The sequence below is a fragment of the Dermochelys coriacea genome, chromosome 3, assembly GCF_009764565.3.
Source record: "Dermochelys coriacea isolate rDerCor1 chromosome 3, rDerCor1.pri.v4, whole genome shotgun sequence".
NCBI classification, from domain to species: domain Eukaryota; kingdom Metazoa; phylum Chordata; order Testudines; family Dermochelyidae; genus Dermochelys; species Dermochelys coriacea.
In genome coordinates this window covers 76,856,256-77,144,613 of record NC_050070.1, presented here as the reverse complement: position 1 = coordinate 77,144,613, position 288,358 = coordinate 76,856,256, and positions in this window count along the sequence as shown.

Sequence of the window (288,358 nt, the reverse complement as noted above, 5' to 3'; positions counted from 1 at the left end):
GAGAAAAAAGAGTCCAAGATGAGTTGATGGGAGAGATTGTAGATAAAACAAATCAGCAGATAGAGTTGCAGAAGGAGCAGATTGAGTATCAGAAGGCAAAAGATGCAAGAAGGGTGGAAAGAGAGATGCTGCCTAGCGCGAGCAGAGATTGGCGGAAAGATTCATAGAGCATGACTGCAGATTGAGGAAGGACAACATTGTACAGTAGAAAGAGCTATTTGAGCAATTACTTGTGCTACGGGCTACCAGACTGCAGGATCCAAAGCCAACTTCAGCTCCTGCCCCATGCCCTGAGTCCCTTCCACATTCTTGTGTCCTGCAGACTATGCAGTCTTTGGACAATTCAGGGATTGTTTGGACTGTGTCAGAGGCAATGAATAGTAGCACATAGAATGGAGAAATGTACCCGAACATTCATCCACTCTAGTTCAGTCACGGCCCACACATGTAAAATGTATCAGAAACTCCAAGGAGAACAGAGGGACAGAGGACACTGAGAAATAGTTGTCCATGTCATTTGGTAACATGCACCTTTCATTGTTTTGGCACTGAGTTTGGTTATTGTGTTGTACATTTTGATTGCAGCTAGTCAACCTTTCTGATTTTCAGACTAGTATGTTTCAGAGTAGCAGCCGTGTTAGTCTGTATTCGCAAAAAGAAAAGGAGTACTTGTGGCACCTTAGAGACTAACAAATTTATTTGAGCATAAGCTTTTGTGAGCTACAGCTCACTTCATCGGATGCATTTGGTGGAAAATACAGTGGGGAGATTTATATACACACACAGAGAACATGAAACAATGGGTTTTATCATACACACTGTAAGGAAAGTGATCACTTAAGATGAGCCATCACCAGCAGCGGGGGGAGGGGAGGGAGAAGGAGGAAAACCTTTCATGGTGACAAGCAAGGTAGGCTATTTCCAGCAGTTAACAAGAACATCTGAGGAACAGTGGGAGGTGGGGTGGGGGAGAGAAATAACATGGGGAAATAGTTTTACTTTGTGTAATGACTCATCCATTCCCAGTCTCTATTCAAGCCTAAGTTAATTGTATCCAGTTTGCAAATTAATTCCAATTCAGCAGTCTCTCTTTGGAGTCTGTTTTTGAAGTTTTTTTGTTGAAGGATAGCCACCCTCAGGTCTGTAATCGAGTGACCGGAGAGATTGAAGTGTTCTCCGACTGGTTTTTGAATGTTATAATTCTTGACGTCTGATTTGTATCCATTTATTCTTTTACGTAGAGACTGTCCAGTTTGACCAATGTACATGGCAGAGGGGCATTGCTGGCACATGATGGCATATATCACATTGGTAGATGCGCAGGTGAACAAGCCTCTGATAGTGTGGCTGATGTGATTAGGCCCTATGATGGTGTCCCCTGAATAGATATGTGGACAGAGTTGGCAATGGCCTTTGTTGCAAGGATAGGTTCCTGGGTTAGTGGTTCTGTTGTGTGGTGTGTGGTTGCTGGTGAGTATTTGCTTCAGGTTGGGGGGCTGTCTGTAAGCCAGGACTGGCCTGTCTCCCAAGATCTGTGAGAGTGATGGGTCGTCCTTCAGGATAGGTTGTAGATCCTTGATGATGCGTTGGAGAGGTCTTAGTTGGGGGCTGAAGGTGATGGCTAGTGGCGTTCTGTTATTTTCTTTGTTGGGCCTTTCCTGTAGTAGGTGACTTCTGGGTACTCTTCTGGCTCTGTCAATCTGTTTCTTCACTTCAGCAGGTGGGTATTGTAGTTGTAAGAATGCATGATAGAGATCTTGTAGGTGTTTGTCTCTGTCTGAGGGGTTGGAGCAAATTCAGTTATATCGTAGAGCTTGGCTGTAGACAATGGATCGTGTGGTATGATCTGGATGAAAGCTAGAGGCATGTAGGTAGGAATAGCGGTCAGTAGGTTTCCGATATAGGGTGGTGTTTATGTAACCATCGCATATTAACACTGTAGTGTCCAGCAAGTGGATCTCTTGTGTGGACTGGTCCAGGCTGAGGTTGATGGTGAGATGGAAATTGTTGAAATCATGGTGGAATTCCTCAAGAGCTTCTTTTCCATGGGTCCAGATGATGAAGATGTCATCAATGTAGTGCAAGTAGAGTAGGGGCATTAGGGGATGAGAGCTGAGGAAGCGTTGTTCTAAGTCAGCCATAAAAATATTATGGCAACATGAGGGAGACGCCCATCATCTCAGGCATTGGCACCCTGACAGCAGGATTGTCTGGCTATGTAGACTCCCTCCTCAGGCCCTATGTTACCAGCACTCCCAGCTATCTTTGAGACACCACTGACTTCCTGAGGAAACTACAATCCATTGGTGATCTTTCTAAAAACACCATCCTAGCCACTATGGATGTAGAAGCCCTCTACACCAACATTCCACACAAAGATGGACTACAAGCCATCCGGAACAGTATCCCCGATAATGTCACGGCTAACCTGGTGGCTGAACTTTGTGACTTTGTCCTCACCCATAACAATTTCACATTTGGGGACAATTTATACCTTCAAATCGGCGGCACTGCGATGGGTACCCGCATGGCCCCACAGTATGCCAACATTTTTATGGCTGACTTAGAACAACGTCTTTCTTTTTTCAGACTGGTATGTAAATACTAATGTAAAATAAAGCATTGAATTTGCTAACAAAACTCCAATAGCAAGTTTTATTAATAATAAATGTTAAAGTAATGTTAAATGTTAATAAAAGTTAAAGGTGGCACAAACTTTAATGCCATCCCATGCCGATTCTCAATAAAAATGTAATAATTGTCATCACAGTGATTCATAAAGTGTGAGTTGAAGTACATGGCCAGTATTTAGAAAATTCATAATACATAGCACCAACATATTTTAAAAAATCCCACAGCCACCTCCCACGCATAAACAGCACAACTTCAAATACCATTTTATTCCCCCTCATGCACAGGACCATGCAAACCCCCTATGTGGGAGCACAAAGCATCTCTGATTTCCATTGTGTGTGTGGGTCTGGCATCAGTCATGACAGGCACACTGTTTGGTTGCACTGTTGAGTATGGTCCCCTATTTATGACAATTCCATTTGCTGGGAATGTTCCAGCTACTCTATGAAGGTAAAGTCCCAATCTCCAGAATATTCTGGCATCATGCATCCTGCTAGTGCATCCAGTGTCCATGAATCTGCCCCTGTGGATGACCAGGGTCTGCATAATGATGGAGTAGAGCCCTTTGAGGTATATGTACTCATGTGCTTCTGGTGGTGAGCAAAAAACAGGCACATGAATCCCATCAATGTCCCCAGCACAGTTTGGAAAGCCCATTTTCGCAAAACCAGCAAATTCTTTCAGGAACATTTGTAATGCCCACCAGCTTTGGGTATAGGGTGGCCCAGTGTCTGGTTTTCGATCAGAATGCCCAGTCAAAAAGGGACCCCGGCGGCTCCAGTCAGCACTGCTGATTGGGCTGTTAAAAGTCCGTTCAGCGGTGCAGCGGGGGCTCAGGACTAAAGCAGTCTCCCTACCTGCCCTGGCTCTGTGCTGCCCCCGGAAGCAGCTGCCAGGTCCTTGTGGCTTCTAGGCCCTGGGGTGGCCATGGACTGGGAGGCTCCACACCCTGCCCCCATCCCTAGAGCCAGCTCTGCAGCTCCCATTGGCTGGGAACCATGACCAATGGGAACTGTGGGGAGCGGCGCCTGCAGGTGCGAAGGCTGCACACACTGAGCAGAGCTGGCTGGCAGCCCATGTGCCTAGAGGCTGCAGGGACCTGGTGGCCACTTCCTCAGAGCCTCAGTAAGCACCACTGGGACCCTACATCCCCTCCTGTTACCTAGCCCAAAGTTCCCTCCTGCACCCCAAACCCATCATCCCACCCCAGAGCCCACAGTCCCAGCCAGAGCCCTCACCCCCCAAAAAAACCTCCTGCCCCAGCTAGGAGCCCCCTCCTGTGCCCCAAACCCCTCAACCCCAGTCCCATCCCCCAGCTGGAGCCCTCACCTCCCTGCATCTCAACTCCCTGGCCCAACCCGGAGCCCCCTCCTGCACCCCAAACCCCTCATCCCCGGCCCCACCCTCAGCCTGAGTCCTCACCCTCCCTCACTGCAACCTCCTGCCCCAGCCCACAGTTCTCTCCCATACACAAAGCCCTCATCCCCAGCACCTGTACCCCCCATCCCACTGCACACACACCTCCTGCACTCCAACCCCCCCCTCCGCCCCAGCCTGGTGAAAGTGAGTGAGAGTGGGGGGGGCATGGAGTGAATGGGGGTGGGGCCTCAGTGAAGTGGGGGATGTGGTGAAGGGGTGGGGGCAGGGGGCGGAGCAAGAGTGTTCAGTTTCTTTGTGATTAGAAAGTTGGCAACCCTATTTGGGTACATCATAGTCCTGAGTGCCTCATCAACCTCTGCACAACAACCCCCACAGTTGATTTGCCAACTCCAAACTGGTTAGTTACAGACCTGTAGCAGTTTAAGGAAGCCAGCTGCCAGATAGCTATATTGACTTGCTTCTGGTCCAGCATGGCCTCCCTCATGAGTATTTCATGGCATTAGAGGCATGTGGGTTAGGGCAAGCTGACCACAAACCTCTAGGAATGTCTGCTTCTTTATGCGAAAGTTCTGGACCTACTGCTGGTCAATACAGTTCCTCATGATTACATGATCCCACCAGTCTGTATTTGTGGCCCTGCTCCAGAAGTGCAGATCTAGTAGGGAGAACATGCAGCTAAGATAACAATCATGAGCAATTGGATCGTAGTTGGCATGGCAGCATTCCACTCTGAAAGTTTCCTGTGGCAGGTCAAAACCAACCACTGAAATGTTCACCAGTGTCTTGCAGATGCTCTGACTGATTCCAGAACTAGGACTGACAGCATGAGATGGAGAAGTTTTTCCACTCGGTAGGGATTCGTATTGATGGCTGTAGCTGCTGGGAGTGTGTGGACACAAAATGGCTTGGCTGGATGTGTTGGTGAGTTAAAAACCATTCAAAACACTTCCGTTTGACTCCTGAGGGATAGACAGACAAGGTCTCACACAACCCACCAGGAACCAAGCCCTAAATCAGCTACAGGCGACAAGGGCGCTAGGAATTCTGAGTTATGATGGTATATGCCTACAGAAGCTGAAGTTCTGACTTAGGACTGCATAGTGCAGTATGGACACGCCCACATGATTGTTAAACCTTGGTTTCCAGTGCAGCTCATGCCTGGGCTTGGAAACACAGATTCTGCAGGGGCAGGGGGTCACACAGATACAGACTTACTATGCTGTATAGACAAAAACCCAGTGGCTTCAATGAAAACAGAGTTAGGTCAACATTGAGTGCTTCTGAAAAAAAATCCCACTATAAGTATTTTAGAAATATTACAACACTCAGGTGCAACTCTGCAGCATCCAGCCTGCTTGTTGGTGCATCTGTGGTACGAGCCACCTTTTACTTTCTTAATCATTTTTAGATGGTCTGAAAGGTGGTATAGAACTTCTGTAAGTTACACGACAGCTACCATTAGACAGTGTTGCAATGCTATGGTAACCAGGACTTGTACTTCAGGGAATGAGTATATCATAGCACTATTATCCAATGTTTTCATGTAATTCCCAGAAGCATCATGTCACCTGTTTCTAGGAATTTGGCAGAAATAAAAGGTGGCTCTTATTAGCAGATATACCTGCTGATTGGTTGGATCCCAAATAAGGGAATGCTATAGTCAGCTCAGTGCTTGAAGGATGTCAACACTTGCTGCTCACTATTTCTAGGGCCTTATTTTTTAGAAAAGTCTTCCCATTTTGTACTCACCATTTTGCTGATGCAAATAATAAGTACTAAAGAGGAAGTGAAAAAAATTTGGATGCAACAGGAACAATTTTCAGATCCAAACAGGTAGACATCACTTGCATCCACATTTATTTGTGATCATAGTGAAACTGTAAGTGCAAAAGGGAAGGCTAGGTTAAGGCTCCTTTTAAAATCAGGTATATAAGTTCAAATGGCCCCTCAAAATTTAGGGCTAGAGGCTCAGGTCACTGGATGCACTTGCAAGTCGGGGAGGCATAGATAGCATTCTGCCACTTCTCCCTCTCTCTGATCCTGGCAGCAGCAAAGGACCAGTTTGGCCCTGGCACAAATTAGAGCAACTGTGAGGCTGCTCTAATTTTACTAGCTATAATGGCTTATAATGGCCCCTTAGCTGTCCTTTAGCTGTAGGGTGACCATATAGTAAGTGTAAAAAATTGGGATGGTGGAGGGTGGGAGAGGGTAATAGGTGCCTATATAAAAGGAAAAGGAAAAGCCCCCAAAATTGGGACTGTCCCTATAAAATTGGGACATCTGATCACCTATTCAGCTGGTTCTGGGTCAGTGAAATACCATGTGTTCCAGGCATGCCTTTTCTTGCCCTAGTATGTCCCCTCTGACTGCAGGGAGGCCAAGAATGGGAGGCTTAAAGTAGTGCAAAGGGGACGAAATGGGGGTCAGGATCCAGCCCTTATTTTTTTAAAAATAAAAATGTGACTTTTTAATTTAACTATTGTCTGTTTGTAAGGACAGAACAATTTACATTGCATTCATGCATCTTTAAACCTATTAGCCTCACTACCCAAAAAAGGGTGGGCAGGAGCAGGGAGAATATGAATCCATGTTCCCTTCACCTTCAACATTGGCCAGCGGAACAGACTGATTGAAGCAGGGAGTGCACCCTGCACCCTCTTGATGTGTGTAGCAAAGGGTGCGTGCTGCCTGTGGGGCAGTGCTTTGAAGCCACAATCAATCCCTAACTAGATTTAATTAATTAATATAAATATAACAAGTATTGCACCCATACCAAAGGGAAAAAAATCCTAATCTCATTTCCAGATACCAGATATGTTGTCATTTATTTTACAAAAATAATCTAGCACCTTGACACTATGGTGATGAGTCTAGCTGGGATAACTGCAATTGTTTTTAGTAGCAGATGTTTAACACAAATTTTTAAAGTGTTCTTTCTCCATGGAGCTTTTACTTCAATGTCATCAGATGTGGGTGAAAAAGAGTATTAATGCATACAACTACCTGAGTTAAGGGCATAATCATGTATTTAGCTGCCTGATTTCTGTCATTTTTACCCACAAAATCAGAGGGTTTTTTTCAGTGTACCCCTTTCTGTCTAATCTGCCAATACAATTGAAAAGTATTAGAGTAATTATTGTATCCTCCCCGTATGAAAATGTCCTTAGCTCAAGAGAAAATGCCCGCAGTTTAGTCAAGTTGGTTATCAGACAAACTGCTCATAGAAAACAGCTGATTCTTATATTTCTAGCTGAACTGAAGCTTTGGCTTCCTGTGATCAATCTTCCTGGTCGGAGCAGTAAATATGCTAAACTGCAGGTGCCAGCAAGTTTTGAGACCACCTGAGCGCGAATATGGCATGATGGTTCTGCTTTGTTTTGTGTGTCATCAAAATAGCCAACCTTGGCCTTGGCCTTTTTATAACTATGCTTTAGAACTTAATATGTGTGGTATTTACTGATAGAATTAGATCTCATATGGGAGAGATGCAAAACAGCCAATGGTTTCGAAGTATAGTAAATAATCTGATCTTTGTTCAGTTCAGACTCTCTACATGGAGTAATTCCATCTGGCAACCTGACTTGAGCTTATTGAAAGGAAACCTTAAAATGGTTCTTAGCAAAATCCATCCAGGCATCAGGAAACCATTCTGTTTCTGGTGAGGATTCTCTGGTAATTTTCTTTAATTTAGTTATTAAACCAACCTGCAAACAAAACACTACTTAAAACTTTTTTATAGGGTTCACTTAGGAATGTAAAAAGAAAGCTCTAACTCATGTCAAGGGCTGTAGACCCCAAAAAGTGTGCAGGTGGTTTAAGCTACCTTTGCTGCAAAGCTGAACTTTCTGTGCTGTAATTTCTGAAAGGTGTAGCAGAAAGTCTAGCCCAGTGTGTTTTAGAGACATGAATGTGTTTGGTGGGTGTGGCTTCTTAATCTCGCTCTTTCCCCTTCTCTTGAGCACCCACACAGAGCTGTGCACAGTATGGCCCCTAATGTGCTCATTAAGGGAATGCTGCCAAAGGAGTGCTATAGCTTCACTAATCTTTAGTTAATTGGACCAGTTAAAGAGTTTACACAATTTTGCATGGTTTGAAAGTCCTCTTTAGTGTAGCCCTCTGCCTTTAAAGGTCAGGGTGAAATTCTGGCCTTACTGAAGTCAATGGCAAAACTCACCTGGGCTTCAGTGGGGCCAGGCTTTCATGCATAAAGAGTAAAGTTTTGGAAAGTAGTCTCCTGAGACAGTGTACTCCAAAATAGAACAGAACAAACCAAAGTCTGAATAAATGGCGAGAGATCTACTCAGGCTCCAAACAAACAGAATTAAAAAAAATGTGTGGAAGAAGAAATAAACACATATCCAACCCTTCTTCTCCCCCCGCCCATGTCATTTAGCTAAATGGTTTCAAATATGAATAAAAAGCCCATGATAAAACTTTGGATAGACAGTAGCTATCCAAATTCTGACAGGGCTATTTTTGAAATGAGGCTCTGAGGAAAAAGTTGCTGATTAAAATCAATACAGCAAGACCTGGAATTTGAAAAGACCATTTCTAAGACCTGAGAGGGTCACTGAACAGAAGTGTCAGTTGATGGTATTCAGACCATGCAATTGCCTTCACCAAGGTGCTTCACTGTTTGTTTAAGTGACTTGTTGTATTTGATGGCTGAGCATACATTTAACAATTCTACCTGAGATTATGCAGAGGGGGATGGGTAGACTTAAAAAGCCTTCAGTTGTTTAAGGGTATATAATGCTGTGAACTGCAGAGCCCCTCAGCACTTCACAGGCTTTAGCCCTTAATGAATAAAGTTTAATTAATATACTGCACAAAATGAACTGAAGAGATTATTTTTCTGGAGAACACTATAAAGGGCTTGGATCCTGCTACATATTCCAGCTGCTTTTCTTAAAACATATTCCTTCACTTGGGAGTGTCTGTTTTAAGAAGTTGTAATTTATCACAAGAAACTCTTTTGAACAGACCTCAGTTAATGTTTCCAATTTACCTCCAGGCACAAGGAATGTTTTCTTTTTGTATAATGTAGCATTGCGTTTGGTAACAGCTTCCTGGGGAGTGGTAAAATACAGTTACTCTCACATAATTTGAAATTTCTTTAAATAGCAGTTGATGGTTAATTTAATTATCATGATTAAGACTGAGCAGTGTATAGAAAAAAATAAATAACATGCGCTTTAATTTTTAAAGAATGCCATCAGTGTTTCTGTACTGACATCCAACAACTGGATGTTTTAAAACTATTTCAGAAGTCAAGGGCAGGCAGGTGGGAAGGAGATAATTGGTTTCCTGTTTAGTCCAAAATGAATTCATGGCACTTTGAGACCCTTAACATCAACTATTTTCACAACGATTACATTTTTGGCACTATTCATGATATTCATTTTAAATTTACCTACTTTATGAAGGGTTTCAGAGTAGCAGCCGTATCAGTCTGTATTCGCAAAAAGAAAAGGAGTACTTGTGGCACCTTAGAGACTAACAAATTTATCTGAGCATAAGCTTTCATGGGCTACAGCTCACTTTATCGGATGCATTCAGTGGAAAACCGAATTTTTCCGGGAACAGAACAGGAATGGAGTCTTAGAACTTAGTAAGTAATCTAGCTACATATGTGTTAGATTCTATTTTGTTTAAATAGCTGAGAAAATAAGTTGTGCTGAATGGAATGTAGATTCCTGTTTTTGTGTCTTTTTGTAACTTAAGGTTTTGCCTAGAGGGATTCTCTACGTTTTAAATCTGATTATCCTGTAAGGTATTTACCATCCTGATTTTACAGAGGTGATTCTTTTTTTTTTCTTCAATTAAAATTCTTCTTTTAAGAACCTGATTGCTTTTTTCATTGTTCTTAAGATTCAAAGGTTTGGGTCTGTGTTCACCTATGCAAATTGTTGAGGATTTTTATCAAGCCTTCCCCAGGAAAGGGGGTGGAGGGTTTGGGGAGGATTTTGGGGGGCAAGACGTTTCCAAGCGGGCTCTTTTCCAGTTATATATCTGTTAGTCACTTGGTGATGGCAGCAATAAAGTCCAAGGGAAAAAGGAAAATAGTTTGTACCTTGGGGAAGTTTTAACCTACACTGGTAAAAATAAGCTTAGGGGGTTTTCATGCAGGTCCCCACATCTGTACCCTAGAGTTCAGAGTGGGGAAGGAACCGTGACATGTCAAAATTTCCACTGAATGCATCCGATGAAGTGAGCTGTAGCTCACGAAAGCTTATGCTCAAATAAATTTGTTAGTCTCTAAGGTGCCACAAGTACTCCTTTTCTTTTCACTTTATGAAGGTATCAGGAACTCATTAAAATTCAGTAATAGTTTATTAGTCTGACAAGGAAGTGTAAAAAGAGAAAGAACCCTTGGTACAATTTGACCAGTCTAGGGCTTCACAGTGCGTTGTGGGGTTTCCTGTGTCCATTTTTAATTATTGTTGGTTGACATAACACCATTGATATAAATGAAGCTATGCCAATTGATACCACCTGAAGATCTGGTTCTAAATATCTGAAGCTATCTTGGTGATACCTGTTTTATCGAAGCCTAAAGCAGGATGGCAGATCATTTTATGTGACTGAGCCTTGTTGAGGCTGTTAGTCTTCCATGCTGGGGGGTTTCAGAGTAGCAGCCGTGTTAGTCTGTATTCACAAAAAGAAAAGGAGTACTTGTGGCACCTTAGAGACTAACAAATTTATTAGAGCATAAGCTTTCGTGAGCTACAGCTCACTTCATGGATTCTCAGCTAATTGGTCAAACTGACTTAGTGAACCATTTGAGGTACCGGAATCTGTAAAATATCAGGAGCAAGGCTGAGAATCTGACACAATGTACATTTTACATCACTATTTACATCAGTATTGAATGTGAAACCTATTTCAGAGGAGTTACACTGGATGTATGCCAGTGAAATTTAGATCAGAATCTAGCCCAACTCCATTGGGTCTCAGACTGCTAAGTATGGGTAGCCACTGATCCTAAGCTTCCCTTTATTGGATTTGTGATTTTGTTTGAGGCTAGGTTTAAGACACATTTGTTTGTGGATTATTGCATTTCAGTTCAATTGATTTTTTAAATATTTATTATTACATGACTTAGGATGTGTTGCTTGATAGGAGCTAAATAGGAGAAGATTTTATGTGTGTTTTGTTGCAATGGCCTTATTTTACTGTAATCGTTTAGTTGATTTTCACTATTTGTAATGAAGCTATATATTTAAGGATTTATTTAGGGGTGTAATCAAGAATGCCATAATACTGTCTCCAGAAGCAGACCAATTTAAAATCCAATTGTAATTAGCAAGAAGATATTCATTGTATATACCAGACATTATTACAATGGCAATATAAATTCCATGAGGTGAAACAGAACCAGGAAAACAGGCTGCAAATTCATCATGGTATAATGCATTTGCAATATGGATTGCACTTATCTTTTTATTTGTTACAGACAATGTAAATTATGTGCAACAGAATGGAGATTCAAATAATTTAGCATCTGCATGACACTATAAATGATGGTGTATTGCATACACTAGAGGAAACAGGAATTTACTGATATCTGACTCAAGTGAAATGATATAAAAGGCAGTCTCCAAAATTGGTGATGAACTGACCCCAACAGATTCAGTTTGGTTGAGATAAATTTTAGGGGTGGGATTTTCAAAAGTGCTCAGTGTTGCGCTACCTCTGCTCCCACTGAAGTCAATGGGAGTTTTATTGTTGAATTCAATGGGAGCAGAATTAAACTAATGTTGAGTACATCTGAAAATCCCACCCTCCATTTTGGGGGAGATTGCATGAATATGTCTGAGTTCTTTAAGATCTTCAACCTCCATCCTTTGCTGTCTTTCATCTTTTCCCTATGCTTCTTTTCTGCCCCAACATTATCCCCTCTCTGTCCTTCCACCCCAGTTCAAGTCTTCCCTTATTCCTTCTTCCTCAACCTAATCCCAAACACTTTCTCACATTCAACTCTTTCTCATATCTGACAACTTCTGTAACTTTCCTAATGTGTTTTTTTTTCTTCTGCTTGCCTGGTCCCTAGATCCTGATTGTTTCTTCTCAGTTTCCAAGAGGTTTACTTTCCTTGCTGATATTCCTGTCATGAATTATCAGGTTCTCAGCAGATCTGGCAGTTTTTTGCTTATCTGAGTTTGCTCCTATATTCTAACCTTGCAATCTTTAGGGCTTCCTCAAATCAAGAGAACCCTAGGATGAATTGCTCGGCTCTGACACGAAGAAGCCACAAACTGCACAAATTTGCATACAAGTTGGCGTTGGTCCAGTAGATACTTCTAGAACATAGAGTGCTTAATAGGGAGAGAAAAGTATATTCATAGATTCATAGATACTAAGGTCAGAAGGGACCACTCTGATCATCTAGTCCGACCTCTTGCACAGCGCAGGCCACAGAATGTCACCCACCACTCCTATGAAAAACCTCACTCATGTCTGAGCTAATGAAGTCCTCAAATCATGGTTCAAAACTTCAAGGAGCAGAGAAGCCTCCCTCCAGTCAACCATGCCCCATGCTACAGAGGAAGGCGAAAAACCTCCAGGGCCTCTCCAATCTGCCCTGGAGGAAAATTCCTTCCCGACCCCAAATATGGCAATCAGCTAAACCCTGAGCATATGGGCAAGATTCACCAGCCAGATACCCAGGAAAGAATTTTCTATAGTAACTCAGATCCCATCCATCTAATATCCCATCTCAGGGGATTTGGCCTATTTACCCTGAATATTTAAAGATCAGTTACTTACCAAAATCCCATTATCCCATCATACCATCTCCTCCATAAACTTATCGAGTAGAATCTTAAAACCAGCTAGATCTTTTGCCCCCACTGCTTCCCTTGGAAGGTTATTCCAAAACTTCACTCCTCTGATGGTTAAAAACCTTCGTCTGATTTCAAGTCTAAACTTCCTGGTGGCCAGTTTATACCCATTTGTTCTTGTGTCCACATTGGTGCTGAGCTTAAATAATTCCTCTCCCTCTCCTATATTTATCCCTCTGATATATTTATAGAGAGCAATCATATCATATTGATTAAGCTAGGAGTCATTTGGATGTTGGAAAGGAATATATAGAGGTAAGGGGAAGCAAATAATTGTATTTATAGGTCAGGTTGGAGATTGACTGACACTACTTTGAGACAAGAGGAGGGAGGGACAAAAAAGGAAGCTGGGAAGGAAGATAGGCATTTAAATTTTTTCAGATTTTAAAAAGAAATGTTCAAGGGCAGGACCAAGACAGGATTTTTTGTTTGTTTGATTTTGGTTGAATCATTATACTCCAAGCTACAGATTCATTTATGATATTATAATAAACCTGCACAGTTCCACAATCCTTACTCATAAAACGTCCATTAACTCCAGCAGGAGTTTTGCCTGAGTAAGAAGTACTGGATCAAGCCCTTAATGAAGAGAAAAGAAAATGTGCCGCACGGAACAAAATGGCCTTTCTCTCCACATAAAGGTACTATACAGCCAAGTCTGATGTGCTAAGAAAATATTAAATAATTCCTGTTTCAGTCATAATGCATCTCACAGGTTCTGTCAGAGATGTTTAAGCATTTCATTTAGGTTTCAGTAAGACAGGGTTACTCCCAAATGATCTAGAAAGAGGGATGCCCTTCAAATTCTTTATATTTTTGTAATCTTTCTCATGTGATAGGTGATGACATTATTGTCAAATATTTTTTTAAATGATGGCCTTATGGTTACCATAGAGCAAAGTGAGCAATCAAGGCAGAAATGGCAAATTCTGCTAAACTTGTCTGTGTGCCCAGTGCATGGTTAAAGCCCAGTTTTGCTGTCTTTGGTGCTCAGTTCATCATCATCATCATCATCAAGGCAAAGGGACACGGCCAGCTTGCAGATTGAGCGCCACCTGGATTGATCTCTAGGTAGGTTCTTAAGACGGTCTGGTTGGGTAGTCAGTCTATGTCTATCATTGGTGATCTTCTCACATGACTGAAGCTTTTGGTGACCATATGATCACTGCCCATGTAGCAGCATCCCTTAGTAAACAAGCTTTGTCATTCATTGGTCTTCCATCCTAATAACATGTCAGCATCAAGAAAGCTGCCCAAAGTAAACCAGTGCTGATGGAGCTAGTTGCTGAGTTTGACCATGAATATCCTCATTGCTGATCTTGTCCTGCCCATTAGCAGGACAAGCTGACGAGCAGCTGATGATAACAAGAATCACAGTTCATATAACTGTGGTTCTATAACACTATAGCTTTTCAAAAAGAAAAGGAGTACCGGTGGCACCTTAGAGACTAACAAATTTTTTAAAGCATAAGCTTTCGTGAGCTACAGCTCACTTCATCGGATGCATTTGGTGGAAAAAACAGAGGAGAGATTTATATACACACACACAGAGAACATGAAACAATGGGTTTATCATACATACTGTAAGGAGAGTGATCACTTAAGATAAGCCATCACCAGCAGCAGGGGGGGGAAAGGAGGAAAACCTTTCATGGTGACAAGCAAGGTAGGCTAATTCCAGCAGTTAACAAGAATATCAGAGGAACAGTGGGGGGTGGGGTGGGAGGGAGAAATACCAGGGGGAAATAGTTTTACTTTGTGTAATGACTCATCCATTCCCAGTCTCTATTCAAGCCTAAGTTAATTGTATCCAGTTTGCAAATTAATTCCAATTCAGCAGTCTCTCGTTGGAGTCTGTTTTTGAAGCTTTTTTGTTGAAGTATAGCCACTCTAAGATCTGTGATCGAGTGACCAGAGAGATTGAAGTGTTCTCCAACTGGTTTTTGGTATAGCCACTCTAAGACCTACTACAGGACAGGCCCAACAAAGAAAACAACAGAACGCCACTAGCCATCACCTTCAGCCCCCAACTAAAACCTCTCCAACGCATCATCAAGGATCTACAACCTATCCTGAAGGACGAGCCATCACTCTCACAGATCTTGGGAGACAGACCAGTCCTTGCTTACAGACAGCCCCCCAATCTGAAGCAAATACTCACCAGCAACCACACACCACATAACAGAACCACTAACCCAGGAACCTATCCTTGCAACAAAGCCCGTTGCCAACTCTGTCCACATATCTATTCAGGGGATACCATCATAGGGCCTAATCACATCAGCCACACTATCAGAGGCTCGTTCACCTGCGCATCTACCAATGTGATATATGCCATCATGTGCCAGCAATGCCCCTCTGCCATGTACATTGGCCAAACTGGACAGTCTCTACGTAAAAGAATGAATGGACATAAATCAGATGTCAAGAATTATAACATTCAAAAACCAGTTGGAGAACACTTCAATCTCTCTGGTCACTCGATCACAGATCTTAGAGTGGCTATACTTCAACAAAAAAGCTTCAAAAACAGACTCCAACGAGAGACTGCTGAATTGGAATTAATTTGCAAACTGGATACAATTAACTTAGGCTTGAATAGAGACTGGGAATGGATGAGTCATTACACAAAGTAAAACTATTTCCCCCTGGTATTTCTCCCTCCCACCCCACCCCCCACTGTTCCTCTGATATTCTTGTTAACTGCTGGAATTAGCCTACCTTGCTTGTCACCATGAAAGGTTTTCCTCCTTTCCCCCCCGCTGCTGCTGGTGATGGCTTATCTTAAGTGATCACTCTCCTTACAGTATGTATGATAAACCCATTGTTTCATGTTCTCTGTGTGTGTGTATATAAATCTCTCCTCTGTTTTTTCCACCAAATGCATCCGATGAAGTGAGCTGTAGCTCACGAAAGCTTATGCTTTAATAAATTTGTTAGTCTCTAAGGTGCCACCGGTACTCCTTTTCTTTTTGCGAATACAGACTAACACGGCTGCTACTCTGAAACCTATAGCTTTTCAGAAAGCTTGATGTCCCAGCATCTCCAAGGAAGCCACTGAAGGGCCCAGAACATGGAGCAACTGCTGCTCTGTGAACATCACATCTTTAGAACATCCTCCAGTGCAGTCTGTGACATTTACCAAGTCTTTGACAGTTGTCACCTTTTCAAAATCCCATGTAGACAGGTTATTTCTGAACTGTTTGTTATCTAGAGTTGGAGGCTGCTTGATGGTAATGGCCAAGAACTTAGTTTTAACCAGATTGATAATGAAACCAATATGCGCTCCTTCTTGCCCAACCAGATCAACCAGCCCTTCTTGCCCAACCATCAACTGGAGCGATTCACCAAACTGAGCCAACAAAGCAATGTCATTGGCATATTTGAGATCTCAAAGCAAAATGGTGTTCGATTGAATGCTATTGATGGCTGCCTCCTCAAGTTTATCCATCAACCATCAATGCCAATATTGATGTTTGTACACCAATACGAGGAGCCTAGGTAACAAAATGGAGGAACTAGAGCTACTGGTGCAGGAAGTGAAACTAGATATTATAGGGATAACAGAAACATGGTGGAATAGTAGTCATGACTGGACTACAGGTATTGAAGGGTATGTGCTGTTTAGGAAAGACAGAAACAAAGGTAAAGGTGGTGGAGTAGCATTGTATATCAATGATGAGGTAGAATGTAAAGAAATAAGATGCGATGCAATGGATAAGACAGAGTCCATCTGGGCAAAAATTACATTGGGGAAGATAACTAGTAGAGCCTCTCCTACAATAGTGCTTGGGGTGTGCTATAGACTGCCGGGATCTAATTTGGATATGGATAGAGCCCTTTTTAATGTTTTTAATAAAGTAAATACTAATGAAAACTGTGTGGTCATGGGAGACTTTAACTCCCCAGATATAGACTGGAGGACCAGTGCTAGTAATAATAATAGGGCTCAGATTTTGCTAGATGCGATAGCTGATGGATTCCTTCATCAAGTAGTTGCTGAACCGACTAAAGGGTATGCCATTTTAGATTAGGTTTTGGTGAGTAGTGAGGACCTCATAGAAGAAATGGTTGTAGGAGATAATCTTGGTTTAAGTGATCATGAGCTAATTCAGTTCAAACTGAATGGAAGGATTAACAAAAATAAATCTGCAACTAGGGTTTTTGATTTCAAAAGGGCTGACTTTCAAAAATTAAGGAAATTAGTTAGGGAGGTGGATTGGACTGAAGAACTTATGGATCTAAAGGTAGAGGAGGCCTGGGATTACTTTAAATCAAAGCTGCAGAAGCTATCGGAAGCCTGTATCCCAAGAAAGGGGAAAAAGTTTATAGGCAGGAGTTGTAGACCAAGCTGGATAAGCAAGCATCTTAGAGAGGTGATTAAGAAGAAGCAGAAAGCATACAGGGAGTGGAAGATGGGAGGGATCAGCAAGGAAAGCTACCTTATTGAGGTCAGAACATGTAGGGATAAAGTGAGACAGGCTAAAAGTCGAGTAGAGTTTGACCTTGCAAAGGGAATTAAAACCAATAGTAAAAGGTTCTATAGCCATATAAATAAGAAGAAAACTAAGAAAGAAGCAGTGGGGTTGCTAAACACTGAGGATGGAGTGGAGGTTAAAGATAATCTAGGCATGGCCCAATATCTAAACAAATACTTTGCCTCAGTCTTTAATAAGGCTAAAGAGGATCTTTAGGAATAATGGTAGCATGAGAAGTGGGAATGAGGATATGGAGGTAGATATTACCATATCTGAGGTAGAAGTGAAACTCAAACAGCTTAATGGGACTAAATCGGGGGGCCCAGATAATCTTCATCCAAGAATATTAAAGGAATTGGCACCTGAAATTGCAAGCCCATTAGCAAGAATTTTTAATGAAACTGTAAACTCAGGAGTTGTACCGAATGATTGGAGAATTGCTAATATAGTTCCTATTTTTAAGAAAGGAAAAAAAAGTGATCCAGGTAACTAAAGGCCAGTTAGTTTGACATCTGTAGTATGCAAGGTCCTGGAAAAAATTTTGAAGGAGAAATTAGTTAAGGACATTGAAGTCAATGGTAAATGGGACAAAATACAACATGGTTTTACAAAAGGTAGATCATGCCAAACCAATCTGATCTCCTTCTTTGAGAAAGTAACAGATTTTTTAGACAAAGGAAATGCAATGGATCTAATTTTCCTAGATTTTAGTAAGGCGTTTGATACCGTGCCACATGGGGAATTATTAGTTAAATTGGAGAAGATGGGGATCAATATGAACATCAAAAGGTGGATAAGGAATTGGTTAAAGGGGAGACTACAACGGGTCCTACTGAAAAGTGAACTGTCAGGCTGGAGGGAGGTTACCAGTGGAGTTCCTCAGGGATCAGTTTTGGGACCAATCTTATTTAATCTTTTTATTACTGATCTTGGCACAAAAAGTGGAAGTGTGCTAATAAAGTTTGCAGATGAAACAAAGCTGGGAGATATTGCCTATTCAGAGAAGGATCGGGATATTATACAGGAGGATCTGGATGACCTTGTAAACTGGAGTAATAGTAATAGGATGAAATTTAATAGTGAGAAGTGTAAAATTATGCATTTAGGGATTAATAACAAGAATTTTAGTTATAAGCTGGGGACACATCAATTAGAAGTAACGGAAGAGGAGAAGGACCTTGGAGTATTGGTTGATCATAGGATGACTATGAACTGCCAATGTGATATGGCTGTGAAAAAAGCTAATGCGGTTTTGGGATGCATCAGGAGAGGTATTTCCAGTAGGGATAAGGAGGTTTTAGTACCGTTATACAAGGCACTGGTGAGACCTCACCTGGAATACTGTGTGCAGTTCCGGTCTCCCATGTTTAAAAAGGATGAATTCACACTGGAGCAGGTACAGAGAAGGGCTACTAGGATGATCTGAGGAATGGAAAACTTGTCTTATGAAAGGAGACTTAAGGAGCTTGGCTTGTTTAGCCTAACTAAAAGAAGGTTGAGGGGAGATATGATTGCTCTCTATAAATATATCAGAGGGATAAATGCAGGAGAGGGAGAGGAATTATTTCAGCTCAGCACCAATGTGGACACAAGAACAAATGGGTATAAACTGGCCACCAAGAAGTTTAGACTTGAAATTAGACAAAGGTTTCTAACCATCAGAGGAATGAAGTTTTGGAATAGCCTTCCAAGGGAAGCAATGGGGGCAAAAGATCTATCTGGCTTTAAGATTCTACTCAATAAGTTTATGGAGGAGATGGTATGATGGGATAATGTGATTTTGGTAATTAATCCATCTTTAAATATTCAGGGTAAATAGGCCTAATCCCCTGAGATGGGATATTAGATGGATGGGATCTGAGTTACCCAGGAAAGAACTTTCTGTAGTATGTGGCTGGTGAATCTTGCTCATATGCTCAGGGTTTAACTCATCGCCATATTTGGGGTCGGGAAGGAATTTTCCTCCAGGGCAGATTGAAAGAGGCCCTGGAGGTTTTTCGCCTTCCTCTGTAGCAAGGGGCATGGGTCACTTGAGGGAGGATTCTCTGCTCCTTGAAGTCTTTAATCCATGATTTGAGGACTTCAATAGCTCAGACATAGGTGAGATTTTTCGTAGGAGTGGGTGGGTGAGATTCTGTGGCCTGTGTTGTGCAGGAGGTCGGACTAGATGATCAGAATGGTCCCTTCTGACCTTAGTATCTATGAGTCTATGAATCTATGAACAATGATGGTGGCAGCATGCAATCTTGTTGAACTCCTGTGGAAATAGGAAATCCTGCAATGTATCTGCCATTGACTCATACACAACTTTCTGTTTCATTACAGAACTCTTCTATCAGTGACATCTTTCCAGGGTTGCCAAGTTGCCTCATCAGATCACATCAGCTTGTTAGATGCAAAGGCCTGAAGGAAGTCTATAAAAGTGTTGCACACAGCTTTTTACATTTTCAGTCACTTTCTCAAAAAGCTGTCCCAAGGTAAAGATCTGGTCAGTAGTAGAACAACCAGGACTACATTGCATATCCCAGCACTTTTGCTATGAAGTGCATCATTGATTGAAGACATTAACACACAAGCAAACATTTTCTCTAGGACCAGCAACAGTGTGATACTTCTATAGTTGCTACATTCAGCTTTTACAGTCTATATGTATGTATATGGGGAAAATATTTAATAGTGGGTTCTCAAATTTAACAGAGAAAAGTATAATATGATTGAATGGATGGAAGTTGAAGTTAAACAAATAAGGCATACATTTTTAGCAATTAAAGTAAAAAAAAACAAAGGGACGCTTTACTAAGGTTAGTGGTATATTCTCCATCATTGACAATTTTAAAATCAAGATTGGATGTTTTTCTAAAAGGTTTGCTCTAGTAATTATTTTGGCTGGTGTTGTACAGGAGATCAGACAAGATGATCACAATGGTCCCTTCTGGCCTTAGAATCTATGAATCTGCTAATCTTTTTTGAACAGAGGCAAAATAACACCCTTTCCCAGTCACTGGGGAGGGTATTAGTGTACCAGATGGTCTGGATGAACCTATGTAGGCATCGTACAAAAATACTCTTACCTGTCTTCAGCAACTCAGGAATGATGTTATATATCCCACGTGCTGCCCGAGACTTCAGTTTATGTACTATGATCTGGATGGCTTTGTGGCTGAGGGAAAGTGGCCCCACTGGAACTTCCCACCCGATTTCAATAAGAAGAGGGGACCATCAATACAACTGATCTTGCAGATTCTGTCTAATCCTGCTACCCCAATTCTAAACTGGACAAACTGGTGCTACATTCTACTACAAAGTTGAACAAAGGCTGTAGAAATAGTGCCTGGCTACAATATGTTCTAAACTGGCTGTCTGAGTCAACCACCAGAATGCCTTATTTTTCTTACACAATAACTTGATGACATTTCCAAGTCGAACCAATTGTGTCTTTGCTTTTGCTCTCCACAAATGTGTCTTTGAAGACTCAGATTATAGCCTCGCTTTTTTTCTTAGCTCCAACTGCTGTTAGCATCTCCTCATTGATCCATGGTTAATATTTGGAGGGCTAAGGACCATAGCACTGAGCTGACAGCAATCAGCAGAGATGATTTAAAACAATGCCATTCCTTATCAGATGACAGAGGAAATGAGATTTCATTTGATCTCAGTTACACTAATGTAAATCTGGACTAGCTCCACTGATTTCAGAATCCATACTCCTATGTACACTTATGAACTGATTCACTTCTGAGACTGGTTTTATTCCAATGTAACTCCATTGACTTTAATTCAATTACTCCTGATTTCAGCTTGTAAGAAAGAAGTAGCTCAGATCCAATGTGTATAATGCTTGCACAAAGACTGTAAAACCAGCCTTTGACAACAACAACCACTGTGCACACTAATTTTGAGATGTTGTGCAGTCATTGTAAATCAAACCACACCTGGTTTTAATTAATCAAATTATCCTTCCTAATTTTTTAAACCGTCACGGGTAGATCTGAGGCAAGTATTGTGGACAAGTTAGACTGATGGCTTTTCTTAGAAATGTACAAAGCATTCTGTCTTTAGTTCTGAAAGTGGAAACATGACTTCTTCCTGCCTTGCCTGGCTATGCAGCGCTTTCTGGCTCAAAGGTGAAACAAAACAAAAAAAAACTCCAAAAAGGTCAGTTCACATATTCTCCAAAAGATGTGTAGTGCTCCTTTATAATAATAGAAAGGAATAATTCTCTCAGTTCTTATACCAATCTCTAAAAGGGAAACACAGATGTATATTAATAATATCTTCCAAACATTTTCTCTTACAATTGGTTATTTAATTACTTATATTACACAAGAGAGTGCGCGAGAAAGACAGACAGTGAACCAGGGATTGCATTAATAATGTAGCAGACAGAGAATCTATAAATAAGATTGTCATAAGGAGGGAGGAGCGGAAGCTGGCCCTTTAAAGGAGGTTGGGGATCAGCTGCACCTGTGTCAGGCTTAGCCCAGGTGAAAGCAGTAAGTCTACATGATGGGAGCATGTGATTGAGAACCAGGTCTCCTGGGAGATATAAAGGGCAGCTTGAGAGCTATGAGAGAGAGTTCAGGTAGAGATTTGAGTCAGGGCTATGTGAGTTGCTTTATATAAAGGGATGTGATTGCTGGAGGAAAGCTTGAGTAGGGACAGGACTAGGGGTTTTGAACCAGCTAGAAAGGCTGGGCTGAAGTTTTTGATGGGGGTTTTGAACTTGACATGAATTAACCAGATTTCAGAAAAGGGGAGAGATATTGAGAAAATGCCAGCAATATGAAGTTCCTTTCCTTGAGGAAGAACAGCAACAAGGTCTGAAGCCAGACTGGATAAGACCTGCTACAAAGCTATTATAAGAAGGGGGGCGAGAGAGTTTTTAACTTATGGGCCAGACTCTGATCCTCTTACTCATTTTGGATAGCACTTTACTCTATAAGTAATCCCACTACTCTTGCAGTAAGGTACTATTCAGTAAGAATAGAGGTTTCAGCAACAGGCCTTATGTGTTAAATCCTTAGTGAGCATGGACATCCTTATCTAAATCAAAATAAACTATTTCCTAGGTCAGTCTTTTTGGCCAGCTTGTTGAGGGCCTTGATCAATGAAACTTACCTGCTACAGGCATTTAAACACATAAGTATGTCCTTACCTTTAAGTATACACTTAAGCCCCAATGAAGTCAATGTTAAGCACATGTCTAAGTACTTTGTGGACTCAGAACCTTAATTAAAGCAGATACATTTGAACTAGGACTAGGAAAATCCATTTGGGTAAAATAAGAACAAAACCTAACTTTTTCCAAAACTTGAAGTGAGTCTTTTTTGAGGTTCAGAATAGTTATTTCTTTTTCCTCTTTGTTTGTATAGGTGCCTTTCTTCTTCTTCCTACTTCTATAGGCCAGAAGAAATATCAAAATACCACAAGAAGGGCTGTTTTTTCAATATTAACCACACAGAATCAGGAAATACCAGCAACTGGAAAACATTCTCCGACTTCTAAATAATTTTTGCATTAATTTCATAGCATACCTTTGATGGTTACCTGGACCAAACTAAACCCCCAAGAGTTGCTTAACATTTAGATGAGGTACTGAAGAATCATTATGAAGTGCATACATCTCCATAATACGCATTTCTTCATTCTGGTTTATCAAGAAATAATAAACACTATAAAATAGTACAAGTAATATCTGAAAAACACATGCAAATAGAATCATAGGGCTCCAGTTACTTATGCTTGTTTTTCTTTTGTTTCTTTGGATGGTTACACAAGACATGAATAAGGCAAACTGAGAACCAAGAATGGTTGACCCTAAAAAGTAAGGCCCTGATTCTGCTCTTGATTACTGTGGGTGAATTATGGCACTACACCAATGTAACAACAGTGTGAGTAACAGCAGAAGCAGACCCTATGAGGTAGATCCTCTTATTGGTAAATTGTCAGAGCTCCATTGACTTTCATGTTTAAGTTCTGTTCCCAAATTTCTATTGTAACATGAGACTGATCTTATGATAAACTGCAATATTTTATGAGTGCTACAAGAAATCTCATGGTGAAGTGTAACAATGCGTGAGCCAACACTCGGGGCACTTAAACACCAATTAATTCCCCACAGAGTGAACCTGATGGGGCCTAAAGAGTGGATTAGAATGGACTGGGGGGATATTCATGAACCAATTGGCCCATTGACAGAGGAGGTATAAGAAAGCACAGGAAGGAAGTGTAGGAGAGAGAGAGGCTAGCAGAGCTAGAAACAGGAAGGATCTCTGGGTAGAGAGATCCCTTCCCTCTCTTCTTCTTGGTAGAGGACTTAGGAGAAACTGTAAATAATATGGTATATGAATCAGTAAGGTGGTGGGAAAAGCAAATGTAAATAAACTGCATTGGGGTGTTTAACATGTGAAGGTCCCCGAGTCTCTGTTGGCAGAGCAGAAGACAGGAGCTGGACATTGCCCTGTCACATCAAATATACTTATATGCTAATGTTTTTATACTAATATATATATCTACAGAAATCTAGAAAATTAGCTGAATCCCATACTTTAACATGGGTGGGTCATGTGAAACAAATTTGCATCATGGGGATAATATACTTTAATGTATTTGCCATTTAAATTTTAATCTTGTTTTGCTATGTTATATTTTAGTGGGGAAACACTCTTTGGCCCAGTGTAGTAACAATTTAATAAGTGGGTTTTCTGTATGTTTTCCACAGTTCAGTGGAGCTCTGTAGAACAACAACCCACTAGTGGACCACAACTCATTTTGGCAAGCCATTTTGTGTGCATTATTGACCTTTTCTTGCTGTCCATAACTCCTTGACAATGCTGACACAAATACGCACCAAATGACCTTTCAGAAATGTTGGAAGTAATCTGTTTCAGCTGAAGATGGAAGACAACGACCATATTCAAAAATAAATCTCTTCATCTGTACCATAGACTTTTGGCAACAACAGCATTCATACTCCCCACTCTGATTCTCCCCACCCAGAAGTCCAATGTCACTAAAAAGTGGGGATTTCATTGGTTGTCAACTGAAAAAGAATCAAAAGCTGATTAGCTAGTTTCACCTCTCCCAACAAGGTTCAAGTAACCACCGCAGAAAGTATTGTGTCTTCTGATTGCCTCTTGAGAAAGACAAGGGACCCATTGGCACACAAGCATTGTTTCCAAGGGGAGGAATCTGAGGACTAGTCTACAATTAAAACTTAGACTGATCTAGCGCACACCCCTGAAAGACATAGTTACGCTGACCTAAGCTCCAGTGCAGATAGTGCTAGGTTGAGGGACAGATGCTTCTGTCGACCTAGCTACTGCTTCTTGGAGAGGTGGATTTACTACACTGATGAAAAGCCCCTTCTGTCACTGTAGTAAATGTCTGTGCTAGTGCAGTGCAGCTGCAGTGTTGCACCTGTTCTGTTATAGTGTTTCTAGTGTAAATGTGCCCTGAAACACATGTTCTTTGTTTGGGGACTCTCCAGGGCAATATGGGACTGATGAGAGGACACTAGCAAGTTAGGTCTTTCACAGTAACTAGTTGGGAGACTAGGTAAGGTCATCAGGCTGTTATCTATTCTAGGGAAGCCCTTCTAGGTTAGGGAAAGCAGAGTGACTGATCAAAGAACAGATATTAAGAAGTGGAAGATGGTGATAAACTGTAAGCATAGGAAGCAGCATAAATCCAAAAGGCAACTAGATTAAAAACAATATCCAAATAAAACAAAAGGACTTGTGTAGCTCAGGCTTGCTCAGGATGCTTTTTAAATGGATCATTGGGCCTCAGAATGGTGGGAACTCAGTCCCTTTACTAGGAGCTACTTTATCTCTGAATAGTTTCCCACCACTGGGCTTAAGAGTTCACTCTCTAATAGGAGCCTTTCCCATCGTGTTTTCTGTCGACAAGCAGTAGTAGTGTATTTGACATCTGAGTGCTTTAGGGTGCATCTGTTTCTCTTCCAGTAGTTAGAATTTTTCTCTTACTCCTGTAGATATGGTATATTTTCACAGGGATCATCGGTATGAGAAGCAGAGCATGGGTGAGTTTTGGATGCAAGTATTAAACATTGCCATGTGTGAATGGGACTAGGGAGACAGCAAAATAGAAATTAAAATAATTCAGTTTGGATAAGGATCTAAATGTTTTCCATAGATTTTTAAGACCAGAAGGGATTACTATAATAATCTAACCTGATCTCCTCCATAAACAGGCCATAGAACTTCACTTACTAATTTCTCCACTGGGCTCAGTAACTTGTGGTTGAAGTAAAGTATATTTTCTGATAAATATCCAGTCTTGATTTAAAGACTCCAAGGGATAGTGAATCTACTACATTCCTTGGGTAAGATGTCCCAATGGCTAATTACCCTAACTGTATTTGTGGGTTTATTCAAATTTTTCTAAATTTTAGATGATTTTCAGGTTCACCCAGCCCTAGTTACAGACTCAGTCAGATCTAGTCTCACTGCCCTTATACTAAATCCAAGCAAATGGACTAAATTTTTCTGTTGTCCAGAAAGGCACATACAGCTTTAGGTCTTCTTCAAAGGACTTCATCTGAAGACATCAGGTAGTTTCTGTGCAGATCTGAGAAACAAATGCAAAAGTAACTATAAAGAAACATTTTTCCTCTTTGTAGATAAACTAATGAAAATTACTAGTTCCCTTCCTGCAGCAGATCTATTAAAAGTGTGTTAGATAAGAAAAAGGAATAGCTCTTTTTTCAATATATAACTTTTCATGGTGTATATACTGGTCCTAACATAAACAATGCAAGCAATCTAATACAAGCTGGCTGCAATTTAAAGTGGGGTTTCATGTTTATTGTGCCTCAGTGATTTTATATCAAATTCACTATGTTTAAAACTCATCCAACATCTGAAAACCAAGTTGTGTTGTTTCTGTATCTCATATCATCACCAGTAATAAAAATTCTACAAATGGAACTTAGTTAACAACTATTTTGAAAGCTTTCAGAGTAGCAGCCGTGTTAGTCTGTATTCGCAAAAAGAAAAGGAGTACTTGTGGCACTTTAGAGACTAACAAATTTATTAGAGCATAAGCTTAAGGTGCCACAAGTACTCCTTTTCTTTTTGCGAACTATTTTGAAGACATTCAAACAAGAATAGAATCCAGCTCCCTTTCTTTTGGCTTTATTGGCATTGTAGAGCTAACTTGAGTGTTTTATCAAAAGTAAGCAAATTGGTTTCAGAACAAATACATACAGGGCACTTATCTGTTAAGTATAATGATATTTTTGCATAGTCACTTTTCTGACCGTGTAAGCAATTTTAAATGGAAAAATCTAGAAATCAGTAACAGACAAGTTTATTAAAGTATGGTTCCCTAACAAACGCATTAAGTCTTAGTAATGAAAATAACTCCTTCCATTGACTGCTAAAGAGATGAGGACAACTTATGTAATAACATCTATTAGTAGGGTACCCCTCCCAGTAGCATCATGGGATGACAGTATGCACCCCAAAATTTAGAGGTTCACAAATATTGGAGGAACTCATAGGATACGTTATGCACTTGATTCAGACTGAACAATTGATTTATGCAGAACCCATCCCTATGATGATGGGCACCGAATACATCTGTAAATGAATAAATAGATGGCTTGTCTGTTTTATTATGGCCTGTTTGCTTGAATGAAGTACTACAAGCACTGAATGTATTCCGAATGGTCAGTTGCTTCAAGACTGTTCCTTTATTCAGTGATGTTAAAGGGGAAACTGTCTGGCTGGATCAGGCTGAATATTAGAAAAATTATTTAGCTCATTTATTTGATGAATAATAACATTTTCCAAAAATGTGCTCCCAGATTAATAATATTTGGCCAGACCTACTCGTCATGCTAATGGATTGCACAAAACCCCAGCATGGTGTGGGATAATCCCATCACTGAGTCCTCAATGTACACAGCACTCAAATATTTGCCTCACTCTTTGCCAACCAATCTGACTGTTGCAGATGAATATTTAACGCTATTTCCTCAGTGAATGATGAGAAAAGCCCTTAAAATGAAAGTGCTTAACATGCTGTTTAATCATTTGCACTGCACCAGTTCAACTTTTTTCCTTAATGTCTTCCAGAACACAGCATAATTATTAAGCAGGATATTAATGTCTATTGGTTAGTATTACATTGCATCTGTTGTGGGAATAGTACCATAAACAAAAGGATGTCATATTTGTTTTGCAAAAGAAGGATATTCAATGACTACTGTTGAAGTTTCTATTTCGCTCTTTAGCTGAGACATCAAATCAAAAATGCTGTCCATTTCTTGTGGTTCTCCAAGAGAAGTTAGGAATTCCATGGCATGCTTTTCCAACTTCCCTCTGTGAGTTACACCTCCAAACATTCAAGTTTCTGTTTGAAAGTTCTGGATTCTGAATGTTGAATACTTATTTTTCTAGGATTGTATTGCTTGAGACATTATTAATGAAAAAGTGAGTGCTTTCTAGTTTATGAATGAAGCTAACTCAAATTCTTTTTGTACTGTAGTGTTTGTATTGCTTAGGAACAGACATTAGCAGTCTTATCTCCACATTAATACACCTTTTGTGTTGTAATTACTTCAGAAAGAAGAGTGAGACAATTTGAGTACAAAAAGTGTAATATTAAACATTATTGTACAATATGTATTGTACAAATTATTATATTTGATTCAATCATTTTGCCCATAGATCATTGATGATTTATCAGCAAAACATAAGAAGATCCCAGAAAAAAATACCTCTTTCTTACAATGATAGTACTAACCTAGATTTTCCAATGCGACACACCATATCAAAACAGGAAGTGTTAAATGGGATTGATGAATTTACTGGACCTGATTCTTATTTATATTAAGGCCACTTCATACTGCTTCGGCAGCATAATAAATTCTTAAAGTGTAAATGAGAATCAGACCCATGAGGTCAAAGGATATATGCAAAATAAAATTGATAACATCATAATATTATTCTTTTTAATGACAGATGGCAAACATACCAAAAAAACTGCCTGAGGGAAATCATGTTTTTCAATGGTAACTAGAGAATAACACCAGATTAAATTTGATATTTGGAGCCAATCCCCCAGAGCAGAGGGGGAAATGGTAATAGGTAGTTGCAAAAAAATGGTAACTCATCTAATTCTAGGAAGAAGATAACAACCATCAGATAATATAAAAGCTGAGTAAGCTTATGGTTTGGGTCTTGGTTTGGTGTTCTTATATGTCATTGGCATGTCTGCTTCTTGTTGATACATATTGTCAAGGGGGGAAGCATGAAGGACCATACATTGTTCCCTCTAATTTTTGGCACAGAAGAGAAGAAATGAGAATGCACCCCACTAAAATGGCCTTTCAGAGGGAGGGGAGCTGTGCTGAAATGTGATCATGCCCCAAAGAGGAGATTTTAAAGGTGGGGCTGAACTGCAAGAGGGTGAAGCTGGGAGAAAGCTGCTGTATGCAAGCATCTCCCTCAGTAAACCATTAAGAACTGCATTGCTAATTAGCATGCAAAGTAGTAATGGCTGCAGTAACTTCTGCAGGCCTCTGCACTTTCATGTTTCTGCTTTAGTAGCTTCAGAACTGAAGTGGCTCTGCTGCCTGTCCTTATGGTATCTGTACAGCTAGGTCTCTCAGTGTCTGAGTATTCAATCTGCACAGGTGTATGGCCCACAACTGCTAATGCAGGGCTGTGTTTCCATAGGCTCCATGTAGTTCTCATGTTCCTGTGGCAATGCTTGGTCACGTAGTTTGTCCCTTACATTGCTAGAATGATTTGTTGCAAACACTGTTAGTGGAAACTTGCAGATTTTACTGCTTAGCTATGAACAAAATCTGGCCAGTAACAAATTCTGGAATCACTTACAACTTTGTAAAAATCAGAGTAGACCTTGGACAAGTGAATAAACTGATGTTCACTGGATAAAGACCAGGTGACTATATTACATCTGATTATATCGCCTCATTTGTAACAAAGGACTCATGTCACCACTTTTACCCATTGGAAATATATTTCAACAGGATGCAAAGCTGAATTCTAATGCAAATTAACTGGTTCCATTTGCATGGTTAGAAGGTTGAAAATGGAAAATGAAAAATACTATTTCAATATCTGTGACACATTTCATGATCTGCTAAGATGGTAGCAACTCTGCCCCTTTATTGCCACTCTTCAACATATACACTTAACATTCAGTTAATTGAAATTAACATTCTAGGGGTTTCTTTCCAGATGGAGTAATTTCCTCCAGAACATTGTACCTCACAAGTGCTGCCCTGCCCCATATCAATCCAATGCTGTTATTCAGGACCTAGACAAATCTTTTAAAAAATGTATTAGGTGCAGGACTCCTTTCCACTAATTTAACATGCTGGGATTCTCAGCAAAGGTAAATTGATGTATCTCCATGACATCAGTGGGCCTACTCCAATTTATACCAGCTGAGATTCTGACCCAGAATGTAAAATTGATGACGAGGGGTCCTGTATCTTACAGCTATAAAAGCAATTGAAGCTCACAGCAGCTTAGACAATCTAGAAAGGCATACTCTGCCCTCAGTCCATATCCCGATGCCTCTGTTGACATTGTATGGTTTCCTTGCATAGATCAAAGTGTATAGCTAGGGTCCTTCCAAATTCACGGTCCATTTTGGTCAATTTCATGGTTATAAGATTTAAAAAATCGTAAATTTCATTATTTCAGTTATTTAAATCTGAATTTCAATGGTGTTCTAATTGTAGGCATCCTGATCCCAAGAGGAATTGTATGTGTGTGTGGGGGAGAATCGCAAAATTATTTTGGGGGGGGGGTTGCAGTACTGCTACCCTTACTTCTGCACTGCTGGGTGTCTGGAGATTGGTGGCTGCTGCCTGGTAGCCCGGCTCTGAAGGCAGAGCCGCTGCCAGCAACTGCACAGAAGTAAGGATGACATGGTATGGTATTGCCACCCTGACTTCTGCGCTGCTGCCTGCAGAGCTGGGCCCTCAGTCAGCAGCTGCCACTCTCTGGCTGCCCAGCTCTGAAGGCAGCAGTGCAGAAGGAAGGATGACATGGTATGGTGTTACCACCCTGACTTCTGCGCTGCTGCTAGCGGGGCGTTGCCTACAGAGCTGGGCACCCAGCCAACAGCCACCGCTCTCCAGCTGCCCAGCTCTGAAGGCAGCAACGCAGAAGTAAGGGTGGCAATACTGCAACCCCCCTAAATAACTTCACAACCCCCCTGCAACCCTTTTGGGTCAGGACCCCCAATTTGAGAAACGCTGGTCTCCCCTGTGAAATCTGTATAGTATAGGGTAAAAGCACCCAAAAGACCAGATTTCACAGGGGGAGACCAGATTTCATGGTCTGTGACGTGTTTTTCATGGCCATGAATTTGGTAGGGCCCTATGTATAGCATGCCTATTAAGACTGAAGGTTCAGAAATCTGGATTTTTATGCAAATGACTGAATGTTCTAATTTGCATATTTGATGAACATGCATCACCTTATGTATGTAAATGACAGCAAATATCCTAATTACTAGAATGTAAAACTGATAAGGCTGCTGAAAGTGTTACGAACACAGGGATTTGTATGCTACTAGTGGCATTTTCCTAGGTAGCTGTCCAGTTAATTCTGGTGGCTCCTATTCCCTGGTGTAGGGCTGTGGCTGTGTGTTTAGCCTCTGGCACTGCCTGCTGCATGCTTTGGGATGGGACGGGTATCTTGCTGCTTTTTGCCATCAGCTGGCAGATGATCTGGCTGAGCTGCCAGCCTAGAGCTGGGTGCTCCTGCCTGTTACCCTCGTGCTGGGGGTTGGTCTGGATGCTGTCTGGTATTGCTCTAGCCATAGGTCCAAGTTTATGGGCGAGTGGGTTGGAGGACTTTGCTCCATGGACTTTCTGTCTGTCCGATTAGAATGCTCCTAGCTGGGTCTCTCTGCATGGACTCTAACCATAGAGATCCCAATGAGAGCACCCCAGCCATAGAGAGACAGCCAAGAGTGTCTTCTCAGCACTTCAGATTAGGAGATTTCAGCTCTTTGATTTCTGCAGCAGCAGGAGCTCAGACATAGCTAAAGGCAGGCTCCTCCCAGCCACAACAGGTAGCAGAAAGGCTCTGGGAGAGGCAGGGCTCTCGGGATGTGTCTAGACTATAAAGCCTGATCCCGTACTGTAGGCATTGCCATGGCAGTGATGCAGGGTAGAAATGCCTACATCTAAGGTTTCTGGATACTTTGCATTATAAGACTATGTTTTTATTTTCCAGACCGGGCATCTGCCTCAGACTGAATGTTTTTTAAAGTCCAGCAAAAATAGTTCAGCCATTTTAGAGAATGAGATTAAGGAAAAATATATTGTTTTGCCCATGTTAGAAATAATTCTTACAGCTGTTTTCTTGATGCCTTAGTGCCCCTATGTTTTGGAGAAAAGACTTGGAAGTTGGCAGGGGTGTTGCCCTGATGTCAAGGATTTGCTTTTTGCTGTCCTGGTGAAAATACTTGCAAGTTTGACTAAGCAAAAAAGCCTCTGAAAAATCCCCTTTCACACATACTTAGTAGGTGGTAGAGGCTGACAGTAAAATCTCCAGCTATTCTCTCTGCACTGGGCATGCTCTAACTCAGGCTGCTGGGACTGAGCAGGGTCTTTCTGTACAATTGCTTCACTCCTCCACCACTGTTGTAGTGCTGGGCACTGAAACTGAGAGCAGGGAGATTGTCCCTCCTGTTCTCTCAATTGTCCCCTTGCTGGGACCCAAGCAGTGTGGAGGAGAAGGGATAGCAGTGGAATGCAGAAGGTGAGGAGCAAAGAGGGATAAAGAAGACTGAGGGTTGAACACTGGGGGTGACACAGCAGAGGTAAAATAGGAGAATGGGGAACAGGGACAAAAAGAGTTAAGTGGAAGGGGCATGCTAGGGGGCCAGAGACAGAAAAAGAGACCACTAGGATACATTCCCCTCCAGAACCTGGAACAGAATCCAAAATTCGTGAGTCCCAGTATTCCTCTCCTGAATAGCAAATACTTGTGAAACCTACTGACCAAGCGTGTGTGTCATCTCCCTCTAGTGCTGGTCAATAGAGAGGATGACAATCTACTGGTGCTATTAGTTACTTCATTAGCTCAAGTGACAGAGGTCTGTGTGTCACATCTAAATGTTTCAGCCCTACTGATGACCTAGCTGGATGTCAATATTGTTCCATAGAATGGAATTTCTGTTTTGTTTTTTTAGTTTGCTTTTTAAAAAAACAGAAGAAATTACGTACAAAAAATACATGAAAGGAACAATAGGTTGCAAAGTTAACTATTCAAAAATTAGGAAATGCCATAAGGTTGCCTATGCAGCATTAATTCAGCCACCTTGTGCATACACATAATGATATAGTCTTTAATTACATGATCACATGCTACTTTTTCCAGTGGACCCTCACCTCATTCAGTTCAGTGGATGGACGGTACACAGGGAATGAATCAAGATTGTGTGGTGAATGATGCCGTTGTCTGTTATATCCCCTGCCTTATGTGTTGCAGAAATTTGGAAGGTGGGTAGTGAAGGAGGCAGAGGACTGCTGGAAGAGAAAAGATGGTCTGGTGGTTATGATAATTGAATGTCAAATTGGAGAACTGGATTCTATCCCTGTCTCTGCTACAGAATTCCTGTAGTCAGGTAAATTAAACCAATGTTTCTCCAGGTGGTCACCAATTGTGTGTTCCTCATTTTCTGCTGAACTTGAGACACTGAAAGCTTGCCTTGCCAAAGTGCAGAGCACTCAAAACTGCAACTGAAGTCAATTGGAGCTGTGCTTTCAACATATAAAATCCTATAAAAATACCAAGTACTCTGAAAAATCAGGACATAGGCATCTCAAATTCGGCACCCAAAACTGGTGAATACTTTGGACAATTTTAGCCATGTTCTTTCTATATCTCGGTTTCCCATCTGTAAAATGGCAATAATACCGCCCCCTTCCACACTTCCCAGGGATGTTGTAAAGATAAATTACATGTTTGGAAAGCACTCATAACTAATGTGATGAGCACCATACAAAAGCACAGAAGTTAATGAATAAATAAATGAGCAGAATTTTGCTTGTGTGCAGTTGTTATGGCATAGGGGCTTCACATTGAATGATGGGGATAAAAATAAATATTGAATGGCTACACATTCAGTGAACATTGTCCAGCCTGTATACTCAATGGGAGGGATCTTATGGAAATAATAGTATGAAATCATATATTTAAAGATGGTATTAAAATATAGATATATAAGGGGGCTGAATTAAGGTTGCACAGGCAACCATAATTCTGGCATTTCCTAACATTTCAGTGCTTGACTTTGCAACTTTAATGTATGTTCTTTATATGTGTGTATCTATATATCTATATAAATACAGAGAGAGAGAGAGAGAGAGAGAGACTAGCTGCACTTTTTCTTAAATAATGGATACAAGGGCCCATCACACTGAACTTGTAATATTGGTAGAAAGAAATATGCTACACTTGATCTGACTGAAGTATATATTATGTGCAGAATTTCCCCTTTATTCCAAATAAAACAGTACCAGAGTAGATTCTCCAAAATCCTTTAATTGACCCTCACTTCAAAAACCTGGCAGTACCTAAAAAGAATGTGGTACATGAAAATTCTATTTCATTTTTAACCCCTGATTCAGAAACTCTGATTTTTCTCCCCGTGGAGCCTTATTGAGTTAATCAGAGCTGGCAACAAGTCAATATCTCACAGCTGAAACACTTTATTTTTCATTATTAATGATTTTATATCCCTTCCAGACTTTAAAACTTTTTCCATCTTGCAGACAGTTTTTGTTTTTTTCTGGTTGGTGGATCACCACTAAGTCTTTATTGAACATAGATCACTGTTCTTTAACTCCTAGTAAACAAAAATTTGAAGAAGAAACATCCTTTTTCCACAAAATAAATACTTGTGACTTTCCTAATTCCCACCAACAAAAACCTATGTGAAGCTCTCAGGAAATGTTGGTTCAAAAGCACTTGATACATATTTCTGAAGATGAGTGGCTGTCCTTTGGGAAAACATTTTCTGCATCTCATGTTGCTTTGGATTGTATGGTGTACATTAGTGTTTAATAATACTTTTTGCATATAAAACATAACTCCTTTCAGCTGGAAATCTCAAAGTAAAGTCTAAATATTATGACACACACAACATCTCGGAGAAGTAGGTAAAGTATTACAGTACAACCCTGATCTAGTGACCGTGAGTTAACGAAAAGTATGCATACTATAAGGAATAACTGATGTATCTGAGATACCACTGTGTGCTATTTGCGCGTTAATGTTGACTTTTAATGGTTGTCTGTGTATGACATACTGTCACGGCTAACCTGGTGGCTGAACTTGGTGACTTTGTCCTCACCCATAACTATTTCACATTTGGTGACAATGTATACCTTCAAATCAGCGGCATTGCGATGGGTACCCACATGGCCCCACAGTATGCCAACATTTTTATGGCTGACTTAGAACAACGCTTCCTCAGCTCTCGTCCCCTAATGCCCCTACTCTACTTGCGCTACATTGATGACATCTTCATCATCTGAACCCATGGAAAAGAAGCTCTTGAGGAATTCCACCATGATTTCAACAATTTCCATCCCACCATCAACCTCAGCCTGGACCAGTCCACACAAGAGATCCACTTCCTGGACACTACGGTGCTAATAAGCGATGGTCACATAAACACCATCCTATATCGGAAACCTACTGACCGCTATTCCTACCTACATGCCTCTAGCTTTCATCCAGATCATACCACTCGATCCATTGTCTACAGCCAAGTTCTACGATATAACCGCATTTGCTCCAACCCCTCAGACAGAGACAAACACCTATAAGATCTCTATCATGCATTCCTACAACTACAATACCCACCTGCTGAAGTGAAGAAACAGATTGACAGAGCCAGAAGAGTACCCAGAAGTCACCTACTACAGGACAGGCCCAACAAAGAAAATAACAGAACGTCACTAGCCATCACCTTCAGCCCCCAACTAAAACCTCTCCAACGCATCATCAAGGATCTACAACCTATCCTGAAGGACGACCCATCACTCTCACAGATCTTGGGAGACAGGCCAGTCCTTGCTTACAGACAGCCCCCCAATCTGAAGCAAATACTCACCAGCAACCACACACCACACAACAGAACCACTAACCCAGGAACCTATCCTTGCAACAAAGCCCGTTGCCAACTCTGTCCACATATCTATTCAGGGGATACTATCATAGGGCCAAATCACATCAGCCACACTATCAGAGGCTCGTTCACCTGCGCATCTACCAATGTGATATATGTCATCATGTGCCAGCAATGCCCCTCTGCCATGTACATTGGCCAAACTGGACAGTCTCTACATAAAAGAATGAATGGACACAAATCAGACGTCAAGAATTATAACATTCAAAAACCAGTTGGAGAACACTTCAATCTCTCTGGTCACTCGATCACAGACCTAAGAGTGGCTGTACTTCAACAAAAAAGCTTCAAAAACAGACTCCAATGAGAGACTGCTGAATTGGAATTAATTTGCAAACGGGATACAATTAACTTAGGCTTGAATAGAGACTGGGAATGGATGAGTCATTACACAAAGTAAAACTATTTCCCCATGGTATTTCTCCCTCCCACCCCACCCCCCACTGTTCCTCTGATATTCTTGTTAACTGCTGGAATTAGCCTACCTTGCTTGTCACCATGAAAAGTTTTCCTCCTTTCCCCCCCCTGCTGCTGGTGATGGCTTATCTTAAGTGATCACTCTCCTTACAGTCTGTATGATAAACCCATTGTTTCATGTTCTCTGTGTGTGTGTATATAAATCTCTCCTCTGTTTTTTCCACCAAATGCATCCGATGAAGTGAGCTGTAGCTCACGAAAGCTTATGCTCTAATAAATTTGTTAGTCTCTAAGGTGCCACAAGTACTCCTTTTCTTTTTGCGAATACAGACTAACACGGCTGCTACTCTGAAACCTGTGTATGACACAGTGGGTGATGGTACAAACTCAAAGTGGTGAAGAAATCTTGCTGAGTTCATCCGTCAAAGACATTGCTAGAGGAATACATTTTAATGCATACCTGGCATGGGACTGATCCTATTGTCGTTGTCTGCAAGCATGATTGACTTTCACAGGCGTTATGCACACATAAGGCTGGGATCCTAAATATGTACATATTTAAGTTCTGCATTTCCTTTATGTAAGCAGGGTGTGAATTAATGCTTCCCTGACAGCTAGCTGGGATGGGGAGAGACTTTGGGTGTGTTTATGTAAATACAGTTTGTTCCTGCTCTGCTTACATATTCAGCAGATACAGTGGTGTCAAAGTGATCAACTTTGGCTGGTGTTGGGGAAAATAACCTTACTACTGAATGCAGGGATAATGAAATATGGTTACCAATGTTGTAATTATTGTAAGAATACAGGAAAGCAGAGTTGTGCTTAACCTGTCCCAAATGAGGGGGGCCACCCTCAGTAGAAAGAACCTCATTAAGCCAGGGGCTCGAATGTAAGAGCCCTGTGAAAATAAGAGGTGTGGGGACAGATATTCTAGCCAGGAGGCTGCACAGCTCAGTAAAGGTCTTTTCTAGACTGGTTTAACCGGTTCCTCCCCACTATTAAAAGAATAGAGCTAAATAGGCTTCATTATGAGCTTCTTTGTTATTTTAATTGCTCTCTTAGCACTGAAACTAGTTGTGGTAGGACTGTGTTTCTGCCTTGCCTGCCCAGAGCTTGAAATCACGAAGAGACCGATGTGCAGAGGTCACACCAGAGAGGCAGGTGGTAGCAGAAGGTGACTGACAGCTGGTGAATGAGTAGCTGGTGAGGTTGAGAGGCACAATGAGCGGCCAGCAGGGTGGCTGGTGGAGAGCATGGTGAGGCAGCCAGCGAGTGAGTGCCCGAGCAGCGGAGTGAGTAAGGTGCCTTTTTACCCCACATGAGTGGGTGGGGGGAGGTGAACTCTGCAGATGCACTTCTGAACTCTGGGTCTGCATTGACCAGGGACAGGAACTGTGAGTGGGCTGCAGAGAAGGGTCGGGCACGTGAAAGGGACTTTTGGGTTGATGAATTTAAGAACCTGAGGGGAAAAGGACACTGCCCAACCTCCTTGGGGGTGGGCCTTTTACTCCTGGTTTATATTTATGAACCCTGTTTGTGGTATTTTCCCAAATTAATGCCAAGTTACTTCCCTCCTTTTATTAAAAGTTTCTTTTCTACACTCAGACTTTGTGCTTGCGACTGGGGAAGTATTGCCTCTGAGAGGTACCTGGGGTGGCGTGTAAATTTACCAGGTTACTGGGTCAGGGCTTGAGCCGGTTCTGTGTTGTATCGATGGAAAGGAACCCCTAGATATTCAACCCAGCCCTGGTGGCTGCTGGCTCCACCTGGCAGAAGGGTTACATTTACAAGTTTCTAATGTTTCCTTTCCAAGAATCAGTGATATCCAAATACATAGATTTACATATAACATGAGTGTTACCATTTTCTCAGGAATAAATATTGTATAACTAAAGTGTCCTGCAGAATGGCTATTTTAAGACATATTATGGAAGTAATCTTTAAAAAACCCCTCAAATATTAAAATGGTAAGTTCCTTGGGGCACGGAGTGTCTTTAATTATAGGTATTATTAAAATAATATTACATCAATGTCTTGGGATAAATTAAGTTGCCAGTAATCCATTTTTCTTGTTTTATAGCTGTTTTATTTTTCTTGCTCTTCCTTCATTTATAAAACAAATTACATAAACTCCCACTGCAGGCAGTAGAAGTAAATTCTGGAATATATGACTGTCCATGAGGAACAGTTTAAACAGATACAGTGGACATGGTATAGATTTTTTGGAAGAGAAACTGTCCTGGCCATAATGCAAACCTAGCTTATGTACACATAAAAGACTATTTAAAAACATGTATTATATCAGTCACAGTATTAAAAGAGGGTTCAAAGGGACTCATAATAAAATCATATGGGGCTGTAGACCCACTCAGCAGCATTCTGCAGAATTTTACTAACAGCTACTCATTATACTGTAGGAGTCAGGTAAAGGCAAAATGGTGTAGTGCCAGACCGTGTGACAGAAAGGTGCTAATCTTCAGAAAATGTGTGGAGGGAAGTTTCTGTGCATCTCTCATGGTCAGGTGCCATGCTACTTTTGCTAAGGAATAGCATTTTCTGCCTGTCTGAATGGAAGGACAAGTTGGGAAGGGAGCATGGTGAGAACTGTATATGCCAAGGAGTATGTAGTTGCAGCAGCTGCTGCTATGAATAACACATGGCAAAATACTACAGGAACCATTCATGGAAGGGAGGAAAACTACATAGGCCAAATTAGGGTAAGCACCTTTTGATGGCAGTGAGAGTTTTGCTTAGCTCTGAGTCTGGGCTGCACGATTTGATACCATATAACTGGAGAGGAGAAGGTCGCCTATCAATTCACGCCATCTGGAGTGCTGCTTTTGTTGAGGAACAGCATAGAGAGCATTCTGGTTCACTTTGTGTGTGTGTGTGTGTGTGTGTGTGTGTGTGTGTGTGTGTGTGTGTGTGTGTGTGAGAGAGAGAGAGAGAGCGAGCAAGCGAGAGAAAGCAGGGGGCTAGGAGAAGAGGGGACTCGGTGACTACTATGTGACCTTAAACTGAGATGCTGCTGCACTACAGCTGTAAGTCTCAGTAGCCCTAACACAGGATAACATATGGCTTGCCCTCTTACCTGCCTCCTCTCTCAGCATTAGAAGGGCCAGTTCCAATGCAGCTAGTCACAGTACTCTTATTCCTGTGCCCCATCACCCTATCAGTGTATAGCATGGCTTCCTGTCTTTGCATTCAGCATCAACATCCTCGCCTTCCCTCCCCAGGACTTGATAATTCAGCATACTCCTCTTTTCCCTATCAACCTATGTTTTCCCCATTATCTACAGTCAGCTGAACTCTCACTACCTCTTTGGAGGTTCTCCACTGCATGCTGGTCCTCTGTAAGCCCTCCATAAGGAGATGCGAGTGTAGTCTTTGTGACACAGTAGCTCCTTGGCCAAGGAGCTCATGTTCTTTGCAAACATCTCTCACCTCAGACTGAACAAGCTCACCAAACCCATGTCTTACAGGATATTTATCCATAAAGAGTAACATGTATGGTATTTACAGAAAGACGCATAATCATTATGAGATGTATGTAGAAGTAATATTTATGGAATAGCATATTTATAGTGCAAGTATGCTTTATGGACTTGGAGTAAAAATTAGGTACCGAGGTAGTGCGTCACAATGATGGCCCATTTGGGTGGGAGGGGGCATTTGTTACCCTGCTTTGTTTAGCCAGTGAGATACTGCGAGGCTCGATTATCTAGCCTTGTTCCCTCCCAAGACTATCAATGGAAAACCATCTGAGGCAATTACAAACAATAGAAACCACTTGGAGCTGAAAAAGGAACATTACAACAGACAAAGGTTCACACTGTCTGTGGACAGAAACAAAAGCTTGAGGAGGAAGAAGCACTTCGTATCCATTCACTGAGGGAAACCCCTTTAGCAGCAGGGGGCTTCTTTCAGGAATGTTTGGATCCTGGTTCTTGTGACCAGCCAGCTCTGAAACCGACTAGACTTTGGAGGCAAAGTCCATTTATTATATAGGAAAGATCACTATTGGTAAGTATAGACCCAGGTTTGCATTTTATGATTTTGTTCTGAGCTGTAACCAGTTGTTCCCATCACTTTCTCTCACTTCTAGTTAAACCTTTATTCTTTTTTAAATATATCTACTTTTGTTTTATTATAAGTGCTGTGTGGTTTACAGGAGTGGTGGTTTAAGGATAGTTGAGGTATTTGGGTGCAGAGGAGCTGGAATACTTGTGAGTAGTCAGTTTAATGGACTGGATATCAGAAGGGGATGATTCAAAGGGGCTCAGGGATTGTGGTGCACCTACTGTTAACCTGCAAGGCTAAATTAGGGCTGGCATAGCCCAGAGGAAAGTGCTTGAAAGCCTGGTGGTGTTAGGGAGTTGACACCCAATTGCCACAGGAAAGATTCCCTCTCTCTGGAGGCACGGGTAATAGGTGACTCTCAGTCCTAGATGCCCCACGAACTGTTGCAATGATCTCGGGCTATGCTCATGACTCCTATTCAAACGTAAGTTACATGTGTGGGGCGGACCACAGCTTTGTGGTGCAAAGGAACACATACTGAAAAATCAGGTATGGACAGATATAACTTATGCATTGGGGCAAATTCTGCCCTCAATTACACCTTGCAAACCCACTAAAGTCAGGTATACCATGGCTGGGTGCAGCATGTGGTCCACTATTTGTATTATAAAGCCTTCATTCATAGTTCTAAGGTGGCACTTGATAATTAAAGAAAAGCTTTTTTGAAGATACCTCCCACTACCATTTCTGTTCTTTGCTGTCAGCTTTCCTGTCATTCTTCTCCAATGAATACTTTTTCTTTTAGTTTCCTGATACAGGTGGTTACCATTTGTAGTTCTATCAATTTCTCTGCCTGCTTTAAGGCAGCTATTATTTATGCCAATCCCTGCTTATCCTCCTTTTTATTCATTTAGACAAGAACAGCTACAAAACATTTTAAACAGCTTGAGGTAAGGGTTAAGCATAAAGATCACATGTTATCAAGCACAGCTTCAGGATAAATGGGTTAAGTCTGTTCCAACCCAATGTTTAGAAATTGTGTTTTTAATGTGCATTTAATTTGTGCCACTCTTTCAGATGTAAGAAATGTGAAAACACGAGCCAAGTTATAAAGCTATGGCCCATAAAGGGAATCATCTGCAGTAGCTTAAAAGGTACACTGTGCTTTTTTTCCTCTTAGTCCTCTTTTGCAGGATCACATAGAATTTTTAAAAACCTTTTAAAAACAGTGTTTATAACTGTGTATTTTACTGATAGGGTATGTGTCTTTGGTATATGTCTCACCATAGAAGTGTGATTGCAGGGAGTCCTGTATTTATCCTTCAAATAATTATTTTAGAAGTTTTCACATTAAATTAATGGCTGGTTCACAGCCCTTGTTACAAACAATAAATTATCACTACATGTCTTTCTATTGAAATATATTACTTAGCCATTCACGATTTGCCATGGGATGCTCTCCAGATGTGTTGCGTATGAAGTTCTCTGAATTTTTCACTTGAGTGCTATCAAGTTAATCTGTTGTTTAGCACACCCAAAGAATTGCTGAATATCTACTAAACATCATATGGGTCTGCAGTGATCTGTTGTGAAGCTTTTTATTTTTTTGGTGCTCTTTCTTCTCTCCATTTCAATGATGAGCTTTAACAATACCCCACTGTTGCATTGCTGTACTTTTCCTCCTTCAAAGTATAATTTTATGCTAATCCTTGAGCTGCTGAGGAGGGCATTAGCTTTCAATTGGTTTGCTAGCACAACAACTAAGAAAAAGCTTAGTTACTTACAACCTGGATATCGTATAGACATTACCTATTGCTTGCATGGTTTAAACACTTCTTTGAATTTGGTAAACATTACAGAATAAGGATGTATGGTTCTTCTGTCCACTGTATATCTCACGATCCAATTTGAGAGAACTGAGCTTTCATCTCTATGTTGGAATATGGCCCAGATTCTGGATTTCAAAGCAGCTAAAAGGAAGACAATCATTAAGAAAATGTTCCCTCAAATCCCAGTTCAAATAATCTCAAAGTCTATGCAAAACACAAATGTTGACCCTGCAGAACATCCCAACCTCCAGAATAACCTCCAGAGCTCTGAAAACACTCCCAACATATTTCTAAAACTTTTTTTTTATTGTTGGCAAAATATCCTTTTGGTTGCCATTAGTTTTGCTTAAATCCTTTGGAAATATTCAGCGCTCCATGGTGTATTCAACAGTTCAGAAAAATGGCTCATCATCTCAGCTTAGATCAGTCTGCATGATTGCTTGTGTACTTAGTTCCCACTTATTTTTTTCAGGTTCACTATCAGACTAGACAGCTCTGTCAACTCGAAAAGACATTCTTTTTTCAAACTATTGATCTCTGGTGCTCTTCCAAATCCTTTAGTATTGGCTCTTAGGATTACTATAATGCTATAATCATTTTGTTAAGGATTCAGATTCGTGGTGAACTAAAAGATGGTAACATCAAAAGGATTGAAATGCCCTTGAAGCAATCAATTTTTGTTCATCAAATACAAATGCTGAGAGGCTGCTTTCAGCTAATAATTTATAACTGAATTAATGACACATGGCTTCCGTCAGTAATGGTCTCTCTCTCTCTCCGTCTCTCTGGGATCTTTTTTTTTTCCTTCTGTGATCTGATTTCATATTCTGGGAAAGGAAATCGGAGTGCTAAAGAATTCAATCAGGAATGAGGACTCTCTGAAGTTAAAAGCTTAGTTTCCTTGCTTCAAACTCACAGTGCTGCTGAAATCTTTCTTTCTGTTTTAGCAAACTTGAATTCTTAAACTAATCCCACCCCTTTACTTTTAGTAATATTCCCATTCTTTCTTGGTTATATGCAAAGCTAGTAGAGTTGTGGGAAATATATTTCAAAAATATAAACACACTTCAAATGTGTCCCTGTTGAGTTTGCAGATCTTCCATCAAAAAGCTGTGATTCATGCCAAATTTTTCATGTTACCTAAAATGTCAAAAGATGGATGCAACGTTTTCCCCTTCCTTTCTGAAAACTGCACCACCACCATTTCTGGAAGTCAGCAAAATTTTCAGAGAAGCTTTGCGCAGTGTGTTTCAAACTTGGATGGTTGGGTTTCATCTCACGGTCAAAGTCATATTTCTTCCAGTTCCCTGATTACCTGAGCCCACTCCATGTGTTCAGAAGGGCCATCAAAAACCGTTTATAGTCTTGTTATTTCAGGCCTGTGTGGAAAGGGGAATATGCCCTCAAAAGATGACAGAGTGCCACATATTCTGGACAGGGATAGGATCAAGAAGATAACACCAGGTAGGGGAGAACTGAGGGATGTTGGGGGGGCAAAATCTTTCACTATGCCTTTTATGGAGGGGGGAATGTTTGGAGATGGAGGGCCATGAGCTTGAATAGGCATCAACATTTTTGGATGCTTTAGATAAACCAAACTCTGAATCTTTTAATGTTTCCTCATCCCTGGATTTATTACTGTATTTTTCCAACATTGAGGCTGTTCTGCTGTAAACCCTGGAATGTAGCTTTGCTATGATGAGGTGCTGGTTTTAGAGTGTTTTTATGTATGTAGTCTTGGTAAGTTAAAGATGTGGGTTTTTTAAAATTCCCTATATTACTAAAAGCAGACTAAATATTATTTGTCGGATGGGAAAGAAGAATATTTTTGTGCAGCGGTGGAAGTGTGAAATTCCCTATCTTCTTATGGCCTTGAATCTAAAACAAAACCAATTTATCCTCCCACTTTATTTTTCCATGAAACAGAACAATTGTAGAATTATGCAAGTAATTTTCATTCAGTTTTTCTTCTTTTTCCACTTGGGAATTGTCCACAGGAAGCTTATAATTTTCTTGAATGTACTATCTGGTGCATAATTGGTATGAATAATCCTTGGGCGGTAGATCATTTACAAAATGTTCAGTTTTCAGAGTAGCAGCCGTGTTAGTCTGTATTCGCAAAAAGAAAAGGAGTACTTGAGGCACCTTAGAGACTAACAAATTTATTAGAGCATAAGCTTTCGTGAGCTACAGCTCACTTCATCGGATGCATTCCGATGCATGCATCCGATGAAGTGAGCTGTAGCTCACGAAAGCTTATGCTCTAATAAATTTGTTAGTCTCTAAGGTGCCACAAGTACTCCTTTTCTTTTTGAAAATGTTCAGTGTGAGTATCTGCCATTCAGCATTTAGAATTTGAGATGGGCTGATTGGTTTTGGTTGGACACCTAGGACAAGAGGCATATTTCAGTTCCCTGAGCATAATTCTTATAAATTAATGTGACAATCCTCATTCATCCTCCCAGATAAATTATCCCCAAATATGGACACTCTGTCCCCACTTCTTCCATCCTCAGTTGAATCCTCAGCCACCTCTTCCACTGTGTTCCACTTCCCTACTCCTATCTTTTTTCCCCACTTCTCCATCACTCATGTTTGTGTATATATACAGAAACTCATCTTTCTTTCTTTCTTTCTTTCTTTCTTTCTTTCTTTCTTTCTTTCTTTCTTTCTTTCTTTCTTTCTTTCTTTCTTTCCAAACAGGATCAAGTTTTTTTTTTAATTTAATAATGAAAAGTACAGAAATCCATTTGCATTATAAAACTCAACCATCCAAGTTTGAAACACACTGCATAAAGCTTCTCTGAAATGTGTTGAATTTGTTGAATCTCAGACAGAAATCAACTGATGAAATCCTGCAGGTGCTGAATGCCCTCAATTCCCACTGAAGTCAATTACTACTCAACATCTTGCAAGATCAGGTCCTATATGAATAATGAATGTTAGATGAATTTTTATAATACCAAATTATAAATAGATTTTCCAAACTTAAACTATATACATCAAACCAATTTCATACACTGTTTATATTACTTGGAAAAAAACCTATGTATACAGTATTTTTTCAAAACCCTTTAATAAAACTAGACTTATTCCAAATAAAAGTTACAAAATAACTAATTATAATAAAAATGAACAATAAAAAAGCTTTTAAACTAATTGAAAACATCATAACATTAAGCTTTATGACAACCATGGGTTTTTTAAAAGCAGCCAAACATGCAGTCTTTGGCAAGAAACCTTTTGTTTTAAAATTCCCTCCCACTGAACATTTAATGCAGTCCAAATGTCTTTGCTGTTGTCTTTGCCCCATCTCAACAGTATTTTTTCTCCTTGGTCGGATGAAGGGGCTGCTGGTGGCCCAGTGGCTCATACATGACTCTCTATAATTTTTTCAGCCAAACAGTCAGTGACTTTCATCTTCATTTTCTCTCTCCAACTTTCAGGCAGACAGACTGTGCTAGCTGAGCTTGTCCCCCAACACCATGCCCTTTTCTTAGCCCTGGTGCCCCCAGACCTAGGACTTCTCCTGCTGAGCTGGGCATGCGCCTGGGGAAGCTCAGAAAATGGCAAGGCAGAGCAGCCGGAGCGTAGCTTTCTGAAGGGCGGGCGCATAGCTCTGTCCTGGATTTTAGGTGCCCAAGTGACACTCTGGGCTGCTGTGGTAGCACTGCACCCCTCCTCAGATTTGGGTGGGCCTGGATGCTAAGTGAGTGGGCCATGGCCCACCCAGCCCCACCTGTGGACGCCCCTGGTCCTCATCTAAAGAATTGTGAAAGAGACCCTGGAGAAATCCCTAGAGGGCCAGAAGATGTACAACAATCCTTGGATCCAGGGCAACAGAGAACAATGGATCTTTCTTCAGTGTGTGGTGTTTAAGGATAAGGCCCAATGTCTCTGGGCTGTTTTCATTCGTGGTGAGGGGAGGAATCAGATTGTGTACGGTGCACCTGACTGTAGTATCTCTGTGCCTCACAAACATTAATAAATGCATTCTTACAGCAGTGCTTTAACAGAAAGGCACAGCTGGGTACTGAGATACTGAGTCCCTGATCCTGCAAACACTTGGAAATGCGCTTAATTTTATGCACCGGAGTAGTACTGACTTCAGTGGTGCTATTTGCATGCATAAAGTTAAGCTTGTGTTTGTAGGACTGGGGACTAAATGACTTGCCCAGGATTTCACAGGAAGTTTGCATCAGATCCAGGAATAGAACCTAGATCCCATCAATCCTACAATATCTTAAACTGTTCCAAAGGTGGAATCATACATCAAACCTTAGGGGAATAAGATGTGTGAATGCATAGGACTTGGAGGCGTGTTATGAGGGGCATCAAGAGGATAATAAAAAGTTGAATAACATACCCCACCCCCAAATGCTGAGTGATTGCTCCTCTGACATCTTTCTCATTATGACAGTGTTACTAACTAGAGCATTTCAGTGATGACTGAGTCACTTTTAATGTAGTTTACATCAACAAATAACTTACAGAGTAAAGAGAATACTAACATGGCTATTTATGATTGTTTCTGCATATCAGAGTTTTTGACCCTGTCTTGGCTAGCAAAAAGGTTGTTTTTCATTTGTGCTGGGTCAATCAGATTAGCATAACATGATTGAAAGGCATCATCAATAGCTGGCTATGTTTTAGTCTAAATTCCCCCCCCCCAAGCAACAACATTTTTGTTGTCCTGTTGCTGCCCCATCAACCCTGCTGCAAGACGAATCATTCTCACATGTAGCTCCACCCTAGGTTTTGTATGTGATTGCACTTTTGGAAGACCTCAAATTACCACACATGTTTAAAATCTGAATTTTTTCAGAAGGTCCGTATTTGCATACATACATGCATGCCTACTTTTTGTATGGCCATTTGCATGCCCATAAACAAGAATTTATGTTTGTAGTGATTGAGCACAAATTAGTCACAAAATGCACAGGCATTTTTGCGCATGTAGTTGCAGTCCTCACTTTTTGAAAAATCAGAAGCCTGACATTATTAACATTTGCAAAGAAAAATTAATATTGATGGAGTTCATGTTGAAAAGCAAAAATCTCCTGAGGTTGACTGAAAAGCACATTGCTCTTGAAGAAATTGGAGAAGAGTCTTTCAGGTCTACCAAACTGCCATCCATGTTCATACTTATGTATGGCTTGCAAAGAACTAGCTTGAACTATTGCTAGGAAGCATGAGATCATGTGATACAGAATCATAGTTGCTAGCCAATGGCAAAAGGCTTGCAATGAATAAATCTTATTACAAAATGGAGTTTTCCCATCCCTATCCTAACCATTATAAGGTCAAGTTGTATTGTGATCTGAAGAATGGCTTATCCCTGGATCTTCTTCATCCGGTAATGGTATTGTAAGATGTGATCACTTATTTGGAATTATTTTGGTTATAAATATTGTGACAAAGTTCCTCCTCTACCTTGTGGGTCTTGCGCTTATTGCTCGCCTTGGAGGTTCATGGCAGCCCTCAGTTTGGCTGTTTTTGTGAACCCACAATCCAGGTCAACTCCTCTTGTGTCTGAACAGGAATTGGGAGGTTTGGAGGGAACCTGGGCCCGCCCTCTACTCCGGGTTCCAGCCCAGGGGCCTGTGGAATACAGCTGTCTAGAGTACCTCCTGGAACAGCTGTGCGACAGCTACAACTCCCTGGGCTACTTCCCCATGACCTGCTCCCAACACCTTCTTTATCCTCACCATAGGACCTTCCTCTTGGTGTCTGATAATGCTTGATAATTGATAATGATCAATCTACTCTTGATCCCTGCCTTGCCCTAGATGCCAACCTCGTCCTTATCCTGTCCACCTCCTCTGATGCCATTGCTGCCCCTAGGGCTGTCTCCTCCTCGTTCCCAGAGGATAACCCCCAGGGAGTGGCCTCTCTATTTCTCTGTACTGACCCACCAGGGGCTGCTATTTTCCCTTCACTGCCCCCAATTGAGCTGGGGTTTGAGGCGGGCTGCATGGCGCTGGCCCATCGGGCACCACGTTGCGGGTCCGCCCCTTGTCTGCCCATCTCAGTGGGCCACGGGACTGTGTCAGAGGCCCCTCCGGAGGATAGCCGGGGGCCAGTAACCCTGGCCCCCCATACACTGCAAGAAGAGCTGCGGGAATTCCTTGAAGACGTCCGCGGCTCCCGTAATAAGGTGCAGCTCGCTCTCTAGCGATGGGGGAATTTTCATCAAATCCTCCGGGCCACGAGGGCCCTCATGGGGGAGGGTAAAAGGACCGGGAAGCAGGGCACCGCAGCCTACCAGTGGGTCCACCTGTTCCGTGATTCCTTACTCACCTGCGGGGTAGGTCACGGTTTGTTTCGTGGCCTGAAGGGGGCCGTGAGCAACCCTGCCTGCGAGGATCCCCCCCAGCCCTCCTCATGGCACCTATCATCATCACAACATTGAACACCCGGGCCTGTAGGATGGGTCTCCACAGGTCCTAGGTGTACTCCTTCCTTTGGGAGGGGGTACTCTGTGGTTTTCCTACAGGAGACCCATACGAATCCAGCTGCCGAAGACAGCTGGCAGCTGGAATGGGGGGACAGGGTCTATTTTAGCCATCTCACAGTTCGTACAGCTGGAGTGGTGAACCTATTCTCCCCTGACCTACGGCCCGAGATTCTGAGGGTCGCCAAGGCTGTGCCAGGCTGCCTGCTGTACCTCCAGATCCGTATGGAGGGGATCGTGGTCAACCTCGTTAATGTCTATGACCTGACATCGGGCCCGGAGCAGCTGCATTTCTATCAGCAGGCGTCCGCCTTCTTCGGCACATTGGATCTTCACGAGTGCCTGGTCCTGGGTGGGGACTTTAACACCACCCTCCAGAAGTGGGACCGAGCAGTGCCCGGCCACCGCGGATGTCCTCCAGGAGATAGTCGAACATCACTCCCTGGTGGACGTCTGGCGCAACCACCACCCGGACGACATCTCGACATTCACCTTTGTCCGGGTGGAGGCCCATCAGTTGTGCCACTCCCAATTGGATCGCATCTATTTATCACGCTTCCACCTTTCACAGGCCTACTCCTCCAGCATCTGGCTGGCCCCGTTCTCTGATCATCATCTAGCCACCATGATGGCCTCTCTCTGCATGGAGAGGCTGGGTCCAGCCTATTGGCATTTCAACAACAGCTTATTGGAGGATGTGGGCTTCGTGGCATTATTCCGGGAGTGCTGACTGGTCTGGCGAGGGCAGCGGCCTCAACATGGTGGTGGTGGGACCTGGGGAAGGCATGCGCCCGGCTCTTCTACTGTGAGTAAACCCGGGGCGCCAGCGGCTGGAGGGATGCGGCGATAGAGCAGTTGGTACAGGAGGTCTTAGAGCTGGAGAGGCGTCTGGCCGCCAGCCCTGAGGATCCACCCCTCTTCAGAATGTGCCAGGAGAAGCGGGAGGAGCTCCGGGCCCTCGAAGACCATCGGGCCCAGGGTGCCTTTGTTTGATCCCGCATCCGTCTCCTTCGGGAGATGGATCGCGGCTCCCGCTTCTTCTACGCCCTGGAGAAAAGGAGGGGGGCCAAGAAGCACATCACCTGCCTTCTGGCAGAGGATGGCACCCCCTTCATGGATCCGGTGGAGATATGCAGGAGGACCAGGACCTTCTAAGCAGACCTTTTCTCCCCGGATCCGATGGATCCTAATGCTTGCAGAGTGCTCTGTGACAAATTCCCAACTGTCAGCGCAGGCGGCTGAGACCAGCTAAAGCTGCCTCTCACTCGGGCCGAGTTCTCAGAAGCCCTTCGCCGCATGCCCACCAATAAATCTCTGGGCATGGACGGGATGACCGTGGAGTTCTACTGCGTGTTCTGGAACATCCTCGGCCCAGACCTAGTCACCGTTTAGGCTGAGTCTTTTCAGGGTGGGGTCCTCCCTCTTTCGTGCAGGTGAGCCGTGCTCGCCTTATTGCTGAAGAAGGGGGACCTCCACGATTTATGAAATTGGTGTCCTGTCTCGCTCCTCAGCACGGACTACAAAGTCGTAGCGAAAGCCATCTTGCTTCGGCTAGGGTCCATGCTGGCGGACGTGATTCATCCAGACCAGACCTACACTGTCCTGGGCCGCAGCATCCTTGACAACCTGTATCTGGTCTGGGACTTCTTGGAACTCGGGTGTAGGGATGCTCTGTCGTTCGCCCTCCTGTCCTTGGATCAGGAGAAGGTGTTTGACACAGTGGACCACAGGTATCTCCTGAGCACTCTGCGAGCATTTTGCTTCAGACCTGTTTGTGGTTTTTCTCCAGGTGCTGTAAGCCTCCGCAAAGTGTCTGGTCAGGCTCAACTGGACCCTGACCCAACTGGTTAGCTTCGGGCGAGGAGTACGGCAAGGGTGCCCCCTCTCGGGCCAGCTGTATGCTCTGGTGATTGAGCCCTTCCTCTGTCTCCTCTGTAGGAGGTTGATGGGGTTGGCGCAGCGGGAGCCGGAGCTGCGGCTGGTCCTGTCAGCGTACGCCGCTGACGTGCTCCTCCTGGTCCAGGACCCGGGTGACTTGGCCCTGGGGGAGGCTTGCCAGGCCATATATTTGGCAGCCTCTTCTGCCTGGGTCAAATGTGTCAAGATCTCTGGCCTGATGGTCGGGGACGGGTGGCAGATGAGCTCCCTCCCACCCATGCTTCAGGCCATCCGGTGGAGTGCGGGTCTGCTGCTCTATCTCGGCGTTTACCTTTCTGTCATGCATCCATCTCCACCAGAGAGCTGGAACGATTTAGAGGGCAGGGTGACACAGCGGCTCCGGAAATGGACAGGACTACTCTGGTGCCTCTCCCTTCGAGGGAGAGCGCTGGTGCTTAATCAACTAGTCCTGTCCATGCTCTGGTACCGGCTCAACACCCTGGTCCCAGCCCCGGGTTTCCTGGCCAAACTCCGGACAATGATTCTGGAGATCTTCTGATCAGAACTGCATTGGGTCTCTGCAGGGGTTCTCCATCTACCCCTGGAGGATGGAGGGCAGTGTTTGAAGTGTCTACACACTCAGGTCCATGTCTTCCGCCTCCACGCCCTGCAGAGGCTCCTTTATGGTGCAGGTAGTCCGGCGTGGAGCATACTGATGAACGCCTTCCTGCGCCGCTTCTGAGGGCTCCGATATGACCGGCAGCTCCTTTATCTCCATCTGAGAGGTCTTCTGCGAGACCTCTCCAGGCTGCTGGTCTTCTACCAGGACCTCCTATGGACTTGGAAACTGTTCTCAGTGACCAGGTCTGTGGTGGCCACTGTGGGGGCAGATCTCCTCGCGGAGCCCCTGCTACACAACCCCCAGCTCCGTGTGCAGGCAGCGGAGTCCCCCTCGGTGTGCCAGAGATTGGTCCTGGCAGAAGTCACAAGAGTTGGAGACCTCCTAGACTACAACCGGGGAGACTGGCTGGATCCCCTGACACTCGCTCAGTGCATCGGGCTCTCCAGGCCTCATACTCCCCAGTGCGTACTTCAGGAGGTGAGGGGCACTTTGCCGCCTGCTGCTCAGGTTTACCTCAACCAGGTCCTGCACGAGGGCACGCCCCTCCACCCAAACCTCCACCCCAGACCCTCCGGACCTTTTCATCAGGCCCCTGCCCCGTGGACCCAACTGACCCCCCCGCACCTTCACTGTGAGCCGGCTGCACGATCTGCAGCCGGTCTGCTTCCAGACCGCACCAAGGAAGCATCTATACATGCTCGTGCTCCACACCCTTCACGTCCTCACCCTCGTGTCCCGCCCCGACACAAAGTGGCAGGACCTTCTGCCACCTCTAGAAGGTGAGGAGCCCTGGTGGGCCAGCCTATACTCTACCCTGGTCCTGAGGCTTGCCGGGGATATCAGTTGGCGGCTCCTCCATGGGACAGTGAGCATGGGCATGTATTTGGCATGGTTCACCCCTATCCCGGACACCTGCCCCTTTTGTGATGTGAAGGAAACCCTGGCACACATTTACTTAGAGTGTGCCAGGCTGCAGCCCCTATTCCGGCTCCTCTTAGATATTTTGTTAAGGTTTTGGTTGCACTTTTCCTCTCATATTCTTATTCATGCACTCCCTATCCATGGCCCCACAAAGTCGCAGGACCTCCTGATCAGCCTCCTCCTGGCCCTGGCTAAAATGGTCATCTATAAAACCAGGGTGAGGAGGTTGGCCGATGGAGTCTCCTGTGAGACCGCCTATTTCCAATCCTCCATCCATTAACGTATCCGGGCAGAGTTCCTCTGGGCGGCGTCCACTGAGTCCCTTGATGCCTTTGAAGAGCAGTGGGCGCTGTCCGGGGTTCTCTGCTCGGTATCCCTGTCTGGTTCCCTTCATTTGACTCTTTGACCACACTCCTGTCCCTGTTATTTCATTAGTTGTTCCCTATACTCATTTGGTTTCCAGGTCCTCTGGATCCCCCTCTTAGGCTGGGGAGGGGGGGGATCTTTTAGCAATGGGCTTTGCCCATCCACTTCCCGGATCCCAATAGGATCACTCTCCTGTAGCCATCTGGCCTGACCATATCACAGCATTCTTAAAAAATACACTCAGAAGGATAGGCTATGAGTCAAATCCTGAAGTGTTTATTCAGGCAAAATTTCTTTGACATGAATGAGGATTTAAAGTGAATAAAGTTTGAAGGATTTATTTATTAGTAATATTATTTATTCCTAATTTTGCAGTAGTGTTAGAAGGCCAACTAGCTCAGGGGCCCCCAATGTGCTAGGCACTGTACAAATATATAGTGAATGTGATCCCTGGCTCAAAGATCTTACAATCATTTGAATTATTATTAACAAAACTGTGCTAGTCATATTCAGCCACAAGTGAGCATATTTCAGTGAGATTTGCCCAATATGTATGAGCGCAATATTATCAAAATATTTAAAAACATAGCAGATGAGGTAATTAATAGAAAAATATAATGGTCCTTTATGGGTATGCACTGTTTCTGATTTGGGTAGAAGCCAAGGTATAGTATTAATCCCAACTCAAGGGGAGACTCCTGGTGACACTCCTAAACACCTAAAACAGAAAGATTCAACAAAAGCATCAGTATTTTTATTTTTTCCATTTACACTGAAATGAGGTCCAGGAGGTGATGTCATTTTCTGTCATGTGAGATATGATCACTTGGGTTAACCTGAGCAATTCATGTGTGCCTTGCATTTCCTCACCAGTTAATAGAAATGGACATGTTCTATTCCAGCCTGCTGTCTAGAGAATGCCTCTGAAAGTCAGCTGAGCTCAGGACTTAAATCCACTGCTGGTAGCATTTTAATGACAACCAACAACATGGGGCTGATTTTCAAACTTGCTTGCATTTGCTCCAGGTTATTTTTTTAAGGATTTCTTCACAAAGAACTCATTCATTTGTAGCTTTCTATTGATTTTTCCACAACTGATGTGAAGTAGAATAATCTTTTAGGCTCTTTCTTTAGCTGCATTTCCCAGTGTTTTCTTCCATTAATCTTTGTAAACTCAGATCTTTCTGCGACTAAGGTAGTGTGTTTGCTATCCCTCTTTGCCATCTGATATTTATCTAGCTGTGATTGTGATACTGTTGGTGTTTCTGAAACAATCTTAGCTTCCCCAGCTACCTTTTTGCAGGTGGATTTTCCTTTCTTAAAGAAGTTTTGATGTCTTCATTTAGAATAGTTGTAATATTTTCAGTGTTTGGCTACTGATGGCTCTTAAAACTAGCATGCTGGAGTGCTACTGATATCGTGTATGTCACCTTTGTGCCATTAAGTTATTCTATTGTGTTCATAGTTCTCAGTCCTCTTACAGAATTAAAATAAAGCTGGAAAAAAAGATGCTCTCTTAAAAAGTAAGAGCTTTTGCTGTCCAGTTGACTATTTCAAACAAACATTTAAAGCTACAAAATGCAAAAAGAATCTGCAATTACAACACTATGGAGTCTGATCTTGCTGTCAGTGAAGTCAGAAGGAGTTTTGCCATTGACCGTATTTTGAACAGTCTATTTCCTAAATCTTAGCCAAAGTTCAAACCATCAGACTATAGCACTTTAAATGTGGTTTAATTTCTCAGTATGAAAAAGGCACTAGATGAGGCTCAGGCATTTACAAGCCTCTAATTTTTCATTAGAGGTAGGAAAACTTAAGGAACACCCACCCTGCAAGTGTGCTGGTTTTTCTAATGTATATATTGAAACTTGTCTTAGGCAATCACCCAACGGTCCATTAAAAATGGGTTGCTTAGAAGAGCTGGCTTTCAACTGAAGGTTGAACAAAATTGTAACCTTCGGGATACTTTAAGGAGGTTTCAGAGTAGCAGCCGTGTTAGTCTGTAAATGCAAAAAGAAAAGGAGGACTTGTGGCACCTTAGAGACTAACGCATTTATTTGAGTATAAGCTTTCATGAGCTACAGCTCACTTCATTGGATGCATTCAGTGGAAAATACAGTGGGGAGATTTATATACATAGAGAACATGAAACAATGGGTGTTACCATAAACACTGTAAGGAGAGTGATCACTTAAGGTGAGCTATTACCAGCAGGAGAGGTGGGGGGGGAGAGGTGGAAGAAACCTTTTGTAGTGATAATCAAGGTGGGCCATTTCCAACAGTTGACAAGAATGTCTGAGGAACAGTGGGGGCGGGGAGGGGGAATAAACATGAGAAAATAGTTTTACTTTGTGTAATGACCCATCTACTCCCAGTCTTTATTCAAGCCTAAATTAAGGAGGTTGTTTAAAAGTGGGAGTAGCCTATTGGATGTGGTCCTTAGTGCAGGTTTTACATAGCACATAGAAATCTATTCTCTAGACACAGATCACTGGCACTTTCTCCTATTCTTTTTTGACTACAGAAAGTATGTTCTGGCACAAAAGTTCACCTGCAAGCTTAATTAAAATAAAAGGGGGAAAAACAAACCTTTGAAAAGTGGTATTTTGAGAATGACTGACCTTGAATAATTGAAAATATCAAAGGTTCAGATAATCTGTCTGACAGATTTGTGGATATTTTATAGCTTGACCTATTTCCCTGTGCTATCTATTTTCAGTCTTTGGAGAGCCTTTTGAAAACAAAAATAACATTTATAGTATGATTTTGATGCTTCAGGCTTTCTTTCTGTCTTACAGATGCCAAACACAATCAGACTCAGAACAAATTTCACTCTAGATAGTACCTGTTAGTCAGTCATGCCAAAGGTCCCCCCTTCCAAGCATGCAAAAGTTCGTATATTCTGTTGGCCTAAGAGCAGTCTGACTTCAAACACATTTCCTACTATCAAAATGCTTATTTCTATACAACATGCCGATTAACACCCAGCTGGCTCCTCGAACTGGAGAGAGAAATAATGTTGCTGTGTGAGTGGAGAAGAACATAAAGCTGCTCGTATTGTAAATTTTTGAAGCACATACACACCTTTTATTTTGTACTGGGGGAATGCTAACGTGGTGTTCTGGGTTTGAGAGCCAACTTGTGTGGATGCAGTTTTATAGAAGTAGACGTATGGCTGACAGATTCTGTATAATCATATTAGTAAAACTACTGTTGTCACTTACTTTAAGGTCTGTACCTTTATCCTTTCTGTTGGGTTTAAGCCCAAAGGATCCTATTTGTGGGCCGACTGTTCCTATATAAACTTGAATCTCAAGGCTGGGGATGAGAGGTTGGGCTTCGGGAGGGGGATCAAAGCTAGGGCAAAGGGTTGGGTGTGGGGTGAGGGCTGTGGGGTGGGGCCTGGGATGAAGGGGTTCACAATGCAGGAGGGGGTCAGGGCTGGGGTAGAGGGTTAGGGTGCAGGGGGATGAGGGCTCTGGCTGGGGCTGAAGGGATGGGGTGTAGGAGGGGCTAAGGGATAGGGCAGAGGTTGGGGTGCAGGGGGGTGAGGGCTCTGGCTAGGGGTGTGGGCTCTGGGTGGGGTGGGGCTGAAGATGAGGAGTTTGGGGTGCAGGCAGGCTGCCCCGGGGTGGGGCCAGAGAGGAGGACTCCCCCCAGCCCTCTTCCCGCTAGCAGCAGTAAGCTCCCAGGAAACGGTCCCCCTCTCCCCCCCGGCAGCACACTCACCTTGCACCACTGTCACTGCACGTGCTCCTCGGGCCCCTCTCAGGTCCAGGAAGCGCCCTTGCCTCCCCTGCGGTGGGTACCGGGGGAGGGGGCTGCCATCACATGTGCACCTCCTCCCCTACTACTGCCCTTCACTGTAGCCTCATTGGGGGTGGGGGGTGGGGCTGCCCTTGCTCAGCGTGGGGCAGGAGTGGTGACTGTGGGCAGGAGGGGGCCCTGTGCTGGTGGAGGGTCCTGCTTGAAAAGGGAAGGGTCTGAGGCGGAAGGGCAAGGGCAGGGTCAAACTGCCCTGGCACTAGTAGATAAGGGGACTGGGACCATGCGACCAGTTGATTCCGGGAGCCAGCAGAGTGGTGGCAGCCCGGAGTATCAGGGGAGAGGCAGGGACACCAGGACCCAGGGAGGCATGAGGGGGCAGCAAGTGGGAGCCGGGGGAGACTCGGGGGAGGTGCGGGGGTAGCAGGCAGGACCGGGAGAGAGACCTGGCCGCAAACATTGATGGTGCTGGGACCCCGGGCCCTGAATATTGCTGAAGCCCGGACCCATACAACTTGTGGCCCCTGCCCACTGATTTTCATATGGCAATATCAGACTCTTAATAAATATAGTATAAAATGTAGCATTTGAAGTCAATTCTGCTCTGATTTACATCTTCTGTGAGTCCAATTAGAATAAGTCAGTCCAGAATTTGGTCCTTTGTATTAAGTGGCAGAGATGTCATCTAATTATGCAAGCATAGGATTTGGAGACAGGAACTTGAGTTCTTGGGGGCAGATGTACCAGCTGAGAATATGCCCTTTTATTCCTCTCTGACACTACCTTATTTGTTGGCCTTGGATAAGTCACTTTTTCTCTCTGTCTTTTCCTCCCTCTGTAAAAATAGGGATAATAATGCCTACCTACACCACCAAGGTGTTGTAAGCTAAGTTTAACATTAGTGCATAATTAACATTGTAAGGTATTTTGAAGATGCTAAATGTTATTATGACTTACTCTACACCCTCTGTACCCAGGAACAGGAACATGCTATTTGCCTTTATTGAAATATAACCTCAAATGGGCAATCAGTCTTAGCTGCCTGTATGAAGCAGTGTCATTTTGAATCTTTAAGGGTATGAGTACTATACATCAGAGATACCAGTCTGGCAAGCATATGCAACATATTATTTCTGAGTCAGTAAAATACTGATGAGTTAAGTGCTAAACGTCTAGGTGTGTGCAATGAAGCATAAATAACTCACCATTTAACCAAAAATCTCTACACGCGCCTGCTTACCTTTGTGAGAAGTATGACACATAGCAATTGGCAGAATTTTGTCGGGGGAAATGTTCTGCAAAATAAGTAATTTTTAAAAGGTCAGTTTTGCAAGCTGAACAAAAGATAATCTAGCAAATGGCAACTGGCCATCTGGCAAAGCTTTAAAAAAAAGTCCAACAGAGAGATTCCCACTCTTGGGAAGCAGTGCACACATTCCTATGTTACTATCTTTAATGTGCAAATCAGAAATGTGCTGTTCATCACAGAAGCAAAATTCCCAAGATACTATTTAAATATCATGTGCAATTAAGAATCTCTGAGGAGCAGCTTAGGTGATAATGAAACAAACTGATTTGAAAAGATAGTCATGACAAGCACTGAGGGAGTCCTTGCTGTGATACTCTGGATTATTTATAGACTATGAGGCCAAATTTAAGGGGGAGTGGAATGCCCTTGTAAGTAACACATGTGTAGGTGAGAACAAATGGGTGTAGCTACAGCAAAGCGGCAAAGTGGTAAGGCTTCATTAGGGAAAGCAGCAGAAGGCTGTGAGATGGTATAACATAAGTAGCTCTGTCTCTCATGACATTGTATCGTACACTGTTTTGTTAATTGCTTTTCCTTCTGCAGCCCCCTACTTGATTCTGCAGTAGAGCACTGATGCTTTATTTGTGATGTCACATCAATTTCTGCAACAACAGGCTCCTGTCACTGACTGAAGAGAGCAGGCATGGTCCTGCAAGTCTCCAGGCAAGACACTCTTTTTAAAGTCATTGGCAGAGCTGTGATCTGAATGCTCACTGGTCCAAAGTGTATAACTTTATTGCAGGATCCAGCAAAAAGAATAGATGGGTTGTCAAAGCCCTTATTCAATTGTAAAAAAAGAAAGAAAAAAAAGAATAACCAGAAAGGGAATAAGGATGATGTTTAACCAATGGCTTCTTGAATAATAGTTGTCTTTTTTTCAAATTTGCACCAGTATCAGAGCCCCACTAGTCTGGAGAAGAGAAGACTGAGGGGGACATGACAACAGTCTTCAAGTACATAAAAGATTGTTACAAGGAAGACAGAGAAAATTTGTTCTCTTTAAACTCTGAGAATTGGACAAGAAGCAATGGGCCTAAATTGCAGCAAGGGCAGTTTAGATTGGACATTAGGAAAAACTTCATAACTGTCAGGGTGTTTAAGCACTGGAATAAATTGCTTAGGAAGGTTGTGGAATCTCCATCATTGGAGGTTTTTAAGAACTGGTTAGACAATCACATGTCAAGGATGGTCTAGATCAGTGGTTCTCAAACTAGGGCCACCACTTCAGGGAAAGCCTCTGGCGGGCCGGGCCAGTTTGTTTACCTGCCGCCTCTGCAGGTTCTGCTGATCGCGGCTCCCACGGGCCGCGGTTCGCTGTGCCAGGCCAAAAGGGGCTGCGGAAAGCGGCACAGGCCGAGGGATGTGCTGGCCACCCTTCCTGCAGCCCCCATTGGCCTGGAACGGCGAACCATGGCCAGTGGGAGCTGCGATTGGCTGAACCTGCGGACGCGGCAGGTAAACAAACCGGCCCATGCTGCCAGCTGCTTTCCCTGAACAAGCAGCGACCCTAGTTTGAGAACCACTGATCTAGATAATTCTTAGTCCTGCCTTGATTTCAGGGGACTGGACTAGATGACCTCTCAAAGTCCCTTCCAGTCCTACAATTCTTTGATTCTGAAAAGGTTTTTTTGACAGTAATGAGGGCCAGGTTCAAATGTCTAGGGGTTCCTTCTGAACAAATAACATCAGCTTGAGCCCCTACGCAGAAACCTGAGAAAGACTAAATATCTTTTCTGGGTGGTCCTGATAAGCAATACTTCCCCTCTCAAAAGCGATTCTGTTGTACAAAATTAAGCCAAACAAAAAAACTTTATTGGGGAGAAAAGGGAACACAGAATAAACTTGGGAAAGCCAAGTTTAATTAATTAATGAAGTATGGCAATAAGGCACCCAGCCCCTTGGCAATGGTCTTAAACTTAGTCCTCCACTGGCAGTCTGAGTGTCCATTCAGATAAAGTGTTTCTGCAATAATCACTTCCCACCTCCGCAGCTCCCTCATTCACTGTTTGTCTGGGGTAGGCGGAGTCCAGAGTTGGGCAGGTCTGTCTTAAGCTCCTAAGGGAAGTGCTGCCGGGTCTGCTCTAGGAGCTGTGCCATCTAACCCAGCTGTAGTAACAGCTCATTACAGTTTTATTGATTGCTTGTTAGAGGGACCCTTACTGGAGTTCCTCAGTGATGTTTCTGCCTACGTGCTGCCACACTCTATGAAGTCCTCCAAGAGGGATCTGTGGTGTACAGGACCCTAAGCAGAGTCTTTACCACCTGGGATGCACTCCCAGCAGAAGCCCAGCTCCTTTCCTCCTAGCTCCACAACCCATCAGTAGAAACTTTGGGCAGGATAATCCTTCACCCCAGGTACATGTGGTATAGTTCTCTTGCCCTTTAGTTATCCAACAAAGAGAACAACATTCTATTACTCCCAAACAAAAATGCAAATGAGCATTGGGCCATTCAGTCATCTCCCCTTGCTCATCAACAGATGCTGGCAGAGAGCTCCCGCCCCTGTGGAGCCTTTGTCCATGTGGAGTTCTGAAGCAATTCTGGGTGCTCTTCTTCCTGTTCACGAACAGTATCAAAATCAAGCTCCTTCCTTTCTAGGGCTTCAGGTCACAGGGCTTACATAGAAAAACTCAAATAGATATTGGACTAACGTTACCCATCACAGAATTTTCAAATACCCCTGAAACTCATCAGTTATTTAATTGTTTCTTGCAATCTTGTACATCAGCTGAGGACAGGAAGTAAAGCATACCATATTCCACTTCAATTGTAAAAATTTTATGTAGGCAGAATATAATTACCAGACTTCCTGACCTAGGGCAGGTTGCTTGGGGAGTTGCTGGCATAACTGACTATGAACATGAACTTAAAATGGGAAGTGTTCAAGGAAATCTTACCGGGTGCCAAAAAGTCATGATTGCACACAAATAGAAAAAGCTACTCTGGCCAAGACACCATCTTGGTTAAAAGGCAATGATAAAACAAGCAAACAAACAAAGGATGGAATAAATGGGAAATAAATGGTAATAAGTTACAAGTTAAAAATGTAGGACACTGATAAGGGAAGATAAAGCAATCAGTGAACTATCAATGGCCAATAGGGTTAAAGAGAACAAGAAGGATGTTAAAAATATACTAGGAACAACAAAACAAATAACCTAGGTCAGATATGGGTTCATTGCTTAATACAGATGGTAAAATTGGAAATATTGATGTAGAAAAGACAGAGATGTTCAATAGACATTTCTATTCTGCATTGGGAACTGTATTATATCCCATATAATTATGTGGTTGACAAAGAAACTTCACCATCTGTAATGAAGGAGGATATGAGGCAGAATCTGCTAAAATTAATTATTTTCATATCAACAGGTACAGATATCTTACATCCAAAAGTAAAAAAGGGACTAGCAGGGGAAGTCTTTGAACCACTTACATTAATTTTTAACAAATGTTGGAAATCTGGGAAAATTCCAAACGATTAGAGGGCTGCCAATGTTGTTCCAATATTTTAAAAGCATAAAAAGGATAACCCAGAGACCTTTTAGCAGGTAAGCCTGATGCTGATTCTGGGTAAAATAATGGAATGGTTAATTCATGACTCTATCAACCATAGAATTAGAAGCTAAAATTATAATTAATGACATTCAGCATCCTCTCATGAAAGGTAAAACTTGTCAAACAAATCTGGGGGGAGGAGGTGTTGGACTGGATTACAGATCTAGTTGATAAAGACAACTGTGTTGGTATAGCATACTTGGGTTTCTCCAAGGCAGTTGGCTTGTACCACATGACATTTTGATTTAAAAACTTGCATTCTGTGGGATTAACAGGGTATACATTAGATGGCTTGCTGATAGATATCAAAATGTAGTTATTAATATGGACATATCAATGAAGGGGCTTTTTCTATCAGTGTCCATCAAAAACTGGTTCTTGGTCTATTTAATATTTTTATCGACCCTCTAGTTGATGATAAAATATTTTGATTGATAAAGTTGGCTGAAGACACAAAGGTTGATGGGGTAGTAAATAATTAGGAGGATAATTAACTGTTATAGAGTGATCTGAATCACCTGGTTAAATGGTCACAGTCCAACAAAATGCATTTTAACACAGTCAAATACAAAGTAATACCTCTGGGAACCAAGAATTCAAGTTATACCCACAGGATGGGAGATGCTATCTTGGAAAGCAATAACTCAGAGAAAGATAGGGGTCATTGTAGATAATTGTGTCAACATGTGCTCTCAGTGCAGTGTTGTGGCAAAAAGGGCTAGTGCCATCTTTGAATGTCTAAGAAGGGCATATCATGTAGAAGTAGGGGACTGATCTTGCCTTTGTACACAGCATTGGTTAACACTACTACTAGAACGCTATGTCCATTTCTGTTGTCCACACTTCAAGAAGGATGCGGGAATACCAGAATGAGTTCAGAAGAGGGGCACAAAATGATGCAGAGGCTGGAAAATGTGAGAATTAAGGAGCTCACCTTATTCAGTTTATTGAACCAAAGATTGTGAGGTGACTTGATTGTGTGTATAGGAATTTACACATGTAAAAGAGATCCAAAAGTGAGGGGCTTTTCAGTTGTGCTGACTCAAGGATAACAAGATCCAATGGCTGAAAGTTGAAGTTAGATAAATTCAGCCTTGAAATAAGATGGAGTTTCCTAGCAGTGAGGGTAATTAAATATTGGAACAATTTTTACCAAGGCTGGTGGTGGATCCACTATTGCTTGGAGTCTTTAAAATGAGATTAGATATCTAAAGAGATGCTTCAGTCCAGCTTCTGGGAGAAGTTCTATGGCCTGTGTGCATGGGCAGTTGGGCTGGATGTTTGTAATGGTTTCTTCTGGTCTTGGTATCTATGAATTTATGAATCTCCCTGCTCATTCCCTTCTTTTGTAGACCATAGGGAACACAAGATTGCCTGCATTGCCCCCAACATGTTCATAACACTTACAGCTCTGAATTAAGACAATGATTATAATGTAATCTCATGCTTCAAGGCCTTAGTTGGTCACCTGGAGAGGTCAGGAAGGAAATCTCCCCCCCCCCATCACCCCAGTACACAATTGGTCAGACGTATTTTTGTTCGTATTTTGTTTGTTTGTATTGTTGTTGTTTTGTTTTATTATTGTTTTGCTTTCATATGAACCATGAGAGATTGCCCACAACTGGAGATGAGATAAGGTGGACCATTGCTCTCAGGAGGTATAGAGAATCCCCTTTCTAGATGCCTATTGATGGACCATGCTCAGGGTCAAACTGATAGTCAGATCTGGGGTCAGGAAGGAATTTCTCCCCAGGTCAGATTGGCAGGGACCTTGAAGTTTTTGCCCTCCTCTGTAGCATGGGGTGTGGATTGCTGCTATAATCACCTGGGCATATCTCAGCTAATCAATTCCCTGCCATTACAGGGATCTCAGGCATTGGTGGTACCCCAGTCCCTCCTCTTCTCTCCTGTTTAGTCTCCTGAGGACTGAAATACTTTATTCTAACTGAAGTCATTGGGCTCAATATAAGGACATCTGGGTTAAAAGTAATGGCCAATGCTATACAGGAGGTCAGATGAGATGATCTAATGGTCCCTTCTAGTCTTCAATTCTATGCAATTATAGGTTTCAGAGTAGCAGCCGTGTTAGTCTGTATTCGCAAAAAGAAAAGGAGTACCGGTGGCACCTATAGACTAACAAATTTATTAGAGCATAAGCTTTCATGAGCTACAGCTCACTTCATCGGATGCATTTGGTGGAAAAAACAGAGGAGAGATTTATATACACACACACACAGAGAACATGAAACAATGGGTTTATCATACACACTGTAAGGAGAGTGATCACTTAAGATAAGCCATCACCAGCAGCAGGGGGGGGAAAGGAGGAAAACCTTTCATGGTGACAAGCAAGGTAGGCTAATTCCAGCAGTTAACAAGAATATCAGAGGAACAGTGGGGGGTGGGACTTAATCTATCCTGTGCCTCAGTTTTCCATCTGTAAAAACTGGGGATAACACAAAAAAGATGTTGTAAGAGATAAGATACATTAACAATTGTGAGCAGGTACTCATATAAAGTACCTGATTAGATTCAAATTACCACCCCTACTTTTGTGATATCATAGAATTTTTAATAACTGTTAAGTGGTCAGGACTTTGGTTTTGCATCTCATCTATATGGTGCCAAATCTCTACTACTTTAGTGTATATTTTTATTACTTGGGAAATTATTCCCCCCGCTACCTCTCCTCCCAAATAAGACCTACTCAAATAACATTTATAATTGCGAACTCAAAATAAAAGCATAAGCCCATCTGGAAATGATCAAAATACTATGTAATAATAATGATGCCATGCACTATATACAATCAACGTAGCACACCTATATATATATTGTAGGAGGTTTCTTTGTATATATAGGAAAAAGTAGTGTGCTTGTCTATATATCTATCTATATAAATATATATATAGAGAGAGAGGAGAGAAGAACACTATTCTTTTCCATAAAACTTTTCATTTAAATTCTGCAGCCATTGTTCTGGAGTAAATTTTCTTGTCACAGCGATATGGGCTTTTTATTTGATTCAATCTTATTGCATCATTAAAATATTGGCATTTTTTATGTTTTGCAAACGTTTGTGGACATACCATTAACCAACATGAAACAATGCTATAACAAATGCCTGTTTTATGACTGCTGTCAGACTATATATTGTCTAATGCTTTAACATTATCAGCAATCTAAACCTAAATTATCACAACCAAAAGTCTATGAAACACAATACACATATATAATCTCTGGGAGCCCATGTATTGAAACATTAGAATTAAATGCTTGGGCTATCAATTCAGTCAAAAATGCAATTTTGCAAAGGAATTTTTCACTCAGGCAGCAAAAGAAAAAGGAAAGAAGCCGTATGCTGTTACTGAAAGGAACACCCAACCCAAAGAAGATATAGTTCCCCTGGACATTTATGTACTGTGAGGAGAAAAAAATGCTGACAGAGGAAGGAAAGAATAATTTAGGAAAGGTGCAGTGTGTGGTTTCTTATTACTTTTAATTGCAAATATATTCTTGTTTAATTAAATTGTTCCATTACCAGTTTGCAAGACTGATTTGTGTTGTTCCCTGACAGGTTTTACTTGGCTTGACAGTTCCACTATGTCTGCATAGGAGCAGAAGAATTGGAGACTTTAAACTAGGAAGACAAATTACTAACAACATATGGTTCATTGCAAACTGTGTGCAAATACTCTCCATGTTGCTGAAGAATGTTACTGACCAATGTGTGTTAGGAACTCTAGATTTAGACTGTGATAAAGTGCAAGGTGTTTTGTTATGTAATTAGGCATAGTTGGCAGAGGTCTGTAGTAAACACATACCAAGAATGAATTTACTTTTTGCCTGACATCCACATTTGACCCATTGTTAAATTTCTACATCTCCTTTGTAAACCCTAGAAATGAATTATTTTTTTTTCTGGTTGTCTTCCTGTTTCAGTGGTGATGACAGGATCAATTTCATTGACTTAAAATGACAATATTAATCATAAGCAGCTGTCAGGAGCTATAATGGTTATGTATATAGGGAAAGAGACTCGGTAGAATACTCTGCCTATTATACTTCTCCCTTTTATTGTAGTCCTTGACAGCAGCAGTTTAAGGAGTAAAAAGAGTGCTCCAAAATCTGGGCACCAGAGACAGACAATGTGGAGAGGAGGGGGAAAAAGCAAACATGTTTGAAAGAAAGTGTTCAGACTTTCAAATGCATTCCTAATCAAACAACAAAAGAATTTTGATTTAGTGAGACTCTAAAGTATGCCATTTACTTTCCATTAAAAGGGTGTTTGGGGGGTTGGTTTTGTTTTTTTTTTTAGTTTTTCTTTCTGAACTAGAAAGGTAAAATGCACACAAAGTCTGCTACCTAAAATGATTTTGAACACAAAGGTTCAGTATTTAGTTTGCTTTTTTGATTAGATGTGTCAATTCCAAGAACCCCAACTAACCTATGTTCTTGTTTGTCCTGGTTTTATCTCCTCCTCCTCCTCCTTGCAGAGGTTAGATCTCAGCCATTAGAATCTCTTTTTTTATTTTTGTTGTCACTGCTTCCCCAATTTCCCTCCAAAAAAACTATTCCACTTTGGGAGATCCATGTCTTTGTCATTTGTTATCATGTTTTACTGAAAGCAATTTGTAATAGGGTTGTTTTCAGAAGTTTCATAAAATAAAGCAAAACAAAACTAACATGAAAGAAAATATTTTTCTTTTTCTGCAAAGAAAAAAACAGAAGTTTTTTTTATTTACATTGTATTTTTGTGGCTCTTTTGTTTAATATATTAAGTATCTTGTCTCATTTTTCTTTCTGTCTATATTTGTATTTTGTAATACAATACAAATAATTTCATCTTAAAAAAAACTTTACTCTAGACTAGCTTGTGCAAGACCTAATTGTTCTCACTTTGTAGGTGTTCACAATCCATTATATTATGCTTTGGTATTATATGCAACCTATCGTTGAGCTTTTTGGATCTCTGCAATAATGTACAAAACTGTTTGTTTAATGCTTCCTTGTGTTTCCGTAATTGATATTTAATACAGTTTTACTCAGAAATAAAATGATCTTATCATAAAATCAGATCCTTAACTGTGGCAAATCAGCATAGCTTTATTGAATGGAGATACACTGATTTGATCTGACCCTAAAGGGATGGTTCATAATAATCTGATTTTGGCTAATCCTTTTTTTCAACAGTTCAGTGTAACACAGATGATGCACATTTCCCTAGGAGAACTGGAAGGATGGTGTTTCTTAGTATATCCCATAGGTCCAATTCTGCAGACTTTATTTATGCAAGTGTTACTGTTGAGTTCAGTGGTACTATTCTTTGACTAATGTCTGATCATTTGACCAAGGGTTTTTAGGATGAAGCCCCATTTCAGTATTCTTTATTTTATCTGGATAAATATCTTACACTCCTGAGCAGATTACCTACACTGTCAAAGCTAGAAGCTAGGTGGAAAGGGCAAAGGGAAAAATATGGGTAATGTATAAATAGTATATCATGCTGCTAGAATTCTTAAGGGCAGCATCATTTAAAAATCAGATATTAATACAACATTCTTGTGACAAAGAATACAATAGAAATATTAACTGATTCAACTTTTTCATTATAAATGTTTTTAATTAAAATGGGGAAGAAATAGAGATACTCTGCATGCTATACAATAAAAATAAGAGTTCAGTTTGAAATAATGCAAAAGTACCAAGTACAGTTGGTTAAAAAAAGCCTGTCACTAAATAATTAAATAAAAATTTAGCAGAAGGGTAGAATTTCCTTAGAATCATTAATCTTTCCTCTTTGTTATGTTTTCCAGGTTTTTCAGTTTACATAATGCAAAAATTTCGTTCTTTTATGACTGTGTAATGCCTGTTAAGTTTAATCAAAGTTGCATATCTGAGGGGAGAATGTTGCCCTTTCTTTATTGTATCATTCCATAATATTCAGATTATATGCCAGTTTATGCAATTTTTGAGTTCCCTCTTTTCAAATGCAGATGCTTTCAGTAAGAACTACTCTTGAGGATTGCTTAACCCTTTGTCAAGTTTCCTCTCCTGCACTACGAATGTCTTTGGATCTGCCAGGTATAGTACATAAACTATTTAGAACTGTATTTGTCTTTCTAATTTCTTCCAAATACTTCTGAGCAAAGCCATGTTAAATGTATAGGATTCTCCTTTCACCTGTTCTAATTTCAAATGGATCCACAGCTAGATTCTCCATTCTGTTACACCTCAATTATACCGATATTAGAGACAGAGAAGAATCAGGGTTCTCTTAATGCATTTTTAATTCTACTTGGTGTCCAGCAAGTTCCAAAGATGACCTTCTGTTTTAATGGAATGTTGTTGTATTTTTCAAACTCACTGAATTATTTTTTGTGAACAGTTTATTTGATCATTTTTCTGTTTGCAAATTGTCCCCAAACACTTCAAAAATGTTACAAATAATTTTAAAAAAATATTTTGTGGATGAATAGTTTATTTGAACAAATGGATGGTTTGAAAGTTTTTCTTTTTCTGCAAAAGTTTTTCTTTGTCTGCTATGGATGGTTTGAAAGTTCTCCTTTCTGAATATACATTAAGTTATTTGGTATTTGGACTTAATCATTTGACTTGTGTGATTGGTCACAGAAATCACATGACATTGTTTCTGTTCCCTATTTTGATGACCCAACATACTAAACTCCATCTACTTCCCTCTTAATCAAATTCTGTGTTGTCATGAATTGAATTTTGTTTCTTTATTAAGCAATTTTCATCTTCCAGCCTGAAATTCTCATTTCCAGAACATTCCTACAAACAAAATTTTCCTTGCCTGGAGGTTGATGGAAAAATGAATATAAAAAAGGTGTGAATGTGTTGAATCAAAATGTTTGAGAGAGCTTTTCCTCACTAGTCACTCAGCACTACGTTTTTCAGTATTGCCAGAAATTATTCCTGTTCCCACTTTCCCCTCCAATTGTCATTGCTCCGCACCAAAGAAATTAATAGGGAAATGCTGCTTTTACAATAATGGGTAAGGAAGGTTCAGTAGGCAGCTAAACTGAAATGAGTCTGGCATTGGGGAAGGGTAGAGGTGTTGGTGTGTGGGTAGCCTACACAGTGGCTTTGCTACAAAGACATTATTTTGTGCAGGCTTCTCATATCCTGGGACACAGGGGTTTCGAGAGATACTGTGTTATGCCCACTATATGCTCATCTACAATAGAATGGTTTCACTGTTGCTCTGTGGCCTAATTTAGTTATCTAATATTCATTTTATATCATTTTCAGGCTGAGTTCTTGAAAGATTTGCATTTGATATTTTTATATTACTGTATTGAACAGAATGGTGAGGGCATGTATGCCTCACTGTGGTTCTCTGCTCACTATGGAGCCACCATCCCGCATGGTTTTTTTTTGTTTTTTTAAAATCACGTATGGAAAATCTCAAAGTGATAACTAAGAGTGATGGGAGTAGGAAAGTCACCAATATTGTGAAATAACTACAAAGTGTCTATTAGTCATCCCCAGCACAAAGAGATCTGTGACTTTTGCTCTAATGGTCAAATTAAAGCTAAGTGACTCCAGTATAGTCTAACAAAATGGTAACAAAGGGGATATTTTGGATTTCAGTATAGATGATCTAATAGGTAATTGTGTTACCTAAAAAAACCCAACACCCTTGGCTAGTTAATCACTGAATGAGACTGAATTTTGTACAGGGGGTTGAGAAACCGGGGGTTCTTTAATTGGAATAAGTAGTGAGGGTCTCCCAGTGACTTGAATATAAGCTTTTGGAGATAGACATGGCTTTGTTTGCTTATCTTTAAAGGATTTTTCAGGATCTACTATATGGAGAAAAAGAATTAAAAATAATTCTCTTTAACTGTCCATAGTAACTTTTCACGCCTCAGTGAGTATTTCTTAAACCATTCAGGGTCAATTTTTTTCTCTGAGTTTTTTTTTTCCAGATAATAACGGCATTAATATAAATGGTGGCATCCATCTCTTTGAACTGGTGGTGTATATTGCTGTGTCTTTAGTTTCATTTCCGTTCATTAGATTTATTTATATATCTCCCCACTTTGCTTTAGTGGATTTCTGTTATGGTATATTTTGTTACAGCTTTTGTTTTTATAATGTAGGCAATTCTGGTTACTTTTAAAAGTTGTATTTTGTGCCACGCAAATGGGAAAATCTGGACAGAAAGAGCTGGCTATTCATTTTTAACTTAAACTCATCATGGACAGCAGTGCAATTTCTTTCAAGGATACAATATTGCTATATATGTGTGGCTCTCCAAGGATTTCACATTTTCTTTGGTTTGGCATTTTGTATATTATTCTCCAGAGTCAGTATGCAGTGTGATATCTCTGCTATGGATATCAATTGTTCCTCTATCCTAAGTGTCCACTAAAATTCAGTCTGGGAAATAGCAGAAGTAGCAAATATCATTTAGCTGTTCCTTAGAGTTGTCATTTGTCCAGTATGGAATCAGGAAAAAGGCAATGACCAATGTGGTGTATTTTCTTTTTAATTTTTAAAAAATAGCCATGATTGTATTTCCTTATATCTTGAAGAAAGTAATTCCTTTTAAACAGATGAAGCTCTGGTTAATTCCTAATCTGTTTGCTTTGCAAGACTCTTGGCTCTTAGGGGAAAGAAATCCAAACCGTCTCTTTGTGATGCTTCTGTAGAACTATTTAACTTAAAGAAAGAAAAATGTTTTAAAGTTATTTTCATGATGCTGATTACTATTATACAATACAAAAAAAGCAGCTTTATACATACTTTAAGAGAGTGTTTGAGAGAATGTTATTTTAGCTTTTTTCCCCCACTTCCAAATTCACTCACATACTCTCACCACAAAAAAGTAAATTGAGAATGAGGTTGGCTGGGGAACCCTCCTAAAAAAAATCTTGATACTCAAATGGAAAAACAAAAATCCTCAACTGTTCTCTTAAAATGATAGGCCGCTCTATCACAATAATGCTTTATGAAAGTAGATTGTATTTTAGATTAATTTAGGATTAATTAATGTTTGTATAATTTTTGGAAATACAAAGTACAATGAATGCTGAATATTTTTTCAAGCAGAATTCTACTGCAAAGAGAACGGTTGCAGTCTTACTGCATGTCGAGTTGCGACGCAGAAGGGTGAAATAATTTTTGTGATAAAGAAGGATGTTAATCAGATTTCAATCAGCTTTTTTTGCAACTGTCTATTTAGAAAGTATAAGTACTTTTACAAATCATCATCATACAAGTACCAGAAATGCAATATTAACAATTACAAACTAAAACATCACTTTCTGTTTGAGACACATTTTGCAATGATATAGTTAAGTTCTGTTAGGCATTGTTAGAGAGGATGAATACACTAGATGGTGCAACTGGTCAGAGTATTATGCTGCAGTCTCAGTCTTTAATAAATATTTCAAAGCAACTTTGTTATTTTACAAAGACTCCAATTTAACTGGTTGTCTTCTTCTCATTTTCTTCCACCACAATCATAGTTTTTTCCAGTATTGGGCACATGATATAGCCTGGGCTATAGCCCTGATGAGATCTTCCATGGTGCACCTTTCCTCCAGGAGCCCGCAGACCAATGTATGTTCCATGGTTTGTGTTCCACCACAGTCACATGTATCTGGGTTGTTGGAATAGCCTCACTTCCACATGTTGACTTTTGACTTGCCATCTGTTGTTTGGAGGCAATTTAAACATCTCCAGGTTGACCAATCCTTCTATGTGCCTACAGGAAGGCGTTCAGCAAACTCGATTTGTATTTTGATGTCCTTGTCAAGTATTTTGAGCTGTGTGCATCATATTTCCAATCATGTAGCCACTGGTGATTTTTAAGCAGTTCAGTTGCAGCTAGGAAACTTGTTTGTGATTTCAGAGAGCTAACTGCTGTGGTGTGACTATGTAGCAGATGTCTGAAATCTCCGACCTATTGCAATTGTCCCATTTTGCTTGTGAATGCTCTCCTAATATCTGGTGGAGTGATTCTGGTAAGCACATAAAGACTGTTCATGTTTATTTGTTTTAGACATCCTGTGATGTAGCAGCAGCTCTCATTCAGCACAGAATCCATCTTCTTCGTGTGAGCTGATCTTTCCTCCACCAGACATGCGTATTCAGCTGTTGAATAGCAAAGTGCAAGTGTGGTGGCTTTTAGAGTTGCTGGATTGATTCCCCATTTTGAATTTGCAAGGTTCCTGATATGTTGTTCTGGGCACTAACTTTGCCTTTTGTCTTGTGTGCTCTGAAGGAGAGAGTGTGGTCTAGGAGGACTTCAAGGTAGACAGGATTCCAGTGTGGGCAAATGATAACCCATTCTAGATGATGTTGAGTTGCGTATTGGCCTCACAATTCTGAAGATGGAAGAGACCCACTTGAATTTTGTCTGGGCTGGCATGCAGTTGGTTCTTGGTGTAGTAGACTGAGAGCCCAGACAATGCCAATGTTAACATAGCTTTGATCTGGGTCAGATTGTTGGCTTGGGCACTGTTGCATAAGCTGTCAGCATAAATAAAATGTCTTGTGCTGAGATGGACTGGTTGATCATTTGTGTAGCTATTGAAGAGTATTGACAAGAGTATGCTCCTTTGTGATAGGCCATTTTTCTGTTGCTGCCATTGGCTGTGCTTCCCATATAGCTTGACATACAATCTCTATTAAAGAATTGACTTCATCAGTCATTGAGGTGGCAATCTTTCATCATGTGGTATATTTTAATGAGACGCCTTTGGTGATTCACTGTGTCATATGCTGCTGATTGATAGGTTGACAAACACTGCACCTGTTATCACACCCTTTTCAAGCCATCTTCAATATATTGAGTGATGTTCAGCACTTGACCAGTGCAAGACTTATCTGGGCAGAATCCAGTTTACCCAAGGACTAGGTGTTTTTTCAATAAGTGGTGATAGGCTGATTAAGATGACATGCTCTACAGCTTGTAGAGGTGACATAGTTGTGATATAGGCCTGAAGTTCTTTGGCTTCATTGAATCCTTCTCTGGCTTCAGGAGTGCCACAACAAGTGCTCATTGCCAGGTCTTGGATACTTTGTATGTGCTTTAGTATGTGTTAAACAACTTGAGTGACTAACTCTTTGTTGCTAGTTCAAAGTGCTTGATTTGTTTGGTGCAATTGTCTTCTAGATCAGTGACTTTGCCATTGCTCAGGGTATTTAATTCTGGAGGTTAATTTGGTCATTTTGTATTGTGCCCCAAAATTATAAGTCTCCTGGTCTTCTTGTCACTTAAGCCATGTCTGGGATTGTTTGTTCAGTGGGCTGCCATTTTCTAGAAGTTGGTGTGTGACCTGGTCTACAGTAACATTGTAATGTTGCTCTGCCTTCCTTGGGTCATTGTTAAGTTTCCAGACGGTTATCCATGCTTTGCTTGGTGCTGAGGGTCATGTCCATGCTCTCAGTGAGATTCTGCCATGACTTCTGTTTCTCCTCCTTTAGTGCAGAGACCAGTTTCTTGCTGGCTGAAATCAGCATTGTAATCAGGGAGGGACGAGCGAAGCAGCTACCCAGAGCACAAAGCCATGGGGGCAAAAAATGGGGTTGCAATGGGGGGAAGGACATGGATCACATTCCCCCCCCCAGATTTCCACCTTCCATTTTGCGCTGAGATTTTCAAACTGGGCACTGTCATCTCCTGCTAGGAGCCAGTGGATTGGAAGCTGGTGGGAGCTGGGGTGCTGGTTGGCAGCTGCTCAGCAGCCCTCCCTGCCCTCCTTCCCGAGCCAGGCCGCCTCTACACAGCTGGGTGCTCCCCAGGCAGGCAGGAGGTGCAGCTCTGAGTTGCGCCCCAATGCACTCTTGCCTCTCTCCAGAAGGAGTCCAGCACCAGCTGGTGACACCACTCAGAGTAGGCCCTTGCCCAAGGAGTCTGGCTGCCATGAGATGCTCCCCGAGGTGCCTACTCACCACTGCCCTTGTGTGCCTGGCTCTGGAGTCTGGCTGCTTGCGCACCCCACAGTGTGAAAACCCCTGTGCTAAATGGAAGGCTGAAATCTGAGGGGATACATGATCCCTCGTGCCCCCCCATGTATCGCCTGCAGGGGGCACAAATGTGCTTGCTCACCCCGAGCGCTCAAATGCCTAGTTACAATGCTGGCTGCAATGCTGTCCTCAGTGAATGGGTCTGTGCCAAACCTCTGCTTGTATGTTGTGTACAGATCCTTTTACTCGGAGGTTAGTCCTGGCACATGATTTGTTCTGCAGCCTGATGGAATATGCTTCTTTGAGGTGGGGCGCACAGCATTGACAAACTGGTCATAATTTATGGTATTGATTCAATCTTTCTTACAATGGCATCCAGGTCGTTGGTGAAGTCCTTCCATTCTGCTTTCTTAAAATTAAAGCAGTACCAAAATGGTACTGAGTTTGACCTTATGGCTGCATTGATCTGAATGGCGATGGGCTGTTGCTGCTAATGTGAAATTGGATTCAAACTAAGGTTCTTACATTAGCTAGGTTATTGCAGACAAAAAGCCAGATTAAGGTTGTAGCCCTATTTCCATCTGCTGCTGTTGAAAGCACTGGGGAGCTTGGGGTCATGAATAAAGTTTACGTGGTGTGCATCTGCCCATGATTCAACTTGTTCCTCATTTTAATCAATTACGCTATAGCCCCATTTAATACAGTGTTTGTTAAAGTCACCATTGGTCAGTCACATTTTGTCATGTTCGAGTTATGTGGGCTAGCAAACATGAATTGTTTGCAGGAGGTTTGTAGACTGACAGAATGGCAATGCCACAATGTCTACAATCAGGACTTCATTATAATTATTATTACTCATAGATGTTGTGTTGATGGCAAGATCAGGTTTGATGAAAATGGCACTACTGTATTGCTCATGTGGTCTTCTAATGGCCAAGTTCATCCTGAGTATCTGAAGGCAGATGTTGTTAATCCTTCTGTATGTCTCCTGGAGGTATTGTTGTAATCAGCACACATTTTGGCTAGAAGGTCCTATTTTGCATCCGTGAGCCCTTTGACATTTGCTGATCTTATTGTCTGTGCTGGCCCCAATCAAGATTCTTTTGAATGACACTGACAACTGCATCGACCTTTAGGACCAGGCACTTGGTTATTCTGATAACTGAGTTGGTTTGCAGACACAGATGTATTCTTTGGCTCTATTATAATAGTAGGAGTTTAGAAGGATTTGCAGATTCAGAGAATTTGCCAGGTTGCAACGTAAACGCTTCTGAAATGCTGCCCTGTTGATGCATTGGGACAGTTCTATTATTTGTACAGGTTGTACCATCTTTGTGTTTTGCTGTTCTGTGTATTTCTGGATGTGGTACAGTACATATGAGTGCAGCATGCTCATCTCTGAACAGATATTTTCTACAAAGATGATAAAAATAATCTTTAAATTAAATGTGAATGTGAAATCTAGTTGCAGGTACAATGATTAAATGAATACGGTTGCTGGCAAGTATTAATCAAACCATACTTTCATGTCTAAATTGAGGTTCAGTCTCATCCACACTGGTATAATATGTGTGAACAAATACTTACTCTGCTCTACTGCTTTAGCCATGTCATGGCTCACTGGGACAGAAGGCTGAAAACAAAAGAAAATATGAAAATCTCAAGGGTCCTGGGGGGCAGTCAGGAAGGAGGGGGGGGTTGGATGGGGCGGTGGGGGGCAGGGGTTCCGGGGGCGGTCAATAGGGCTGCATATGCATTTTTGGGGTGTGCAATGCCATATTTCATTGACGGATTGGAGTCATCAGTTGTAAATTTTCACTTCTCACATTCTGAGATTCTTTTGCCACTTTAGTTTCACAGTTAATATAATAATTTGGATGTTCTCTTTTCCATTTCAGCAGTTATAAAAGTTTTTTTCTTTAAGTTTTACTTTACCTACAGATTTGCAAGAACTGTATGTATAATGTGAAATTTGTGAGGCAGAAGCGGCATAACTCTGATATTTAGAGGTTATACTCAGGCCAAAATGTTCACGTTTGGGTCCTACAGTGGGGTACCTAAATCCTTGTTTAGAAAGAGAGTGAGCACCTTTGGTGCTGCTGAGTGGCTACTAGTACATAGGTCTGATACTGGGTGATCAAGGAGAGCTAACAACAGGTATTGGAGAAATTTCGGTGACTAGCCGCATTTGTCTTGGATAAATTCTTAATGAAGGCCCCAATCTTGTTCCCATTGAATTCAATGGAAGTTTTGCCATGTGATCTGATGGGAGTGAAGGACTAGGCTTAAAATTAAAAGGCAAGTTAATGACCATTGTCCATTCTGGAACGGTATATTATGTGCTGGAATTCCATAGCAGCACTAACCCTATTTTTTTCACAAAGGATTCATTTTCACAAAATCAGTATCCCGAGTTATTCGGAAACACACAGACAAGTTTTTTTTAAAACCAGTTTGCCACAAAACTCAAATAATTTGTTATGTTGGGAGTTGGGAGAAACCTCATTGAAGCTGGCCATCATAACAGACACTTTCCATTCAAGCTAACTGAGGGAACATTTCTTTGTTTAGAGATCACTGAAACATTAGGAGCCACCATCCAAAACACAGACCACATGGGAGGCCACTCAGGATTCTGAACTATGTGGGTGGAAGGGTTTTACTGGGGGCTGAATGTGAGTGCTGGGATGGGGGATTGATTTGATTGCAGCTATGTCTCTGTCTGTGTGTGTGTGTGCAAGAAGGGGAGAAATATAACAAAAGGACACAGAGAGGGAACAAAGCAACCTTGATAGCATGACCCTGAGAGAAAGTTAAGAGAGAGAGCTTTTGGGTAAAGGGCTGGCTGGGAGAAGCTTGGATCTGTGACCAAAGAAACTATCTCCTGATTCCTAGTGTGTTCAGGGAAACAGGACTTAATACATGTTCTGTACATACGCAGGATTGCATCAGAGAAATACCTGACTCCATCATCAGTTTCTCCTCCTAATGGAAAACAACCTGCTAGATCCCAAATATTAGCCAATCACTTCAGTCAAACGCGGGTAGCAATATAATTGGAACAAAAGACGGACCTGAGGCCCAACATCCAGATTCTGAAGCTCTCCCACCTCTCTCATAGTTTTAGAGTGCTCAGATATGGGGTTTTGGTTCAAATTAATCTCCAGTATTAAACTTCTTTATTATTGCAGTGGAATGGCATGAGCTTTAGCTGAACAAGTCATTTCATGGTAATCCATGGAAGTCATCTAAACATATGTGAATATATAAAGAGTTTAATTAAAGTGATATGAAAAAACACAGCCCTTCCTTCCTTCTGCTTGGGCTGATGTATATAAAGATAGCTCAAGCCCATGATGCAATGATTTTATTCTGAACACCCGCTTAATAGCTTCAGCTGTTCCAACCAGCTTGGTGGAATTGTAATTTTTTCAGGCAGCATGGTGGCCTGATTTTACCCTTAATGTGACTCAACAGGCAAAATGGCAATGAAGTCATGATCTTGGAAAAATACATGTTCATCAAAGTCTACTTCTGGTAAACAAATTGCTGAAGCTCTCTTAATCATGTCAGATTTATGTTCCAGTCTTAATCATAGATACTAATGTCAGAAGGGACCATTCTGATCATCTAGTCCGACCTCCTGCACAGCGCAGGCCACAGAATCTCACCCACCCACTCCTATGAAAAACCTCACCCATGTCTGAGCTATTGAAGTCCTTAAATCATGGTTCAAAGACTTCAAGGAGCAGAGAAGCCTCCCTCAAGTCAACCATGCCCCATGCTACAGAGGAAGGCGAAAAACCTCCAGGGCCTCTCCAATCTGCCCTGGAGGAAAATTCCTTCCCGACCCCAAATATGGCAATCAGCTAAACCCTGAGCATATGGGCAAGATTCACCAGCCAGATACCCAGGAAAGAATTTTCTATAGTAACTCAGATCCCATCCATCTAATATCCCATCTCAGGGGATTTGGCCTATTTACCCTGAATATTTAAAGATCAATTACTTACCAAAATCCCATTATCCCATCATACCATCTCCTCCATAAACTTATCGAGTAGAATCTTAAAGCCAGATAGATCTTTTGCCCCCACTGCTTCCCTTGGAAGGCTATTCCAAAACTTCACTCCTCTGATGGTTAAAAACCTTCGTCTGATTTCAAGTCTAAACTTCCTGGTGGCCAGTTTATACCCATTTGTTCTTGTGTCCACATTGGTGCTGAGCTGAAATAATTCCTCTCCCTCTCCTGTATTTATCCCTCTGATATATTTATAGAGAGCAATCATATCTCCCCCTCAACCTTCTTTTAGTTAGGCTAAACAAGCCAAGCTCCTTAAGTCTCCTTTCATAAGAAAAGTTTTCCATTCCTCGGATCATCCTAGTAGCCCTTCTCTGTACCTGCTCCAGTTTGAATTCATCCTTTTTAAACATGGGAGACAAGAACTGCACACACTATTCTAGGTGAGGTCTCACCATTGCCTTGTATAACGGTACTAAAACCTCCTTATCCCTACTGGAAATGCCTCTCCTGATGCATCCCAAAACCGCATTAGCTTTTTTCACAGCCATATCACATTGGCAGCTCATAGTCATCCTATGATCAACCAATACTCCAAGGTCCTTCTCCTCTTCTGTTACTTCTAATTGATGCGTCCCCAACTATAGCTAAAATTCTTGTTATTAATCCCTAAATGCATAACCTTACACTTCTCACTATTAAATTTCATCCTATTACTATTACTCCAGTTTACAAGGTAATCCAGATCCTCCTGTATAATATCCCGATCCTTCTCCGAATTGGCAATACCTCCCAGCTTTGTATCATCTGCAAACTTTATTAGCACACTCCCACTTTTTGTGCCAAGGTCAGTAATAAAAAGATTAAATAAGATTGGTCCCAAAACCGATCCCTGAGGAACTCCACTGGTAACCTCCCTCCAACCTGACAGTTCGCCTTTCAGTAGGACCCATTGCAGTCTCCCCTTTAACCAATTCCTTATCCACCTTTTGATGTTCATATTGATCCCCATCTTCTCCAATTTAACTAATAATTCCCCATGTGGCACGGTATCAAATGCCTTACTGAAATCTAGGTAAATTAGGTCCACTGCATTTCCTTTATCTAAAAAAATCTGTTACTTTTCAAAAAAGGAGATTAGGTTGGTTTGGCACGATCTACCTTTTGTAAAACCATGTTGTATTTTGTCCCATTTACCATTGACTTCAATGTCCTTAACTAATTTCTCCTTCAAAATTTTTTCCAGGACCTTGCATACTACAGATGTCAAACTAACTGGCCTGTAGTTACCCGGATCACTTTTTTTTCCTTTCTTAAAAATAGGAACTATATTAGCAATTCTCCAATCATTCGGTACTATTCCTGAGTTTACAGATTCATTAAAATTCTTGCTAATGGGCTTGCAATTTCAGGTGCCAATTCCTTTAATATTCTTGGATGAAGATATCTGGGCCCCCCGATTTAGTCCATTAAGCTGTTTCAGTTTCGCTTCTACCTCTGATATGGTAATATCTACCTCTATATCCTCCTTCCATTTGTCATGCTACCATTATCCCCAAGATCCTCTTTAGCCTTATTAAAGACTGAGGCAAAGTATTTAGATATTGGGCCATGCCTAGATTATCTTTAACCTCCACTCCATCCTCAGTGTTAAGCGGCCCCACTTCTTCCTTCTTAGTTTTCTTCTTATTTATATGGCTATAGAACCTTTTACTATTGGTTTTTAATTCCCTTTGCAAGGTCCAACTCTACTCGACTTTTAGCCTGTCTCACTTGATCCCTACATGTTCTGACCTCAATTAGGTAGCTTTCCTTGCTGATCCCTCCCATCTTCCACTCCCTGTATGCTTTCTGCTTCTTCTTAATCACCTCTTTAAGATGCTTGCTCATCCAGCTTGGTCTACAACTCCTTCCCATGAATTTTTTCCCCTTTCTTGGGATACAGGCTTCCGTTAGCTTCTGCAGTTTTGATTTAAAGTAATCCCAGGCCTCCTCTACCTTTAGATCCATAAGTTCTTCAGTCCAATCCACTTCCCTAACTAATTTCCTTAATTTTTGAAAGTCAGCCCTTTTGAAATCAAAAACCCTAGTTGCAGATTTATTTTTGTTAATCCTTCCATTTAGTTTGAACTGAATTAGCTCATGATCACTTGAGCCAAGATTGTCCCCTACAACCATTTCTTCTATGAGGTCCTCGCTACTCACCAAAATTAAATCTAAAATGGCATCCCCTCTAGTCGGTTCAGCAACTACTTGATGAAGGAATCCATCAGCTATCGCATCTAGGAAAATCTGAGCCCTATTATTACTAGCACTGGTCCTCCAGTCTATATCTGGGAAGTTAAAGTCTCCCATGATCACGCAGTTTCCATTAGTATTTACTTTATTAAAGACATTAAAAAGGGCTCTATCCATATCCAAATTAGATCCCGGAGGTCTATAGCACACCCCAAGCACTATCGTAGTAGAGGCTTTACTAGTTTTCTTCCCCAATGTAATTTTTGCCCAGACGGACTCTGTCTTATCCATTGCATCGCTTCTTATTTCTTTACATTCTACCTCATCATTGATATACAATGCTACTCCACCCCCTTTACCTTTGTTTCTGTCTTTCCTAAAGAGCACATACCCTTCAATACCTGTAGTCCAGTCATGACTACTATTCCACCATGTTTCTGTTATCCCTATAATATCTGGTTTCACTTCCTGCACCAGTAGCTCTAGTTCCTCCATTTTGTTACCTAGACTCCTCGCATTGGTGTACAAACATCTTAATTTTTGCTGTTTGGCCTCGCTCACATTTTGTACCCTATTAGGCACAGTCATTCTACATCCAGTATAACCTATTAGACTAGTATCCACAACGCCCTCACTCCTTATATACATTCTCCTACCCACGGCTGTATCCATTCTTACTTCATCTTCTTCCCTCTCAATGCTAAAATCTGGCGTGGAGATTTTCTGGACATCTCCCATGCATCTCCCCCCAATTCCTAGTTTAAAGCTCTCTTTATCAGTTGTGCCAGCCTCGATCCTAGAAGTCTATTTCCTTCCCTACTGAGATGAAGTCCATCCCGAGAGAACTGACCTCTGTCCGTGAATGCCTCCCAGTGGTCATACATCCCAAAGCCCTCCTTATAGCACCACTGCCTAAGCCATCTGTTGACAGTCATAATCTTGTCAGACCTTTGTTGCCCTTCTCTAGGAACAGGAAGGATCCCGCTAAACATCACCTGAGCCTCAATTTCCTTAAGCGTCTTCCCCAGCCTAGCATAGTCTCCCTTAATACTTTCCAGCGAGAATCTAGCCGTATCATTTGTTCCCACATGAAGGATAATTAGGGGATTCTTTCCCGCTCCCTTTAGGATCCTTTTCAACCTCAGGTCTACATCCTGTATCTTAGCACCCGGAAGACAGCACACCCTTCTATTCTCAGGATCAGCTCTAGTTACAGGCCTGTCTATTCTTCTCAATAAAGAGTCCCCGATCACATAGACCTGCCTTTTCCTGGTGACAGTGCTATTCTCCAGTGTCTCCCCTGTTCTCTCTGGCTGCAAGTTCTTTCCATTCCTATTTTCCCTTACAATCTTCTTCAACCCATCCTGTATCCTCCTGGGGCTCATATTTGGTGTAGTCTCCCTTGACTCTTCCCCTTATTCTATAGGGCTAGCCTCTCTTCTCTTCTTCCTTACCCTTCCACCTTCAACAAGTACCTGCAGAGCCGCTTCTTCATTTTCCAACTCTGCAAACCTGTTCCTAAGCTCTATTTCTCCTTCACTAGCCCGTCTTTTTCTCTGCCTGGTTCTTTGAGTCACATGTTTCCACTGACCACTTTCCTCATCCAGTCTCTCCTCAAAATTCCCCAGCCCTGCTTCCATCTGTGAGTCTGAGCTTTTCCCTTCAGATACCTCATATCTTTGCTCCATCATCTGCTCAAACCCCTTCCTAAACTCAACCAGACTTTCCACCTGCATCTCCAAACCTCAGATCTTTTCCTCCATCAGCTCTATCAGACGGCATTTCATGCAGAAAAAACTCTTACCGGTTCCCACCTCCAGGATCATGTACATACCACAGCTTCCACATCCAGTCATCCTCAATGTGTCTTTCACTGGAGGAGTCACTCCCACAGCTGCCTCTGTATCTGTCATCTCCTTCCCACCTAAATCCTGTTAATCTGGGAAACACAAGCCACACCAAAAAGACCACACCCCCCCCCAGCAAAAACAAACCCCAAACAAGCACCACAATCCAAACCCCCTTTTCAAACTCCCCTGTTTAGAGCTCTCTTTGCTAGCTCCTGTGCCACTGCAGCTGTCTGTGCCGCTGCCTGACTGGCTGGCTACCTTTATAGGGCCCCTAGTCAGAAGCCCCACCCCCTAGGCAGGGCTCAGCTGCTCTCTCAGCACAAAGCCCCACCCCCTAATCAGGCTCAGCTGCTCTCCCAGCACAAAACCCCTACACACACACAAATACAAATACTAAAAATACAAAACCAAGTACAACTACCTTCTCCTCCAACAGAACTCCCACTCAAACTCCCCTGTTTAGAGCTCTGTTTGCTAGCTCCTGTGCCGCTGCAGCTGTCTGATCCCAGTCCAATTTAGTCCAATCCCTTCCCCCAGTCCAATTTAGTCGTGTCACATGCTGTATCTGCCTTCAGTTAGCACAGTGACATCTGTGTGAAGAGAGACAGACCAATCCCGAACTGCTACATTATTGGAATGATTTTCCTCTATGGCTCATTGTCAGTGAGCCAAATAGTTACATGTCAGTAAAAGAGCATTAGACTATTTTTTTTCCATTAATATGCTTTTTTCTCAATTGTGTTCATATTTTATGACCAAAGTTTCAAAAGCAGCTTCTCAAACTGGAGACTCAGTCTCTCGCACTCAAATGTATATGTGTGATTTTCCATGACTAGGGCATTTATATGCAAAACTGGGTAGGCTTTTTTTTTGAGGCTTTTTTTTACATCCTTATTAGATGACCGCATCATTTTCCACATGTAAATACAGTTCACACAAATCAGAGTGTTTGTATGCTCACAAGCACTTGTGGAAAATGGCATGTTCATTTAACAGTCTGTGCTTCTTTTTAGAATTTGGTTCTATGATGTTAAAATTGATTCCAGATCTGCAAGTTTTCATTTTATGAAAATATTTTCGCCAAAAAACAGAGAATAAATCTGGGGCTTTTCCCATGCACTTTCATATTTTCCATTTTAAATGAAAACCAAAACAAAACAAAAAAGCCTTAAGTAAAAATTTTGGGTTAAAGCCCAAATGGATAACCACCAACCATCACTAACTTTATTTTTTCCAGAAGCTGCGGAGGCTTCTCTGGTTTTCACTATTTGCCAGGCCCAGATCTTCCATCCTATGGAGCCCCACACCTTTCTCACACGCACACACACCCCTGTTTACAAGTGGCAGTCTTATATGACTTTTTAACTTTGCCCCATTAGGGCTAGAGTAGGAGCTATTGGGACTGCACACTAAAGAGTAATTTCGCCAGACAGTGCTCTTGTGAACTGTGGCAATAAACCTCTGCTGGGTACAGTGTCCCAAGCATTAATAATGTAATGGCTGTAGAACTGCAAACAGCAAAGTTCGTTTCACCTCGCTCAGAAAATAGAATCTATGAACAGCCCACTACATCAGCCCATACAAACCCCTTAGAATCCCTGTTTGGGGAGGAGGCCTGTCTGCTACCACCAGGTCCCATTTTCCCCTCACTGGTAGCACAAAAGAGGCTCTTGGTACACAGGCCAGGAGTAACTGCTTTTGTATCTGTGTAGAGAAAAAATGGGAGTGAGGTTGTTCAAAGCTATGATGGAGAGGAGCTCATGCAAATAAACTCTTCTGGGCCTTCATGTGCCATAACTGTGGAGGAACTCAGTTGCCATTTCAAGCTCTCCTCTAAGCTGTTATTCACCTTGCTGAGGATAGCTCTGGTGTGCTAATCTTCTCCTGGAATGTAGAGGAGATGGCCTGTATAGGTCTCAGGATTTAGCCCTATGTGCGCACCTTCAGACTTAAGGAAAGTCTCTATTACATATGCTCAGGATGGAGTTTTAAATGCTCATAAATTGGCTAAATCAAAAGCATTAATTTTCCAAACCAAGCACAGGTACTTGTCCTCAATGAGGACATTGTCCAAGACAAGCTTAAGGTTTCAGACTTCAGCCATTTGGGTTGTGGTCCTGCCTGAAAAATATTTTTTAAACAGGAAAAATGTGTTTTCTTATCCTGACTGAATCCAAAACAGCTGAAAGGATTTTGTTCTCTTTCCAAAAATATTCACCTTCATGCAAAGATCAAGTATGGAATTTTTTCAGCATGAATGTTTGTGAAAGTAATAAGCATGTGAAAACAGGACATTATAATGGAAGCCATTTTATAACCTTATCTATCAAGGGCCTGGTGTAGCGACGATAGATAGATTGTTAGTTCAATTCTTAAAGACGTAGGCATAGCGTGAACTCAGAAAGAGCATTTAATGCCCAGAAATCACATTACAATTGGTTACATTACATTACTAGTTTCTTATACCACTGTACAGAAATGTGTCTTCCTGCTTTTACCTTTATTATGATTTCCCACATTTAGAGGTCTTTAAGGAATTAGATGTTTAACCAAAACTTTACACTGAAGAGAGGGACATTACAGAGAAGCTAAATTATTTCTGTGCATCAATCTTTTACCCAGTGGATGTTTGGAATGTCATATGCCCTTTTTTTTGGTAATAAAGATGAGGAGCTGTCACAGACTGATATAGCAATAGATGTGGGACTAGATCCTCAATGGGAGTTAGGTGCCTAAATACTTCTGATGATCTGGACTGTGGTGGCAGAACAGACTGATACTTTAAGAAGAAACAAGTTACCAGCACCAGATGGTATCCTTCCAAGAGATATGAAAGAACTTAAAAATGAAATGGCTAGTCTGCTAGGGAAAACAGATGCAATCATTTGCTCTATTGAATGGACTGAGGTGACCTGAGAATACCAGGAAGCTTTACATGAGCAGCAGGAAGATTGGTTGATATCATAATTTAAAATAGTATTTTAAAACACTTAGGAAAACAAGATATGATGGAGTAAACCAACATAGTTTCTTCAATGGAATTTTAATCTATTAGAATTCTATAAGTATATCAAAAATAATAGATAAAGGAGAATTGGTTGACAGTTTATTTCATTTCCGAAATGCCTTTGATAAAATCCCTTACAAGCAGTGTTCCCTCTAATTTTTCCCATGTCCAGAATGAATTTTATTATGTGCACCGATATGGAGGTGATGTGTGACAGGGGTGTGAGGGCTCTGTCTGGGGTTTGGGCTCTGGGATGGGGCAGAGGGTTGGGTGCAGGGGTGAGGGCTCCGGCTGGGGTACAGGCTCTGGGATGAGGCCGAGGATGAGGGATTTGGGGTACAGGAGGGTGCTCCGGGGCTATAGAGGCTACGGAGGTGCCTCTCCCCGCTATGGCAGCTCTGGGGCTGCAGGATAGGTGCCCCTTCCCCGGCCCCAGCAGGTCCGGGCTGGGGCTGGGTTTGGGCCAGGGAAGGGGTGCCCAAGGAAGGGGCTGGGCCACTCAGGCTGCGCCTGGGTCCGGGACACTCCGGCTGCACCTGGGTCTGCACCACCCCAGCTGTGGAAGGTTGAGGTCCGGGCTAAGTTGGGGCTAAGGGAGGGGTGCCCCTCCCCTGGATAGACCCTGGCTGTGGCAGGTCCCCAGGCGGGTTCCCTGAACGCCTGCATGACACTGAATAGGCCGTTGTGCAGCTGCGTCGCTTACAGGAAATTTAGCTTACGAGGCTATTGGGGAAGTAAACAGTCTCTGAGTGAGAGGCAAACTGCTCATATATATTAGAAACTGTCTGAAAGCCAGATCCTTCTCTCACTGGCGTCAAAGACAAAACTCGCAGGAGTATATCTTCATCTGGTGTAAACTGACTTTAATGGAGCTAGGACAGAGGTGGGCAAACTACAGCCTGTGGGCCACATCCGGCCCATGGGACCCTCCTGCCCGGGCTCCTGAGCTCCTGGCCCAGGAGGCTAGCCCCCAGCTCCTCCAGTGCTGTTCCCCCTCCCCGCAGCCTCAGCTCACTGCGCCGCTGGCGCAATGCTCTGGACAGCAGGGCTGCGAGCTCTTGCCAGGCAGTGTAGCTGCAGAGCCATGGTCTGACCCGGTGCTCTGTGCTGCACGGTGGTGTGGCTGGCTCCAGCTGGATGGCGCAGCTGCCTGTCCTGGTACTCTGGGTGGCGCGGCTGTCGCGCCACCAGCCACTGGTGCTCCAGGCAGTGGGGTAAGGGGGCAGGGAGCAGGAGGTGGAGGGTTGGATAGAGGGCAGGGGAGTTCGGGGAGCTGGTCAGGGGGCAGAAGTGTGGATAGGGGTCGGGGCAGTCAGAGGGCGGGAAACAGGGGGGTTGAATGGGGACAGGGTTCCTGGGGGCAGTCAGGAAGGAGGGGGGGGTTGGATGGGGCGGTGGGGGGTCCGGGGCAAGAAGTGTAGGGGAGGGGGATGGATAGGGTGCAAGGGTCAGGCCACACTGGCCCTCCATACAATTTCGGAAACCTGATGTGGCCCTCAAGCCAAAAAGTTTGCTTGCCCTGAGCTAGGGCAATTTACAGCAGCTGAGACTCTGCCCCTCCATTGCCTTCAGTTGTGTAGAATCAGGATCTAAGAGACAAAGAGTAGGGATAAATGGTCAACTTTCAATATGGTAAAATGTTAACCGTGGAATATCCCAAGCTTCCTTACTTGACTGGTGTTTAATTTATTTATTAATGACCTAGAAAAGGATGGGAGTAGTCAGGATGCAAATTTACAGATGACAAAAAATAATTAGGCTAATCAAGATTAGATAAGACTGAGATACATCAAGGGAAGCTAACAACGCTTTGCAAAAGTATAGCATGATGGCAGGTGAAATTCAGTGTTGACAAATAATTTGAAAGGAATAGTTTGCACTACTCATGCAGTTTACTAAGTTCTAAATTTCCGATAGCCACTCGGGAAAAAAGGGCTGGGTGTCAGAGTTGGCACCTCAATAAAAATCTCTTCTCAGTTTGCTGTGGCAGTCAACAAATGTACACAAAATGCTGGAATAAATAAGGAATGGGATAGATCATAATACTGGAAATATTACAGTGCCATTATATCAATCAATACTGTGCCCTCATCTGGAATATTGTGTTCTGTTCTGGGTGTCCTAACCTGTATCTAAAATAATCAGAGAAGGGTGAGGAAAATGATTAAAAAAATGGAAAGTGTGAAGATATTGGACTGCTTAGAGGGGTGATGATGACAATGATATACATAATAATGAATGGTAAAGAGAAGGTAAATTGTGTGCTCCTAATTACAAGGACCAGGAGACATTTAATACAATTTAAAGGCAGCAAATTTAAGTGACAAAAGGAAATTTCTTTGTACAACATGTAATTAACTTGTAGAACTCACTGTCAGGATTACCTGTGATAGCAGGCAGCAGGACTCAATGACCCAAGAGGCCCCTTCCAGTCCTATTTTCCCCTGTCACAAAACACCATTGAGTCTGAGAGCTTAGTACATTCAAAAAGTATTTGATTCTAATGATCTGAATTAAATATAATTCATAGGTACATTTAAAAAAATTAAACAAAAGAGACTGGGAGGGGATATAAAGTCTCATGTTTCTGAGCGAAAATCAACCAATACCTGAAAAAATTAGGAAGAAAATTTCCAAATTGGTAGGTTGTTCCATAATTGTCTGCTTCACAGTTTCTTGCATCTTCCTCTGAAGCATCTAGTATTGGCCATTGTTGGAGACAGAATACTGGACTAGATGGACCACTGGTCTAATCCAATGGCAGTTCCTATGTTCCTAAAATAATGATCTTGCCCAAATAGGCCACTGAAAAATTTCTACACCCTTCCAAGACCATGTTCACAAGCCTCTGGATTGTAGCTGTTGCCTCATGCAGAATAAAAGGCATTACAGTGAACTGAAATAAATGTGCAGGCATAAAGAAGGGTTTGTATTCCCTGGAATTAGGTGCCAACTATTCCTGCTAATACCCTTTCCAGAGCTCAAGGGATATGTGAAAAGCTCAGCTTGGTTGTTGTGGTGGTGGTATGCAAAATGAAAGAATGGCAGCCATCTATCCCAACCTTCCCCTGTCTTATCCATGGATTTCTATAATGTCATTTTAAGTACCTGGCAAATCTCTCAACCAGCCTGTCTTTTTGATGATGGCAAAGTGATAACTTAATACTTTGAATGGCCACTTCTTTATATAGGAGGCACCTCTGTGCAATGGGGAAGTACAATCCTGTTTTATAAATGGTAAACTTGGAAGTAATTTGGCCAACACTAAACAGGAAGTCAGCAGTTGAGCTCAGGTCTCCTGAGTCCCAGTCCACTGCCCTAGCTGCTAGATCATCTAGCTTTAGTTTGGTTCTTACACAATTTCCCTAATTCACCAAAGACATTCTTCTCTAGCTACGGATATATTGGGGGGGCTACCCTGTTTTACCTGTGACCTCATTGCTACAATACTGGAGACTGAAGTCAAGACAGACATTCTTGTAGTTGGGGATATTTGTAATGGGATATATGATTCTATATAGGATATATTTGCTTGTCCCAACAGGATTATTAACTATTCTCCTTCTTTTCCAAGAGGATTATTAAGTAATCTGTCTGATTTTGGCTTTTGATAAAAATAAAATAAAATAATAAAGGTCTCCTTCTCTATCCCCAGTGGCTTTATTATTATTTTCAGTTGTGCTGAGTATACCAAATAAGAACATTCAAACTCTTCTTTGACTGAATGAGTCTACATTCCCTTTCGAATTTAGTACAGTTTCAACAGGACATTTTTCTGTTTCCAATCTAAATTCACTGTTTAGTGTTTTTTTGGCAGAATAGCCAGGAAATGAACCAGAGCAAAAATATATCATTTAAAAAAATCAAACTTCCTGTTATAGATACTTTCTCTTTGTAGCCAACTTGATGTCAGGAAAATATGAAAAACAATTTATACTCAAGTGCTTAATCAATGTTACAATCAAATGCCTGAAAACAGAGTAACACAGTAGCTCACATGTCAAGTTACTGTAATTATTGCTGTAATATAAGAGTTTGTCTCGTATTAAAAGAAGGATGTTTGGTTTTTGGCCCCTGAAAAATCTTCTGAGAAGAAGCTGCTTTTCATAAATTTAAGTAAAATAGGCATAGCAGAAAGATACTTATCTGATATATAAGAATTCATTGGATCCTGATTTATCTTCTGTTATTCCAGTTTTACGATGGTGTAAATATATTAATTTTAGTGATTGGAGTAACATAGTGGTAATTCAGATCCAGAGTATTTTAGTCAAAGAAATAAAACAAGTTAACTCTGACATTTCTATTCGCTCCTGTTTAAAAATGAAAAGAAATTGATAAATTCAATTCAGAATACTGGAGGCTGAAATCTTGAAGAACCAGTATGCTTTAATTAATGCCTCTGGGCTTTCTTTCAGTTCTTTAGCTTTATATCATGTCTGTAATTTGGATCTGTGGCCAGACAGTCTGCACTTTGAATAGTTGAAAAGTGCTAGCAAGGTTCAGGGGGAAAGCTCTGCAAATTGTGAGCTCACCTCTGAGCGCTAGCCTGGATTATAGGATCACAAGTCATTAAAATGGAATGGTCTGTTTGCTGTTACATGAATGGAAACTATGTTTACTGTGCAGAACATTTGGTGGTTGGATTTAGAATCATAGAATCATAGAATCATAGAATATCAGGGTTGGAAGGGACCCCAGAAGGTCATCTAGTCCAACCCCCTGCTCAAAGCAGGACCAAGTCCCAGTTAAATCATCCCAGCCAGGGCTTTGTCAAGCCTGACCTTAAAAACCTCTAAGGAAGGAGATTCTACCACCTCCCTAGGTAACGCATTCCAGTGTTTCACCACCCTCTTAGTGAAAAAGTTTTTCCTAATATCCAATCTAAACCTCCCCCATTGCAACTTGAGACCATTACTCCTCGTTCTGTCATCTGCTACCATTGAGAACAGTCTAGAGCCATCCTCTTTGAAACCCCCTTTCAGGTAGTTGAAAGCAGCTATCAAATCCCCCCTCATTCTTCTCTTCTGCAGACTAATTGGATTGGATTGGATTCTTCCATCCTAAGTGCAGGACCCTGCATTTATCCTTATTGAACCTCATTAGATTTCTTTTGGCCCAATCTTCCAATTTGTCTAGGTCCTTCTGTATCCTATCCCTCCCCTCCAGCGTATCTACCACTCCTCCCAGTTTAGTATCATCCGCAAATTGCTGAGAGTGCAATCCACACCATCCTCCAGATCATTTATGAAGATATTGAACAAAACGGGCCCCAGGACCGACCCCTGGGGCACTCCACTTGACACCGGCTGCCAACTAGACATGGAGCCATTGATCACTACCCGTTGAGCCCGACAATCTAGCCAGCTTTCTACCCACCTTATAGTGCATTCATCCAGCCCATACTTCCTTAACTTGCTGACAAGAATGCTGTGGGAGACCGTGTCAAAAGCTTTGCTAAAGTCAAGAAACAATACATCCACTGCTTTCCCTTCATCCACAGAACCAGTAATCTCATCATAAAGGCAATTAGATTAGTCAGGCATGACCTTCCCTTGGTGAATCCATGCTGACTGTTCCTGATCACTTTCCTCTCCTCTAAGTGCTTCAGGATTGATTCTTTGAGGACCTGCTCCATGATTTTTTCCAGGGACTGAGGTGAGGCTGACCGGCCTGTAGTTCCCAGGATCCTCCTTCTTCCCTTTTTTAAAGATGGGCACTACATTAGCCTTTTTCCAGTCATCCGGGACTTCCCCCGTTCGCCACGAGTTTTCAAAGATAATGGCCAAGGGCTCTGCAATCACAGCCGCCAATTCCTTCAGCACTCTCGGATGCAATTCGTCCGGCCCCATGGACTTGTGCACGTCCAGCTTTTCTAAATAGTCCCTAACCACCTCTATCTCTACAGAGGGCTGGCCATCTCTTCCCCATTTTGTGTTGCCCAGCACAGCAGTCTGGGAGCTGACCTTGTTAGTGAAAACAGAGGCAAAAAAAGCATTGAGTACATTAGCTTTTTCCACATCCTCTGTCACTAGCTTGCCTCCCTCATTCAGTAAGGGGCCCACACTTTCCTTGGCTTTCTTCTTGTTGCCAACATACCTGAAGAAACCCTTCTTGTTACTCTTGACATCTCTTGCTAGCTGCAGCTCCAGGTGCGATTTGGCCCTCCTGATATCTTTCCTACATGCCCGAGCAATATTTTTATACTCTTCCCTGGTCATATGTCCAACCTTCCACTTCTTGTAAGCTTCTTTTTATGTTTAAGATCCGCTAGGATTTCACCATTAAGCCAAGCTGGTCGCCTGCCATATTTACTATTCTTTCGACTCATCGGGATGGTTTGTCCCTGTAACCTCAACAGGGATTCCTTGAATACAGCCAGCTCTCCTGGACTCCCTTCCCTTTCATGTTAGTCCCCCAGGGGATCCTGGCCATCTGTTCCCTGAGGGAGTCAAAGTCTGCTTTCCTGAAGTCCAGGGTCCGTATCCTGCTGCTTACCTTTCTTCCCTGCGTCAGGATCCTGAACTCAACCAACTCATGGTCACTGCCTCCCAGATTCCCATCCACTTTTGCTTCCCCCACTAATTCTACCCGGTTTGTGAGCAGCAGGTCAAGAAAAGCGCTCCCCCTAGTTGGCTCCCCTAGCACTTGCACCAGGAAATTGTCCCCTACGCTTTCCAAAAACTTCCTGGATTGTCTATGCACCGCTGTATTGCTCTCCCAGCAGATATCAGGAAAATTAAAGTCACCCATGAGAATCAGGGCATGCGATCTAGTAGCTTCCGTGAGTTGCCGGAAGAAAGCCTCATCCACCTCATCCCCCTGGTCCGGTGGTCTATAGCAGACTCCCACCATGACATCACTCTTGTTGCACACACTTCTAAACTTAATCCAGAGACACTCAGGTTTTTCCACAGTTTCGTACCGGAGCTCTGAGCAGTCATACTGCTCCCTTACATACAGTGCTACTCCCCCACCTTTTCTGCCCTGCCTGTCCTTCCTGAACAGTTTATAACCATCCATGACTGTACTCCAGTCATGTGAGTTATCCCACCAAGTCTCTGTTATTCCAATCACGTCATAATTCCTTGACATCACCAGGACCTCCAGTTCTCCCTGCTTGTTTCCAAGGCTTTGTGCATTTGTATATAAGCACTTGAGATAACCTGTTGATCGCCCCTCATTCCCAGTATGAGGCAGGAGCCCTCCCCTCACAGACCTTCCTGCCTGTGCTTCCTCCCGGTATCCCGCTTTCCCACTTACCTCAGGGCTTTGGTCTCCTTCCCCCGGTGAACCTAGTTTAAAGCCCTCCTCACTAGGTTAGCCAGCCTGCTGGCAAAGATGTTCTTCCCTCTCTTCGTAAGATGGAGCCCGTCTCTGCCCAGCACTCCTCCTTCATGGAACACCATCCCATGGTCAAAGAATCCAAAGCCTTCTCTCCGACACCACCTGCGTAGCCATTCGTTGACCTCCACGATTCGACGGTCCCTACCCAGGCCTTTTCCTTCCACGGGGAGGATGGACGAGAACACCACTTGCGCCTCCAACTCCTTTATCCTTCTTCCCAGAGCCACGTAGTCCGCAGTGATCCGCTCAAGGTCATTCTTGGCAGTATCATTGGTGCCCACGTGGAGAAGCAGGAAGGGGTAGCGATCCGAGGGCTTGATGAGTCTCGGCAGTCTCTCCGTCACATCACGAATCTTAGCCCCTGGCAAGCAGCAGACTTCTCGGTTTTCCCGGTCAGGGCGGCAGATAGATGACTCAGTCCCCCGGAGGAGAGAGTCCCCGACCACCACCACCCGCCTTCTCCTCTTGGGAGTGGTGGTCGTGGAACCCCCAACCTCAGGACATCGCATCTCATGCCTCCCAACCAGCGGAGTCTCCTTCCGCTTTCTCCCCCCAGACATATCATCTGGTCCACTCTCCGCATGGTACCTGTGGAGAGAACATGAAAGCGGTTAGTTACCTGTGTCTGTGTTACTGGAACCCGGACATTCCGCTTACCTCTTCTGGAGGTCACATGTTGCCAAGCTTCTTCACTGGCCTCTTGGCTCCTCTGTGCAACCTGCTCTATATCTTTAGAGCTTTGTGCCCCTAGAAGGCTATCCTGAGTTTGGTCCAGAAAATCCTCAGTCTCTCGTATACAACGCAGGGTCGTTACCTGTTGCTCCAGACCTTCAATCTTCTCTTCCAATATGGAGACCAGCTTGCACTTTGTACAGACAAAGTCGCTTCTGTCCTGTGGAAGAAAGACAAACATGGCACATCCAGTGCAGGTCACAACAGCTGAATCCCCCCCTTCCATATCACCTACCTACTACGGAGCTTCCTCAGAGACGTTGGCAAGATGTAAGCCTCACTGGGCTCACTCCAGGCGAACTCCCAGGCAAACTCCTGCTGTGAGCTGCTCTGCTGTCCCCGCTGCTCCGCTGCCGCTCAGCTGGTTCGCGAGGCTCTGGCTATTTTTAAACAGCCAGGCTTCCCTGACGCAAACACACAGACACCCTAATGCCCGCCCCCTGCAGGCTAGCAGCCAATCAGACACTCACTCAGGCTCTGGGAGTCACAGAGTGACATTCTGAACTGGTTTGGAAGTATTTGAGTATCTTTGGGTGTACGTCATTAGGTACCCACCTATCCATAGGTGAGTTGGGTAATTTACTAATCATTGGCCTGCAATTGCAGACTGAAGACAGGTCAAAAAGGTTGGATTAGAGAGATGTAAATACCTTCTCTTTGCATTTAATGTGTGTGTGTGTGTGTGAGTGTGTACATTTTGTCGCACTTTACCTAAATTTTAGCAATAGTGGTTTTTCCTTTTGTATCTGTCTTCAAATGCTGTATCCATCAGTAGTATCTGAGAGCAGATGAATTGAGGGGTGGGACAGATTTTGAAAAGCACTGGCCAAATTCTGCTCCTCTTGAAGTAAATGACAAAACTCCTTTTGATTTCAATTTCAGCAGAGATAGGCCAGTGTTCAAACTTTTGAAACTTTTATCCTAAGAGTTTAGTAGTTACATATTCCATTTTGCTAAGTATGGCAGTTGGCAGTAGGAAGCAAGGTCTCTTAATCTGTGAATTAAGCCATACTAGTAACAAATGTTTTGGTATATAGTTGACTATTTAGCCAGTATTATCTCAATGCAGAATGAAACCAAATGTTGAAACCTCAATTTTTTATATTTTTTATGCAAAATGGAATTCTTGTTTTCAGTCAGCCCTATGGAATACAAAACATTTCATTTGGAACATACTGAAGAGATGTTTTGACAATTTTGTTCCATTTTTTTCACAGCTTTTTTAAATTAGGAGATTTGTTAAAACCAACCCTTTCCTGAGAACAGTTTAAATGAATCTGCATTTTCCAACAAAAAACATTTTTTTTGATAATTCCTTATCAGCTCTCCTCAAAAGCAATAATGTGTGGACTAGAGTGTCCAGCAGTGAAAAAGGATCCTGAGTTAATAGGTAGCTCTGAAAAATGACAAAATGGTAAAAATCAGTAGGATATTGTATCTGGGTAGAAGCTATATAGGAAGGATAGATTAGGTCTGGTAGGTGTTAGAATAGCACTGTCCCTAAAAGATTACATAGACTCTAATTTGGTAGGTTTCAGAGTAGCAGCCGTGTTAGTCTGTATTCGCAAAAAGAAAATGAGTACTTGTGGCACCTTAGAGACTAACAAATTTATTAGAGCATAAGCTTTCGTGAGCTACAGCTCACTTCATCGGATGCATTTGGTGGAAAAAACAGAGGGGAGATTTATATACACACACAGAGAACATGAAACAATGGGTTTATCATACACACTGTAAGGAGAGTGATCACTTAAGATAAGCCATCACCAGCAGCAGGGGGGGGAAAGGAGGAAAACCTTTCATGGTGACAAGCAAGGTAGGCTAATTCTGTGGTGACCTAGAATCCTATTTTCGACGTCTCAGACTCAAGGAATATTTCCAACACACCTCTGACCAACATATTAACCCACAGAGACCTTCCTGCCAACACTACAAAAAGAAGGATTCTGGGTGGACTCCTCCTGAAGGTCGAAGCAGCAGCCTGGATTTTTACATAGAGTGCTTCCGCCGACGTGCACGAGCTGAAATTGTGGAAAAGCAGCATCGCTTACCCCATAACCTCAGCCATGCAGAACACAGTGCCATCCACAGCCTCAGAAACAACTCTGACATCATAATCAAAAAGACTGACAAAGGAGGTGCTGTCGTCATCATGAATAGGTCGGAGTATGAACAAGAGGCTACTAGGCAGCTTTCCAACACCACTTTCTACAAGCCATTACCCTCTGACACCACTGAGAGTTACCAAAAGAAACTACAGCATTTGCTCAAGAAACTCCCTGAAAAAGCACAAGAACAAATCTGCACAGACACACCCCTAGAACCCCGACCTGGGGTATTCTATCTGCTACCCAAGATCCATAAACCTGGAAATCCTGGACGCCCCATCATCTCAGGCATTGGCACCCTGACAACAGGATTGTCTGGCTATGTAGACTCCCTCCTCAGGCCCTTCGTTACCAGCACTCCCAGCTATCTTCGAGACACCACTGACTTCCTGAGGAAACCACAGTCCATTGGTGATCTTCCTAAAAACACCATCCTAGCCACTATGGATGTAGAAGCCCTCTACACCAACATTCCACACAAAGATGGACTACAAGCCGTCAGGAACAGTATCCCCGATACTGTCACGGCTAACCTGGTGGCTGAACTTTGTGACTTTGTCCTCACCCATAACTATTTCACATTTGGGGACAATGTATACCTTCAAATCAGCGGCACTGTGATGGGTACCCGCATGGCCCCACAGTATGCCAACATTTTTATGGCTGACTTAGAACAACGCTTCCTCAGCTCTCGTCCCCTAATGCCCCTACTCTACTTGCGCTACATTGATGACATCTTCATCATCTGGACCCATGGAAAAGAAGCTCTTGAGGAATTCCACCATGATTTCAACAATTTCCATCCCACCATCAACCTCAGCCTGGACCAGTCCACACAAGAGATCCACTTCCTGAACACTACGGTGCTAATAAGCGATGGTCACATAAACACCACCCTATATCGGAAACCTACTGACCGCTATTCCTACCTACGTGCCTCTAGCTTTCATCCAGATCATACCACTCGATCCATTGTCTACAGCCAAGCGCTACGATATAACCGCATTTGCTCCAACCCCTCAGACAGAGACAAACACCTACAAGATCTCTATCATGCATTCCTACAACTACAATACCCACCTGCTGAAGTGAAGAAACAGATTGACAGAGCCAGAAGAGTACCCAGAAGTCACCTACTACAGGACAGGCCCAACAAAGAAAACAACAGAATGCCACTAGCCATCACCTTCAGCCCCCAACTAAAACCTCTCCAACGCATCATCAAGGATCTACAACCTATCCTGAAGGATGACCCATCACTCTCACTGATCTTGGGAGACAGGCCAGTCCTTGCTTACAGACAGCCCCCCAATCTGAAGCAAATACTCACCAGCAACCACACACCACACAACAGAACCACTAACCCAGGAACCTATTCTTGCAACAAAGCCCGTTGCCAACTCTGTCCACATATCTATTCAGGGGATACCATCATAGGGCCTAATCACATCAGCCACACTATCAGAGGCTCATTCACCTGCGCATCTACCAATGTGATATATGCCATCATGTGCCAGCAATGCCCCTCTGCCATGTACATTGGCCAAACTGGATAATGAATGGACACAAATCAGACGTCAAGAATTATAACATTCAAAAACCAGTTGGAGAACACTTCAATCTCTCTGGTCACTCGATTGCAGACCTAAGAGTGGCTATCCTTCAACAAAAAAGCTTCAAAAACAGACTCCAACGAGAGACTGCTGAATTGGAATTAATTTGCAAACTGGATACAATTAACTTAGGCTTGAATAGAGACTGGGAATGGATGAGTCATTACACAAAGTAAAACTATTTCCCCATGAAGAAAAGGAGTACTTGTGGCACCTTAGAGACCAACAAATTTATTAGAGCATAAGCTTTCATGCTCACGAAAGCTTATGCTCTAATAAATTTGTTAGTCTCTAACGTGCCACAAGTACTCCTTTTCTTTTTGCGAATACAGACTAACACGGCTGCTACTCTGAAACCTGTCATTATTTCCCCATGTTATTTCTCCCCCCGCCCCCCGCCCCCCACTGTTCCTCTGATATTCTTGTTAACTGCTGGAATTAGCCTACCTTGCTTGTCACCATGAAAGGTTTTCCTCCTTTCCCCCCCCCTGCTGCTGGTGATGGCTTATCTTAAGTGATCACTCTCCTTACAGTGTGTATGATAAACCCATTGTTTCATGTTCTCTGTGTGTGTATATAAATCTCCCCTCTGTTTTTTCCACCAAATGCATCCGATGAAGTGAGCTATAGCTCACGAAAGCTTATGCTCTAATAAATTTGTTAGTCTCTAAGGTGCCACAAGTACTCCTTTTCTTTTTTCTAATTTGGTAAAATCTCTGAGTGAAGAGGACAGGACAGTAGAATTTGCATGGATACAAATGTGCTCTCAGGATGATACTATTGGCTTCCAGACCAGGAAAAGGATAGTAAAGCAAAGTACAGTAAAGCATTTTTTTTGACACCTTAAACAATATCTTCTTTGAATAACTAGCTTTGAAGCACACTAGATTTTAGAGCTTTAGTTAGAAAGGGGTCATAATCTGGTGACAGTTGCCCAGTGGTGAATTTATTCCACCATAATGTTTCAGAGTGGTAGTAGCTGTGTTAGTCTGTATCAGAAAAAAAAAATGAAGAGTACTTGTGGCACCTTAGAGACTAACAAATTTATCTGGGCATAAGCTTTCGTGAGCTAAAACTTCAATGGATGCATGCAGTGGAAAATACATATATATATATACACAGAGAAGAAGTGAGCTGTAGCTCACGAAGGCTTTTGCTCAAATAAATTTGTTAGTTTCTAAGGTGCCACAAGTGCTCCTTTTCTTTTTGCGAATACAGACTAACACGGCTGCTACTCTGAAACATAAAAAAATGATATAGCAACCATTTGTCTCTCAGGTGCCACAAGTACTCCTCATTTTTCCCCCCACTATAATGTTTTTCCCTTCCAATATAATGTTGTATCCTGGTTCTAATACCACTCACATTACTATAAAAGAAAAGGAGTACTTGTGGCACCTTAGAGACTAACAAATTTATTAGAGCATAAGCTTTTGTGAGCTACAGCTCACTTCATCGGATGCATTTGGTGGAAAAAACAGAGGAGAGATTTATATACACACACACAGAGAACATGAAACAATGGGTTTATCATACACACTGTAAGGAGAGTGATCACTTAAGATAAGCCATCACCAACAGCAGGGGGGGGAAGGAGGAAAACCTTTCATGGTGACAAGCAGGTAGGCTAATTCCAGCAGTTAACAAGAATATCAGAGGAACAGTGGGGGGTGGGGTGGGAGGGAGAAATACCATGGGGAAATAGTTTTACTTTGTGTAATGACTCATCCATTCCCAAAAAGAAAAGGAGTACTTGTGGCATCCATTCCCAGTCTCTATTCAAGCCTAAGTTAATTGTATCCAGTTTGCAAATTAATTCCAATTCAGCAGTCTCTCGTTGGAGTCTGTTTTTGAAGCTTTTTTGTTGAAGTATAGCCACTCTTAGGTCTGTGATCGAGTGACCAGAGAGATCGAAGTGTTCTCCAACTGGTTTTTGAATGTTATAATTCTTGACGTCTGATTTGTGTCCATTCATTCTTTTACGTAGAGACTGTCCAGTTTGGCCAATGTACATGGCAGAGGGGCATTGCTGGCACATGATGGCATATATCACATTGGTAGATACGCAGGTGAACGAGCCTCTGATAGTGTGGCTGATGTGATTAGGCCCTATGATGGTATCCCCTGAATAGATATGTGGACAGAGTTGGCAACGGGCTTTGTTGCAAGGATAGGTTCCTGGGTTAGTGGTTCTGTTGTGTGGTGTGTGGTTGCTGGTGAGTATTTGCTTCAGATTGGGGGGCTGTCTGTAAGCAAGGACTGGTCTGTCTCCCAAGATCTGAGAGAGCGATGGCTCGTCCTTCAGGATAGGCTGTAGATCCTTGATGATGCGTTGGAGAGGTTTTAGTTGGGGGCTGAAGGTGATGGCTAGTGGCATTCTGTTGTTTTCTTTGTTGGGCCTGTCCTGTAGTAGGTGACTTCTGGGTACTCTTCTGGCTCTGACAATCTGTTTCTTCACTTCAGCAGGTGGGTATTGTAGTTGTAGGAATGCATGATCGAGATCTTGTAGGTGTTTGTCTCTGTCTGAGGGGTTGGAGCAAATGCGGTTATATCGTAGCGCTTGGCTGTAGACAATGGATCGAGTGGTATGATCTGGATGAAAGCTAGAGGCATGTAGGTAGGAATAGCGGTCAGTAGGTTTCCGATATAGGGTGGTGTTTATGTGACCATCTCTTATTAGCACCGTAGTGTCCAGGAAGTGGATCTCTTGTGTGGACTGGTCCAGGCTGAGGTTGATGGTGGGATGGAAATTGTTGAAATCATGGTGAAATTCCTCAAGAGCTTCTTTTCCATGGGTCCAGATGATGAAGATGTCATCAATGTAGCGCAAGTAGAGTAGGGGCATTAGGGGACGAGAGCTGAGGAAGCGTTGTTCTAAGTCAGCCATAAAAATGTTGGCATGCTGTGGGGCCATGCGGGTACCCATCGCAGTGCCGCTGATTTGAAGGTATACATTGTCACCAAATGTGAAATAGTTATGGGTCAGGACAAAGTCACAAAGTTCTGCCACCAGGTTAGCCGTGACAGTATCGGGGATACTGTTCCTTACGGCTTGTAGTCCATCTTTGTGTGGAATGTTGGTGTAGAGGGCTTCTACATCCATAGTGGCTAGGATGGTGTTTTTAGGAAGATCACCAATGGACTGTAGTTTCCTCAGGAAATCGGTGGTGTCTCGAAGATAGCTGGGAGTGCTGGTAACGAAGGGCCTGAGGAGGGAGTCTACATAGCCAGACAATCCTGCTGTCAGGGTGCCAATGCCTGAGATGATGGGGCGTCCAGGATTTCCAGGTTTATGGATCTTGGGTAGCAGATAGAATACCCCAGGTCGGGGCTCCAGGGGTGTGTCTGTGCGGATTTGTTCTTGTGCTTTTTCAGGGAGTTTCTTGAGCAAATGCTGTAGTTTCTTTTGGTAACTCTCAGTGGTGTCAGAGGGTAATGGCTTGTAGAAAGTGGTGTTGGAGAGCTGCCTAGTAGCCTCTTGTTCATACTCCGACCTATTCATGATGACGACAGCACCTCCTTTGTCAGCCTTTTTGATTATGATGTCAGAGTTGTTTCTGAGGCTGTGGATGGCACTGTGTTCTGCATGGCTGAGGTTATGGGGTAAGCGATGCTGCTTTTCCACAATTTCAGCTCGTGCACGTCGGCGGAAGCAGTCTATGTAGAAATCCAGGCTGCTGTTTCGACCTTCAGGAGGAGTCCACCCAGAATCCTTCTTTTTGTAGTGTTGGCAGGAAGGTCTCTGGGTTAATATGTTGGTCAGAGGTGTGTTGGAAATATTCCTTGAGTCTGAGACATCGAAAATAGGATTCTAGGTCACCACAGAACTGTATCATGTTCGTGGGGGTGGAGGGGCAAAAGGAGAGGCCCCGAGATAGGACAGATTCTTCCGCTGGGCTAAGAGTATAGTTGGATAGATTAACAATATTGCTGGGTGGGTTACGGGAACCATTGTTGTGGCCCCTTGTGGCATATAGTAGTTTAGATAGCTTAGTGTCCTTTTTCTTTTGTAGAGAATCAAAGTGTGTTTTGTAAATGCATATAGTAGTTTAGATAGCTTACAGTCTCTACGTAAAAGAATGAATGGACACAAATCAGACGTCAAGAATTATAACATTCAAAAACCAGTTGGAGAACACTTCAATCTCTCTGGTCACTCGATCACAGACCTAAGAGTGGCTATACTTCAACAAAAAAGCTTCAAAACAGACTCCAAGGAGAGACTGCTGAATTGGAATTAATTTAGGCTTGAATAGAGACTGGGAATGGATGAGTCATTACACAAAGTAAAACTATTTCCCCATGGTATTTCTCCCTCCCACCCCACCCCCCACTGTTCCTCTGATATTCTTGTTAACTGCTGGAATTAGCCTACCTGCTTGTCACCATGAAAGGTTTTCCTCCTTCCCCCCCCTGCTGTTGGTGATGGCTTATCTTAAGTGATCACTCTCCTTACAGTAAAAAGAAAAGGAGTACTTGTGGTACCTTAGAGACTAACAAATTTATTAGAGCATAAGCTTTCGTGAGCTACAGCTCACTTCATCGGATGCATTTGTTTTTCCACCAAATGCATCCGATGAAGTGAGCTGTAGCTCACGAAAGCTTATGCTCTAATAAATTTGTTAGTCTCTAAGGTGCCACAAGTACTCCTTTTCTTTTTGCGAATACAGACTAACACGGCTGCTACTCTGAAACCTCTCCTTACAGTGTGTATGATAAACCCATTGTTTCATGTTCTGTGTGTGTGTGTATATAAATCTCTCCTCTGTTTTTTCCACCAAATGCATCCGATGAAGTGAGCTGTAGCTCACGAAAGCTTATGCTCTAATAAATTTGTTAGTCTCTAAGGTGCCACAAGTACTCCTTTTCTTTTTGCGAATACAGACTAACACGGCTGCTACTCTGATCACATTACTATAGTAGCTGAGTGCATTCCAGCAGAGAATTTTGCGACAAAACTACATCTGTCATATGTATTTCATTTTCTTTTATATCTTCCGCTCAGGGAGAATTGTGTGTGCAGTGTAGTGTTTTGTTTTGGTAAGTTTTTTTTTTTTAAATGTACATGGTGGTATCACAGACGAAGTCTGAATAATCATTATTTTTATATTCATATTTCATTCCAATGAAAGCTATTGAGTTCATTAATACAGTTGTGTGAAAGTGAAAATTTTGGTTGTTTTGCATTTTGGTTGTTTTGTATCCCTTAAATGCATCTTTTATGCAAAAATCAACAACTGAACAATTTTTGCATCACAATTATGAAAATTCCCATTTTATTTTTGTATTTGAACTTTAAAGCTGCCTTTTGTTTGGGATAGACTCATTGGTGTATTGTTTGGTGAAATAGGCCCATTTTTGAATTCCTAAGAGGACAAGAAGTCAATTGGATTGTTCATGTGCATAAAATTACACACATGGGTGTTTGCAGGATCAGGGCCTACCTTAATAATCTATTTAATGAAGTTAGGAAATGGCTGAATATATAAAAGGAAAACACAAGCAAAAGAATGAAATACAAATTTTCCATTGTTAATGGATCTATTCTTTTGTCATATAAAAGCCAGTGTTTGCCCCCTTGCTTGTTTCAGGAACAATGCCCAGAAAAATATTTCTCAGTCCTTTCCTATACCCTACAGATCATGGGCCAGATCCTTAGATGGTATATGAATGGTTTCAATGGAATGATGCCGATTTATGCCAGATGAGGATTTGACCCTGTGCTTTTATTAATGAGTAGGTTCATCCTCTTGTACACTTCCTGGAGTCCTCCCTGAATAAGGACTGCAGGATTTGGCTCAGCCAGTCTTTCAAAACTCTGAACTCCTACTGACTTCATTTGGGAGTTGAATACACAGAGGGACTGAAGGATTGGGCTCATTTAATTACTATGTATGCTAAAAACTCCAAGAGGTATCCTCATTGCTGACAAGTATTTCTGGCACACATCTATCTTTTAATATGATTAATAATTTCTCTCTTTGTAATGAAGGTTTATTTTATGGCGGTCTGGTGACGTTTGAAAACATTGTTTCTCAGTCATCATTCAAACCGTACCTTTGTCAAAAGAAAATAGACTGATCTAACTAGCTTTTCCTTACTTCCCTTTCTTTTGTACACTTACTGCACACCTTCTAAAGACCTTTTATTCTTCCTCAGGTTTTCAGAACTGATATGCTTGGATTCTGATGCTCCTGCTGGTTTAAGGAAGAAATGCAACACTAATAAATTATAATAAATGGTCAGTCTCCACAGGTCTTTGACCCTCAGTCGGTAGGGGGTTATATGCAACACTTCATTTCCCCCTCTTTTAGCTCTAGCTGTTTCCCTTGCTGTTAGCCAGTGCCCTTGATTTATGGGTGGGCCACCAGCAGAACATCTCACCTGCAAAAATATTTCACACTGTGTTGTTTATTGTACTAAGTAGGCTTCATGCTGGCTGAGGGTTTTTACAAGGCAAAGGAGCTGCTGTCAGACCTTCCATCATCTGAACAAAACTGGCACCAAGTTCTCTCAAATTTCTATATGAAATTGAGGAACAAGAAGCCAAAGTAAGTTACAGGCTTGTCTTCACTGCTCCAGCCTCTGTTGATTTGTCTGATTTCGAGTTCACTAGAAAAATAGAACAAACAAAAGAAAAATCAGGACATAAAAATAAAGAATCCACTACTGCCTATAAGGAGAAAATGTAAAAGAATAATAGTTTGCCATTTAAAAAAGCTAATTTTCTAGTGTTTTAAATCAGTATTCACCTTATGGAACATTGTCTTTTTTAAAGTTTTAAAACAAAATATTTGGGTCTCAGGAAAAAAGAAAAAGCCAGTATGAGGCTATGCAATTACAGTAAAAATATAGCTATCACATGTAGCTACCAATGGAAGGAACTTTAAAAATAAAACAAAAGTAACAAACAGATCAGTAGAGCTAGTTGTGTGGTGTTGTTTTTATCAGTGTTTCACACTGATGAGCTTTTCATGGCAAGAATATTCCACATTTTACCAGCAGAGCATCCCAGTATAAAACCGGTGGGTCTATACCACTGGATGTTTACTTTACATTTCTACCCTCTTGAAGGCACCTTTACGCTGCCAGAGTAGGTGCAAACCCACTGGATATAGTAGCAATCAGTAAAAAGTGCAAAACTTTAGTTGGTGGGTACACTCGAACAACACGAAGTAAAGCAATAGGGAATACTAGTTTGGAATGGAAATGCTTCATTTGCAGTCCCTAAAAATCTGGTTGCAAATTCTCTGCCTCTCTGTGATTGCTCTGATGGTACAATGCAGCCACAGAGGCCGTTCATCGGAATCCGAGGGGTGAGGGAATCACTGGGTGATAAAAAGCTGTCAATAGCCATTTCCGCATCTGATGCAAATGGAATGCCTTGGGGATAAGAGGAACAGTCTTAGATGGGCTTTCCCTATGTACTAGCAATCCCCAGCTCCTGGAACAGCCCTTTAACTGCTCTAAACTGTAAATTAATAAACTCCTTTGATAAAATTTAAAAGTTTCTGATTTTGCTGGGTTTCGTGTAGGTGTTAGCAAGAAGATCTCCCTGTCCATCCAGAATGAGGTGCACACTAAAGCGGGAACAGCAGGGACTTCCCTTCTGTGTAGTGAAAAGAACATCTCTTCTTTGCTCATCATGAAAGTTAGATTGGGGCATGAAGAGTCCTGGAAAGAAATCTTAATGTAGTTCATTTTATTTATCTAACTGCAGATGAATTAATTTTGATCTACCTCTCTATCTATACCCCGTCCCAATGCAGTCAGGCAGCATTACAGCAGAAGATGGGGATGGGCTAAAAACCAGCATATGATTCTTGTAATTATCCCTAGAAACTGAAGATATCATGGATGCTAGTTTACTCTGTAGGCAGTTTGAGGTAGGTGAGTTACAATAGAATAGAGTACCAGCAAAACCTTTTGCTAGTTAATGATCGTAATATTGTTAATGTATGTTTTGTACTTTACCCACCTTTCATTAAAGCACCAAAACTTTCAAGATACGTACCCTTTGTTGTGCTTGGGGAGAACTGGCCTCATAAAGTCTGTTAGCACACTGTGTCATATTCTCCATCTCCTGTAAAAATCCTCACTGTCAATAAATAAGAGGGGTTTTTTTTGTTTGTTAGAATATTTTTGAAAGGAGGCACTTTTAAAAATTTGTTCTGGATTATAACAGAAAAAGGAGAGTAAAAATTACCACCTTCCACTTCTCTAATTAAAGATTTGCTTTCACCTAAAACTCCTCTGATGTAGGGGACAGTAATGTGATTTCCAGAAGGCTCATTATGACAACAGAGTGCTTCCAAAAAAATTCATTTCCAGCTGATCAACACTTACAATGCAGTGAGGTTAAATCTGGAAGGTCTTATCATTACTCCTGGGGAGGAAACATCCGGGAAGGTGATCTTAGCATATCACAGAAAGAGTTAGTGGTAAGAGTAGAAAATTGCTTTAGCCGACCAGTTGTGAATAAGTGGTCTCCCTAATTATCAAAGATGCCTGAACACTTTGTAGCATGATGTGCATCATTCCTGTTCTGCTATGTCTGGCCCTGCCAATGGTGCACAGATGGGTGCAGCACTTGTCCCTAATGTATTTTTGTATATGTTAGACAAAACATAGTAGAAAGAAATGCACCTTTAAAACTATACTGGCTGTGGGACTAATGATGTATTGCATTAGTGAACAAAACTTTAATCTCTGGAGACCTGATTTTAAATCCTGGTTCATAGTATGTCAACAAGTGACAATACACTTGTTGACCTAATTCTAGATGCCACATCAAAAATATGTGGGGCTTTTCCACAACAAAAATATCTGCACAATTTAGCATGATTGGCAGGCTGTGCTCAAGAGAGGCCAAGGAATGAGAGACATTGGCAGAGCTGTGTAGGAAGTTGACACAGTACCTACATGCATTATGTCTGGCTCCATTATGTAATGGATATAACCATGTTATTACTTCCTCACTTTCATGAATTGCAAATGTAATTTTAAACATACACAATAACCAGCCAACTCAAGAATGTGCTATACTTTAGTAAGATTGGTGAAGTTTGCTCACCAAATTCAAATATGATTCATCAGCATTTTAGACAGAACACATTAAAGTTTATTAAGACTTTCTCTCCTTCTTGACCACTTTCATTTTGTTAATTTTAGGAACAAAATACCTGCCCTGCACTCTTGGAGTATCTGATTGTTTGATGGGTATTCTGTAGCTCCATGTGAAATGTTTGCATCAAACTGTCTATACTTGCTCAAACTAAGCCTTAGTTTCAAAATCTGATGCATCTGCACACCTCAGCTCATGTTTGCAAAAGCTTGGCAAATATGGGTTGACACAGACATGCAGGAAAGTGGCAAAACTAGTGGATGAAATGGTTGAGTTGGTATCATGGCATATCTTGACTGTTGTTATTGCCACCTTTGTGAGTTGCCCAACGGCTGCGTCACCCTCACCTCTCATCCATACAAAACCAAGCTACTAAGATTATCTTCTTTGTTTTCACTTTGACAGTGTCACTCTTCTCTTTGAAACGTCCATTGCATCTCTGTTGTCCAGAGTATCACATTTAAACTTTTCTTCCTCACCTTCACAGCCTTTCCATTTATCTGCCTCCTTGTACTTATTTGCTTATCTATTTATACACTTCTTCCTCAATCACCTCCAGGATAGCTTTCTTGGCGCCCCTTACTCATAGAATGCCCTCCATAAATGAATGTGTGAAGCCACTAACCTGCCCTCTTCCCAATCCCTCCTGATTGGCTTCTGCTATGATGCTATGCAAAAAACAACCAAAAATGATGACTAGGTTGAATGGCATCTGCAGATTGCAGACATATTTTTGTTTATTTTCTTTCCCCCACACTATTTTCAATTATTCAGAACCATCAAGGTGTGCACATAGCTAATATATGTAACTGCATGATCTTACTGGGCGACCCTTAACTGGTCCACATGGGCAAATATGCATTAACTCCAGCTGAGGATTTGGTCCCTTATTTTTGCCCTCATCTTCCTTCTCCATTGTTTTCTCTTATTTGTTCTTTTCACTTGTGTCTTGACTTACATTACATTATAAATTCTTTGTGTCCGTAACCATGTCATGTTTGGGTTTGAAACCATGGGGCTAGCTCGCTATATATTTGCACAGTGCCTATCACAAGAGGAATCTGACACATTGCAAATTTCCCTTTTTTCATCAGAAAATTCAAAATTCATTCTTTCAACCAGCTCTGAAAATACTGAAAAATATTAAGAATAAAAGTTGAGTTTCTGCTGCCATCTTAGCTCAGTTCTTACATTTGCAGATCATTGCAAGATATAAGATATCCCAGGAGTGCATATCTGTTCATGTGGATAAGAAAATAACAGCACAGCATAGCCTAAGTTGCGACAACTGTAAGGGCACTGTTGCCCCCTTACTAACATTCAGTGGGGGTGTTTTGGTTGGCTAGCTCCCAGTACTAAAAGGGGAAGGGTCTATGGGAAATCAGGACCCTGAGACTGACAGTCCCCAGGAACAATGGGGAGAGGCCAATGCTCTAGGTCAGCCTGAATGACAGGGTGGGCAGGCTAATCAGGGACTCAAGGAGGTCTCGTCCTCCATGTGAGCTGGATTTGCCTGGGTCAGACAGAGTAGGGCCGAGTTAAGGAGAAAGCAGGGGCCCAAGCTAAACTGGGGAGCAGAGCTGTGCCAGATCCAGAGAGAACAGACTCTGTCCTGGGAGCAGAGCTGCAGCCCCGAAGCCAGAGGCACAGCCCAGAGAGAGCAGACTTGCCCAGGGAGCAGAGATGGAGCAACCAGAGCCAGTCGGGCCAAAGAAGCAGCCCAGGGAGCTGGAGGCAGAGCAGCAGCAGCAGCAGCAGTGCTGAGACAGAGTGGTGGAGCTGGGGCTGGAGCAGTCCGAAGCTGGGTGTGGTGAGCAGCAGGGAGAGCAAGGGGGACCCTGTGCAGTGGGCCCAGCACAGGGAGACGCCTCAGCCAAGAGGCTCTGCAGGCCAGGCTTGGATTGTAACCACAACAGGGTGGGAGCGACACTGGGAAGAAGGGTCCTACCACTTAAAGCCTGAGAGCATGTGGCCACCACCAGAGCCAGTGTCCAACCCACAGCATCCCTGCAGCACAGCCAGGGCCTGAGAAGAAGGCCTGGGACTTACAAGGAGCAGACTGTGAACTGCCCGGACATTCCAGAGACACTGTTTGTGATGTTCCCTGCCACAGAGCGGGGTGATGTGTTTCCTTTAACCTTTCCTGTTTTGCCTTATTCTTTTTAAAATTAATTGTTGATTAAATAACTTGCATTTGCTTTAAATTGTATGTAATGGTCAGTGGGTCAGAGAAGTGCCCAGTGCATAGAGAGTACCCCGGAGTGGGGACACCCTAGCCCCTGTCCTAGGTGACCACAGCAGGGTTGGGGGTCGAGCCCCCCGGAATCATGGGCCCAGCCTTCTTGAGGTCATGAGGACTCTGCCAGACAGGAGAGTGGAAGGGAGGGCACTGGGTAAAGGAAGTGGGAGCGAGGACTCAGATCCTTTTGCTAGCCCACTTCACCAGGGTAGTGCTGAAGCCAGGAAAGTTCCACACAATAGCGGGACTATTCTCCCGCTTACACAACTACACCAGCAATCAGAACTGTATAGACAGTCCCTTGCATCATTGTGGAGCCCCAGTGAGCACAAATGTCTACAAATGCAGTTCTAACTGGAGGATCTGGGGCTTATTTTGAAGCTTTCTAAACTGAGCTACATGAAGACTAAAAGTGGTTATGATTATTGAAAAGATTATTTAGTAGGTAGGTATTTTTCATAATTTTGATCTTTTTTCACTTCTGTGCTGTTTTTAGCCCCTTGGAAGTTTGAGGCTGAAATTGGCTTCCTTCCTTCCATTGTGTATTGTATTGGTTTATTACTGTGTAGGAATGCTAGGCTGCTGAGAATGATTTTTTTTAAAGGAAAACAATAATACTTAGCTCATATGTAGCATTTTTCAGCTATAGATCCCAAAGTTCTTTACAAAGGAAGGCAAGTATCATTACACCCATTTTAAAAGCATTGTGTTTTGACTGTCATCCTCCTCCCTCATTGGAATAATGCCAGTTTACAGCAGCTGAAGTTTTTTCTCCTAATGTATAATATTTTTATAATATTTTGCTTTTTCTCCTCTAGATTTGGCTGTCAAGCAGCAGAGTCAACCGGAAATCTAGAGTACATGGCACCCTTTTTCTCATTTTGTCTGGGTTCAGCAGGTTGAGAAAGATGAAAGGGACTATGGCTTGAATGTTTCCTTTATGTATTTTCTTGAACCATGAAAATGATTCCATTTTTTCACTCACTCATTTTCCAGCATTGTGAATAGATATGATTAGAAAATGGGAACTTTTTTAATGCAAAATGTTTTTCTCCCCTTTCTTTTGTTATAAAATTTCTAAATTTGAAAAATTTCACCCAAATCTGTAGTTCAAAAAAAGTGATGAATTTTTCATGAAAAATTTCTCAAAAAAGTGTTTGTTTTTATATTTTTAATTTAAAATTCAATATTTTTTGATCAGTGCAAATTGTGAGCAGCTTTACGTATGTGACTTTATATGCCCTCAGGGTGTCTTATGGAGTCATGCAATACTGCAGTGTGTTTCTGCTTATATTTTATTATCTGTACAACACTCAGTTTTTACGTTTATTATGCCCAATTAAATAAATAATCTCAAGATACACATGCGGTATGCATATATTAATGCATGATCACAGTGTCCTCTTGTAACTGCGTAGAAACTAATGACATTGTCTGTGAAATATTTTCTCTGTCTTGTTTTGTTATTTAAGTTTGACTGCATATTTGTGGCTATACAGTAAGTACCAAATTGTGATCAGACAGCTGTGCACATAAATCAACTGACTGACTGAATTTGCAGAGGCATTATTAAATATATGAAATGTATCATAAATTAGATGTATGTAAGTGGTTGGGAAATTACTTATTTTTCCCCACCAAAAATGATTGCTTGACAAACATAAAAAATGCTGCAACTGAAATATATTAAACACACACAAACTTCAGCACAACACTGAAGACTTAAGAAGGAAACTAAATCCCTAAACTTCAGGAAACACTGCATATTAATTACATTGTCCTTTTTCATTTTGCAAAGCGTATGACATAAAATTTTCTCATTCATCTTTATTTCCTTTCTGTTTTATCTATATAGTAAATGAAATAGGAAAAGACAATTGTAAAAGTTCTAATGCTATCTCCCTTTCCCCACCCCCAGCTCTAGTGTAGACTATCATTTCCTATAATTGCCCAAAGATAATAGCAGCATGGAGTTCTGGAGCCTGACTGGCAGGTAGCCATCTCTAGCTCAGCATTGTGCAAAGGATTGTGTTCGTACTTGTCAGTCATTGCTTGGCAATTTATAGCTAAAATGAATATTTTTTTTCCTTTTCCCACTACTGTAGGAATTTGTGATCTACAGGATGGAAAATCCACAGCATATGTATTAGTTAACAGAAGGCTGTGACTACCGCTTAAATCTGGACGCAAATCATGAGGCCTCAGAGGACAAAATGGGTTTTAATTTATTTAAACTGACTAGCCTTGGCTTAACTATTCTACAGTTGCGGGCCTTTATCATCTAAAATATCTATTACACACTATCAGGCTCAAGCTGAAAAGAGAAAACATACTTCCAAATATTTTTTCTTTGTTAAGATATACAGCCAAAAATTTAGTTTTATTACATGCTTACTAGTTTGACACATTTCGTTACAATATTTGGCTGAAAACCACCCAATCCAACAGAAAATTTAAATACAGAATGTAACTCTGGAGAAGTAGTGGAAATTCAAATTGTATAATATATTGATACATAACTAAGAAAAAACCCACAATAAAATGTGAAGTGGGGTGCATAATATAACAATAGGATTGAATGAACTGAGCAAGAAACCTTGCATAGGGCCCTTCCTCTTAGATCAATGAATTGTTTAATAGAAGATCATAAGATTACATTAGAATAGTGAGAAAAACAATGTCAAGGTTGGTAAAGCTAAATTTTCACATACTTTTCTTATATCACACAAAATCAAATCAAGGACCAGTTAAGTTATATAGATAAAATTCAAAATACACCATGGCTTGAGGTTCAATAGGCTTTCTACCCATTAAACCCATGATTTGAAGCAGAAAATAAAATATAGTAAAGGAAAGAACAGACCCAAGCCAAATACACCAGCTCATCTTTCCAGATTACTCTGAGTTTTATGCTACTCAGTCTAAGGAAAATTACCAAGCTGTTCACAGCAATGCTTCCAGAATTCTCTAGTAGTAGTTCTAATCCAAACATCTTAACTCAAAACCAAAACAGGAGTAATCTCAAAGCCTATCAAGAAGAATCCAGTTCTCAAAACAAGGTTCTAGCATACATTGAGTCCCTTGCAAGATTGTGATTAAATGATTTTTAGGCTTTTTCCAGAGTTTAGTGGAATAGTACATATTCTGATGGCCTGTCCTTAGACTGTGGCAAGGCTGTTGCAGGTCTTCTCTGTAGGAAGACCTGGTCACTTACTCCACGATCACAACAGTCGTGCTATTAAGTTAAATGGGACTACTCGTGCAAGTAAAGTTGCCCATGTGCAAACAAACCATTTTGGAGGAACAAGCCCATTTTTAAACACCCACCAGACAATCCAACTTTTCAGATTTCTTAGCTTCTGCTTCACTGATGGATCCGTTTGGATTGCTGGTATTCACAAGGGTATTTTTTCTGCAGGACTGGCTTCATGGTACTATTGTAGCTCTTATATATTACTAAATGCTGCAGGTCATTTTAAATCCCTTTGCAGCTTGCAGCAAGCCAAATAAATATCTTGAACTGGAAGCTGACCAAGTTCCTTGATTATCCCAGAGTGCAAAAGAAGCTAACCTTAGCTAGATAGATTAGACAGATAGAATTTCTAAGGCGCCTGTCACATTTAGGTATTTCTCTTGAATTGGAAGTTGACCAACTTCCTTGAATGTCCCAGAGTGCCAAAGATACAACTTATCTTTATTATGTCCAACGTACCTAAATATTAATATTATTCACCAACTAATGAAAAAGTAAAAGCTATATTAATGGTTCCAGTGCAAGAACAGCTGCTAGTTATACAATATTAATGGTAGTCATGTCATTTCAGAGGACTACACCACATTCACATTTCATCATTGCGCAGAGCGTGACAAGACTGTCCACGCGAACTCAGTTAATGGAATAATGTAAGTCTACAAAAATGTGGGAAGTCTCTTTTGTGCATTGGGAGCAAAGAAGTCTGCTAGGGCAGCCTTTGGTAGTAATTCCTTCTTTACCTTCATCACTCATCCTTTATCTTATGCTAAGCAATACAATGACTCTTGAGACATTGTTACCAACTATGAGTACAGAACTCTACCAGGTTCAGTCAGTGTTGAATGCTTACTTGGGAAACATATTACACATATTGCACATCCATTTTACACCCCTGCCCTTGTAATTTATACCTTATAAGGTCAGACACAGAGACAAGCTGAAGAGGATTACTCAGCTACTGTATTCTCTTTGTGTCTCTCCATCCCCCAGCACAGGATGCTTGGATGAAAGCTGGCAAATCAATTAAAATAAACCCAAAAGCCTGTGGTGAAATGATATCTACCTTGCCACTACAGATCTAGCTACAATCTATTTTCTGTTTCTAAGGAGCAGCAGGAAGAGGGATTAATTAGAAAAATATCACAGTTTAGAGATTTGTTTTCTTCCTATTTCCTCCTTTTATCACTTCCCTTGATCATGTTTTATGTTGTGTCTCTTGCATGGAATATTTCATTCTGAATATCAGACATTTGAGGCAGTTTACATTGGGTTATTAGCTAAAATGTTAATAATCTGCTCTGCTTTATTTAAGGTATACTGTGGGTAGTTTAATCAATGACCTATCACTATACTGAGCAAAGTGTATATTCTATTCTACTATATATTCCTGAACTCATCCAAAGAGTACAGGTACTGAAAACAAGGGACCAGATTCTTATCTGTTACATCACTGCAAATCTAAAGTCCATCGATCAATGGACTTGTTCTGGAGTTTTACTGACATAAATGAGATCAAGGTACTATATGGCCTCAGACGCCAAGATGAATAACAAATTTGAAAAATGTAATTAAACATTTTATAGGAAAAGTGAGCTTACATATTGCTTACAGAAGTGTCACCTATTCAAGAAAATATTATTAGAGCTGAGAGAATATTGCAAACTATTTTTCCAGACTCTCATTATGTATTAAATAAATTTGCTTTGACTGTGTTCACCAGTTTACTGGCAGGAATGTTTCTAGAAACAGTAAACAATCCAAATCTTATTTTTCTGAAATTCCAATAATGAATCCATTGAGAAAGCTGTAAACTGCTTGTCAATATTTTGTACCAGAAAGGGAGGGACTATTAATCAAATAAATGATTTACATCAAATTCCAGTTATTTGAACATTACAAACTCCAGAGTAATTTGTTATGTTGTTTTCCACAAACAAGACTGAAATAGTTTCAGCATTATGGTACTTCTGAAAGTAATAATCACTCTTGGCTGGAGAGAAATTTCATTAAATCTATGGCAAAAACCTTCTTAATAAAAAAACACATTTTTATTTTAATCAGTGGGAACATTATTAAGAGGCGTAAGTTAGTATTATTTTAACTTAATAGAATATTAGATCAGAGCATTATATAATTATTATGTATGTATTTTTGTATGCTTGCATGCACATTTAGTGAAATTAAATACTACCTCTTCCCTTACAATAGGTTCTATTTTATTATATTGTGTTCTATGCATTATAAAAATAATAATTTATATTATATATCTTTATATTCATAGTTTACCTTCGTTATTCTGTTTTTTACCTCCTTCCGCAAAAAGCAAAACCAAGAAAATCATAGAGAATGTTGTCCTATTCGAAAACTAAACACTATTAATAGGGCTGGGGAAAATTTTCCCATCAAAACTGGGAACAAGACTGAGACACAGGATCCCAAAGGGGGTGTCTGAGGGCCTGAGGCGTGCCTAAGGCCAGGTCTACACTACAGACATGTATTGGTATAACTACGTTGCTCAGGGGTGTGAAAAATCCATACTCCTGCGCAACATGGTTGTACCCAACTAACCCCCTCTGTAGACAGTGCTATGTCCACGGGAGAGCTTCTCCTGTCGCCATAGCTACTACTTCTTAGGGAGGTTGATTAACTAGGCCGATGGGAGCAGCTATCCAGTCGGTTGTTGTGAAGACAAGCCCTAAATTACCATTTGGGGATGGTGAGACTTTAGGTAAGCTAAATATGGGTGTAGACTGTTTGTTGTTTTAAAATCCTTTTTCTCTTTGTTCCTACAGTTAAAATAAACAATACACTGGTTTTGAGAAGCCTGTCTGGTTGCTGTACACCTGAGGTCACGGACTTCTGAAGGGAAGAACCTCAGGTGCCCAAACTCAGTCCTTACCCTTCAGGGAAAGAAGGGTGGATACATAATGAGAGCTAACTTACTTTTTTGTGCATCACAGAACAAGAGAGATGTTAACAGTGAATTGAAGGAGAGGGTGGTGGTTTGATAGACAGTAACTGGAGCGGGTGAGGAGACATTGTAGGAAAGGGAATGGCCCAGAAAAAAGACATAATGTTGATTGTGGGGAAAACTGACAAATGGGACATTGAAGCTGGCTTTGTTGACTGACTTCCATTAACTTCAGTTTTGCTGCATAAAAATTGCAGGAACAGGTCTTTAGTTGTTATTTTTATGCATAAAAATTAAAATCATACAGAAAAGCAAATTTAAAAAAAGTTAAACCAAAAAAATTAATTAGTCCTGAAGTTAGACTCTGGTTCTGAAAGGCCAGCAAATAAAGCAAATCCCAGAGTTTGGAGTCCACAAGAAAAAATACCTTACTGCACACCCTGGCCAGAGAGTTCAATGCAGGGCACCAAGAAGAAGAGCCAAGCAGCTGAACATAATCGCAATGTCAATCCATAGGATGAGGGGAGGTCTCTCAAGTAACTGATCCTGTGTCATGTTCAGGGTATCACCCTCACTGTGAATTGTATTTGGCAGCAAACCATAGCAGAGCCTTGAGCAGTAGTGTAATGTGTTCTTAGCAGCTCGCCCCATTCAGGAGGCAGGCAGCTGCATTCTTCATTAGATGCCTGATCCAAAGCTCTCAGAGCTCAGTGGAGCCTTTCCATTGACTTCAGTGAGCTTTGGATCAGGGCCTCACTGGAGCTTGTACACAGAAGTGTTTAATTTGAAAATGCCAGTTTCATCATTTAAAGGAAGTTATTCCATATTTTATCTCATCTCCATTCCTTGCCCCTCTACTCTGCCAACAAAGACAGCCTTGTCCTCCAATTCTCCCTTTCCTCTCTATATGCATTGTTCTGTGTTGCCTTATATGCCTGGAGCATTCTCAGTTTGCTAAGCCACCACTTCTTCCTCATTCAAAGCCTTCTTAGAACTCCACTTCTTCTGTGGTACACACAAAAAGTGAATTTATGAAGGAAAAGGAAGCATTAAGTTAGCCTTGCCTCAGTGTTTCCCAGTGTAACCCCTCTTCTGTGTATCTAGGTTTTAGATTGGGGCAAGGAATAGCTTTACATGTGTGCATTGTTCTGGACTGAGGCACTGTGACTACTAAACAAATCCTAGATATAATGTTTACTACACCCTAGTAGCTACACTGCATAGTATGGACACCTGCCCCACCCTCCCAAAAATTGTGTTTCAACAAGTTTCAAGTTTATTCATGTTTCAACAAGTACTTACCCTAAAAATAGTTATCTGTTTTATGCTTCAGTTGCTTAAAGCCTAGTGCTAAGGTTTAGCATATTTTCTTTAAATAAAATAAAATATATATGCTGCATTTTTCAGCACAATTAAAAATTAGCTCCTGAGAGAAAAATACCATTAGAATGAATTAATTGCTAGTGCTAGTTGACTGCCAGATAGAAAGAATCTGTTTTTCATTGTGTCCCTCTAGTGAAAATGTTGTGTTATAAAAATGACAGCTCAGAATCAGCATGCATCTATATATATACACAGACATGCTGCGTTATAACTTCTATGTCATGTTTGCAAAGTTTACTGTTTCTATGAAATGTATGGCTGAGGTCAGCCCTACTGCAATGGAATTAAATTATGAAGTTCAAGCTGGCATAGAAATAATGGACTAAGAATGTGTACACTACAATCTGAGAATCTTCCCACCCCTCCCAATACCAAATAAATAGAAATATCTTCTTGCTATTTTTCTTTTTCTTTTCCTTTCTTTTTTTTATTTGCAGGTACTACAAGGCAATGTAAAATTCTTGGCTATTTTTGCACTTATTTTTTCCTGACAGGAGGCATGCCCAGACAAAAAAGACCCACTTTTGCTTTGTAAAGTAATACTTATGCTTTCTTTGTTATGATTTTATTTTTAAAACATTTTAACACTACAATATTATCAACACAGATGTAATAATGCAGTATAATATGCACGGTTGGAAATATACCCCCTCCTCAGAACTAAAGCCCTGACCATCTGTGATAAGTAAACTCCATGGCACTCTTCATAACAGCAATGCCCTGGCCATTTTGAAAGTGGGTAGCATTCAGCCTACCTACATTCCCCCCATTCTCTGTGGGACAGCGTATTATTCAATTTCTGTCCTAAACTATTGTGTAGTGCAGTGGTTCTCAACATTTCCCATAATCTAGACCCATGTTACAAAATGAAAAATTTTCATGACCTACCCAAAATAGTTTTGGGACCTCCCTCCCATTAAATCAAAAGAAAGGGCTGCTGCTGAAACTCATAGTGTAGTGCATTATGTGCTGTTAAACAGCTACCTTGTTCCACTATATTTCAGTGGTGGAGGAAATGATTCACTATATATCATTTATCTGCCTCACTGGGCTTTTGGAGACTCTGTTAACCAACACGTGGAAGGTGTTTTAGAGGTCCAAGTATTAATTAATATAGTCTGTTAGGCAAATTCATTGTGTAGCAAGTAGTTGCAGTTCCCTTGTAGTTTCTAACTATATTCACTGGTGACATAAGCAGCAGGGAAAGTTGCATGTCAGATTGGAGGTGATAAGAAAAATGGCTGTAAGTGGTAAAGCAACATAACTTTTCATAATCTGGCATTCTGTGGGTACGTAAAATGAATTTTAAATGATGTGTAGTAGTGAAACGAATTAATTGGTGGTTATCAGATAAAGCAGGCCTCCCTTTCAAGGGAATGTCCCCTGCTTACTCCAAACTAAATACAGCACATCTAAGAGTATGTCTGCATGGCAGCTGAGAGTAAATCTCCCTTCTCAGGTTAACAAACTTGTGATAGTAGGGCTCACGCTAGCTCACTAAAAATAGCTGAGTGGATGTTGCAGCTCTGGCAGAGAATGGGGCTAGTCATCCAAGCTCAAGTCCACCCGGCCCAATAGGCTTGGAGCTTGGATGGCTAGTCCAAATTGCCACTAGAGCCACAAAGTACACACTGCTATTTTTAGTGTTTTAGCTAAAGCTTGTTAGTGTGAGTCTGCAGTGCAGACATATTCTAATTGACTGGATTGCTCCTTTCTGTGGAAAAAAACATGGAAGAGGCCTCACGAGGAGAAAATTTCCATGAGGTTCTTTCATAGAGTTACCCCCACATTGTCCCATCAAGGGGTAGAGTTTGGCCAATGGGGAATAGGCCATGGAGCTTGGACAGAAACCACATAGGTCACAGCTCCATGAGAGGCCAGGGCCATCCACATGGAGGCCACGTGTCTCAAGTGCAGGTCTGTGTCTCTGGGTCCCAGTCTAGTCCATGGATATCTCTTGGATCCCTGTGGCAAAGGGGATTCTGGGGAAAAGAAAATACAGCCCCAGGCTGTTTTATCTTTTCTTTGAATCTCCCGAGGGCCATCCTTCCCTTTCCTCCCTTGGTATGATCAGTCCCTGACTCTCCTCTTGTGTAATCTGGACTCAAAAAGACAGCAAAGCACCTTCTTCCACACAAACAGGAAAAACTCTGCATGGAAAAGCCCTGTCACACACAGATCTGTGAGGCATGTTCCCCATTTTATTACTGTTATTTGTTGAATTGTATTTATCCAGTGTCTAAAATGTGCTAAGCTCGTCTCACAAACAAACTAACAAAAAACCCTGGTCTCTGCCTGAGGAGCCTGCAGTCTAATGTTAGTCATGACACAGTGAATGTGTTTGTAGGATGGGGGAAGGAGGAATGGAGCAGTGAAAATGAAGATTATAATAATATGATTAGAGGGTTAATTTGGCACTGTATCTTTTTCTCCTTTTAAGCTGCCGGAGGGAGGGAGGGAAGGAGGGAGACAGGAATAGTAGCAGCAGGAGAATGTGGTTATGCCCTGCAGCCAGGATCAGGGCAGAGGTCACCAGCAGAAGGAAACTGGAAGATGAAGACTTGGATGTGGGAGAAAAGGAGGAGATAATCGTAATGTGAGATGAAGTAGAGTTAATGAAAACAGACTATGGGAGAGGGGAGAAGGGACTGAGAGATGATGATGGGTAAAGGAAGAAGTGGCATGAGAGAAGGAAGTATGGGACAAGGTAAGGGACAAGAAAGGGCACAGTGCCTAGTGAGAAGAACAAGCATTGCTGTGGTCACCAGTGAAACAAAAGAGTATAGAGTAGTGCTAATGTCACTCGAATGAGGAAATTATGAAGGCTGCAAGCTCAGGTTGTGTGAAGAGGCCATGGGATGTACTTCTCTAGCACCTTTCATTCCAAGATTAACAAGATTCTTTACAAATATTAGCCCCACAACATCCATATTGTAAAAAATATAGTGAGAGAATATCTTCATCCACCATTGAAAGACAATTAACTCTGGCAAGGATGTTTGACAGTGCAGAGCAATTATATGTGGCTAACAGTTTGGGAAAGAAAGAGAAGACTACCCCCCTCCAAAATTAAAAGCAGAGGGATTTAGAATGTAAGTAGCAAAATAATGTAATTTGTACTGATTTGGCATTCAGTGGATGCAATTTATTTACAAGCTGAGGTGGCAAACAGCAGGTAAGCATCTAAAAGGCATAACTGTTTTATATTATATTCCCCTGGATGGCCTTGCCTGCTACTCTCTATCTCTACATGTAATTTACATACACCTACCCTTGTTACCTGACCAATTTTCACCCAAGTATAATTTCATTTCACCTTCAAATTTTGCCCTAATGGGCATCAATTTCAATGGAGCTAAACCAGGGATGAGGCTGACAAATATATTTAAAGACTGTTGGTGGACACATAAAATAGTTAAATGGAAAGGATACTTTATTTAGGTAAAAATACAGGATGAGGATGTGCCAGTTCTTTTTCTGTTTCTGCATGCATGTATTAGTTCATTTGAAAATTGATCTTCTGGAAATCTGACTTACTTTTGATCAATACCATCTATGTAACCATTTGTATCAGACTTGTTGAGAATGGATATTCTTGTTATCCTGTAAATGTCAGAAATCTCTCTTTGAATCTTGGCTTCAGCAACATCCTGTGATAATTGTTTTGTTTCACAGCATACAGACAGAGAAACAGATGAAAACATAAAATACTCTTGCTAACACTACTTTATTTCTTAGAATTCAGAATGTGCAAGAACCCAAAAAAACTCCAGAAAAAGACAAAGCAGTCTGCTCTGTAAAACAGAGAGACACAACTCATCCCATCTTACTGTAGACTGGCTGTCTGCAAACTGCCTGGGCTCTGACACTTTGCTACGGAGACAACACTCCACATCCTATATCTCCATTCTTAAAGTGATAGTTTGTAATTCCACCACAGTCCTCAATACACCATAACAAGTTCCTCGGTCTAATTATTTGTTGTGTGAAAAAGTATTTCATCATAACAGTTGGATGTCCCCTTCAATTTATACCTTAAAATCATGTTTGATTTTACTATGTATTATGTAATACTTGCTTATAGAACCACAGGGATTTATTAGGACACTGCAGATACCAATTCCAGTTCACACAGGCAGAACTGAACTTCCCGCCTATCCCCCACATCACATCAACAACCTAATAATAAAGAAGACTACAGCTTCACACTAAGAAACATATAGCACCATCTATTGCTGATGGTGCTGTCTGTACTGATCATTACAGTAGTTTAAATTCGGTGCCACATTCCAAATTCAACTTTCCCCTCTCTAGTTAAATAAGAATTTAAACAGAACTCCTAGGAATCCAGGTAATCTGCTACCCATTCAGGTTTCAATGTTTGTCTGCTAACTTGACTTCATATTCCTTCATGGACACATCACTTGTACTTGGATCTAGATTATCAGTGATTGCTGGGTTCATGTCCTTTAGGTCAGGCCTATCTACTGTGGACAGACTGTTGAAGACCACAGTGTGTAGAGACCCTGAGAACACCCCAGAAATTCCTTCTCCCCAACCAGTCTTGCATTATGACCACAGGAACCTTCTGGGGTACTTCCAAATTGCACAAATAGTTTAGCATTAGAGGTTACTTCACTTTGATTGGTCTCTTAGAATATGTGCTAACTACATATGCTGAACTGTCTGTTGGTCTTGCATTTGGCTGTGATATCTTATTACTTCCCCAGATGTGTAGCTTGATAGCTTGTCTCTCTCCAATAGAAGCTGGTCTTATAAAAGACATTACCTGACCCACTTTGTCTCTCTAATGTATATTCAAACAATTTGTACATCCCTCTCCACAGGTGTCTTTCTGAGTTGTGCTTCATAATGAGCTACTGCAGTGCATTGGGGTCTGTGTATATTGTAAATTCCATACCTAATAAATAGGAATGATAGATCAAGGGCTTTCACAATAGCCAGGCACTCCAGTTCTGTAGATGAATACTTGGGTTTCATCTCATTTGACTTGCAATCTCAAAAAGCCACCAATCTGTGCTCACCAAGCTCTTCCAATTTGTTCAAGTGCAAATCTGACAGCAACCTTTGAGTCATTGTAGGTTACTAAGAATGGACAAGATGGACCTGGGAACTCACACACTTTTTGGTGTTCTCTGTCCTGGAAAAGTTGCTTTTAGTTAGCAGTACAATGATGCTTCCTACTTTTGTGAAATTTTTTACAAATCTCCTATAGAATCCAGAGAGCCTACAAACCACTTTATTTCCTCCAGGTTTGTAGGAACCTTCCAGTGCATTATAACATTCAGTTTCTGGGATTAGGGTTCCAACACATTCTCACTGACTATGTGTCCTAGGAAGGTAATGCAACTCCCTGCAAACTGACATGTGTTCGCCTCAGAGGAACACTCCATGAATTAAGCACAATCTGATGTTGCATCCAATCATATCTCCCAAGCTCTTCATTATTCCTGAAGAACACAAAAGCATATAATAAAAATAGCTGTTCTACTCACTTTCTTTCATTGTCTTCTATGGCTACTTTGGTTAAGTCAGTCCCCACCTCTTTTACTGACTCAGCTGTTTTACAGCTCTTGATCTCTGCCCTATGGGAGGCTTTTAGACACCAGCTACACTGGGTAGCTGGAATACTGTTTCCAGGGTCTAATTGTTCACTGGCTGCACTTCCTGGCCAGTCACATTAATTGCTCTTATCCAGAACTCCCCCTCTTGTCCAGCCTGAAACAGAGTTCTGCTAAACAACAATCCTGCCTGGATATTGGGAGCTTCAAACACTCCTAGAGGTTCACTGCAACAGTATTTTATCTTTAGGGTATTACTACATGAGGACCTGGCTTTATCACAACTTTATTCTAAGCCACCATACAGAGCAGTACCTCTGTCACCATGTAGGCATGGTAGAGGCACCTCCAAGGCCCCAAGAGTTGCTCCCCACATTTCTTCCTCCTCATATCCAGCTGTATTGTTTAAATATTGTCCAGGGACAAGTCTTTTCTATTAATACACCAGGAATTCTTGTGATGCCATCAGATGAAATCCATTCCTAATACACCAACACTAGAAATATTGGTCACCACAAATGCCCATTTAACATGCAGAAACCCCAAGTTCAATGGGAGCTGGAGTTCTCCTGTTATCTACAATTTCTGATGATTAATAATAACTTATTTAATTCCTGAAGAACAAATTTTCTTCCTTTTCAGTGCTGCTTGCTCACCCTGGTTCAGACTTATTTCAGATTCTGAGTCCAATAGCATTATGGTTTTCCAGCCGTTGATGTTTCCAGAAACATAGTAACAGGTATCTGGACAGCTCTTCACATAGGCCATTCTAATATAATCAGCAACTTCTTGATGTAACTTCCCTCTGTTGGGCAAATTCCATTTCCAATGGCCTTTGCCTCCATAGCCCAGACTCGCAAATGGCAACTGGCAGAACTGACTCAAGAAACAGTCTCTCCCTTCTGACCCATGGGATATCTGTGAGTAGATTGCACTTGGGCTTCCTCCAATGTTTTAACCAGTTCATTAGCAATCATTTCTTGAAATGCTGCAGCTGGTATCATGGAATCACCCTGAGGCTGGAAATTAACGGCTGATACCTTTAAGGACACACCAATTTCTTTCACATTTTGAACTTTGTGTATAATCTGGTACACAGGCTTATCCAGTATGTTATACTCCTTCACCTGCAAATGATGAAGGTCCTCTGCTAAACAAATTATAAACTGGCTTTTCACTTAGGATTCTCTCATGGCTTGGTACTGGGCATATGTGTCTCTGCATTGCCAGTTCCAGATTTGGAGCAGCAGGTTCTGTTTCACTCAAGCCATCTCCTGGATAGGGAATGCCGTATCAAACAGTATCCTCAACGCAAACAAATATCTATGCAGGGCTTCCCTTTCCTGCATCCTCCTGGCTTGCCATTCCTGCCAGTCCTTCAAAAGGGCCAATCCCCACTCATAGTAGTCGTATAAGTGTTTGCATAACTGTCTATAAGACTCATGATCCACACTGGAAAGCTGCTGGTAAAATGCTCTGGCATCATCATCCAAAAACACTGCTAGGAACTGTGCTGCCTTTCCACTCATTCACAGAGAGCAACAGCTCAAAGTCTGTCTGGTACTCAGAGTCCAGTCTCCTCTGCATGACCAGTAAATTTACTCTCAGGCTAAAGTGCTTTTGCCATCTTGAAGCCATTACCACCAGTGATAATACTCACTTATAGAATCACCAAGATTTATTAGGACATGGAAAGCACCAACTCCAGTACCCACAGACAGAACTGAACTTCTTGCTAACCACTAAGGGTCAGATTTTCAATATCATAACACACAAGATAACAACTTAACACAAAGATAAAGATATAGCACCATTTACTGCTGGGGGTGCTATCTGCACTGATCATTACAATAGTTTGAATTTAGTGCCATGTTCCAAATTCAATGCCCTGCTGTGCACATGTGTGAGAGGACCATGTCCAACAAAATGACAATCAAATTCTAATTGTCTCAAATTAAAAACATCTCAGAGAGGTGAGTGGAGGAAGGGAAGAGGATGAGGCTTCAACAAGCCAAGCCAAGACACATTAGGACAGATGATCCTGTCCCCCGTGGAGTGGTAATGTGCTATGTCCACTATCTTTCAGATCTTGTATGCTGGGAATAAAGTGCAGGAAGGAAGATAGTGGGAGGGATTTGCTCCTTTATGAATAAATAAGAAAGAGGCAATGAGATTTAGGACAGAGAAACTTCACTAAGAAACAATTCCTCCAGATTAGTTGTGAAGCCATACTTTCAGATAACAAGGAAAGAGAATGTAAAGCAAATATATAGATATTACGTATAGAAGGGAAAAAACTCAACTAACACCACACAGCTTTATTGATCTGAAGGAGTATTAGTTGGTTGGACATGCATTAGTATGAGCAAACACATATCCATTTATCTTCAATCACATATTTATTCATTAGTTATTTTATTAGGTTAGAGTATTATATCAGTTTAGGTGCTCACTTTTATTGGCATATACTGGTGAAAAGAATACTGGTTCTAGCAAAGATAGAGCGGGATGATCAAATAAAAGTGATGAATACTTTGAATAAGAACTCATATACTTAAAATTGGATTTTTATAACATTTTCTGAAGGTCTTGATTATGATTAGATAGATAAGATGGTAATTCATTGACTTATAAAGTTTCCATTACCAGAGAACCTGAAACTCCAAGCCGATGGTGGGAAAAGGTTTGGCACCAGGTTAAGAAAAACTGTATAGAAATAACTGAATAAAATTTCATTTTGTCCCAGACATTAGAATTGCAAGGACCTGAGCAGAATTCATTACAAATAGGAACAAGAGCCGTTCTGTGGTCTCCACTACTTGGGGCTCACATTATAATTGACGTAGAATGGTACAACCTTAATTGTCTCATCTGACCAGTGTTTACAGAAGAAAAATATTACTCATTTTATTACTCAAAAATTATGATGGAAAAAATTACTCATTTTATGAGAAACATTTCTAATACTTAAACATTTGATCATACTTCATTATATATTCTGAAAAAATAACTGTAGCCCAGGCAGAAAGATTCCAGTGTTAACTGAAACCAGTCCTGCTATGTGTACTCATGAGAATAACCCATAATTACTGCTCACCCAGGTAGAGATTATTCAGGTAAATAAGGAGTGCACGCTTTGGCCTCTATTCTCTGCCTTTGGTTCTATGGCTAATTTCATGTACTAGTCAGTCCTAATTATGCTGTTGTGACTATAACACTCTACACATGATTTGTTTAACTAGATAGTAGGCCTGATCCTGTACTTCTCATTCAGGCGTGAGGAGTTGCTTCACTGCATGTTTTGACAGAGTGAAGTCTCTGAGACTAAGCTCAGTGTTAAATGCCTATTAAATGAACAGCATTATATATGATTATTATGATTGCTGATTTTTGTACACTCTGAGAACTGCCATGAGATTTTTTTAAAAAAATCCATGATTATAAAAAGAAATATTTGAATATTCATGTGACTTTATTGATTTCTCTAAATAAAGGTGGCCAAATAAAGTAAAAGAAAATGTTCATAGTAGAAAAGAAAATGTAATTGAATGAACAAATGTATTGGTTCAGAAGCATTGTCAGTGAAACCCCTGGCCATTCTCTCCAAAAGGATGGTGTTTTCACTAGTTTTATTTAAAAAAAAACCCCAAGATAAAACCCCCCTCCCTCCAAAAAAAGTGAAAGATATTAATTCGCTTGTTAATTTGCGAGAACTGAATTCAGTTCATGTTATTATTATCCATGAATTATCATCATACTATGGACACACTATCCACTATGGCACTATCACAAACAATTTTACCCAAATCCATATGTGGCAGTTCAAGCTGATCATGTATATTCTTTGAGCATTAAAAACTGCTTTCGTTGAAATAAACACATTTCATTCATACCAATATACATACAATGTTGTGTATATTGATACATGTTCAACTGAACTAATACATATTTTACCAAATCAAGAAAGCTGTGTGACATCGAATGATTATTTCCTCCTCTGTGGATTCACAACCCCAACAAAGTGTCAGGTACTGTAAGCCCATTACTGCTTCATTTTTCAGCACCAGAGCCAGGTATTGTGGCTCCTCCTACTCCTTGTGAGGAGGGCTGTCTATCTGATTTTGGAGCTCTGGCAAAAAGCCTGAGCTCATTGATTACAGATCACTGTTAATAAAGAGCATTTGAAATGCAGCAATGGTGATACAATCTCCACACGCCAGTTCATGATGGCCCTTCAGTCTCCACAATTAAGTCGTCCAGCAGGCATGCCCCCTGTTGCAGCTGCTCTGTCAATCTCATTTTGTAGTACAAATGATCTTAGACACAGTGTTTGACATGGGGTTTTAACACCAAAGAAGGCAATTCTGCAACTTCAAATGAGCCTAATTGGTTGTGCGCTCAGGCGTTCACTCAAGCTGCTTCAGTCCATCAGAGAGAGATTTCCAACTAATTGAACAGCTCAGAAGAAAAAGAACCACAGAAATCACAATGCTCTGAGCCATTGGAGAGGGGTTTTTTTCATGATAAAAACCTTCAGAATAAGATTTTATTTTTTTTTAATCAGCCACCTGTCAATCTAGAAAGAAGCTTTATTGGTGAGCTCTCAGCGAGCTCTGGCCTAAAAATCAGTGGTTATTAATAGCAGGGTCCACAGGCACACATGCATTTTGTTCTATAAAAAAACCCTAAATTTCTAACATGTTAGATTGCAAAAGTATTTTACTTAGATTGGAAAGCTTTTGAATGCTATATAGCAAGTACAAGCCTCAGGCCTGATCCCGAACACTCTGATGACTTCACTTATTCAAGCAGTGCTCTTGAACACAATGAGACTACTCTGCTGAGCAAAGTTATTGACAGGTGCAAGCATTTGCAGGCTCAGGCTCTATGAAAGCAAATATTTGCAAATATTTTCTTTATCTTATTTTTCTTATTTTTAATACAGCTGAGTTTAAATTAATATGTTTGCTCTGTTAAATCACAGGGCCTGTTTCTCCACTGTATTATACCAGTTTTATGCTCATATAACTCCATTGACACTAAATAACTCCAATTCAGAAGGCAGCTCACAAAGGCTTTTAGTCTGCTACTGCTTACAAACAGCATGTGTGATAATGTAATGCATTTTTCATGAGTGATTTGCAAACATACTTTATGCCAAAATTTATTGTCTGCCCTCAAGAGGGTGGTTTCTCCTTTAAAAATAGGGAAAAACTAAGGATACATTTCTGCTTCCACCAATCAGTAGGAGTTCTGAATTTCATTTCAATAGGCTTGTTCCTGGGAGGAGCTCAATACTTTAGCCCCAATCCAGGAAAGCACTCGTGCATGCTTAATTTTAAATATGAGAATAATCCCATTCACTCCAAACACAAAGTTACCATGACAATTATTGCAATAGCACCTACAGGCCTCAGGAATCTGGGCCGCACTGAGCTATGCACTTACACCCATATCATCAAAAAGAGTCTTAGTCTCCAGGTGTTCACAATCTAAACAAATTAAATTGCAAATCTGCCAACATTTTGCAACTGTACACACTAGCAAGTCCCTAGGAATGCCTTTTTCTAGAACTGAGGCCAAGTAGTGTAGAAGGATGGTCTGGTTGTTAGGGTACTAATCTAGACATGGGAGACCTGGGGTCAAATCTCTACCACAGGCTTCCTTTATGGTCTCAGGAAAGTCATTTAAGCCCAGATCCTCAAAGGTACTTAAGTGTCACCCTGCTCACATTGCAGTGCTAACCCCGAGGTTGCCTGCTACCTAGTGGAATCCTCAGCCCCAGGCTAGTTGTCCAGACTCCCCATACTATGCATGGAGAGAGTAAGGAAGCCAAGAAATGGATCCGCAAGAATGAAAGGCCAAAAAGAGGGGGTTTGGCACCTAAGTAGATGACCTCCTGCATCTCACTGACAGGCTGAGATAGGCACCTCTCTCCATTTGGGATTTTCAGCCACAAACCTTCTCCTGGAGTTAGGCACCTAAGCCAGGTCAGCTGCTTAGGTATCCCATAATTTAGCAGCTGAAACAGTCTGTCTCCTGCTCATGCTTAATACCTGTCTCACTCCTAGATGACCGTTGTGTGAGTGCTGTGCTGCCCCCCACCCCCATTTTGATGGCCTGTTTGCAGCCCTCCTGCTGTGGAGTCTGATAGGTATTAGGTCTTAACCATGCTCAGAACATGCCTACAGGATCAGGCCCTGCTGATGAGTTAGGCATTCTCCTGCCTAGTTTGAGGATCTTATTGTGGGGCTTTGACTTGAGCCAGGGCCCTTAGATGTTCATTAGCTGTGGAACAGCATCAGCGCTCAGGCAGATTTGCAATGCCAACTAGTGGCTATGTACGTGCCTAGGGGACTTAGAGGCCCATGGGGTTAGGCAGCTGCTGAGCAGTGATTTTGAAAATGTCAGTGGTGCCTAAATGGTGGAATTAGGCTCCTAACAGGAAGATAATCATCTAAATACTTTTGAGGATCTCGGCATTGGCCTCTCTGTGCCTCAGTTCCTCAGCTGTAAAATGCAGATAGCACTTCCCTACCTCACAGGGGAGTTGTGAGGGTAAATACTTTAAAGATTGTAAGGTGCTCCAATATTATGGTAATAGGGGTTATCTGAGTGCCTAACATAGATAAAAGAGGTGACTGGACTTGTAAGGAATATGGATAAAACATTTATGATCTGCCAAAATATTTGAATTACGAACAGAAAAAAATAAAAATAAAAACAAGAAAACACATTTTTCAGTGATCAGGCTTCCATTTTATTTCATGCCCCTAAAAATCCTAGATTTCCTAAAATAAACTAACTGGTTCACCCTGCAGGCTTGCTGCCCTGATTAGTCCTATTGATTTAAATGCTTGTCAGTGTTTGCAGGATTAGGTCCTAAAATGGCAATTTACCCCCAGTGGGCCAGGGCTCGATTAGCTCACTACAGGAAACATGTAACTCACTGAAGTTGATGAGAATTACTTGTATCCTGTGGTTGGGTAATAATAAATATTTGGCATTTATATAAAGCTTTTCATGTTCAATGCATTGGACAGATATTAAATGAAACCCAGGGTTCTGAACTTTTTGGCTGAAGTCTCACAATTCTGATACATCCTGCCATTTTATGTGGCTGCTCCGGCTCCCCCTGACATCAATAGCAAAACTCCCATAGCTGTCAATGGCAGCAGGATTACACTGTGTATCTTCAGAAAGAGTGGATTCTTTGAGTTACAGTGAAAGGCAGGAAAGAATGTTGGTATGTTCAGATCTCATTTATTATTCTGGTGTTGAAATATGACACAGAACCTTAAAATTCACTAAATTTCATTAAACCATCAATGATGGTTATTTCACAGGGGATGCATTTCCATGTAAATTACACTTCAAGAATATCTTTGCATAGAATCTGTGGAATGTTACTATAGTTAGGATGCTTAATGCACCAGTAATCCTATATTAAAGATTGTAATTGCTGGGTCCCCTAACAGTAGGAAGGAGCTGTAACTACAGGCTTCTTTGCTGCTGAACTCAGCAAACAAGCTGCCCATGTGATTCCAGATGTTTCTGCTTTATTTAGGGCAATAGACCTCCCAGCAACACATGAGATATTGAAGCCACCCCTTGATACTAGGAACAAAGCATTACTAACCCTATAGCTTTGCAGAAAATTGATCTTGGGTCCTCTGGGACAGGTAAGCGAAACAGACCTATGTCATCAACTTTCTTGGCCAATTGTATTGCCAAAAATCTAAGGTTAATTTGGACACATTGTAAGTATATTTCTAAAACAGCTTCTACAGAAAAACAGCTGTACTCATCTGAGGCTGTGAAGAGGCTGAGCCAATCCTTAAACTGAGCTCTAATTGATTCATGCACACGGTGTTTCCTAGAAGAGACAACAACAGACAGGAGAATGGACAAGGTTGGGGTGCAGGGAAAGGTCTCAGGCTAAGAGGGTGGGTGATGCCTGGAGAGGAAGACTGATGACAGCCAATTGAGTAAAGGGGACTAAAATAATAGGCAGTCTGCCAGAGACAGAAAAGGAAAGGGCTGGTGGAGATAGTCATCAGGTGTTTAGCATGATGAAGTTCATTGTCTACCCTATTTACTTTGGTATTCAGCCTTAATGTCCATTTGGAGCCCACACAGCCAGGAGCTTTGTTGAAATAATAAAGCCTTCATGTTAAATGTATTGATGGAATCAGAACTTCACCCAAATGTTCCTTTCACAGTGGATACAAAATCTTAATGGCATGTAGGTTTCAAGAACAGTGCCATGGAAAGAATTGAATAGCCTGACGTTCTCTCACTGCAGTTCCAAAGACACTCTACATCTGTGCTTAATACAACATCCTGCAGTGACAACTGTTTAAGTGGTTGATGTCTGAAATGTTTTTCTTTCACTTTAACACTAGGTCATTCTGATAGTACCTTAATTTTCTAACTAGGATCCAATGGAAATGTGGTCTTAGGAAACCAGTTAGTACAGTAAATTAGGAGCCATAAGTGTAAAACTTCTTCCTTTATTCTGGGTATATATTGCATCTGTGCTGTGAAAGAAAAAAAAAGTAGTAAATAATGTGTTGTATTTCTCTGGTTGCATTCCATAAAATATTCTGAATGACTAGTAAGATAAACATTTATTATTTGATAAAGGTGTGGTGGGTTACTTTAAATGTGCACTTCTAGTGAGGGTTTTGATATTAAATAAAGAGAAAGAGAAAGAAGAAATAAAACAAAAACATTCTGCAGTGTTAGCAGGCACTCTTGAATTCAACGAAGGCTGTGGGTTACCAGCCCTTCTGAAAATCAGGCCCCAGATGTCTCAAGCTGGGCATGGAAAACCTATAGATTGCAAAATCAGAGATCACTTTTGAAAATTTTGTCTAAAATAACCAAGGGGTAATATTGCTTCTGCCCAACAGTTCTGGAAGCTCCTCTGGCGCAATTCTGACATACATGGAGGGTACAGTTCTGAGGGTGCATGTAAGGAATATACCACCCCATACACACCCTGTGCAGCATGGAGTTCATTTCTGCATTGCTCCACCCAGGGTTTGTACTGAGGGCTGGAACTACTACTTCTGTCCATAGGCAAGTTAGTGGCCACTACCTTATCACATGAGTATCCCACACCCTGCTTTCAGTGTTGAGGAGACAATTCCGTTCTCCCACTCTCCATTACTGGGGCCTTGCACCCAAATTAGACCAAAAATCTCTAAAGGAAATGTGTCTTATCTTGACTTTTCAAAGTCCCAGCTCCTTACATTCCTCAATCCTCCAGTCCATGCAAGATGTTTTTAACATGTGTTGATTATAATTTGCTGGTCATTTTGTTGATCATGGCTCAGTTTTGCAGTCCTTTCACACGTATGTAGAGGCATTCTGTGATTGGGTGTACCAGCCATTTAAAACTGAAGAGAGAAGATTCAGGGGTCACACAACCCCTCCTGAGGAGTTGTATCTGAAAGATTAACCTGTGGGATGAAGGAAATGACTGATGAGAAAGAAATAAAGTGGTCTTCAGGTGCCTGTTTGTGGTTTGGGAAAGCCCACGCTACTGACACCATCTAGGGCCCTGTCTATGTTAGAGAAATTTATCCTTTTATAATAGAGAGGGGGCTGGCACTCTACATCAAAGATACCCGCTTTAGAGTTATTGACTATATCTAGAAATCTAAATGTATATATCTATATATATGTGTGTGACAGAGGCTGGGCAAGAACTGCTGACTCAGCCCTCTGTCACGCCAGCTCCCATTAAGGGATAGTTAGTCCCAGGCAGACTACGAAGAGCTACAAAAGGATCTCACAAAACTGGGTGACTGGGCAACAAAATGGCAGATGAAAGCTAGTGTTGGTAAATGCAAAGTAATGCACGTTGAAAAACATATTCCTAACTATACATATACAATGATGGGGTCTAAATTAGCTATTACCACTCCAGAAAGAGATCTTGGAGTCATTGTGGATAGTTCTCTGAAATCATCCACTCAAGGTGCAGCGGCAGTCAAAAAAGCGAACAGAATGTTGGGAATCATCAAGAAAGGGATAGATAATAAGACCGAAAATATCATATTGACTCTATATAAATCCAAGGTATGCCCATACCTTGAATACTGTGTGCAGATGTGGTCTCCCCATCTCAAAAAAGATATATTGGAATTGGAAAAGGTTCAGAAAAGGGCAACAAAAATTAATAGGGGTATAGAACGGCTTCTATATGAGGAGAGATTAATAAGACTGGGACTTTTCAGGTTGGAAAAGAGGCGACTAAGGGGAGATATGATAGAGGTCTATAAAATCATGAGTGGTATAGAGAAAGTAAATAAGGAAGTGTTATTTACTCCTCATAATATGAGAGCAAGGGGTCACCAAATTAAATTAATAGGTAGTAGGTTTAAAACAAACACAAGAAAGTATTTTTTCATGTAACGCACTGTCAACCTCTGGAACTCCTTGCCAGAGGGTGTTGTGAAGGCCAATACTATAACAGGGTTCAAAAGGGAGCTAGATAGATTCATGGAAGATAGGTCTATCAATGGTTTTTAGCCAGGATGGCAGGAATGATGTCCCTAATCTCTGTTTGCCAGAAACTGGGATTGGGTGACAGGGCATGGATCACTTGATTTTAACCTGTTATTCTCTTTGGGGCATCTCCCATTTGCCACTGTCAGAAGACAGGATAATGTGCTTGATGGACCTTTGGTCTGACCCAGTATTGCCATTCTTATGTTCTTAAATTGGAGATGGCTAGAGAAAACCTTCACCAAATTGGGGAATGAGAGACAGCTGACCATTCAATTAGCCTGGGACTATAGAAAAGGCTGGGAGGAAGGAAGCCAGGGGGAGAAGGAGTAGCAAGCTCTTCCCTCCTGGATGCAGACACTAGAACCCAAGCTGTGTATGGTAAAAAGATGGTGGGAGCACAACCTGTAAATAAATGGCACCAGTGATTACTGAACCACAGGGTCTCCGAGTGACTTTGTCAGCACAGCAGGGGCAAGAGCTGAGATGGACCTGCTATACCCTGCTACAATACGAAATGTAAAAATGAAGAACTTGATAGCTATGAGTACAAATCAGCAATTAGAAATGCAGACAATTGATAAGAGAAGCTAAAGGAATCAATGAAAACTCTAATGCCAATATCATTAAAGATGATATGAAGGAATTCTTTAAATACACCAGAAGCTAACAAAATCCTAACATTGTTATAGGTCACAAGGATAGCAAAATTGTTACTCATGATGCACAAAAAACAGAAGTATCCCATAAGTATTTCTGTTTTGTGTATGAAAAGAAATGGGATTAGTATTCATCTTACAGCAAGAAGAAAATACTTTCTATGCCATCACTGAGGATGTTAAACTATTATAGTTCACCTTTTTTTAAATGAACAGGACTGGATTTGTTGAGTTGTCAAAGGATCTCTCTGAACAAATATTGTTGATTTTTAATGAACCTTGGAACATTAGGGAAATTCCAGAGGATTGGAAAAAGCTAATATTGTGCCAATATTTAAAAAGGATAAATGGGACAACCCAAGTTTCCTTTAGGCTATGTCAGATTAGCCTGACACCATTCCTGGGCAATATCATGGAGAGCCTGATATGGGACTTAATCAGTAAAGAATGAAAAGATGATAGTACAATTAATGTAATAACAATATAGTTTATGGAAAGTAGTTCTTGTCAAACAAATTATAATTTTTTTAATTAAATTAAAAGTAACTGTGCTGGACTCTGTAAGGCATTGGACTTAGTCCTGCATGACATTTTTGATAAAAAATTAGCACTAGACAAAATCAGTGTAGTCCATATAAAGATGGATTAAAAATGGTTAAGTAATAGATCTGAAAAAGTAAGTGTAAATGAGAAATCTTCAGTCAGTGGGGTGTTTCTAGTAGAGTCCTTCAGAGATCTGCTCTGGGCCAAATACTTTTCATTATTTTAATCCATGATCTGGAAGAAAATATTTAATCATTGCTGGTAACATTTACAGATGATACAAAAATTGATGAAGAGGTCAGTTATACAGACTTATTGGATCTCTTGGTAAGGTCGGCTCATTTGAACAGTATGTGTTTTGTTTAGACCTGTGCAGAAGACAGAAGTTCTGTTTCACAATGGATTTTGAAATTTAGCTTAATTCTAAATAGGAACAAACCCTCCAAATTTTGAAATTTGCCACAAAGAAAAAGTCCAATTTTTTTTCATTTCAGGTTAATCAAAAGGTTTTGTTTCATTTCAATTTTGATTTTTAAATTTTTTATTATAGAATATAATATATAATAAACAATTGAAAATGGAAATAAAAAGTAATTTCAAAATGAAAAATTGGAATGGGAAAACGAAATTCTGGCAAAATTGACATGCTTTCATGAAGTGCTTTGATTTAAATGGAATTGCATATTCCAATGGAATATGTTTCCTTCTGACTAACTCTGGTTGTATTACAGCCAAATGCAAGGCCATCCATCTAGGAACAAAGAATGTTGGTCACACTTATAAGAAGGGAGATAATATTTTGGAATGCAGCGATATTGAGAAGGATTTGGGAGTCTTGGTGAATAACCAACAACTGAATATAAGCTTCCAGTGAGATTCTGTAGTTAAAGGACAAAAACCCTTGGATTCCCTGTGTAAGCTGGGAAATATCAAGTAGGAGTATGACAGTAGTATTATCTCTGTGTATGGCATTAGGGGACCATTACTGGAATACTGACCAGTTCTGGTGTCCAGACTTCGAAAAGGATATTGCAAAATTGGAACAGATTCAGAAAAGAGCTGTAAGAATTATTCAAGGTCTGCAAAACATGTCTTATAAACATGTTTTATAGTGAGAACATAAAGAAGCTCATTGTTTAGTGTATCAAAGAACAGGTTAAGAGGACTTGATCACAGACTAAAAACCACTACTTGGGGAAGAGATTTCTGAGAGTGGACAGCTCTTCATTCTAGCAGAAAAAGGCATAACAAGATCCAACGTTTGGAAGCTGAAGCTAGACAAATTTGACTAGAAATAAATTACAAATTCTTAACAGTGAGGGAAATTAACCACTAGGGACATGGTGGCTTCCCTATCACTGGAAGTTTTTAACTCAAGGCTGGATATCTTTCTAAAATATATGCTATATCTTAAGCAGAAGTTATAGGCTTGATGCAAAAATTAGGAGGTCAGACTTGGTGACCATAATTACCCCTTGTGGCCTTAAAATCTATTAATCTAGTGACTGGCCTGTAGGTTGTTGCAGATGTAAACAGACTCACATTAAATTAGCCCTGCTCTTTTAGACCCTGATCATACAATAGAATCCATGTTGGGCAGGCCTACGCAGAGCCCCACTGCAGTAAAGACAATTTTTTGCAGTCAGTGATGTTCTCTGTGGATAAGGGGTCTGCCCATATGGATCTCATGGCAGGATTAGACCCTTCGATATTCCCAAGAGTGATTCTAGGAAGTTACTCATGGGAGTTGGCAGATTTACTGGAGATTTTTTTCCTTATAATCATTTTCTTCCTAATAAGCCGAAGCAGCAGCACCAAACCACCAAAGAACTGGGAGTTGGGTCTGTTTGGTTCTATTCCCAGCTACAACATTAACTTGCTGTATGACCCTGGATAAATAATTTAACCTCTTTGTGCCTTAAAGTGCCTGCTACTTTCTTACCTCGCTGAGGTGTCGAGAATATTACTTAATGGTAGCAGAGCACTTTGAGAGCCTCCCAGGAGCAACTGCTGTACAGCTGTCTCATATTTTTCCCCATCTCCTAAGTGGTAGCATATTCTGGAGGTTTGCAGTAGGTCAGCTTCCCATTGGTAAGGAATTCAGTGACACAGAAACAGGATATTTTCTAATGTCATTTATTTATTAATAAACTGTATACTAGTCCAGCTTTTATATTGACTGCACATAGCGAGTTCCCTTCTGTAGTAGCTTAACCCAAAATACCACTGTCCTGCTACCAAGAAACAGCTGCATTGGCCACTGTTCCTCTTCATTTCCAATTGCCTTAGTATACTGTGCCCCTTTTTAATCACTAGTTAGTGTAGAGCACTCTATTCTCTCTCCTGCCCCAGGCTCTGGGCATTGTATGTTGGAGAACTCAAGTCCAAAGCTTAAGGATTTATAATAACACCTCTGCTGTAACGGTATTACTATAACATTAAATATTTTTCTCCTAGGAAAGATTGGGTCCTCTTTTTTTTTATAGCAAATGTTTGAGTCCTCCAGCTGGTCTTACTCATCAGTTTTAATCCCTTTAGGTATAGTGAACAAGGTAGCCTTGGCAGGCACTTTTGCTGTGCTGCCAGTTTAATGCAGCATCCCGCAGCTTGCACAGCTCTGACAATAAGATTGTCTTTTTCGGTGGCTGTAATGGATGGGGACTGAGGGGAGCTGGTTGACCGTTTCATAGCAGTGAACCAGTGATATGCAAAGCCCTCACAAAATGAAGACTTATGCTTCACTTTCTGTCTCTTCTAATATCCTTTCAAATTGTGTGACAGGGATGGGAGACATGGCAAGAGAAAAGGGCGTTAAGAGGTTTACAATAGTTTTTGTCTTTTCCAGGAGCAGCATTAACACAAAAAGGCCACGTTCCTGGCACAGTCCCATAGTGGACATTAATCTCAGCCCTCCAGAATGGTAAGAAAAAGGAGTGAGGATCACTAAAAACTCAGTGGTAAAATGGGCCAGATCTGTGAATTATTTTTTAATCTTTCAGCTAGAGTGACCAAACTGAACTCACTGTGGACCAATGTAAGAAAGAAATGTCCTATTAGAAATGACCAGCTATGGCAACTGTACTTTATTTTTACAGTAGAAAACACATTTCCAATTTTTTTCTTACCATGTAATAATTTGTATAAGTTTTTGCATAAAGTATAAGTGCAGCGAACAGCAGAGAGGCTAACAGAGGGAGTTTGCCTGGGATCTGCCTGAGAGGAGGTATGCTACGGGCTGCATTAAGGAGGCTGTGTTGATGAGTATCTGAGTGTCTGTTGTGGGGGACAGTTAGACAGTTTGACCATGTGCTTGACTGGTTGTTTGAAAAGTGTGAATTGGCAGTGCTTTGTTCCAGGTGAGCCTTGAGTGGGCCTGACTGTTATAAAAAACCAAAGGTCAGGCTTGACAAAGCCCTGGCTGGGATGATTTAGTTGGGGATTGGTCCTGCTTTGAGCAGGGGGTTGGACTAGATGACCTCCTGAGGTCCCTTCCAACCTTGATATTCTATGATCATTTGTATACCACTTGAGGGCCAGTTTTCTATTGCACAGTACTGGCAAATGTTTATTGCCCTTTCTTGGGAGACTGAGGTAAAGGAACTCAGTACTTTCGATGACAACACTAGTGATATTTTCTAAATGCTGAGAAGATTTTCATTCTTGGTAGATCTGGAAGACAATATGACAATGGAAAGGTTATTGGTTACATAGCATTGCCATGCTGAATAAGTCAAAGTTGAGTAGAGGGTGACTATTATATGGTCTGACTGTGCCTCCCTCTCTCTCTCTCTTCATTTCTGTGTCTGATACCACTAGTGTTGATGTTGTTGTTGGTAACTGGCATAGTTCCTTTCCCCTCAAATCTCCAGGTGTTTGCTTTCCTGATTTTGCTCCTACTTAACTGTTCCTTGTTGGTGACTAGCAATGGAAACTTATCTAACACTAAATCTTCCTATTGTGCTGCCCTTCAGATTCTGAACCTTTGCCACCTAACTTCTGCCATAATGCAAAGCTATTACTTCTGTCACCCAATCTTCATCATATGACTAGGGCAGGGAATTAAAAGCATTATAGGTTCCGTCATTGGTCCTCTTCTGTATCTATTAATCTTTCTCCTTATTGAAGTCAAAGCCAAAATTCATGTTGTCTCGTTACTGTCAGGATGCATGAGAGAATTCAGTGCAGAGGGAAAAGGTGTATAGAAAAATAACAGTAACAACAAAATTCAGTGTACAGTATGTAGAAAATGCATTCCATACATACACAAAGTAAAATACAAACTACCTCTATGGTATATAGTCTCCCTTTTACAGCAAGAAGATTTCTAAATCTGTTCTTTAATCCTATTCCAGTTTTTAAATCTCCAGTTTGGTTACTAGTGAGGTGTTGCATTGATTTCAAAATGTTGTTGCTTACTCACAAAATCCTTAATAATATTAGGCCCAAACATTATTCTAACCCACTTTCTATGCAATTACTTGATTGCCCAAAATTAAATTAAAGAGGTTTGCAGGCTACACTATTTAGGGTCAAATGTTCAAATCAACATACAACAAGTGAAATGTTCAAATGAATCCAAAGGTAATCTCCCGTTTTTACATCACAAATCAGGTAACTGTGTGTGCAAGTACCTATTTGATTATGCAAAAGATAGTTTACATATTCAAATACTATTGTTTCTTGAGTTAGGGCAGACCCTATGAAAGGAACATTAAAAATTGGCTCTTAGTATGTATGTATAGGTAATATTTTTTATGATACTACGTATTAGCTTTACACAGAGAACTTAATGTGTTTAGTTTTTTAAATCAAAATTTAAAAGGTTTTGGTTTGATGCTGATTTTAATTGTAATCCATTTTTAAAGCACAAAGGGACTTTTGTAAAGGTTGTGATGAACGTATGATGTTATTAACCTCAATCATCCATTACCCATGCAATATTAAAAGGAAAACTAAGGAAGAGTAATCCATTGTTGGTCAGTGGTTATGACAGACATAATTTTCACTTTCTCATTTTTTTAGTTTTATCTGTATTTATCATATCCCTTTTCCTTTCATGGGTTGCTAACAATATAGTTTCTATAGCAACATTCATTGGCTGTTGAAATAATGAAAGCCACAGCAAGCTCTCCTGCAGTGATGCTCATGCTGACAGCTCAGCTCCTATTTTCTTTGTCCAGTGTTTGCCATTACTTACAAGAATGACCCATTTATCAGGATACACAAGATTGCCACTAATTAGTTCTGAAACAGACTAATATATGCTATAAGACAATTAAACCTTTTTGTATCTGCAGGCTAACAGTCTAGTATTATTTTGCAATATGAATCAATTCCCTATACTGTAAATATAATTTCTTACCATTAGAAACATTTAAACTATGTATTTACAATATTTGAAATAAATGAGAGTTTAGGTTTTTTAAAACAAATGTGTTAAGTGTAACCTATTTACTTAATTTTTTTTTCTAACTAATAATTAATCATTATGTCCTGCTGCATCTATGCCACTTGTGTCTGATCCCATCAGATTTCTCAAATTAAGCACCACCACCAGACAGACTCAATGCCTGGAGGAGAGACCTCTGAGAAATATGTAGGTGCAGCAGGAAGTGGTTCTGGTCATTCAGTAGGTGGCACTCTTGTCTATGAATCACTACTGAAACAGTGCCTCAGCACATCAGTGAGCACATTCCAGTGCAAGTAATTATATTCTGCCTAGTTGCATTCCCTGCATGTATGCAGTATATAAAGTAAAGTCCCAACTGAATATGATATCCTTCTTCACTTCTCCTCCGTGTAGTGTTACTGTGAGCTGTTATACAGTTGCTGCATTCCATGTCAGAGCCTGGATGAAGTGATCCCACTATCGTCATTTACCTGCTTAACAAGAGTTTTGTGTGGATTAATTACTGATGGCTTGATTTTAAAGATGCTGAGCAGTTGTGGTGTTCAGCCTGAAAACCAGGCTGAAAAAATCAGGCATTAAAGCTGTAGAGCTGCTTGAAATCTTTTTAAATAATTTTTTAAAATTCAAAAATAAGCTTTTTTGAAACTGGAAATATTAGTGATTTTTTCTCTTTTTCAATACTTTATGGATTAAACTGAAAAATGAAAAAATACTGTTTAGATTTTTATATTATTTCCATCTTTTCCATCCCTTTTTCTTTTTTTCTTTCCCCAAATAAAAAAGTAGGAAAAAAAGAGGGGGAAGGTGAAAAAGTGGGGATGGGGGGAGAGAAAAAGAGTTGCAGAAGGGGAGAGAAATGAATACCAAAAAGTTCTAAAATATTTTCGTGAAAACTTGTTAATAAACAAAGACATCATTCTTTTCTTAAATCTCCAGAACCTAAACTTTAAGTCACTGTTGACCATAGCAAACTTGGTTAGTACAAAGAAGTCCTGAGAGCAGGATGAATGACTTATGAGAACATAGCACTGAGTTCACAAGATTGGAGGATACTGTGTTCTCCACAGAGTTAATCTCTCTTATCAGTAAACTGATTTCTCCTCTATTAGATAGCCTTTAATTTTTCTGTTCATCTGACTCATTCCAACACAGGGAGCAAAGCATATTGCTGGTGTGTGAAAGCACAACCTTTGATTCAACCTTAAAATACTCTCAAAATCAGCCTTGGTTCAACTTGCAATGATGTTCATGAACCGGAATTGGTTATCTCAATTTTTGGTCATTTCCAAGAGCTTTTAATTGAACTGGATATGAACTTCTTTGTTTTATCTGGATATCCAGGCATTTTCTAAGGCTTCTGATTACCAGTGGAATTTGATATTGAACTGTGTTCTCTGGAGAAATACATGTGGCAATTTTCCAATATGTCCACTTCTGGTTCCAGCAAACTAACAAACCAACAATCTCAGCTGAATTGGTGTAAACTTGTCAAACTTGAAACTTGCTTATACATTTGAGTGCCATATGCCTCTCAGATGATAGATCAAGGGCAAAGAATCCCATTCAACAGTTTCTGTATCAAGTTCGTAACTTCTATTTGAGCTATAGCACATCTCTTAGAAAGACTTCCATTCTTGCCTTAAAGACTTCCAGTTGTGGTGGAGAATCCACCAAATCCATAGTACTTTTGAATGTATTTGGGGTAGGGTTAAGGCACACAAAGATATAAAAAAGAAAAGGAGTACTTGTGGCACCTTAGAGACTAACAAACTTATTTGAGCGTAAGCTTTTGTGAGCTACAGCTCACTTCATCGGATGCATTCAGTAGCTCACTTCATCAGATGCATTCAGTGGAAAATTTTTCACTGAATGCATCCGATGAAGTGAGCTGTAGCTCACGAAAGCTTACGCTCAAATAAATTTCTTAGTTTCTAAGGTGCCACAAGTACTCCTTTTCTTTTTGCGAATACAGACTAACATGGCTGCTACTCTGAAAGATATCAAAGTGACAAAGGAAAGGCCAAATTCTGTTCTCAGTTACTCTGATTTGACTCAAGAATAAGTGACTATATTGACTGCAGTGGAGTTGCTCTGGATTTATGCCTATCTACAAGAAAAAACAACAAAATGTCTGTCTCTTTCTGCTTTAAGATTTCAGTCGCTCCTTTGAAGCAGTTTGCATTATGTGTTTTAGGTAACATAGAAGTTAGTGGTAATATTTGATAATTTCATTCAAACCAAAGAAAAAGCTAATGTGTCCCATTGACTACTGGGTAACAAATATGAGGGATCTAAAATTATTCTGCTGGATTTGTGGGCAAATGGTTTGCTCTTTAGTATTTGGCATAGCACACAAAACAAAAAAGTCTTCAGATGAGCATCTTGTATGGGGAAGAACAGGGCTTAAATATACTCCATAGTAGTGCTCTGAAGGCAACTAGTCATAGTACTGGAGATACTAAGCATACTAAGCTTTTCAGAATTTAAGGAACCACATTTCAGTGGGTTTAACTCTTTGAAGAGCATAGAGTCCAGCTCTGCATTGGCTTGGATGAAAACCTATGGAAGTAAGTAGGATTGCATGGATTAACTCATCATAGAATTTGACCTAAGTGATTCACATCTTCAGTCACATCCCATTCAATGCATGTCGGTCTCGATTCAGTAGTGAAATCTGGAGTAAAGCCATTCATATAAATGGATCTATTCCAGATTTGTACCATTGTAACTGAAATTAAAATATGATCCCTTCAATTGATTAGGGTTGTATTTGGACAGAGCTTGACTTTGGGTTGTTGCATGAAAAATGAAAGCTTTCTGTACTTTCTAAGTGTCCAAATGTTGATGGCTTGAAATGGAACATCAAAAATAAATAAGTTTTCTGAAGTCATTCACTGTGTTATTTAATAAGTGTTTAAAAATTTGTTTAATAAGTGTTACAGATCTGATGCCCTCAGTAAATGGATATAATCCTCATGGCTGCATGGACACATTCCTGTACCAGAGAATTCACACCACTATAGTGTACTGTTGGAGCAATCGTCTCCCAAGACTTGGCTGATAACGATTATATATTTATATTCATTCATAACTAAGAAACAACTTACTAGTGCATGAAAATCCAGACTTCCCTTTTAACTTTTTCAAGTGAGGTTGTCAAATCTGTATATTTCACTGTGGAAATTTATGGGCTCAGATGCCTTGGTTTGTAAATTATCTCCATGTTTGAACTTGCTTGATGCCAAGTAAAATACATTCTATGCTTTGAATATTAAACATTGCTCAGTATAGTTTTGTGAGTCTTTTATTGAACAGAGAGGTCTATGGAGCTGAAATAAACATACATTTTAGGCTAGAGGTGGTGACACATTAATGTTAAATCATTTTTGCCTTTATTTTTCTTTCTCTTTAAAATGTAGAACATTTATTAGACATCTCATACAATAAAAATTAAGCTGAATATTGGTTTAAAGATAGTGGCTTTGTTTTAGATAGACTATTGTGACCATTATAGTATAATTTTTCCAATTTATATTATTTTGAACAGTATTTACATTACAAACAGGGCTTAATTTGACCTACTGTAATTTTGACATGTACCAAAAGCTTTTTAAAAACTACACTATGTTCAATTGACCTAGCAAAGCTATTTGAATTTTGTTCAAAATCTTTTCTTATGTGAAGTTTGTGAAGTATATATCACAATACAAACAATATACGATGGGTACATGCAATGGTAACTTTTATTATATAAAACAAACAATAGTACATATGTCTGCTGTACTTTCTCCACTTGGGGAGTGAATATAATTTTGATTTCTTCCTTTAAATCAGGTGAATATTTTCATAAAGCCTGATGGCCAGGTTGCTAGGGTAAAAATAGGAAAAGACTGAACTTGTGGCTAATGTGCATGATTAAAAGGCAGGGCACCTGAGTTCTGCTGCTTCTTCTGCCTTTGACTCCCCATGTGATCTTGGGAAAATCACTTCACCACTGCCTCAGTTTTGTTTTCTGTAAAATGGGGGTAGTAATGGCACCTTACATTAACGCACAGGCGCCAGCTTCCTCCAGGCCCCAGAGATGCTCAACCCCCCCACTCTGCCCCAGGCCCTGCCCTACTCCACCCCTTCTCCCAAGCTCCCACCACGACTCTCCTGCCCTTGCTTCACCCCCACCCCACCTCTTCCCACACAGTTCCCCCCTCTTCTGAGTGTGCCCCATTCCTGCTCCTCCCCCTCCACTCTGCGACTCCTGCATGCCGCAGAACAGCTGATAGTGGTGGGAGGGAGAGGTAAGAGTTAATCAGCAGGGCTGCCAGCAAACGGGAGGTGCTGAGTGGGGGGGGTAGCTGGATGCTAGTTGATGCTAAGCACCCACTAATTTTTTTCCGTGCCCTATGCTCATGGCCCTGAAAGAGCCTTAAGATTCTTGGGTGACAGGTCTCACACGAATACCAAATATTCCGTTATGTGCTAGGGACCCTAGTGCATGTGAGGTTCATCTGAAGTGAAGGGAAAGCTGAAAGATTTAAGAGCAGCAAATAGTCAAAGATGGATGAAGCAAATGCTGAGGAAAGTTATCAGTTGTCCATAGTGAGAACTTTTTTAATTGAAGAGAATAATATTTAAATATGGATGCTTTTCTATAATATAGTAAGATTTTCTGTACTTCTGTAGGACAGGCTGGGTCAGAGTCAGTCAGCGTCCTGTGATTCAAGCCACAGTGGTTCTAAACTGGCATTAAGGGCAAATCCAGCTTTTTAAGTCAAGTAGTCTAACAACACTGGTAGAAGATGAGACTTTTGAGAGATCCAAGAGATCTGTGTGCCAATATTGTCTGGCCCAAGCCTGATTATGACCTCAGCTCTATCTCATCATATGTTTTCTGACCACCAGTGGAATCAGAGGTGATTGCTAGAAAGTCCATAAAGGAATCCTTTGTTTGGGGACATAGCACATCACAAATTATTTAGGAGTTTCTGTCCATCACTGCTCCAGAAGAAATCCGAGAATAAGTAGCATTTTTTATTGCTTGTTCTGGAGAACTCTATTGATGTATGGCCTCACTTCTTGATTAACAGATCCACTAATGCCTGTTTCAAAGACTGGTCATACTGGTCTCCTAGTTTGTCTGTCTCCTAACATGTTTTCATAATTCTTCCATACAGCGAGATTGCCCACATTTTGTCACTCAGATTCACACTCAAAAGGTCTTGTTGGGTCCTTGGCTTCTTGTGGATATTCAGGTACAAGAATTTTTAAAATCTGTCCTTGGCAAGGCAATTTCAGCCTTTCTCTTTGCCACAGTGACACCTGCCCAATAGGATGACTCTCAAATAACTTTAACTTTTGCTGGTGCAAAATGCAGCTGCCAGTTTGCTAGCAGGAACGTCTTTCAGAAAGCACAGTAGCACTGCACTCTATAGTCTTTTTCAGCTATGTCTAGTGCTGGCCGCAATGGAAAACGTTAATGTTGCTCCCTGGCAAGGTCCTGGCAAGCTCTTTCCTCTTGTGGTGCCACAAGAGTTAAAATCAGTGGAAGACCTTGATCAGATAGCCTCGTGGTTCAACTGAGAAGGGGTTAAGGGTAGGGGTAAACAGATAGCAAGTGTAAAAAATCGGGATGGAGGTGGGGGGCAATAGGTCCCTATGTAAGAAAAAGCCCCCAAAATCAGGACTGTCCCTATAAAATTGGAACATCTGGTCACCCTAGTTAATGGCAGACTTGCACACACATGTAATATCTGTTCTTTTAGCCCAGATCCTAGAAACTGGGTCCTGGTATGGCCAAACTTGGTAAAGATTTATACTCTAACTAGTTTTTTGGAGTAAGTCAGATAGATGACTTTCTACATCTCTTGATGACTTCATATCAATACTGGATGCCTTGAATAGCTTCACTATGACCTGTTTCAGAGACCACATGCTGGTCTCGTAGTCTGTGAATAAGCCTGGAAGATATACTTTAATCAAACACAAATTATTGGGCTCAATACAGGCGTAGCTGGGTGAAATTTAATGGCCTGTGATATACAGGAAGTCAGATTACATGATCTATTGGTACCTTCTGACCTTACACAATATGGATCTATGAATAAAAGTGGTAGAAAAAGCATTTTACCAGAAAATGTACCACTACATTAAGAGTTAATACTGGCTTTTTATTTAAAAATAAAAATTCACACTAAAACTTACATAAGGGACAAATCCTTAGGTTTTTGTTTAGTTTTTACATAAACTCCCCTTGATTTTAGTGGGAGTTTGCCTGACAAAAGAATGAATAAAAGCTGCGGGACAGATTCTGCCACTCTGATTTATAGTGAGTAGGAGAGGTAGCCCCATTAAAGAAAACAGAACTAGCCATGGAGTAAGGTACTGTTCAGTTAATAAGGGTGGCAGAATCTGGCCCAGAGTAAGGACTTTAGGATTTGGCTGTAAATATATTGAAAGTGTAATAAAATTCTACCATATTTGATTGATTTAATCTCTGAATGACATCAAATTTATTCTCTTCTGTCTGTTAACTCTGGCCTTCTGACAGTTCCTAGGGTTAATTTGAATTCTCTGGGTGAAATAGCATTATGAATACAGTAGATTACAGCCCAGGATTCTTTTAGAATTACAGAAGAATGATTTGTAATTATTTTACTATCAAAGCATGCTCTTTTAATTTTGTCAATGGGTAAGATGTACTTCAAGGGTTAATCTTATGCTTTTTCTTTTTACTATCTTCTTTCATAGTTTTATCGAGATTTTCATGGCCATTTAAATGGTTGACTTTATCTCTTAAAGAATTGATTTATTTTGGGAAGTTCCTTCTTATAGATACTGTTTTAACATATTTATATTAAAAGCAGCTCACATAAAACAACAGTACAATGTTTTACGTTATAATTTCCCTATAAATTTCCTTTTTCCTCAGTCAGATCACATGAAAGAAAGTCTCTGTATTTGGTATTATCATTTTTCCTGAACCTGCTTCACATTCCAGAGATGTCAGGCTTCCAAGGAATACATCTTTGATAGTCTGCCTAATGCCCATGTTTCACAAGAGAGCTAAGCTGAGCAAGGATTTGTGGTTTTTAGTTCTAGAAATTGTATAAAGAAATGGATAATCATCCCACACAGAGTTCTATATTAAACTGTTGTGTCTATTCAGATCAAAGGGGAGTGTTTCTTTCTTTCTTTCTTTTTGGATCCACAGTTTAAGGAAACACTTCTCTAAATGATTTTGGAAAAAGAACATTTTCATAGCCCCTTGCTGCTCAAACAAATATTGTTGCATCTAATCAACTAAACATTCCTGTCTATCATAGGTGAATGTGACAAATATACATTTCCATTGATTCTTACAACTTTAAAAATAATATTGGGAACATCTTATTTTATTTCTCATTTTTTAGTCATGAAATTTGATGCGTGAAAAAAATTCTCTCTGAGCTGAGCTCTGTTTACAACGTTGTTCCACCATCCATTTTTGTTTTGTTTTGGTTTGTTTTGGTTTGTTTTTTTTTTGTTCAGCATTGTCTTATGTAGCCAATTTGTCTTTGTTTTCATGGAGATAAGGTACTTTTTATCTCTTCTGTAAAAATTCAAAATTTCGTGAACAAAGATATTGGGAATAACCAGAGATAATCCAAATTCAAATCATGATAAAATACATGATTAAAAATAACATGCTAAAATTATTTACCATATTCCAACTTTTTCAGATATGATTTCTTCTTTCAGAAAAAAAGTCTGCAGAACCTCAATATTAACTTCAAGCCAACATGAAATTATCCTTTGCTATGAAGCCAAATTAACCCCACAACCTTCACAGGGATTATATTAAAGGGAGAATAGCAGTGTATGAGTAGCTACAAAAATATCTTCTTTGAATGCCAGTTCTTTATTCCCATTAGTCACAATCTTCCTTCCTGGAATTTTTTTAGTTTCAGTATAAACAGAAAAGCCAAATTTCCAGTACTTTTGCTTCACCTTTCCAAAGTGAAAATAGTTGCACATCAGACATGCCAAACCCGTGAAAAAAATGCAGAAATCGGGCTTGTTTTTGGCTTAATTGGCTTCTGAGTTGCTTGTTGGCTAGTTTTTGGCTTGTTGCTTGTTTGGCTTGTAGCTTGTTGCTTGTTGTAGCTTGTTGCTTCTTTTTTCTGACTGGTTCCTGGCAAGCAGGAGCAATGGGGAGAGAGAGTCAGGGGTGCATAGTGGGCCCACCAGAGTCCCAGACTGCACACCAGGGGGATCTAGTCACATAGAGCGTTGGGGTTCTTAGGGATTGGTTTGTTTTGACCTTGTTTTAAATTAGTTTGATTTTTGGCTTATTGTGAAAGTTGGGGTATTTATTTACTGTGTGAAAGCTGGCAACTGTGTTGCACAGACAGTAAAATGTCAGATGCAGTATGGTGTGCAACTGAAAGAACAAAGCTGGAGATGAAAGAAACAACCTACAACACTCCACAAGATGAAAGAAACAAAATTAATTATGTCTTTTTCCCAACTACTTAAAAGTAGCTAAAGTAGAGTTTAATTACCAGAAAGGGATACAATCTGAAATGTAAAAGGAAAAGGAGTACTTGTGGCACCTTAGAGACTATCAAATTTATTTGAGCATAAACTTTCATGAGCTACCATTCTCTTCATTGAAAGCTTATGCTCAAATAAATTTGTTAGTCTCTAAGGTGCCACAAGTACTTCTTTTCTTTTTGCAGATACAGACTAACACGGCTGCTAATCTGAAATCTGAAATGTTAAATTCTTAATGCATTCCCCACCACCAAGAGGTGCAGAGGGGATAAAAAGAGTATAAATACTGGCCAAATCTGGTGGGAAGAATGGAGTATACTCCATGAAGGGGCATCAGAGATTTCTTCCCCAAGATGACAAAAGCAACTCCGCATGACTAATCCCACTTGCTTTTGTAGGGAGTAGTCGACTGGTCAAGAGGGAAAAGACGGAGAGCTACTCCTGTAGGAGGCATTATCCTATGTCAAACCCATAACATAACATTTCCAATAGATTCCAGTAAGAGTTAATGCTACAATGAGCAGCATTAACTCCCACTCCACACCTTCTAGTCCTTGTGGAGACTGAAATGAACAGTCCATAAACATTTCTAGTAAAATATTGTCCATATACTCCTGAGTGAGTTATGATGCTGGTGGGTGGTGAAAGAACTTGGGGAGAAGGCTAGAAGGGAGTGTTTCTGCATAGATCTTGGGAAATATGTGCAATTAGGACCTAGAATCTCCACCCACTCCATACAGTGGTAAATCCCTCCCTCCATGGAGAAGGTGTTTTGTGTTTTACACAGCTTCAGAGCCACACAAATATTTTATCAATTTCCATTCCATTAAGGTATGCAGATGGACCTGATTATAACCTCAAATTTTAACTAAAGAATAAACAGTTTTTGAGAACTTAAATAATTATAAGCCTGACTGTATATGTCCCACACAGTGGCAAAGACATATTGTGATACAGAATTTATATGCATTAATCCTTCTATCTGACATACTGCATTTAAATGATGGACTCAGTAAAGACAAAGGTTACATTTTCTTACCAATCTGCTAAAAAAATTAATCTAAACAGTGGTGTAGGAACAATTTGCGTAGTGGGGGGTGCTGAGAGCCATTGAACCAAATTATAAATTCTGTATATGATGGAAACAACTTCAAGCCAGGGGGTGCTGCCACACCCCCCAGCATCCCTAGTTTACAGCAGCTATGACTCTAGACCACACACACCAAACTATAAATACACATTGGACTAAATTTAATAGACACTTCCTATGCTGAGGGCAAAATTGCTTCTAAAATTGTAGGCACAATATTGTGTTCTCACGTTTTTGCATGTAAAACATTCTGCAACTAAGTTTTAGCACTTGAAAAATCTGAGTTGTATACATAAACTGCATTTTGTGTGTAGTCAGATGTCTATTAGATGACCTGGTTGGTGTAGTCAAATATTAGGCCCAGTCACGCAGTCCTTACTCAGGCAAAACTTCCTTTGATATTAAAACTGTAGGACTGGGCTCCTCATTTGTAGGAACAAATTTGGTACATGCAAAAACATAGTCATGAAAAATTGCACTCTGAATTTCATAGGTGAAAGGCCTGATTCGGAATAGCCCCTTTGACTTTAGTGGAATTACTCCTGATTTACACTTGTATAAGTGAGATCCAAATCATGCCCAATGAGACTGACTATTCTCTACCATAGGGCCTATTTACATAAGTAAGGACAACTCCCATGATTAAAGATTTGTACAACTGACTTTAAATTGGGTTCCTTTGAAAATTAGCATATGAACATTTGAATGCTTTAAAATGCTCTCTTACCTGTTATATTAATTTAAATGGAATATATGGGCTAAAGGTGTTAAAATAACTCAGTCACTATCCAACATTAAACAGTTTTAAACAAGGTTCAGAGTTTGGTATACAGAGACCTATGCCTGCTTAGTACCATGGCCAAAACACTGTAAAATTCACAACCAAGGTTAGAAATTTATTTATTGAAACACACTAAAGGAAATGAATCAAAATGAGGTAAAGAGTATTGAAAATGAAATTGATTGATTTATGCAGAACAAACTTAATCATTATCAAAGTCCCTTTTTGGATACAGTGAATATTGATTAAAGTCTGTTTTTCAGTCAAACAGTACTTTCCGATGGGGAAGAAAGAGGTTAGTTCTGTTGTTTTGAGTTGGGAATGATAGTCACTTTCTTGCCTTAGACAGACACAGAAGGGAGAGAAGAGGTAGGATAATAAAAATGGGGGAAATACAGTGTTAGTTGATGTTCTTAGGCTGCAGGACAACTGGTGAATCATGACTGGATGCTTTGGGCTGACAAGTCAGCCATAATAGCTCTTCCTCTGGACCCTCGGTCACCTCCCTGACCAGGGACATTATCTAGTTGGTCAGGTCAGGACCATCTCCTTCACTGGTCCTTCTTAGGATGAGCAGAGCTGGATGGGCAGTTTCATCCAGTCATGCTAGTATTGTACAGTACAGTGGATTTCAGGGTCAGATGAAAAAGTCAAGAGAGAGTGAGAGAGAGAGGGATAGGACAGATGAAAGATGAGAGGCAGAGGACAGAAAGGAGCACACAAGGGAGGGAAAGAGAAAGCAGGCTCTCACATGTATCAGGTGGGAGTCCTTGCTGGTATAGCGATGATGGTCAAACATCCCAAATGAAGTATCAAGGTCTGGTGTTATGGCAACAATCTGTCCCATAGTGATGGTAAAAGTTATTGTTTTTTTCTCCCCCAAAGTTTTTTTTTTTAGGGGATCCCAAAAGGGCGATGGATGGAATGATCCATTTCCTCATTATTTTGTCCACTAATTAGCCCTAATTTCTAAAGCATCAGCTTTGGCCTATTAATTTCTGGTCCTCTACCCTCTTGTTTACCAGTCATAATTTTAACACAGTGGTATCAGTAAATTCTTTCTATTTAAATTAATTTGGTCTTTCTGCCTCCTTCTTACAACTTTTTATAAAGAATTGTATATAATAGATTATTGTGACAATTCACACCTTATGCACTTTTCACCAGGTAACCTAACAATTAAAGTAGGCTGCATAGGTCTCAGTTATTATAACACACCATCATCCCTTGTTTTACCTTTCACACATGCACAGAAAGATATAGTTGGAATTTGTTAGTTTGTGGCAAAATATGGAATCACAAAACACATTTATTTTCACTTCAATTGTTACAGAGTTTAGCATATACTCCCTTTCCATAAATTATAATACAGACCAAGAGATGAGATAACAAAAATTCTGAAAGGATATCATCTATGTTTCCAACTGAACATACTTGTTTTTCAAAGCAAATAATCAAATTATTTTAGTAATGGTTTTACATTGCATGCTTAAATGTTACAAATACATTTAAAGATTCTAAAGCTGTACCTGGTTTATATTCAGATTATGAGTCTGAGTAAATTAAAGCTGGTACAGTAATAAGGAAAATGGAAATCATAATAATCAAAACAAGATCAGGGAATAAAACTGATTAAAGCGAAAATGTAACTTAGCTATATAAAATAGTGTAATGGTAATAACTGAAGCAAGGATATTTAAGATCTAAGGAACTTGCATTCTTTTTTTATGATCTAATAGAAGCTACTATTACAGCACTATTGTTTTGTTGCTAAAAGGCCTCTGACTAAATGGAAAAAATATTCTTTCCAAAAGGATTTTTCTAAAAGACTTAATAAGCTGCTTTAACTGAAAAGGCATCTGAAAAAAAAGTCCTTAGATTCCCATGATAAGCTGAAGTTGCCTCTTTAAAAACTTTCTTTTCATGAATAACATTTAATCCGTTATGCTAACATTCACATACTACAGCATAAGAAACTGGGTATCACAGCACTGTTACGAGTTAAAGCACTAATATTTGGCACTTATGTGTGTAACTGAAATAATGTTTCAGCCTTCATAACAAGGGTGTGCTTTTCATCAGAGAGACTCAGTGTCTCTGGTATAAGATTCCATCTGACAATACTTGGACAGCCTAAGTGTGATGGCAGCAATAGGAGAGGCTTACTGTGAAAGTGCGACTTATCTTCTTTAGCTATAAATAATAATAATAAATAAATGACTGATACTTCTTGTTAAAGAGCATTTTGGAGGAAGGCCCTATCTGACAAGGTTCTCTTGAATGAAATATAGTACAAGTTCAATTTTGTAGACTTCAGGTACCTCTGACCTCTTGATCTTTTATGTCTCTATTTTTTTGGTTTGACAGACCACATGCCAACGTGCAGCCTCAAATTCCTCACCCTCATGATTTATTGTTTACAGCTGTTCTAGCATTTCAGACATGGCAGCTGCTTTTCAGATGTCTTCAAATTAGAATGAAAGTCTTAGAAAGAGGTTTTAAGGCAATAACCTGAGTTCCTGCAGAAAGAAAGGAAAAAGTTGATGAAAAAAATCATCTGAATTCTGCTCTAACAGCTCTCCATTGATCCTAGCCTTCAGGGCAAAGGAAAATGTTTGGTTTATTTCACAAGCTAATTAGGTGTGTACGGACCTATTTGGCATTCACTATTGACTGGCTCTGAGCAAAAGTGATCACTGGCAGGGTGCTCAATAATGGATCAATAACAAGCATGTGATTGGATTAGCTACTTGATCAATGCTTTGTGCTAATATATTAACAAGCAAATTACCAAGCAGCCCATAAGAGCAGAATGCTGACTATAATTGCATTACAAACTATCGTGATCTAATGACCCTTGAAGTGCAAAAGGTTATTTATACAGTCAAAAGACCTGAAAATACTTTGTGCTGCACTGCATTCATATTTCAGAAAGCAAATCCTTTTCTAAATTAGCTTCCTATTCAGTCATATAATAAACAATGTGATATGTTTTGTGCTTGCTTCCAAAATCTCCAGGCAAACTATAGCCACTTGGATAAGAAAAGGGGAAATAAGACACAGTAGCCCAGAGAACTATTAAGGTTGGGAATGTTTCACTGAGAACTGTGGAAGAAGTGGAGCTGACAGAGAGCAGTGAGGAAGATTGTGAGGGAGCCTAAGTGAGTGATAAACTAGCTCTGAAGAATGTAAAGGGAACATTGTCAAGAGGCAGAAGGAATTTTAGAGAGGACCAGTGGGACATCAGATGGGTGGTAAATTGATACCGAAGAGAAGAGAAATTTAAATATGAATCTGAAGATTCTGGGCCAAATTTAGAAGTAAGGTACCTTGTACTCATTACATTCTCAAAGGGAGTCTAAACAGGTATAATTTATATGCCAAGGGGCCACAAGAAGGTGTAAATGTAACTGCTTTTACTTACACCTTCCTCTGGCTCCTCAGCACATACATTGTATTCCTTAGATTCACACAAAGAGCAGTAGAGTGGGTCTTATCAGTATAAAGTGGGTCTGATTTACACCACCAAATGTATCTCTTTTGAATTTGGCCCTTGCAATTTAAAACTAATTTGAAAGACAAAGATGGTCATTCACTGGCTTATTCTTCTGAGTATATTTTACAGTACAGATATACTGGACCTGCTTCTGCTCTCACACATGACGCATGGCGGTTGACTTAAAGGCATTCCCCCTGATTTATGCTGGTGAAAGTGAGAGCAAAAGCAGATCAGCCATCCATATAACAAAAGCAGTAGTTTTAAAAATAACCACTTCTGAATCCCTTTTCATCACTGTGCAGCTGATGCTGCTATTCCAGGTCTCCAAGGCACTGCCTGCTTTTTTCCCCTTTTGCTTTTCCTCTGTTCTTGGGGGAAGTTGAAATGATCGCAGTGAATTGTCAAATGATATTTGCAGACAGCAGAGGTCTCGTGGGGCCTGAATGCTTGTTGCTCTACTGAGACGCAGAGGCTGAGCTGTGTATCAGCTCAGGCAGTCTGTGAGGTTAAAGGCCTCAGCTGGGATCCCTGCAGAGTGCAGCATCCCTGCTCAGACTGTCAAGCAGCGGCCCAGCAGCCTGGCTGTAGTGAAAGCTGCAGCTGACAAAACAATCTGCATAGCTGCTACCCTTGGAGTTCAGCTCAACGGAAGAGGGAACACTGTCAATCAATAGTCACCCTTGTACAGTGGGAAACATAATAGCCAATTTAGCAGCTAAGTTTCTGGTGCGTGCTTGTCAGTTATTTCTGACTTTAGGGTGAATGATGATATTTAGCCTAGAGGAACCAAGTTTAGGCTCATTATCTGAAACATCAGAGCAGACAATGAGCATGTATGCCCCTGAAGATTTTTAATTTTAATTTTTAATTTTACGTGAGGTGATTCTAATAGATGTGAAATGCTGAAATATGGCTCCTTGGTGATAATGATTTTGAGCCAGGTGCAACTAATTTGACTTATTTCCCTTTTATTTATAAAATTGCAAAGTGACCCTCTGAAAGTGAATGTTTTCGCAGCAACCAAAATCTTTACAAATGACCTGACAGCAATCTATTTCTTTTACATGCCACAGGTTAGGCCTGTGTAAAAATTGCTGCAATTATCCATTCAAAAACAGAATTGGATTTAATTATTTTTTCCCTTCAGTCTTAGGTCCTTTGTATCTATATTTAAAAAAATAAAAATGTTTAGGTCCCAGCTCGTATAATAAAACTAACTGACTGTGACAGAACAGTGTAGACAATGGGTCTGCCAGTAGTCAGATCACTACATGAAATCTTCTCAGCACACACATGGTACATTATGCGACCATGAGGAAATTGCTCAAAGAAGGATTTCCCCACCCCCCTCCCTAGCACATCAAAATCCAGCTTTTCAATTTTAAATCCCAGTTTGAAATCGAGAATAGTAAAGAAACTGAAGAAAGGGCATAATTTCAATATAGAGTTGAGCCATTGCACCAGCCATAATTTCTTTATCCTTTAATTGGTTGTTGTTTCACAGGGTGAATGATATACACACTTGTATCCATCTGCAGAGAGAGAGAAAGGAAGCAGCTACATTTTAGCTTGCCAATTTGCCTAGGATACATCCACCTTAAGCTTGGGGCCTACAAATCCTTAGGAGATTTTTTGTTAAGAAATAGTTACTGCTTCCCTGAAATGACTGGATTTTTGCTTTTATTTTCCAGTATTGCCAACCTTAAGAGATCAAAAATCATGACTAAGAACCCCAAAAATCCTGAGGTTGGCCTAAAAAATCACAAGATTTTTCAAAAAGTCAAATCATGGTTTTTTTTCAGTCTGTCTTTTGATTTTTAACTCCCTCTATTCCTCTGCCAGTGTGTGTGTGATAATTTTAGATTCAAAAGGCATGGTTTAATGCACAGAAACATACAAGACTCTCCCTAGATGCTCAGATAGGGACTTTACTTACTATTCTCATGCCTAAGATCCATTTCCTATTACTATCTTGACCAAGCAGCTACACTTCTCTGCCTCCTGCTGCCCTGGGACTTCTCTATCTAGGACCCAGGAGTACCACTTCCTCAACTCCTCCCTCCCCTGCCCTGGGACTTCTCTTCTGCCCAACCCCGACCAGCACCACTGACCTGCTTCCCTCCTCCCCTGTGTCCTGCTGCCCCAAGACCCACTCTCTGCACTAGGACCATACATGAAGGGAGAGTTCAGTGGCAGGGCAGGTCTATGTCCTCAGCCCTGAGGCTCTCACACACAGCTCTGCCCAGGCCTGGAAACTGTGGGGTTGGAGGAGAAGTCACATCATGTGACTTCTTCTCGTGCCAGGTGCCAAAATCCCATGACTTATGATCACTTTGTGATTAACGGAAACACTGCCTTCTCGACGCTGCTTGGAGGGGGCACCCACCTTAGCCATGACTACCCCCAGGCTGGGGGAGCTGCCATTCTATCCTCTCCCCATCAGTGTCCTCGACGCACCCCTCAGCCTCACTCTTCCCCCCACATCTCTCTGGCCCCCTCAATGTACTTCCTTCTCTGCTCAATGGCTCCTTTCCCCTTCACTCTCCATATCCACCTTTCCACAGACCGTCTGATGCTCCTCAGAGACCCTGTGTCCTGAAGCCCTCTGATCCAAAGAATGGCAGCCATTTTGCCTGTACACATGGCTCCAATCTAATTGAAAATGATGGGAGGTGGTAGCCAATTTTATTAAAGGCAGCCTTTCCTGCACATGTAGATCGACTGTAGGGAAATGGCCCTCTTACTGGCTTCAGCCCCATTCTCAGTAATAAGAGATGCTGGCCATTTTGACTGAGGGAAAATTGACAGGTTGTCAGCCTTTCATGACACAGGTAACCCCCAACCTACACCCCCAAAATTGCTAAAGCCATGAGAAAATGGCGAGAGTTGGCAATACTGGTTTTCCCACAATCGTTCGGGTACTAGATTTAATAATGTCAATTAGTTGCCAAATTTTAGCTTTTATATCCAAGACATTTGCAAATTTATTAGAGATACAAAGAGTACCTGATATTAGTAAATGTCTTTTACATGTATATAACTTCAGAATGGCTAAGCAATTTAAAATAAATACTAACCCCTGCCCCAGATATCAACACCCTCCCCCCCCCCCAGCTGTACAGAAAACAAATTTCCCTTCAACAATATTAATAATAAAAACTTGGGAAGACTGAATCCAGAGCAAAGTTTTAATGACAACTTATAAATCTTTGGAAACTTTAGCCCATAGTAATGGCACAAACGATAATGTATAATGCAGCAGCAAAATGCAATTAATTCTTTCATTCATGAATAATTATTTCTGTTGTGAGGAATAATACACATTTAATAAATGGTAAAAACACTATTTAATTCCAAAGTTTCCATAACTCACCCACAGGTTTATTGAATGCTTAAAAAGAGTGCTTAAAATATTCTATTTCTGATCAAATAAACCAAAAGTTCCTGTATAGCTATTAACTCTTCTTGTGATGCTGCAAATAAACACTGATAGCTCTGTTTCACATTGTTTTCAGTCTTGCTAGTTAAGGTTCTGAGTAATACTATCATAAACATTTCTTCCTAGGGGATCCAGCTGTGTGGATCCAACTCTGCCTTCTTCAAAGGAAGCTGGTTGACTGAAGTCTTTAGAGAGCACATCAGTTGTTTTGTGGATATAACAGGCTGGCTGGTGAGTCTGAATTGGGAATGCGAGGAGTTAGCAACTATATGTGACAGAGAAAAAAAATAGCAGACATTGTAAGTTCCTGAATGTAGTGAAGGAATAGTGGATGACAAGCTGGGAAGATTACTAATTGACTGCTGAGCTATGCAGGTGATATCAGTATGCAGAAACTTTGCAGTTTTGCAAAAAACATTTGCAAGACAAATTGAATTTTTTTAAAAAGGTAAAACACAAAATAAGCTTTTCTAAGTGCAAGTGGGTTCGTTTTATGTCCGTGTTTTGTTACTGGTTAACATATTTGTTTTACACAGTCATTGCCTTTGGAACATAGTCTATTATGTACCCAAGCAGCAGTGGCAGATTAAGACAATCCAGGATCCTAGGCAATCACCACATGGGACACCCTATGGTCCTTCCCACCTGGGCCCCCCAATGTCATGGCCCTGCTTCCCATTGGGGGGGGGTAATAGCATAGGGACTCCTTTTCCTGAAAGGCAGGGGCAGCAGCATGAGTCCTCCTTCTTCCCTCCAGGAGCAGCAGGGCCCCCAGTTCCTTGAGAGTAGGAGTGACATCAAGTATGTTCTTTTCTCCCTGGCATCTTGGGTGTTTGTGCAGGGCCTGATATCCCTTCCCCTCCCCTGTCACACAAAGTCCTCAGCTGGGATGGCATTGGCATCCCCGCAACCCTAGATCAGTGGGGCTGCCATCTGTTGAGATGCATGTTCTTCCCATTCAGAGCCATTGCTTTAAAATTCAAACAGACATAGTTATATGGAAAAAGAAAAGGAGTACTTGTGGCACCTTAGAGACTAACAAATTTATTTGAGCATAAGCTTTCGTGAGCTACAGCTCACTTCATCGGATGCATTCAGTGGAAAATACAGTGGGGAGATTTATATACACAAACACACAGAGAACGTGAAACAATGGGTTTTATCATACACACTGTAAGGGAGGGATCACTTAGGACCATCGCTTATTAGCACCGTAGAGTCCAGGAAGTGGATCTCTTCTGCGGACTGGTCCAGGCTGAGGTTGATGGTGGGATGGTCACATGAACACCACCCTATATCGGAAACCTACTGACCGCTATTCCTACCTACATGCCTCTAGCTTTCATCCAGATCACACCACACGATCCATTGTCTACAGCCAAGCTCTACGATGTAACCGCATTTGCTCCAACCCCTCAGACAGAGACAAACACCTACAAGATCTCTATCATGCATTCTTACAACTACAATACCCACCTGCTGAAGTGAAGAAACAGATTGACAGAGCCAGAAGAGTACCCAGAAGTCACCTACTACAGGACAGGCCCAACAAAGAAAATAACAGAACGCCACTAGCCATCACCTTCAGCCCCCAACTAAAACCTCTCCAACGCATCATCAAAGATCTACAACCTATCCTAAAGGACGACCCATCACTCTCACAGATCTTGGGAGACAGGCCAGTCCTTGCTTACAGACAGCCCCCCAATCTGAAGCAAATACTTACCAGCAACCACACACCACACAACAGAACCACTAACCCAGGAACCTATCCTTGCAACAAAGCCCGTTGCCAACTCTGTCCACATATCTATTCAGGGGACACCATCATAGGGCTTAATCACATCAGCCACACTATCAGAGGCTCGTTCACCTGCGCATCTACCAATGTGATATATGCCATCATGTGCCAGCAATGCTCCTCTGCCATGTACATTGGTCAAACTGGACAGTCTCTGTGTAAAAGAATAAATGGACACAAATCAGACATCAAGAATTAAAAGATTCAAAACCAGTCGGAGAACACTTCAGTTTCTCCGGTCACTTGATTACAGACCTGAGAGTGACTATCCTTCAACAAAAAAACTTTAAAAACAGACTCCAGCGAGAGACTGCTGAATTGGAATTAATTTGCAAACTGGATACAATTAACTTAGGCTTGAATAGAGACTGGGAGTGGATGAGTCATTACACAAAATAAAACTATTTCCCCATGTTATTTCTCCCCCCCACCCCACCCCCACTGTTCCTCAGACGTTCTTGTTAACTGCTGGAAATGGCCCACCTTGCTTGTCACCATGAAAGGTTTTCCTCCTCCCCCTCCCACCCTGCTGGTGATGGCTCATCTTAAGTGATCACTCTCCTTACAGTGTGTATGATAAAACCCATTGTTTCATGTTCTCTGTGTGTGTGTGTGTATATAAATCTCCCCACTGTATTTTCCACTGCATGCATCTGATGAAGTGAGCTGTAGCTCATGAAAGCTTATGCTCAAATAAATTTGTTAGTCTCTAAGATGCCACAAGTACTCCTTTTCTTTTTGCGAATACAGACTAACACGGCTGCTACTCTGAAACCTATAGTTATATGGGTTACACATGGATGATGCATCAAGTTCTTCAAAAATATAAGCATTAGAAGCTAATTTTTCTTTTAAAATGAAATCTGAGAATCTGACATAATCACATCTGGTTCCTTTCTAAAGTGGACTTACAACTTTATATTGGCAGTAATTGGATTTTTACGTTTTGTTTTAAAACTGAAGCTTCAGTAGCTTTTGAGCTCTTCCTATCCTGCAGAAGGAAAAAAAAAAAGAATTGTTACTTACCCTACTGTAACTGTGGTTCTTTGAGATGTGCTGTCCATGTGGATTCCACTCTTGGTGATCATGCACCTCTTGCACACAAGACCATATTTTTGGGGGCTAGAATTGTCCATTGGGCAGCGCCCTAAATGTTCTCCCACCCATGGGCATAAAGGGTGGAGCAGACCCTACTGTCTCTTAGTTCCTTTGCCAGAACAGACTCAGAGGAATAGGACTCGGTAAAAGCATGGAAGGAAGGGGGTCAATGAATCCATATGGACAACACATATTGAAGAATCATAGTTACCATTAGGTACATAACCATTCTTCTTTTTTGAACAATTTAGTTGTCATTGATGATATCTGTTTGCTTGGAGGTATCCTATTTAACCAATGACTGCAGAATAGCCCTCCCAAAGCGAACATCCAATCTGGAAGCCTCTGCCAAATAATAGTATCCTGTAAATGTGTGGCTCAAGCTCCACATAGCTGCCCTTCAAATTTCAGAAAGAAACAATCTTCAAACAGGAAACAGTGCTGTCTGAGCTCTAGTGCAAAGATCTGTAATGTGGTAAGGTGGATCTAACCTGGTTAACTCCTAGCATCTTTTTATGCAATTGGAGACACATTTAGATAGTCTCTGTGAGGCTAATGCCTGACTCTTAACCCTCTCATTCTAGAGGAGTTCGTGAATGATTTTGTCCTGTTAAGGCAGTATGGAAATACCCTTCCTACATCAAGTGTGTAAAGTTTAGCTTCTTCTTGAGTTGAGTAAGACTTGGGGAAGAAAACAGTGAGGTGAATAAATTAATTCATATAGAATTCTGAAAGAATATTGTGAAGAAACTTGGGCTGATGCTTGAGAGTGACCCTGTCCTTATAGAAAACTGTATCAGGGGATCCACCATGAAAGGCTGAATCTTATCTACCCTGTGAGCTCATGTAATGGCTACTAAAAAAGCAGCCTTTATTGATAAGCGGTAAAGGGAACAAGTTGCTAAGACCTCAAAGGGAGGACCCATCAACTTTGTTAATATTATATTGAGGGTCTAAGAGGGAGGGGGCTCCCAAACTGGGGGTGAGGGGAATGTGAATAAGGCCATTAAAGAATTAGCTACTGTAGGGTGAGAAAATACAGTAGTGTCCAGGATAGGAGGGTGATATGCAGTCTTTATGGAGCTAATAGAAAGTCCAGATTATTTTGGGGGCTAGTAAATAGGTCAATATTGCTGAAATGGGCGTTGTCAGAAGAGACAGCTGGTGCTGAGATTTTTCTTGGATTTTTAAGTAAATCTAGTTCAGACTTTCCTGTTTGAGCAGAATGTTCTGAATAGCTTCTTTCATTGAATACCATCCAGGCTGTTAGATGTAAGGAAGCAGGGTCCAGGTGTAGGATCTGACTGTTGTTCTGAGAGAATATGTTGGGCAGGGCTTGTAAGGTGATGAAGGACTGCATCCAAATTCTAGAACTGCCTGTCCCTTCTGAGGCTATCATAATCATAGGGGCATAGACCCAGATACTTCTGACTGGCTCTAGATGATGGCACCAAACCTGCTGTCATGAGCTAGATGGGCAGCGCAGGAGGAAGAAGTAGAGGGCATCCTGCACTGGAACCTCTGCTACTTCTTTGGTGGCTCTGGCATTTTCTATTGTTTATAATAATAACAGATAGAGGGACTCTGCCCTTTGGAATCTGGCCTGCTTTCTTCTTGTGGGGGAGGGATAGCTCAGTGGTTTGAGTATTGCTTACTAAACTCAAAGTTGTGAGTTCAATCCTTGAGGGGACCATTTAGGGATCTGGGACAAAAAATTGGGGATTGGTCCTGCTTTGAGCAGGGGGTTGGACTAGATGACCTCCTGAGGTCCCTTCCAACCCTGATATTCTATGATTCTATGAAGTATGTATTGACCTAAGAGCAGAGAGTGGCTCTCAAATATGTCAATGAATGAAGGGCTTCAACTATTTGTATACTGAATAGATCACAGCCTTCTAAGAGGAAATCCTAAATTGTCCAATGTCCAGAATATTGGAGCCATAAAGTCCATCGTAACAGAAATGGCCACTGAATGTGCCACCACATTCTAAGGCAGCCTGCAGCAATATTTGGGCTACTATTTGTCCTTCAGACACTAGAGGTTTTATTTCCTCTCTGTGTTCCTGCAAGAGCTTTTCTATAAATTGTGACATCTTGTCCCATTTTAAATAGTCTTATTTTGGCAGAAGCATTTAATAATTTGAAATGTGCATCTGACGAATCGCAGATGAATATACCTTTCTTCCAAATAAGTCAAATATTTTTAGTATCCTGAATGATAGAATCATAGAATATCAGGGTTGGAAGGGACCACAGGAGGCTATCTAGTCCAACTCCCTGCTCAAAGCAGGACCAATCCCCAATTAAATCATCCCAGCCAGGGATTTGTCAAGTCTGCCCTTAAAAACCTCTAAGGAAGAGATTCTTGTGTATCATCTTTGTAGGTCCTTGCCATTTGGATTTTTTGTGCACCTTCTCCTCCACTACCAGAGATCCCAGAACTTGGCAGGGGTAGAAATATTCAAATATGTTAACGAGAACTTGATAGTGTCAATTGGCTTAGACATGAGTGCCACAGTTGCTGGGGTCTGCCACAGATCCTTAATCAGTTCCAACAGCCTCTTATTGATAGGGATGGTAAGGCTACCATGTATGGATGAATGCAGAATGTCCAGTAAAATTTGTAGGATTTTTCTTTGCTGCAGTTCCTGAACTGGAATTTCTAAGATGTCTTTCATGTATCACAAGAGATTTTGGAAGACCATGAAATCATCTGGCTGACTTGGAGTAGAAGGCAATGACTGCCTCATCAGATATTGTTGCTAGAATTAATTGATCTTTCCGGTTCTGTTCCTGCAGGAAGAAATAAACTGTCATACTCCTGCTGATGCTGGCTGTGAGGCTGTAGACATTGACCCTCTTGAGTAGATCTACGATGTCATGAAGGGGTGGAGAATCTAACTTGGGGGGCCCTGAGTGAAGGTTTCCTAGCTGGTTGCCCAATATGACAAGACTGAATGTTGTAAAGGTAAGAGACTGGGGACCATGGGGATGAAAATCAGGGTGAATATTTCCCACGAGACTCTTGAGATCTGTATTTGTAAAGGCAATGGCTCATAAGGGTGAGAGTGAGATGAATGATTGAGGGAAGTCCTCCAAGCTATGTTCAGAAGGGAAGGAAGAAAATGAATATATTATACAATAATAATATATACTGTATAATGTGGAGGTGAGGTGGCTACCCTGGTGACTGTCCAAGGGCACTGTCAAATCCCATACACAACATGAGCAAGAAAACTCTTTGGTACCATGGTAGCATTAGTAAATGGTAGCAAGGCATAAGAACCTCTAAGCACAGATGATGACAGCATGGGTGACTCCATTTTTCAGTCACTGAGAACATCTTGTGCATTGAGAATGTCAATCCATTAAACATCTGCACCATGAAGGCCAAAGTTGGAGTCATGGACACAAAGGTCCTTGGTATCAAGTGCGCTGGTGCCAACATTGTTACAGTTGTGACAATTGGGCTTATAACTTTTTGCCTGCTTGGAAATTAACCATGAAAATTAGGGCAATTTATTAGCAAGAAAGAAGGTTATGAACAAGGGCAAGAAAACCAGACAGAGACATGTGATATGATTCAAGGACTGTTGAAATCATGCTTATTAAAAACAGAAGATGCAAAACCAGAAAATTAATGGACCAAAATTGGTCTGGCAGATATTAGCCCTAACTGTTGGACAAAATGAGAGGATAAGTTACACCACCCACTTTTCTCCTTTTTAGGGTTTTTAGAAAGGAAGTTTGAAAAAAACATCTGAGAATATCTTCTCATCCCAGCACCCTCGCTTCATCTCTTCTCACCAATCACAACATCTCAACTCATCTAATTTTTCCCAACTCCAAAGCAGAGGAAGCAGACCAGACCAAAGGATTTTCTTCCAAAGAAGGACGCTATCAGACCTGCTCTTGTTTAAGGAATGTTTTTTCACCTGTGAATCCTAAATATTCATCATATCATCATGATGTCCAGTCCTCAGTCTATTGGTAAAGGCAGCTAATATCCACTACTGCAGAGGTCATAAGGTCCTATTCTGTCTCCTATCCCTGTTGTGTTACTTCTGCTCCCTTCTTTCCTCTTGTCCTATCTTTCACTCTTTGGCATTTATTTGAATCCTGCACTCAACTGTACAGCAATGCAAGAGGGACACAATCCTGCCCTGTCTAAGGAGAAAAGACCCAACCAGAGGATGTCTCTGACTGGAATGTAAACCAGGGTCCAAGCAACAGGTGTTGTGGTCGACCTGCCAGTCAATTCGTAATTGACCAGCCATCCAGTGGTCCATAGAAACCCACCAAATGCTGTATTTCCCCCCACCTTTTCTATCCTGTCTGTTCTCCACCTTGTGTCTGTCTATTTGTTAGAACCCAGAAAAATGAATACACTTCACACATCAAAACTGAAAGAAAAAATAACCCTTCCCCTTTTATCAAAGAAAGGTTGTTTCTTAAACAAAAATCTCTGATATTTTGCCTAAAAAAAGAAAAGTCTTTAATAGGTTTTAATGAAGTTTATTTTGCATAATCAGTCAATTCCAGTGTCAAATATAAATGCTTGCTTTAATTTCTTGTTCTTTCTTGTGTTTAATCAATTCTCTTTCAATTTTAAAATAAATGCTTGTGGATGTGTGCCAAGAAATTGTGCAAACCAAGCCTCTGTAAAATAAAATCTGGAACCAAAGTGTCATTGCTTTAATATTGGACAGTGAAAAAGTTTATATAAACACTTCTAACTCTGTTGGCCCTTGAGATCAACACAATAGTACTAAGGAGTTGGTACTGGAGGAAGTGTGGACCTGGTTTCATGCAGGCAGGGACCAGCTGATGCTGAGGTGTCAGAAGGATCTGTCATCTGCCTTTCAGCTGAGGGGCGTGAGCTGAGATAGAGATATGTTGGATCTTGTGGCTCATTTTACTAAGCACTGGTGAGGGTGACCTGTGTCTATGCTCACTCTGGGAATGATGCTTCTTCCTACCTCTTTCAGATGATGACTGAATATAGGTGGTCTTGACTGCTCTGCCAGATTCAGTAGCTGAAGGGTTCAGTCTTGTCAATGAAGAATGAGCCAGGATGCTCAAGGTAGAACTCTGGTTCGTAGAACTAGTTGGAAGTGACTGAGCAGGAATGTTGGTGGGATGTTTCACTTCAGGGTCTGAAAAGGCTTTCATTGAGCACTGCTCTATAAGGAGCTTTAGGTGGGCCTCCCTTGCTTTCTGTATCTTCCCGGAGAAGGAACAACAAATTGAGCATCTGCCAGGGATGTGTCCCTCAGTGAGGCAAAAGAGGCAGCTAAAGTGCCCATCATTAAGTAGTATAGCAGCCTCACAAAATGGACAAATTTTAAATCTGGGGATGTTGCTTTAGCCATAGCAGCTAAGATCTCGGTACAGGGGGTATTTCCATTTATTATAAAAGTCTCCTCCTCCCCTTTTTTCCCAGTAAGCATAATACAAAAACTAGTAACTATACTGATGACAATTAACTCGTAACACTGCAGGGATTCCTTCTCAGTGTCACAGGCGGAGAGAATAAACTGAAGGATGGTTGGATTCATATTGCCCTTTATGCCTTCAAGTAGGGTGTGTGTGATGACATCTAGGGCAGCAGCCCATCCTCAATGGACACTGCTGACCAAAAAGAATCTGGTCTTACATGCATGGAGCACATGTGCCTCAAGAATGGAATCCAGGTGGACAATCACTCAGGGAAGAAGCAGTATTCTCCAAGGTTCTTTCTTTACATTTATTCTCTGGATCCAACAACAACTGGATTTCGGGTGGGAGGGGAGTGTCAATGTGTATCTCTGTGTTTCAGATGTGTGAAAAAACACCCCCCTGAGCACTGCAAGTTTCAGAGCTGTAAAACACCAGTGTAAACAGTGCACCAGCACTGGAAGCTATGCCCATCATGGAGGTGGGTTTTTTAGAGCACTGCACGAGCTCTCTCCCAGCTCTGTGCTGCGACTACACAAGGCACGTTAAAGCGCTGCCATGACTATCCCTGAACCTCCGTTAAAAAGAAATACTGTGTAATTGGATTCTTTTTATTTACCTGCTTTAGGATTCACAAAGGGAGGGGTGACACACACCCCCGTCCCCCAGAGGTCACACACATACAGACACACACACACACTCCTGTACACCTCTCACACAGGGGTTTGACCAATCAACTGACCCTCCCCTCCCTGCCTGGCACTCTCTGCCTTCCATGCCTGGTCAGGTCAGGTCAGGCAGGACTCTGAGTAAAGTGAGTGGGAGCGAGGACTCAGATCCTTTCACTAGCCAATTTCCCTCGGTAAAGTATAAGCCAGGAAAGTTCCCAACAATAGCGGGACCAATCCCCTGCTTACGCTTACTTACTTTATCCACACCAGTCCTGGTGGCCAGTCTCCTTAGTCATCTCTTTTCCAAGCTGAAAAGTCCCAGTCTTATTAATCTTTCTTCATATGGAAGCTGTTCCATACCCCTAATAATTTTTGTTGCCCTTTTCTGAAACTTTTTCAATTCCAATATACTTTTTTTGAGATGGGGTGACCAGATCTGCATGCAGTGCCATGGATATATAGAGAGGCAATATGATATTTTCTGTCTTATTATCTATGTCTTTTCTAATGATTCTGTAAGCTTTTTTGACTGCTGCTGCACACTGAGTGGATGTTTTCAGAGAACTATCCAAAATGACTCCAAGATCTCTTTCTTGAGTGTTTACAGCTAATTTAGATCCCATCATTTTATATGTATAGTTGAGATTATGTTTTCCTATGTGGATTACTTTGCATTTATCAACATTGAATTTCACTTGCCATTTTGTTGCCCAGTCACTCAGTTTTGTGAAATCTCTTTGCAATCTGCTTTGGACTTTATTATCTTGATTAGTTCTGTATCATCTGCAAATTTTGGCACCTCACTGTTAATCCCTTTTTCCAGACCATATATGAATATGTTGAATAGGACTGGTCCCACTACAAACCCCTGGGGAACACCACTATTTATCTCTCTCCATTCTAAAAACTGACTGTTTATGCCTACCCTTTGTTTTCTATCTTTTAACCAGTTACTGATCCATGAGAGGACCTCCCCTCTTATCCCATGACAACTTAGTTTGCTTAAGAACCTGTGGTGAGGGACCTTGTCAAAGTTTTTCTGAAAATCTAAGTACACTATATCCACTGGATCCCCCTTGTCCATATGCTTGTTGACATCCTCAAAAAATTCTAGTAGATTGGTGAGGCATGATTTCCCTTTAAAAAACCTTGTTGACTTCTCCCCAACAAGGCAACTCATTGGGGGGGGACAGTCAGGGGCACATACCCCCAGCAGCTGCCCAGGCGGGGAGCGGAAGGGGCAGGGCCAGAGCTGGAAGAGAAGGGGTGGGGCCAGAACTTCTTCCAGTCATGCTGCCTGGGACACTGCCTGGTGCAGTGCAGCATCAAGGCTAACTGGGAGAGTGTTTGGGTGTGGCAGCAGCAGGCTGCCCCAGCCCAGGTTCAGCTTCTGGGGACAGCAGCTGAGTGAGCTGGAGGCTCCTCCCCCCACTCCCTGCCCTGGAAGCTGAGCCTGGGCAAGGAGCGGGCTGCCACTTCCCCCTGCCTCCCAGCCAGACTCTCTCCCAGTTAGCTGCTGCTGAACACAGAGCATGCCGTGGGGGAGCAGGAGGACATGGCTCCAGCTCGCTCAGCTGCTGTCCGGGAAGCCGAACCAGGGTGGGAGGCAGCCCACTGCTGCCGCAGCCAGGTGCTCTGCCAGGCAGCTGCTGTGCTGCACCAGACAGTGTCTGGGAGCAGCTCCGTCCCAATCCCTGCCTGGGTCTGGCTGCTGCCAGAAAGAGCAGCCGAATGTGCCAGGGTGGGGGGAGATGGTGCAGAGGGGGGACACTCAGGTAATGTGGGATGAGGAGGGGGCGGGGAGAGCACGGGGACCCCAAGCTGTGAGCAGGGCGGGGAGGAGTCACGTGGGGAGGTCACGTGTCCTCCCCTTTAGCTGCTGCCCCCACAGTATGGGCGGGACACCAGTCATTTAGACATGATGTGTCTGGTAATTCTGTTCTTTACTAGAGTATCAACCAGTTTGCCTCGTACTGAAGTTAGGCTTACTGGCATGTAATTGCTGGAATCACCTCTGGTGCCTTTTTAAAAATTGGCGTCACATTAGTTATCCTCCAGTCATCTGGTTCAGAAGCTGATTTAAATGATAGGTTACATACTACAGTTAGATGATTTTATTGTTGTTGTATTTTCCAATAAACAGCATAGAGATTGGTAAAATGAAACATTAGAAGTCCGTAATCGGAAGAGCCCTCTTTTATGAATACTTTTTGGTAGCATAAAATCCATAAATTTAATGGCCTCATTGTCAATAATGTATATTATTCTCATTCTCTACTGCCTCACATCTTTTGGGGTAGTCATTTGCACCTGTGCAAAGTGGGCATAAAATATCATCATTACGTTTGGTAGTGCTGTACTCCCACTTTGCATAGATGTAGATGACTACATGCAAGGTGTTAGGCAGTTAGATTTTATTTTGGTGAAAGACATTTCTTATACTTATTTGTACTTCATAAAAAATAAACTTGATAAAAATTGGCAAACCAGAGTTCCCTACACTATATCTGAACACACCAAACAACATTTCAGTATTGTTAACATCACGAAAATCATTGATGGATCATTTACAAACACCACACATAAAATAACCATCATAAAAACCCACATTCTTTTGATCAAATACCTTGGGAATATACCTTAATTCACTAGCAGTAAGGTATAATAGTGCCTCAGTTATTAATGCACAGTTAACTTTCAAAATCTCATACAGATTTTTCAGACAAAATAGAGTTTCTTCTATTTTTTTTATTTTGGCACTAATTTGCACCAAGATAAAAGTTCAGTTGCTTCACAAATTGGTATGACACTTTTACAACCTGGCTTAAAAGTTGCTTTTCTGAAAACACTGTAAGGCACCATTTGTATCACTTTATTTAAGGTTGTATCAGTATTTTTGCAGTAATTTTTTCAGGGCTTTAAACATGGCCATAAAAATATGCACCAGGCTGAACCACGCCTGTAGACAATGTTTCAGACGAGATGTCAGTCCCTTATTTTACACATTTAAGAGGGTACCGCAATAACCAGTTACAATACTTTAGATAGCTATAGTAAAGAAATATGTAGTGATAGAGGCCCAATTCTACAGTTCATCCATACCCAAAACTCCCTTTACATTCACATGGCCCACCATTTTCCATTAAGTGGTCTCAACATGGTTTACAAGCACTAATTAGTTAGGTCTCACAACATCTTTGTTAGGTCAGTATTCTTATCTCCATTTCACAGATGGGGAAACAGACACACAAAATATTAAGGGATGAAGAAAACCCAGGTCTGCTGTTAGCCACAAGCTTTTCCTTAATTACATAAAATATAATAACTTTTACTCAGCTTTCCTGAGCATAATAAAACTCTAAACAATAAACATTAATGCACAGGACACTTCCTGGGGATTAATAATGGGTGATGTTGAACCAGTAATATTACTATTACTGTTTAAGGTGGTTAAAAACCTGGCTATATGGATTTTTCTATGAGTGATGCAGTTTCAATTTGTAAGTACGGGACATTTCTAAAGAATTAATACCATGTACATTAGGCAGCAAGTCATCTTGCTTGAGTCATCTTTCAACATTGACTTATTTTAAAATTCTTTTAGCTGATACTAAAGTGCGTTGGCTTATTATACATGGTAAATTGTTGCTGCTATTCCTATACCATTCCTGCTATTCACAGCAGTAGAATTGACTAAATCATCATCTTGAACATATTAGTCAGGGTGCAAATTTTCCAGAAGTTCTCCTCCCAGTGTCCATTTGTGTGTGCACAACTTTGTACAGGAAAATCATTTGCACATGCTACTTTTGTACAAAAAATGATATAATATGCATGCTTAAAATCTATTTGTGGTTGATTTCCATGTGTAAATAATGTGTGAATAAGTTGTGCACTCAGCAAGCTTACGAGCTTTTGTGTTCACAAATTGTTCTCGACAGAACATTCTACTGATTTTGAGCAAATAACTTTACTTGATGGAGTTACTTTTATTTTCTCATTTTTATATTTGGAAACCTAGGAAATTCCATTAAAATGATATTAAAGGAATGTTAAGGTTGCAAAGTGAAGCAATTAAAATGCTGGAAGACCAAAGTTTAAGTTGCTTACACAACCTTAACTCTCCCCCTTTGTGAATATGCATTACAGTAGGGCCTTTAAATATATGGTCACATATTCTTTCTTCAGGACCCTTGGCTCATTCTAAGTACAGATTGGAGGGTTAATGAAGTAGGGTCTTGTTGTGAATGAAGTGACAGCACAGATATTCCCTCCCTCTGTCTTGTTGACAGGGTAAGTTGGTGTGCAGTGGCTAAAACAGGAAATTGCTCATATTGCATAGAGTGGATCAAAAATTAAATATTGCACTGTTGCCTCATTTCTGAGCTTTCAGCCTGTACACTGTCTGAGGCAGGGATTATGTGCACAATATATAACTGCAGTATTGTTCAACTGAGGACTGTGTCCCTCCACTGGAGTTACAGCAGTGTAAAATTGGAGTAACATATCCTGAATCCTGGGCCTGGATCATAATGCATACACACAAAGGGGCAAAGTTAAGGATGTGAGGGTGACTGCCACCTTGGCATTTCCCAACCTCTGAGTGCTTCATTTTGTAACCTTAATGTTCTTTTCCTGTAGTTTTCTATGGAATTTTCTGTGGATAGGCAGATAGATAGGCAGAAATAAATGTATTTGTGCATTTTGTATTGTAAGGACAATTTCTTCATTTTATCTAAGGGGATGGGACATTGGGGATGAGTAGGCAGCAGGCAAAGAGTTCTCTTTTGTTTTGTGGGTTTGCTATAGACTTAAATGTTGACATTAATTCAATTTCTGTTGTATTTTAAATGGTATTGTGTAAGCACAGCTTTGGGGCAAGTGCTTTTTCTAAGCTGAAATATCCACACTTGTGTATCTCCAAATCCTGAAGTCATAACTCAGCTTTTGCTCAGTTTTTATGTAGGAATAACTCCCTTTTGAGGGAATCCTGAAGGCCTCACCTGATCCTTATTCAGTTTTTACTGGGAAAATGGGGAGTTTCCCCTGAATAAAGACTGTGAAAAGACTTCAGGATGTGTGCTGTAAAATAGCTTATAAAGCACTATGTACTGAGGCCAGATCCACAAAGGAATTTAGGCACCCAATGCCATGGGAGTTAGGCACTTCAAGGATCTGGGCTTGGGATCCTTTGGAATAGTTCCAGCATAGGTAAACAAATAGTTCAGGAATGTCCCTCAAAATGTATTGGTATGTTCCAGACTTTACCCAACTCCCCCTTTCTTTCACTTTTTTTGTGCTTTTTAAAAATCTGGCAGGTGGGAGGAATGGGGGTGTAGCATAACCACTGATACCCCTAATTAAATTATTGCTTCAGGATGATCAGCACTAATGAAAGTAAGATGTTTATGATTAAGTATTATTTTTATAATTGTTTTATAGCCAATTAATTTAGCATGGCTTAAGGAAACCTGACAAAATGAGAGAAGAATTATTTCATTGAATCATATGGCCGTGCAGTAATATTGTTGACTGGTTTGCTACAATTGGTTGACAGCACCTGGTAGTGAATTCAGATCTTATCCAATATTCCTCTCTAAACTGTGAAGGAAAACACAATTCATCTGATGCAAATACATGTTCAACCTTTTTATTTAATTGAGTTCATGAGTCAGTCTCCTTTTATATTTTTATTTACTTATTTGGTTATTTTAGGCAATTTCTCCATTGCATTAACCACTTTAAAATCCTTCTTCAGAATAAGATCAACATCTGAGGCTAGAATTTAAACCTCAGAAAAGGTAGGAGAATCTTTAATTTCTGAAACTGAACAAGTAGACTTATCCAAACATCTCCAGGGCTTTAGTGGAGGATATCTCTAATTCTCTGAATTGTATTCCTTTCACAGTGATATTTTGTAATTCCATTCTATTACCCTTGCTTAACATTAATGAGATAAAAAGATCACATTATGGCGATTGATGTTCTTCAAATTAAATGCACGTTTCCATGTACAAAGCTGTCTGCTAATTTAAAAAACATAGCATGTAACATAGAATCATGATCATGGTCATCACTCAGCTGGGATCAGATAGCATTTTTTATCTATTCATTGGATTTAACAAGGCATGAGATGGAAGCAGAATACAAAGTGTGGATAGATTATCCCATATCCCCGCTTTTGGCCACTTCTTGGCAATCTCAGCAAGAAAACTGAGGCTTCATGTTGCCATGGCAATAAACCTCAAGGTCAAAGGGGCATATGGAAGGTCAGGCAATGACAAAGGAACATCTGAGAGGCCATCTGGATGAGTGACCTGACATAATTAGTCATTAATCCCACTCTTGGGAACAATAGAGTTAGCCGAGAATGTGTTTGGACTTTGATCGTGGTCAGGGTGATCTCATGGGGAAAGGGAAAGAAAGCTCCACTTGGTAACTAAGCAGATTACCCTGGCATGCTGTTAACTAAAGAAGAGTAGGCAGAAGAGGCCAGTGGGATATGCATTTTACATATGCTACGTTTTCCCTTTAGTTACTAGAGGCCTCCCTAGAGCCATGTGGCTCTCGGATTAGCTTTTGGGTAATGGGGTTTTATTTTTACAGTTTTCAGTGAAAAGAGAGCAAGAGTCCCAAAATACATTGCTTAAAATTCTCAGGCAACAGATGGGAAGAGAGCTGAAGAGCCAAAGGCATCAGCCAGCTTGGTTTACAGGTGTCAATATTTACTAAGCAGAGTTTCCAGGGTGCCTTTTGGGAAAAGGGGAGAGAATGGTTAATCAGTAAAACAATGGCAATCAGTCCCGTTGTCTGTTTTAAACAGAATGGTTAGAATTATAAGATGACCGAGTAGATGGCAAGAGCTACCCATCAGCATCTGTCTTTCCTTTTCCCTTCCTCCCCCGCCCCTTCACTCCCCCTTTATGTCATGTTTTATTATGCAGACTAAGGCTTTGATCACAAGATATCCCTCACATGTAGTCGGGATTCTTCTACTTGAAGAATTGGTGATGTTTTGTGATTGATCACCTACATTTCTGTAGGATGTGAACATGATAATGGACTATGCTAAATGCATGCATTCTAAGACCTGCTGAAATCATTTTTTCCCCCTTGAAACAAATGATTATTTTCAGTGTGTCAACAAGGCTATTCAAAGGAGGTAATAAATGTAATAGTTTAAGGAAATGATATGGCAATTACAAGAGGAGTTTACAAATAGTTTTTTCAAAGCAATGAAATGCAGCACATAATTTGTTCATTTTCAGATCATGGTATTTGTTAATAATTTTAATAGTTTTTTTAAAATAAAAACACTCTTTGAACATCAATTTTATTTTATTTATTTTTTTGCTGTGATGAATGCCTTCATGGAATGTGTTTGTGTATGACAGAGCTGGCACTACATGTTCAAAGACTTTGGGAGCAAAGGCTAAGCCACGGACATCCAGCTACAGCCATATTTATCTAAGCCCTGTACATATACGCAAACCAAGTGCAGCAGACAGCAGTTGGAGTCTGATCCCTTCTCTTCCCTGTATGATGGAAATCAATTTTGGAAGCACATTTCCTCCACTGATAGGTTTCCGTACATATCAGCCTTTATCAGTAATGCTATCCTCTAGAAATTGGCCAGAAGCAGCACTTCTATGCTGTACTTTGTATAATGAATTTAAATACTGGTATCAGCACTAATGTACATAACAACAATACCTTCTCTCTGACAAGGGTAAATTCATAGCTTCTTTGCCATAACTGACACACCAAGGACTACTGTCTTTTTCTTGATCTATTTCTTTTATCTAGTTCTGCAATAAACTGTATTTGGGGAAAAACAGTAACATACATGGTTAATCTGTGAGTATACATTCAATTCTTAGAATGTATGGATTTTCCAGGCTCCCTTTTTTCTTCCTAATTACTATCTGGAAAACTGTGTTGCTTTGTACTTTCATGTAGTTATAGAGTGGTTGTGCTAAAAAAAACTTGTCAAATAGCTTACATATCTAAATAGTAATTTTACACTAGTATTTACATTGTTCTCTAAGAATTATCTACACTAAATATAGGGAACTATTTGTAAGATTGCAAATACTGAGGTAATATTATCTAAGGCAAAACTGGAAAGTTTGTAAGCATGACCACTGTAGTACCTACATTAGGGTTGAGGGTGCTTTCAAACTAGGCACTAAACAACAAATCAACAAAAAACAAATCGCATGTGTGTAGAAGGGAGGACAGAAGTCAATGGTCAAAATTCTGCATGCTGCAATATGTCCTGGTGATGTTAAATCCTGGCCATATGATTAGCAGTGCTTAAATGCAGAGTGGGGAAAAGGTAAAATGGGCAGGAAGTAATTCTGATGTGAAATATAAGAAGTGTGCTTCAAAAAGAAAAAACAAGTTAAATCATCTTTTCATTTTAGATAGCTGTGCCTATTTGGGTGTGGAAAAGAGTTTAGAAATGGAATGGTAAAGAAGGTGTGTAACGTATTGAGCAGTGTATATGGCTCCAATGGCACCGCTCTTTTTGGGTGGAATCAGACCTTTTCAAGTGACTGTGATGATGTCACTCTCTATTGGCTGGCCAACAGCTCACAGAAATGTGCTCATGGCAGACATCTGTTTTTTGGAACAGAAGGTTCAGAGTAAAGCTAGTCAAAAATGGGGACAATTTTTCATGAGTGAATTTTGTGGAATTTTTTTAAAATTCAAAGTTCTCCAGCTCTGATCCTGAGCTCTGTTCCCCATCCTGTGTTTGTGGTTTAGTTGCTGATCATAGTGTTAATATACATGTGCTCATGGTACAGAAGGTTTGTGGTAGGGCAGAAGACTGTGATGCTGAGTTCTTGTGGTTCTTGTTTTGAAGAGATTCTCTTGCAGCATAATAAAACACAAGAAAAATGGCAAAGGAGAAAGACTTGGGTGGCGGTTGAGTAAGGGGTGTGAGTTATACTCCCCCATCAACAACACATCCAATTATTGGCACTTCATCTTCAATAACAAAGTATTTGAGCCTCACCTGTAGTCCAAGCCCCATGAGCCCAAGTCAGCTGTTCTGGACCAGCTGCAGCCATGCCACAGGTCTTTTATTGCAGTGTAGACATACAGGCCACAATAGGAGGACTAGAGATAATGGGGGAAAGTCATTGTAATGACAGAATTGATACTGAGAGTCTGAAGGTACCTTTTTTATGAGAATTCAACATATTCATAAGTCATATCCAGATCATATGTACTATGTTACTTGCCAATTAGGAAAAGGGGGATATGCAAATAGGTAACTATATAAGCCATTTCCAAATGACATTGCTGGTTTGCATAGGATTCAGCTTGAATTGTTAAAATATTTGTGTTTCAAAAGGATTCAGCCAATGCCAGTGGTAAAATTCAGTGATTGAATTTACATTTGGTTTAGTTTATTGGTACTAATAAATAAAATGTCTGTTTGTTGTGTTCCTGTAGCTGCCTAAATAATAAAAAAGGAGAGTTTTTACTGTTTATTAAATCTATATCATGCCTGAATATGTTGTTTTCATCTTTTCCATTTTGTTATTCTTGCTTGGGACAGTTTTGCAGGTTGACATTGTCTTCTTCAACATTATCATCATGGGAGGTTTCAGAGCATGCATTCCTTGGTCTTTACTCCTTGTTCTTGAGGGAGGGTCACATTCTTTCTCTTTTATACGGATGGCCAACTTCTCATGTTGTTGTAATAAATAAGAACAAGATAGATGACTATTCCAAGGTGCTATGATTCATTTTGCTCATCCTTCTAAAACTTGTTTGGGGTTTTGCTCATGTCCCTTCTCAACATTGTTAAACACTCAGGTGTGAGACATTCAGGTCCTGATCCTGCAATTTATTGTAGACAGGTGCACCACTGAGCCCGTGGGAACCTCCCCTGACTTCTCATGTGTGTTGAATTGCAAGATCAGGCCCTTGGTCTCAAACATCTCTTCTGGAATACTTCCAAAGCCTCATACTCTTCCATACTTTCTGAGTTACTCTACATATTTTCACAATTATTACTGATAAAAAAATAATGTTGACATTTCAGTGAAATTTGCAAAATGGCTATGACATACTAGGAGTATGCTGCTGATAATCAGAAAACCAGATGAATACTGGTATTATCTTATCTTGAGGAATTCACAGCATTGGGTGAAGACTTCCAGGCTTGCTATGTGTTTCCACAAAATGGAAGCCAGAGATTATTATTGGATTTTCTATTACCTCTATAAAAGGCAGTCCCACAGTTTCTAGCCACAGACAAGGATGTGGTAGTAAGATTATGGTACTCCTGTCTGAATTTACTTCTCCTTAAAATGGGAAAAAATATTTCATTTTTTTGTTACCGGTCTTTTAAGCTTGATAAACTTAAATATTAATTTTTAAAAAGGTATGGTAGAAGAGCAAAGAAGTTCTCAAAGAGTGAACTTCATTTTTTTTCAATTATTCCTTCATAAGAACTAGCAAGAGGCCATGGCATGGTAAAAATTTTAGTGTGGCATTGTTTTTGAAAAAAATTCTAATGATACCATGCATAGTATCGGTTTACACATAGAATCATAGAATATCAGGGTTGGAAGGGACCCCAGAAGGTCATCTAGTCCAACCCCCTGCTCAAAGCAGGACCAAGTCCCAGTTAAATCATCCCAGCTAGGGCTTTGTCAAGCCTGACCTTAAAAACCTCTAAGGAAGGAGATTCTACCACCTCCCTAGGTAACGCATTCCAGTGTTTCACCACCCTCTTAGTGAAAAAGTTTTTCCTAATATCCAATCTAAACCTCCCCCATTGCAACTTGAGACCATTACTCCTCGTTCTGTCATCTGCTACCATTGAGAACAGTCTAGAGCCATCCTCTTTGAAACCCCCTTTCAGGTAGTTGAAAGCAGCTATCAAATCCCCCCTCATTCTTCTCTTCTGCAGACTAAACAATCCCAGCTCCCTCAGCCTCTCCTCATAAGTCATGTGCTCTAGACCCCTAATCATTTTCGTTGCCCTTCGTTGTACTCTTTCCAATTTATCCACATCCTTCCTGTAGTGTGGGGCCCAAAACTGGACACAGTACTCCAGATGAGGCCTCACCAGTGTCGAATAGAGGGGAACGATCACGTCCCTCGATCTGCTCGCTATGCCCCTACTTATACAACCCAAAATGCCATTGGCCTTCTTGGCAACAAGGGCACACTGCTGACTCATATCCAGCTTCTCGTCCACTGTCACCCCTAGGTCCTTTTCCGCAGAACTGCTGCTGAGCCATTCGGTCCCTAGTCTGTAGCGGTGCATTGGATTCTTCCATCCTAAGTGCAGGACCCTGCATTTATCCTTATTGAACCTCATTAGATTTCTTTTGGCCCAATCCTCCAATTTGTCTAGGTCCTTCTGTATCCTATCCCTCCCCTCCAGCGTATCTACCACTCCTCCCAGTTTAGTATCATCCGCAAATTTGCTGAGAGTGCAATCCACACCATCCTCCAGATCATTTATGAAGATATTGAACAAAACGGGCCCCAGGACCGACCCCTGGGGCACTCCACTTGACACCGGCTGCCAACTAGACATGGAGCCATTGATCACTACCCGTTGAGCCCGACAATCTAGCCAGCTTTCTACCCACCTTATAGTGCATTCATCCAGCCCATACTTCCTTAACTTGCTGACAAGAATGCTGTGGGAGACCGTGTCAAAAGCTTTGCTAAAGTCAAGAAACAATACATCCACTGCTTTCCCTTCATCCACAGAACCAGTAATCTCATCATAAAAGGCGATTAGATTAGTCAGGCATGACCTTCCCTTGGTGAATCCATGCTGACTGTTCCTGATCACTTTCCTCTCCTCTAAGTGCTTCAGGATTGATTCTTTGAGGACCTGCTCCATGATTTTTCCAGGGACTGAGGTGAGGCTGACCGGCCTGTAGTTCCCAGGATCCTCCTTCTTCCCTTTTTTAAAGATGGGCACTACATTAGCCTTTTTCCAGTCATCCGGGACTTCCCCCGTTCGCCACGAGTTTTCAAAGATAATGGCCAAGGGCTCTGCAATCACAGCCGCCAATTCCTTCAGCACTCTCGGATGCAATTCGTCCGGCCCCATGGACTTGTGCACGTCCAGCTTTTCTAAATAGTCCCTAACCACCTCTATCTCTACAGAGGGCTGGCCATCTCTTCCCCATTTTGTGTTGCCCAGCACAGCAGTCTGGGAGCTGACCTTGTTAGTGATAGACATATCTATCACATATCTGTCTATCTATTTTAGTGTTGTGTAGACCATCCAACAATATAATAGTTCATATCCATATAATAAGGCTCATAAAAGACTCAGATACTATGTTGATGAATGACCTCATAAACACCTTGGATAAATAGATACTGTGTCATGTATCAAAGGTATATCACAGTGCTTGTAGTTCCATAATATGGTCCTTTTAATCAGAGTGCGAGTGGAAGTGACAGCTATAGTTAAGGTTGAAATGCAATTGTCATTAAACTCCCATTGTATAGTTGTTCATATCTCCAGGAAATAAATTCCCTTAAGGCTGAATGAGTGAATGATGGAGCAATAGAACTCATACTTCAGTCTTACAGTTGACATTTCAATGTGTAGACCAATTTTCAACAGGATTTACTGTGTGATTTTTTTTTCTTAACAGTTTACCAAACTTGGTAACAATCAGAAGGAAAAAATTAAACAAAGCAAAATTTCAACAAATCTTAATGTGCTTAGATATTCAGGTAAATCTTAGCAAGCCTTAACAGATTAGATAATTAAATGTCTGTGGACTGTAGAATTTATCCTCATATTTCTGAAATCTAATTGCAAACTATTGATAAATGAACTTAGAATTCTGGCTGTAGACTGGGTAAAACAGTTAGTTACCACTACTGCACAGCCTTCATTTAACCTGTCTGTAAATCACTTATGCTGATGGTGCTATACAAATAAATAAATAATAATTTGATTATACTAATTTCAAAATGACTTTCATAGTACAACTACACTTTAAGTAAATGGTCCACAGTTGATGAACAGTTCTAAAATCAAGTAAATGCCAAATAATGCAAACCATTGTGATCTATGGCATACCTTATATACTGTTTATAAAACATTAGTAAGTAAATATTTATGTAATAAAATTGAAAGCTGCTGAATCTACTGTTCCAATTAGGTAAATAGTGTACACTGTACTATATTGTAATACATATGAATGTCTAAATAGGCATAATAAATTTAAAATATTCCTAAATACATATTTATCCAAAAGACAAGTATTGTCCCTGAGAAATGTTGATGAATTCTCATTAATAGTCACACAGAGCATGTTGAAGGGCTCAGGATCAGCAAAAATCAAATATATTGGGGTGAAAAGAAAAAGTTCTATCACTATCAGAACTGCTGCTAGTCATTTAAATAAATAACTATTGGATAAATTTTTTGAAAGATTACATTACTTAGGAGTTTAAATTCGGTTGTAAGTTAATGGGATTTAGGCACCTCTGTCACTTGGGTGTTTCTGAAAATTTTACCCATTATAAATTATTTTATATGTATTTATACAGCACTCATCACCATACTATCTGGATGCCCCACTAAATGAAAAAATACAACAAATACTTCTACCAGGAAGAATGAACCTCTCCCCTTCTTTTAAACAGATTTTGGGCAGTGACCACATGCTGTAGCTGATTTTCACAGGGACTGTGTCCATTGCCTTATGAGATGATACTTTGAGGATACACATACCTAAACATATGCACCTTTCAATATGCTCTGCTGGTGGCAAGAGTGAGGCTTTGATTGATTTCCAATGGAAGTGAGTTTCATAAACCTCTTTTGAGAATACCCTGATGTTGGCCAGCAGGAATTAAACCTGGACTCCGTAAAGCATCCCCTTGAGTGTAGCTGATGTGAGGGGCAGCAGAGAAAGAAACAACTACTGAATTATCTGGGTTCTGTCCTATTTACTGTGTTGTTGATAAGGATGAAGACCTTGAACTGGACCCACAATTTGACCAACAGTGGCAATGCAAGAGCAGAGTGATGTTTTCTCATCAGTCTACTCTGCTTATCAGGTAGGTTGCTCCATGCTGTACCAACTGCAGATTCTGGGTGAACTTTAGGGTCAGGTCCATATCCAAAAAATTTCAATAATCCAAGTTAGAGGTGAAAAAAGCATGACTATTTGATAAACATGTATCTTAGAGAAATGGCATAGCTCTCTGGCAACTGAGAAGTCAAGCAACATTTTTGACCATTGCTTCTATCTGGGGACCTGATTTTCCATTGTCTTGTACGCTGGTAGAACTTACACTCACTTTGCACTGGTGTAAAGGTTACACAAAGTGCAAGGCATCAGAGAATCAGGGTTATGAGTCCAGCAGGACCACAAGGTTGTGTCCACATTGACCACTGATCAAGAGGGAGTGGTACCTTTTCTAAGATGTGAGGTCTCTCTTTCAAGCAATCATTAGCATTTGGTGGCTGTTCAGCTGCATGAGTAAAACGTGTTTGGCAGTCTAACTCCATTTCCTATTGCATAAGTGTCCACATCACAAACAACACTCCAGAAATTGGCACCTTCGTTGGTAGTCTTAGCATGGAAGCCAAGGACTGAGTGGTAATGGAGTTTGAAATATCCGCTCACCCTTTTCCCTTTTGGTCCTTTTTAATAGTTTCTCAAATCCTGAATTCACCTGCTGAGACCAAAAGTTTGACCCTTTAAGTTGCAAAATTCCACTGTGCTGTATGTTAGCATAATATAAATGAAGAAATCAATGAATGATACATACAATATTCAGTGCTGAAAATGTACATAACAGTCAAACAGTGTGGAGCCTTCGTCTATGCCTACACCACATTTTAAACCCCATTGCAGTGAATCTCTGAGCCTGCGTCTTGGGACTTGGGCTCATGGGGCTTCGGCTACAGCACTAAAAACAACAGTGTAGACATTTTGTTGCTCAGGCTGTGTAGACATATGATTGAAGTCCCAAAGTTGTATTGCTAAGATGTTAAAAAATCTAATTGATGGAATTCTTAAATTCTTATATCAAGGAAAAGGACTTGCATATTTTCTTGACACTATTTACTTGAATGGGCTCTAGTCCTAAAGGGAAAGAAAAATAACTGAAAGCAGCTTGGAACACTGCTGTAATTGTCACAAGCTAATGAAATGCTTTCAGCTGTGTCTATATTGTGCCACTGTTTACTTGGCTTGTTTACACTCAGCTGTAGGTAGCTCTACCAAACATTCTTGTGTTTATTACTTTTCTCCTCCCTCTGTGTGGTTTTCCAAGAGGCGCAATATTGACAAACAGGCCAAACTTTACTTTCACACCTTGTCTTGTAAATAAATGGCTTGAAGACACACTGATTAACACTGTAAGAGAATTTGCAGAATGCAGTGGGTAGCCTTTTCTTTGTCTGAATGGAACAAAATGACCCTGCAACTACTCCAGCTCCAAACCCACAAACTGCTTTCAGCACAAAGTGTGTTATTAAAGCTACATAGCTTCTTCTGGGACCATGATATAATCCTGAATATCAAATTCATCTGTTTCTTTTCAGAACATCAATATTGTGTATATTACAGCTTTGTGGCAGCAACATTGTAATTATGGAGCTGTCATATCCATCATAAATCCCTATCTTCAGGTGCTTATATCCTTCAAAAATATATGTATATCTTGTGGACTGAAATTTCTCATGCTTATTCTCACTTCAGACATGAAAAGTTTTGGAAAGTCTAATAAAAATCTGACTGTTTCTGAGTTATCTAAAATTGACAAAAATCTGATTTTAAGACAGTTCATGGATGCTTTTTGGCACTCTAATAGCTCAAACGTGATTATAAAAGAATTAACGTAAGAGCATAGTATATATGATATGTAGTCCTCAATGAGAAATAGTGGATTTGTAGCCTTGATTCTTCATTGGGCATTTTGCCTAGAATTGTGCTTCAGAATTGGACCTACCCTAGTGTGAAAATAGTCTGGTTTTAAGCCTTTGAAAATTAGCATATGTATAGTATTACATGTTACTCTCCTTAACTTCTGAAATGGCACTTCTCAATCACATAGGAGAGGAAGTATGGAGAGACACAGACTGAGTACTCAGCACTCAAGTGCTGATTGTCCATTGTCTTGCATCTTGTGTGTTCACTGATATCTGGACTATAAAGCAAGTATAATGTGGATGTAGAAGCTACCAAATCAGAATAGTACTGTAGTTTTTTACACCCACTTTGTTTTTGTATGTGCTAAATGGCAACCTAGGGCAGTGTTTCTCAAATGCAGACATCGTGGCCACGTGTGGCCGCCAAAGCGTTTTCCTGAGGCCATGACAGCCTCCTGGGCAGAGATGAGGGAGGAGGCAAAGCAGCGGTCCTTCCCTGCAGCCCTCTGCCCCCAGCTTCGCTGCGAGACTCTGGTGGCGGGCTTCAGTCCATGGCGGTCGGGCTTCAGCAGGGCTGGCCTTACTGAGTGTTGTGGTCAAGCAACATAATAGATCTTCTTAACTCATAACCATTCATTGCCTTTGCAGAAACTTTGGGCCTGCTTCTTCACTCACTTACCCTGGTTTTACACAAGTGTAGTGTTATTGATCTCAGAGGAAATATTCCCGATTACACAGGTATGAGAGAGAAGAGAATCAGGCCCAATAAGTGAGTTTCAGGCCCTGTTCCATATGCCATTATTTTACATCCCAGGATACAGTGAAAATATAAGTGGCAAAGGAACCATTCTGAACATGATGCCAGTCGTCCAATTTTAACCTCATCACAACCTCAAAAAGAAGACAACAAAACAAAAAGAGCATTGGAGAAATTTTAACATCTAACATTCAGCTGTATTGATAAACCCTACATCTACCTAGTTAAAACACCGATATTCATTATCATTATAGGTAGCAACACTGCCATTGACGTAGCATTATGGGCCAAATCCCCAGCTGGTATAAATCAGCATTGCTCTATTGACTACTCTAAACATACCAATAGACTATCTCACCCTGCATTTAAAGAACAGTTTAGTGACAAGAATATGTAGAACATAAAAAGTATTAGCATTACATTATTTTTTTATTGAATTGGCCATAAAACATCTATTGAATTGGCCATAAAACAGCCCACAAATAGAAGCAAGGGGCTCATGTTTTTAAAATGCTATGCATTAAGAAATAAAGTCAGAGGTTAGTATTATATGCAATTATGTAACCTGTGAATAAAACGGATATACATTAAATGTGTAGTTAGGCTGTAAATTCACTTAAGCTCTTAAAATTTACAGAGGAATACAAAAAATGCAAATTCGAAAAGAAAATCTTATTTATTTCCCTGTTTGTATGGTAATTGGCTGCTCATAATGAAATAATCTGATGCACAGACTCCTGCTAAATTAGACAACCTATAATGTACTGTCTTCAAGTAACTTCACATTCTCATTATGGCCTCCCTAATTTCCAAAGCAAAATTAATGTAATTAAGGATTAGATCAATACGTATTGATCCTGAGGTGTTTCAGTGGAATACAAGAATAACAGATTAAAACAAAATGGTTTTTGTTAGCATTGATTTATGCAGAAACAACAGCTCTGAAGAATTAGATTTAAAAATATTTTCTTTCCTGAATGATATCCTGTAGTCATCTTTATGCACTCTGAGGGGCAAGATTATTTTTGTGTCCTTTGTTTTAAAGAAATGCAAAAGACTGCATTTTTTCATATTTGCTCGCCTGTTTTGGATTTTTCTCCTAGTATAAATCTAAATAGTAAATTTTCTTTTCATGGAGAAGAATTTTAGATCATGAATTATTGAAGAATAAGTTTCTTTTCCACATGTAAATTAAAACTGGATGCATGGTGGAAAACACCATCTGAATATACACCTGGTGGTATACTGAGAAATAGTTAAGTAGATGCAGAAAGGAAGTTGAAGCTCCAGAATAAGAAATAAAGAAAACAGTCATAGAAATCAAAGCAGCATTGCTTTTCTACATACTAATCAGCTTATTTCATGCTAAAGAAAAATGACATTTCCTAGTGAAAGAGGAAATTAGTTATGTGCATGCCTTCCAGTAGATGGACATATTGCTATTCAATTGTTTTGGGTTGACATTTATTTCTAAGGTGCAAAGGGAAAATAATAATATGTTGTCTTGACAGCTGAAGTTCATGTTTTAAAAGTTGCAGCTGGACTTAAGCTTCACATGGAAATTTCTCAGATGGATCTAGACAAAGGATCACATTGCTCTATGTCTCCTCTTCAGCTACCATAGAGCAACAGGCTGCTATTGGATGTAGACTTGTCCCAAACTCATAAGACCATGTTGATTCAAGTTGTGGGCAGTTAATTTGCATTCCACATCTTAAGATCCCTTGTAGAGCGTAAACCCTTTTCCCTAACTCATATTTCATCACCGTATTTCACAGAAGCTTTATGATATGTGAATAAATTCCTTTGCTGCAGGTGATAAATCTAAATTGCTTTGTTTAAAAAGGTAATTAATTTAGAGTTTTTCTTTCAATTTTCATACCATATGAACACAAATAAAACTTTTCATGGCATATAAATATATATATGCAGTGATTACCTAAATGATTGGCAGAAACAGGTGCACATTTAATTGTGTATAATGAATATTCCTTCTTACTAAAAGTTGAAGTTGCACCTTTTGGTTACATTTCAGCTATTCATGTATGTTAACTGTTTAGGGAAACAAATTTTGTACTTATTAAAGGTGCTAACAATATTTCTGAAAAAAAAGAGGAAGAAGAGATTTTATTCGTTTTAGTTGCAAATATAGAGCTGCTGATCCACAGGTCAGGCCTATTAGTGTTTTTATGCTGCATAATTTTTATTTCTGAAATGTGGTCTATGTTGGAAGAAAGGCTGTTCCAGCACGTAATAGTGGTCTCTGTTAAAAAGTACATTGGTGTATTTCTGATTGAATGAGTTGGATAGCAGTTGTACAATATGTGCCTCAAGAGCATCTGTAAGCCTTGCTTGTGAGGGAAGAGAATTGATCCCCCACAGGCTTTGTCTTCAATGACAAAAGAGGTGTGTTTTTATACATCAAGATGGCTCTCTTAATGTAAAATCCTAGTGGAGACAAGGCACTGTAATTTTTACCTCAGTGCAGCTAGTCATGGGGACAGGTATGGGTTTGATGTCAACGAGCTACATCGAGGTAAAAACTACAGTGCCTTGTCTCCATTAGGATTTTACATCAAGATAGTGATCTCAAGTACACACTTCTTTTTTTCAATGAAGACACAGCATCCATCATTAATTTTCAACTTTCCTTTTTCTTTTGACCCATTTACTTGAGAAAAAAGAACAACCTCTTCACTGCAAAAGCAGCATAATGTCATCATAATCACAAAACTAGGCCAAACTGTTTGCTAGTTTAAGCTGGTACTACCCAACTGAAATCAGTGAAGTTTTACCAAATTATATGGATTGAGAATTCGTTTCCCCCAAGATATACGATTACACATCCTGTTTGATAGTGTACTTTTCCAGTAATCAAATGCCATATATGACACTACATGCTTTTCGAGAAAGAGGCCTGAAGAGTAGCAAGTATTTAAAATGCAATTGGCTAATACTACTATTGAAACCATGGATGAAATCCTGGCCCCAATGGAATCATTGGGAGTTTTGCCACTTACTTCAATGGGGCCAGGATTTGTCCCTTAACTTTTATATTTCCTGATTTTTTAATGATTTTTGACTGTGCAACCTTAACATGATATTTTGCATTTAATATTCTAGGCTGGTTTAAAGAAAGAAGTGGCCAAACAGGAGGGCAGAACAGGTAAATCCAGGGCTATTTGACTTGTGGAACTTCATCCTTCACTGACTTTGCTAGCTGGACTTATATTTCCTTTTGGATTCCCAAGATTTTTTAGCTCACTTTTATTGTCTCTCACAGTATCCAATACAGATTTTCACAATCGTTGTTGGCCTCTGTTACGCAGTTAGACAAATCTTTCCAAAACTCTTTGTTCTGAAGCTATTTGTCTTGTGATCTATATAAGCGCTACCAATTTAGCTTGCTCCAAAGCTATCTTGTAGAGTTTACAATCTCCACTTGCTTTATTAAACTGGCATGTAAGTTTGTTGAACCAAAATGTCTGCACTTGGGCCCTGCTTCAGCAAAGCACTTAAGCATATGTTTATCTACTTTGCTGAATTGAGTTCTTGGGCTCAGTGCTTCAGATTTGCCACTGAGGGCTGTGAGACATCAGCCAAATGGGAGCGAGGGGCCTCCCCAAAAGACTCCCACCACAGCAGCCAAATTGCAGAATCTGTATCTTCAGATCAATGCCCAAAAGTTAACTGCAACTCTAACTTCTGTTCTAACTCGCTGCACCAGCTAGACTCCCATGTCCTCATAGCATGTAAAAAAGAACTGCAGTGGGACCTGTTTATTTCCTAAGGCACTAGTATAATGGGTTCATGGTGCATCCAGGAATCAGGCCCCAAAAGTCAGATTGTCCACCTCAGTGGCGTTACTCCTGATTTATACTTGCAGGAATGAATTCAGAATAAATACATTGGTCCTTTCTATCATAAATTAGGCAGAAGACACAACCTGTGTTTGCTGTAAGCACAACAATCAACTTGCTACAGTTGACAAAAAGGCTAGATCCAGTGCCATCAGTATGTGTATGTGCCAGAAAATGGAGATTCTGGCTTGTGGATGGAACAAGGGATAAGCTCATCTGGTATTGAAATGTTCCTCAGAAGGACTGATTTCAAAAGCAGAGGAGATTGTGGGCATGGGAGGGCAAAAGTATCTGCAAGGGAGGTAAAAGTCTCAGTCTATCCCTGAGGGTGATGGGTCTTGGAAGTTGGTATTGTCAGATCTGGCGCATCTTCAGGCCTTATAGCTGCTTGTCCTTATGCATCTAAGCCAGTACCATTGGAGGAGAAGGGTCCCATCTGAAGCTCTTGGTCAGTACTGGTGGATGTTCGTTCTTCAGCTTACTAGCTGTATCTTTGCTCCTGCCATCTAACTCTTGTGGTCAGGGGGCTTAAGTGGGTATAAGTCTTTAGGACCTGAGTATGAGGACTCACCTGATTTGGAAGGAGACAGGGAGGACCCCTTATCTTGGGAGCAGATCTGGAAAGGGATCTTGTGTCTGTGAGAGTTCCCTTACTCCCATGAGGAGCCTAACACAATGGATCTTTGGGTTTATCAGCTCTGGCCTCCACTACAGACCTCATGCATGGAGAGGCACTGCTCAAGGACTGAGCTAGATGTACAAGAGAGTCTCCCCAGCCTGATCCAAATGGGGTGTCATGGCTCTCTCCAGGAGGTACTTCCTCATTTGATGTTCTGATCCATCTCAGATCTGGGAAAGGAAGGAGTGACAGCTGTTGCACTTGGTGGAAATATGTGCTCCCGAAAAGCAGTAAATATAACACCAATGGTTCATGCGGGGTGAGAAGTAGTGAGGAGAGAAGACAGCCCACATCTCTGGGCATAGTCCTTCTCTATGGGTGTGTGTGTGTATGAAGAAGGCAGGTTTGGGTCTTGGGTGCATGGTATGCATGCATATCCACATGGGGACCAGAATTCAAAAAAGAACAGCTTTGCCCATCCAGTTTATTTTCTCCTTAAAATCTTTAAAAAGTAAAATGTGATTAAATTAAATGCAAAAATTATTATTCAACATTTAATCTGCATAGCCAAAGTCAAAAAAGGTCAAGAAAGGCAAAAGTTTTCTACAATCATTTGGTCATATTCTACAAGTACTCTGTTTTGTAACCCTATTATTCTTGTTAAATGTAAATCCTAACAGATGATTGATTATGTTGTAAAATGTATGCCATAAACTATACAAGATGTATGCACTGTGTCTGAGATAATGTTGCAACAGCAATGTTAATTTTTATGTTTCCTATCTGATTTTTAATTGTAACTTTAAAGAGTACATTTTTATAATTAGTGCTATTATGTTCATATATCTCTCACTTAAATAAATTGCACATACCCTTGTGTCTATTGATAGACAGATTTTCCTTTAGGAACGTATGACAACTGTCTTTTCATTGATAAATTTGTAGTGACAGTCATGACAAACATATGGATAGTAACAGTCTTGCCAGCAGAATGCTTATCTGTTTTACTAGTTCAAAAGGGTCTGATTGATGAGAAAGACCAAGGTCTCTCTAAAGATAATTTAGCCATTTCCATACAGTTTACGCTTGTGTTAGTTGTATCCTGCAGGGGAACTCCCAAGAGGTTTTTTCTGACCTTTCCTCTAAAAGGTAACACATAGGAGATTCCTAAAGGAACCATCATCTAACAAGAGTAATGATAGTTTCCATGCCTATTATCGTTCAGAGAGAGAGAAAAAAGACTTTAAAAATGCAGTACCACATTCCTCCCTTGATGTTTCTCATGATCTATTAAGGTATTAGAAGCCAGATAAATTAATCATTAAAAACTTACAGTTAAGTCTTTACAAATAATTACCATGTGTATTTTCATTATTTTTGATCTCAAAATATATATTTTCTGTCACTAAACATGGATGATACATGACAGTTTGCTTTATTAACGGCTAATGGACAGCTAAAGTTCATGAAAGGGGTTATTTTCTTGAGCATTTTGACATATTAAAAGTCAGAAGGACTAGAACATACCATCAGTTCTTCATTTCTGCAATAGCTCATGATTTGTCAATCCACTTTCCTTTCATGTTCTTTCTGGGGGTGTGGACTATTGTGATGACTATTTATTACTGCATGTAACCCTCCATCTGATTTATTTTTCCTGATCATTACTACTTTCTGTTTACAAAATTCTATCAGATAAGATACTAGAGAGTATTTGCTAAGTAACTAATTTTATTGAAGCAGTTTTCCATCCTTAACCAGATTTTATAGTAGTATAAACAAGAACCAAAATCCATATTAAAAAAACTTTTCACTGAAATATTGTTTATTTAGGAATATACTAAAAATATTTTTTTTTAAAAAAATCTGGAAATAAAAAATTTTTTAAACAACATTTTAAAGATCTAATTGAGAATAGTGATGACATGTCTGAATCTCACTTCAGTCGTGAGGTCCTATATATTTTCTTCAGGAGCAGTATTGATTCAGTCCTATGAGGTACACCAGAATGACTCTGATGACCCCAACTGCTTTCTACAGATTTTAAGCTTTCATTACAAAAAAAGAGGAAAAAGAAAATTTCTATTCCTCATGGTTGCACATTTAAGTTCCCTGATGTAAACTAGTCCAGTGCTGTAAGTCTAAGTATATAAGCAGATAGACACATAGGTACAGCTACATCTGAATTGGGAAGTGTGATTCCCAGCTAGTACCTAAAAATAGCAGTGGGTCCCTGGCTGCATGGGTGGCTGCTCAGGCTAGCCATCCTGAGTACAATCCAGCCACCCCTTGGGTACATACTTGGGTGGCAAGCTCAAGCTGCTACCCATGCCGCTGGGGACACACTGCTGTTTTTAGTCACTAGCTTGAGGAGAGCTAGTGAAGTTACCTCTACACAAGCTGGGAATTGCACCTTCCAACTCAAATGTAGACGTACCCATAGATTCATAGATTCCAAGGCCACAAGGGACCATTGTGATTGTCTAGTTGACCTCCAATATAATGCAGATCATAGAACTGTCCCAAAACATGCAAAAAGAAAAGGAGTACTTGTGGCACCTTAGAGACTAACAAATTTATTAGAGCATAAGCTTTCGTGAGCTACAGCTCACTTCATCAGATGCATTTGGTGGAAAAAACAGAGGAGAGATTTATATACACACACAGAGAACATGAAACAATGGGTTTATCATACACACTGTAAGGAGAGTGATCACTTAGAATCATAGAATCATAGAATCATAGAATATCAGGGTTGGAAGGGACCCCAGAAGGTCATCTAGTCCAACCCCCTGCTCAAAGCAGGACCAAGTCCCAGTTAAATCATCCTAGCCAGGGCTTTGTCAAGCCTGACCTTAAAAACCTCCAAGGAAGGAGATTCTACCACCTCCCTAGGCAACGCATTCCAGTGTTTCACCACCCTCTTAGTGAAAAAGTTTTTCCTAATATCCAATCTAAACCTCCCCCATTGCAACTTGAGACCATTACTCCTCGTTCTGTCATCTGCTACCATTGAGAACAGTCTAGAGCCATCCTCTTTGAAACCCCCTTTCAGGTAGTTGAAAGCAGCTATCAAATCCCCCCTCATTCTTCTCTTCTGCAGACTAAACAATCCCAGCTCCCTCAGCCTCTCCTCGTAAGTCATGTGCTCTAGACCCCTAATCATTTTTGTTGCCCTTCGCTGTACTCTTTCCAATTTATCCACATCCTTCTTGTAGTGTGGGGCCCAAAACTGGACACAGTACTCCAGATGAGGCCTCACCAGTGTCGAATAGAGGGGAACGATCACGTCCCTCGATCTGCTCGCTATGCCCCTACTTATACATCCCAAAATGCCATTGGCCTTCTTGGCAACAAGGGCACTTAAGATAAGCCATCCCCAGCAGCAGGGGGGGGGGAAAGGAGGAAAACCTTTCATGGTGACAAGCAAGGTAGGCTAATTCCAGCAGTTAACAAGAATATCAGAGGAACAGTGGGGGGTTGGGTGGGGGGGAGAAATACCATGGGGAAATAGTTTTACTTTGTGTAATGACTCATCCATTCCCAGTCTTTATTCAAGCCTAAGTTAATTGTATCCAGTTTGCAAATTAATTCCAATTCAGCAGTCTCTCGTTGGAGTCTGTTTTTGAAGCTTTTTTGTTGAAGGGTAGCCACTCTTAGGTCTGTAATCGAGTGACCAGAGAGATTGAAGTGTTCTCCAACTGGTTTTTGAATGTTATAATTCTTGACGTCTGATTTGTGTCCATTCATTCTTTTACATAGAGACTGTCCAGTTTGGCCAATGTACATGGCAGAGGGGCATTGCTGGCACATGATGGCATATATCACATTGGTAGATGCGCAGGTGAACAAGCCTCTGATAGTGTGGCTGATGTGATTAGGCCCTATGATGGTATCCCCTGAATAGATATGTGGACAGAGTTGGCAATGGGCTTTGTTGCAAGGATAGGTTCCTGGGTTAGTGGTTCTGTTGTGTGGTGTGTGGTTGCTGGTGAGTATTTGCTTCAGATTGGGGGGCTGTCTGTAAGCAAGGACTGGCCTGTCTCCCAAGATCTGTGAGAGTGATGGGGCGTCCTTCAGGATAGGTTGTAGATCCTTGATGATGCGTTGGAGAGGTTTTAGTTGGGGGCTGAAGGTGATGGCTAGTGGCGTTCTGTTATTTTCTTTGTTGGGCCTGTCCTGTAGTAGGTGACTTCTGGGTACTCTTCTGGCTCTGTCAATCTGTTTCTTCACTTCAGCAGGTGGGTATTGTAGTTGTAGGAATGCATGATAGAGATCTTGTAGGTGTTTGTCTCTGTCTGAGGGATTGGAGCAAATGCGGTTATATCGTAGAGCTTGGCTGTAGACAATGGATCGAGTGGTATGATCTGGATGAAAGCTAGAGGCATGTAGGTAGGAATAGCGGTCAGTAGGTTTCCGATATAGGGTGGTGTTTATGTGACCATCGCTTATTATCACCGTAGTGTCCAGGAAGTGGATCTCTTGTGTGGACTGGTCCAGGCTGAGGTTGATGGTGGGATGGAAATTGTTGAAATCATGGTGGAATTCCTCAAGAGCTTCTTTTCCATGGGTCCAGATGATGAAGATGTCATCAATGTGGCACAAGTAGAGTAGGGGCATTAGGGGACGAGAGCTGAGGAAGCGTTGTTCTAAGTCAGCCATAAAAATGTTGGCATACTGTGGGGCCATGCGGGTACCCATCGCAGTGCCGCTGATTTGAAGGTATACATTGTCACCAAATGTGAAATAGTTATGGGTGAGGACAAAGTCACAAAGTTCAGCCACCAGGTTAGCCGTGACAGTATCGGGGATACTGTTTCTGATGGCTTGTAGTCCATCTTTGTGTGGAATGTTGTTGTAGAGGGCTTCTACATCCATAGTGGCTAGGATGGTGTTTTTAGGAAGATCACCAATGGACTGTAGTTTCCTCAGGAAGTCAGTGGTGTCTCGAAGATAGCTGGGAGTGCTGGTAACGAAGGGCCTGAGGAGGGAGTCTACATAGCCAGACAATCCTGCTGTCAGGGTGCCAATGCCTGAGAGAGACTGCTGAATTGGAATTAATTTTCAAACTGGATACAATTAACTTAGGCTTGAATAGAGACTGGGAATGGATCAGTCATTACACAAAGTAAAACTATTTCCCCATGGTATTTCTCCCCCCCACCTCACCCCGCACTGTTCCTCTGATATTCTTGTTAACTGCTGGAATTAGCCTACCTTGCTTGTCACCATGAAAGGCTTTCCTCCTTTCCCCTCCCCCCCCCCCCCCCCCCCCCCCCCCCCCGCTGCTGGTGATGGCTTATCTTAAGTGATCACTCTCCTTACAGTGTGTATGATAAACCCATTGTTTCATGTTCTCTGTGTGTGTATATAAATCTCTCCTCTGTTTTTTCCACCAAATGCATCCAATGAAGTGAGCTGTAGCTCATGAAAGCTTATGCTCAAATAAATTTGTTAGTCTCTAAGGTGCCACAAGTACTCCTTTTCTTTTTGCGAATACAGACTAACACGGCTGCTACTGTGAAACCTGCCAAAACATGCAGTGAGTCAAGTTCATTCTTGGTGTACCTCCAACTCAAGGTCATTTAGAAGTATTAGGCATTGCAGCTGTAAAAGCAATATTAATTGTCCTTCATTCATTTCAGTGGGTATTAACTCAGATGACCAAAAGTGTGAGTTAAATGTCTACACTGTTAACTGTTTCAGTGCTGATCATTCTAGCACAGACATCTAACTTTTCTGGGATATTGGGAAGAGTTAGGGTAGATTTTGTTGTTTTCTTCCCTTTTAGTTGTGGAAATTTTGTAGAACCTACACTAGAATCTATAATATCTCTTGGACCAAAGGAATAGAATGGTTCAGGTGTTTGGTAGTAGAGTATGGAACCTTGCACTTCTATGTTACCAGAACCAGGTTAGTAAACTAAAGTTCTTACATCTGATGGCTATTTGATGGCCTATGTGAAGTGAACTGATGATCTTGCTTCTGTTCCTGGTAGACATTTTTTTACATCAAAGAAAATATCACATTCAGCATCATTTTTGGCTATCTTAGCAATAAGATCAACGACTGAACAAACGTAGGAATAAAAGTACTGGCCCACTTAAAGAGGTGCTTCATCAAGAAAAGAGTTGCAGCACATGGATGGATCACTGTGGGAAAAGCCTTTAAATAAATAGAAGACTACAGTCTTCAGGGCTATGAAACTGGCACGTTTCACAAGCAGTTTGTATTCAATTGTAGGCTGAGATGTCACTACGGGGAAAAGCACTGCATGATTTTCTTTTTCTTTCCATGGGATCTTATGTGGGAACATAAGAATGGCCATAGTGGGTCAGACCAAAGGTCCATCTAGCTCAGTATCCTGTCTTCCAACATTGGCCAATGCCAGGTGTCCCAGAGGGAATGAACAGAACGGGTTAATCATCAAGTGATCCATCCCCAATTTCCCATTCACAGCTTCTGGCAAACAGAGGCTAGGGACACCATCCATGCCCATCCTGGCTAATAGCCATTAATCCGCTCTGAACTTATCTGGTTCTTTTTTTGAACCCTGTTATAGTCTTGGCCTTCACAACATCCTCTGGCAAGGAGTTCCAGAGGTTGACTATGCGTTGTGTAAAAAAATACTTCCTTTTGTTTGTTTTAAACCTGCTGTGTATTAATTTCATTGGTGACCCCTAGTTCCTGTGTTACGAAAAGAAATAAATAACACTTCCTTATTTACTTTCTCCACACCAGTCATGATTTTATATACCTTTATCATATTCCCCCCAGTTATCCCTTTTTCAAGCTGAAAAGTCCCAATCTTATTAATCTCTCCTCATACGGAAGCTGTTCCATAACCCTAATAATTTTTGTTGCCCTTTTCTGAACCTTTTCCAGTTCCAATATATCTTTTTGGAGATTGGGCAATCACATCTGCATGCAGTTTTCAAAATGTGGGCATACAATGGATTTATATAGAGGCAATATGATATTTTCTGTCATATTATCTATCCCTTTCTTAATGATTTCCAACATTCTATTAGCTTTTTTGATTGCCGCTGCACATTGACTAGACATTGTCAGAGAATTATCCACAATGACTCCAAGATCTCTTTCTTGAGATGGATTGTTACCAGCCGTTATGCAGATGTGCAAAGAGTGGGGGAACGAAAGGAACTTCCCACCTGCACATCCACACAAGGTCTATCAGACATATACTATGGCTCCTCTGTAACAGTCAACAGAGTGCCCTCACACGATATATGTCTATATCGTGTATTCAAACCCACAGCAGTGAGTCTTAGAGCCTGAGGGCTTGTCTTCACTACGGGGGAGATCAAAGCTGCTGCAATCGATGCAGCGGGTATTGATTTAGCGGGTCTAGTGAAGACCCACTAAAGCAATAGCAGAGCGCTCTCCAGTCTACCCCAGTACTCCACCTCTACAAGAAGAGTAAGGTAAGTCAACCAGAGAGCATGTCCCGTCGACACAGCACAGTGAAGACACCAGGGTAAGTTGACCCAAGCTACGTTGACTCCAGCTATGTTATTCACGTAACTGGAATAGTGTAACTTAGGTCAACTTACCCCAGTAGTGAAGACAAGCCCTAAGTCTTCAGACTCATGCATGCACTATGGCACTATAAACAGCTGTGGTTCGGGCTTGGGCTCTAAGGCCTTGGAAGAGGGGTGGGCTTCAGAGTTGAAGCTCCAGCCCAAGCTGCAACATCTACACTGCTGTTTTTAGCACCATAGCGGGATCCTCAAAAGCCTGAGTCTGTAGACCCAGGCTCTGAGACTCGCTACTGTGGGTTTTAAAACATATATAGACATACCCACGCAGGCTGCACCTAGTTCTGGGGACTGTCAACAGCTGTGCTCCCCTTCTGCTCCTGAAGGCACAAGGTAAAATCCTGGCCCCACTGAAGTCACTGGCAAAACTTCCATTTTCTTCAGTGAGTCCAGGCCTTCATCTGCTATGCCTTGATGAGGCACAATTTATCTAGGAACTCCCACTGGGACAGGGCACATCCAGACTGCCCTCTATACTACCACAATTGACCACATCCTGAATATATACAGATGACATACAGAGTATATATATTCTGTGATATATATTCTGGTCTGTGATTTGACATTTGCCAATATTTTCCCATCATGAGAAACTTGTAAAAAATATCCTACATACCAAATTTAAAATCTAAGGGGAATGATAGGGAATAGCAAGCAAATGTTGCATAGTGAATAATTTGTTCAACAAACTTTGCTTCTCTTTCTATTTCCAAATTATCTGAACAGATTTTAATTTTCCTGTATTCATCATCAAAATTATTCACCCAGTAATTCCTAGAGATAATTCAAAAAGGTCCTTGTGAGTATCTGATATTTGAAATCTGAACATTTTGATAGTGTGTATTCCTGCTCCCTAAGTGGATGAGCATGGTTCTTGGTTTCTGATGTAAATACTCATGATTACAATTTCAAGATTCATTTTCTATGATTACTCTGCAATATTTCACTACCTGTTTGCACAAAGCCTAGCAAAATGGGCTCCAAATCCTGGTTGCAGGGGGTTTGATTTCTGTATTGAAGCAGATACTCTCAGGGTATTTGACTTGTGTCGTGAAGACAACTATATACAAGAAACCCATGCATCACCACACCTACCTTAATAGATCCAGTAACCACTCCAAACACACCAATAAATCTGTTATCTACAACCAGGCACTCCCTATACCACAGAGTATGCTCTGAGGAGAAAGTCCAGGATACACATCTTAACACACTCAAACTGCATTCACCATAAAAGGACACTCCACCAGAGAAGCAGCTTGCATCATGGAACAGGCCACCCAGCTATCCTGCGAGAACCTGTTTCAATCCAGATATAAAACCGCTCTGGCCACAGACCCCTAGTTGTCATCTATAACCCATATTGGAACCCATACAGGAGTATCAGCAAACAATTACAATGCATGCTCGATGGGGACCCCATCCTGAAAGAAATCTTTCCTGAACCCCTTCTTCTGGTCTTCAATCAACCCCCCTAACCTCTCCAAGATCATCATCAGAAGCAAGCTCCCCACAAACCAGGACACACCAACTCAAAGTGGCACCAGACCCTGCCAGAACAACAGATGCTAAACCTGCTGCCATATCTTTACTGCTACAATGATCAACACACCTTTCAAGATCCATGGGTCCTACACATGCCTATCACAAGATGTGGTGTACCTCATCCAGTGCACTAAATGCTACAATAACAACTATATGGGTGAAAACAGACAATCACTATGCGCTTGAATGAACTCACAGAAGAAAATGATAAAAGACAAAAACACCTATCACCTGTAGGTGAACACTTTTCACAAAGTGATCACTCTATAATGACCTTTCAGTCCTTATCCTCAAAGGAAACCTGCACAACACATTCAAAAGACAAGCCTGGGAGCTTACATTCATATCTTTGCTATTGCTTAAAAATCATGGTCTGAATAAAGACACTGGATTTCTGGCTAATTAAAACAATCCATAACCCACTAACCCACCTTTTTGTCCTATGACCCCAGGACAGTTAATGGACTATTTCACCTTAAATGGTCCCTTAAAATATGTGCTAACTACTTATGCTAAACTATCTGTTCAATCTTGTATTTAGCTGTGACACTCTTAGTACTTTCCCAGACCTGAGGAAGAACTCTGTGTAGCTTGAAAGCTTGACTCTCTTACCAACAGAAATTGGTCCAATAAAAGATAACCCACCTTGTCACTCTGTATCAGTTAACATGCTTTCTAACAGGATTCATTTATCCATGGAAGACAAGTCTAACATGAATTTATTTATTTTTTTGAAATTGTAGGGATTATTTTGCAATATTTCCCCATCTTTAGGATGAAGGTAGCATTGTTACTTTAACAGAGAAATTGAGAAGTTAATTCCCATCATATAGGAGCTATCTCACTGGTCAATGATCTTACCACAAGACCTATCAGTTCCATTTTTCTGGTAATGCTATTTCTCTTTTGTGCCTGTGAACTTCATTTATTATTGGGTGATATAAGAAAAGAAGGGATGAGAAAACTGAAGACTAAACTTCCTGAAAACAATGAAAATCAATTATGTTGAGGCTTGGATAAGCACCACAAACATCACTGACATTGGAGAGTATATGGAAGTTTAGAATTTGGGGGAGACAGAAGGAGAGCCCAGCTACCACAGAGACCAAGAAGCTGACTGATGCTTCTCTTGCTTTCCTCCTCAAGAACAGGATACTAGGCAGAGCTAGAGGATCAATAATCAGCTACTTGCAAGATTTGGCAACCAGGACCTGTCTGTCTTCTCCCAACATTGCATGAGCAGGAGACTGAAGAAAATCCCTGACATACCCTCCTCCATCCCAGCAAAAAAGGGACTGTAAAGACTTTAGACCTGGCTGCAGTCCTTCAACCAACCTGGATTCACCAACAAGATGTACTGTAGAGGGTCCTACAGGCAACTCCCGGCTGAAACTTGGATTGAGCGAGAGAAGTAACAGAGCAATGAGTAAATAGAGATGTGGGAAGCTCATGGGGTATTCAGCAAAACTGAACACTGGGTGAAGTCCCTAACAGACAGTGCATGACATTCAGCTAAAACAGAATACCTAATCCTTTCACCAGCTTTTGGTTACTAGCATTTTGTGTGTTGATTCAAACATTTTATTTGCTTTCTGTGCCCTGTCGTGCTTTGTAACATTTCTCATTTGATTTCTATTTTTTGTCCACTGTTTGAGACTTTGGGTTTGAATGCTTTAAATGTAGAAATGAATTACTGTCCATAGTGTTTTCACCATTAAAATGTGCAGGCAACTTACTGATTTAAAGCATTTTTATTACAGGAATTTAAAAAGGTGTGGTACGAAGGCAACATAAAACCACCATGGACTCTCTAGTGTGGAAATGATAGAGATGAAGGACTGCCAGGGGAAAAGAATGTTATGTGAACAAAAGGGAGTGGGGAAATGGTGGAGAAGCACATCAGAGACTGATCCTCTTGCTCTGCAGACTGGGTGTTTCTAGGGATAATAAAAACTAGAGATATGAGGATAATAAAACATATGCTAGACACATCTTAAAAGAAGGAACTAGCCAACGAACAAAAGAAGCACTTTCTCCCCAGATGTTCTAAATTTCTCAGAGTGCATTCACCTACAGTAGCAATGTGCAAAGGTACTGATTTCATACATAGGCAGCTTGGATGGGGGGGGTGGGGGGGAATATAGACATACAGCAAAAATATTACAGTTTGCCTTTTTTTTCTCTTTAAAATATCTGTATTAATGTCAAATATTTGAAGATGGTATGGGAGGCTTCCAGTTTCCAATTTAGATGTGTGTATTGCTGGTAGGAGTCAGGACCCCTGGGCTTTATTCCCACCTCTGACAATAGTATTGGTTTAATTGTGCCAGTCCCTCAGACAGAGACAAATACCTACAGGATGTCTATCAAGCATTCTTAAAACTACAATACGCACCTGGTGAAGTTAAGTAACAGATTGACAGAGCAAGAAGGGTACCCAGAAGTCACCTACTAAAAGACAGGCCCAACAAAGAAAGTAACAGAACTCCACTATCCATCACCTACAGCCCCCAACTAAAACCTCTCTAGCTCATCATCAAGGATCTACATCCTATCCTGAAGGATGATCCCTCACTCTCACAGAACTTGGGAGGCAGGCCAGTCCTCGCTTACACACAGCCCCCCAACCTGAAGCAAATACTCACCAGCACTACACACCACACAATAAAAACACTAACCCTGGAACCTATCCCTGCAACAAACCCGGGTGTCAACTCTGTCCGCATATCTATTCAAGGGACACCATCATAAGACCTAACCACATCAGCCACACTATCAGGGGCTTGTTCACCTGCACATCTACCAATGTGATATATGCCATCATGTGCCAGCAATGCCCCTCTGCCATGTACATTTGCCAAACTGGACAGTCTCTACGCAAAAGAATAAATGGACACAAATCTGACACCAGGAATTATAACATTAAAAAACCAGTAGAACACTTCAACCTCCCTGGTCACTTAATAACAGCCTTAAAAGTGGCAATTCTTCAACAAAAAGCTTTAAAAACAGACTCCAACGTGAAACTGCAGAACTGGAATTAATTTGTTAACTGGACACCATCAAATTAGGCCTGAATAAAGACTGGGAGTGGATGAGTCATTACAAAACCTAATTTTACCATACTAATTTCCCCCGACTGTTACTCACACCTTCTTGTCAACTGTTTAAAATGGGCCACTCTCATTACCACTACAAAAGTGATTTTTCCTCCCTTCGTATTCTACTGTTAATTGAATTGTCTTGTTAGACTGACCCCTCACCTGGTAAGGCAACTCCCATCTTTTCATGTACTATGTACAAATATACGTGCTACTGTATTTTCCAATCCATGCATCTGATGAAGTGGGTTCTAGCCCTTGAAAGCTTATGCCCAAATAAATGTATTAGTCTCTAAGGTGCCACAAGGATTCCTCGTTGTTTTTGCTGATACAAACTATCACGGCTACCACTCTGAATCCATTTATAATGTTTAACATACCTATCTCACATGACTGTTGTGAGGCATAATGAATATTTAAGCTCTGACATTAGAAATAAAAGTTATGATGTAAGTGTAAAGTATTTTATTATTATTCTAAACTTGGGCTTTTCCTCATAATCTATATATGGTTTCTCTGTGCTACATCAAGACCATCTAAAAACCTATTTTCAGCATATACATCCAAATATAACATTTCCTTCTTGGGGGCTTCATTCATATGTATCTGGACAAGGGCATTCATCTGGGCAGCAGTCCTCAGGCTTTAAGAAGAAGACATGGGCCTAATAAACCCTATAGGGTCCATCCTGGAGAAATGAAATGCCAGGTTCAGGTGTACCCAATGCCTCCACCTTGGGAAATTGAACTTTTAGTTCCCCCAAGGAAAATTTTGTGGGGACACCCAGAGTAACTCACTTACACTAATAGAAGAAATGCTGATAATCTAAAGAATGTACAAAGCACATTCAAAATGATGATAAAAGCTAAGGAGATGGGCCATTCACCCTGAATGGCTTTATTTAAACTAACAAGGGTTCAGAAACAAAATATAGGACTGTTAGAAAGGTTGGTTATGCAATTCTGTTGCAAATAACATAAATCTTTATAATCCAACCTTCCCCAGAATGCCTTCATTGAATGGATACCCTTATGCAAAGATTAAAAACATTATGCACTAACTAGAAACAGAATATTCATTTACTAAATATGCAGTTTTAAGTGCACAAATGTTGGCTAGCCAGTAGGTGGTGGGGCCCTACTTGTTACAGAATGTTGGAATTCAAAACGGGTATCTTGTAATAGCAAACCCATATCTAGCTTCTCCAATGAAGGAGAGCAGCATCTGTCCAGGCTGTGGGAAGCTTGGATCCATAAGAGTTTTCTCAGGTACTCCAGGGAAAGTGATTGGTCAGCAGCACCTAACTTTCAAAAAGGAGCACACAAAGAAGGTGGTCTCCAGAATCAGTTAGAAATATTTCCCTTCTTTACCCAAGGAAAATTTAGACTTTTCAGAATAACAGCGAAACCAGACAATTTTTGGACAAAACCTGAAAACTGGATACAGAACTGCAGCTTCTGTGCCTTCTGTGAATTGTAGTTTGAGTTCCTCATGCCCCAGTTCTTCTCCATGACCAAGTGTGATGATTTGGGGAATCTGTTTATGATATTTATTAATCCTGTGTGGAGATTATGAACTCCCTGTATGTATCTTTACCAAGCTGTAAACGTCATTTTGAATACACAGTGCCTTTGCCTTCGCCATTGTCTGTTTACCTCCATATCGGACTGAAATTCACTGACTTAAAGTGAAGAGGTAAATCAGAAGGCTTACACCTTTGGGTGGAGTTCTGGGAGAGGGTATGTTAAAGCTATAGGGGAGTCTGAAGAGTCAGCACCGAGCCCAGGGACAACAGTTGGACAGCAAGTTTCAGCTTTTAGGAAGTGGTGCCAAACAGAGGGTCCGTGCTCTGAGAATGTGCCTCAGGACTCCAAGACTGTGACTGGCTGGACTCCATTCAGGCTCCAGAGCCTTAAAACATCCAGGAAGCCAGAGTCTGGGTTCCTTCATAGCAGTCTAGTGAGTAGCAGAGAAAATGGCACTTGATTGGGACCTGTGACTGCCAAACTACCTGGCCAGAATACCTCTCCCTGGTACACCATAATCTTTTCTTTTGGTGAGCCTCTACATGCATCATGGGATTCCCAATCCCTGGTGCATCGTGGGAGATGTGGTCTGTCTGGGAAGCCAAGCCCATAAAGAAGAACAGAGCATGAAGCACCCAAACTACAATTTCCATGAGGAACTGTAGGACCATTTCTGGGTTGAAACTTTTCAATTTTCAGATGTTTATCTTTTTGTTGAAAAGTTCCAATTTTCTGCAGAAAGCAGACGTTTTTGCAAAAAAAAGTGTATAATCAAAAACCCAATTTTCTGCCAAAATACAGTTTGCGCTGAATTTTGATTGCTCAAAAGATGTCTGGTGTCCTTTCCAAGTCTCCACTAGGTATTTTCTGAATAGGTGGGGTCTAGCTGTCATGGTGATGTACACCAGAACTAGTGCTGCAGTTAGAAGGCTGTGAGGCAGTTGTTTTCCTTAAGTCACTAATGCAAGTGGGATTGTATTTACAATATTTCAATGGAAGTTAGGCCCCTAAATACCTTTGAGGCTCTGAGCCCAAGTGTCTTTAACCACTTCCAGCAATGTCTTACTGTTATTAAACTGATAGAATCCTGAAAAAGGAGCTTTAAAAATAATTTAAAAATCTTCATTCTGAGACCTAAATATAAACACTTCAAAACCAGCCTTTAGTATATGTGCAAGTATAGCTAAGAGTAGGCCACAACCATTTCTTATTAATCCACACACAGTGACAGAGCCAGAATTAGGAGCCTGGACCTAGACCTCCAAATACAAGAATCTGCTACTTGAACTAAAGAATAGTCTCTGGTAGACATCAGCAACAGAAGGACAGTCATGTTCTTCATAAACTTCAAGTGACTGATAAAAGGCAACACACACAGAGAGCCTAATCTTGTTCACACTGAAACCAGTGAAAAGACTCCCATTTATATCAGTGGAATCAGAAGTGGATCCCAAACTAGCCATAATAAAAATAATTACTAACTTTACTAAATTACAAACTATTTTCCTCAAATCAACCTCTGAAATAAATTTTCAAGGGGATTTAACTATATGGAAAGTTTGAAGGTTGTTTTTTATACCAGACAAAAACATTAGACAAAAGTTAAAATTTCAAATAAGATGATTTTCTTTGACCTTTAACTCAAAACCAGTTTCTCCTTTGTCTTCTGTGAAAATCCAGCAATTTGAAAGCTAATGAACCAAGATTTTCAGAACTAACATAAATGAACTCTGTGACTTCTTACAACTGTCTTACATAAGGAGTAGCACTTACATCCAATCCATAACAACAGGTTGAAAACCAGCTTGCTTTCCAGAGTTCTATTTTAGCCCTTCTGTCACTTTGGCTTCCAAAAGTCTTTTGAGCCAAGATTTTTTAAAGGAACTAGTGATTTGGGGTGTTTCAACTATTGTGTGCCCAATGTGCCACACCAGAAGGGGGACTGATTTTCAGTTTGTGAAAATCAAACCCCTTTCAGATGTCCCATGTATGGCATTCAGAAACTGAGTCCTCTCATCAGATTTCAGAACCCAGGCTCATTTTTGAGCCCAAACAATTATACCACCATTTTTAGCCCCACAGCATGAGCCTGAATCAGTTGACCTGGGCTCTGAGACTTGCTACTGTGGACTTTTTTTTATTATTATTATTATTTTTTGCTATGTAGACATATCTATAGATTCATGGATTCCCAGGCCAGAAGGGACCATTATGATCATCTAGTTTGACCCCCTGTATAACACAGGCTATAGAACTTATCCACTCTTCCTTTAGACTATATCCTTTAGAATGACATCCGCTCTTGATTTAAAAAGTACTAGCGATGGAGAATCACCACAGTCCTCGATAAATTGTTCCAATGATTAACTACCCTTGCTGTCAAAAATGTATGCATTATTTGCAGCCTGAATTTGTCTAGCTTCAACTTCTAGCCATTGGATCGTGTTATTTCTTTCTCTCCTAGTTTGAAGAGACTAATTATTATTTGTTCCCCATATAGGTATTTAGAGACTGTAATCAAGTCACCCCTTAACCTTCTTTTTGTTAAATTAAATAGATTGAGCTCTTGAGTCTATCAATATAAGGTAAGTTTTTAATCTTTTAATCATCTTCATGGCTCTTCTCTGAACCCCTCCAGTTTATCAACCTCCTTCTTCAATTGTGGGCACAAGAACTGGAAGCAGTAGTCCAGCAGTGGTCTTACCAATGCCAAATACAGAGGTAAATAACCTCTCTACTCCTACTTGAGATTCCCGTTTATGTATCCAAGGATCGCATTAGCTCTTTTGACCACAGCATCACATTGGGAGTTCATGTTCACCTGATTATCCACCACCATCCTGAAATCTTTTTCAGAATCTTCCATTGTGTAAGTATGGCCTACATTCTTTGTTCCTAGATGTGTACATTTATATTTAGCTGTATTAAAATGCATACTCTTTGCCTGTATCCATTTTACAAAGTGATTGAGATTGCTTTGTATCAGTGATCAGTCCTCTTTATTATTTACCACACCCACAATGTTTGTGTCATCTGAAAACTTTATCATTGATGATATTATGTTTTCTTCTAGACTGATAAAAATGTTAAATAGTGTAGAGTCAAAAACCAGTCTCTGCAGTATCCCACTGGCAACACACCAGCTTGATGATAATTCCCCATTTACAGTTACATTTTTAGACCTATCAGTTAGCCAGTTTTTAATCCATTAAATAAGTGCCATGTTAAATTTATATAATTCTAGTTTTTTAATAAAATGTGGTGAGGTATCAAGTCAAAATGCCTTACAGAAGTCTAAGTATATTATATCAACACTATTAACTTTATCAGCCAAGCTTGTAGCCTCAACAAAAAAAAAAAATCAAGAATTTGACAGGATCTATTTTCCAGAAACCCATATTACTTTACATTAATTACATTACCCTCCTTTAATCTGTTATTAATTCCGATTTTAATTCCGATATTAAGTCCGATATCAGTGCATCATTATCTTGGCCAGGATCAATGTCAGGCTGACAGGCCTATAATTACGTGGTTCATCTCATTTACCGTTTTTAAAAAATTGACACAGTATTAGCTTTCTTCTGGAACTTTCCTGGTGCTCCAAAACTTATTTAAAATCATCATTAATGACTCAGAGAACCCCTCAATCAGCTCTTTTAAAACTCTTGGTTGCAAGTTATCTGGACCTGCTGATTTGAAAATATCTAACTTTAGTAGTTTCTGTTTAGCATCCTCCTGAGGTATTAATGGAATGAGAAGAGTGTTATCATCACCATATGATGAAACCATATCATGTTTTTTTCTCAAATACAGAACAGAAATATTTATTCAACTCTTCTGCCTTTTCTGAATTATTATTGATAAGTCTACACTTTAGTAATGGAATAATAGTAATCCAGTAATCTAGTAAGAGATTTCACTTTGTGTCCCTTTGCATCAATTTTCTACAGTTTCTAACTTTTCATTTATATACATTATGATCAACTTCTCCTCTCTTCCATTTCTCATATATTATTATTTTTATGTTTTATTTTTTACAGCTGTCTTCACTTTCCCTCTCAACCAAGTTATTTTTTTTTAACCAGCAAAACCTTCCTCTTCAATTGTGGGATTATGTCTTTTTGAGCATCTAGTAAGGTGTTCTTAAATGATTGACAATTATCATTCACATTTTTCTGATTAAATTCTTCCTCACAGCAGACTTGACTCTACATTTTGGCTAACTGTTTGCCCCTACTGAATCCTTCTGTCACTTTTGTTAAGTGCTACTAATCACAAATATGATTGTTATGCTTCGGGCTAGGGGGGTTGTGAATAGAAAGTCAGTATTTGTTAAGTTTACACGATGGTATCCAAAACACCACAGTTTCGTCCTATGTAGAATAGGAAATAAAGTAACAGCAGTGTCTTAGATCCTAATGACAGGTTTCAGAGTAGCAGCCATGTTAGTCTGTATTCGCAAAAAGAAAAGGAGCATCCAATTAAGTGAGCTGTAGCTCACGAAAGCTTATGCTCAAATAAATTTGTTAGTCTCTAAGGTGCCACAAGTCTGCCTTTTCTTTTTTAGATCCTAATGTGGTAACTTTTGTTTTAATGACGACCACTGTATCCCTATAAAAGTTTCAGTATTTTTGAACACTATTAACTTGGCTAATCTGCATATTTTGCTGTCAATGACAGTCCTTACCCTTTCTTCCAGTTTCATGTTCATATCCAGCATCCTGATAACTGCAGGTTTCAGAAGTACCAAATGCTTCCCCATCTGGGAAAGCCATTTTAGTGCTGAAAATTTGGCTGTGCTGACATTAAAACATTTCTGGAAGCACAGCCAACTCTGGGCCAGAACTTTTGAAAATGGCACTTCAGACATGGGCATGGGAAACAGACATTTTATCACCCACATGTCTAACTGATAGAAATAAAATAGCTTATGAAAACATATTTCTCACATAGTTTGTGTATTTATTAGTGTTGTTTTTCTTCCTTCCTTCTTGCTGACACACAACAGTTCTCTGCTAGCCAGGAGGATCAGTAAGTAGCTGCCTGACACGACAGCTGCTGATCTTGAGTTATGTACTGAGGCCTCTCCCGATGGGAGTGATATATAGGCTCATACCTGACAACTACAAAAAATAAAAACAGGGCTGCATTACCACACAGAGTAGGAGGTTGCCTAGGGTAGCAAAACATAATGGGCTGCAAAATGTTAAGAGACTGTTTGCACACTGGCAGCCTATTGTTGCTGCCCCAGTCCAAACTATTTTATCTAGATAGAAAGTGAGTTGGTTCTCTTTGTTTTTTTTGTTTGGGGTTTATTTTTTTGGTAGGGGGAAGTGAGTTTCCCCTTCTACTGTATATTCTGTGTTTGCTTCCTGTGACGTGCTGTGTGTGCAACTTTAGCCAAGAAGAGCAAACACTTTCCAGTTTGCCTTGGATAGATGTGCCCTAAGTTTTTGAAATTGAGGGCTGTAATGGCTACTTGCCAGGAGCAGTAGGGTAACATATAATGTGTATAAAATGGAGTAAATTACAGCTAGCCCCTTTGTAACATGAAAGTTTGGCTCATGGAGAACCCAATACTTTATCTAGATCCAAGAAAAGGGCTGTAATAAGGACGAAGATGCAATTTAAGATGCTGGTATCTGTAGTCTTTAGGGGCCAAACTGATGTGTTTTAAAGGGGGTTGGATTATCAGTTGCAACCCAAGGTGTCGTGGAAGAGTTGATGGTTGCCTTGCCTCATGCAGTAGCCTGAACAAGGCTGCAGCTGTCACTTGGCCTTGGAATAATATATATTTCTTAGGGCTGTGGGTATAAATGAGCTGGGTTAAACCTGGGATATGTTAGAATGCTCTGAAGCTAAACATCTTAAGGGGGAGGGAAGTAGCAGTGACAGTTTGGGGTGGCTCTTACCTCCCTACCACTTCTGTCAGAACAGAAATTACCTTCAAGGTTTAATAAAGCTATATTGTGTTGCTGTAGGTTTGCATGAATACCATCAGTGACATGCTTCTCACGCTTCTTGAGGTGTTGCAGAGTAATGCAATTAGCACCCTATTTTGCAATCCTTAACATATAAACTACGAAGAAAAACACTGAAAAACAAAACTTTTAATGTAGATTTCCAGATAATTGTTTATAGCTAGCATTGGTTTTCTCACACTATATTCATTTAGAGGTAAACTAGCACATGGAAACCTATTACCTTCTGATTAATTGTCCTAGGGTAAGATTGTAACCTTCTATTTTTTCATGCTCTCCATACTAAAGGGTCCTTTATTTGGAATTAGTTCAGCCTTTCTCTTCAGATATGCTCTACCTTTAAAGGTTAAAGGGTGAAAGGTCCAGTTCATTTTTAAAGGACTGTGATCAGATATGTTGTCACGATTTTAATTTTTTGGTGCACAGAAATCATGCCAATCCCTGAATAATATGAAAAGATATTTACTACAAGAACAAGAACACAAAAAGAGGTTGGTGAATAATGCAAACCTTTTCCATCTATATTTTGTTCACATTTTTAAAGGAATTTGTTCAGCAATGATCGTGTTTCTTGTGTTGGCTTTCTGCAAACAGTTGGAGCAATTGAGTTTGTATGATGCAAATATAAGCACATTTGAAAGCATGTTCTGTTACTCCTGTGTCTTTCCGATACCGAGTACCAGCTATAAATATCTTACTGGTATGGCGGACCAGACCGGACCGCCATACTTGCACCACTGGAAAAGAGGAATGTTGAGATAAATCACAGATACAAAATGTCCTTTCTTCCCACATCACAACTAGCAGCTTGCTATGGTGATTAGCCTTATAGGCACCCTTCTTTTTAGGCCCAAAGGCTCTTGCCTGTCATTTAGGCCCACAGGCAATCATCACTGTCATATTGAGTTCACTGATGCCATTATTTTTGGTGATCTCTATTTTCTAGCCTGCCTGACCCCCCTCTAGCTCATTAGGCTGAAAACCCAAATGCACTCCCTTCTATCTTCCCAATGTGCTGCTTATTGGATTCATTGGGTCCACAAACCATGGAGTTTGGGGATGATCAAGCTCTCTGACTAGGCTCTCTGGGAGCACAGAAAGGAGGACAGAGGATTGAAGAAGAAAAATGGAGAGTATGAAATGAAAAGACACATCAGGCCCTTTGTCTACCACATTTAACTTTTAATAAATCTTGTATCATTAGGCCTTGTATATTATGTAATATAATATCATATGAAATATCTGATTCATCTTCACAGATGCTAAAATATACAGTTTCATATGTTATTGTTAGGTTAATAATTAATCACTAAAATACATCATGACGCTTGGCTTAGCTGACTTGGGAAACAATTTTCAAAAATGCTTGATTCAGGAGTGTAAATTCAATTGAATTAAGCTGAGGGGCTAGATCCACAAAAGGATTTAGGCACTTAATTGCTGCTTTAGGTGCCCAAGTCCTATATTTAGGCACCACTGAGATCCTCAAAATCTCTGCTCAGCGGCTGCCTAACTCTATAGGTACCTACATTTCAGCTGTCAAAGTCTCCATGGTGCCTATGTTTCTGCCAGTGAGCATGAACAGAGAGCCTCCTGGGTGCCTACCATACACCTAAAACTTAGTGAGATCCTCCAACTAGGCATTGCCCTGGCTATCTTGTTTGTAGGGCCCAATTCAGTAGGTGTTCTCAGAGCACACCTAACCCCACACAAATGGCCACAGGAGGTGGTGCCTTCGCCTTCCTTATAACTTTTAGTCCAGCCATTAGAACACTCATTCAGGATGTGGAAGACCTGAGTTCAAGTCCTCCCTCTATCTGATGTAGAGAAGGGATTTTCAGTTGGGTCTCTCACCTCTGCCCAAAGGCTCTCTCAGTTTCTCCTGTTGAAGCTGCTCCACTGTGTATAAACAATTAAACATTCATTGGGCCAGCGGGAGAGTGAGAATGACTCTATGGCATTTGCCTGGGAGACATAGGTTCCAGGCCCCTATTCCAAAGAACATTTAATTATTTATATGCCCAGATGCTCAAAGATATTTAGGGTGCCTAAATACTTTTTGAGAATCTGGAACTAAGTTCATGGATGGAGGTGGAGCCAGCTTCGGGGAGGCTAGCCCCGGCTGTGCCCCTTCCACCCCCCACCCCGTGGCCGGAGCCCAGAGACCCCTTCACCCTCCCACCCAGAGGAGCCCCAAGGCCCCCCTTGGTCTGAGGAGTCCTGAGCTGGGCGGAGCCCCGAGATCCCACCCCCTCAGCCAGAGAAGCCCCGAGTCAGCCGAAGCCCTGAGACACCCCTCCCATGTGGCTGGAGCCCCGAGATCCCCCACCTGGAGGAGCCTCGACACCCCACCTTCGGACAGAGGAGTTTTGTGGCATAATAAATCAAAAACTCCCCTCCAAAACCCTGCAACCAGGGGCCCTGCAGCCACGGCAGTGCCAGGGGAGACTCAGCCTCCCTGGCCTATTATACCCGCTGCCCATGACTAAGTCACTTCTGAAATTAGAACTTAGCCATCTAATTCACTTAAACCTTACAATGTTAAGCAGAGAGCAATGTCTAAATACCTTTTAAAATGTGGACCATTGAAAATTTTACTCTTGGTCTAGTGAGTCAACATTTTTATTAAGGACTTTGTGTTACTATCTTTAACTCTGCTATGTTTTTATTTATAGAGTAGTTTGGTGAGGTGGTGGCAACTTTACTCCATTCATTTAAGTATTAATTGTGTTCCTCAACTTTTGAATTCCTTTCTGTGGATTCATGCCTGTAGATAGAGATGGACATGACACAAATTCTGGACGTGTTAAAAATACTAACCTGAATTTAAACTTGAATCTTTAAATGGCTCCTAGCTTTACAATAAACACTGTAATCTTACACTGGGATATGGTTGGGTGGCCTGTTTGGGGGTTTGAGATAAAATCTTTTGTACTGGAAATTGATGTTTAGAATTAGGATTATTTAAAATATATCAGTGAATTTTAGATTTTCTAATGGTTTGGTTTTTTTAAAATTTTGGGACGTACCCGAAACCTTTGATAGGTGCCAGGGAACCGGAATGAATGAATAAATAAATGGACTGACTCAAAACCTAACTCAATATTCTCATACTCTGGGGTATTTTAAATCTAGATCCAAATTTTGTGTCTTGAGCTGACCTGTGCTATATAAAAACTCTATAGGCCAAATTCTCCATTTAGATGTGTACACATTGCCTCTTTTGACTTCAGTGGAAGTAGCATGCGTACCTCCAAGGGCAGAAACTGGTAGTACCACAATAGAATTAGCATTTACACTATGGAGTCCTCTTGGAAAAAATTATGGGAATATAAACTTCTGTACTTTCTACATAGATAACATGGTGATGAGTAGAATCGTAGGACTGCAAGGGACTTCAAGAGGTCATCTAGTCCAGTCCCCTGCACTCATGGCAGGACTAAGTATTATCTAGACTATCCCTGACAGGTGCTTGTCTAATCTGCTCTTAAAAATCTCCAATGAAGAAGATTCCACAACCTCCCTCGGCAATTTATTTCAGTGCTTAACCACCCTGACAGTTAGGAAGCTTTTCCTAATGTCCAGCCTAAACCTAGCTGCAATTTAAGTCCATTGCTTCTTCTCCTATCCTCAGAGGTTAAAGAGAACAATTTTCTCCCTCCTTCTTGTAACAACCTTTTAAGTAATTGAAAACTGTTATCATGTTCCCTCTCAGTCTTCTCTTCTCCAGCCTAAACAAACTTAATTTTTTCAATCTTCCCTCATAGCTCATGTTTTCTAGACCTTTAATCATTTTTGTTACTCTTCTCTGGACTTTCTCCAATTTGTCCACGTCCTTCCTGAAATGTGGCGCCCAAAACTGGACACAATACACCACTTGAGGCTTAATCAGCGTGGAGTAGAGTGGAAGAGTTACTTCTCGTGTCTTGCTTACAACACTCCTGCTAATATATTCCAGAATGATGTTGCTTTTATTGCAACAGTGTTACACTATTGACTCTTATTTAGCTTGTGGTCCACTATGACCCCAGATCCCGCAGTACTCCTTCCTAGGCAATCATTTCCCATTTTGTGTGCGTGCAACTGATTGTTCCTTCTTAAGTGGAGTACTTTGCATTTGTCCTTGTTGAATTACATCCTATTTACTTCAGACCATTTCTTCAATTTGTTCAGATAATTTTGAATGTTAATCCTATCCTCCAAAGCACTTGCAACCCTTCCCAGCTTGGTATGATCTGCAAACTTTATAAGTGTACTCTGTATGCCATTATCTAAATCATTGATGAAGATACTGAACAGAACTGGACCCAGAACTGATTCCTGTGGGACCCCACGTGATATGCCCTTCCATCTTAACTGTGAACCATTGGTAACTACTCTCTGGGAATGGTTTTCCAACCTGTTATGCACCCACCTGATAGTAACTCCATCTAGGTTGTATTTCCCTAGTTTGTTTATGAGAAAGTCATGTGAGACAGTGTCAAAAGCCTTACTAAAGTCAAGATATGCCACATCTACTTTAGCTAAACCTAAAATAGCCAACTGCATTATTATTACTGGTAAAATATTAAAGTTGATTAGCTCAGAATTTTAATTATGTGTTTTTAATTTTTAAAACATAGGTGTATACTGATTTAAAAATTTATGTCTCATTCTCTCAGCCAAGCCAGTTTAACCTTTAATAGACGCTCTCCCAAAAGACATAATCAAATTATTCTTCCTGTCTTCATTATTGCAGTAATAACAACAAATGCTACTGGGACTAATCAGCATTCATGGACATCATTGATCTGACATGTTGAATTATAACTTAAGTTACAGTTAAATTCCCTACGTATGGTAGAATGGATATCCCATCACAGGGATTAGCATCTTAATATTACTGAGCAGAGTAAAATAAAAGACAATATATACATAAACTTCCACCATTTTCTTCAGTTCTTATAGCTGAAGAGGTTTACTGAAAAATAGTGTCTTCAATCAGAACTAGTAGTTTTATTTTTCCTTCTCTTATCTTCGAGAGACTCTTCTGCATTGTATGGTTTCTTCTTAAGAATCTTGAGCAGAGGGTACCTTTTCCCACCAGATTTTTCATCTAAGCTTTAATGAACAATTTTTTCATTGTTTGTTTTTGTATTTTATTAGCAGTTGTTAAAGTAAATAATGCCTTGCTGTTTTGTATTATAATGAAAGAGGAAAATTTAATAGATTTTGTGAATTTCACAACAAGTCGGTGTGAAATATCATTCTACTTTGGCCCCATTTCAGCAATGAACTGAATGGGGTTTGTCTACACAAACACTTAATTCAGAGCAAGCTGGTATGTAAATCTACCCTGCGTTAGCCTGCCACATACCAAGTGTCCATGAGGATTCTGCTGCCATGCAATTAACGTTTCCTAGTGCATTTTGATCTATAACTGTTTCAAACCAGGAGTTCATGTAGAAAAGCCCTAGCACTTGCTATACTTTAACATGTTTGTCCTCCCTGTGGGAGAAGCAAGCAGTTCAGCCTGCAAGTCTGAAGTCAGTGGAATTGCACCAGGGATTAATTCAGCTCCAGCTGTTCAAAATCCAGTGCACTGTTTCCAACATTTAGAGATTCACATGCTTCAGGTAATTTATAAGCAAGTGCCCAAATCATGTTGGAGACTTCACAACTAATAAAGGAAGAATGAATCTGGGAAAATGGAAGTGCAATTGATGAGAGGAAAAGGCTGTCCAAGGATAATATTGCTTGACTTCCAGAGGTCATTTCAAAACAAAAGTACTCAAAATCTTTGGAAGTAAATATTTACAGAGCGGACCTTTTCATGTTTTTCCTAAATTCTGCATTGTTCAGAGATTATATAACCAAGCACATATCCATATAAACAAAAAAGGATATGCAGTCAACAATGAGTGCTTTTACATTTTACTTTCAGATGATTCCAACTCTCTGTTTTTCCAATAAATTTATTCTCAGACCTGCCGTTGAGCTAAGCAAACATTATTGAGGATGTTCTGATTTTACTTATTCCAGCATAATAAAAATAATAACATCTCATTGTTTTCTTTGGGTAGTGATAACTGGACCCAGATTATATTCTCTGTAAATTTTCCTGTTTGCTAACCTCTTACTCTTTGTTGATCTTCACTTATGTTAGCTTCAACTTTTTCCTCCCTTCCATTTGGCTTGCTGACTGAGCTTTCTTTTATTCCTGAATATTATTTGCATTCAACTCTTACATGATGCTAAAAAGTACATACACTTGGAGCCATTTAAGATGATGATCCTCTTCAAATCCTTTCCAACCAATCCCCCTAATTCATACTTTGTACAAACTTTGCAGTTGTTTGTCACCTTGTCTCTATAATGGGTCAAACCAAAAAGCTGAATTCAAACACACTTCAGAGAGCTCAAATACAGATCTGAATTCTGTGGTCCATCACAAACAATCCTCACACAGTGTTGCTGCCAATTCTGAAGAGGCAGTAAATGTGCTCCAAATATTGTGGATAAGTTTAAATTACTCAAATGCACCCATTTATTCTATAAGTCTGATCCTCCAAGGTGCTCAGCACTCTCAACTCCCATTTAATTCAGTGGGAGAGTATTTAAAGCGTTGGGCCTCAGTTTAGCAAGCTACCTAGATATGTGCAAAACTTTAAGCACATGAGTAGTCTCGCATAAGTCAAAGGAACAATGCATGTGATTACTACCTTTGTGAATTGGGGGCCTTGAAAACTAGAAATTAGAATATAGAGAATCCTGGACTTTGCTGGAAGACAATGGAAATAAAGAAAAATACAAATAATATACACAAACGTGTATGGTTTGAAACATCTTAATTTAACAATCAGCTCTTACTGATTATCAAATTAATCATAAAAATAATTGTGAAAATAAATTTTAGAGGCAGCTTTGGCATGAATAGAATTTTCAGCCCAACTGATCGGAAAGTGAAGGATGAAAGATATTCCTCAACCGAAAATCAAAGCAAAATACGCAATAATTACCATGCTTCAAAAGCTCAAGTATTCATTTTAAGAAGTTGAAGAGTTTTTGCTACCAATGTAAAGGGACTGGAAATTCTACTTTAAACTAAGGAATCCAGTGCTCATCCTTCTGTACCTTAGCCTAATTAGCAGAATAACTTCAGTTTAGAGACATGTAATTAAAAGAAATTAAAACTCATCCAAATAATTTGTGTAGATTTAAATATTGAAGCAGCATTAGCATCAATGGAGAAAAATCTTTGCTAACATCTACGTATCCTCTGCATACAGATGAAAAAGTACATTATTATGACAGACAGAGTCAATGAAAGGCCATATGTAAATCAAGAACTCAAGGACCACTGTCTAAAGCCCTGGAGATATGCACACAGCTGATTCTGCATGGAAGACAAAAAAAAAACCTATATAAACAAATTGTTTATTAATTGGCTACAATGTGTGGCAAAATCTTTTTTATTAATCCTGTAGCAGATGCTGGTGAATATTCAGCGTAAGATAGAAAAGAGTTTATATTAACATTCCTAGAGCTACGATTATAGCCCATGGATTCATGGCCATAAATGGCCTCTAGGGATGAACTGTGTAAAAAAGAAAGAATCCAGACTGGGAAAATAAGACATAGAATAGTAATACAAATTTACATAATTTCAGTATGTCAATTTAGAGAGAATATCTTAGTATATGTACTTTAGAAGAACAAATGGACAATGGTGATAGCTAGTGAGTGGTTGAATGTTCAATTTAGTTTTGTATTTTGTTTTGATCAACACTATGACAAAATCCATCTTTATTTCTGTCTTCAAGTCCTTTTATCTAGTAATGATGGACAGTATACGAAGGGAGAAAGCAATGCTGCTCATTACTATAACAAGAATGATTTGTGTCCTATGTCAATTGTATTAGACCAGCTAGAAAGCTATGCCCTTACTTCTAGCTATACCCTGAGCAGCTGCCATTTTCCCAGCCAACAAAAATAACTACTTCTACACTAGGCAACAAAAACAATGATGCCACACCTGCTGCCCTAACCAGCGAAGAGGATGGTGGTCTATCATTCAAGCCATGGAAATAGGGCCAAATAAAGCCAAACATATGCCTTTGCCAGCTCAGCTGTTATCCTATCTGGACACAGAAGTATTCCTGTCAGCTGAATTCCTCTTTAAGTTGCCTGACAGACGGTAATCCATGGTGAAAGTGAGAGATACAAGATAAGAACATAAGAACACAAGAATGGCCCTACTGGGTCAGACCAAAGGTCCATCTAGCTCAGTATCCTGTCTTCTGACAGTGGCCAGTGCCAGGTGCCCCAGAGGGAATGAACAGAACAGGTTATCATCAAGTGATCCATCCCCTGTCACTCATTCCCAGCTTCTGGCAAACAGAGGCTAGGGACACCATTCCTGCCCATCCTGGTTAATAGCCATTGATGGACCTATCCTCCATGAAAATATCCAGTTCTTTTTTGAACCCTGTTATGGTCTTGGCCTTCACAACATCCTCTGGCAAGGAGTTCTACAGGCTGACAGTGTGTTGTATGAAGAAATACTTCCTTTTATTTGTTTTAAACCTGCTGCCTATTAATTTCATTTGGTGACCCCTAGTTCTTGTGTTATGAGAAGTAGTAAACATCACTTACTTATCTACTTTCTCTACTCCAGTCATGATTTTATAGACCTCAATCATATCTCCCCTTAGCTGTTTCTTTTCCAAGCTGAAAAGTCCCAGTCTTATTAATCTCTCCTCATATGGCAGCAGTTCCATATCCCTAATCATTTTTGTTGCCCTTTTCTGAACCTTTTCCAATTCCAATATATCTTTTTTGAGATGGGGAGACCACATTTGCACACAGTATTCAAGATGTGGGCATACCATGGATTTATATAGAGGCAACATGATATTTTCTGTCCTATTATCTATCCCTTTCTTAATTATTCCCAGCATTCTGTTTGCTTTTTTGACTACCGCTGCACACTGAGTGGAAGTTTTCAGAGAACTATCCATAATGACTCCAAGATCTTTTTCTTGAGTGGTAACAGCTAATTTAGACCCCATCATTTTATATGTATAGTTGGGATTATGCTTTCCAACGTGCATTACTTTGCATTTATCAACATTAAATTTCATCTGCCATATTGTTGCCCAGTCCCCCAGTTTGAGAGATCCTTTTGTAGCTCTTCGCAGTCTGCCTGGGTCTTCTGCAAATTTTGCCACCTCACTGTTTACCCCTTTTTCCAGATCATTTATGAATACGTTGAATAGGACGGATCCCAGAACAGACCCCTGGGGGACACCACTATTTACCTCTCTCCATTCTGAAAACTGACCATTTATACCTTTGTTTCCTATCTTTTAACCAGTTACCAATCCATGAGAGCATGGGAAATCCTAACACTTATATTTGGAAAAATAGAATGAACAGTTTTGTTCCCTGAGGGCTAGATTCTCAGTTAGTGATGTAGCTCCACTGATTTTAATGGAGTTTTATCAATTTACATGAACTAAGAATCTGACTTTTATATCTGTATTTTATATAATGGAGATTGTGAAATGAGGCATCTTACTGGCTTATGAATGTCTGCCTCTAGAAGTACCTTTCATAAGAGCACAGGTCAGTACTTATTAGCCAGGTTATTCTCTCTCAAACCATAAAGTCAATGGTAGGAGATGGGAAATTGTAGGAAAGTCCCTACAATTTGTATTTATTTATTATTGACAATAAAACCATGTACTACTGATAATGGATCCTAAAGTCTGTAAGTATTATTGGGAAAATGATAATTACATTTCTCAGATGTCAGTCATTAAAATGTACAACTAGTGGGAGCAGAGGAAGGGGCTTTAATATAATCCATGTAAGCAAGAGAGCCTCTGCCTTGAGCCCAAATCAAAGGCTTAGCAACTTGAAAAGTCTGCCTTTGGCATTCTGTGACACTCCCTTTCAGTACTAACTCCTCTTGCCAAATATTGCTAATGTCAACTGGCAATAATATAAAAGGCAATTCCATGCACCTAGAAAGGTTTTTTTATGCCACACTGCATGTTTTCACAGCAGCTGAGATCTCCAATCTCCAGGTGATAGATATTGCTCCTGAATGTGGTCATCTGGTAGAACCTCAAGGTACTGAAGTTAGCACTGTTAGTGTATATTACTAAATTTACACTAGCCAAATTGTAAATACATATTTATGATGGTTATAAATAGCTTGCACTATATCTAAGATTGAATTTCAACTTTAAAATATAACATAACTTCAAAATGAATCAACTGTTTTTCTTTAAACAGTACAATTTTTAGGTGTCTAGAAGACCTGCAAAACTTTGAAGGAAATCGGTTTAAGAATGTTAGAGGTATGAACATTTGACTTTGATAATGCATCCTGAACTGGAATGACCATAATTACTGTTTCCTGAATGTTTCAATATGGCTTATGATTTGGAATGGGAAAAATTTTGGGATGACCAAAAGTTTGAGATAGATGAAATTTGTCTACTACAAGTCACATTGTTTTAATGAGCTAAAATCACAATGAAAAGAAAACAATATATGAAGCCACCAGAATCTGCCACACAATTGCCTTGCCATAAACTTTTCTATAATATTTTCCCACCCAAAGAGAAGATTAGGGCCAGGGTGAAAACTGGTGAGCTGGTTTGCATAAAGAGATGGTTTAGTGAGGAGGGGTTGAACAATAACACATTTAAGAGACAGTAGTGTAATACTGACATACCCTTATCATGAGCAGGTGGGATGAAACCTGGGACCTCTGCAGCTTAGTGTATGTGCCTCTGCTACATGAGCTTAAAGCCACATGCCTCTTAGTTCAGGCTGTAGCAGATTCATCAATCTCTAGGTGGGCTAGGTGCCACTAGAAGGGGACAGAGCGCCACACTAAGCAGGCATGGGTTACATAGGCACCATGTCTTCCAGAAAGGAAATATGGGCTTAAAGGACCCAATAGCCAGCCCACAAATTCTACTGACCAATTACAGCTTGTGGTCCAAAGTTCCCCAAATACTTCAAGGACCCTAGTAAATAAAACCTTATGAGAAAGCAGAAGGAACTTTGCATTTGTCTCACTCCAATCTCTACATGGTTCAGAGAAGCAGCTAATCAAGAATGGATCTGAAGAATGTTATCTGTGAAGTATTTTCAAATTCTTTATAGCAAGAAATATTCAGAGCAGTTCTGCTGTTCAGAACATTCCATATACTTTCGTGGAGGGAGAACTGCTTTTTCCCTCCCCAGTAGACCAGGAAAGAAGATTAAAACAACTCCTTAAGCTGAAATTGGCCAGTTTCAGAAAATGCCTTCCCTGAGAGCCGCACTCTAGTCCCCAGCACGTAGTGCTCCAGAACATTTTCTACCGAGGTCCAATCTGGAATGATTTGTTCATGGCAATTATTCATTCAAGGAAAAATCCTGGTCCCTTTGAAGTCAATGAGAGTTTTGTTATTGACTTCAGTAGGGCCAGGATTTCACTTTCAATCCCTGATTCTTAGTTGTCATAGGACTAGTCGGCATTGCCAGAAAGACAGTATTTTTGCAGAAAAATTCATATCTTTTTTCCCCCTGTAAGTTTCTCTATAAGCAGATTCCCTTTCTTTCTTATAGTCCTTTCTCCATCGTCTCACTTCACTTCAATGACTCAGTTTCTCTCTAGTTCTAAACTTTAACATTTTTTGCCTATTTTCAATTGTTGTTGGTTTTTTTCAATTCATTTTTATGGTTACATACACTGTGGGCAGCATTAAAAAATAAATATTCCTTATAGCACTGTATAAATATATTACTGCAGTGTATATACATTTTAAACATAGGAAGTACTGTGGTAAAGGCAATGCCACAAAACAGTATTTGTTTACTTTTTAATGGACTTTTTATATACCCACTATATAAAGGTAGACTTTTTTCTATTGATTTTTGTCTCTTAGACATTATTATTGGCACTAACAACAAAATTAACAACAAAAACAGAAATTGTTAGCCATGTTTTAGAAATAAGTTTTCACCCAGGCTAAGACGTATCAGGTTTCTACATATCAACTTTCAGCCCAGAATGATTATTTTCACAGAGTTATACACATTTGAAAATAGGGAGTTCATATGGAACTGGAAAGATAGGACTCTGGGAAAGTTATAATTAATGAAATGGTTAATCTATTTTATAGTTATAATTTTATTTTCTATAGCATCTTGCATCGATTATTCTAACTTTACAAACATTAATTATTAAATCATCAAAATAATTCTATAATATACATAAATATTAGAGCTGATTGAACTATTTGTTTTGAACATTTTTTAACGAATTTTATCCCTTGTTTGACTAGTAAATCATTCCCAAACCAATCCTGATTTCTGTGAATGCATTTGCTGTGCATAATTATTTGCCAGATAGTTTCAGTGAATAATTTTCAGCGCCCCCCCTTTTTTTTGCAATCTGTTTGTTTCACTATTCTGCATTTGTTATATTGTTTGTGCAACTGATCGCTTAAGTCATGTGGTATTGATTGTGCTACTTGATTTGGTGCCATGCATTTAAAAAAGGGGAATAACAATTTTAGCAAACTTCTGGTATGAATTCTTGGATTAATAAAATATCTGCTAAAAAAATCTGTGAAATTTTCATGATTTGTGAACATTTCCAGTCAGCAACCTGAAAGATGAAGGCTCAAGGTTCTGATCCCAAACCCATTAAGTCAATGGAAAAACTTTCATGACTTCAATGTTCTTTGGATCAAGCCTTAAATCACAAATGATTTACATTTTTCCATCTAATTTGTGACCATAACAAAACTCTTTCAATAAAATTATTAACTGAATCTGTGATTCCTGTTTGTACCTTATCTAAGGTTACAACTAGTGATCCCTTTGCATACACACGCCTGACTGTTCAGGAACTAGTTCTCTTATTTTTATTGTGTTTTAACTAGATTTTATAGATTTGGGGGTATGACTGGATAATCTGTAAAGATAATTTATTGGCAAAACTGAATTTATAAAAATTTAAAATAGTATAGCTATTTAATTTTTAAATTAATGTCTACAAAATTTTATTTTTAGCTATTTTTATTTTGTTTCTGGAAAACCAATGAAAGAACTTTAAAAATATCTAATTTTATACTTGTTGTAAATGAAATTTAAAACAGACAGCATCCAAGACTGACATTCCTTGTTTTACACACAGACATGGAACAACACAGCTGATTAAAATTGTTACACATTCCCTGCCAATGTGGCTTACTGCTATTTCTGGTTAAAATACACCAATATTGAGACCATCGCGTTGGTGACAATTAGTGACAGCATTAAAGACTGAAATTCACTGTTTACCCAGGGTGAGAGTTTCAAAATAATTTAGGGGCACAAGTCTGCTAAATCACTTAACCCAGCTCCCCAAAGGTATTTAGACACCTAACTTCCATTGATTTTAATGGAAGTTAGGCACCTAAATACCTTTGAGGATTTGGTCCATAGGCACTTTTGAAAATTTCATAGCAGGGATGTGGTACAACACTTCTGCACAATGCACTGGTTAATGTGACTCAATGCTATTATGTTTAAAAACACATCTAGTGTGGTCTTGAGACCACTCCAAGGTGACAATCAGTGCTGCTTCACTTCTTGAATATATTCATGGCTAAATATTTTAAAATGCATTTTAAATAGTAGTATTGATTAGATCATGTTTGCACAGTGCTTTGAAAGTATAAAGGGCTATATATAAGCTAGGTGTTAATTATTATTATATAATGTAACAAAGACTATGATTTGGTAGTGTTTTATTTGGTATCATTAATTAAGCCTGAGGAATTTAATGGGCTAGATAGTCCTGGTATGCAATCCCTGTGTTCAGAGGAAAATGAATTATCTGTGGAAAACAACAACAATGCCTGTCTTATCTGTCTTGAATACTAAAGGACTGATAACAAATTGTTGACAGAGCACTGTGACTAGCATTAAAATTAACCTGCTTGCCTGAGATGTTTCTTTCCTTTATTTTTGTTCCTAATCTTGATGCTGAGATTGAACAGCTGCTGTGTACCTGGTGGCAATGTGAGTTTGTCAGGCTAAAAGAAATCTTCCTCTTCTTTCACTTTACTCCACTGGGACCAAGACAACCAAGCTCTGTGGAGTAAAGAATAGGAAAGAAATAAAATATGTATGTTGACATCTAATGGTGGGTAACATATATCTGAGCGTATGCACAACGTGACGCAGGTGGCACATGACCAGGATTCATCACTGAACTTGGTCCGCTGGTTGGATCATTAGCTTCTCTGCGCAGGCCGGGTACTGACAGGGAGTGCAATGTGAACACTGATCCATGACCCCTGTAACATATATGAGATGAGCTGACAAACTCTGCTCTCTATCACTACCGCGGAACAAACTAGTCAGAGATGTGGAGGCTGCATGAGGAGCTCTCTGCTGGCATGACTGATCCTGAGGATACACAGGCTGGTGTGGTCACGGGCACCAAGGACGTGGTCATCTTTTCCATAAGCCAGAACCAAAAGTGTTCTGGAAGGCAATGGAAAATTCATGGAAATTAACTCTGTGCCACCTTTGCTGGTCCTCCGTGGATCCTATTGACTTCAACCGGGCAGGGATTTCACCCATGATTTTAGGACTTTGGGCAAATGACCTACCAAACAAGCAGTATACCGGATCTTAGGTTTCTTTAGTCAGCAGGAGGTACTGGAGCTTGTCTAACCTGTTCTTAGAAACCTCCAGTGATAGGAATTCCTCAACCTCCCTTGGAACAGGACATGCAACTACAGCAGTCAAGAAAGCGATACAAGCAGGTTGGCTGAAGACAAAAGCTAAATATCCAACAGAAAGAAGTAGAACCCATAATTTTAAATGAAAGATGGTCTGAGAGTGCAGGATAGAATCATATTTCAAGGACCAGAGAGCTGTGGTCCCTGCCTCATTACATAAGCTGTAGTCCCTGCCTCATTTTCTCATGCAAAAAAATACATGTATCATTCACAGTTGTCTTAGACATGACATTTTAATTGAAAAAATAGTACTGTACAATATAAAGAAAGTGTTAAATGGCTTAAGAGCTGGCTAACTGGCAGATCTCAATTTTGTGCAGTAAACAGGGGGAAAAGTAACATAAAAGACTTACCCAGTACAGGGGCCTGGCTCCGGGCATGTGGAAGGGGCGGGACTGGGGGGTCAGCCTCCCCCAGCCAGCCCTTCCAAGCTGCCCGGCCCGCACCACCGAGAGCTCTGGTGGTGATTTAAAAGGCCCCAGGGCTCCAGGCACTGCTGCAGTAGCAGCGGCAGTGGCCAGGAGCCCCAGGTTCTTTTAAATCACTGGACCCTGGGGCAACTGCCCCTTTTGACTCCCCTCCCCCCATTGGCGGCCCTGAGCGGGGCAAAAGGGGCAGTGATGTTGAAGTGCTGCTGTGGCAAAACTTTAACGCTGGCTGTGTATGGGCCAGTACAGGTGGCCACTTCTTACCAGTACGCCATACCAGCCCATTTTTACTTCTGGCAGTAAATAAGGCCTAGGACCACATATTGAATAAGAAGATAAAACAAAATATTCAATATCTGTTCATTAATTGAACACAGTCCATCCTATGCATTATATGAGACAGAGGCCTGTGGGAAATATATGATCTTGTAAATAAAGACTACCATAATGCATATGCACAAGGGGTTTGAATTAAAGTTACACAGGCAGTCTTGATTCTGGCATGCCTGATCTTTTGAATTCTTCACTTTGCAATACTAAAAATGTTCTTTTAACATAATTTTTGTGTGTGTAAAGTACAATAGAGAAAATATGTTCAAAAATGGTTGATTGAGGTTCACAGACAAAAATGCAGTTATCACAATTGCCTGTGCAGTTATCACAATTTGTGAGGAAATCAGATTAATGTGTGTGCGTACGGCGAGTTATAAATTTAAATGTCCTCCTGCAGCACACACAAGCATGCATACACTTTGCATACAGATCTCTGTCCTCTATTTATATGAGCTATTGCACACACGTCCAAAGGTTCCCCTTTGTGTGCAAACCTGTTGCCTCCATCTTTGTTTGTCCTTACAGTGCTTTAGGGCATATATGAACTATGACTAATGCAACATTAGCCATTATACCTGCATGGCTCATTTTATATTTACAGCAACATGCAACATACTATATTATATTAATGCACAATATATTTCATAGGAATCCATGAACCAATTCTGATAAAAATAAGAACAAGCCTGAATCTTCGGCTAAAACTTATTTTCACTTTCACCTACCTCTGCCTTTTTGGACTCTAGCCAGGATGAGAACTAAAAGCCATAAATATTGCAAGAGAGTTGGTTCCGATATTTTGGCTCAGTTGCAGGCAGGAAATACTAGGAACCTCACCAAAAGCAAAATGAAAGCTTATCTTTACATTTTTCAGCTCCATTTTTCTGACTCAAGAGCTAAGGCGGTTCAGATTAGTCTTAAAACTTTTAGGTCTTTCTGAAAATGAATCTTGGAATTTTTTGAGGTTCAACCATCACTAACATCTAGTTAAAAGAAGAAAAGGAGTACTTGTGGCACCTTAGAGACTAACAAATTTATTTGAGAATAAGCTTTCATGAACTACAGCTCACTTCATCGGAAGCTTATGCTCAAATAAATTTGTTAGTCTCTAAGGTGCCACAAGTACTCCTTTTCTTTTTGCGAATACAGACTAACACGGCTGCTACTCTGAAACCTAACATCTAGTTATTAATGTTTTTAACTAATTATTTTGCCCAGTGGCAGCACGTCACACTGCAAAGCACTAGTCCCAAATCCAATCTGGAATCAGACTTCTACTCCGCTGTGAGAAGCCAAGCAGCTACTAAGTCTCCTGTTGTAAGATGTAGGCCTTATCACTGCACATCACTCCTGCCAGGCAATTTGTGCACCAGCATGTAGCACCAGTTAAATGGAAAAGCCTTTAGGACATCCTCTGGAGCTGAAAGTGAAGTGTCTGCTGCATAGGAGGGGAAATTGAGAAGTAAAAATAAATATGTCAAGGCTGAACAGGCAGGAAAAACCCATAATCGGTTTCTACTTTAGGAAGTGTTACAGCAAAGTCATACTGCGGGAACAGGTAGGGGTATAATTACAGCAAGAGCTAAGAGACACTGCTCTTCTTCCTGAGCAGAAGTTGTCCTGATGAGAGGTTATCATCTGGAGGGCTGATAATAATCAATAAAAAAGTTTGGGGCTAGATTCATAAGGGAGACTTAAGCCCCTAAATGCCACTTTAGAACCTAAAGCCAACATTTAGGCACCACTGTCATTCACATAACTCCCTCTCAGCGGCCACCTAACTCTTTAGGTGACTGAAGTCCCCAGGCACCTATGTTTCTGCCAATAAAATCCCCTAGGCACCAAAGTTTAGCAGCCAAGCACACCCAGAGCCACTTCAGTCCTGACCTTGCCAAGCAGCTCGGCACCTGGATCATGTCTGAGCCCTGGCAGGATTCACAAAGTAGGCATTCCCCAATCTATCTCAGCTACAGAGCTGATCCCATAGGCATGCTCTGAGCAAGCTTAAGCCCATACAAAGTCAGCCAGACGCTGGGCTCCCTTTTACCTAGTAGGCCAGTTTTAACAGTACCATGTGGGCTGTGGGAGACCTGGGTTCAAATCCCTCCTCTGGCTAACATGAAGCAGGGATTTAAATACAAATCTCTCACAGCCTAGGAACATGTCCTAACCACTGGGCTAGAGGATGGATGAGACTCTTTCAGTCTCTCCTGATGGAGCTGTTCCACTTTGTATCAAATAACTAACTATTCATTGGGCAAGAGAGACAAAAAGCAAGAGTAGATGAGAATGGGTCTCTAGCTTGGTGGTTAGCATATGCACCTAGAAGGAGGAGACCCAGGTTCCAGTTGCTGCCCCACGACTATTTAAGTATTATATACAAAGTGGAACAGCTCCAACAGGAGATATGAAGAGAACCTGCACCAGAGCCCACTAGTTAGGATTCTCTTCTGGGATATACGAGATGAGGGTTCAAATTGCTGCTCCACATCAGGCAAAGAAGAGATTTGAACCTGGGCCTTCTGCACTCCATGTGAGTGCTCTAGCCATTGGGTAAAAGGGGCAGTGCACCTCCTTCTCGATATTTCCCATCGTAAGAGGTTCCCTGTTCAGCTTCCTAGTTTCTGTGAATCACTTTTTTAGGCACCAAACTCTCTCTATGCATTGCATGGGGAGCCTGAGTGCATAACTCAGGGCTGTGAATTCCAGGCAGCAGGGTGTCTATAAGTTAGGTGTTGCAACACCAAAGCTCCCATTGAGAATTTAGCTATTATGTTTAATAACAGTTTTTCTCTGGAAGACACTGAAGTCTTTTTACAGACCCTATGTACAGGATTACTTCATCCCCCCATGAAATCCACGATGCATTGTGGCAGCTCAGCAAGTGGGGAAAATGGGGTAAACCATGGGAAATTTAGTCTGGCCTGGAAGCCTAGCTTATAGAGAAGAATGGGGCATGAGGCACTCAAACTACAGCTCCCATGGGGCATCACAGTGAGGTTTTTGGTTTTCAGCCAAAAGTTTTGGGGTTTTGATATTTCACCAAAAAGTCATTTTTTTCAAAGGAAAAAACCCATTTGCTAACCAGCCCTATTTATAATGGGTTATGGCAAGGAAATGATGCTGGTTGCATTATATAAGGGGCATTCCCATGAAAAAAGGCACGGTGGCCAGGGCATATCTCTGTCCCAGCGATTCCTTGCTGCTGAAATGGCCCCTAGGTGCCATAAGCAGGTGTGTACAACTTAGTACAGCTCTGCTTTAAGTTGTACTGAACGTAAATTAGGCCCCAACCCAGTTCCAGACTTGAGGGAATGCAAAGGTGGCATTGAAGTCAACTTTCTCCCCACTCTGGTCGTATGCTAAGTGCAGCTTTATCTGAACCAGAGGATCTGACCTGCTCAATCTTCCTTTTTCTCCATGGCATGTAATCTTGCAGTTCTCTCTCCTGTGAGCAGCCCATTAATAAACAGAAGTCACTAGTACTAGTCATCTGAATCAGGGCAGCAAGATTAGGCTCATACCTCTCAACATAATTTACAGACACAACACATGTCATCTACAGGCAGCCATGAATACTACATTATAGTAAGTTTATATACAACTGTAATTTACACTATACTGACAGGTTTCAGAGTAGCAGCCGTGTTAGTCTGTATTCACAAAAAGAAAAGACTAACAAATTTGTTAGTCTCTAAGGTGCCACAAGTACTGCTTTTCTTTTTACACTATACTGTTATCTTCATAGATAGAATTAGTATTAACATTACAATAACACCCATTATAATAACCAGAGGCTCTCATCTCATGTTAGGCAGTGTCCTTCATAGACACTTCCTGCTCTGAAAAATATACAATCTAAATTAAGACAAGACATAGCAAGTGGGTGTAGTGAACAGAAGGAGGTAAAGGGGGAAGGAGGACAAAGGTAACAATGATGGGAATAAGTGGTTATATACACTAGTTATGTGCACAGATAGATGGTCTAATATCATTCAACATTTCTTGTCTTCAATTATAAGTAACGAAAATATAATAAAATAAAGTTAATTAATCCCTGGACACTTCAGTGAATAGCATTATTAATTTGTGACATTTGATTTAAAGAATAAACATGTCCCTTAATGATAATCTTACATATTCCTTGTGTCAATTTCTAGATTGATAAATAATTCTTTTGGTTCTTATGCACAAAGGTCTGACCGCCACTTAACAAAAAATGACTAAAGACAAATGGTGTGATTTATCCTAAGTGAGTTAGGGGCACGGTTCCCTTGAAATTCAATGAAGAGAGTAATTTGGGCACATTTGAAAATCATACCAATAAATTAGTCATAAATTGTTAAATATACCAGATGCAAATTAAACAAAAGGCACAATACTAGCACCCTTCCCTGGTTTACAAAAAATGAATGGACACTTTGACACTAAATACTCTAAACTACAGGAATCTTAAACCTTTGCTTAATTACTCTGGAATTAATGAGTCAATTCTGCAATGGTAGTTAGGCACTTACCTGCCATGTGTGTCTTTGAAAATCTCCCCCCTTGATCTCAAAGATTGTTAGTTCATCACCAAATTGAAAAGTTTATCTCAGTCAGCTATATACAATCTACTCAATGTATTCTGAGGTTCATTAAGTCACTGTAACATTACAGCTTTTTCTTTAACTAGAATAAACCAAACACTAGTCTTTCTACGTACTTAGGGCTCCCTCCAATCTCTTTAGTGTTTGAGTACCCTTAGCTTCTTTCCCCAAGTTACATTCTTATGATTTAACACAGTCTATTTGGGCTATGCTGTATTCTCTCTGTGTTAAGGATAAGTGAGGTCCCAAAATTTGCTACCTGTTGTACCCAACTCATCCCAGCTATGGCCCCAGGCCAGGAAAGCACTTTAGCATATGCTTAAAGCATGAGGATTCGTATTGACATCAATAACACGACTCATTTGCTCACAGTAAAGCTCATGAGTAAGTGCTTTGCTGGGTTGAAGCCTATATGAAAGATTACCTCATATGTAGCTCTGATACCATGCTGATGAATGGGGCCAAAAAAACTTTAGACAAATTAGATTGTGGAAGTTGAGAGCACCTACTCAAGTGAACAGCTAGCAGTGGGGTGGCAGCAGAGTTTTCTCAGTGAAGGGTCTAGAGTTCACCTCCCTCCATGGCTCACCAGAACTTGCATTTGGTGACTTACTGGGAAAGCTGCAGGACTGATTTGTTCTCCCAGGCTTTTCCTGCAGAGGGGAAAGGTTGACTGAGAAACTGATTGTTAAAATGATAAGGGAGAAGTTGGGTGAGGAGTTATTTGTTATTGGGAAGCTATTTAAAGATTATCACTGTTTTTTTTCTTGTATGATCTGTGAGTGAAGACCTGTTAGCAAACCCATTTTAATATTTTATTAATATTGTTTTATGTATATTTTTACAGCACAAAGATCCTGGGACAGGAAAAAATATTGGATACATAAATAAAATAAACTCTTTTCCAGCTGAAACAATGGTTATAGTCTTATTCCCACTTTCAGTTCTGTTTTCTATCCAAAATTTTACTTTGTCTAATTTTTCCATTGTTCTTATTTTAGCTATTTATCTCTAATGTGAAATCTGGCCAAATGACTCTCAAGGATCTAACTGTATATTAACATCCGTTGCACTTTCCTTATCTACAGTATTAGTAATACCTTTAAACATGACATCCCCTTGCCTGATTCCATTCTACCTGTCCTGAATCAAGGGGTGCCTGCCCAACGTATAGTCCGCCCTTAAGATATTTTCTAGAGATGGGCTCAGTCCAAACACCTAGAACTTCTGGGATGGGGCAGGAGGCATGGTTTGCAATTCAAACCTAGCTAGGGATCCAAATTTTTCACATAGCTACTGTCTCTATAATGGTCTGTACCAAATCCCAGATTTGAACATGTCCACACTTTTGGCCCATCACTAATATTTTTCCAATATTGAAAGTAACTGACCTATAGCTTCCTGGTTAAAACTTTACTAAATAACAGTTATATCTGCCTCTTTCCAGGCCCCAGGAATCTTTCCCAAATCCAGCGAACTTTTAAAATTGTCAGCTTAAACATTCACTCCTTGATTTTTTTGCTCGCTTCCTTAAGAATATGTGCAGAGAAGACGCTTGGGGTATGTCTACCCTTCAAGCTGGTGGGGGGGGGGGGGTCGGGTATGAGTCCCGGTTCACGGAGACATACCTGCTCTCGCTCTGAGTTAATGAACTAAAAATAAAGTGTAGCAGCAGCTAGTCATCCTGAGTACATGGCCTTTGTCTCAGATTGGGGCAGGGGTGCTAGAACAATTTGTAGAGTGGGGGTGCTGAGAGCCACTGAACTAAACTGTAAACCCTGCATATGATGAAAGCCACTTCAAGTCAGGGGGTGTGGCAGCTCCCCCAGTATGCCTCGGTCTAGTACCTATGGATGGGGTGTGTACTCAAGGCGGCTAGCCCTTGTAGCGGCTTATTTTTAGCATGCTAGCTCAGTCAACGCCAGTGTGGGTATCTATCCCCCATCTGGGAATCACACCCCCAGCTCAACGTGTAGACCTACCCGGGGATGGACTTTTCCTACAAACAGGTAGGCACACGGGCGGGGGGGGTTCATTTTCCCATGCAGTGTTTGGGATAGAAATCTTTAAAATATTATTTGAGTTGAGTGTCTTTCTTAGTACTTAACAATGAAAGCATTTAAATGGTCCTAATTAGGCTTTGATGTTAACATGTTAAAGATGCTTATACCTTTGTCTCCGTTAGTGAAAACAAGAGGTCCTACACCATATAAATAGCAACATTTTCAAAATAACAACCCACCTTTATATTGACAGTTTGTCTTATTAGCTTTAGAAGTATTTATGCAGAACTGTGGATGATTTGGATACCAAGAGATATATTGTCAAAGAAAAGCACTGGAAGTTCGCCAGCTATTTTTGTTATTGTTGGCATTTGGTTACGTTCTAATTCCTGTTTATAAAAGATCTTATATTGGCAGTAATAGAAACCATTAATGCAACTTTGCTCTCTTGTAGTACTTTGAAAATAATTTGTACCTTGGGTTCTATAAAATGGAACACAGGGTACTGCAAGCTTCCCGTTCCTGGCTACACTGTATTTCAAACAGAGCTAGCCAGAGCCATATTTAAAACAGCATTAATGGTAGCAAAGTTTCTGTGATCAACTAATCAAACTATATTGAAAAATATTACAAAACCATGAGGCAAATTAAGGAAGTGTTAGGATTTGTAAAATGGTGTATAACATATCTAGGACCTGCCTATACTACTCAGGGAAGCTTCATTTACTCTTTAGTCCTGCTAGCTGAACCATTCTGCCTATAACACATCTAATGCAGGAAGTGGAGAGAACCAAGAAACATCATTGCAAGATTGAAGGATACAGTAGCTAAACTCTCATATTTCGGATATGCATGAAATGCAGAAGAGTTAAGAAATATGTTCACACTATAGTATAAAGGAAAAAGCTTTACTTATACCCTTAATACTGGTGCATAATAAATGTTATTCCCAATTTCCTCTATAAGATGAAGCACTAATGATGCTTCAACCAGGTAGTGTTACTCAGAGCACATCAGAAATGCCAGAATACATTCTTGCTTTCAAAGATGATTTTTTTTCATCTCAAAAGAAAGACCATGGAGTTGATTGGTAGACATACCAGGATTATGTACAAACTGCAGGAAAACAAGACTCACCACATGAAGAAATTATTTTCAGCTACTTTGTTATAACTTCATTAAATGTGATATTGTCCTGAAAACTGAGAAGATGCTGCCTCCTGGAGGACTTTAAAGAGCAAGAAATCCCATCAACATGTTTCTCAATAGAAAGAACACTAATTACACACATATTGTGTATGTATTCATATAGAAAATGATGTGTAATAGGGATTTTATGATACAGTATAAAACATATTTAAACTACAGCATATGTATTGGAAAATATACAAATACTGTGAGAGACATCTTTGTGTGAACTTTAATAAACCAAAATTCTCTGAGAAACAGTTTTACTTTTGCTGTAATACTTAGGATTAGAATTTCAAATGACTTTTCTTTTCATCATCCAGAAATCAAGCATGGGTATTTTGTCTACAACATTGGGCACCACCAGCAATTTATAATATGGCCACGCTGGTACAAGTTGCCAGTAGCATTCAGCTGGACAGATGAGACATAGGCACCCATTCCTCACATGGAATTTATACTGATCTTACTATGACAGAATTTGGGGACATAAAAATTAACTTTAAGTATGAATTACCTGTGATTCAATGTGTTCAGTCTCATGTGTCCTTGTGGTTGTATCTAGTACAGGTCAGGGCTATATCCTGCAAATGTATCTTAAGAGAGTGCAGTTGAAGACACTGACTTGGCCCTATAATGGTACAGGGTGCCCTAGGATGGATCTCTTCGCAGAATCTAGTCCTTAAACATTACTATGCAAATAGAGTTATTATCATGCATTGTCGGTTGTAGTGAAGCTCATGAGAGGCTGTTTATTTTTCAAGTCAGCAATTTTATTACTAAGTCATTGTGCAATTAACTTTAATCAATATTTTATTAATTCAGCTCAAAAAACATAATGTTCCATTGTTAGGGGGTAGAATTTCATCTATATCATGTGAGTCATGACTTGTGAGTGGTCACACACAAAAAATCCTGTGCATGATTATGAAAATGTCTTGCATGACATGTGATGTAAAGACACTCACTTGCTCACTTGTAATGAATATAGAGAGATTTAGACAGATGGGTTGTGCAAGGTCTTGAAAATGAGGACAAGAAACCTGAAGAAGCTGCAGAAAGCAAGAAGTTGCCTGTGAGAGGGTCTGAAGAGAGCAATAGCATCGAACAAAGATTTGGGGGAAAGGAAATAATAGTCCTTAAACTTTTATTGAACTTCATTTCTCAACACATCTCTAGGCAGAGATGTTTTCCAAACATAATTTTATAAGCTTTCATTGCAATCAGCAGATGAAATTACATCTGCTTAGTATCCATCCAGTTTACATCATTGTAGAATTTGGCAGTACTGCACTCAGCTCCACTACCAAGCCCTCACAGGGAAAATATTACATTAATAGTATGTTTTTATTTAGTTTTTACTTAACATAACACAACGATGACACAAGTGGATTTTATTCACTTACTTTAAGTCTGTATCTCGGGCTACTCACTAATGAATAACACTGAAATAACAGAGACAACCATCTGGCTTTTTGAAGTCTTTTTAAATGCATTACCAAACCACACAAAGTATTTTACCAGGAAATAATGTTTTCCTGGACAGTCTGGATTCCTTTCCACAAGAAGCAGTATGTACTGTATAGAAGAAAACTGTCACTATTACTATCAATTTAAACAACTAAATATCAAGTGGTGATAGATACTGTATTATATATGGGGTTTGAGGTTTGTGTGTGTATCTGTGGGGGAACTGGAACAGTCATGATAGATAGATAGATAGATAGATAGATAGATAGATAGATAGATAGATAGATAGATAGATGCAATGGTTTATACCACCAGTGGTTCCCCTCTTGTGTCCTGTGTCCCATCCATCTCTGCATAATGAAGTATTTGAAAATCAAGCAGTAATGGATGGGGGAAAGTGAGAGTTGGTAGGTGAAATTGATTCATGAGAAGCTCTCTCTCTTATAAAGTGGTCCACAAAATATAAACTACACAGAATCATGGATCTCTCTGTCTGAAACCTTATAAACCTGAAATAACTCACTGAAGCTGTTCTGCATGTAAATTTTACGGGGAGCACCCAACTTAAAATTTTAAAGGTGAGGACAAGAAACTTGAATTTTACGCTTTAAATTTGAAGGATCTTTTATGTGTTTTATGTGTTAAAGGGATTCCAAGGGCATACAATGTGGCTGCTCCTTTTTTCAGTTCTTGTTAATAAAACAAGGGTGAAATCGTTTTCCCACTGACAGAAGGCAGAGCCTTAAACACACTATCTGAACTGAAGATGTGTCTTTCTCAAATATCCTTCCCATGCCAGAGCACGAGAGGAAGGGAACAAAGGTGCCCACTTGGGATCAACTTAAGAAGGTGGGTCGCAACAAAGCCTGGATTAAAAATTAAACAAGGAGCCACAATGATGTACTTTTTTCAGAGTAGCAGCCGTGTTAGTCTGTATTCGCAAAAAGAAAAGGAGTACTTGTGGCACCTTAGAGACTAACAAATTTATTAGAGCATAAGCTTTCGTGAGCTACAGCTCACTTCATAATGCATCCGATGAAGTGAGCTGTAGCTCACGAAAGCTTATGCTCGAATGATGTACTTGGTATCAAAACCAACAGGTGGCATCACCAGCCCACTCAGTTTCAGTCAAAATAAAAAAATAGGTTAAACTGATCCAATTTATTTTTCTTGTGCCATCACCCTCTCCTCATTCAAATCTCTCCTCGAGACACTTCTTCTGCAATGCTCATAAATAGCTAGTAAATAATACTGAAAAAAACAAAACCTGGTTAATTTATTCCCAGGTATATTTATTTTCTGGATTCCCTAGCTTCTCCTGTCTTCTCTGTGACTGTCTTGTAGGCTGTAAGGTCACCTATTACATCACTCTGTTATTTGTCTATGGTGATAGTGGTATATGGCCAGATTTTTCAGAAGAACTCAGCTCCCATTTAGGTACCTAAATGTGTGTTCAGCATCCATTGTTTCATTGTGACATTATATGGCCAAGATATCAGAAGATCTTAACACCCAACATCCTGAGCTCTCCTGGAATGCTGGGCACTTATTTGGGTGCCTAAAGGTATGTCTGTACAGGAGCCAGAAGCAATAATTTCCAGCTGGAGTAAGCATAATTTCCAGCTCTAATCAAGCTAGTGCACTAAAAAGAGAATTGTAGTTGTGGCATCGCAATCGTTGGGAGGAGCTATTCATCCCAAATACAATCCCATTCACGAACCAAGATATATACTTGGGGCAGCTAGCGCCTCCTTCTGCTTTTGCCGCTGCAGCTACACTTCTATTTAAGTGTGCTAGCTCTCATCAGAGCTAGTGTGGGTGTGTCAATCCAAGATGGAAATTACCCCTTCCGGCTCTAGTGTAGACATACCCTAAACAGGAGCAGAGTTCTGTTGATAATTTTGGCCACCGTGTGAGCCCTATTCAGAAACCTCTTTGTTGTATCAAAAAAGAAAAAAAATAGAATTCAGATTGAAGGTCTGACTTTCTGCAGCTGTACTGGTACCTGCTTCATGTTGTTGACTGATGTAATTTTGTACAGATTAAAATATCATCCTTTCACAAGGTACTTTTCACGTTTCTGTTTCCTAATTATTTTGTTTTGCTAAGACTCATATACACTATAATATGCAGCCTGCAGGCCTACTCGGAAAAATGAAAGGTAACATCTGGGGAGAATCAGCTATGTAGATATTTGAAGAGTAACAAATACTTGGAAGCATGGAATGATTAAAAAATACAAAAGTGTAACTATCAGTTCTTTTTGCAAAACATTTACATTATTGAATGACTTTATACAAATGTATATGTATATGTAATGGGTTTGTGGAAGACAACATACTAACATCAAATATGGTATTTCTTTCCTCTCCCTGTACCTCTATATAACTATTTCACATTTGGTGACAATGTATACCTTCAAATCAGCGGCACTGCGATGGGTACCCGCATGGCCCCACAGTATGCCAACATTTTTATGGCTGACTTAGAACAACGCTTCCTCAGCTCTCGTTCCCTAATGCCCCTACTCTACTTGCGCTACATTGATGACATCTTCATCATCTGGACCCATGGAAAAGAAGCTCTTGAGGAATTCCACCATGATTTCAACAATTTCCATCCCACCATCAACCTCAGCCTGGACCAGTCCACACAAGAGATCCACTTCCTGGACACTACGGTGCTAATAAGCGATGGTCACATAAACACCACCCTATATCGGAAACCTACTGACCGCTATTCCTACCTACATGCCTCTAGCTTTCATCCAGATCATACCACTCGATCCATTGTCTACAGCCAAGCGCTACGATATAACCGCATTTGCTCCAACCCCTCAGACAGAGACAAACACCTACAAGATCTCTATCATGCATTCCTACAACTACAGTACCCACCTGCTGAAGTGAAGAAACAGATTGACAGAGCCAGAAGAGTACCCAGAAGTCACCTACTACAGGACAGGCCCAACAAAGAAAACAACAGAACGCCACTAGCCATCACCTTCAGCCCCCAACTAAAACCCCTCCAACGCATCATCAAGGATCTACAACCTATCCTGAAGGACGACCCATCACTCTCACAGATCTTGGGAGACAGGCCAGTCCTTGCTTACAGACAGCCCCCCAATCTGAAGCAAATACTCACCAGCAACCACACACCACACAACAGAACCACTAACCCAGGAACCTATCCTTGCAACAAAGCCCGTTGCCAACTCTGTCCACATATCTATTCAGGGGATACCATCATAGGGCCTAATCACATCAGCCACACTATCAGAGGCTCGTTCACCTGCGCATCTACCAATGTGATATATGCCATCATGTGCCAGCAATGCCCCTCTGCCATGTACATTGGCCAAACTGGACAGTCTCTACGTAAAAGAATGAATGGACACAAATCAGACGTCAAGAATTATAACATTCAAAAACCAGTTGGAGAACACTTCAATCTCTCTGGTCACTCGATCACAGACCTAAGAGTGGCTATACTTCAACAAAAAAGCTTCAAAAACAGACTCCAACGAGAGACTGCTGAATTGGAATTAATTTGCAAACTGGATACAATTAACTTAGGCTTGAATAGAGACTGGGAATGGATGAGTCATTACACAAAGTAAAACTATTTCCCCATGGTATTTCTCCCTCCCACCCCACCCCCCACTGTTCCTCTGATATTCTTGTTAACTGCTGGAATTAGCCTACCTGCTTGTCACCATGAAAGGTTTTCCTCCTTTCCCCCCCCTGCTGTTGGTGATGGCTTATCTTAAGTGATCACTCTCCTTACAGTGTGTATGATAAACCCATTGTTTCATGTTCTCTGTGTGTGTGTATATAAATCTCTCCTCTGTTTTTTCCACCAAATGCATCCGATGAAGTGAGCTGTAGCTCACGAAAGCTTATGCTCTAATAAATTTGTTAGTCTCTAAGGTGCCACAAGTACTCCTTTTCTTTTTGCGAATACAGACTAACACGGCTGCTACTCTGAAATCTCTGATAGAAGTATGATACAAAATCTCTCTATGAATACTTTATTTACCCTCAGAGACACATGCAGACACACAGAGCAGTTGCTTATAACCTTTGAAATAATAACAACGATTTTAAAGACATTTTCAGTGCTTGTTCCCTGAGTTTTAGTACTTGTTACTGTCATAAAATGAAATGCAAAATAGAATGATGTGCACATATGTGACGCAGCAGGGAGGGGGGAGTGTTGACCTGGGAATGTGGCAGGGGAGTTTCACTCCCTGTGGATGGGATACCTGAGAGCCTGTAACCTGATGCAGGAGGGGGAGGGAGAGATAACGCCTCTGCCCTGGGAATGTGGACAAAAGGCTGCAGGAGAGAGCCTGCTGGGGGGGGTTAGTTTCAGTTTGGTGCTGGGTGGTGGAACGCAGGGATCCCCAGGGCCGGGGTCTAAGCTCCCTGCTCCCCCAGAAGGACTTGACTGAGGGGTCCTGGTTGTACCCCCAAGCTATGTTTTACTGTGTGCCTATTGTCCAATAAACCTTCCATTTTACTGGCTGGCTGAGAGTCACAGTGAATCACAGGAAGAGGGATGCAGGCTCTGGACTCCCCCACACTCCGTGACAACATACACAAACACTTCACTGAGGCTCTTTTCTAGGAGAATTTACCTCTCTCAATCTCTGTTAAATGGTGTTCAAACCCTCCCCCCCCCCCCCACAGAGCATGCCAGATCCTTAAAATCTGGGAAACAAGTGATAATTCCATAGTATCCTTCAAGCTACCTTTAACTTTTGGCAATGGCAAGTCCTTTCCTTCTCCAGTGAGATGAGGGAGACTACAGTCTAAATCCAACAAACCAGCAAAGTGCCTGGAACACAATTCTTTCAGCAGACCTTTCTGGTCCTTCAGCTCACTACTTAGTTTTCCCATTGGGTGCCCACTCCTTCTATTTATAAACTTCTCTCCATCTTCTTGAGTTCCCATTGGTTCCACTCTCAGAGAGCGACTCTGGCAGTATCCTGCCAGGCTGCTTGCCCACAACAGAAATCACCCAAGTAGCTTCAAACAGCCAATGAGCATAACTAATACCTGCCTTTTCTGGATGATCTTGACTCACCCAGTAGAGTCAACTCACCCAATTCCATCAAGTCTGCAGGCACCCCAAAACAAAAACCAAGAATTATGTATCCTTCCCTTACTTACACCACTAAATTCTGCAACAGAAACATGTGAGTCACACACACACACACACTATTCAGTTTGCATTTCTGAGAGTTTCTGGAATATTGCCACAAGTTAAGACAATCATATGGCTTATTATAAATATGTAAATATTAGAATACATTGGTGGCTGTGCTAATTTTAGAGTAGAGAGCATTTTATCATCCTGTCGAGCTATAAACTTTCTGGATAATGCCTCCTTTACCGCCATGACCATGTCCTTGAAGAGAACGACAAGGGAAACACAGCTCTTCCCTCCTAGATTTCAAGGGGAAGAGTTTGAAATATGAACATCTTTTGCTCTTCATCTAAAATACACTGCCAGCTAATGTCTGTCTGTGATTTAGAAAGCAGCCACAAGTCATTTGGTGCACAGAGAAAGAATAAGTTCACTGGAATCATCACCATGTAGAATTTTGCAAAGCACAAATGCATATTGCACCCTGATTCTCTAGCCCATACTCAAGTGAGTGTTTTTTTTCACAACTGAGGATTTGTGAGATTGAGCCCAAAGTATGAAAAAGGACCTAGTACAAGTATGAAGGTTAGTATCTTCATGGCTTCATTTTCTTTACAGATAAGAATTTAGATAATATGGAAGCACTTAGATATTATTGTAGTGGGCACTATAGAAAGTCCTAACATGACACAAATAGATCTCATTCAGCCTGTGGGTTAAAGTATATTGGCAAAAACTGTTTTTGGATCCTCCGATTTTTATTGACATCCAAGGAAAAGCCCATGGGTTTTATACATTCCCACACTAAATCAACAAGATAAATCAGCTTTCAGTCATGGTGCTGCATATACCCTGACTTGTTTCACAAACCACTCTATTAGTACTACTGCTGTCAAATTTTGTAATACAGTGTATTGTTCCTTAAGCCTGGATGAACTTTGGCCATTACGGAAAAGTCAGGCAATATTTTCCTGAGAAACTGTTGGTCAGAATCTCAACAATAAAGAAAATATGGAGTAGAAATCTGTGTCACATATCTCTGCAGCTAAAAATTATTCTAATATGACCAGAAACATTTGGGGCCAGTTCCGAGTATCTCAAATGAGAGCTGCAGATCTCCATGGGGAAATCCTCTCCACAAAACTGTGGAGAAAAAAATGTAACTTCTTCACAGAAGCTATGACACTCTAAGGCTGGCTGGAAGACAAAAAAAAAAAGGAGAGAGAGAGAGAGAAATTGTTGTCATTCTGCATTGGAACAAAAATGAGACTATTCTGAAATTTTTTTGGCAAATCAGGATTTGAACCTGGCCCTTGCACATGCGCTAGGGAATACCCTAACCACTAAGTTATTAGCTAGCTTAGAGCATGGTTTTCTCTTCTCTGCCCTTGGCCTGCTTCTAGAAATATAATCCAGGACCTGAAACCCCTTTCCAATAAATGTTTTTTTTTAAACTGATACATTTCCACAAAAAGTTTCAGTTTTTCCAATGAAAAAACAAATTGTTGAAAAATTTCTGACCAATTCTATTCTGACCAAACAGCTGGAATAGCCTCTGCTTTACTAGAATGCCATTTCTGCAGTGAGGAAGACTACATAGCTTTTCTCACCAAACAGCTATTGTGAGCTGCTCCACAAAATGCTTTCATATAACTAGGTTCCACAGTGCTTGGGTGCCCTCCACACTTGTAAAAGTAGAGATCTTTTTATCCAAATCAAATTGCATCCATGGAAGCTCAGTGCAGTGGTCATGGGCAGCAAGCAGTTTCTCCCTACTGACTGACTTATGATGGAACTTTTCCTCAGATGGGCCCTACTCTGGTTGACAGCCCCATTTCAGACCCACTATGAAGGAGTAACCCACTTGTGAGTGTGTGTTACAGGTCTTCCTCTATATCAGTCCATGGAAGGTTTAAGTTAATATAGCCCTGCTACAGATCTTTACCTCAAGCTGAAGCAGCTTATGCTTTTAGGTCTGGAGGTCCGTTGTGCAGTCCTTGGAGCATAGGCCAACCATGCCAGCTAGAGTGGCAGACTGTTCCTGGGCAGGGGAGGAAGTGGGTAGCTATATAGGGTTTATGTTGTTGTCTCTTCAGGGTACATGCAAGGTCTCTGCAGGATGGAACTCGTGTTATGGAGCTGGGCCATGGTGCCCTAGCCAAGATTCATGCTGCAAACACTCCCGAGCTGTACTAGGACCCTTGTTTAGCCTTATAGCATTATTATATACAGCCTCCTGCACAGAAATACAGTATTCTTGTTACAAAATGTGGTTTTTCATTTTAGCCATCAATATTTCTTCTTTTAATCTTTCCCTTTTAGATCACACATTACCCAGAGAGTCAGTGATATCTTATATAACTCAATGACTTCCATGGGGATGCAGAGTCAAGTTTTGAAGTGTACCAAGAAGGATCTCCTCTTTTTTCATTTGATCAAACCCATGCTTCTTGATTGAATTTTCATTTCTTTTTTCAAAAAGTTGCCAAAAACTGGGGTGCAAAATACATTTGTACTTGAACAAAGGAGAGAAAAAATGGCAGCAAAGCTAATACAACAGCTCTAGCAGCCAACAAGATTAAATAGCATTCAGAATGCTAAAATGTGTTCTAGCACATCTCAGGAGCCTGAGGATGCTGAGAACATGACTGCTTCTGTGAAGTGAACATCTTGAATTATGTTTTTTAAAGTTTTTGGGGATGTTATTCATATTTTTTTCATATAGCAGACTTTGAGAATTGCCTTCAAAAAATCTCATTTTCTTAAACGCACTAGCTTTAGTAGTGATTCTACTTGCTCCATTATATTGTGATCTCATGCTAATTCATCCTGCCAGCCTAAGGCATGCCAGCCTTAAATCTTGATTAAGCCCTGTTCTGAGGTCTTAAGTGGAACTTAAGTGGTACAAAGGTCTTGTGCTGGCTGTTTGCACAGGAGTGAATTTGACATATTGAGTGGTCAGAAATACCCCTACGAATATCTTGCTAGCTCTACATTTGCACGTCTCCACCCAAGCCTTGGGTAGGGCAGCTTTCCTTGATAAGTGTCTTTACTTAACAGTGTTGACAGGTTTGTTGCCATCATCACAGATGGCCTTCAGAAAACTAATTCCAAAAACTGCAGTGCCAGACATGTGGATTCATTTGTGTCAGAACATCATTGCTAGTTTTCAGAGGAGATACTTATGGGAATTATCATAAAATGCCCTGAGTAATGTAAATATTAAAGAACATACAACAGGCCTTGTCTTCACCTTGTCTGACAATGCAAGATTGTTCATTTCAGTATACTTTCTGGGTGGTGTTTTTTTTCCAATCTAATTTTAAAAGTTTCAGGCAAGGGGATTTCCACCACTTCACATGGGAGACTATTCTACAATCTAAAACTAAGGATATTTTTCTGATATTCAAACTATTTTTTTCTTTTTTGTGATTTCATCCCAGTATATCTAGTTATACTTGTTTATGTTACCCTGTTGCTGGCACAAAATGCCCGAGGCAGGCAACAGCTGGATTCGTTGCCCGGTGTGCGTCGCCCAATAATCACAATGGGGTGGAGAAGTAGAAAAGTTTATTTGAAGCTTCAAGCGGTACAGGGAGACAACAATCTCAAATCCTGCACACCATTGCAAGCAGTTACACATATTTTATACATTCATTCTTTAGCATACTTATCCAATAGCAAGCTGCCCTGAGTATCCATATAGCCAATCCGGTATACCAGCCAGTTCCCCCTTCTTCCTCTTATCATCTATTCCCCCATATATGGAGTTGTTTGTTCCGCATTATCTAACATTCCTGTCCTGCTTGACCTAATCTTGCTCCAGCCCAGTCTGCGCCTGCAATACACTGTTGCAAAGTTCTCAGCGTGACCGCTATGAGTGTCTCTGGACAGAAAAGGGAAGGGGGGGCCATGTGGGCCTAGAGTGAGGGGGCTTCATCGACACTCGTGGTCTTCCATCCCCTTGAGTTACCTAGTGGCCATGCCCGGTGTCCCCAACAACCCTAAATGACTCCTTGCTATGTACAGCCTTCAAATAGTTGTAGGGAGCTGTCATGATACATAGCTTTGTTGCTTAGCCAAGCTCTATATATTTAGCTTTTTAAATATTTCCTCACTGTTGCCACCTTGTCATGGTTTTGCCAGGTTTGTATGGGCAAAAGCTCCCTCCCCCAGAATTCTATGCTAGGTAGTGTTGGTGAGAACCAGACCAGAGCAGCAGGTTTCAGAGTGGTCCTCTGCTCTAGTGGGTGTAGATTGAGTCCTACATCCTCTGGAACAGACCCCTATCAGCCCGAAGATAGGTAGTAGTGCCCCAGAATGTCTGAAGGCCCAGCCTCCCCCAAGAGGAGTGTTGGCAGCAACCTCACCAACCCAGCAGGTGACATATAAGTACCTCTGGACAATGCTCTCAAGGAGGGATAGAGCCATAGCATTGGGGGAGGACAAGGGGGTTCCCGCCATTTGAGGTGTATCTATGACCCGCATCTGTCTTTATCTAGTCCTGCCTGACCTGTGAAATTTTAGAATTTCCACTGCACCTTCATATGTGAGATTGTAACTCCTCTGACATAAAAAGATGTTTCATTTTTGTTTAGAAATTAGAAATTTCAGGTAATGATAAATGACATTGGGTTTTTTCATGCTAATTAATCTAGCGGTGTTTACTGGTGCACTAAAACCATCAGACCTACAGCTGCAGGAATCAGAATTTGACTGACTGTAATAGGAGTTACGTGGCTAAAACCCAGTGCACACGGTTGGAATTTTACTTCATTGAATCTACAGTGCCTCTTTAAAGACAATGAATGATATTTGTAAGTTTTAAGTTTGGAGATTTTTTTTAAAAAATTGAGCTATAGCATATTAAAGCAGAAACTGATCATTATCACACAAACTATGCTTCTTGGTTAAAAATGTCTTCACTGATAGAGCTCTAAATCTTTTGAGCAATATTTCCCTCCTAAATGGACCAATCAATGGTTATGGAAACATGGTATTCTGGATTTCACCTACTATGTTCTATGCACTATCTCTCTTCTGTGCATTGTTATTCCCATTGCTGGCTTTGTCCCTTACTTTGTGCTACTAGAAAATTTCTTGTTGTGTCTCTTTGGCATTGATTATGATCTACTGGCACATGTGCAGGGAAGTGTACAAGATTTGGGACTGATCTATAACTGTCTGGTACAAGATCTGGTTTCTCACAGTCTAATTAGGTTACTAATTCTCTGGAGGCCATTTCTGTCAATCTTACTCAAGTTGAGTAGCATTTTACTTAATGAGACTATTTACTGTGTACAGTACTATTCAAGTTGAATAAAGGAGGCAGAATCAGGCCCTGAGAGACTAGTTCTGACCAAGCCACTAAGGGTTAGATTGCACCTATAAGGCACAGCCTTAGGATTCTGTAGACCCATACTGCCCCTGGAAAAGTACTGAAGCAAGGCAAAATGCTGCTTGGAGCTTCCCAGTGTACAGGGAAGGACACAAATTGCTATAGCCTTATACATAGGGCCCTACCAAATTCATGGCCATGAAAAACACATCACGGACCATGAAATCTGGTCTCCCACCATGAAATCTGGTCTTCTGTGTGCTTTTACCCTATATTATACAGATTTCATGGGGAAGACTAGCATTTCTCAAACTGGGGGTCCTGACCAAAAAAGGAGTTGCAGGGGGGTTGCATGGTTATTTTAGGGGGGTGGTTATATTGCCGCCCTTACTTCTGTGCTGCCTTCAGAGCTGGGTGGCCGGAGAGCGGAGGCTGTTGACTGGGTGCCCAACTCTGAAGGCAGCCTCCTGCTAGCAGCAGTGCAGAAGTCTGGGTGGCAACACCATACCAGGCCACCCGGACTTCTGCACTGCTGCCTTCAGAGTTGAGCAGCCAGAGAGTGGTGGCTGCTCACTGAGGGTCCAGCTCTGTAGGCAGCAGCAGCGCAGAAGTAAGGGAGTCAATAACCTACCATGCCACCCTTACTTCTGCACTGCTGCTAGTGGCTGCTCTGCCTTCAGAGCTGGGCTCCCAGCCAGCCACCATTGCTCTCCAGCTGCCTAGCTCTGAAGATAGTGTTGCTGCCAACAGCAGTGGAAAATTAGCAGTACTGCAACACCCACTACAATAACCTTGTGACCCAGCCCCAACCTCTTTCTGGGTCAGGACCCCTACAATTACAACACCATGAAATTTCAGATTTCAATAGCTGAAATAATGAAATTTACAATTTTAAAAACCCTATGACTGTGAAATTGATCAAAATGGACTGTGAATTTGGTAGGGCCTTAGGTATACAATGCCAGCCCCGCTGTCTGGAATGGATAGTGGGCAGAGACACAGAAGCTCCTCTAGCAATGGCACGAGAGCAGTTCTGGACTGGACTGGAGGACTTTAGGTGACCAGGATGGGAGTACACAGTGCTTGTGCGGTACAGAGCTGAGCACCGTTTTGGGGAGCTTGGTCTTTCCATTATGGAAAAAGGGACTAAGGCCATGGATTCAGCTGCAGCTGTTACTGTGTAGTGACCTCCAGTGAGAGGCTATTTCTGACCTGCAGTCTTGAGGGACTTTCCTTCACTCTTTCCCACCCTATTCCCTAACCTCCAATCAAATTGTAGACGGTGGGCACTGAAGAAAGTTATATGTCCCTAATTGCTGCTATGCCTCTCGCTAAAGAACTACAATTCTCTCGTCTAAGCTTGTTCCCTGGTGACATCAATGATTCTTACTGGCCTCCAGTATTCTCCCAACATAAAACTGTCTCATGGCACATTTACTGCAGAGTTACCAAATGGAGTTCTCATTGGGTAACAATTTATTATTAATACTAATCTTTCTGGCAAATAGGTCACTTCTTCTACAGGAACATTAAATCTGTTTAATGTCAACTCTAGTATGTCCATATAAATTATTTCTCAAATCTCTCTGTAGCAAAAGATGGGTACTTTAAGAATTACAGTTCTCACTGAACAGAAACAAGTCATGTATTTCACCACAAAGCTGTGCTTTAAACTATCCACTGTATACAGAGTGTAATAAAGCCTTAGTTTCTTATGAGTGTAAAACGTATGCATACAGACTAAAATCCAGAGTCTAGTCCCCAAGTTCAAGGCCATGTTCTGGGCAGATGTACTGCAGGGACAAATTATGGTGCGGGATCTTCCCTCGCAAGCCACAGAGCAGCTGCAGAGCTACTCCAGGAAGCCTAGTCTAGCTCATTGATTTAGATGGCTCCCTGCAGTGCAGAGGGACATGAGGATTCACTTAGCAGAAGTTCCTCTAGTACTAGCCCCAGCCCTCATCACCCAGCACTTGCTCCATGCCTCCTATCCCTTGCACACTCATCACTCAGTGATCTGGGCCCAAATTCCCTCATCATGGCCGCAGTGAGTGATAGAGGGCACATTTAAGTCTACTGCTAAGGTATGTAGGGCATATCCTGCCCCTTGTTTGGAATATAACTGCACCAGTCCCATTGTCTGGGGAACCTCTATACTCAGGGACAAGACAGCTGGATTTGTCTCATACTGTACTATTATAGAGATACCATAACCTTGCATGCAAATAAAACCGAATTATGTAAGCATTGATAAAAGACTAGACCCAGTTATGTTTATAGGTATTCACTCTGGGGGCCAGATCCTTACCTTCTATAAACTGGCATAGTTCCACAGAAGACAAGTTAAGATTTTTGCAGTGACTCATCCCTTACCAGGTTTCAGAGTAGCAGCCATGTTAGTCTGCATTTGCAAAAAGAAAAGGCGGACTTGTGGCACCTTAGAGACTAACAAATTTATTTGAGCATAAGCTTTCATGAGCTACAACTCACTTCATCGGATGCATGCGCTGAAGGTGCCACAAGTACTCCTTTTCTTTCATCCCTTACTGTAGATGGTAGCAGCTAGTTTAGCATTAGGGAGCACTTGAATGCCTCATGTTTCTGTGAATATTTATGGAATCTTATATTATAATATAATATATTATGACTGTCTTTTTTGATGTTGCATGAAATTAAAAGTCTGAAAATGTTGATTGCTTAGTTTTCTTTCAATAGAGCCAACTTTTCATCTTTGAATTTATCTTGCCCTTGTAGTTGTAGTTTAATAGCACAACAATGACATCCAGTGGCTGTTAAATTCATTGACAGTTTCTCTTCCAAATTTGATACTGTATTTAATGTATTAGATTTCTTGTTCGTAAGACTTTACATTAAGATGGAGTTATAAATACTCTATCTTTAGTAAATGCTGAATAGAATATTAGTCTTGCTATCACTTTAAAGATACGCCAACAGATTTTTGTGGCACGTAGGTATGCATTTAAGACATTGTAACAGTAATAGTGAAGCATGTTACAAAACATGTTGTGCAAAACCCTGAACCAGTTAAAATCAAGGTAAATTAGGAGCTGAAGTGGCCCTACAAACATTAGCCTATGTCCATAAAAGTTAGGCAGTCATGCCTGGAGATGCAGCTCACACCCACAGCTGCCCAGTTGTCTGAACTCTTCTGCTGCCTTGCAAGACACTGCAGTTAGACACCCATGGCTGGCCCATGTCAGCTGTCTTGGGCTTAGAGGAATGGAGCTCTGGGGCTGTTTAATTGAGGTGTAGACATTCGGGTTTGGGCTGTAGTCTGAGCTCTAGGACCCTCCCACCTCTCAGGGTCTAAGAGCCCGGGCTCCTGCCCAAGCCAGAACCTCTACATTGCAATTGAACAACCCCTTAGCCTGAGTCCCACGACTCCGAGTCAGCTGGCAAGGGCCATCCATGGGTTTTTAATTGCAGTGTAGACATAAGTGGTCCCATCCTCTGGATCTTCTAGGGGCAGCTGGTAGCTTTTCCAGACATCTTTTACTTTGGGGACAGAGAACAACAAGGAAGGAAGATAATCACTGCCCATCAGCCCTCACCTTGCAAAAAATGTCAGGGCTGAGAAGGGCCTGTGCCTTCTCCCTTAACAGTCAGCAGTTATGAAAAACAAACTGGCCAGATATGAGTTGTATAGATGTTGCCCTACCTCCTTAGCAAGAAATATTTGAGATTTTAACCATGCACAAAGGTATATGATGATGGCAAGAGATATTGTTCACACCTACACTACTTTTATAGTGTCATTATGTAGCTTTTTATATGTAATGATGCTAACAGCATAGTGTAGGTGTGTACATCTCTTGCCAGTATCACATATCTTCTTTTTCCCCCACACAACAGACGCACATTAATCATGTATATATTTTTAAAAATCAGGTAAAATGCCAATTATTCTCCAAGGCCATATTTACTCTAGGAAAGAGATATTTCAATAGGTGTTCCAAGTGATTAGCTTGTTGCAGTCAACACAGGGTTCCTCCTAGGATTGATCATAACCAGCTAGCGCTTTTTAAAGGGATTAAACCTTGTCTACAAATCAGCTAACATTTTTAAACACAACCTATTTTTCCAATGTAGACATGGCCCAGCTAAGGCTTTGAACTGATCGAATGTCATTTCACAGGTAACATGATTATTAATTTATATTCCAATAGCATCGAAAAGTGCCAAATTCGGTTATGATCCTTGTTGTGCCAGGCATTGAAAAAACATATAATATGTTCTATTATAATATGTTATGTTATGTTATGTTATGTTATGTTATGTTATGTTATATACAAACAATCCTGTCTGCAAACACCTTACAATCTAATAGACAAGACAGAAGAAGGGTGATGGGGAGATGTAATATATAAGCAGAATGATCTCAGTGGAAGGTAGCAAATATGTTAGTTCTATTTAAAAAAAATCTTTGTGTGTTCCTCCCCCCACCCCCTCGAATTATACATAGTGTGGATATTAGTATGAGTAAAGGGCATGGTAAGATAATGAGCTCATAAGACTGTGAGAACTGGGAAAAGGAAAGGAAAATTTGAGGGGAAGAGGGGGAAGGGAAGATGGGAGGTGCAGAGAATGAGGTTCAACAAGGACAAGTGCAGAGTCCTGCATTCAGGATGGAAGAATCCCATGCACCGCTACAGGCTGGGGACCAACTGGCTAAGCAGCAATTCTGCAGAAAAGGACCTGGGGATTACAGTGGATGAGAAGCTGGATATGAATCAGCAGTGTGCCCTTGTTGCCAAGAAGGCTAACGGCATATTAGGCTGCATTAATAGAAGCATTGCCAGCAGATTGAGGGAAGTGATTATTCCCTTCTATTCGGCACTGATGAGACCACACGTGGAGTATTGCATCCAGTTTTGGTGCCCCCCCTACAGAAAGGACATGGACAAATTGGAGAGAGTCCAGCGCAGGGCAACAAAAATGATTAGGGGGCTGGGGCACATGACTTATGAGGAGAGGCTGAGGAAACTGGGCTTGTTTCATCTGCAGAAGAGAAGAGTAAGGGGGGATTTGATAGCAGCCTTCAACTACCTGAAGAGGGGTTCCAAAAAGGATGGAGCTTGGCTGTTCTCAGTGGTGGCAGATGACAGAACAAGGAGCAATGTCTCAAGTTGCAGTGTGGGAGGTCTAGGTTGGATATTAGGAAACACTAGGAGGGTGGTGAAGCACTGGAATGGGTTACCTAAGGAGGTGGAGGAATCTCCATCCTTAGAGGTTTTTAAGGCCTGGCTTGACAAAGCCCTGGCTGGGATGATTTAGTTGGTGTTGGTCTGCTTTGAGCAGGGGGTTGAATTAGATGACCTCCTAAGGTCTCTTCCAACCTTGATCTTCTATGATTCTATTATTCTTCTATAATTCTAAGTTACAGCACAGGCACTGAGTTGGAAGGAATTAGAGAAAAAAAAACCACTCAGCAAGGAGGAAAAAATGCCCAGAATCAAAACATTACAAGAGAGTCGATCTGAAAGTTCCAAAAGTTACAAAGGTGCTGCTGCTAAGATGTCTAAATTCTACAATGAAGCCCGTCAGGCACAAACTCAAGGACAAATGGAAAAGTGAACTAAAATAGTTATAGCCAATTAAACCAACTGATATGTGACAGGACATCAAAATGTTTCCACTTCATTCCTCTTACATTTTTTTCAGAATAAAATTTTAAATTAGATGCTATTGGCACTATGATAATTTATTTGAGATTATCTTAAAGCAATGTGACAAATGTTAAAAGAGGATGACAACATCAAGAAAACTTTGTTCATTGTTGTGTATCCCATAGCCAGGAGCTATGGAATATGTACAAGACTAGCAGAGGTACCTCTCCCCTCCCAGATTATGGGTTCTCAGTTTATTGGATTTAGCAATGGTGGTTAATAATATAAAATGGAGGTTGAGGGTGAATTTAGGCCCTGATGCTGCAAAGCAATTAAGCATGTGCTTAACTTGAAGGATTTTCCTAAATCCTACTTGACTTCCTGGTTCTGACTTCAGTAGAAGTTGCGGGTTCTCAGCAGTTCACACAGTGAGATCTTATGACTAAATAAACTACCAAATACAGCCCTAATAGAGAAGTGAATACAAGAGGGTTGACACAACTGGGAAAAAGAGGGTGAAAAAAAATACTTGGAGTCAGGCTTCCATAGAACAGCTCAGGAGAAATATGTTACCTATTTCCCCTAATAATTTTGTTCTTATAAAGAATCAGGGTTGTTTTTTATGGTCCTATGCATGTTAACAGAGGAGCTGAAATAACACTTTTGTATATATTCAGTCCAAAGGTTATTTCATTGAAATAGTGTCAATGGGTCACTTTTGCAGTAAATTACTCTAATAAAATGGAGAAGGTGGGACATACTCCACTCATTCTCTGCCACCTTTGGGGATCAAGCATCTTTGGGGAAGTAGGGAGGGAGAGTTGTTTCTGTACTTCCCAGGACTCAGAGACTCACACTCTACCTCCCTTATGTGGCCTGAAGCAGGAGAATGCCCTCCTATGTCAGGGAGAAGGAGAATCTGGCTTAGTGTGTGGGTTTCTTTCTTCTCTCTTCCAATTTTCTGGGTTGGAGGGAATGTGAATAATGCATTAACTGCAGGCTGCCGCATCTCAGTATTTCTTTGCCATTCTCTTCTCTTCCAGCTATGTTTGGATCAAAAAAGCTCCAAATAATTTAAAAGCACCTAATAAGGAGTATGATTTTATATAAAAGCCCTCAGGTTTGAAAGGAAAGTGAATCTGAGTGTGCGGGAAAAGGAACTGAATATTTTCTCCTGTGATCTGTTCAGTTTAATTGGACAGCTGCTGCTCTGTAAAGGTTTATATTTCTCTCTATTTCCCAGGTTAGCTGGGATGAATGTGATGTCATGAGCAATTTGGTTGTCATTTTTTATCATTCTCTTTCCTGTCAGTTTGGCTTGAGATTATTGCATTCCAGTATATTTTAGAGCATAAAAGAGTGGGGTCTTGTGGGAATATTCTACTTTTAAAGAAAAAAAGAAAGTGGGACTTTTAGGACAACAATTATCTGGTTCTATTTGTCTGCGAGTGCCTGAGTATAAATAGCCTACAGTTTATCTTTGGAGATAAAACATAGTGGGTATATGCTCTTTCTGTAGAGTGTTTTCCATTTCCATCTATTTGTTTATATGTTACAGGGAGAAAAAGATGGGGTTTCATTTTTCTGACTAATTAGGGAACTATTCTGAGATAAGCAAATAATTTGCAGGGAAGAATTTATTCACCCAATTTCACCTCTGTTTCTACTTGCAAATGGTCCTCACAAAACTTCTGATTTTCTCAGATTCATTATTTGGAATTATTTCTTGAATATTTTCTGCTATTAATTCTTGATCTTGTACCCATTTGCACAAAGTTCATTGACAGTACCCAAGATTCCAAACACAAAACACAGAGATTAGTTTTGATAGGACATTGGTGGTAATCTTCTGTACCCTGAACGGATGAGCATAATTCCCGAGTATGCCAGAGGAACACACCCCCATCACGATATTGTGGCTTAAGCCTGGAACGGGGAGGCATTTGTCCTCGCCACCCTGTTTTGGGCATGGTGGACCCTCAAGTTGAGAAGGAGCAGCAGTCTCTGAACTCCTATTAATGCAATCTATGTAAGAACCAGGCAGAATTTAGCCAAGAGCTAATATTAAGGGTCATATTATGTCTGGCCCTAAACAGGTGAAAGTGCAAAGGCCACTGGAAAAATACTGAAGTATAATGGATTTAATTCCAGCCCATGCTATCTGACAAATGGCATTCTCTCTAAGTGGCATGACAAAGGCAAACATGCAATAGAGGTGTTTTGACTTTTAGTCCAATCAACAAAAATTCTTCTTTATTTTGTATTTATCATCAGAAAGGCTTCAATGTGCCAAATCATACAGTTACTACAAAATTTTAAAGGAAAAAAACTTAGAGATATGTAGTACACTAAAAATAAACATTATTTTCAATGTTTACCATCAGTCTACATCTGTGATCAGAGTACAGTTGAAAGTGATTTGAACCTGATCTCCCATACCCTGTATGAGTACCCCAATCACTGGGATAAAGGCTAGAAGAGCACCACCTCCTCTGTTGTTTTTTCAAGAAAGGGCTTGGGTTCCTAAGACCTGGAGAGGATTAACAGCTGTGAATTATAAGTGGAGACAGGTACCTCCCTCCAATGTAGGTGTAGGGGCCTAAATCCCTTTGCAGGGATGAGGCCAAACATTCTCCTCAGCATCTCCCATTGGCTAGTTTAGGTGGCTGTCTGCTCAGCTTGCTGGGATTTTGTGAACCCTATTCTTAGGGACCTAACTCTCCCCATAGATGGTATAGGCAGCCTGGACTCCTAACTTGGAGCTATGGATTCCAGTAGATGACAAGGCACATAAAGTTAGGTGTTGCAATGCTGAGACTAAGAGTAGGTCCACACTTGAAGTGGGAGGTGAAATTCCAACTAGAGGAGACATACCTGTTCTAGTTCTGATCATGGTAGCACAGGTAGCCAAGGCAGCACAAGTGGCAGGAGGCACCAGTTGCCCCAAGAACATACCCATCCAAGATGCTAAGGTACATTCTTGGGGTGTCTACCCTCTCCTGCCATTTGCGCTGCTGTGGCTACACTGTACTGTTAGTACACTAGCTTAATCAGAGCTAGCACAGGACATCTACTTGAGTTGGAATTTACATCTCCAGCTTGACCTGTAGATAATGTACCCTATGTCCCTATTGAGGATCTAGTCCAAAGGGCAGAGTTGTGCAAATCTCCAGAGCACCCCCACCCCCAACCAAGTCAGTTCCACAGCATCCAAAGTGAAGGGTCAAGTAATAAAAGATAATTCTGAGTGTGGTTAGCTGACATGCAAAGATGCATGGGTAGATCTCTGTAAGAGAAGATTTGGCCCTTAGTCCTTAATTTTCAATTTACAATACAGCCACAAAAATCCAACTGCAAATAAATGAAACCCAGTAAACCCTTCCAAAAGGCCTGCAACATCTACGGTTTTTCACAATTAATAAATAGAGGCGGGCAGAAAACCATAATTGTTTATAACCAAACCTTTTTTCTAAAATTCACTTATGATAGCTTTATATTTCTCTGTCTTTATTAATCTCCCCTGGGGCAGGGGAGAGAGAGAATGAACCAGGTGTGACAGAAGTCAAGTCAACTTCAGTTAATACACTACCGGACGGTACCGAGACCCTACAGTGATGAGAGCGAATGGAACAGAACGTGCTAAATAAATGGCCACTAGATGGCACCACCGTTTGAGATTAGCAAAACGTCAGCCTAAACGTCCTGATTGCTTCAACAGCAACGTGTGAGCGCATCTGTTGCAGCATTCATTAACCGTGTGTTAGAGAAGGGTCCTTGAAGCAAAGTAAAACAAATCTCATGTCTTTTATTAAGAATCATAGAATATCAGGGTTGGAAGGGACCTCAGGAGATCATCTAGTCCAACCCCCTGCTCAAAGCAGGACCAATCCCCAATTTTTGCCCCAAATGGCCCCCTCAGGGATTGAACTCACAACCCTGGGTTTAGCAAGCTAATGCTCAAACCACTGAGCTATCCCTCCCCCCAATAAAACACTCTGGAATCTCTCTCCTCTTGGCACTCAGAGGGTTTGTGTCAATAACTTTCATTAAAATTAATGGGAGTTGAGAGTTAGTCTCATGAACACCAACAGGAGAACAAAGACTTCTGTGAAGATAAACAAGGGTGTTTTGTTTAACTGGCCAAAGTGCACACTGTCCTTTAAAAAAACAGGGGGGCGGGGGATATTAGAAGACCCACAGCAGAAGCATTTCACTTTTTAAAACAAATGTGCAGTTACTTTTATTGTCCTGTTTATTTAAAAATATACCGTATACCAGCCACACTGTAATAATTTAGGATGAAATATTTTTAAACTCTTATGAAATAGGTAAGTGGCAGAACCAAGGAGACTATCGCTTCCAAAATCGAAGAGTCATAGGGCCACCTCCTAGGCCGGCGTAAATTTACATTGAGGCACACCATCTGAAGATGTGGCCCCTAGTTTTCCGTTTGGCGAGTCAGCTTGCAATGATTTCTCTTTGGAGCTAATCCCAAAATGAAAAGTGTTCTGCCTCTGCGGGGACCGCTCAGAATGTTACATAAGCCAAAAGTACGATTTCTACATCTTGTGGCATTTTTATTTTGAGAACAAGGTGGTTTTTTTAAACAAAAGGATAAATTTCAACTAACACAATGAGAAAACAATATTTAAAATATGCTCTAAAATCTCAATATTCTAAAGCATAATTTTCAGCCTCATGGACAAATCATCTCATGGGGTGTTGCTGTAATTAATACAGCTGTTCAGCGCTGTGGTACACCCAATTTTTTAAGGTACTCAGTAGCCTGGTAGCTGTACCGTAACTCATGGATAAGTGCTGAAGGCATCTCAGTTGCTAGGTCCTATAAACTCTAGCCTTGGGGGTTCCCAGTAATCACTAGAGCCTTGTTTATACTGCCACTTTACAGCGCTGCAACTTTCTTGCTCAGGGGTGTGAAAAAACACACCCCTAAGCGCTGCAAGTTTTTCGGTGCTGTACAGTGGCAGTGTAGACAGTGCACCGGTGCTGCTAGCCACGCTCCCAGCACTGGGAGCTACTCCCCTTGTGGAGGTGGGTTTTTTTACAGCACTGAGTGCTGTGACTACACAGCCACATTAAAGCGCTGCTGCCTGTATGTCTACACTGGCAAGTTTCAGTGCAACAAGTTATGCCACTTTTATTAAAGCACTGGAATTAAACTGCTGTTGCATGCCCACACTGCTTCTTGTGATGGTGGAGTGCATCCACATTAGCAGCTCTTGCAATGGCAAAGACCGCAGTGCATTGTGGTAGCTATCCCACTGTGCAACTGGTTGCAGGGTGCTTTGGGAAGGATTTGCAATGCCTCATGGGGCAGCCACAGCATCACATGATGCAGGTTTCCCAAACCCATTGTTCCATGGGCATCCTACTACATTGTCAGCTGCTTTTCAACTGAAGGGGCGGAGGGTGGGGGAGAGTGTGTGTGTGTGTGGAGGGGAGGAGGAGAGACACTGTGTTTTGGGGGATAGAGAGTGTGTCAGCATGCTGTCTTGTAATTTCAGACAGTGGCAGAAAGCAACCAGTCCTGAGGCAGAGGGAGGGGGAAACCCCAACATCAGCCCTGGTTCCCTCTCCAGATCGCTACACAGCAATCTCTCTCTCTCTCTCTCTCTCTCTCTCTCTCTCTATCACACACACACACACACACACACACACACACACACACACACCTGCCTCTGTGTTCAACAGCATGAGCATTCCATATTAATGGTTTGCTTTGTGTCCTGGAGCAGATCAGCACAGTACACAAGGGATGGCAGAAATGGGGCTTTGAAAGGGGAGGGGCACATGTCTCCAGTCCAAAACAATGAGCAGAGCACTTGAAGAATTATGGGACACTTCCAGAGGCCAATTGATTGCTTTGTGCACTGTAAGGCTTACGACTCTCATCAAGGTGGGTTTTTTTTTTTGCAACACTGCAACTGAGGAGTTTCTGCACACAGAATTAGAGACAAAGATTAACAAACTTTACCAGAATCTATAAATCAACCCTGGTTTTGTGTTCCATAAAGATGCATGACCCAGATTACCCTCTGAGCTTCCTTGCTCATTTTAAATTATTGTTAATTTTGATGCATAAGGACATTAAAAAGATCTTGACTGGTGGCAGGAGTCTCTCCAACAAGAATCTAGTCCTGCCTGAATAAGACACACTCCACAAGCATCACTCATGTTGTCACATGAGAAGGAGAGAGATTAGCACATTCTAAATCCTGGTAGGTTTTGGCTAGCTGTCTTATAAACATTAGAAAAATCTCTTATATGCACTTTTCTTATAGGTGACCCTTTCCCATACTTGAGAGAGTCATGAGACATTCCAAATTATCTGGCCGGTTGGGATAAAAGGAATCAATTTTCACAAGGAGAAACCATGCTACAATTATTTTTCTCTGAAAACCTATTTTCCAATGGGATTTTTGCACATGGCAATTTTTTTCTGAAAATAAGGTTGAACTAACTAATCAATCATGATCTGCCACACAGAAAGCTTCCATTCAACCAAGTGACAGCCTACTCTAACAGACTAGATCTACCCTAACAAGTTCAAGGTCTTAGTCCTTATCTTCAAACTGCATAAGGACCTGGACCCAGGATATTGAAAAGATTTTTTTAAAGTTCTGGGACAAAGTCCATGGTCAACTACACTCCTCTGGCACAATGGAATGCTCAACAATAACCTTGTCTATGGGGGAGATGGAACTTTCTCTGGAAACAGTGCAAGACTGTAATTAACTCCCCCAAAGAACTAAAGACCATCACAAATCTCACCACCTTCCTCTCCAAGTGCAAGGCACATTTCTTTAACCCTGCTTTATCTAATATAAGCACACAGCAATAGGTATATTTGTATAACAACAAAACCCCTATCAAAACAAGATATTCCGCATGCTTCTCTCTCTGCGGAGAGGATGAAAGAACAAGCAGCATGTGACAAATATGTAAGTCACATTGCTTAACACACTACTGGAAGGTGCTCAGATACTGTGGTGATGAGTGTGGTAAGAACCTGTATAGAATAGAATGTGAGTGTCTGTGAGAGAGAATGAGAATGTTTTTCTGAATAGATAAGACTGGAATTAAAGTATAAATTTTTATACTTTATGGTGAGAGTAATTAACCATTGTGACAATTTACCAAGGGTCGTGATGCATTCTCCATCATGATCATTGTTAAATCAAGATTGAATGTTTTTCTAGAAAATATGCTCTAGGAATTATTTTGGGGATGTACTACAGCCTGTGATACACAGCTGATCAGGTTAGATGATCACAATGGTCCCTTCTGGCCTTGGAATCTATGAAAAGCCCAGAAAACAGAATTCTCTAAAGTCTAAACTGATATTTCAACTCATAAATACTATAACAAGTCTTCATGCAGTGCACAGTTCAATGGCTGAGAAATCTGCTCTAGAACTGTGTTTCAGAATCAAAACTTTCATTAAAAAGAGAGATGTCTCCAGCTCCTATGACAGAGAAGAAAACATGAACTCGTGTGAATCCATGCAATGCTGCCTGCTGGAGTCTGCAGAATCTGAAACAATAGCTCTGAGTTATGAGGGCTGCTCCCATTGTTTGTTAACTTTGAAACCTAATGATAATTTAAATGGCAACAATGTTAATTGTTTCACTCCCAGTCTTTCTAAACAGAAACATCAAGCTAATGTGCTTCTCCCACAGTTCCCAAATGTCCTCCCACATCTTATCAAGTGACAAAAGCCCCAACCGGTCCCCACCCAACTGCCAAAATCTCTAGACTTGCCTTGAAGACTTAAAAAATGCAGCTGATTGTTTTTAATATAAAAATCTGCAGTATAGTGATAATTAAATATTAATTTGGGAATGAAGAAATAAATTTAATTTTATAAGAAATTAAATGACACAAGGAATGCTGTACTGATTATTCAGCTGTACTTTTCTTAAAAGGACTTTAATTCATTTGAAGTTGCCACAGAACAACCTGTGTACCATCTTCTCCAGTGGAGCACATCTGAATCCTTGCAACAGAATATAGGTCAAGCTTGTCATAGTGTACAAAGGCCTTAATTCATCAGTTTCCAAACTGTATGTCACAACCTCAAATGGGGTTGTGCCATCAGCAGATGGGGTTGCAGTAATCTCTACTGTGCGTATGATGCCATTTTGCTTCACACAGCATGATCTCATATGTATAGGGCATGAAAGATCATGATGCATGGAGGACACCATTTTGCTCTACAAAATGGCATCCTCCACACAGCGTGACCTCGCACACACCATACATACGAGGTCACACTGTGTGGGGGATGCCATTTTGTAGAGAAAAATAGCATCATCCATGCAGCATGACCTCATCTATACAGTGAGTGTGAGGTCACACAGTGCATAGGATGCCATTTTGCTCTTCAAAATGGAGTCCTCCAGGCTGTCTGGGCCCCCGGAGAAAATAATTAATTAAAATGGGTTGTATCAGCAAACAGTTTGGAAACCTCTGCCTTAACACTAACTCACATTTACTTTGCTTTGTAATGTAAGAAGTGACATAATGAGGTAATGCAAATGAGTAGTTATGTACTACAAACTGTTTATACACACTAGATTAACAAGTATAAATCATCAAGACATTTTGATTGTGGAGGGCAGCGCGGTCAAGCATCTAGGAAATCAGGGTTCTAGTCCCAGCTTTGCCACTTCCTATGTGAATGTGGGTGAGTGAATTCACTTTTCTGCGCCTTTTCTTCCTGTGTCTCTCTTATCCATTTTAGTGAAACAAAGCTTTTGGGACAGGAACTGTCTCTCACTCTGTGTGTTGTTGACGGAGAGACTGCCGAGACTCATCAAGCCCTCGGATCGCTACCCCTTCCTGCTTCTCCACGTGGGCACCAATGATACTGCCAAGAATGACCTTGAGCGGATCACTGCGGACTACGTGGCTCTGGGAAGAAGGATAAAGGAGTTGGAGGCGCAAGTGGTGTTCTCGTCCATCCTCCCCGTGGAAGGAAAAGGCCTGGGTAGGGACCGTCGAATCGTGGAGGTCAACGAATGGCTACGCAGGTGGTGTCGGAGAGAAGGCTTTGGATTCTTTGACCATGGGATGGTGTTCCATGAAGGAGGAGTGCTGGGCAGAGACGGGCTCCATCTTACGAAGAGAGGGAAGAACATCTTTGCCAGCAGGCTGGCTAACCTAGTGAGGAGGGCTTTAAACTAGGTTCACCGGGGGAAGGAGACCAAAGCCCTGAGGTAAGTGGGAAAGCGGGATACCGGGAGGAAGCACAGGCAGGAATGTCTGTGAGGGGAGGGCTCCTGCCTCATACTGGGAATGAGGGGCGATCAACAGGTTATCTCAAGTGCTTATATACAAATGCACAAAGCCTTGGAAACAAGCAGGGAGAACTGGAGGTCCTGGTGATGTCAAGGAATTATGACGTGATTGGAATAACAGAGACTTGGTGGGATAACTCACATGACTGGAGTACAGTCATGGATGGTTATAAACTGTTCAGGAAGGACAGGCAGGGCAGAAAAGGTGGGGGAGTAGCACTGTATGTAAGGGAGCAGTATGACTGCTCAGAGCTCCGGTACGAAACTGTGGAAAAACCTGAGTGTCTCTGGATTAAGTTTAGAAGTGTGTGCAACAAGAGTGATGTCATGGTGGGAGTCTGCTATAGACCACCGGACCAGGGGGATGAGGTGGATGAGGCTTTCTTCCGGCAACTCACGGAAGCTACTAGATCGCATGCCCTGATTCTCATGGGTGACTTTAATTTTCCTGATATCTGCTGGGAGAGCAATACAGCGGTGCATAGACAATCCAGGAAGTTTTTGGAAAGCGTAGGGGACAATTTCCTGGTGCAAGTGCTAGGGGAGCCAACTAGGGGGAGCGCTTTTCTTGACCTGCTGCTCACAAACCGGGTAGAATTAGTGGGGGAAGCAAAAGTGGATGGGAATCTGGGAGGCAGTGACCATGAGTTGGTTGAGTTCAGGATCCTGACGCAGGGAAGAAAGGTAAGCAGCAGGATACGGACCCTGGACTTCAGGAAAGCAGACTTTGACTCCCTCAGGGAACAGATGGCCAGGATCCCCTGGGGGACTAACATGAAAGGGAAGGGAGTCCAGGAGAGCTGGCTGTATTTCAAGGAATCCCTGTTGAGGTTACAGGGACAAACCATCCCGATGAGTCGAAAGAATAGTAAATATGGCAGGCGACCAGCTTGGCTTAATGGTGAAATCTTAGCGGATCTTAAACATAAAAAAGAAGCTTACAAGAAGTGGAAGGTTGGACATATGACCAGGGAAGAGTATAAAAATATTGCTCGGGCATGTAGGAAAGATATCAGGAGGGCCAAATCGCACCTGGAGCTGCAGCTAGCAAGAGATGTCAAGAGTAACAAGAAGGGTTTCTTCAGGTATGTTGGCAACAAGAAGAAAGCCAAGGAAAGTGTGGGCCCCTTACTGAATGAGGGAGGCAAGCTAGTGACAGAGGATGTGGAAAAAGCTAATGTACTCAATGCTTTTTTTGCCTCTGTTTTCACTAACAAGGTCAGCTCCCAGACTGCTGTGCTGGGCATCACAAAATGGGGAAGAGATGGCCAGCCCTCTGTAGAGATAGAGGTGGTTAGGGACTATTTAGAAAAGCTGGACGTGCACAAGTCCATGGGGCCGGACGAATTGCATCCGAGAGTGCTGAGGGAATTGGCGGCTGTGATTGCAGAGCCCTTGGCCATTATCTTTGAAAACTCGTGGCGACGGGGGAAGTCCCGGATGACTGGAAAAAGGCTAATGTAGTGCCCATCTTTAAAAAAGGGAAGAAGGAGGATCCTGGGAACTACAGGCCGGTCAGCCTCACCTCAGTCCCTGGAAAAATCAATCCTGAAGCACTTAGAGGAGAGGAAAGTGATCAGGAACAGTCAGCATGGATTCACCAAGGGAAGGTCATGCCTGACTAATCTAATCGCCTTTTATGATGAGATTACTGGTTCTGTGGATGAAGGGAAAGCAGTGGATGTACTGTTTCTTGACTTTAGCAAAGCTTTTGACACGGTCTCCCACAGCATTCTTGTCAGCAAGTTAAGGAAGTATGGGCTGGATGAATGCACTATAAGGTGGGTAGAAAGCTGGCTAGATTGTCGGGCTCAACGGGTAGTGATCAATGGCTCCATGTCTAGTTGGCAGCCGGTGTCAAGTGGAGTACCCCAGGGGTCGGTCCTGGGGCCCGTTTTGTTCAATATCTTCATAAATGATCTGGAGGATGGTGTGGATTGCACTCTCAGCAAATTTGCGGATGATACTAAACTGGGAGGAGTGGTAGATACGCTGGAGGGGAGGGATAGGATACAGAAGGACCTAGACAAATTGGAAGATTGGGCCAAAAGAAATCTAATGAGGTTCAATAAGGATAAGTGCAGGGTCCTGCACTTAGGATGGAAGAATCCAATGCACCGCTACAGACTAGGGACCGAATGGCTCGGCAGCAGTTCTGCGGAAAAGGACCTAGGGGTGACAGTGGACGAGAAGCTGGATATGAGTCAGCAGTGTGCCCTTGTTGCCAAGAAGGCCAATGGCATTTTGGGATGTATAAGTAGGGGCATAGCGAGCAGATCGAGGGACGTGATCGTTCCCCTCTATTCGACACTGGTGAGGCCTCATCTGGAGTACTGTGTTCAGTTTTGGGCCCCACACTACAAGAAGGATGTGGATAAATTGGAAAGAGTACAGCGAAGGGCAACAAAAATGATTAGGGGTCTAGAGCACATGACTTATGAGGAGAGGCTGAGGGAGCTGGGATTGTTTAGTCTGCAGAAGAGAAGAATGAGGGGGGATTTGATAGCTGCTTTCAACTACCTGAAAGGGGGTTTCAAAGAGGATGGCTCTAGACTGTTCTCAATGGTAGCAGATGACAGAACGAGGAGTAATGGTCTCAAGTTGCAATGGGGGAGGTTTAGATTGGATATTAGGAAAAACTTTTTCACTAAGAGGGTGGTGAAACACTGGAATGCGTTACCTAGGGAGGTGGTAGAATCTCCTTCCTTAGAGGTTTTTAAGGTCAGGCTTGACAAAGCCCTGGCTAGGATGATTTAACTGGGACTTGGTCCTGCTTTGAGCAGGGGGTTGGACTAGATGACCTTCTGGGGTCCCTTCCAACCCTGATATTCTATGATTCTATGATCCTATGATTGTGCCCAGTACAATAGGACCCCAATCCATTTGAGGCCTCTTGCTGCTATTATAAAACAAATAATAATAATGATGCTATTATAATAAAAATAATAATATTATAAAAAAGGAGGACATACACACACAGTTCAGATTTTAGGTACTGACAAAAGGCAGAGGACAAATAATTAACTGTCATTCCATGTGCTTTCCAGAAGAAGACAAAAATCTATGAAATATTGGTTACAGCTTTTCACTTTCTTGTCCTCATTGTGTGATTGATAAGTGATTGATCTGCATCCATTAAGGGTTACTTTACAATGTCTTCCATTTAGACAGGCACCGAACATGACACTTCAAGATATGTAAATGTATCAGCACTTGAGTGCTCATGTTCCATCTACCCAAAGAATTATTCCACTTCCTAAATGTAAATTCATCTTGAACAAGTGAGTTGGAAGATTTCGCAGAACCTTCAGTGGAAGTGGTGTAATACTCCCATAGGGTTATGATCATCATTTGGGAGATATGGTCCAAGGACAGGAGGTCTCTGTTTACCCCCCCCCCATTTAAATAGCCCATGAATTTAGTGCCCACACACACACACACACACACACACACACGCGCTATAAAAATTCCATGGCCTACCTATGCTTCATTAACTGTTTTTCTGCATATTCAGTAGATGAAAGGCAGGGCTGGTGATAGGGGGTAGCAAGGAGAGCAATTACCAGGGCCCCAAACCCGGGGGTGGGAGTCCACAAAGCAAAATTGCTCGGGTCCCAGCGAGCCCTGCTCTCTGGTTTATTTTGGCAGTCCTCCTGAAACTTGCTCACAGCCCTCTAAGGGCCCCTCAACCCTTGGTTGAGAACTGCTGATCTCGTGGCACTCAGCCCCTTAGATCAGCATCTGCTCCAAAATGCACAGGTGTTAAGCATGTTAGAAAGCTGTACATTTATAAAAATAAAAATAAAAACCTAGCAAAACACCACACTATACTGCACACACAGTTCTTCCCCAGTGAAAGGATAACAAACCGCAAATAACTGATGTGAGTCACGTAATACTTAATGCACTACTGAAAGGCACTGGCACTAGTGATGAGGGCAGTACAAGAACCTATACAGAATAGGATATTTATATCTAGTTGAAACTGTTTGGGGTGGAGGGCTCACTATATCTCTCTCCATGAGACTTCCTATTACTCCATGACAGTGAGTGACATACCACTATATGAACTGCTTCTGTTCACTCAAATAACCTGGGAAGCCAAGGTTGGGATGCTGTTAAACATTAATGTACTTTTATTCCTATAGTCTTTGGCACAGGGACTGGAACCTGAGTCTCCCAGGTAACTGATCAAGACACTGGATTTTTAAATTACATGCTCCTGTGTCGTGTGACACAAGGCAACCCAGGGTTTCAACATTTGTCTAATGCCATCTTTCTTGGTCCCTCATTTGTTGCTGCCGATAGGCCTTTTCCTTCAAATTGGTTAATAATGACAGATTCTTCATATCTGGGTTATTTGCATAACTAGTTTTTTTTACATGGACAGGTAGTTAGCCTGACTCAGAACTCTAGGTCCACAATTCCTTATTCAATACATTTGGAGCATCCTATACTAGTATGGAGCTTCCTCATTCTCCAGCCAAAGGGCGCATCTGGTAGCTTAGGATGCCCCGGGACCACTGGGCTAGATAGTCTTTCACACTATCCCTAAGTACTTCATATAAAATGGAACATCTTCACCCCAAAATGGTGATTAGGGCACTCTCTAATGGGAGACTTGGTTAAAATCCCTGCTCTACATCAGGCAGAGTTGAAATTTGAACCTGGGTCTCCCATATCCTTAGTGAATGCTTTAACCAGTGGGATACTGGGTATAAGGGTAGGGGGTTGGAGACTTCTAATTTTTTTTTCTTTTTACAAGAAAGCGCTGATCTGGCTTAGGGGCCTAATTCCAAGAGAGGACTCACAGTTGTAAATCCGAAGCAGAGATGCCTAACTTCCTTTAACAGGGGGGCTTAGACCCCACCCTTCTCCTCCTCAGCATTTCTTGGGGCTTGTCTGCACTTACCAGAGGATGGATGCTGCAGCGATCGATGCATCAGTGGTCGATTTAGCAGATCTAGTGAAGACCTGCTAAATCAACCACTGATCACTCTCCCATCGACTCCTGTACTCCACCTGATCTAGAAGAGGAAGGGGAGTCGATGGGAGAGCATCTCCCTGTCGACGTTGCGTAGCAGTAAGTAGATCTAAGCTACATTGATTTGAGTTACGTTATTCACATAACACAAATTGCTAACTTAAATCGACTTTTCCCCTTAGTGTAAACAGGGCCTTAGAGGCTAGCTTAGGCTGCTGCCTACTCAATGTACTGGCTTGTGTGAACCTCATTCTTAGGTGTCTGTCCCTCCTCCTGCATTGCACAGAGAGCCCGGACACCTCACTTAGGCCTGAGGATTCCATTAGGCAGCAGGGCGCCTAAAAGTTAGATTCAGTGTTGCAATGCCTAAATTCCCTTTGTGGATCTAGTCCAAGGCTCCTTAATTCTCTCATTCTATCTCATGCTTTCCACACATCAAACCATTCTTGTAGGTCCTTTCTGACTCCTCTCCAATTTTTCACCATTTTAATCACAGTATTCCGACAGTGCTCTCATCAATGCCATGTATAGAGGTAATACCTCCTCCTACTCTGATTCGATTCATAGATACTAAGGTCAGAAGGGACCATTCTGATCATCTAGTCCGACCTCCTGCACAGCGCAGGCCACAGAATCTCACCCACCCACTCCTACGAAAAACCTCACCTATGTCTGAGCTATTGAAGTCCTCAAATCGTGGTTTAAAGACTTCAAGAAGCAGAGAAGCCTCCCTCAAGTGACCCGTGCCCCATGCTACAGAGGAAGGCGAAAAACCTCCAGGGCCTCTCCAATCTGCCCTGGAGGAAAATTCCCTGGAGGAAAATGTTAGCCCTAGCTTTGCTGAGTGCGGCAGATAAAGTTAACCGCTACAGTGCTAAAAACATTCACTACACTCCTGTGATATTCCCTTGTTTATGCATTCAGAGATCACATTAGCCCTGTTGGCTCCAGCTTTGCACAGGGAGCTCATGTTCTGCTGGTTATCCACCATGACTCCAAAGTTCTAGTCAAAGTTACTGTTTTCTCAGATACAGTCTCCTATCTTATAAGCATAATCTATATTCTTATTCCTAGTTGTATGATTTTGCATTTGGCAATATTAGGTGAAGCAGGCACAGTGAGGTATAACTTTGTACTTTATTTGCTTATTTAGCATGTTGAATCATTCAGCTCTGAAAAGAGGTGGCATCAGAAAAAGTTTGTGATAAATAGGCAAGTACAGAATCAGATGCCATTTGGCATTGATCCGAAGCCCGCTGAAGTTAACTGAAAGATTCCCATTGGCTTTAATGGGCATTGGATCAATTTACAATTTAAATGTATCTTTATATTCACAGGAAAATAAGAGAAATGAAAGATTTTTTAAAGTATTTCCAGTGATAAACAAATATTTTATTGTTATGAATTTATCGCCTGTATCTTTCTTTCTTAGTCCCAGAAAATCCTGTATGTATGGGTCTCAATTACTCTGTGGGCAGTTAAATCAAGTCAAGAAATACAAAGAAACAAGTCAGATCAAGTGATTTAATATATCTTTATCTTTATGAGTCAAAGAATATTAACCAATGTAAATAATTGCTTTTTAATTTTGGTATAGGACAGGTTGATTAGGCTCTCTCAATCAAATAGCAAAGGAAAAGTAATCACTGGCAATATGGTGTAATTCAGAGATTGGCAACCTTTGGCATGTGGCCTGTGAGGAAAATCCACTGGCAGGCCAGGACGGTTTGTTTACCTGCAGCGTCTGCAGGTTTGGCCTATCGCAGCTCCCACTGTCCATGGTTCGCCACTCCAGGCCAATGGGACCTGTGGGAAGCGGCAGCCAGCACATCCCTCGGGTCCATGCCACTTCCCGCAGCCCCCATTGGCCTGGAATAGTGAACCTTGCCTGACAGGCTGCGTGCCAAAGATTGCCGATCCCTGGTCCAATTTAAACCACTTCAGCAAGGATGAGGCATCTTTTTGCTTATATAAGAAGGCCCATGCATACAGATATACTTTTTCTTCCCATCTCTTTTGAACTAATTTACTGATGTGGTAATGGCATTGAAGGAGATAGCACTTTCTGAATACAACACTGAACTAAATTCTAGGAATGGAGAATGCTATGGATTAGGAGAGTCCCTCATAAGTACAATATTTCAGAGAATACCTATGAGAAGGCATGCAGTCATTTGAAGTATTTTCTATATAGCATATCTTTTACCTCCAGCATTACAGATGAGAGAATCATCTTTCTTTTGAGGTATTATTACTTCTCTGGAAGGCTTTTCTGATTCTTTGCAATATTCAGAAATTTACAAGCACAATATTCCTTTCTCAGCAGGCTTTGCTGTTCTGAAACGCTTAGCCCTAGTTTGCTGTCAATCATCACTGAGCAGCCAAAGCAAAGGAATTCAGAGGAGACTACAAAATAGATTATATTTGGCATGTGCTGTGAATCAAGCATGTTTGATTCAGGCAGTATATGTCTGATAATGCTATTCAGATATTGCTAATGCCTGTCAAACAATTTTTACTCAAAATCTTTCAGAAGAAGAGGTATGGTTGAGTGGCAGTTTCATTGTAAAACCTGTTTTCAGATGTTTGGTACTGTCAGAGAAAAATATCATTTGGATGAAATTTCCTATGCTTGTTGTCAGCCCAAAGGCAGGTGAGGGGATGGGGCAGAGAGGGGGTAGGGGGTCACAAGTTTGGTAAAAATCTGTTCATCCAGTCAGTTATGCCAGCAAAAATACAGTGTGTTTTTCACACTTTAAATCTTTCAGCTGTTTTTTTTCTCCAATGAAATAATTAACAGGGTCTGTCCACAAAAATCCAAACAATGTTCAGTATATCTTTCTCTGATAATTAAAGAAGTTCAAATAAGAGGATGAGCTCTCATTGCATCTGCCTTATAAGAGGAGGCAACTATAGGAGAGTGCTGCTTACCCACGTAAGAGAGAAGAGGGTGAAAGGTAAGTGATTTGGATATCTGAAGACCTATTCTTTAAAAAAAACAAAATATTTGAAATTCAAATCATATGTGTGCAATATGTAATTTTCAAGAAATATTTACCAACTCAATGTTGCCAACTTTCATGATTTTATCATGCATCTTGCAAATATTTGGGGTTTTCCTTAAAGTCCCAGCTCCTGGAATCATGGGATTGTGTGAAAATTCTCAGCTCTCTTTTTTTTATTAAAGTAAGTTTCTAGCCATCATGGCTGTAGATAAATGCTGAGAGAAGCTGAACCCTAAAGGCTCAAACACCAGAAAGCCAATAAAAGGATTTCAAATTCATTATTTAAAAATCTTGTGATTTTTAACTCAAACTTGTGATTTTGGGGGACCTGCCTCATGATTTTGGAATATGTGACAACACTGCATCCTGGGGCACAGAATTCCAGATCTGTTATTATTAATAAGCATTGTTTATGCTATAGTCGCACATAGAGTCCAGGGACCCATTATGCTAGGAACTGTACAGACAAACAAGATGGTTCCCTGTCCAGGAGAATTTACAGTCTAAGCTACTGTACACATGTGAGTGTGCCACTAAGTAACAGAGACCACAGTATAATCAAGCTCAACAGCCTTGCACTGGAGATCATCTGAAGAAATAGTACTATGGAGTATGTCTACACTGGAGCTGGAGGTGTAATTTCCATCTTTGATAGACATACCTGAACTAGTTCTGATCAAGGAAGCATGCTAAAAATAGAAGTGTAACCACGGTAGCATGAGTGTCTAGCTACCCAAGTACATACCTCAGTGTCAGATAGAATCACGTTTAGGGTGGCTAGCCTATGTTGCCATTCATGCTGCCACAGATACCTACTTCTAATTTTAGTGCACTGATTTGGTCATAGCTAGCACAGTCTACCCAAGCTGTAAATTACTCCTCCATCTACACTGTGGACATACCTTATGACTCTACATTTCCAAAGAAGGGAGTTTTCTAAAAAATTAGGCTATTAGCTAGAAACTGCCTCTACAGCTAGTAAATGTGAGACACTATCAGAAATAGTTATAAAAAAAGTAATTGAGCAATCTATGAAATTTGCTGCCTTTGCATCAGCAGGCTCAGAGAGTACTCAACTGAGATCTCTGGAGGCACTAACAATTGATAGCTAAGCTATTAAAAAAGATATGTCATTAAATATTCAAATCAGCAGTTACATTGGAGACCTAGAGGGCAGCCAACATCGCACCTATCTTTCAACAAGGTCCTGAATCATTATTATACAGTGAGTTTTGTTGGTACAAATAAAAAACATTGAAAAAAATCATCATCAGTAAGAATGATAAAGCATCCAAATGAACTCAATAGGACATGAATTAAAGGATCAAGTTTCCACTACCAACACCGGGTATCCAAATGCAGTGGGAAAGATCAATTGTGCTACTAGAGATTGTTAACCAATTATGCTTTCCACAGCTAGAAATGCCACACTAGTACAACATTTGTAAACCACTAGAACTCAAAAGACTCTCAAAATTGGCCTTTTAGACCTTACCTTTACCTTAGCGCCTCTTGTGCTGCTGACACGTCCGGTAGTCCAGTTCCTCCATTGATTACGGTCACTTAATAATTCTTCCCAAGTGATGGCAGAGCATTCAATATCTTCTGTTACTGTCTTCTGCCAGTTCTTCCTTGGCCTCCCTCACTTTCTCTTTCCTCACTCTTGTATCTAATTCAGTGTTTGCTTAGCATGTCTCCCAACTTCCATATGGTGTACGTGTCCCAGCCACCTGGGCCTTCTTTCTTTGATGGTATTTTCTAACATGTTCCGCTCCGTCAGCTCTCTTACTCTCACATTCGTTATTGTCTCTCTCCATGGAATGTGTAATATATTTCTCAGCCATCTGTGACGGGCAGCCTCCTATCTTTTTATTAGCCGCTGTATTTGGCCAAGTCTCTGTTTCGTACAGTAGCATGCTCAGTACAATTGCATGTTATAATCTGACCTTTAGTCTGGTGAGCCTTTAGACCCGTGACGAAAATGGAAAATGATTTTGTTACTTTTTTTTTTGTTTTGTTTCTGTTTCTCAGGACATTTTCAGCCAGCTTTGCCAGCCTTACTTGTGAATGTGCAAAACACTTAAGTGTATACTTTTGGAGCACTATCACTGGTGCATGGAATTGACAGATTCTGTGGCTTACATGCACAAGTAGTAGAATTTACTCCCTGTAGGTGCAAGTGGGTGCTCAAAGAAGAGTTCAAATTTGTTCACTTTTTGAAAGTGTGGTAATAAACAAATGTGGGTAGAAATCAATATAGAAAGCAGTTATACTGTGGATTTTTATATTTCCCCCCAATATTATAAAAATGTAACGAGGACATGACTATGCCAGAAACTTATTTTATTCCCATGAGGTGAATATTTATTTTAATTAATGTTCAAATTTCAAGTTTCTAATTTAGATGGATACTGTTACAACAGGTGGATAAATAGGTCAATACATCATCGCAAATGAATTTATAATCTCTGACAGTAATTGACTTTCAAATGTTCACACTGTTGCCAATTTCTGTAGCACTTTCTAATTACTAAACCACCTTCGGTATTAAATAATTCATAACACACTATACAGCACTCTGTTGATTTTAAGGGTCATGACTTTTTTGCTGTTTTAGTTACTGTATCAGAGCAATGATAAGCTAATACTTTTCTGCTGCATATAAAACCAAACTCTCCTTTAATGCAGCATTCTGGTTTAGAATTTAAACACATAAAAATAAAGACATTCCCATGCAACCAAAAGCTGACTCCTGGCATAGAGATATCAAAGGTTAGTGAAAGAAAATGCTTAGATTCCTGGGTGAAACCTGGTCCTATTAAAGTCAATGGCAAAACTCCCACTGACCTTAATGAGGCAAAGATTTCACTCACGCCGTTCATCTCTCTGTCAATGTAGTATTTTATATTACTCAGATTGCTGTTCGGCCGCTGCCTCAATATATTCCAACCCACAGAACTTTTTTAACTTATTGTTAGGGTTGCCAGACTGCACACGCCAGCAACAAATATGATAAAAAGCAAGAAAATAAGCAGTTAAGTCATTCAACATCTCATCTATAACTCACTCATTTATTCCTCATATTAACTTTATCTTGCTTCCTGCCTTCTACCACCAACAGCCCACATATATCCACGCCCTTCCTGGAGGGCATGAATAAAAGGGAGAAGGCACAGAGCTGATAGTGGGGCTCTGGAGCACCACTAAGCAATGGCATTTCCAGCTGACTCGCAGGTCCCTGCCTACCATTTTTCAGCCCCATTGGAGAGCCTAACTTCCTGTCCCCGATGGACAATCTGGCTCTCTAGACTCCTCTTCACCCTCCTCCCCCACCCAATACACACATAGTCTAACTCCATTGCAAACAGAACATTATTTTTCTTATTCTTCCCCTCCCCCCACCCACACTATTCTTATGAGGGTTAATTTCCATGATCTTTTATTGTAATGGAATAAAATGAATAGAGTCACAGTTTGGAACACATTTGCTCACAGATAGGGTATATCATAGGGCTTGTTAAATTTAGTGGCATGGCTTAATACACAACCTAAGGGATTACATAGCTGATTATAAATGCTATCTATATTGTAATTGATGTTAATTACTCTGCATCCTTTGTTTTGGCAGATACATTGATGGCTGTATCTTTTCCTACCTAATGCTCAATTGTATAGGCAATAATGTGTTTCTTATATTATATATAGGGGATTCACATTTTAAATAAAAAAAATCCACACTAAAACCAGATTAAAGCCTGTATCTCTGCCCAAAATTGGATCTGAGCTTCATAGATCTGTATCAGGTAGAAACAATTCATGGACCTAAACACTCCCAAACTTGGGATTTGGAATCCAAATGTGGAATTTTCCAGTTTGACCCTGTCATACCTGACTCACTATAAACACAGGATCAAACTGCAAACTCAGATCCTAACCAAAGTACAGAGTTTTGCTTCAGGCCCATCTCAAACTCTGACCCAAAGTGAGTAGGGAACTTAGACCTTTATTATGCATAAGCATTTTAATCATCTGCAATAAACAAAGATGCACACGCTGTTTGCTTTTAGAGTGGTTTAAAAAGTTAATAGATAATTAAAGTGATGAAATGACTTGCTCTGATGCTCCTTGACACAGTATAAATGGTACATAGACAGCCACCTCCATAGCAAAAAATAACTACAGATTTGGTATAACAGTTTTAAGATCGCTTAACTTCATAAAATGTATAAGCATATAATTTGGATAATTTACAGAATATGCATTTAAAATTTCCAGTAAGAGAATTTAAGTTGTTTCTAGTTTTGCTGTGACATGTCTTAAAAATAAAGGAAGCGAAGTATAAATTCAAGATGAACTGATGTCAAAGTTGGTCCAACTAAGAAAAATTGATGTATAAACTCATGTATCAGATATCAAGTATCTGTGTCTAGCTGCAAAATACATCTAAAAATCAGTATTCCTGTGAGACACAAGAGATCTAATAATCAGGCTTTGTATTGATTTCTGTCATTTTATTTTTAGCTCATATTTACTATATATCCTCAGCTGAATACTTACTTTTGCCAAGTAGCTAGAAATCTAAGCTTTTGCACATCAGTCAAGTCATACAGAATGATAGAAGATAAAATGGAACTCCTTTGAAGGTAGCTGATATATGGTTGGTTTCCTGAAGTTATTCACATAAACAAAACCACCTTAAACCCATAAACTTACCTAAAAAAAAGTGAGATTTAAGAATTACAGCCCTCATTCATCTTCTTCTTTGTATTACCATATCACCTAACACCCCTAGGCATGGATCTGGACCCTATTTGTGCTAGGCACTTTACAGACACAGAACAAAAAGACAATCAATTTAACTTTAGGACAAGTGACAACAGATGAATATGGACAGACTGTGGAGTAATGGAGACAATGAGACTTGCCCCTCCTCTACCTGCCATCTGGGCTTGGAACAAAACTGCAGAAAGGAGCCAGTTGGAGACTCCAGCCATGAGGAGCAGAAGCAACCAAATCTAAGACTTCTACACTGGGGCAGAGTGGGTAAAATGGGACCCAGCTGGGGCCACCTATCTTGCAAGTACTCCACTGCACCCAGAATTGTGCCTCACACTGGAGGCACTAGGGCCCAGATGGTGACTCCCAACTCCAGCATCTGGGTTTGGGAGAAAATTGCAGAGAGGAGCCAGTTAGGAGGGGGCAGAAGCAGCCAAAGTATATCTTTGGTCATTTGGACAACTTCCTACAGTTTGACTGGACTTTCTCTGCCATGTGTTGATTGGCTGTTTGCTCCAATCCTCCCTTTCCCTCCTCTCTCCCTTCTTCAGTCTCTTCCACTCCTTATCCTCTGTCCCCCACAGCCCTCTTTCCTTTCCTTTTCTTTTCATGTGACTTAGCCCCCCTCCTCAGTAAACCCATACACAAAAGAGTAGCTGTAGCGAGAAGGCTTGGCCTCCTTTGGAGGCCAAGGGAACGATGCAAGTCACCTGCTGGGCGGAGCCAGGAGGATCACACCCCCGCACTCCAGACGCAGAGGGGTGGGACAGGAAGAAGTATAAAAGGCCAGCCCAGCAGCTCAGTTAGGAGGGAGCTGCTGAGGGAAAGAGGTGTGTTTTCCCTGCTGCTGGAATGGGATTCTGAAGAGAACCACAGCTGCCCCAAGGGCCTGCATGAGCCTCCAGAGATCCCTGCCACTCCTTACACTGAGGAGCTGCTTCCGCTATCCTTGGCCATATATCCCAGGGAGACTGAGGATGACCCCTGGATGCAGGGGGAGGGGGAGGGGAGAGTAGGAAGCAGCCCAGGGAAAACAGGCAACAGTCTGGTTGAGAGATGGCCTGAAATAAGGTCAGTGTGTTGTGGGTGGATCCCTGCTAACCCAGTGGTGACCACTCTGCCACTGCTAGGGCCCTGGGCTGAGATGCAGAGAAGTTGGGTGGGCCTGCATCCCCGCCATGGAACCCCACCCCTGGGGTGGCAGTACTCCCCCTCCTTAGGCCAGGAGGCCTGTGCTCCTTGGACACCCCTACCTGAGTCCCATAGATTGTGCTTTGTGCTCACCCCTACCTGACTGCAGGCCAGAGCCCAGACTGTTTATGTCCCTGCCCTGTTTGAAGGTTGGAGCCTACTGAGAACCACTAAGTTCCCCTTTTTTTTTTCCTTTGCTTGGAGAATACTCTAGTAGACCAAATTGTGAGGCAGTGTGGACTCCCTCAGAGGTGGACATGGAGGGATGGCCATGCCAGCCTACAGTAGCACTAACATGATGTTACCTGCCAATACATTGTTCCTTTTGCTTGTATGTTCTACCTCTTTCTCTACCCTGTGTCTGTCTTGTCAATTAAGAGTGTAAGCTCTTCAAGGCAGGGACCATCTACTATTCTGTATTTGTACTTTTCTGCCTAGCACAGTGGGGCCCGATTCTTGGTTGGCCCTTATGCACTACAGCAGTAAACATGTTATAATTATTATTTAACAACAATATTGCAGTATGATAGAAAGGGGTCTGAGCACACCAGTTGTCTAACCATTGGTCAGGTTTTTCTACGCATCATGGCAAGGGAGAATTTTTAAGGAGAGATCTGAAGGAGGATAATGAGGTAGCTTTGTGGATGTTTATGGTGAGCTCCTCCCAAGCATGAGGCACCATCACAGAAAGCACAAACGTACAAATCTCAAAATTTAACAAAGGCAGGAGTAGACATTTTGATAATGAATGGGGGATAATTGGTAGGGTGGGAGCAGGTCATAAAGTGCCTTGGAAGTGAAGACTAGCAGCTTATGTTTGATGCAATAGAGAATGGAGAGCCAGTGGAGGGAAGTTGTCAAGGTTCCTTCCCCACTCTGAACTCTAGGGTACAGATGTGGGGACCTGCATGAAAGACCCCCTAACCTTATTCTTACCAGCTTAGGTTAAAAACTTCAAGGTACAAACTTTGCCTTGTCCTTGACCACTATGCTGCCACCACCAAGCGTGTTAAACAAAGAACAGGGAAAGAGCCCACTTGGAGATGTCTTCCCCCAAAAATATTCCCCCAAGCTCTACACCCCCTTTCCTGGGGACGGCTTAATAAAAATCCTCACCAATTTGCATAGGTGACCACAGACCCAAACCCTTGGATCTTAAGAACAATGAAAAATCAGTCAGGTTCTTAAAAGAAGAATTTTAATTAAAGTAAAAGAATCACCTCCATAAAATCAGGATGGTAAATACCTTCCAGAGTAATCAGATTCAAAACATAGAGAATCCCTCTCGGCAAAACCTTAAGTTACAAAAAGACACAAAAACAGGAATATACATTCCATTCAGCACAGCTTATTTACCAGCCATTTAAACAAAAGAAAATCTAATGCATTTCTAGCACGATTGCTTACTAACTTTTTACAGGAGTTCTGAAGAGCATTCCTGATCTGTTCCCGGCAAAAGCATCACACAGACAGACAGACCCTGTATTCCCCCCCCCATCCAGCTTTGAAAGTAACTTGTCTCCTCATTGGTCATTTTGGTCAGGTGCCAGTGAAGTTATCTTAGCTTCTAAACCCTTTATAGGTGAAAGGGTTTTGCCTCTGGCCAGGAGGGATTTTATAGTTCTGTATACAGAAAGATGGTTACCCTTCCCTTTATATTTATGACAGAAGCAAAGAGGGAGAGACATAGTCAAACCGACAGATTAGGAAAATGATCTTTGCAACAGCATTCAGAATGGATATGAGTGGGTCAAAATTGCATTTGTCAAGGCCAGAGAAAAGGATGTTGCAGTAATCGAGATGTAAGATGATGAAACCCTGGAGAAGAGTTTAGCTGGATGGATGGATAGGAAAGGCTGTATCTTAAAGACATTATGCAGAAAATCTGCACATTTTTAGATGTAGCCTGAATGCGAGGACCTAGGGAGAAGTCCAAATTGAAAATGATGGCCATGTTTACAGGCCTGAGTGACAAACAAGATGGTGGGAGTATCCACAGTGATCAAGAAAGGAGGTAGCAGGGAGGACTTGAGAGAAAAGAGTAAGAGTTCTGTTTTAGTCATGTTGAGTTTGAGCTGATGGCTAGACATCCACACGTAGATGTCAGAGACACAGGCCAAGATGTTAATTTGTACAGAAAGAGGCAAGTCTGGAATAGAGAGGTAGATCTGAGTCATCAGTAGAGATGGAGCTGAATTTGTGTTTGTGGATGAGATGCCTCAGAGATAGGGTATAGAAATAGAAGAGAAGGAAATTGAGGTTAGACCCCGATGAACCTCGACACTCCCACAGAAAGTTAGAGGAGGGAAGAGTAGGATTCTCCAAAGGACATACTGAAAGAGCAATTACTGAGGTAGGCAGAGAACCAGGAAAGGACTGAGTCTGGAAGCCAAAGGAGGACAAGAATTCAAGAAGAAGAGCATTGTAGACAGTGTCAAAGATAGCTGACAGGTTGTAAAGGTTCCTTCCCCACTATGAACTCTAGGGTACAGATGTGGGGACCTGCATGAAAACCTCCTAAGCTTACTTTTACCGGCTTAGGTTAAAACTTCCCCAAGGTACAAACTATTTTACCCTTTGCTCTTGGACTTCCACTGCCACCACCAAACATCTCACCGGGTTTATTTTTGAGAAAGGGTTGTTTGGAAACATCTTTCCCTCCAAAATCCTCACCAAAACCTTGCACCCCCCTGCCTGGGGAAGGCTTGATAAAAATCCTTACCAATTTACATAGGTGACCACAGACCCAAACCCTTGGATCTTAAGAACAATGAAAAAAGCATTCAATTTCTTACAAGAAGAATTTTAATATAAGAAAAGGTAAAAAGAATCACCTCTGTAAAATCAGGATGGTAAATACCGTACAGGGTAATTAGATTCAAAACATAGAGAATCCCTCTCGGCAAAACCTTAAGTTACAAAAAGACACAAAGACAGGAATATCCATTATATTCAACATAGCTTATTTTCTCAGCCATTTAAAGAAATCATAATCTAACGCATATCTAGCTAGATTACTTACTAAATTCTAAATCTCCATTCCTGTCTGTCCCTGGCAAAAGCATCACACAGACAGACAGACCCTTTGTTTTTCCCTCCCTCCAGCTTTGAAAGTATCTTGTCTCCTCATTGGTCATTGTGGTCAGGTGCCAGCGAGATTATAGGTGAAAGGGTTTTTCCTCTGGCCAGGAGGGATTTTAAAGGTGTTTACCCTTCCCTTTATTTTTATGACACGCCTCACAAATCACAGCTAGGGTGAAAAGCTGGCTGAGATTTCCTGCTGGAGCTCTAGGAAAAAACAGAATTAATAAGACACATGCACTTCTAAATATACTACCAAGTATATAACGACTAACAATATTTTCCCACATCTCAAAGATGATTTTAACCTGTGATTCTGGGAAACTTTCACGGGAGACTGCATCAGCCCCACTTTGTTAGAAGCTCCTGAGATGTGCTGGATGTCAAAATCAAAATCTTGGAGAGCTAAACTCCACCGAATAAGTTTTTTCTTATTTCCCGTGGCAGTATGAAGCCACCGTAGCGCAGTATGGTCGGTTTGCAGGTGGAAACGCCATCCCCAAACATATGGGCGTAGCTTTTCCAGAGCGTAGACAATGATGTAACATTCTTTTTCACTGACTGATCAGTTGCTTTCCCTCTCAGACAGTTTTTTGCTGAGAAAAACTACAGGGTGGAATTCTTGATCTGGTCCTTCCTGCATTAAAACTGCTCCCACACCACGCTCGGATGCATCTGTAGTTACTAGGAATGGTTTGTCAAAGTCTGGGGCCCTTAGTACAGGGTCAGACATGAGTGTTGCTTTAAGCTGGTTAAAGGCCTTCTGATATTCTTCAGTCCACTGAACTGCATTTGGCTGTTTCTTTTTGGTTAGGTCTGTCAGTGGGGCGGTGATTTGGCTGTATTGCGGTATAAATTGTCTGTAATAGCCGGCCAAGCCTAAGAAGGATTGAACCTGTTTCTTTGACTTTGGGACAGGCCACTTTTGGATAGCATCCACTTTGGCCTGTAGGGGGTTGATAGTTCCTTGACCCACCTGGTGTCCAAGGTAAGTCACTCTGTTTAGGCCTATTTGACACTTCTTAGCCTTAATAGTTAGTCCTGCCTCCCTTATGCGCTCAAAGACTTTTTGTAGATGTTCCAGGTGTTCTGCCCAGTAATCCGAAAATATGGCCATATCGTCAAGGTAGGCGACTGCATATTCTCCTAATCCCACTAGGAGACCATCCACAAGTTTTTGGAAGGTGGCGGGTGCATTCCGCAACCCGAAAGAAAGTACATTAAATTCATACAGCCTGACATGTGTGGTGAAGGCTGACCTTTCCTTGGTGGATTCATCTAGCCGTACCTGCCAGTACCCCTTGGTTAAGTCCAAGGTAGAGATGAACTGGGCCCGTCCCAGTTTCTCTAATAGTTCATCTGTGCATCAGACTGGATAGTTGACTGAGCGAGTTATAGCATTTAGCTTATGGTAGTCCACGCAAAAACGTATCTCCCCATCTGGTTTGGGAACTAGAACCACTGGAGATGCACATGAACTGCCAGAGGAGCGGATTACACCCATCTGTAACATATCCTGGATCTCCCGTTCTAGAGCAGTTTTAGCTTGAGGAGACACCCGGTAAGGTTGGACTTTAATTGGGTGAGCATTACCTGTGTCAATGGAGTGATATGCCCGTTCAGTCAGTCCTGGGGTGGCGGAGAACGTCAACGCGTAGCTAGTGCACAGCTCCTGGATCTGCTGTCGCTGCATACGCCTGAGTGTCATGGAGAGGTTCACCTCTTCAACGCCACCAGCACTTTTCCCTTCGTAGTAGACACCTTCAGGCCACTCAGCATCATCTCCTCCCTGGGCTGTAAACTGACAAACTTTTAATTTTCTGGAATAAAAGGGCTTTATAGAATTAATATGGTATATGTTAGGCTTTCGGTTGGAGGTGGGGAATGCTATGAGGTAATTAACAGCTCCCAGGCACTCCAGGACTGTGAATGGCCCTTCCCACGTCGCTTCCATTTTATGGGCCTGGAGCGTCTTTAAGACCATAACCTGGTCTCCTACTTTGAAGGAACGCTCTCTGGCATGTTTATCATACCAGGCTTTTTGCTCTTTTTGAGCATTCTGTAGGTTTTCTTTAGCAAGGGCTAGAGAGGTTCAGAGGGTGTTTTGTAGGTTGATTACAAAGTCCAGAATGTTAGTTCCTGGAGAAGGTGTAAATCCCTCACATTGCTGCTTCACCAACTATAATGGTCCCTTAACGTCGCAGCCATATACAAGTTCAAATGGTGAAAACCCTAAACTAGGATGTGGTACAGCTCTGTAGGCAAACAGCAACTGCTGCAACACTAGGTCCCAATCATTGGAGTGCTCATTTACGAATTTACGTATCATGGCCCCCAAAGTTCCATTAAACTTCTCCACCATGCCATTTATTTGATGGTGGTAAAGAGTGGCAACCAAGTGATTTACCCCATGAGCGTCCCAAAGGTTTTCCATAGTTCCTGCCAGGAAATTACTTCTTGCATCTGTGAGGATGTTGGAGGGCCAACCTACCCTAGCAAAAATGTCTGCTAGTGCCTGGCACACACTCTTAGCCCTGGTGTTGCTTAGAGCTACTGCTTCCGGCCATCAGGTGGCAAAATCCATGAAAGTCAGTATGTACTGCTTTCCTCTGGGTGTCTTTTTCGGAAAAGGACCCAGAATATCCACAGCTACTCACTGAAATGGAACTTCAATGATGGGGAGTGGCTGGAGAGAGGCTTTGACCTGGTTTTGGGGTTTTCCCACTTTTTGGCATACCTCACAAGACCAAACATATGTAGAAACATCCTTGCCCATTCCCTCCCATTGGAATGACCTCCCCAACTGGTCCTTGGTCCTGTTCACCCTAGCATGGCCACTAGGATGATCGTGGGCTAAGCTCAAGAGCTTGACCCGGTACTTAGTTGGAACTATCAACTGTCTCTGAGGATGCCAGTCTTCCTGGTGTCCAACAGAAAGAGTTTCCTTGTATAAAAGTCCTCTTTCTACAACAAACCTGGATCGATTAGAAGAGCTGAGAGGCAGTGGGTTGCTCCGTGCCGCCGTCCAAGCTCTCTGCAGGCTTTCTTCTACTTCCTGTTTGGTCTGGAACTGTTCCCTTGATGCTGGAGACATCAGTTCCTCATTGGATTGTGGACCTATGCTTGGTCCCTCTGGAAGTGATGTAGGGGATGGGGCTGTTTCTGTTGACTGTGAACCGCTCTCCGCTGGTGCACTATGTTGGGATTCAGGCTCCGACTGAGCCTCTTGTGTAGGGTTATCGGCTGCTGCTGGTTCAGGTTCTGTGGGGCCCTCTGGGGTTGGAGTTGCAAGTACTGAATTCAGTGCTGGCAATGGGTCTGGTGCTGGTTGTTACGCTGGTTCTGGTTCTGGGACTGGCTCTGTCTAGGTCTCTGGGACTGGATCCACTACTGCTGTTGCAGACATTGGCCTGGGGTCCGGGTCCATCACCTCTGACCGGGTCCTGGTAGAAGTTTCTGGAACAGAGCTGGGCGTGACGGCTGGTTTAGCCTGGCTGCGGGTGACCATTTCCACCCTCTTGGCTGACTTCACATGATTGGCCCAGTCTTCCCCCAACAGCATGGGAATGGGATAATCATCATAGACTGCAAAAGTCCACGTTCCTGACCAGCCCTTGTACTGGACAGGCAACTTGGCTGTAGGCAAACTGAAAGAGTTGGACTTGAAGGGTTGAATCGTAACTTGGATCTCTGGGTTGATTAAACTGGGGTCCACTAAGGAAGCATGGATAGCCGACACCCGTGCTCCAGTATCCCTCCATGCGGTGACCTTCTTCCCGCCCACACTCACAGTTTCCCTCCACTCCAAGGGTAGCTGGGAGGTATCTGAGTCTGAGGATCTCTGATGTGATTCCGGTGCAATGAACTGTAATCGGTTGGGGATCTTGGGGCAGTTGGCCTTCACATGTCCTGGCTCATTACATTTAAAACATCGTCCAGCTGACAGGTCACTGGGACGAGGTGGGTTGCTGGAGAATGGTGTGGCGGGACGATAAGGTGGCTGGAGGGTTCCTTGGGGGGTATGTGGGGTGTTGGGCTGCCCCTGGTATTAGGGTGTGGTCTGAGGTTGTCCCTTCTGGTATCCGCTCCAACTGCGACCGGTTTTTTTCTTCTCTGCCACCTCCACCCATTTGGCTCCAATCTCCCCCACCTCGATTACAGTTTTGGGCTTCCCATCTAGGATGTATCTTTCTATTTCCTCAGGAACCCTCTAAGAACTGTTCCATTTGCATTAGGAAGGGCAAATCTGCTGGAGATTTAACACCTTCTCCTGATATCCAGGCATCCCAAAGTTTCACAATGTGGTAGGCATGTCGGATAAATGACACATCTGGTTTCCACCTTAGGGCTCTGAACCACTGACGGGAATGCTCGGGTGTTAGCCCCATTCTGACTCTCGCCTTGGTTTTAAACAGTTCATACTGGTTCAAGTGTTCCTTAGGCATTTCAGCCACCACCTCAGCTAAGGGTCCACTGAGCTGTGCCCTCAGCTCTACCGTGTATTGGTCTGTAGAGATGCTGTACCCAAGGCAGGCCTTTTCGAAGTTTTCTAAGAAGGCCTTGCTATCATCGCCTGCCTTGTAGGTGGGGAACTTTCTGGGATGGGAAGTGGTACCTGGAGAAGGATTGCTAGGGTTTGTTGGTACATTTTGCCTAGCCTTTGCCTTCTCCATCTCCAGTGCATGCTTCCTCTCTCTTTCCTTCTCCTCCTCCACATGTTTCCTCTTTTTCCTTCTCCTCCAGTTCTTTGTCCTTGGTCTCCATTGCTCTCCTGTGAGCAGCTTCTCAGTGTCGTTCTGCCTCTTTCGCTGCCTCCATTCTGGCTAACTCCAATTTGTGTTGTGTCTTGGTTTCTGTCATCTTTACCTCTCTGTTTTTTACTAACTTTACACCCGAGGGTTAGAAATAAAACAAACAAAACTTGGCTTGTAAAATTTTGCTGTGCTGTAATAGGATACCTATATTCTCTAATAGTGATTGTCAGCCTACAGAAAAATAATAAAAAAAAAACCTTAACACCTTTGGCTCCAGGCAAATAGGCAGAAAACCCCTCTAGTTGCTCTTAGGGAAAAAAAACTTCAGGTCTGTGAAGACTGGTGAATTTCCCTGCAGGAGGTTAACTATCCTGCCTTTACGTAGAGAAAACTCCAGCTCACAAAAGACAATTCTCTTTTGTCTCTGCTCTGGCCCCAAAGCAGAGGGAAAGACTCCAACTACTTCCAATTGGAAACATGCTTTCCAGCAGTCCAAAGGAAAAAAAATTCCCTTTTAAAATCTGTTTCTGATTCAAAAAAATCTCAAATTGATCTCAAAATGATTTCAAGTTAATCCCACCGCTCTGCCATCATGTCAAGGTTCCTTCCCCACTCTGAACTCTAGGGTACAGATGTGAGGACCTGCATGAAAACCTCCTAAACTTACTTTTACCAGCTTAGGTTAAAACTTCGCCAAGGTACAAACTATTTTACCCTTTGCCCTTGGACTTCCACTGCCACCACCAAACATCTCACCGGGTTTATTTTTGAGAAAGGGTTGTTTGGAAATGTCTTTCCCTCCAAAATCCTCACCAAAACCTTGCACCTCCTGCCTGGGAAAGGCTTGATAAAAATCCTCACCAATTTGCATAGGTGACCACAGACCCAAACCCTTGGATCTTAAGAACAATGAAAAAAGCATTCAATTTCTAACAAGAAGAATTTTAATATAAGAAAAGATAAAAAGAATCACCTCTGTAAAATCAGGATGATAAATACCTTACAGGGTAAGGTAATTAGATTCAAAACATAGAGAATCCCTCTTGGCAAAACCTTAAGTTACAAAAAGACACAAAGACAGGAATATCCATTCTATTCAGCACAGCTTATTTCTTCAGCCATTTAAAGAAACCATAATCTAACATATATCTAGCTAGATTACTTACTAAGTTCTAAGACTCCATTCCTGTTCTGTCCCCGGCAAAAGTATCTCACAGACACACACAGACAGACAGACAGACCCTTTGTTTCTCCCTCCCTCCATCTTTGAACGTATCTTGTCTCCTCATTGGTCATTGTGGTCAGGTGCCAGCGAAGTTATCCTAGCTTCTTAACCCTTTACAGGTGAAAGGGTTTTTCCTCTGGCCAGGAGGGATTTTAAAGGTGTTTACCCTTCCCTTTATTTTTATGGCATAGGTCAAGGAGAATAAGGATGGAATAATGGTTCTTAAATTTGGCTAGGAAGAGGTCATTAGAGTCTTTGACCTAATGACAGTTCCTTCCCTAAAGAATGGTTTCAGTGGAGTGCAAGGGATGGAAGCCAGAATTTAAAAGGTCTAGGATGAAATTGGAAAAGAGGTATTCCATACAATGACTGTAGATAGCTCATTTAATGGCCTTAGAGATGAAAGGGAGAAGTGATACAGAACAATAGCTGGAGATGCAAGTGAGATCAAGTGATGGTTTTGTTTTCTCATTTTTTTAAATGGGAGATAATAAAGCATGCTTGTTTTGTGAGGGGGAAAGAGCCAGAGGAGAGTGAGAGGTTAAGGAGAAGAGTAAGGGAGGAGATGAGAATGAACATGAAGGAGAACAGTAGATGGGATGGCCTATACACACACTATACACACACACACACAGTCTAAGTTTTAAATAAACAATTTAATACTGGTACACAGTGATGATGATTATGAAGCTTGGTTGAGGTGGAGGAGTCAGAGGGTGGGATATTTCCCAGGGAATGCCTTACTGCTAAATGATGAACTAGCAATTGGCTGAGTCCTCAAGGGTTAACACTCACATTCTACAAGGCAGCAGGAAAGGAGGGAGGGCAGACAGAGACACACACCCTGTGTGTGTTTGAGAGGTAGAGATGCGCATTTTCCCTTTTAAGTATGAAGAGTGGGGTCAGAAGTTCACTGCCTTGTTAACTAGATCAGCAAGCTGAGACTGGACCGCAGCTGCTGCCTAAGGCAGCAGCTCTCTTTATCCGTGTGTCCCCCCTGCTCTATGGAAGATGGGGTAAGCGGGGTGCAGAAGCAGCGGGGAGGAGGACACCCTGATATTAGCCCGCCTCTTCTTTCCCCTTCCCCAGCAAGCAGGAGTCTCCGGGAGCAGCTCCAAGGCAGAGGGCAGGAGCAGCACATGGCAGTGCAGGGAGGGACAGCTGAACTGCCAGCAATTGATAGCCTGCTGAGCAGCTGCCGCACAGGGAACTTAGGGAAAAGGGGAGCTGATGGGGGGCTGCCAGTCCACCCTGGTTCCAAGCCCCCACCAGCTAGCTGCAATGGGCTGCTCTTCCTGCAAGCGGTGGACGAAGCAGGCGGCTGCCAAACCACGTTAGAAGGGAGCATTGCACAACTTTAAATGAGCATGTTCCCTAATTGATCAGCAATGTAACAATGAAACAATGTTAACCAGGACGACTTTAAGTGAGGAGTTCCTGTGCAAGGAAACAATGAGACAATATTAATCAGTGTGATTACCAGATATCTCTGCACACCAGTTGCCTAACCATTGCAAAGTTTTGTGCAGGCTTCATGGAAAGGGAGAGGATAAAGGCACTGTGGTCCAGGTGGAGGCAGAATTTAACATCTCAGTAGTGAATGAGAGATGTTAGCTAGAGTGAGGATAGGCCATGAAGGGTCTTAAAAGAGAAGACTTGTAGCTTACGTTTGATGCAATAGAGAAGAGAACCAGGAAAAGGAGGCAAAGAGAGAGATGACATGGTCAAAGTAACAAGCAGCATTCTGAATGGATGTGAGTGGGGCAAGATTGCATTTGTCAACATCAGATAGAAGGATGATGCAGTAACTGAGAAGTGACCCTATGAGAACCCAGACCAGGGTTTTAGCTGTGTGTATGAATAGGAAAGGCAGTATCTTAGAGATGTAATGCAGAAAGATTCATCAAGGTTTAGACATAGCTTGGATGTGAAGACCTAGGATAACACCCAGGTTATAGGCCTGAATGACAGGTAGGTTGCCAGTGTTATCCACGGTGTTTGAGAAAACGTGCCTGGAAAATATTATAGGTGCATTTTCCATATTTAAATGTAAATAGATGCATACCATGTTACTTTGGTGATCTGTCACATTCTTATATTTCACAAGTGGGCTCTTCCTGCCCACAACAATCCTCCCAATCTCTTTCTCAGGAACAAAAGAATGTTTTTCCTTTCCAAGGTACAAACACAATGTTAATATAAACAGAGACCTTCTTAATCTAAGCTACTGTTTAAAGGTCTCTCTTCTTCAAAGGTCTGGATCTCATTCCTTTTCCTTTTTGTACTGGTATATAAAAGCAAATTGGCCTACTAACTTCATATATCCTTAGCTCTTTCCTGCCTGGTCCCTGAATCCTTCCAAAAAGCACAAGGGAGCTTTTCTGAGTCTTACTTCTCATGTGGCCCCAGCCCCAGTATCCAGACGCCTTTTGAAAAACAGATGTGTAGTATATCCCTTTTCAACCAGGTAGCCATATTACTAAAGACAATCTCAATATGTTATCATTGGCATTGGTTGGCAGCCTCAGAAAAGAGACCAAGGAACAAATGGGCATGACGGGTTAAACTAGAATTTTTTTAATAGCGCTAAGGAAGTTAGGCGCCCCACTCCAATAGAAAATCAATAGGAGATCAGCACAAAATTTCTTGGGCCAATATCATACTATAAATTATCCCACTGAGCTGGAAGAAACATATTTATGGTGTAACACTTCTGCCAGGTAGATTCAGCAGTGACAAGGGCCAGATTCAATATGTAAGGGTTCCCTTTCTAACAATACAACACAGAACAGGCTCAAGTCCCTACCCAGTAACTTGGGGAAATTACATACCACTCCTGGTTGTTTCTAAGAGGCAATACTTTCCTGGTCACAAGTCCTAAGTCTGTGTAGGGAAAAGAGAACTTTTAATAAAAAGGGGGAAGTAACCAGGCATTAATTTGGGAAAATTTTGCAAGCATGATTCAGAAGCATATTACCATATGCAAAATACCAACCCCAGAGTGTGCTTTGCCTCAGATTCTCACCTTGGGGTGAGAAAGTCCAACAAACAAAAGTTCCTTCAATGTGCCACTCCCCTCTCCCTCCCATCCACCCCACTCAGTTGTCCTTGGTCAGCGAAGACCCAGAGAACACAAGTGCATTTGTGTGAGTTCACCTCTGCCACCAGCAGCTTGCTCACTCTGCTGGCCACTCACTCACTCACTCCACCACTGCCCTCTCTATGCAACCACTGGGGTGTCTTGAGGTCCCACCACTTAACACAGCTCTCAGTGATTTCTATTGTTAGTGGGGGAGCCTCACTGCTAGTCTCTTATGTTGGGCAGTCTCTTTCACCACAGACACTGTCTCATCACAGAGACAGAAAAACAGATCTAATGCTTAGGCCTGGTTATCAGGGATTTCAGCTCTAGTGATCCACAACAAAAGACTCAATTGAGTCTTAATCAGCTCTGTCATTACACAGTGGAGAGGGGGAGGTCAAATGGTGTCTAGGACCTTAGGCATGGGCCACATCCCCAGGTAGAAACACCTATCCCACCTTCTCACCTCGTCCCCTGCTTAGCAAGCACAGTTCAGTTGAGGGTGAACCCCTTAATAAGGGCATGCCAAGCACAGTTCTGCTTCTCTTGATTCATAAAACAAGAATAACAACCCTTTACTACTCCTGCTCCCAATAACAAATGACTTGCCAACCAACATCTGACAAAAGGGATCATTTGGGCAAAGTAGCCCCATCATACTGTGCACCTAGGAAGAGTGGGTGCCTATACAAACAAGGTCAGTTCCTGAAGTCGTCTCCCCCAGCCATCATGAGTTGTTAAGGGAGAACTCATTCAGTCCCAGTTTACAATGGGACGATGTGGGGAATCTAGCACTACTTCTGCTCATTCTGTACTTAACCAGCCATGTTCTCACTGTAAAAAGTAGGTGTGTTTTTACATTGAAATAGCTAACTTGTTAACAGCTATCTCAATGTAAGAACACACCTAATTTTTGCAATGAATACATAACCATACTATTTGGATAGAATACCATAGATTGTAATATTGTCAATCAATTATCCTTAATTAATAATAACAGTAAAAAAGTGTGTTCCAGTCAATCCAAAAGAATCAATTGTCCATGAGAACAGATTAATTTGGTAAATTCATGTTCTCCTAAGAGCATTTTAAAGAGGAAAAAAGAGGGAAAAATTGACCACGATGATCTACAAACATATTAGAAAACTCTCCAAAACATGCACATGCTTCTCTGAACTAAAACAGACCCCATGACCAGATAATGAGACACCAAAAGACTGCAACAAGAGCCAGTAAGGAAGAACAAATGTCAGACTGAAACAGTGCATGTGCAACAGTGTTGCTGAGTCACAATTATGGGTAGACTAATTGTCTGAGTCTTGTAATTATTTTTCAAAGCTAGCTTGAATAATCTCACTGAAGCATAGTTCTTCAGCCTTGCCTTCACTAATAAAACATAGCGTCTCACAGAATTTTTTTTAAATTAAAAAACCCCCACACAAAACCATACTAGGACAGAAAGAGAGAAAAAGGAAACTAACCACACTTGGCAGATGTCAGTCATGGTGCTTAATGAGCTTCTGGAAAGCACTCAGATACCATAGTGACTGGAACAGAAAAGAATCTCACTAGAATTATCTGTCTCATAATGCATATAAACAAGGGATTTGAATTTGGATTGCACAGGCAGTCATAATTCTGTCATTTTTAATCATTTGAGTGCTTGACTTTGCAATCTTAATGATGTTCTTTTAACATAGTAGTTTTGTGTGTATATAATTATATACATACATTTAAGGAAATACTTTCAACAACAATTTCAACTAGGTCTGGCCTACACATAAAACTGTGCCAGTTCAATTAATCGTGAGATGTTGCATTGATTTAGGACTAATTAAAAGTCAGGTTGACTTTGCTACACTATGCTGACCTAACCCCAGTGCAGATGCACCTAGGTTGATATAAGAATCCTTCCATTGAGCTAGCTACCATAACTCAGAGAGGTGGAGTGCCTACAGCAAAGGAAAAAACTCTTCCATTGCTGTAGGAAGCATCTACATCAGTGGTGGGCAACCTGCAGCCCATCAGGGTAATCCACTGGCAGGCTGCAAGACAGTTTATTTACATTGACTGTCCACAGGCACGGCTGCCAGCAGTTCCCAGTGGCTGCAGTTCACTATTCCCAGCCAATGGGAGCTGCGGAAAGTGGTGCAGGCTGCAGGGACGTACTAGCCACCGCTTCCCACAGCTCCCATTGGCTGGGAATGGCAAACCGTGGCTACTGAGAGCTGCGGATGGCCATGCCTGTGGATGGTCAATGTAAACAAACTGTCTTGTGGCCCGCCAGCGGATTACCCTGATGGGCCAATGTGGCCCACAGGCCGCAGGTTTCCCACCACTGCTCTATATTGTGACAGTACAGTGGCATAACTATGACTCTGTAACTGTGCCACTGTAGCACCCATAGTGAGGACGTGGCCTTAGTTAAACAAATGCTACTTTGTATGTGGATACTTTTATATTGATTTAAACCTGACAGATCTGGCATGTGAGATTTACAGTTTAAACCAATATGCGTCTACACAGGGAGATATGCTGGTTTAACATCACAACTATATAGTTAAATCAGTGCAACACCTGTATTTTGACAAGCCCCTAATCCAGTAGGGCCAGTTTAGAAGGCCATTTGCAAAAGTGTGTTCATAATATTTGCAGATACTGCCACATCTATGTGCAAATTAGGTGGTTCAGTTAGGTAAAAAATGCCCATTAGGGAATACAAATTGACACTTGTGCACAAAGTTATCCATTTTAAATGTGGTAAGATGTATTTGTAAATAGTTACACTCACCAGTGTTATGCACATGGCCTAAGACACAATTTGAAAATTTGGCCCTTAACACGGCACTGAACATGCATGCCCAACTCTATGTCTTTAGGACCTAAAAGAAGAATAGTTTAATTTTTTTAATTTCTCGGAGCTGGATCATTATTTCTGTGACCGGGAGGACATTTTAACATAAAATTTGAATATGAGTATAAAGAACACTTGCTTACCTTGCAGTACCTATGATGCTTCCAGATGGTGGAATCAGTGTGGATCCCACTGCAGGTGTGCATGCACCTCAAACATCAAGACCAGATTTTGTTTTACTAGCACTGCCCATCAGGAGTGCACATGCATTCTGTATCTCTTCATGCTCCTATATTAGGCAGGAAGGGTAGACTATCCACAACCCTCCCTCAGTTCCCTCACAACTCAAAGCCCATGATTCTGATAACTCTGAAAATCAAAGATGAGGATGGACTGTGGGACCTACACTGATTACAACATCTCAAAGAAGCACAGTTACTGTAGGATATGTAACTGTTCTCTATTCAAGTATGCATCTACATGGATCCCACTGTAGATGGCTAGCAAACAGTACCCTCCATGGATGGTGGGATTGAATAGTTTCAGACATATTATTCTGAGGATCAGAGGACTATAGGAGTCTCTAAGAACATCAGAGGAGGAAGGCTTCTGGTAGGGAGCTGGGACTCATTCCTCCAGAGCAGAAATTCAGACACTTGGTATTATCCTTTGTGGTGAACAAGTTTGTGGTGGGACTATCCCACCAATGGAATATTGGGTCTAGGATGGATTTCCAGTGATCACTCATGGTTGGTGAAGCAAGGCGACGACTCACCAGTGTGGCACCTTCTGCTGGTCATCTTGGGAATTAACCCTTTCCAGCCTTTAGAGCATCCTCTGCAGGCTGGTGTCTTGCCTGCTGCTGGCCCCATGTCCCTCCTGGACCCCGGTGCCTTTTTCCTCGGGGGTCTACCAGAGCAGTACCTCCACTCTGGGTTTCCCCTCCCAGGGGAACCCTCAACCCTCTAAACCCACCTTGCCTCAATGGCTACTGCCAGTCATCATCTAGCACCCGCTCACTGGGGCAGACTGCAGTGTAATGGCCACTCATCACTGGCAAGGAGTTAAGACCAGCAGCCTTTTCTATTCCCAGGCTGCCCCTCTGCAGCCCCAGTACCTTTCTGGGCCTTTACTAAGGCCTGCAGCCTTGAAGTTTACCAGGCTGGAGCTCCCCAGCTCCCTTTGCCTCTCCCCAGCACTGCTCCACTTAAGGTACCTCAGTCTTGGGCAGCTAGTCCTTCCCACTCCAGGGCTAGAGTGAGACTCTTCTTCAGCTTTTGGCCTACAGCACTCTTATCATGGCCAACTGGGCCCTGATTAAGCCAGTCACACCTGTGGTCAGCTACATAGTCAGCTCCCCCAGCTAATCCCTTCTTAATCCCTTTCCCCAGCTGCAGCCCTCTCCAGGGCTGCTTTTACTATTGGCTCCCCCCAAGGGAAGTCCTCTCCCAGGGCTGTTTTAACCCTTTCAGGGCAGGAGCGGGGTGACCATCCCACTACAGTTTGTTACTACATTTCTACTCAGGAAGTGCACTAGGTCGTTGCTGACCCCTAGAAGGTGTAGAGCCAGCAGGGGCATTCTGTGCTGATAACACCATTCACAGAATTTGATGGCTTTTTGGCAAGGAGGGATAATCAAGCATCTCCTTGCTTGTTTATGTAGTGCATTGCCAATGAGTTGTCTGTCAGGATTTGCACCATAGAGTTCCACAGAATGGGCTGTTGGTCCTCAGTTCCCGGTCATTCAGGTGTAGTCTCAAGTTATCCTGAGACCAAGTGCTTTGCATCTGAAGATGGTTCAGCTGAATGTTCTGACCTGTCCCTGAAGCATCCTTGTCGGGGACAGGAGCAAGAATATCACCTGTTTCCTCATATTCACTGGGTCTAGCTACCAAGAGCACTCTTCCAGGACTTAAGGCAGGACTGTGACCCATTTGTTCATGTCATATCATGAGTATCCAGACCTCAACCATAGTTATAAGGGCTTTAGGTGAAGTCTGAGAAGTAGTGTCACATACATGCATGCCAGCATATGGCCTAATAGTCCCAGATACTTAGGCACTGTCACTCTCACTGCATAAGTTTGATACTTCCTGTGAGCTTCCACGGATAGCTATGTTGAAGGACGCATCCTGCAAGTCAAGAGCCATGAACCAATCTTGAGCTTGGAGACAAGGGATGATGGAGGCAAATATTGCCATCTTGATCTTGAGATGGCATATGTATTTGTTTCAGAGTGGTAGCCGTGTTAGTCTGTATCAGCAAAAACAATGAGGAGTCCTTGTGGCACCTTAGAGACTAACACATTTATTTGGGCATAAGCTTTCATGGGCTAGAACCCACTTCATCAGATGCTGTTGAGTCTCCTCAGGTCTAGGAGGAGGAAGACTCCCTTTTTGATATGGAATGAAGAAATACTGGGAGTAAAAGTTTCTTACCCTTTACTCCTGAGGAAGTTCCTCTATGGCTTGTAGACAAAACAATGAGACCACTTCTGATCATAATAGGCTCTCAGGGAAAGGGTCCCTGAAGAAGGACAGGGTGGAAGGTGGTGACTCTTGGTAGGCTTAACTTGTGTTTAGATCTTTTATTGTTTTCTGTTTTTTTCTAATGCCTTTGTCCTAAAAATAATAAATGTCTCTGCTTTGTAAAGGCTGACTGGTCACCAGTATTCACTTCAATAGCCAGGGGGAGGGGGAGCTAGAGAGAGAAAGACACTGCAGGCGCCGAGCTATGGATGCACTTACTGGGATAGAAACAGGGAATTGCAAGTGGCTGCAGCCTAAACCCGTAGTCTGGAGGGAGATGGGTCCCTCCCCATAAGGAAGTGACTAGAGGCCTGAAATGTAATGGGGCATCCCTGGAGCAGACTCCAGAGGGATCAGAGTACAGGGTACAAACTGTGACATACATTACACACACTGCCACTATGTATGATCATGTGAATTGCCAGTAAGTGCCATAAGCAGTGAAAGTAAGTACTATAGAAAGAAAAAAAAACACAGATAAAAGTGTCCAGTTGTTTTTTGGGGGAAAGAATAGTGACAAGGGAAACAAGAAAATGAATTATGAACAGCTGAAGAAAAGTAGGCTGCTTGAGACATGCAGAGAGGCTGCTCAACACTCAGGACTTGACAAAGACTCAGCTAGTTGATCTGCTGGACTGAGGCCCAGAAAAGAAATGATGAGCAAAAGCTGCAGAGGACACCCAGATCACTGGCAGAGAGTACAGAGGGCAAGAAATATATTGGGGATGACGCCCCTGAGGGAAGCAGGGATGAGAACTAGAGAGGCAGCAAACATACTAGAATAGACTACTTCAGCAGCTGTTGCAGAAAAGCCTACCAGAAGAGGTGATGGCTAGCTAGAGGTGATGGTGAGACAATAGGGTATCCCTTGAGCAGACCACAGAGAGGTCAGAGATGCAGATAATCCCGACACTATATCTGTTGGTCTAGGGAGGTCAAAATGGGAGAGATGAAGATTTTTAGAAGATTTAGAAGAAGTTAAGCCTGAGCTAAGAACTAGCAAGTCCGACACTGGCCAGTTCTGTCTTACTGCCTTGGATGGTAAAAGGGACTGAAGGAGGGTCACGGCTACCCTGCCCTTTATGCCATACATGGGTGAATGAGGTGACACATGTCCTGACACATGCGTGGCCCCAACAGACACTGCTAGTTAAGTCTCATGCACATGAAATGCCTGCACACCTAGAATGGGATCCACGCTGACACATACTTTTTGAAAAATTGTATGTAAATTTCAGGGCCACAAGAATCCATTTAACTGTGCAAGTCTGTTAACTTTAAAGATCGCAGTAATGGATATTAAAGTGATGAATACAGATACAACTGTTATTTGGTTATAATGATCAAAGGTTTGTCTACATAAAACGAGCACTGCAAGAAAAGAACTGCATTAGGATATATTAAGAGCAATGGAATGAATGAAGTCACCTGCCAGCCTAAAAACATATCATGGATTTATCCTCTTTGGCATTCAACTGCATGGTTTCCCATACTTTCACTTAGAATGACTCTTGCTCATTTTTACAGTGCATGCCTTCAAATCATTAGAACTGACAGACACAGATGGTTCTGCGGAAGAGTTTTTGGTATACTATCTGCAAAACCTGGTTTGGACTGGGATCAAGCTGTTTGGTACAGAGTATGGTATAACATGTTGATGGTGGTGAATCAATTAGGGTTTTTTTTCTCCGATAGCCTGTATGGCAAAGTAACATTTACTGCCAAATAGTAAAATGAATCAGTAGAAAATCTGGAATCTATTTTTTTCAGGTGACTAGAGAGAGCATTCCCTTTCATAATCATCTGGAGTTCCCAGAAAGCAATCCCAAATTTATAATGTCACAGGCTGAGAGGCTCATTATCTGATACAGTGTGATGAATGCGTTATGTGCAAATTGTAGCGAATCTGGATAAACTGCCATATTCCTCATTTCAGTGGCCAGATGGTTACAGAGTATCTGATATCTTCTGTTGTCACACCTACCCTCTTTCTCTATTCCTAGCATGCTTGGGCTGCCTCTGTTTTCTTTAGGGGCTGATCCAAAGCCCATTGACGTTAAAGGTGGCTGGAATAATTTCATCCATATATCAAGGGGCTTTGTAATATCATTGTTTTCTGCATGAGTTAGTGTAAGATGCAAATGTCTATGTAACCAGTGTTTCTTCATTGAACAAATAGAAACACGCCTTAATTAGAATCTTTCATTTCTCGCTCATCTACAATTTTATCATCTTCCTCTTTTGACAGAATAGAAAATAAAAATGTCCAGTTAACAGCCAG